This window comes from Balaenoptera musculus, chromosome 19 (genome assembly GCF_009873245.2).
Source record: "Balaenoptera musculus isolate JJ_BM4_2016_0621 chromosome 19, mBalMus1.pri.v3, whole genome shotgun sequence".
NCBI lineage: Eukaryota > Metazoa > Chordata > Mammalia > Artiodactyla > Balaenopteridae > Balaenoptera > Balaenoptera musculus.
The window spans coordinates 9,294,746-9,579,739 of record NC_045803.1 but is presented as its reverse complement, the minus strand read 5'-3'; the positions used below and the strand labels follow the sequence as shown (position 1 = coordinate 9,579,739).

Sequence of the window (284,994 nt, the reverse complement as noted above, 5' to 3'; positions counted from 1 at the left end):
ATATTGTTGACGTTCCCAGGTGAAAACAAAGAGAGACTGTGAATTGGGGGGTGTTGGAAGGAACAGAGCCTCGCCAGGAAGGTGTATGGATCGGGAACCAAGGTCTGACTATTTTATTTATGGCCTAGAGGTCTCGGACTAGCCAGTATTCCAATGGAAACATTGGGGTTCTTCTTGGTTCCCCGACCAGGGATTGAACCCAGGCCCTCGGCAGTAAAAGCGCAGAGTCCTAACCACTGGACCGCCAGGGAATTTCCAACATTGGGGTTCTTGACAGTCAAGATGGGAGTGTTGCAGGGGCTGGAGGTGGGTATGAGGAGGCCTTGAATGATGGGTTGAGTGTGTCAGAGTGTGTGAAGGTGGTTTCAGGAGGGACATGAAAAAAATCTATTTCCACTTTAAGAGGTTCAGCCTCTGAGATGCACCCTATGTTTGCTGAGTTGGAGACCCAAAGAGAATCACGGGTTGGGGTCAGCATATCTTGACTCTGTGGGCCTCAGGGAGAGGTTGATGGGTTTTTTTTCTGGGGGGTTGAGGGAGATTAGTGATCTAAGATGGACAGTGGCAGTCAGGGACTGGGAAAAATAGGCTCTCTTGTGAACATGAAATGTTAATGTTCCCAACTGATAAAATATCCCTTCCTGAAAGACTTATTGGAATAATCTGAATAAGAAACTGTGCTGGGTAGTAAGGGGCCTAACGAGATGGATGGAGAGTGGCTTAGACAACGGTGTGGCAAATTGTGGCATCTCATGGCAATCATTGCTGGGTAGGGGGCTTCTCTGGTGGCGCAGTGGTTAAGCATCTGCCTGCCAATGCAGGGGACACGGGTTCGAGCCCTGGTCCAGGAAGATCCCACATGCCGCGGAGCAATGAAGCCCATGCGCCACAACTACTGAAGCCCGCGCACCTAGAGCCCATGCTCTGCAACAAGAGAAGCCACTGCAGTGAGAAGCCTGCACACCGCAACGAAGAGTAGCCCCCAAGAAGCAAGCCACTAAAGAAGCAACGAAGACCCAACGCAGCCATGGATAAATAAATCAAATAAATAAATTTAAAAATCATTGCTGGGCACCGAGGGAGGGTAAGGGGTGGGGGGGACTATGAGATACTTAAGGGGGTGGGGTGGCCCCTGTATCTACAAAGCCGGGGCTAGCACGTCCATTAATAAGAATGGTCATTTCCCTCTGTGGGTTGAAGGGTGTTTATGGACACAGAGGAAAAAATCCGCTGGGAGTCCCTGAGGAGACTGAATCCAATTCCGTTCTGTATTTTAAAGCTGGACAGTCTCAAATCCAATGTCCCTTTTCTTTACAGTACCTATAGCTGTCTCTATCAAGATTTGGTTAGTGTTTTGTGATGGCCCTGAAAGGATGGAATTTTTTTTTTTTCCTCCCATTGTTTAAGTAGCAGGGTCTTAAACTGGATTGTGTGGATTTTTTTTTTTCCCTGCATCCTCATGTTGGGCTCTCTTGGAGTTCTGGAATCAAGGCATTTCTCCAGCTAACATGGTGTTTTTCATCACGTCTCTAATTTTTGGTCTCAGAATGTTGACAAAACTCGTGGCCACGATAGAAGCAGTGTGATTGTCAAGGACCAGGCCTTTCCATACATTTCCTGGACTGGCTCTATCATTGCAGATGGATTTGGGTCCCTGTTGTCTACACTCCTGGATTTTAGACCAGTCAGTTTTAGGAGAAGCATTCAGGATGGAGTCTAAGAGACATTCCCCCATAGTATTGGCTTGGATTATGCCTCGGAGGTGTTCTGGCTCATTTGGAGATCCTCATTGACTGAAAAGTTCATTTAGCTTTTTCAAACTAAAGAGGTGCAACTCCGGAACCGACCAGCAGATGGACTAATTGATATAAATTGGGAAGACTTGGAGCGTAAGCTCCGGGTACTAGCCTAAATTGGCTGCTAAATACCACCCTGTTTTTATGGGGCTCAGGAAAATCTCTAACTATGGCGTGTAACTCCAAGCGTGACCAAGGTGTAAAGAGAACTTGTCTAAGTGCATGCTCTGATCGCTTGCCTTCAGCTGTAGGGCCAAAAATCTGAGTGACAACGGGGAGCTAGGGAGCTGAAGGGCAGGGGTCAAAGGAGGAGAGAGGTTCCCTCTGTTTACAACCTCAGGGCCAAGGTGAACCTTAAGAAGTCAGCTCAGGGACTTCCCTGGTGGTCCAGTGGTTAAGACTCCACGCTCCCAATGCAGGGGGCACAGGTTCGATCCCTGGTCAGGGAACTAGATCCTGCATGCCACAACTAAAGATCCGCATACCGCAACGAAGATCGCGCATAACGCAACTAACACCTGGTGCAGCCAAAATAAATAAATACATATTAAAAAAAAAAAAAGTCAGCTCAGAAGAGCTGCCCCACAGACACCCAGGCTCCCTCTAGGCTGCCCCACCCTCTTGGGCTCTCCCATTCCAGCCCTCCCCCCTCTGGGTCATCACTCACAGGGAACAGGTCTGTCTCCCCCACTGGATGGTGTACCCCCCTGAAGGCAGGACCTGGGCTGTCTCAGTCACCACCGTGTCCCCAGCATCATCCAGCACAGTGTGACAAATGGACGAACCAACGAACGAGCACATTCAGTGTGTAGACAAGTCATCGCATCAGTTTAAAAGAAAATACCAACTATTGTGTATCAGCTTTCTACCATGGACCAGACTTGTGCTAACCGCATTGTTATTAATAGTTGTGATTAGTAGCAATAACACCAAATAAAAAATTAAACCGTTAAGCCATGAGATTACTTGCTTTTCTACAAATCCTTCCCCCCTCGGATCATATCCCTTCCATCTCTCCTCCATTACTCTTCCCTCTCCTCTCTATGCTCCTCCACACTGTTCCCCCTTCTAGTCTTCCCTCCTGGCGGTGCTCCCTCTGTATATTTTTTACCCCAGTTAGTCCTCCTTCCAAAACTCCTCTCCCTTCAGTGCTCCTCCCCCATTCCTCCTCCATCCCATCTTCTTTCCAGGTGAACTCCATCTGGGTGAACAACAAACTAATGATAGGAGAGTGCGGTGTGGCCAAAGATCAAGGCCGTTGGGCCAGGGATGAGTCCGTTTTAATTGCTGGGGAATTAGCTTTGTAAATAACCCCGGCCCCTGGCCCCAGCCCCGCCATGCCCCTCCTCCGGGGCGTGGTCCAGTTTGGGGCTGGAAGCTGCTTCTCCTAGAACAGTTCATCGCTGGGAAGGCGTGGAGGGCCCCTCTCCGAAGACAGGAGGAGAGCACGAGGCAGCCAGGGCGGAAGCACGAGCCCTCAGAGGACACTGATGCGCTCGGCCAGCCCCTGCATCTCGTGGTCCCGGGGTGGGAGCTCCCACCGAGCTCCCCCGTCGGCTGGCAGCCCCGGCCCGGGCAGTGGGTGCTCTGCCACAAACTGCTCCCAACGCGCATCGTCACTCTCGTGCGTGATGTACCGTTCGCCCATCTTCCCCTCCAGCTCTCGGAGGTCCAGCCACGTCTGGTACTCCTGGGCGGAGGAGAACAGGGGTTAGTTTGGGTGCTGCACCAAGGGCAGGCAATAGCGGCCAGAGCTTCGCCCCCATATGATCTGCCCTGCCATTGAGAAGCCGGGTACGAGGGAAGGTGAAGGCACACCCTTCACAACCTACCCAGCCAATTAGCTCCACCCCCTTCTACAGCCCAGCCAATGGGAGGCTCAGCCACGTTCCAGGTCCATGAAAAATGTACCTACCTCCTTCACTACCTTAGCAGCTAATAAGAGATATGGCTCCACCCCTTCCTCTAACCCAGCCAATGGGTCAGCCCCTCCCACTTCGCTCTCAGCCCCGCCCCTGCATCACCTGTAACCAGGGGTGGCTGAGAGACTTGTCCACGCTGTAGCGCTTGCGCATCTTCACCTGCAGCAGGTTGTTGATGAGGTCGATGGCTGCACCGGAAGGAAAGAGACAGCTCAAGCCCTGCGGGGTGAGGGGCCGTCCCTCCTCCAACAGGCATCCCAGCCTACTCGCCTGCCATCCAGGCCTTCCTTCTGCACCGGCATGGAAGCCTCACCTGCACTAATCACTCCCCCACCCATTTCCTCATTAAATTACACATTTATCCCCACCCCTCATGAGGCACACACACTAGATCCTACATCTCTTCTCCAAGTCTCTACCTCAGTTTCCCCATTCCTATGTCACCTTCATAAGTTTTGTCATACACAAGTACATACAGGTACATCTGTACTATTCTTCACTTAGTATTTTTCTTTAAGCCAACTCATTTACCCAAGATTGCTGGGTTGTGGACAAAGCAAGTTGGAAAACATTGTGTATAGTATGCTGCCATCTGTGTAAAAAAGGGAAAAAAGGAATATATGTCCACATATCTGCTTGCATATATATATATATAAAGAGACTCATAATAGCCATTGCCTTTGGGAAGAATGGAAGATAAAGAGTAAGAGAGAATTTTCACTTTAGACCCTTTAGTATATATAAAAATTTGAACCATGTACATAACCTAGGTAAAAATAGATAGAATTTTGTTTTAAATCAATTCACTTTTTTCAACTTTTTAAGGTGAAAATCCACAAATATTATATATTTATATAATGTATAAATATATATATATATATATATATATATATATATAAATTATATAAAATGGAAACTTTACATCACCCTGGTCAGTGGAAACCCTAAGATCTCTTGCCATGTCCACAAAAATAAAATGAAAAGGAAACAACGTTATAAGATGGTAGTCACCGGTTTCCTACAGAAGGCCCAGAGTCGGAGGCCTGCTCTTCAGGAAAAGGAGGATTAGTGAGTGTCAGGCATTCAAGACAAGCCAGCACTCCTCCGAGGCTCCCTCCTTGATCATAAACCTTGGAAGACACCACTGTGTAAACCCCTCTGAGTACAGGCCTTGTCTATACAGGCTCCCTCTCACACACCCATCCACCCTCAAATTCACTCACATACGCCGATGACACACTTTTACCGGGGGACTTCCATGCAGGTCCCAAAAGACCACTCTGAGGACCTCCAGCATTACTCCAAGATTCAAGTCAATCCACATCCCCACTGCACAGTGCTTACCTCTCTTAGGCCACCAGCACCTGTTCCTGCACTGCATAACCCCTCTCTGCCTGCTGCATGAGGTCACACCCTTCCAGGGCCCTTCCCCCTCCTCTTCACAGACCACTCAACAACCGTCTCGATCCCTTCTCTCCAACTCATCCCAGCATTCCCAGAACCTTGGACAGTCAGTACCAGGCACAAAGTAGGCACTCAGCACATACTTGTTGAAGAAACTGTTATGGGTAAATGATTGCCTTTTTTTTTTTCTTTGGCCGTGCCCCGTGGCTTGCAGGATCTCAGTTCCCCGACCAGGGATTGAGCCTGGGCCACAGCAGTGAAAGCACGGAATCCTAACCTCTAGACCACCAGGGAACTCCCAAATGATTGTCTTCTTAACTAACCTCCCTCCCACACTTCCTCTGTCTTCCTGAGCTTCTGGCTTCACGACCTGCCCCTTGTTCTAACTTATTTAAGGCTTCTTGATGCACCCCAGTGTCTTAGCCCTGCCCTTGGCTCACCCTCATACTTGGCTTTGCCCCAAAGCCACGGCCTCAGGACTTAATTTTCCCAGGCCCATCTTGAAGTCGGCAGGAGTATCACAAGGCCCATCACACTACCAGGCCACAATGCCACAGCCCCTATATGCAGAGATCCCAAGATCTGCCTCCATCCTGGCCCCCAACCCCTGCTGCCCCATGCTTCTCTGACCTCCACCTGCTCCCAGGTTCCACGTGTGACTTTGGTCTCAGGGCTGGTCAGTCCTTCTCCAGGACAGCTTCAGAAACCCTCCATGGCCCTGCCCCTCCTCCAGCCATGCCCCTAAACCAGCTCCCTCCATCACTGGCTCCAACACCATGGCCCCAGGCCCATCTCCATCCCAGTCACAGACCCAATACCCAGCAAATTAGCCAAGCCCTTGTTCCTCAACCCTGCCTCATGGTCCCACCGCTTCTGCAGGACTAACCCTTTTGGGGTCATAACCCCAAAGACTCCAGGCCCCAGCCAATGCCTTGGGAGGATCTGTTCCTTCTCTTGGCCACCCCAGCCCTTTGGCTTTCTCAGGTCTAGTCCCTCTCCTGGTCCCAGCCTAGACAAGCCAAGTCTTAGCCCCCAAGGCGGCAAGTGTCTGTCTTAGCGCTGCTAGGGCACTTCCTTTCCAAATCACATGACCTAGTCTAGGCCTGAGTCTAGGGACCCTGGTTCCCTACACCCGCTTGAGTCCCTACCCCAAAGTCCCAGGTCCTGGTGCCTCCCTGTTTAAGAGACGGCCCTCCCCATGCCCTTGCCCCATCACTAGGCTCCTCCCTCATGACACCAGGCTCTTTTAGGGCCCAACCCTCTTGCGGCCCCGCCCATTCTTCCCACCATGCCCCCACCAGGGGGCGTCGCCCCTCGCCTCCGCCTGGGAGTCAAGTGCGTCCCACACCTCCTGCTGAGATGCAGCTCCAAGGGCAGGCTGGGTACATGAAGGCAGCGTTCTGAATCTGGTCTTTGATGTCCTCGTCCTCGTTGAAGGGAAACGTGCCACTGAGGCTGACGTACATGATCACGCCGACTGACCACATGTCCAGCGAGCGGTTGTAGCCCTGGTTGAGCAGCACCTCGGGCGCCAGGTAGGCCGGCGTGCCCACCACCGAGCGCCGGAACGACTTCTCGCCGATGATGCGCGCGAAGCCGAAGTCACACAGCTTCACCTGCGGAGGCGAAGGGTAGAGGGTCTGAGGGTGTGTGGAGGTGGCGCTTCCCGCCCCTCCGCAAGTGTACCCCACCACGGTATTCCAGACAAAATCGAACGCTGGTTCGAATCCAGGTTCCTCTGTTCACTGGCTGGGTGACGCTGGGCCAGTGACTTCCTCTCTCTGTGCCTCAGTTTCCTCATCTGTACGAGGAGGAGGAGGAGGAGGAGGAGGAGGAGGAGGAGGAGCGTACCAACGCCTACATCAAAGGGCTGTCGTGAGGATTACATGTGTTCATCCATCTAAAGCTCACAGGACAATAAATGCCCGGCATGCAGTGAGGGGTCCATAAAGGCTGCCTGCCACTATACCTCTGTCACATCGAGCAGGTCTCAACCTCCTCGTGCCTCTGTTTCCTCTTTTGCACAATGGAGATGCTAACGGTTCCTACTTAAAGGGTAGGGTGTATGAATTGAAATATATGGAAAGTGTTAGGAGCAGCGGCAGACACAGAGCGAGCCTCGAGCCTCGATGATCTCAGCGGAGGGACCTAACTTCTCCCAGCCCGGGTTTTGTCCTCTGGATTGGGAATGTTAACAGCAGCTACCGCTCAGGCTTCCCTGGGGATTTAATGGGACCGAACACGTAAATCGCTGACGATGGTATCCAGACGGTAAACAGGTGAGAACTTACCTTGCCCTTGTTGGGGGCAGTCTAGGGTCATGGACAGGCTTTAGAGCCAGCACGATCTGGGTTCAAGGTCCTGTCTGCTGCTTACCAGTGCATGGGCAGCTGCTACCTCTATTCACATACTGTCCCTCCCCTACTCAAAGCCCTTCTCTGGCTGACTATTGCCCTGAGCCTCTGCTGCCTTCAAAAACAGCCACACCCCAACCCCTGACCCAAATCTCAATGTGACAGCCATACCACCCTTTCCTAAGATCCTTTGCCCTTTTGACAGACCTTATAATCTTTTCCTTTTCTAAGATCCATCCTTTTCTACCTATCTTACAATGGAATATTATATGGCCACAAAAAGAAGTGAAGTACTGACACATGCTACAACATAAATGAACCTTGAAAACATTAACTAAGTGAAAGAAGGCAGTCACAAAGACCACATATTATTGTATATTCCATATATTTAATTCCATTTATATGCAATGCCCAGAACAGACAAATCCATGGAAAGCAGATTAGTGGTTGTGGGTTGGGGGGATGGTGGGATTGAAGGATGTTGGCTAAGAGGTATGAGGTTTCTTTTGTGGTGGTGAAAATATTCCAAAATTGATCATGCTGATGGTTGCACAATTCTGAATACATTAAAAGCCACTGAATTGTATACTTTAAATCGGTGAATTGTATAGCATATGCATTATATCTCAATAAAGCTGTTAAAAAAACAAAAGTACAGATCTTTCCACCACAGGGCCTTTGCACAGGCTGTTCCAGCTGCCTAGAACACCTGTCCCCCCAAAAAACTACTCTTTCTTCAGATAGGTTTTCTCTGACTCTCCACTGGGCTATACAGTTATGTGAGCTCATAGAACTGTGTCACGGAACTCATCACAGATATAATTACATTTTTGTGACAATTTGATCAACAGTTGCTCTTCCCTCTATGATCTTTCCTGTCCAATATGGTGGCCACTGGCCACATGTGGCTGCTGAGCACTTGAATGTGGCAAGTGCAACTGAGGAACTACTTTCTATTTAATTTTAATTAATTTATATTTAAAAAGGGATCCTAGGGACTTCCCTGGCAGTCCAGTGGTTAAGAATCTGCACTTCCACTGCAGGGGGCATGGGTCTGATCCCTGGCTGGGGAATTAAGATCTCACGTGCCGTGCGGTACGGCCAAAAATAAAAAATAAAATAAAAATAAAAAGGGATTCTAGATTTTGTTATTGGAAAGCTTTTAAATATGCTTGGAACAACTTGGGTGTGTCAATCTACTTTCCCAACAGTTAATTTTATGAAATCTAAGTACAAAACCGAGTATTTCTGATAGAAATTTAATATCTGAATTGAGATGTGCTGTAAGTGTAAAATACACACCGGATTTGGAAGACAGTATGAAAAGAAAGAATATTTCATTAATAATGTTTATGCTGGGACTTCCCCGGTGGTCCAGTGGCTAAGACTCGATGCACCCAGTGCAGAGGGCATAGGTTCGATCCCTGGTCAGGGAACTAGATCCCACACGCTGCAACTAAGAGTTCACATGCTACAACTAAAGATCCGCAGCCAAACAAACCAATAAATAAATAAATAAATATATATATATATTTTTTTAATTTTATTTATTTATTTATTTATTTATTTATGGCTGTGTTGGGTCTTCGTTTCTGTGTGAGGGCTTTCTCTAGTTGCAGCAAGTGGGGACCACTCTTCATCGCGGTGCGCGGGCCTCTCACTATCGTGGCCTCTCCCGTTGCGGAGCACAGGCTCCAGACGCGCAGGCTCAGCAATTGTGGCTCACGGGCTTAGTCGCTCCGCGGCATGCGGGATCTTCCCAGACCAGGGCTCGAACCCGTGTCCCCTGCATTGGCAGGCAGATTCTCAACCACTGCGCCACCAGGGAAGCCCCCAATATATTTTTTTAAATTAAAAAAAAACTCAAAAAAAAAAAAAAAACTCAATAATGTTTATGCTGATTACATGTTGAAATTGTCATATTTAAATATACTAGAATAATTATTAAAGTTAATTTCACCAGTTTCTTTTCACTGTTTAAAATGTGGCTACTAGAAAATGTAAAATTACACATATGGTTCACATTATATTTCTAGTGGATATTACTGCTCGAAGTTAGAGTTTCTCATTCACTGCACTATCGACATTAGGGAAAGATAATCCTTTGTTATGAGGTTGTCCTGTGCACGGTAGGGTGTTTAGATGCCAGTAGCAACTGCCCCCCCCCCAAACAGTTGTGACAACCAAAACTGTCTCCAACATTGTCAAATGTCCCCCGGGGGGCAAAATAACCCCCCCCCCCTGCTGTAAACCAGTGGGCATAGAGATGGGGATGTCTCTACTTACCACAGTTCCTAATGCCCCAGCATGGAGCCTGGCACAAAGTAGGCACACAGTAATTTTTAGTTGGTGACCAAAATGAACTTTTAAAATGAAATGAAATAATCACAAAACATAGATAATAAAGCAAAAGCTTCACAGGGATATGGAAGGGCTAAATGAGAACCTGTAACTAAAGGCCCTTAAACACAGTAGGCACACAATCAACTGTAGCTGTTATAATCATCACTCCTGCTTAATCTGGTTCTGCCCCAAGGGGGTTCTCATCGACCAGTCAGAGGCTCATCAAAACTGTTTTCCTGGGGAGGGGGAAGGGTAAGCTGTGACAAAGTGAGAGAGTGGCATGGACATATATACACTACCAAACGTAAAATAGATAGCTAGTGGGAAGCAGCCGCATAGCACAGGGAGATCAGCTCGGTGCTTTGTGACCACCTAGAGGGGTGGGATATGGAGGGTGGGAGGGAGGGAGATGCAAGAGGGAAGAGATATGGGAACATATGTATATGTATAATTGATTCACTTTGTTATAAAGCAGAAACTAACACACCATTGTAAAGCAATTATACTCCAATAAAGATGTTAAAAAAAAAAAGAACCTGTTTTGGGGAGCTCAGAATTTATAAGAATACAAATAATGGACGTAAGAATTTTAAAATATTTCTTATTTATCTGTCTAGATCTTCTTTGCTTAGCTGATTTTAAACTTGAGAAGCTAATTAGGCATTACTATATTTGGGTTTCAAAATAAATACATTTCTTGGGCCTTAAAAGACAAAAAAACCAAAAAAAACAAACAAAAAAAAACTGTTTTCCTAAGAGACACACAGAAGAAATTACCAGTGGCCCCCCTCTGATATCTGTTCTCTGCTTCTCCCCTTAATAAAAATCCTGAATTTTTAATGAGCCACATGGCCACCAAGAATGAAAACTACATTTCCCAGTTCCCTTTGCAGCCAGCCACGACCACGTGATAAAGTTCCAGTCAATGGGATGTGAGAAGTGCCCCATGCAACTTCAAAGTATTGCCTTAGGGAGGGTAAGGGGTGTATCCCCTTGTATTTCTTCTACCCTGTTTCTTTCCTCCCTTCCTCCACCCCCATTATCTTTTTACAACTGGGGGCACGGCAGCAGCACATCATGGACCATGAAGACCAGGCAACACCATAGAGAGGCCAGAACAAGACAGCAGGAGCTGTGGTCCCAACACCATGGAACTGCTTTTTCACCCTCAAAATGCTTATGCTGGACCCTACACGAGTGAGAAACAAGCCTCTATCTCATTTAGGCCATTATCTTGGGTCTCTGTGTCTGATTAATTATCTTGATTAATACAATCCCCACCCACCACCAGTATTGGATGGACTTCCCCAAATCAGGAGACATGTCTGACCTGAGGAAATGGGTCCGCTGACGCCAGCAACACATTTTCCGGTTTCAAGTCACAGTGGACGATATTCTTGAAGTGAAGGTGTCTCAAAGCCACCAGGATCTGAGGGGAGGCAATGGAGCCAGTAAGAAAGTTAGAAAGGTCCCTGCCCCAAGATTCTGCCCTCAGCAGCCAGCCCTCCAAACCCAATCCATGCCCCACTCTTTATCCCTAAAGATGCCCCCCAGGACTAGGGGAGGCACTGGAGCACCAACGAAGAATTTCAGAGCCCCAGAACCATTTCCGTTAGAGATAGGAGTTGGACATATAATTCTAGGAAGGCTGAACTGGAGCAGAGATTTGGGAAGCTCCTGAGACACTTTGGCATGTGGATCATGATGAAAAAGGGCTATGAATAAAGCAGTGGCTTTCAAGGAGGTACTATTGTGTGATTCCATTTTTAAAAAAATATTTTTCAGCCATTAAAAAAATGGAAACAATACAAACAATACCAATATGACATGTTATAAATTAAACGTAACACCTTTAAGAGGTGGGGGGATTGTAGAGCCAGCCTACTAAGGTAGCAAACCTGGCTCCACACTTACTAGCCTGTTGCCTAGGGCAAGTTTCTTAACCTCTCTGGGTCTCAGTTTTCTCACCTGTAAAATGGGGGTAATAGCAGTACCCATCCTCATGGGTTGCTGTGAGCTTTAAGTGAGTTGAGGCATATAGAGTGCTTAGGGCAGTGTCTGGCACAGAGCAAACACTCCATGTGAGCTATTATTATTGTTGCTGTTTTTAGTTATTATTCTTGTGGTGGTCTGTTAGCAGACATATTCCTGTGAGTGTTTCAAATAAAACTTTTCCTGCTGTATCTATTAATTCAAGAGTATTCTATGATGGCAAGGTGAGCTGACTTAAAAAAAAACAAAAACAAAAAACTGTTACCATTTGTTACCACTAATCTATGGGAGCCATGATTTTCCTTGATTCTAGGTAATCCAAACAAAATGCCAAATACACTGGAAGTACAGAGTGATATAAGCATGAAGTTGTAATCTATATCTTAGAACTGAAGTATTTGTACTTTTCTCATTGTTTTTGCTGGATGATTTTCGAGTACGGAAATGCTATTTGAAAGCTACTGCTGAGGTCCAAGCTCCTCATTCTACAGACAGGGAGACTGAGATCCAAAGATGTATATGGACATCCTCTTCTACAGATCTTCAGTTTTTTGATTTTTCCAACCCCTAGTAAATGTGGTGAACAAAAAGGGCAGATTGGAAGCTACACAGACCCAGGTTCAAACCTTGCCAGATTGCTACCTAGCGATGTGACCTTGTAGCTGTGTGACCCTGGGCAAGACCTAGGAACCTCCCGCCACCTCAGTTTCCTCATCTGTAAGATGTGGATTATAGTAATACCTACCTCAAAGGTGGTTGTGAAGCCTATAAGTTCATGAGGTATAGGGCTTAGCACAGGACTTGGGGTGGGGCAGGCAAGAGACAAAAAGCAGAAATCTGCAAAGGGAAAGAGAAAGAGAGAGAAGAGCACAGGCAAAAAGAGAGGAAGAGATGAAAGACCAGAAAGAGAAACTGTCTCAGTTGCTGAAGGCAGGCAGTTTCCTCTCCCCACCTGAAGTCTGGATGAGCCTGCCTCAGTGGGTTTCTATCCCCACCCTGCAAGCCAGCCTGACAAAGGCACACAGCTTGGGAGAGCAAGGGTGCTGGGGCTGGGGAAAGGAAGCCAGCACAGGGGACTTTGCAACCAACAGAGAACATGTCCCAGAATCAGGTGTGGAACCAGCCAGGTGGGAAGATCTTTCTAGGAAGGCTGTGAAACTCAGAAAACGAAAGTAAACACCACGAACAAAATAAAGAGGAAAAGAAATACTGGGATTAGAGATGGGTACAACACAAGCAGCAAAGATCCAGGGTCCTTCATATACAAAGAGCTCTTACAATTCAATAAGAATAATCCAATTTAAAAATGGGCAAAGAGTGCATAAAGCACAGGTCAATAAACATGTGAAAATATGCTCAACTTCACCCATAATTTTTAAACCAGCAAATGAAGCCACATGAAGTATTATTTTTCCACCTTTAAAACTGGTGATTGGGCTTCCCTGGTGGCACAGTGGTTATGAGTCTGCCTGCCAATGCAGGGGACATGGATTCAAGCCCTGGTCCAGGAAGATCCCACATGCCGCAGAGCAACTAAGCCAGTGCACCACAACTACTGGGCCTGCACTCTAGAGCCCACTCGCCACAAATACTGAGCTCACGTGCCACAACAACTGATGCCTGCGTACCTAGAGCCCGTGCTCAGCAACAAGAGAAGCCACTGCAATGATAAGCCCACGTACCGCCAGGAAGAGTAGCCCCCACTCGCCACAACTAGAGAAAGCCCACCCGCGGCAATGAAGACCCAATGCAGCCAAAAACAAATAAATAAAATTAAAAAAAAAAAAAAAGACTGGTGATTATATTGGGAATTCCCTGGCTGTCTAGTGGTTAGGACTCGGTGTTTTTACTGCTGTGGCCTGGGTTCAATCCCTGGTTGGGGAACTAAGATCCTGCAAGCCATGCAGCATGGCAAACAAACAAACAAACAAACAAACAAAAAACCTGGTGATTATATTATCCAGAGTTAGTAAGGAGTGAGAAAATAGACAACCCTCAACTTTGTTGGTGAGAACAAAGATTGAAGGAGGGTTTAGAGTACTTCCCTGGTGGTAAGAATCTGCCTGCCAATTGCAGGGGACATGGGTTCAATCCCTGGTCCAGGAAGATCCTATATGCCACGGTGCAACTAAGCCCATGCACCACAACTACTGAAGCCCGTGCGCCTAGAGCCAGAGCTCCCGCAGCAAGAGAAGCCACCGCAATGAGAAGCCTGAGCGCAGCAATGAAGACCCAACGCAGCCAAAAATAAATAGATTTATTAAAAAAAAAAAAAAGAAAGAGGTTTAGAGAATAACCGGGCAACATCTTTTTTAAACATTTAAAGCACATTTCCCTGGGCTTGGGAGTCTACTCTTCGAAACGTATTCTATTGAAATTCTGCCACCAGAACCTGTCGATGTTTGTAGACAAATGTTCACAGGATGTTGTTTGCAGTAGTGGAATAGTGAAAACCAACTACATGCTCAGTAACTGGGGAATTTGGTAATATCCGTCATGGGACGCAATTAAGAAAAAGAGGCAGTTCTGCTAACTACACACTGAAATAGAACAGTCTTCCAGAAGCACTGTTAAAGTGAAGAAAGTAAGAAGCAGAACAACGTAGCGTTATATATGTGAAATCAATTAAAATGCATGCACTTGTGCACGTGCGCACACACACAAATAACACAGATTAGTTTGACTTTACTCAGGAAAAGCACAGCTCCTAGGTTTAAATCCCACCAGCTGTGTGACCCTGGGCAAGTTACTTATAAAGTCTCTGAGCCTCAGTAAAATGGGAGTAATAATAACCACTACCACATAGGTTGCTATGAAGATTAAATGAACTAAAACAGTGCCTGGCACAGAGTAAGTGCTCAATAAAGTTTAGTGACCACATTATTTATCACCCTCATTATCAGCATCCCCCGTCCCAGCCCTGCCCACTCTGGGTGATTACTCTCCAGGGCTGGGGCTATTTTGGTCACCGCTGTGTCCTCACACCGCCCAGTATGGCCAGGCACAGGGGTTCAGGCAGTGTTTGTTGAACCATTTAATAAATGAATGAATGAATGAGCTCCTCAGAGAAAGGCCTCTCTCCCCTGCCTTTTTTCTTCATGAATAAAGTCAGGCCCAGTGAACCTGACTCATTATATAAAGTAATAAAAAATATAAAATAATAATCATTTATTACTTTTCTATAATAATAGTTATTATTATTACCACTCTATTATTTTCTACTTATTATCCTATTATGTTTCTATTGTTATTACTCTATTATTATTATTCTATTAACTGTTCTATTATAATCTATTATAATTTTAAAATGATCACTCTAATACTTTTTCTATGATTGTTATTATTACTCTATTATTACATTTTCTATTACTCGCTGTTATGACTCCCACCCAAGGTCTGCCTGCCCTTTGGGGGCACAGGGCACATGTGCGTCTTGCAGGGCAGGTGGGGAGCCGGGGCGGGGAGGCTGGCGTTGGGCGGGGCAGTGGGCGGGGCAGGCGCACCTGGGTGATGAGGAACTTGGTGAGGCGCTCAGGCAGCCGGCCCTTCTCGCTGGAAAGGATCATCTCCAGCATGTCCCCGTGCAGCTTCTCCATCACCACAAATACCTTCTCCGGGGTCTCGAACATACACTCCAGGTTGACAATCCCCGGGTGCCGCAGACTCTGGGGTGGGTGGGGTGGGGGGCGGGGCGGGGGTCAGAACCCAGGTCACCCGCAAACTTGGGACCCCAGAGGGCAAGCCATAGGAGCAGGCAGACGACAAACAAGACAGATATCCCCGGAGGGTCGGCTGTTCCTTCCCTGGGGGTGCCACTGGGGGAGGGGAAAGGGCTTCCACAGCCCCAGACAGAACCACCCCTCCAGCGCCACCAAGTGTCCAGAAGGATCTTTACATCATGAAAGTCTGGTGAAGGTCCAGTGTTGCGGGAACAAGATAAGGGGAGCGTGGAGAAATGGGAAGGAGCTTTGTACATCTGTATCTTCTAAATCCCTGCCCTCCTTCCCTTCCCCAGCCCTTGCCTAGCTGAACCCATCTCTCCCACCAGGTCCCCACCCAGCCTCCTCCCGGGGTCCAGGTTCCAGCCCCACACCCTTTCCCCCTACCCTCCAATAGCAGCCAGAGGGATCTTTCGAAGTGCACATCTGCCCTGTCCCTTCCTTGCTCAAAATCCTTCCATGGCTTCCCCCAGCACCCTCGGGGAGAAAGCCCATAGGGTGTGACCCCCAGCCTCCCCACTAACCTCACCACCCACCACCTTTCTTCACATAAACCATCTAGTAACCTTGAACTCCTTCAGTTCCTAGAAGACTTCGTGTTCCCTCTCCCTCTGGACCTTTGCACGGGTTGGTCCCTCTGCTCAGAATACCTTCTCTACCCCTTCAGTCTCAACATGCATGGTGCCTCCTCTAGGGAAGCCTTCCCCTGACTATCCCCAGACTGGAGGAAGTGGGAAGGGGGCAAAGGAGGAAGTGGGAAGGGGACAAAGGAGGAAGTGGGAAGGGGAAGGGCCCTTCCTGGGTGGGGAGGGGGGCAGAGCTGGACCACAGATCTCAGGGGTCACCTGCAGAATGGCCACTTCGTTCGGATTGGCTCTCCTGCTTGGTGGGGAAACGCAGTTTGTCGATGACCTTTACTGGCCACGTCCCGGCCTGTCTTCCGGTGCTTTCCTGGGCAGGGGGTAGGGGAGATGGGGGATGAGGGGAGCAGGACCTTCCAGTCCTGGCAAGAGGAAGCCCCCACCAGAGAGACACAGCCGGAGTTGGGCAGAGGTGGATGAAAGGCCATCATGGGGGCTCTGAGGGGTCCCCGGGAGAGATGCCGAGGGGTGGGGGGCCCTGGGAAATAAAGGTGGAAAGTAAAGGACAGAGCTCCGAGGAGGGGAATCTATAACATGGGAAACTAGATTTATAACCAATCAGAATCTAGCATCTAGCTCTGTGGCCAATCAGCGTAGAATTTACCTTCCCTATTAATAAAGGAGAAAGTCATTGGCCTTTCCCAGTGAGAAGAAAGGTGAGCCTGCAACCATCTGCCCCCAGGATCTAGCTTTCTAATCAACTAGAAAAAGTGGTGAGCATGCAGGCAATCAAAGGGAAGGTCTGAGCTCAAGACCCCTTTCTGGGTCAGCTCTTGAAGCATCCTTACCGCCATAGACCACTCCAAACTGGCCGGAGCCCAGCACCTCATCCGGGAAGATCTGGTAGACAGTGGCAATGTCCTGCAGGGTGGGGACAAGGAGGGTCAGGGTGCAAATGGGGATGGGGAGGTCAGGAGACAAGGAGGGTGGGAGAACTGGGGAGGCTGTTTGGGAGGGGGAGGGGGAAACACATCCTTGGGGCTGTGGGATGTGGGCAGGGTCTCACCCACATTCTCTTGGATCTGGCTGTTAGACACAGAGATGCTCAGAGAGCTTTTGTCCTGGGAGAGGGGGAGGCGGAGGTGAGGGGACCCCAGGCTCAAGATCACGTTCACCCATAACTCCACCCTCTGGAGCAGTAGTCAGGCTACTGACTGACTTGTCCACTAAGAAACCTCAGTTTCCTCCTCTGGAAGAATGGAAACAATTAAAAAGACCTCTCTCCTAGGGCCAGTGAGAGGAGGAAATGAGACAGGAGCTCAAAAAGCGATGCCATGAATGAGTTCATGGAGCTTTCACTCTGTGATCTCAGCACCAAGTGATGATCCCATTTTACAGAGGAGGAAACTGAGGCTCAGTGGGAAACTCCAAACTGACTCCGGCATCTCCCCTGCATTTGCCCCACTACTAATCCAACCAGGTCAGACATTTCCAAAGTCTTGATCCTTCTGCCATTGAACATCTGTCCCTCCCTGAGGAACATCCGGCCCTCGCCCCTCAGCCTCCTCCCTGGTCTCCCTGCCCGTTCCGCCCCTCTCCTATTTGCCACTCCATAAAGAAGCCAGAGGGATCTTGCTGAGCACAAACCTGACTCATCCTTCCCTGCTCAAAACCCTGCCATGGCCCCCCAGTGCCCTGAGGAGGAAGGCCAAGGCCTTAAATGGCCTAAACAAGCAGAGGTTTGGTCCCTCTGCCTCTTTGACTTCATCCCCTCCCTTCCTGTTGTGTGTATTCCCGACATGCTGGGCCTCCGATACAGCAAGTTCTCTCCTATCTCTGGGGCCTTTGCATTTGCTGTTTCCTCTGCCAGGAATGCTCTTTCCCTCATTGTGGACTTAGTTAAATTCTCCTCATCTCTCAGTCTCAGCTCAATGTTACTCCTGGGGCCATGGCAGGTTCCTTTAGCACATGTTCTACGTCCCACTTGTCTTTCATCCAGGATGATCTGATGAATGTCTGTTACTCTTTACTTCGCCCCGGACTATGAGCTCCCTACGCGGGAACCTGGGACTCCCTGATCATCCTTTTGCCTCTGCGTGAAAGGATCTCCCACTTCCTTTCCCTCATTTCACCCCTCTTCAACTTCCAGGTCTTAGCTCAGATGTTGCCTCCTTCAGGAAGCCCTCCGGGACACCCAGGCTGGGTTAGTCACCCCCTCTGAGCTGCCACAAGCCCTCTGGCTCCCCCTATCCCAGCCCTGCCCACTCTGAGTCATCACTGTCTGGGAACAGGTCTGTCTTCCTTACTGGACTATGAGCTCCAGGAAGGCAGGTCCTGGGCTGTCTTGGTCATAGCGGTGGCCCCCAGCATTATCCAGCACAGGCCAGGCACAAAGGAGCATGAATTAAAAAGTCTGAACTCACAGTTTTGGAGGAGTTGGCACCCCTGGGAAAAGACTCAGAAAGGGAAAGTAACATGCCCAAGACTGTACGTTAGGTCCAGGCCTTAATGATTTAGACCCAGGCCTGCTGAGTCCAGAAGCCACATTCTCCACTCTGACATTCCCTGGTTCTTCCCTTCTCCAGGATCCCACCCAAGCCCTCCAAGACCCATCCTCCCAGGGACCCGGGGCGGGGGACTTACTGTGGGGCGCATGGCCTGGGGCACTGGGTGCATCCTGGAGGATGACAGGCATCAGGGCCTGGCGGATGGCTGTTTCCCAGCCCCGGGCAGTCTCGGCCCCCTGTCCGCTGGGCCCCCCTGGGGCCCCGCCAGGGGTCTCGCCCACAAAGTAGGTGGTGTTGGCAGTGACAATCTCGAAGCAGTGTGGGTTGGTGCCTGGTGGCACAAGGCTGAAGTTCTGGGCAGGCTCCACGGCGAGGATTTCAGACAGTGGAATTTCCTGGCCGGACACAGAACCAGCATCCGTTAGGGCTCCAGGCTGACCCTGGGGCTCTCCACTTACTCAGATGAGCACACAGAACCCAGTGTCATTGCAGAAGGGGCTGGTTTGCATGGAGTGGTCAGGAAAGGCCTCCTGGTGGAAGTTACATTGAAGCAGAGATCGGAAAGGTAAGAAGAGGCCAGCTGGTGGCGAAATGGGGTGGGGGGGGGGTGGAGCATGTGCAAAGGCCCTGAGGTAGAAAAGGCTTGTGTTCAAGGAACATGCCATATCCCCATTACATGGATGGTGCCTGGCACACAGTAGGCATGCCATGTTTGATGAATTACTAAAGGATAAAAATTAAATAAATAAATAAATAAATAAATAAATAAATAAATGAAATCAGGCTAGGGCCAGGCCTGCAGGGCCTCATGGGCCACAGGGAGGAGCCTGAGCTTTGTCTCCAGGGCCTTGGGGAGCCACAGAAGGGTTTAGGGCAAGGCGGGGAGCAGTTCTCTCTGGCTGTGTGTGGAGGGTGGATGGGAGAGGATGGGACTGACATAGGAGACCAGGAAGGAGGCAGAGGGGGCCCTGGGAGGAGAGAGGGTGCCGGGTCTATGGGGAGGAAAAAGTGTGCTTAGAAAAATGTTGAAAGACAAAGGAAGGGAGGAAGAAAACAAGGAAAGAGTGAGAAGGAGAGACAGACTTATGTAGCCAATAAAACCAGGAGACAGAGACGTTGTGGTGGGGATGGTATTTTAGATAGCGTGGCTTGAGGAAGACGGGAAGGATGAGAAGGAAGCAGCCATGGGAAGGGTAAGGAAGATGCTCCAGAGCAGGTAAACAGATGAGTGTCTGGGTTTTATTCCAAGGGCAGTGGAGCCATTGGAAGGTTGTGATGGTTTTAATGGACTCCTCTGGCTGCTGCGTGGGAAAAGACTGAGGACAAGGGCAGAAGAAGGACCGCGGAGGAGACTGGCTGGATGCAGCGCTGGCATGGGAGGCGGTGATGAATGAATACAAAGAAAGAATTCAATAAATAATTATAAAGTTATAATGATAACACACTTATAGTTACTGGGAGTTTAACGGAGCTTAACATACGCCTGGCCCTAAACTAATTGCTCCACGTAGGTTATCTCTTTGAATTCTGGCATCAGCCCTGAGGCGAGGACTATTCTTTGAGGCCTTTTACAGGTGAGACACGTGGGGTGCAGAGAGGTGAGGTAACTTGCCAGGATCCCCTAGCTGGAAAGTGATGGAGCTGAGATCAAACACGGGGAAGGGCGTCCAGGTGGGCGACACTTGCTGATGGGATGGAAGCGGGCAAGCAGGGGGTGGGCAGAGAGTGTGATTCGCAGGTGTTTGCCTGAAGCAACTGGGGAGAGGAGGGAAGACAGCGGACAAAGAGGAGAGGTCTGGGGGATCTGGGAGCCAGAAGGCCCACCTTGTAGTATCTGTTGGTCGTGTTGTTCTGGAAGAGCGTGATGCACTTGCAATCCAGGCGCCAATAGTGTCGCTTCCTCTGTTGGGAGAGGTGCTTGAGAGACTGAGGTTGTCTGCCCCCCATGCTGCTAGGGCTCTGACTCTAATCCCAGCCAACCCCCGCCCCGCCCCTGACCTTGCCTTAGTCCCGCCCCTCCCCTAAATCCTGTCCCTCCCCCTTCATCCCTATAGCCACCCCTCTAATTCTACCTCAGCCTTCAGCATGACCCCGCCCACTCCAAACCCCAACCAGCGCCGCCCCCTCAAACCCCGCCCTCCCCAACTCTAGCCCCACCCACCTGACCCCCGCCCCACCCACTCACCAGCGTGTCCTTGTTGCTGTAATGAACCACCCAACCCTCACGAAGCGTCGTGCTGGATTTCCGTGTTGTGTGTCGCACTGACTGCACCACCCTCATTAGGGGGATGTACCCCAGGGAGCTGAGGGTGGGGGAGAGGAAAGGGTGAGAGGTTACAAGCAGAAAATAGCCGTAGTGCCTGGGGCCGCGGCGGGTGGTGGTAGGGGCCGGTGCGGGCGGGGTGGGGGGGGACGGGGCGGGTGCATCTCTGGGCAGCCAGGAGGTTTTTTGGCCACACTTTTTTCCTTTGTGGTTTCCAGATTTCCCATAATGAGGAAGGGGACTCTTGAGAGGCCCACATTAAGAGGCTGCGTTCCGAAGCCAGGCTGCCTGGCAAATTACCTTAACCACTTCGTGCCTCAGTTTCTCCACCCAAAGGGGTTGCTGTGAGAAGTGAAGCCTTTCTCAGGAGCTTAGCACAGTACTTGGCACACAGTGGGCCTCCAATAAGTGCTAATTAGTACTGAGCCCATTGATTGTGGAGCCAGCTGTGTGGCATTGGGCAAGTGACTCAACCTCTCTTGTGCCTCATTTCTCTCATCTGTGCACGTGCTATTAGGACAGTGAGGAAATGAAGGCTGAGAGAAATTAAGTGACTTGCCCAACTTCAGAACCAACAACCTCTTGATCCCTGCGCTAGACCTGGACTTGAGAGGCCTTGGCCACTTCTCTTTGCCTCTCTGAGACTCGGTTTCCTCATCTGTGAAATAGGCTGCCTCTCCCAACAGCCCTCCCCTCCCAAGTCCTTCAAGGTCCAACTCTGATAGCCTATTACTAAACACTCCCAGGAAAGACCTGGGAGAAAGGGATTCTGAGGTTCCAGGTGGCTAGGGCCGGGTGGCACTAGTAAGAAACTCTCGGTGACCACTGTGACCTGAATACCCGTCCCCCCCCTGGCCTCACTTCCCATCCTCTTCCCATCACTCTCCCTGCTTCAGCCATCCCAGGTTCCTTGCTACTCCTGCAACATTCTTGGTTCTACCTCAGGGCCTTTGCACTTGCTGTTCCCTCTGCTTGGTAGCCTCTTCCCCCAGATATCTTCCACACCACTCCTTCCCTCCCCTCCCTCAGATCTCTTTAAAGCTACAATATTTCCTCACAGAGGGCTCCTTTAACGACCCTAAGTAAGATAGCCTGTCCCCATTTTCTATCCCCTCTCATTTCCTTTCTAATTTTATTTTTGATAGCAGTTATCAGTATCTTATAATAACCTAAAATGGAAAAGAATCTGAAAAAGAATACATATATTCTTCCCTCTCTCTCTCTCTCTCTCTATATATATATATATACTGAATCACTTTGCTGTACACTTGAAACTAACACAACACTGTAAATCAACCATACTTCAATTAAAAAATTTTTTTCTAAAACATATGAAAAAAAGTGAAAAGGTTCAAAGGATGAGATTAAAAATAGAGAAATGGAAATGCAAATATTTTCTTCTCATACCTCCAAATGGATCATCTCTCACCCTTCCCACTTTAGAGATTCAAGATTCAAATACTAGGGAGAACTCCTTTTCCATTTTCTGAGCACTTATAACCTGGCAAGCACTTTCCCTGCATGATCAAATAGAATTTGCACACTCTGTAAGGCATGTCCTCAGTCTCCAGGAGGAAACCGAGGCAGGCAGAGAAAGGACCAGCAGTTTAAGTGATGGAGCTGGGATCCATCTCTCAGCCTCCAGTGCCCTGTGCTTTTAGCCCTGCTGCTTTCCTGCCACCTCGATAAACAGTCATCCATGGAGGAAGCCAGGCCTTGTCCTAGGCACTTGGGAGGAGGATAAATATCCTTGCCCTCGAGCACTTGAACTCACATTCTAGTGAAGCTGAAGATTAATTCCATTTCTAATTTAAAATGTGTAATTAAGTAAAAGTTATTATTTTTCAGAGCTTCCATGCCAGAAGAAAGCCACTCCCTGTCAGTTCGTTGGGAATATTTTCCTTTCCCCATTTTACAGACAGGAAGACTGAGACACCAAAAGGAGAAGGAACTTGTTTAAGGCCATACAAATCAATCCAAGGCCAAAATGGTTGAAAGAAAATGGATATTTTCCCTTCCTTTTTAAGATTTAGGGCTCTGGGATAAGAGTTAAACTAACACTTACTGTATACCAGGTACTGTTTTACATACTTTATTTACATTAATTCATTTCATTCTCGCAACAACCCTATACACTAGGTACTACTTTATCCCCATTTTACTGATGAGAAAACTGAGGCCCAGAGAGGTTAATCTCTTGCCTAAGGCCATACAGCAGTCTGGTTCCAGAGTCCATATTCTCACTCTTTGTACTGTCACTTTGCCATATGGACTGTTTCTGGAAGGACCCACCAGAACCTAATCCCACTGTCATCCTCTGGGGAGAGGGGCTGGGCAGCTGAGAGGCAGGGAAGTGGGAGGGGTTGACTATATACGTTTTGAGTGACTGTATTACCAGTTCCAATAAAAGAAAAACAATATAAGTTAAAATAGGATTCCATTAAAACTTGTTAAAAATGTAAATCAGGAAAAAAGGTTAGGTTAAAAAAAATAAAGTTTGGATGCTTGAAAAAGTTTGCCTCAGGAACCTGGGAAATTTATAAAAACGGGGTGATGTCAACCCATTGTAGGGACGGAGAAGGGCCTTCGCTGGAGAGGGCCCTGGGTACCTCTGGGCCTTGCCTCCCTCGCCTTCCTCCTCCTCGCTGGCATGGAGAGCATTTTCTGAGTGGGAGCCCGGGACGAAACCCGAGTCATCTGACTCATCCATGAGGGAGCTCTTGTCAGCCTCGCTGAAATCAGTGGCCTCCTCCATCGGCACATCTGGGAGGACAGGGGCATCAGAGGGGCCTCCGGAACCCAGTCCTGCTGCCCTTTCCCGCTCAGCCCCCAGCCTCTTACCTCCGTTGATGAGTGCCTCCCCCAAACAGTCATTAGGGACTCGGGTGGCGCAGCGTTTGTGACAGTTGAACTTGCAATCTGGTAGGAGGACAGGGAACATGGAGACGGGTGGGAGGGGGAAGAGAGGTCACCTCTAAGGGTTGACCCTTGACCCCTAGCCCCCAGTCTCAAAAGAATTTGCTATTGCTTTTTGGGGCAGGAAAGCTAAATGACTCTTCCCTGGTCATCCCTCCTTTAAGCCACAGTCCCCAAATATGGAGAGGCTTGATTAAATAGAGGAGGGCCAGATGAAGTGTCTGTGGCTTGATAGCCCTAGTACTGTAAGGGTCTAAAATTCTAACAGTGTAAATATCCATCACCCTAGCTTTCTACAATTATAGAATGTAATCGCATGTAACATTCTATGATTCTAGACTTCAGGCTTTTGAGGGCGGGGTTTCTCAACCTTTGGCACTATGAACATTTTGGGCTGGAAAATTCCTTGTTGTGGCGGACTCTTCTGAACATCATAGGATTTTTAGCAGCATCCCTGACCTCTACCCACCTGATGCCAGTAGCACCAGCCCCACATGACAAACAAAAATGTTTCCAGACATTGCCAAACATCCCCCCTTGGGCAAAACTGTCCTTGGTTGAGAACCAGTGCTTGGTTGAGAAGTTTGAAGACTCTGAGGTTCTGGGCTGCTATACATCAAAGATCCTGGAATTGTATGAAAACTTATTTTGCTAAGGTCCTTATGATTCTAGATTTCTAAGACTGCAGAGTTTGATGTCCAAGTTTCTTCTCAATTCTTATGGTTTTAAAGTTTTAACATTCTGAGAATCTATAATTTGATAGTTCTAATATTTATGAGTCTAAAGTTCTATGATTCTTTTTGCTGAATCCTATGATCTAGAATTCTTGAAACTTATGTTTCTAAGGTTCTCTGATTCAAGAATTCTCAAGTTCTATGGTTTTAGAATTCCATGCTAAGCATCATATGATTCTAGATTTCTTAGGTGCTAGGATTCCAAGTTTCTAATGACTGAGGTTCTAGGATTCCAGAATTCCAAAGGTTCTAGAACTTCAGGATTCAGGGCACTCCCTTTCCAAGGCCCTGTGCTTCTAAGGATCAGAACAGAGATTTTTGTTTCCTGCCACAAGCCCAGCCTCTGAGTGTGTCTGTGTGATGGGGGGTGTTCTGACTCTGTCCCTCACCACCCCCCAACGTGGGGGGCCCCCGCTGACCTTTGCACTGCAGGCCCTGGCGAAAGAGGCCCTTGAGCAGTTTCTTGCAAGCCTGGCAGACGGTGGGCCGCGTGTAGCTGTGGATGAGGAAGGTGTGTGGCACCTTGACCTTGGACAGCAGCATCTTGTCCAGCTCGATCGGGCGACCAGTGTAGGATGAGGCAGAAGATGAGGAGGACGAGGACGGGGGGCGGCGAGGGATGAGCTCGGTGGTGCTACGGCTCTGTCAGATGGCAAGGTGGAAAGGGACACCTCAGCACGTCGCCCCTGCGCCTGGGCCTCATCAACCCCCAACCCCCACCCCTCCCCACCCCTCCCCACCCCTCCCCACTCCCCCAGCCGCTCACCAGCTCATCAGCCATGCTGAGCAGGGACTCAGAGGTGCCGAGGCGCACCGAATGGCCACTGGCCAGAGACGTGGACGACAGGCGTCGCTTGCGGGCCCCACTGCAGTTGTTGGGGATGCTGAAGGCGCAGCGTTTGTGGTAGTTCAGTCCGCAGCCTGTGTGGGGCGCTCGACGGTCAGAGACATAGCCTCCACCTGACGTGGGCACTAAAGCTCAGCTCCCCACCCCCACCCCCACCCCCTTCTCCTTTTCTGAAGATCTGTAACACAGCAGGTCCCTCAGGATGCCTCTTCCTAGTGTAATTAACATCAGCGGAAAACTACAAAACCCAATTCAGGCAGAACTGCTAATGGCTGAGAGCCTTCAGGAATAAAGGTTTGGGGAACTCCCTGGCGGTCCAGTGGTTAGGACTCCGCGCTTTCACTGCCTAGGGCGCGGGTTCAATCTCTCTCTGGTCGGGGAACTGAGATCCCACAAGCCACTTGGTGAAGCCCAAAAAAAAAAAAAAAAAAAGGAATAAAGTTTTGGGCCACCCCAACAGACAAAACACCATGAGCAGGTGAGGTGCTGGCTGAGGGCAAAGGGAATATGGACCAGGCAGTGGAGAAGGAAGAGAAGGAAGCCACAGCCACGTGACCAGTTGCAGCCTTGAGGACAGTCATAGTATTTCTTCCTTACTTTGTTATGAATATGTGCGTACACCAAATATTTTTGTTTTCTTCCCTCTTCTACCCCCTTATCATCTAACATAAGATATTAATAATAATTAACTTTATACCGTGATATTTGTTACGGAATGTCAAAGGAGAAGAGGGAATATCACACAAGGACATCGTCTTATGGGGAAAGAGAGCATTTTCAGTTGTACTCGGGATGGTTGTATCATATCATGTGGAAGTGTGACTTTGTTCTTTCTTTTCTTTTCTATTTTTAATCCTTGACCATGAAAGAGTCAGGCTCAGCTTGTCATTTCCTACTGGACTTCCTGAACGCTTCTCCATACATCTCTGGTGATTCCAAATGATTCCAGGATCTCTTTCTGGAGTAAAGAATGTTCCTCCAGCCTTTGGAAGCTTCCTTCGGACATTTTATGAAGCCTGTCTTCTGGCAGCCGGCCTGTTATAGACTTTCCTGCGCAGTAATTCCTCATCATAGGCACTGTCTCAAATGCACAATGTCACGCTGCAGAGGCAAGCCTGGGGACTGCTGTTGGTGTTACGAGGAGAGTTTCAGGATGGCAAATTGCGCACAGGAACCATGTCCCAGTTTTGGCCTTTAATCACTCACATGCTTCACAGAATTTCAGAATCTCATCTATGGGTCCTGTTATGAGTATCAAGGTAGAACCAAACTCCCGTAGGAAGGTGTCAATGGCATAAAGTACAGGCATCTGGGCCTCTTTTGGAACCCTATGAACTTGGACCATCATCTGTGATGCTGGGCCGATGAAGTCCATTCGGAGAATGGCCATTAGAACTTAGTGATACCAGGGTTGCTCCATGACAACGGTTACATAAACCAAGACTTCAAGAGTTGGATATGGCATGTGGACGATGGCAATATTGATAGCAGCTTTGAATGCAGTGAACTGGTTTTTTGCAGGCCTGATACAGCTATTATCCCTAGAGTCCTTAAATAATGCCACAAGTGTATTTAACTTTTTTTTTCCGTGCCGTGCGGCATGTGGGGATCTTAGTTCCCTGACTAGGGATCGAACCCGCGCCCCCTGCAGTGGAAGCACAAAGTCTTAACCGCTGGACCACCAGGGAAGTCCTCCACAAGTATATTTAGGGCTGCATGATAACAACCCTAGTCGATGCTGTGGGTCATCTGGAACACAAGGTATCAGGGACTCCGGATTTCTATAGGAGAATGACAGCCACAAAGCTGGAGATCCTTAGGCAATGGAACATCTGAGAATACGCCTTTAATAGTGGGGCACACTGAGCACCAATGGAGATGCAGGTCGTCATCATATAATGGATGGTCTTCATCCGCTGTGTGTAGATCTGAGCCAAGGCGGGTGTGCGGCCTTCCTCTGCAGGGGAGGCGTGATCTCAGCATTCCCCCTCAGAAGCATCAAAGACGGGAACAGTGAACCTGCGGATCCTGACACTTGGGCTTAACCTTGAGACATCTTGTCTCAAAGGAACACACTGTGTTCCTTTATTTTTTTTAAGTGTGATTTAGGGAGACGTGTATGGGTGCCTGTTATGGACTGAATGTTTGTGTTCTCCCCAAATTCATATGTTGAAGCCCTAATCCTCAATGTGACTGTATTTGGAGATGGGGCCTTTAAGGAGGTAATTAAGGTTAACTGAGGCCATAAGGATGGGGCCCTGATCAGTGGGATTGGGGTCCTTATAAACGGAAGAGACATGAAAAATCGATCTCTCTCCACGTGCTATGTGAGCACAGGAGGAGATGGTGGCCATCTGCAAGCTAGGAAGAGAGCCCTCACCAGGAACCATATCTTGTCAGAACCCAGATCTTGTTTACACCACCCAGCCCGTGATCTTTTGTTAGGACAGCCCTAGCAGACGGAAGTGCCAAGTTGCCAAGAGGTGGACTCTGAGAATCAGCTTTATGTGTCACATCCCCAGTTACTCAAACGATAATCTGCGTGTTGCTGCGAAGGTATCTGGAGATGTGATTCAAGTCCACAATCAGTTGACTTTAAGTGACGGAGATCATCCTAGTTAATCTGGGTGGGCCTGTTTCAATCAGTTGAAAGGCTGAAAGAGCCGAGCTGAGATTTCCCAGTTGGAGAGCAGCTTCATCTCCTGCCTGCCCTCCCTGACGACCCGCCCCGTGGATTTCAGAGTGGCCAGCGCCCACAAACCTGTAAGCCAATTCCTTCCAAAAATCCCTTAATATATGCCTCCCTACAGGCTCTGTTTCTCCTGTTGATCCCTGACTGATATAGGCTCCGCCCTCTTCCCCATCACCCCTGTTCTCCCCCAAAGCTCTGCCCCTTACCACTCCCTCGGAGCTCCACCTCCCAGTCCCCACCCCCAAACGGAGCCCCACCCAGACCCCTCCCTCCATCCAAGCCCCGCCTCCTGTTCCCACCTCCAGTTCCTCCCCCAAGCCCTGCCTCTGGGCGCTCACCTCTCCCTCCAAACCCCACCTCTTAGGCCCCACCTCCTGGCCCTGAGCTCCATCCCGGCCCCGCCCTCACGCCCACACCCTACCTCTTGGCCCCGCCTCCAGCCCCTCCGCCTCTCACCATCACACTTGAGGCCCTGGCGCACCAGGCCGAAGAGCATCTCTCCGCAGTGGTCGCAGAAGGCAGGCGCTCGGTAGGAGTGCACCGTGAGGGCGTGCGGGCGGATCTGGAAGTCCTCGAAGGTGGCCGAAGCTGCAGGCAGCAGGGAGGGGCGGATGGTTGAGTCGGGACCAGCGGTGGCCATTTCAGCCTCCGCATTCCCAGGTTTCACACAGTCCTCTCAACTGCAATGTTCGATCTTTCCTTCAATCATTTACTCGCATCCTACATTTCATTCGATCTGGGTTCAAATCCCAGCTCCACCATTGGCCAAAACACCTATGTGCCTATGCCAGGGACCGGGGAGGGGGAATGGGGAATTGTTTAATGGGCATAGAGTTCCAGTTTTGCAAGATGAAGACAGTTGTGGAGGTTGGTTACACAACATTGTGAATGTAATTAACACTACTGAACACTAGACTTAGAATATGGTTAAAATGGTAATTTTATGTTGCATATATTTCATCACAATTTTAAAAAACTTAATTAAAAAAACAGATAGGGCTTCTCTGGTGGCACAGTGGTTAAGAATCCGCCTGCCAAAAAAAAAAAAAATAGACAAAAGACCTGAAAAAGGTAAGGGTCTGGACCATGCAGGTATCTAGGGAAGAGCATGCCCAGTATCATAATAGTATCGCCTTATAGTTCTTTTTTTAAAAATTTTATTTTGATGAATGTTCCGCTTACACTTTTTTATTTCTATTTTTTAAAATTAATTAATTTATTTTAATTTTTGGCTGCGTTGGGTCTTCATTGCTGCGCACGGGCTTTCTCTAGTTGCAGCGAGTGGGGGCTACTCTTCGTTGCAGTGCGCGGGCTTCTCATTGCGGTGACTTCTCTTTTTGCGGAGCACCGGCTTTAGGCCCGCGGGCTCAATAGTTGTGGCTCGAGGGCTCAGTTGCTCTGCAGCATGTGGGATCTTCCCGGACCAGGGCTCGAACCCGTGTCCCCTGCATTGGCAGGCGGATTCTTAACCACTGCACCATCAGGGAAGTCCCTATGGTTCTTTTTTATGGGTTAAATGAATATATGGAAAGCTTTTTTTTTTGGCCGTGCCACGTGGCTTATGGGATTTTAGTTTCCCTACCAGGGATCGAAACTGGGCCCTCAGCAGTGAGAGCACGGAGTCCTAACCACTGAACCGCCAGGGACTTCCCGGAAAGCTCTTAAAACAGTACCTGGCTCAGAGAAAATGCTCAATAAATGTTAGCTATTTTTTTTTTTTTTTTTTTTTTTTTTTATGGCTGTGGTGGGTCTTCGTTTCTGTGCGAGGGCTTTCTCTAGTTGCGGCAAGTGGGGGCCACTCTTCATCACGGTGCGCGGGCCTCTCAATATCGCGGCCTCCCTTGTTGCGGAGCACAGGCTCCAGACGTGCAGGCTCAGTAGTTGTGGCACCCGGGCTTAGTTGCTCCGCGGCATGTGGGATCTTCCCAGACCAGGGCTCGAACCCGTGTCCCCTGCATTGGCAGGCAGATTCGCAACCACTGCGCCACCAGGGAAGCCCAGCTGTTATTTTAAAGTTTTATTTTTGGACTAAATCTTGTTCCTCTCCCCACCCCCATCCCCCCCCCCAATTTCTGTCTAATATTAAGCTATTTTTCTTAGTATTATGCAATGGAGAGGGGACTCTGTTCTATGTGCCAAGCACTGTTTACACGCGCAGGATAAAGCTCTGAACAAGAGAGTTTCACCACTCTCAGAGATCTGACATTCTTTTGAGGAGAAGGAAAAGATACATAAAACAAACAAACAAACAAGGACATTTCTGACAATGGAGGAAGTGGCATTTAAGCTGAGATCCAAATAACAAGAAGGTGCTAGATATGAGAAGACAGGACAGGGTCGGGGGTGGGGGAGAAGGACAGCAAGTGCAAAGGCCCTGAGGTGGGAGGGAGCTTGATTTCTTTAAGGGACAGAAGGCAGACAAGATGGTTGGAACAAAGAAAGTAAGAAGGACAGTGTTAAGAGATGAATTTGGGGAATTGGCAGGGCCCAGGTCATGGACAGCCTTGAGGCCACGTTGAGGAGTTTGCATTTTGTTCCGAGGGTAATGCAGAGTCAGGGGAGGATTCTGAGCAGTGAGTGTCATGAGCTGACTTAGGTGCTACTGCAATAGTCTAGGCAGGAGGTGATGGCGGCTTGGATCAGTGGAGGGAGTAAAGAAATAGATTCAGGATGGGTGAGACCAGTAGATTTGAGGATGGACCAAGTGAAGGGGTGAGAGAAAAAGAGGAGCCAGGCATGGCCCAAAGTTTGGGGCATGAGCATCTGGGTGAATGGTGATACCCTTCACCAAGCTGGAGAAGACTGTGGGAAGAGCAGGTTTAGAAGGGCGAAATCAAGATTTCTGTCTTGGACAGGCTGTATCTGAGAGGCCTGGAGCTGCCGAGTAAAAGCGTCAGGGAGACAGCTGCACGAACAAGACTTGGGTTTGGGGAGAGACCAGGATGAAGATAAAAATCCAAGGGTGACAAGCCTATACGAGGGATGTAAATCCAAACTTCTTCTTTTTTTAATGATTTATGCTCTTTATTTATTTATTTATTTTTAATTTATTTTTTGGCTGCGTTGGGTCTTCGTTGCTGCGCGTGGGCTTCCTCTAGTTGAGGCGAGAGGGGGCTACTCTTTGTTGCGGTGCGCGGGCTTCTCATTGCGGTGGCTTCCTTGTTGTGGAGCATGGGCTCTAGGCGCCCAGGTTTCAGTAGTTGCGGCACGTGGGCTCAGTAGTTGTGGCTTGCGGGCTCTAGAGTGCAGGCTCAGCAGTTGTGACACACTGCGGCATGTGGGATCTTCCCGGACCAGGGATCGAACCGGTGTCCCCTGCGTTGGCAGGAGGATTCTTAACCACTGCGCCACCAGGGAAGTCCCATTAATCCAAACTTCTAATTGTCATCCATCCATCCATCCAACAAATTTTACAGAGCATTGCAGTACTCCGGGTGGGGGTGGGGGGCAGGGGAGGACATACAGCCATGAGTAAGGTACCTCCCACCCCCCTACCCCACCCTCCTGAAGGAACCAAGGGCTAAAGAGTCCTCTAAGTGCTGAGAGCTTGCCCATCCATCAAATGGGAATGGCCAGTGGGTGGACTAGATTTTGGCTGAAAATACAGGTATCCGGGTTTCACCTCACGCCGCAGAGTCTGATTTAATTTAGCATTTCACTGGGAGGAGGCACAGGCAGCAAAACATTTTTAACTTTACATCAAAGTGTAACGTAGGTCTAGGAAAGGACATATCAGAAATGCACAGCTCAATGAACTGTCAAACTGTACATGCCCATGTCACCAGCATCCTGATGGATAAATGGAAGTTTAAACCATTGTGCCCCCCCACCCAACTCCAGCTGCCAAAAAGGTACCCACTCTCTTGGCTTCTAACAAAATAGCGTAATTGTCTTTGTGCTTCGTAAATGGAATGATACAATATGTAGTCTGATGTCTAGCTTCTGTCCCTCAGCATTAGGTGTGTGAGATTCATCCGCGTTGCCGTGGATGGTTTATGTTCAGTGCTGTGCGAATTCCACAATGTGCAGGCACCACACCTACCCATTCCATAGCGGTAGTTTGTAAAAAGCTCCCGCGGTGATTCTAATTTGCAGCCAAGGCTTAGAACCGCTGGTCCCTAACTTTAAGAACTAAGTTTCTGGGCCCACCTCCCCTCCCCCTCCTCCCGATGCCCCGCCCCCGCTCGAGGCTGCGCCCCTAGGCCTGCCTCGGCCTCTCACCCGACAGTACCACCTCCACCAGGTCGCCCTCCTGGATGTCTCCGGCGGAGCGCACCAACTGCAGGAGGTTGGCCGACGTGGGGTCATGTTTGAAGAGCAGGATCTTGTCGTAAAGGCCATAGAAGCCACACTCGGGGAACTGAGGGGCGGGAGAGGGAGGTGGTGACGGAAAAGCTCAAAGCAGCGGTCTGGAACCCTCCCAGGGCAGGGCCGGCTGTTTCCCCCGGAAACTCAGAGACCCCGCAGCCCCTCGCTTCCTGCCCGCTCCCTCCCAAGCCCAGCTCGAGCTGAGCTGGGCAGGGTGCCAGGGCCCCAGGTGTGCTGGGAGAGAGCGCTGGCCAGAGTTTGGGAGAGTGGCTCTGGGAGCGTGGGCACCTAGAATCTTCTGGAGATGGAGGGGGGTAGGGCTGCGTGAGCACCCCTTCCCTTATCTCCCCACCACCTCCCGCTCCCCCTCACCCCCAGCTTCCTTCCTGGATCTATTGTTGTCCCTGTTACCTGGCTCCAGGCCCAGCACTGGGGCTGGGCGATCTGGAAGGAGGGGATTTAGGACTCCTAGTTTGGGGGGGGGGGAGGGGGTGCGGAAAGGCTAGGGCTCAAGGGAGCTGGAAACTGGCACGGTGTCCCCCACCCAGTGCCTCAGGGACCCAGGTGTCCTGGTCCCCAGCTTGGGGAGGCGGGGCAGGAAATGAAACCTGGTAGAACAGAAAGTGAAACCACCCAGGTGGAGCCACTGGAAGGAAGGAAAGGGGCCCTACCACACCTGGACTGGGTTGGGGGAGGGCAGAAAATAAAACTGCGGTGAGACCTGAGGGGGTAGGCTGAGGACCTGAGCACCGGATAAAGAATTTCACCCAGGGGACAATCTGCCCTCTCCCCAGCCTGTTTTCCCAAGGAGCAGGCTGAGTGCGAGCTGGGCCTGCTAGTTTTGGGGTTTGGGGTAGGTGGCAAAGGAAGCTCTATCTGTTCTTGTTGCTGGGAGAGGGTCCACAGGTGGCCAGGACTGCCAGGGTCCTGACTGCCTTGGAGGTCTTTCTCTAAGCTTCAGTTTCCTTGTCTGTAAAATGGGGGAGTTGGCCCAGTTCCTAACGTTTTGTCTGCAGCCCAAAGAATTCATTCCCAGGAATCTAAGAAGATTCTACAATTTGGGTATTTTGGGATTCCAGCATGCTCACATTATAGGATTATACATTCTAGATTCCAACAAATTATCATGATAAGTTTTAGGATTTTAATAACCTAGATTAGTAGTAGTCTAATATTTTAAAGTTCTAGGAATCTGCCAAACTAGGAGTCTAATATTTGAATATCTTAGCATGAAAGGATTTCAACGACCCAGCATTCCAGAATTCTAACATTTTTATGCTCTAGGAGTCTAACAACGATGGAATCAAATATTCCAACATTTTAATGTTTTAGTATTTCAACAACCTCGGGTTCTAATGTTTGAACACTTTAATATCAGAGGAGTTCAGTTACCTAGCAGTTGCATATTCCAACAATTTAGAATTCTAACATTTTAACACTTTTACAGTCCAAAATTCCAACAATAGAGTAGCCCACTATTCCAATTTTTTTTTTATTCTAACTTTTAACATTCTAGAATCCAAGCATTGTGTCCCACCTGATTTCCCCTTGCCGTGCTCCCCCAGGCCCCAACCCCAGTGACCCTGGTGTCCAAAGTGAAGAGTGGGGTGGGATTGGGGAAGGTTCGTTTTAACAGACTAGCATCAGAACTGGGCGGGGGGGGGGGGGGGGGAGACACTGATCAGGAGAGGGGACACAGACCTCAGAGCCTCTAGGGATTGTGAAGAGGCGCACCTGCCCCTCCACACACACTCAAGCCTGGGGGAGGGCAGAGATTGGACTCTGAGACCTCACTTGCCCCTGGCAGCTACTGCAGGCACCCACACCCATGCATGTCACTTGATCGCCATGGCCAGCCTGGCTTCAATTTCTACTGTTTCCACCAAATGGGAGGCCGGGGATAGGCCTGGACAGGGAGGTCCCCTGACATCTGTTGCTCCCACCTGCCCCTTCCTCTCGGCTCCTACACCTCACCGGTCCCTCCCTTCCTCCATGCTGTCTGCAGCAAACAACAACACGCAGGGACATGCAATTTGGGGAGGCCTCTAGGGCCTCTGACCAGGCCTCTCTCAAAGGAGTAGTGGAGTGAGGGGCAACTGGGGGCCAATGCCCCACCCCCACCCCTCAGTCGCCCAAGGCTTATCCCCCTTCTCTCCCTCTTCCTTATACTGGGCTGGAGATCGCCTCTGCCAGCGCCTCCACCCTCTTCCAGATCTCTCCTCAAGCTAGATGGGGGGAACCCTGTGCCCTCACCTTCTGGTCAACGATGGAGCAAGCCAGCTGCTTCACGTGGGCCAGCTCGGAGGCGGTGGGCAACAGCACGAACTCGCGGGTCAGCCCGATCTGGATGTGGAAGGACACCCCCGAGCCCGGCGCCGGGACATGGGGCAGCAGCGGTGGCGGCGCCTGCAGTTCCAAGCTGCCAGAGGGCGGAGGAGACCCCGGCCCGGGAGAGCCCGGGAGCCCGGCGGGATGGGAGGGGGCGGCGGCCATAGGGCGAGGCCCGGGACCCGCCGCCCGGCGCCCACCCGGGATCCGGCTGCAGGAGCCTGAGCAGGGAGGCTCAGGTCCCTGGATCCGAGGTATCTTGTTAGCTGGTGGTAGGAGCGCGGGGATCCCGGGGATCCGAGAAGAAAATCCTGGCAGGTTGAGGGAACTCGAGGATGGTGGGACCCTGGGAAGTTAGAGAAAAGGAATCTAGTGGATCAGACGCCCGCCCGGGGATTAAGGGATCACAGACGATCAGAAAGGAGAAATCTAATGGTTTGGGGGGCCCAGAGATTGGGAGATTCCAAGAAATCAAAAAAGAAAATCTAGTAGGCCGGGGTCACAGGGATCAGAAGAGCCCAGGATCCAAAGGCTCCCTGGAGAAAGAAGGGATTGGAAAGGGAGCAGGTGGAGCCAAGAATCCAGTGGCTCTAAGAAGAGGATCCATATAAGAAGGGAGCTCGAGGGATTCACCAGATCTTGGGGTGGAGAGCAGGAGTCTCTGAGTCGGGGATCGAATGGATCCCAGGGATCCGACGGCGGGCCTGGGAATGGGCAGAGGGATTCCGAGGGCTGGGGTGCTAAGGCGGGAATCTCACGGGTCTCGGAAGTTGGAGAAAAATTCGGTCGGGGGCCGCGGAGAAGGGGGTGTTACCGGCGGCAGTGGGGTGGCGGGGGGTGGGAGGGAAGGGAGGGTCGTCCGGCGCCGGGCGCCGATGGCTCTTTTTCCCACTCCAAAGTTTAATTCGGCGGCTGCTGCCCAGGAGGAAGTGTCCGGAGTGACAGTTCAGTCGGCCAATCGGCGCCGGCTTCGGTGACGTCGAGAGGGCGGAGCCTGATGAGGGCCTGCGGGCGGAAGAGGAGGGCGGGCTTAGCGCCTCTGAGTTGGGGGTGGCACCTCCTGCTCCCGGGTCTGGGGACCCGGGGGTGGGAGATGCGGGGAAGGGAGGCGAGACTGATTCCTTCCCACCTCACACCCAAGTCTGGAAAGCTGACTTTTCCCTGAGCTGGAGAGGGAGGGGCAAGCCACTCTCACCCCCACAACAGGTCGCGAGGCCGGGGCTGAGGAGGCGTCTGGCCCTTTAAGGAAGGGGGCCGTTCTGCCTGGCCTGCATCCGGCGCCCACCGCTGGAGAAAGGGTGGGAGGCGGTGTCAGGTCTGGCCCGCTCTCCCGGCCGGGCCTGCCTCTTCCCAGGGCGTCACCACGCCCGCCCCCTCCCCCCACTCCCGAGCCCATTACACAGGTGGGAAGACCGAGACCTCCAGATGGGCAGAGATCCTTGCCTCAGGTCTGTCTCCAGCGACCTTGGCCAAAGTGCCAGGAGCAAACTGCAGGGGTCAGGGCTGGGTTACCCGTGCGCGGAGAGAGTCAGGCACAGGGCAGGTGGAGAAGGGGTGTAGTTTCCTTCCATCAGCTCCCCACTCCACCCCAGTGTTTAGGAGGGTGAAGAGCCAAAGAAAAGCCTGGGGGTGCCTGGAAGGACCATAGCGACCAGGGAGGACCACACATCCACACCACTTCATAGATGGAGAGCACATAGTTCTCCTGGGGAAGTGTGCACGTGCCTGTCTCTGTGTGACTTTAGGTTGGTGACCTCCCCCCTCTGAGCCTGTTTCTCTGTCTCTTAGATGGGACGATAATAGGACTGACCCCAGAGGGTCTTCGTGGGGATTAATGAGATGGTTTAAGGGTGCCTACAACACAGCAGAAGCTCAGTAATGGTGACTGTGGCTATAATGCGCTGAGATAAAGGGGTGGGCATCTCAGGCACTCAGGTGTTTGTGGGTGGGTTTGTTCATTTAGTCATTCAGCAAGTATGGATTGAGGCCCTACTATGTGCCAGGCCTGTCATAAAACACCTCTTCCAGGACCAATTCCGACTTGATTTCTTCTCCCCAGCTAATAATGAGTGGCTACCATTTAGTTTACGTACAGGAAGCTGAACCCTCAGAGAGGCAAAGTGACTTGTCCAAGATTGCCATGCGAGCAGCTACCACCCACTGGCTTCACTGAGGGGCCAAGGCCTGGCTGAGCCCCAGAGGCATCCCAACAGAGATGGGCCACCGCCGCCTAGGCTCCCGACCAGCAGGGCTGGGTGGGGATGAGGAACTCACGATGAGCCCCCATTCCTGGTAAAGGGCTGTTGGGGGTAGCTGAGGTTGGCACAGTAGCGAATCTGTCACCACATCCGGGGGCTGGCTGGGGCTGGGGAAGGAAGTCTGAGGCTGGAGCGAAACCCTAAACCACCACCTGGGGAAGCTGCACAGAGCCCAGAGGGATGAGAGGGCAATGAGGCCGCATGGCACCCATAGCTGGGCTCCTGTCAGCCTCACCTGGTGGCCATCTGCCCACCTGTGCCCTTTGTCCAGACCGGCGGACGACCACCACAGTGAAATCCTAACATGAGTGTGCACTTCTCAGGCCTTCATCCTTCCTCAAGTGTTCATGGGGCCCTGACAGGAGCCAGGCCCTGTTCCGGGCACTGGGGTGCAGCCCTTGATAAGCCAGGAGGTGGGCATTACTGACAGGCTCACTTTACAGGGGAGGCTGAGGCCCAGGGAGGTGCCAGGACTTGCCCAAGGACCCCTGGCTGGTAGGCAAAGAGGCCTCATAGCAAGCAGAGGGAGTCACAAGGGACTGGATACAAATTCTGATTTGTATCCTGCTGGGCCCTGAGCAAGCTCCTCGAGCCCTTGCCTCCATCTCTCGTCCTTTGTTAACGCGTGCATAATGTTCCGCTCCCCACTTTTTGAGGTTGTGGGGACCTAGTGAAATGGCACGTGAAGAGCTCTGAGGGCACATCCGACTGCTGTGATTCAGCCACCGCAGAGAAGGGAGAAGGGAATGGACTCCTCCGGGCGCCTGCAGCGAGGGGTCAGGCACTTGCGTCTCCTCCTCCGGCAGCTCCCAGCAGGGCAGAGGCGTTCTGCGCGGGCACGTCCCAGGTTCTCCCTTCCTTCCCACTCCATGTAGGCCCAGGTGTGGGGCAGGGAGAGAAGGGGGCCGTTCAGTACTCTGGGTTAGCACTTTGGCCTCACTACCAACCATCACACAGGGGGCGGGGGGGATGAGGAGCTGAACCGGCACATCGCTTCATCTGCTAGTCAGGGCTCGGCTGTAGCCCCTGGGGAGGGAGCGCTTAGGGACAGAAAGGAGGGGCACAGGGAGATTCGGTCCTTGCCCCCACTTCCGTCCCTCCACCCACACCCCACCCAAGATCTGGGCCCCTCTCTGCACCCCCGCCCTACCACGAAACCCCAACCCATCACATCCCCTCGCCAAGCTCCACCCACCCCTGGCAGAGCCAGTTACTCCTCCCCGAGAGTCCCCCGGTCCCCTCAATAGTCAGCACCGCCGCCCATCTTACTCCAAAGGGTTTATTGAGACAAGGTTCACAGGCAAGTCCAGGGCAGAGGGGATGGGGCTTATAAACAGGAACCTGGAAGGGGGCCCGAGGGCACGGGGTGGAACCCAAAAACGAGAGTGAAATAAATAGAGGAAGAGAGTGGAGGGTCAGGAGAGGAGACGGACAGACTATCACACAGTGATAACAACAGGGGTGGGGGTGGGGCTCCATTAAAATCCCATTTATTTATACAGATATACAGGGAGTTATGGGGGACCCGGGGGACCCCACTCCACCCTCCATGCGCCACAGAGGGGCAAGAGAAGGCCATCTCTCCCCATGGGTGACCCCACGGGGGTTTGGGGGGGCTGCCCTTGGAGGAGTGTTGGGGGGAGGTAGGGGCGGGCACCTCCCCCGAGGGCATCACCAGCTCCCCAGGCAGTTACTGGCCCTGGCGGCGTTGGGTAGTGTCTGGAAAGCTGTGCTGAGGGAACTGGAGGGGAGGGGGTTTACTGGGCGCGCTCCCGGGGTGGGCCAGGCCCGCACCTCCCCGGAGGACAGCCCAGCCTGCAGCTGGCTCCAGGGCCCCGGCAGACCCAGAGCAAGGGCATCGGGGGCTCCTCCCGGCACAGCTCCCACCCGGGTCCAGGGAGGTGGAAAGGAGGGGTCAGGGGTTCAAAGAGAGAACCTGGCACCTTCTGGCGTCTTGGAAAAGCTAATCCCTAAGGACACCCAGCCCTGGCTGTACGGCCCCTGAGAAGGCAGCTCAGAGACCTGGAGTGGGTGTCAGGGTGAAGAGAAAATTCCCAGAGACCATCCTGGAGGGCGACTCCTGAAGGAGGCCACGCCCCAGCGGGATGCCCGGGGAAGGACGGGCCGAGGGGAGGGCCTCCTGGGGAAAGGGCCAGTTAGCACCACCAGGCTCCAAGGCAGGCAGGAAGAAGCCAGGCCTTGGGGCCTCCAGACCAAGGCTGGGAGTCACCTATGGGGGACAGAAGGGAGGGGAGAATGGACCATGACCTCCAGGGTGCAAGAGGCCAGGCAGCTCCAGCCCCTCTAGGCCCCAGCCCCTCCTCTGAATGCCCAGGGGCTACCTTGGCAGTTCTCACAGGGCATGCCTACTAGGATTTCAGGTCTTGGCACCCTCTAGAAATGCCAGGCGAAGGGGGGTTTGTGAGGGCCCCACTGGGAGTGAGGATGCAGGGGGCTTCTGCCCTCCCAAGCCTAGCCTACCTCCCATCTGGCCCCTCACCTCAGTCCCACCTGCCCAGCCCCGCTCCCCAGCCAGCGTGGCGGCCTGGGCGGGGCCAGGTGGGCATCATACGAAGACCTTGGCCAGGGCATCGGCGCCCGCGCTGGCGATGAGGGCCTTGCTGGGGTGGCAGGCGACAGCATGGATGGCCTCCTCGTGCTTCTTGCGGTGGGCCGTGATCTCCTGAACGCATGTCTTATTGTCCAGGCTCCACAGACGCAGGGAGCAGTCGTGGCCTGTGCAGATGTGGGAGCAGGAGGGGCCGTCACCCAGCAGCTCCGGGTCCCCCCGCCTCCTTGCCCAGACCCGCCCCCCGAACCTGGCCTCGTCTGAAGGCCTGGGAGTTGGGTGGGGCTCACTCCTCTGCCCAGTTGCCTCCAGATGCCCAGTGTGAAGGACTGCCCTTCTGACCAGCTTATCATCCAGCCATCTAGGCACCGAGTGTTCACTGAGCACCTACTGTGTCCTGCACTTGGGGGCGTGGTGAACAAAACAGGCAAATCTCCCCGCCCCTGTGGTGCTGCGTCCCAGTGTGCGAGAGACAGTAAACAAGAGAACAGGATAAACGAGGCCGGGTGGTCACAAGTGCTGTGAGCACAAGTCAGTGTGAGGACTGTGTGGCCCAGGGGGTAGGGCAGCGGGGACAGCCAGGGGCAGGTCCTGAAGACTGACAGCCTGAGCAGGCAGGCGGGGGGTGGGGGGGGGGAGACTGCGCGGGGCCTTGGGGCCATGAGCCACTGCGGGGAGACCGCCGGACTTAGGCGTTACCGGGATCCGGCGGGCTGCGGTGGGGGGACCTGGGCCCTGTACTGAAATTCTGCCTGGGCCTGGTCTCACTGACTGTTCCCTCAACCGGCGTCCTCCCTGGAGACAGCTGTAGCACCGTCCCGGGCCACCCCCGCCCTCCACTGCCACTGCTCACGCCTGTGTGTGCACTTGCTCGCTCACACCCCGGGGCAGGCTCGGTCTGGTCAGGCCTCCATGACCGCCAGCGCACACCCTTCCCCCCCTGGCGAGCTTCAGCCCCTTCTCCATCCGCCCAAGTCCCAGCCCATCCCGTTGAGGCGCAGCCCCACACTCACTGGGGCTCAGTGCCTTTATCCACACACAGCAGGTGCACCAAATGCTAAAATTTCTCGTGGGGACTGAGAGTCAGATAAACCTGAACTTCAATTCCTGCAACCCAGTGGGCTGTGACCAAGTGAAGTGACTTCTCTAGCCCCAGTCACCACATCCGTGCAGTGGAATAACAGTACCAACCTCACTCAAACCCAATGAGATGATGCGGGAGAGGGCCTACAGTGGGCTCCGGGGCACAGTGCTTTGCTGTCCCCACCCTCGTGACCACTGCCATTCCAGCCACAGAGGGGCTCCAGGCCCCTGCTCGGACAGCACTCCCACCAGCTCCCCATCCTCAGGGAGCCCCCGGAGTACTCCCTCGGGACCAGAGCCTGGCTCTCTTCCTCTTCCTCTCCCCAGCCTGCCGGGAAAGGCACACGCCCTCACTCCTTAGGAGCCAGGAGGCTCCTGACTTACTTCCTGACATCAGGAATACGCCATTGGGGTCCACGGCTAGGCAGGTGACCGCATCCAGGTGGGCAACCATGGAGTGCACGGATCTCCCTGGAGGGAGAGAGGGTGGCAGCAGGTTTACTTTCCCCTCTGCGCCTTGCCCGGGAAGGTGAAGGGGCTAGAAGGGACACTGAGCCTTCAACGTGGACACCAGGAGGTCTGCCATCTGAGCCCGGTTGACCCCTGCTCCCTGTGAGCACACGTGAAGGGGCGGCCAGGAAGGCTGGGCCTCACCTGTCCGGTTGTCCAGGAAGCGGATGCCTCTGTCGTCGTGGGCGGTGATGGTGAGGGGCCGGCTTGGATGACTCACCACCTGGTTGACCTGGGTTGGGCCTGACAGGAACAGGAGGGAGAGGGGAAGAGGCCACGGGTGGGAGGGCATCAGGGAGACCGGGACAAAGAAAAGAGGAGAACCGCCACCCCATGCCCGTCCTCTGCTGAGACGTCGAGCAGGGCTGGGCACCCCGGCCGCTCCCTCCTGGGCCCAGTGCTTCCTCCGCGCAGTGGACGCTGCGTGGCCCCGGGGCGAGCGGGAGGGATGACAAACACGAAGACGGTCCTTCTGCTCCGCCAAGTGGCCTACGCGCGAGTCCCTCGTCATGTCTCTCCAGTCAGCCCTCCCGAGCACCCTGTGCCGTCCATGATGGCAGTGACCGGGACCTGATCTCCGTCCCTCTCAGAACCCCCAAGGGGGCAGGGCAGCCACCTTCCGCTGACTGGGCAGCAGGTCACCAAAGCCACAGGAGAAACTGGGGCCCTGGAGGCATTCCTGGGGCCCTTCCTTACCGCTGTTCCCCCGGGAGTCCAGTGTGAGGAGGGCACTGCCAGCCTCCAGGTCGTACAGGACGGTGTCGCCAGAGCGGAAGGAGGCCACGATGTGGGCAGGCTCGGTGCTGGTGAAGGCCACTGAGGTGGGGGTCCCGTGATCTGAAGGCGGAGGGGAGAGAAGGCTGCCTAACGGCCCCGCTCCTCCCTGGGCGCGGGGGGTGTGGGGGGCCCAGGAGGCGCCCCTCCTCTGGGGGCCTCCGGCTCTGTACGGCTCCGGTGCCACCTGTCAGGGTCCCGCACGCCCCCATGTCCCCCCCACTCACCGCTGGCTGTGGGGAAGGTACAGAGGCAGGTCGGGCTGCTGCCGCTGGGGTCCCAGATGCGGACGGTGCCGTCAGCAGAGCAGGAGGCTAGGCGCTGGGAGGTGGGACTGAAGGCCAGGCCCCACACCGCGTCCCCGTGGCCCTCCAGGACGTGGCTCAACACGCTCGGGTCTGGACCCGCCGGAGGGAGAGAAGGGCTGCGTCAGGGCCGCCAGCCCCGGTCCCAGCCGGGACAGCCCCGGAGCACCAGTTCTGCCGAGACGCAGGCACTGAGCTCCAGCTGCCCTTTCGCCTGGCTTCGTACCCGAATCCTCACGCCCTCAGAGCTGCTCCCGCTCTGACCACTAGCTGTTCTGTGAAGGTTTTAGGGCTCTGAAGGCGCCCCAGAGTGGGAGCTCCAGAAGGTAGGGATTTCCTTGTTCCCTGCCGTCCCCAGAGGCCCGGGATAGTGCCTGGCACAAAGCCGCTGCTCGAGACATACCTTTTAGGACTTAGTTAAGGGGACGAGGGACAAGGGTGGCTCTGTGGCCCTGGGACCCTTTGCAGCCTGGCCCCTGTGGGTCAGCCCCACCCTCGGTCCCTGTGGTCTTTTCTGCCCAAGAGCACGGCCTTGCCCGGTCTCTCCAAAGCCCTCTGGTCGTTCCCACCATTGCCTCCCTGGTCACTCGAGTCCACACAGGTGCTCTGGCTGGGTCCTGCTGACACCCGACGTGTGACAACTTGCTTGGTCTAGAGCAGATACTGCCTGGGACTGACCCTTGACCTTTGAAAGGGTGAGACTATTCTTCAGAAAACAGTATACATTCTCTGAGAGGAGACACAGACCTCTAAACTCTGCCATGACAGCCTGTAGTACGGAGCCATGTGTGTGATCAAAAGGGTTATCAGAAGAGGCGTCAGAGGGGAGGCACACGGACACTGAACAGATGTGACAGTCTGGTCACTTCTCCACTTAATCTGAAAGGTGGCCCAAGGATACAGCCAAACCCCCTACAGCCTGGCCCAGCTAGAGTCCCCGTCTCACCTGCTCTACCTGCTCCCTGCCGGCTCCCTCCGCCTGACCATGCAGACGCGGGCAGAGCTGAGCGGAGAGCTGCCAAGGCCCCACCACACCTTCGCCCGGGCTGGTCCCCGGCCCCAAAGCTCAACCCCAATCAGCTCCTCTGCGACACGCTCCCCCACCGCCCCCCTGCTGCCTCGCCTTGTCCCACCCTCGGGCGCGTGCTGAATCGCCTTGGCTCGTGCTTCACCAGACCAGGAGCCCTTGGCACGCCCACCCCCAGTACCCAGTGTGAAGCCTGGGGGCTGCGGGAACCAAGAGGCCCGGGTGGCAGGTGGGTGGGGGAAAGGAAGGCAGGGGAGGGAGCTGTCCTCACCGTAACCGTCGTAGGGGTCCATGTTGAGGTCTGGAATCTTCCAGCTATGGATGCGGGCATCTGCCCCACCGCTGTAACAGTATTCACTGTGGCTGCCCATGGCTACTGCCAACACGGGGCCCCTGGAGGATACCAAGTTGGGTGAAGCGGGGAGACGAAAAACTCCAGGCTCCCCCTCCCCCACGGGACCCTGAAGTGCTCCACTAGCATTTTTCAAGGCTGGCAAAATGGAATCCAGCGTCTGGACCTCTGGGGGTGCCATCCAGGCAAGGTGCCTGTCCCACTCCCCGCGTCTGTTTCCTCCTCCGAAGGCTGTGCTGAGAACCAGCTACGGGGGCACTGAAAGTCTGCAGAGCGCCAGGAGCGAGGTGGGGTGTGTGGAGAGGGTCACAGGGACTCAGAGCCCTCCTGCCACCCTGCCTCAGCCCCCAGGGTGGCAGTGAGTGGGCCAAGGGGCAGGCTGCCTTTGGGGGCACTTCCCTACCTGTGAGCCCGGAAGGCATGGATAGGTTCCACGTCTAGCGCGGCATTCCTGGGGGAGACAGAGGAGCTGGATGTCGCTGCGGGCCCCTCATCACCCCGTCCCCTGCGCCCAGATGCCCTCCCCACCCCCCCACCCTGGGCTGCTGCTCTCACTTCTTGGCCGTGACCGCCTTCTGCAGGTTCCAGAGCTTGAGCGTGCCGTCCTCGGAAGCAGTGAGCAAAGCCGACTGGCTGTGATGGAAAGCCAGGGAGCGAATGCCGTCGTAGTGGGAGCGGAGGGTGAATTTGGGGTTCCAGGTCTTCTTAAAGGCATCCTTGCTGTCAGACAGCTGGGGTGGGGGAGCTGCCTCAGTGTCTGCTCGTGCACCCCAGCTGTCCTGCAGACACCAACTCCCAGCCCCACACGGGGCACCTCACAGACTGGCCTCCAGCCCGGCCCTCTCCCACTTCCTCCTTGCCCGCAGTGTCCCCTCCCTCACTCAGCAAGTGCCTGCAGTGTGCAGGGACTGGGGAGGCAAAGGTGAGCCCAAACCCTGGGGATCTCACCGTGCAGAGGGAGCCTGGGGGAGACAATCAGATCGTCTCCACAGCGCAGAGGATTATGACCTGCGAGCAGTGCCACGAATTACAAATGCACTGAGAGGAGGTGTGGGGCGGCCTGTCCTCCTCCGTGGGGGGTCAACAAGGCTTCCCTGAGGAACTGACAAGCCACCAGGATGTAACCAGATAAGGGGAGGGGACAGAGGATGGAAACTGCATGTGCAAAGTCCCTGAGGCAGAGGCAGCAAGGGTGGATCCTGAGCCTGAGAGGAGGCCTGGGATGCAGAAAGCAAGGGAGAGAGCAGCAGGAGATGAGGCCAGGAGGGCTGGCCAGAGCCACAATAGTGGCCCATGCTCAGGAATGTGCAGCTCATCCCAAGCGACAGGGGAGCCCCAGAAGGGTTTAGAGCAAGGAAATGACACAGCTTCTTCTGGCCGCCCCGTTGAGGGGCTTGACTGGGGAAGACAAGAGTGCCTGTAGAGAGAGAGGTGAAGAGGTCCTGAGGGAAGTCTCCCAGGGAGAGGTGAGGCAGACCAGACACTGCGGAGTGGAGATGGGGACAAGCACACAGTGGGGAGAGACTGGGAAGCCGAATCAATAGGCCTCTGAGGGAGAGTCCCAGAGACACTCCACAGGTCCTGGCGGACGATGGTGTCGCTCTCCAGGTGGGGTACCTGGGGAGGGCCGCTCGGGAAAGGAGACGAGCAGACTGTCAGTCAAGCCTCAGTGCTCTGCCCCAAGATGAGGTGTACCCCTGATGAACCCCTTCATCTGGGCTCTGTCCCCCAAGGTCACCACTTCTGCCACAGAGGTTTAGGCCGGAGGGTCTACCCCATCCCATGCACGCTGCCCCGTGGGGGTGGGTCTCACCTTGGGGAGAGCAGAGCTCTGCAGCGTGCTCCCTGCTCAAACCCTCCGCTCCAGTCTCGCTTCCCAACACCCCACAGCAGTGTCCTACCCTTGCTGGGATCACTTGAAATCTTGCTAGAAGCTGTGGTAAATGTCCTGCTACAGGAACATGCCCACACGTGCCGGTTTCAGAGATGCCCAGATAGCCAGAGGCCCGGCCACGGATCTCAGGACACTGGCCCTAAGGTCTCCCTTCATTCCAGCCCAACATACCAGATCGGCCTGATTTTTTGTTTTGTGGCTTAAAGTCACCTTCCCTTCCAAAGTCAGCTCAATTCTCACCTCCTGCACAGACTTTCTTACCCGAACTGCCACCAGCCCAAAGCCCCCTTCCTCTGATGCTGTATTTTGACTCAGCACCCCCTTCACCCTTGCCTCCTGCCTGCGGTGGGTCCCGGACTTGAGGTGCATGGAAGCCCTGGGTGGGAGGGAGCATCGCCGGGAGAAGGAGCCTGGCAGCATGATTAAAACACAGGCGCCAGAGCCTTTTAGGCCAGGCACCTCGGTGACCGCAGTCAAGACCCACCGCCTGTCTGTGTCGGCACCCTCTGTGAAACAGTGAGCTGGTGAATGATCTCACATCGTCCTCGTGTGTGAGGGGCTGGGCACAGGCCGGGCACACGGTCAGAGCTCAGCCAGTCCCGGCACTGCGCCGACGCCTGATGGGGGCCTGTGGGGGGTGGGCACCCTGAGAACTTACATCACAGCTGAGGTCGTTGTCGTTGGTGACGGTGAGATCTGCCAAGTCCCCCAGGCTCACCTCCCCGCCCCCGATAGTGTCCATGATGAAAACGTCTGAGGAGAAGCCAAAGGAACCTGGTAGGGGGAGGGGAGGGAGGGCGCAGAGAGGGGCAGGGAGAAAGAGAGAAAGACAGAGAGAGGCAGAGAGAGAGATAAGGAGTGAGAAAGAGAGACAGGGAAAGGACAAGATCAAGAATCACAGCTGGAAAGAAAGAGACAGGGAGAGACAGACAGACAGGGCAGGACAGACAAAAAGAGAGGGAGACAGAGACAGACAGACGAACTTTTGGGACAGGGAGGCTGCAGACTAGAGGCTGGGCCTCGACCCTGAGGACACAGAAGCCCTCGGCTTAGCTCTGCAGCCTCCCTCTGCCGCGGGCCCCTCAGGACTGGGCCAGGGTGGAGGGGCCTCTTACCTTCGTGGGGCCGGGGCTGGGGGGTGCCGGGAGGTGGGCCGGTCACTTTGGGTGGCAGCCCATCCACATCCCGAAGGTCGGCCAGAATTCCCTGGAGTTTGACCCGCCGGCTTTCTGCAGGGACAAGGCACCGGGCAGGAGTCACTGACTGGTTCACTCAGCCACGTGCAAGCGATGCCTTCCCCACCTCCGAGAGCTCTCCTGCAGCTGCGGGGAGGCCGGGAAGCCCTGGGCTCCGGGTGCGGATGGCGGACAGGCAGAGGAGACAGACTGAGATGGGACCCTCCACGGGCCGCCCTTGCTGGGGCCTCAGTCCCCAGCCATCCTCCATGACCCCGAGGGCCTCGCAGCTTGGAGTCACAGGACAGGACGCGGCGGCTCTGCCCCGTCTGCCTCCCCCACTCCGGCTCCGCATCCTGTCCACCCCGCCCCCTCCGAGGTCGCCAACAACTGGCTGCTCGAGCGGAGGGCTGGAGGCCCTGCCTCAGGAAGAGCTGGGCCTGCCTGTGTCCCCACAGGGGTTTTCCAGGGAAGGAGTGAAGGCCTGGCCATCGTGGTGCAGGCCTCCTGCTCTCCTTGGCCACCCTCCTCTCAGGAAGTGTATCCGTCCGGTGGAGACCCTGGGGCAGGAAGCAGCTGCAGGCGGCTGTGTGTGCCCGCAGTGAGGAAGGTGGGCCAGAAAACCCCCAACTCACCCAGTTCATGGTGGGTCCCCTCTCCGGCACATCGCCGGGGGTCTGGAGAGCCCTCTCCGTCCTCTCCTGAGCCCAGGAAATCAAATTCGTTGATGGCGTCCTCTGAGTCGTCCTCCTCGTCTTCGTCCTCCATTTCAGGAACCAGGGCCTTGGATGGCAGCTGGGGCGTGGAGACAACCAGGGGTCAGGGGCTCTTGCATGGGCCCAAGCCCACCCAGTCTCCAGGAACAGAGAAACCAAGGCTCCTGGCCTTGGCCCGCAGGGTCCGCCCCAGCCCCACACTTTGATGCCGTGCTCCCCCTGCTGGGAGCGTTCAGGGCTGCTCCTCACTGGAGGAGCTGCTCCCCCAGCCTGGCTCTGGAGACCCCTTGCGCTCCTGCTGCCTCCAGCAGTGATCCCCGCACAGGGCCCTCCTCCTGGCTTTCACTCAGGCTGTTCCTGCTCCCCCATGCCCCGCCCCCCAGCACAGTTCTTCTCATGAAAAAATGTCGGATAACATGACAGCCTGTTTCGGGGGCGAGGGAAGATATATGTGTGTCTACGGGTGTGAGTGGAAGGAGGCGCTCCATCAAAGTGAGAACAGATCCATGGGTACAACAGTAATAATAGTGAACACTTACTGTGCCAGCCTCTCTGGGTTATTCAGTGCACTGAGTAAGCTTCACATATATGATTTCACAACCCCATGAATAATTACCATTATTGTAATTATTATCCCCATATTACAGATAAGGAAAACTGAGACTGAGAGGTCCAAGCCGTTCCTTATACACTAAGACGGCTCTGGGGTGTGAGATTACCTGAGGTTCTCCAAGTCTTCCTTATAACTTTCTACACTGGCTGAATTTTTGTTTTCTTACATAACAAGCAGGAGCTACTTTTAGAATGAGAGAAAACACCCCAATTCCTCCATTTTGAGAAACAGAATGCTGGGCGAGTGAATACTGAGTTTGCTATTTCCCACTGTCGGTCTTAACCAGGAGCAAGAACCAAATCATCCTGTTTTCCTCAATTCACAAGCTTGGACCAAATCCCAGGCTTGTGAATTTACGAGCAGCATCACACCTGTGTTTCCCCACACGGACACCTTTGAGATGCAGCCTCATGAAGTGACATCTTGCGTATGATTCTTTACCCTCTTGTGGCGTAAGCATCACTGTGTTTTACATAAAGTGCCATCCGGGAGCTGTGTACTTGGCACTTCAAAGGCTGCACTTAAATGGCTTAAGGGAGTTTCAGAATTTTCAAATACAGTTTTGAATCCGAGTTCTGCTTTAAGTGCTTCGGAGACCACTGGTTCCAAACACCACCTCTTCCAGGAAGGCTTCTCCCTCCTAAGTGTTCCCTGCCTGGGCCCAGCCTCAGTCAGACTGTGAATTCCTCGAGGGCACGGCTGATGCCCGTCCTCCCAGAGGCTCAGCATCCTGAGCTGGGTCTGGAGGGCAGGAATTTGGAGCAGCTATGCTCAGGCTCAGGCATCGTGGAGGGCCAGCCTCTGGCCTGTGTGGGAGGAGGGGGATGGGACGTGAGTGCCTTCCTCTTCCTTCCTGGGAGAAGACCCAGGGTCAAGGTTCAGACAGCCTGCCCAGAGAGATAATGGCAGGGCTCAGTCCACGAGAGGGGCCCTATGCGGTTACGTCCTGCCATCACTGCCTGGGACTGTTCGTGCCAGGCCCCTGCCAAGCACTGCTAATACTGCTGCCGCCGAGCACCTGGCCTGGCAGCCACCGTGCAGCCAAGGGCTTGTACACATGAACTCATTTTAATTAATTCCTCAACAACCCAGAGACAGGGACTATTAGCTCCTGAGGCTGAAGCCAAGACAAAGAGAATCACGTGCCCACAGTCACAGAGCCAGGCCACGGCCACTCTGGGAGTCACGGGCAGGTCTTCTGAATCAGGGTCTGGTCACTGAAGGTCTGCGTGTGGAGACAGAGGGCTTGGGGAAGCACGGGACCCCTACATAACGAGCCACCTGACAGGGCATGTGGGACAGATGCGGTGACTGACGCAAAGGCCGAAGGGAGTACGCGATCATTTCTGATGGGAGGAGCGGAGAGGAGTGGGAAGGTTTCCCAGAGGAGGCTGAGGCGAGACCTGCAAAAGGAGTGAAAATCCCAACAGGGGCAGGAGGGACCAGGCGTTCTGGACCAGGAAGAAGTTTAGAGACCCCGGACTCAGTGACACCTTGCTTTTCCTGCAACCCCAGTGCCAGTGTGCCGGCTCTGTGCATTCCACTCCCCTCAGTGCGTTCACTGAGCGCCTGACCTGCGCGGGACCCTGCGCCGAGCCACGCCGGGGACACTGGACACAGAGCTGAGGCCAGGACAGACCTGACACCAGACAGGGAGGACCCAGAATGGTCCTGGTCAGGACCCCACAGGAGCCTCCTGACCCTGTGGGGGGAAGGGGAGCAAGGGCGAGTCAGACAAGGCTTCCTGGAGGAGGGGGGTATCTGAGGTGAGTCTGAGGAGGGAGGGCTGGAGTTCGGGTGGGAAGGCCGGGTCAAGGAAAGCCCCTGAGGCCGTCTCCCACAGGCTCCCCTTCCCGGGCACGTGTCCCTGCATCCACTGTGGCACGTCGCTCTGCCTCTGACTACCTAGAAGCCTGCACTGGCCCCAAGCTCCTCCACGCCGGGACCGGACCGGACCTCTGTGTCTCCATGTCCTCACTGCCAGCACAGAGCTGGGCCCATGGAGGCCCACATGGTCGTTTACTGGACAGATGAGACCCGGCCTCGCGTAAGGACGGCGCCATCAGGATGGCGGGAGCACGGGGCTCTGGCAGTTAAGGAGTGGGGGGAAATGCGGTGGGAGCCGTATCTCCAGGCCAAGCTGAGGAGATGTGGGCTCTACCTTGCGGGCAGTGTCCCTGGGCCTGGGTCCTGCCACCAACAGCAGACTGGACACTCACATCCTACGAAGTCCCCCCTGGAGTCCCCTGACCTGGCTCCAGGCTGAGCCCTGGGCCCGGCCACATTCCCTCAGGGTGCTGGGGAGGGAACAGTAAAAGACTCGCCCAGTCCCCGCCTCGTGGAGCTCACAATCTACTGCAGGAGACAGAGGCAGTCACACCAAAACATTTCTAAGTCCGACTGTGGTCAGGCTAGCCGGAAGGAGAGCACACTGTGAGAGGGCGTCTCAGAGCTGGCCTAACCTGGAGATTCAGGAAAGGCCTCTCGGGAACATCTGAGCCCAAGGAGGGAGAATGGAGAGAACGACGGGGGTGCAGGTGGAGAAGGGGCCAGCCCTGATAGAAAAGACCTAGGCGCCTCCCAAGGTACCTGAGGCAATGGCACGGCAGGACAGGAGATGGGGACCCAGGGAAGGGACACGGTCAGGACACGGACCAGTCCTTAGAGGCAGCCCCAGAGCACTCACAGAGGCACTCCGCTCTGCACACAGCAGGGGTCCGCTCGCAGCAAGGGGGAGGGCGCCCCCTGAGCTCACGCGCTCACCTTCACGCGCTGCTTCTTGGGCTGCACGCTGTCCAGCTCATCGTCCTCGTCGCTGTCCTCGTCCTCGCAGTTCTGCAGGAAGGGAATCTGCTCCAGCACCGAGCCACCCAAGCGCTCTTTGCCGTCTTTGCCGGCCGCATTCCTGCCCACGACAGGGGGGCAGAGGGGGCATTAGTCCTGCCAGGCGACAAAGCTCAGATGGGAGAGCGCCGAGGCTCGGGGGCCAGAGCCTGGACCCGGCTCCCAGGAGCACCGAGCCCACCCTGACCCCAGAGGAACCTTGACTCTGACCACACGCAGGGCTTCAAGCCCAGCCTCTGCCTGACACACCCCAGCTGGAACCCTCACTGGGGCCACAGACCAGGCCCGACCCCTCATTGAGCTCTGACCCTCCCTGAGTTCCAGACTAGCCCCCAACCCTGACGGCACGGCCCTGGCACATGCTGAGCCAGAAGGAGAGCTGGACAGCAAAGCGCCACTGACTCAGCAGCCCCCGTTCCCACGGCCCGCTCAAACCACGAGCACAGAGCAGGCGAGCGGCGCGGACAAGCCCAGCAAGAAAGAGGACCCGGTCACTCCACGGTCACTCCACGACCACTCGGGCCCCTCACGCCCGCACTCTCCCCACTGACAGACGGCGCTCCCCTGTCCACCCCGGGCCCGCTGTTTAACGGCTCCATCGGGATGACAAGTTTTAGCGACGGAGGTTATTTTCCAAGCCTGACTCCAGGGCAGAAAGGAGGGTAGAACTTGACGTTCAGATAAATGCCAACATCCTCCTTTTCTGCCACTGGGCTGATGCCCCAGAGAGTTCTTGTCAACTGCCCGGGTGGACGGCTGCCACTCCGCCGGGACGCTGCGCCCAGGCTCTCCTCCCGCTTGCCAGCTGCCTCGGCCTGGCCTCCTCTGCTGGACCGCCCCAGGGCTCGGTCCTCGGACCTCCTCTCGGCACCATCGACACCCTCTGCCTCAGCGACTGCCGCGTCCCGTGGCTTCCCAACCCGCCCGTGTGCTGGTGAACTGGAGGTGCATTTAGGAGTCAAGCGCCCCCACCCCTCGCGCTGGGGGCCAGACAGGCACCGCAAACTCCACTCATCCTCAACGGGCCCCTTGAAGCCCCCCAACCCTTCGTCTCCTGCATCTGGGTCAGCGCTGCTCCCAGCTGCTCAAACCACACCCTTCAGTCACCCCTAGTTTCTTTTCCTCTCCCCCCACAGGCAGTCCTTTAAATAGTGTCGGCTCACCCTAAAAACCCACCGAGAAGCGGCCCCCTTCTCACCCCTCCACTGCTAATGTCCATCATTTCTTACCTGGACGTCTGCAGCAGTCTCCTACCTGGCCTCCCGGCTCCCACCCCGACCCTCCGTCAGCCTCTCCTTCTCCAAGCAGACCAAGTATATCAGATGATGTCACACCCCTGCTCGAAACCACTGGCTTCCCACAACCCCAGACTCCAAGCTCCTTCTCGTGGCCCGTGAGGGCCCGTGTGATCTGACTCCTGAGATTTCAGCGCACCGCAGACCACAGCCCCCATGTGCTCACGCCACTGCCGCCACACCAGCCTCTCTGCCCGCTCCCGAACGTTCCAGGCCCTTCCCGTCCCGGAACCTCTACACTTGCTGTTCCCTCCGCCTAGAACATTCTCCTTCCAGCTGCTTGGGTGGCTTAGCCTCCACTCCATGCAGTTCTCTGCCCAAATGTCACCCCATCCGAAGCAGTACTACTTCTCCCATCATTCTTTCTCGCTGCGTTTTATATAGCACCTCACGTCACCACCCATTAAGTTATTTATTTTGACAAATTACAATTACTGATGAGAGAATGAACAAATGAGAGCTCCCTGGGGGCGGAGACCACATGCTGTGCCCCCCTCACCCCCTGGTCCTGGTATGTGGCCCGGGGTCTGCTTTCAGCAGGGGCTCGGTGTTTCCTGGGGAGCACACAGGCCTGAGCCGCAGGGGGGGCCGGGCCAGCAGGAGCTGTGGTGCACACCAGCACCAAGGCAACGCCGGGGAGGGGAACCAAGGGGAACCCAGGGGAACCCAAGACAGAACCTGGACACCCCACAAGGAAGGGACAGAGGAGCCACGATACACTCCAGGAAGGAAGCGGTCCCCAGAGCACGGCTGACTTCCTCAGGACGGAGAAGGCACACAGGGATGCGCCGCCAGACCCCAGGGCTCACCTCTTGATCTGCTCCTCGATCTGTTTCACCAGCAGCGACTCGCCGCCGCTGAGTCCCCCGGGGCCCGGCGTGGCCCTGGGGCTGCCTTCGCTGGGCTCCACGGCCCCGTTGAGCTCCAACGAGCGGCCCAGTAAAGAGCGCACGCGCTTGGACCGCATGTCCAGGATGGTGTCGGTGTAGCCCACCTCTTCCAGGTACCTGCGGGGAGGCAGAACCAGAGCGGGTCAGGGACCCTGTGGCTTCTTCATACGCTGCGGGGGGCCGATGCAAACTGGGCCAGGCTTTTTGGAGGAGCAACTGCAGACTATACGTCAAAATTTCAAAGAAGCATACCCCTGACCCCGCCGTTTCCCCTTGGAGACTATTTCCAGTGGAAGCCTTTCTACACGGGCACAGTGCTGTTACAGATGCTCACGGAGACACTGCACACACGGGTGAGCCAAAACGCAGGGGCCAAACTACACGTTCGCTGCTGAGGACTGTGGAAGCAAATGACTGCTGGGACACTACGCACAAGATAAACGGAGCAGAGTGCCAAGGGAAGAGGGCCATGATGAACAGTGGAACAAAAACTCTAAGTTAGGTGTTCCTTACAATTCAAGTGTTTGTGGGAAAAAAAGAACGTGCATATAAGTATAGACCACACACAAACACACATTTGTATCACGCCCCTCGCTAGGCCTAGAGAGAAACACACTAAACTTAAGAGCAGTGACCTCTGGAGAGCGAGATTGGGGATATTAATAGGAACTTCTGGCATTTACTCTACTCACTTCTACGAATGAGCATTTATTACTTCTGCAATTACAAAAACTGAAGCCAGCTGGGACTGGTCTAAAAGCTGAAAAACGGGAAAAAAAATCAACTATCAGTATCTGTGGTTTCAAAAGACTGGAGACAGAGAGTCCCATGCTGGTCCTCAGGAGGCGCCTCCAGAGCCTCTTCTGTTGAGCCTGCCCCTGCCCCTTTGGGAACATCAGACAGCGCCTGCCTTGGCCTGCTGTCTGGCCTGCTATCTCACCTCGGGTGCCTGTGTGTGTCCAACGCTTCCCCTCCCCACCAGTGGAGGGGCAGGAAAGTGTGGTGTGGAAGGAGTTGGGCTCTGGGGACAGGCTGCCCGAGATCACACCTCAGACCCTCCGCTGATTAGCTGTGACCTTCCATAAACAGATACCCTCTCTGCCCCTTGGTTTTTTCATCTGTGAAAACGAGGGGAATGCTAGCAGTTACACCACACGGGGGTTTATGTGAGGAATCCTTGTGTGCAAAGCGTTTAGCACGGTGTCAGGCTCATAACAGGTACCTGGCAAGCGTTGCCTGTGATGATCTTTCTGTTGTCACTGTTTGCACACCCTTTAAGCTAGCAATTGCACTCCCAGATATTCAGCTTAAGGAAATCAAGGATATGGACAAATAACTTCCTGCTGTTTGTCACACTGTCTACTGAAAAAACACCTTCAACGAAATACACAAGAAGAGACTGGCCATAGGAAGTTATGATTATCCACGTGACATATTACTATACAGGTCTTGAAATGATGCAACATAACTAATTTATGTGGGAAAATGTTCACACACTTAGCAAAAGCAATGCATTATGAAACACTGCGAAGGGGGAGCCCCGACTTTTATAAAACACACACACACAGACACAGACACACACACGCACAAATACATATCCACGGAAGAGAAAGCATATGTGCCAAAATGTTTACAGGGGCATGAAATTCCTTGGGTGGTGGAATTATGAGTGATTTTTATTCTTTTCTTTCTGTTTCCCTATGTTTCCCAAGTTTTCTAAAACACACACATCTCTTTAATAAAAAAACAATTTAACATTACCCCTGGGGAAAAAAGGCACAGAGGCACTTGGGGTCGCTTTCCAAGAGTAGGGATCCCCCCACACCTGCCTCCTGCAGGGAGTCTCCCCTTGCTCTCCCCGACAGGGTGATGGGCCGGCTCAGCTGTGGCCAGCAGGGATCCTGATAGCTCAGGGTCCCCAGTGGGGATAGGAAGGACTGTGGAGTCTTCGGGCTCATCTCTCAAGCCAAACATGCCTCCTCGCCCCCCAGCCCCCACCCTGCCCTCCACACACTCACTGTCGGAGAAGCTGCCGCCCCTCTTTCCACACCAGCGGGCTGTTCTCCAGGGTGACCGACTCCAGCGGGCCATTGGAGACTGGAGGGTGGAGAGAAGGGAGGCGGGCTGTCTTGGTCAGGGCACCACCACGCACCCATCACCTCCTCCACCGTCCTCACCCTCACACCCAAACCGGTCACTGGGGAGCCCCTTCCTGCGAGCGTCTGAAGCCTCCCTCTGCCCCCGTGCTCCTCCTCTCTAGTCTCTGGGTCACTTCCCCAACCATTCCCAGACTACCCTCAGGCTCTACTTATGTTATTTTCCCACACGAGAAATGGGCTCAGTTCTGAGCGAACGGGCAGACTCGACCGCGTCCCAGCCTGGCTCTGCCGCTTCCCGGCTGTGTGGCCTTGAGCAGGTTAGTTTACCTGAGCCTCAGTTTCCTCTTCTGAGAAACAAAGTAAATAATCTCAGCACCTACCTCTTGGGATTGTTGTGAGGATTAAATGAGACAATCTGTTTTATTCATCGAATATTTATCGGGCACCCACTATGTGCCTGGCTAGGTGCCTGGACTACATCAGTGGACAAAACCTCCTGCCCTGGTGGAACTCACACTCTGGCCGGAGGAGTCTGACATGAAGAACGATCACCACCAGCCTGGCCTCGAAGGCCCTGACCCCGTGAACACACCACGCTCCTTCACGTCTCCGTGCCCCAGTACACTCTTCCCTCTACCTGGAGTGCCTTCCCTACTTCCCTGATGATGAACTGATGCCTCCTTCCAGGAGCGCAGACTGCCGGGCCTTGTGTGTCTGTCTATCTCACACAGGGACAGCAGGCAGCACTCCCAGCCTTCTTCACCCCCTGCCCCCACTCCCCCGAGCGCCCAGCACAGGCCCTGGCAGAGCAGCCTACGGGGGAGGGACGCTGAGAGTGAGACCCAACCGCTCCCCACCCCGGCCAAGCCTGCTTTCTGTGGAGCACGGTGAGAGAGACGTGGCCCATCTCAGCTTTCCTCTGTCACATTCGGCTTTGTTGGGAGGGGGCAAGAGGGGAGGATCGGGGGTGGGTACCTTGTTCCGACAGTTCTGGTTTCTTCTCCCCTTGGTTCAGGTCTGTCCCGAATTTCAATTTATGATATTTGGCCCTAAAAGATCAAGCGATTAACCAGTGAGAGACACGGAAGAGTAGACGGGGCCAGCCCCCACCTCAGGAATCCCAAATCCCAGGTTCTCTCTAATCAGCTCTCCTCCCTCTGAAGCTGAGCTGCCCGATTAGGAAGCAGCCCAGGTGGAGGGGGCATCACGGATGGCACTGTGAAGAGCCCACTCTTTGGAGTCAGGCAAACTGGGTTGCTATCCCAGCTCCAGAGTCCTTGAAGAAGTCCTCACCCTCCGGAAGCCTCACCTGTACCCATTAGGCCACTGGAAGGGATAAATGAGACAATGAATACATGGCGTTTGGCACGCAGTGTGCCACCACCATTACGAATACTGTTATCAGCTGTTTACCCCGAGTCCCACCCACTATTTCCTGTTCTGTCCCCCTCTCCTGGAACCATGCAGGACTGGGTGACGGGGAAGAGAACGCTTGATCCCAAAGGCTTGATCCCTGAAGGCAGGACGGGGGACAGCAGGGCTCACCTTTCCTGCTTCAGTGCATATTCTAACATCTTGATCCGCCGCACCAGGTCTGTCTTGAGATTCTCTTGCCCCTTCCTTTCTCCCTGGAGGAAGGCCACCTGAGCCTGCGGGGGGGAGAGAAGGAGACAGGAAGACAGCAGGGCTCAGGCTCACTGACATGTGTCCCTCACTCACTCAGGGACAATCAGCTCCAGCCCTGCCCCCACAGCGACAGCCAGCAGCCACTTCTTCAGGCGTGAAGACCCTGAGCCAGGGTTCCACAGAGTGGTGAAAGGGTAGCTGGATCTGTCTCCATGTCACCCACAATGAAACAACTGAAGAGAAGCCCTTAACCCCTGAAATTAAATAGGGACAGCCTGGGCCTAACTTGGTCCCCACCTCTGGGGAGGAGGTGGGCCAGGGAGGTATTAACAGCCCTGGGCGCCTCCTCCCCTCCCCAGGCAGGTGCTGTCCCTAAGGCTGCTGGTGGAGGTGGCGTGCCACTACTCCCACCAGAGCATCTGTCTCTGGGAGGCGTGGGAAGCTACTTCTGGCGTTTAGGGATAAGAGTGGGCGGCTCGGCTCAGCTCCCGCTGCAGCACAAAAGCTTCCCCACCCGACCCCCACGGTGGGGACCAACCTTTCCACTGGAGTCTGCCCAGGGTGAGGGAGACGTGCCACAGCCACGACCCAGGGCCCCTGCCAACCACTTCACACTGTCTGCTGGCATGGGCTGCCCCAGTCTGCTCTGGTCTGTCAACAAGTCTTTTGGAGACACTGGGCCAACGGCCTTTGAGGCAGGATCTTGGCCCTTGACCAGGCTCCGGAAGCCCAGTGCCAAAGCCCTGAGCGCAGGGCTCCTCCCTGGCTTCTCCCCAAGGCTCCTCTGCTCCAGGCTTGGCTCGGCCACTTACTCGCTGCATGATCTTAGGCAGGTCATTGGCCCTCTCTGAGCCTCCGTTTCCCCTCACATGTTAAGTTCTTCTCAGTCCAAAGCCTGGCACAGAAGAAAGGCTAACAAATGCCAGCTCCTACCTCTTATTATTTTTATTCTCCCTGTCCGTTCTTCTAGAATCTTGAAATGGGCCCAGTTCTTTAAGAGAGCTAGGATCCCTCTGAGACCTGAGGCCCATCGAGCAGAGCTGTCTGTGGCTTATAGGCCTCTTGCCCCACAGGCAGCTGCGCCTTCCTGGAGCCAATCCTCACACATCAAATGCTTACTGAGGAACTTCAACAACTCCCCCAGAAGCCCCCAGTCACCCCAGACACCTTTTCCAGGAGGTGAACATTCCCAAAGCCTCGCGCTCAAGGACTGTCCGTTGTTGGCGGCCTCTCAGACGCCCATGAACACGCCTCTTCCTTGCCTTGGGGCTCAAAGGGCCCTGACCTATCTGCCCCCAGCACTTGCAGCACAGCACAGCCCTGTGCCCACAGGCTGCCTATCACCCCTGTCCTGCTCCAGGGACCAGGCCTCTCCCGCAGGTTAGCATAGAACCAAATGTGTGCTAAGTATTGCCAAGCACTGGCTAGGGCCGGGGGCCAGGGAAACAGGCACACTCAGACACCTCTGGTGGCGCCATAAATTGACAAACCCTTCTGGGAGGGCAATCTGGCTATATCCACAAACATGTTAAATGCACATTCCTTTTGCCCTAGCAGTTCCACTTCTAAGGAATTTACCCCACAGGCATAATTGCAATGGTAGGCTTCCTTCTGAAAAAATAAAAAGGCATATATGTATACTAATGTATGACAAAAGTATCATTCATTCATTTATTCACTCCACAAATATTTATTGAGTCCCAACTATGTATCAGATACAGTTGTGGACAGAGGATAGAGCACTGAACAACATGAGGTTTATATTTTAGAGGATGATGTGGGAAAAACAACGAACGAATAAATACACGTCACAGGTACGCTATGGAAAAGAAACCTCATCTGTCCATTGAGAGAAAGGGACTCCCCCCAATACTTTTTTCTTTCTACACTTTAATCAGCATATACGTACATACACACCTAAGGCCAGACAGGCGGACTCATTCATGATCAACGTCTCGGAAGTTTGAATTTCTGTCCTTTGTGTACCTTCTCAGTCACCCTGAGGTCTACTCTGTCCATGAGTTGTTAGAAGGTGGGGGAGTGGTGGAGAAGAAAAGGTCGATCAGCAAATACAAGTCCGGGGTCACGGCCTGCCTGTGCCCTCACCCTTCTGGGCTTCCGTCCATGAGCTTCTGTTTCCCAGTGCCTGCGTGGCCTGCTGAGCCCACACGCGTTCAGTATCTGACACTGGTGACCGCCTGTGACGGGCCAGGTTCTATGTGAGGTGCTGGCGAAGGAACGGAGAAGACGAGTGCCTCCTGTCCCCGCAGAGCCCTCAGTCTGGCTCAGGCGACAGACAAGAGCAGCCACAACTACAGGACATGACTAGGATCCCAGGGAGGGAGCAGAGGTTAGGGGAGGGACACCCAACCCACTTCTGGAGTGAAGAAGTGACAGTTCAGCTAAGACCTGAAGGCTGATTAGCAGTCGGCCAGGGGCTGGAGAGTGCAGCTGGCCGAGGTCAGAGACAAGGGTGGCACGGTCGGCTTAAGGAACTCTATAAAGGCCAGTATGGCTGCATCCGAATGTGTAAAAGGGTTAGTGAGGAAAATCAGAGAAGCTTGCAGGCCTGACAAAGGATCGCAGACCATGTGAGCAAGTCTGAAATTCATCCTAAGAGCACAGGGGAAGCTATGGAAGGGTTTTTCAAGCAGAAAAGAGATAATAATCAGATTTGCATCTTACAAAGGTAATTCCACAAGCTATAAAGTGGAGAAATGATAGCTGCAGGGGGCAAGGGGAGGGCAAAGCTAAAGGCCAAGAGACCAATCACAGAAGGAGGCAATCCCAGGAATCCCAGGGAGAAATGACGGGGGCCCAGACTAGGATCAGGCAGGGGGGCAATGAGTGGATTTAAGATATTAAAGAGGTGACCCTCACCTGTGGGGGAAGAAAGTGGAGCCGAGGGGCAGAAAGCAGGGTCCAGAATCACGCTCAGACCTCACACCTGCTCAGCCTCCCGCACCCCCTTGCCCCACAGCAAGCCCTGATTTCCCTTCTCCTAATGATGATGCAAGAATCTCACTCTGGGGGACTTCCCTGGCAGTCCAGTGGTTAGGACTCCGCGCTTCCACTGCATGGGACACGGGTTCAATCCCTGATCGATCGGGGAACTAAGATTCTGCACGCCGTGCGGTGCAAAAAAAATCTCACTTTGCTCTGTGGTCCTCTTCCCAGTTCCTCTGGCAAAGAAGGGAAAAAAGAGAACCAGAAACATGTGGCTGAAGTGTCCCGAGCTGGCGGAATGCCACAGAGAGGGGAAGTGCTGGTGGCCAGTCCCTCCCACCCCGCAAACACCAGCAGCCGCGGCTGCCTGATCTGTTGGCAGGTAAGGCTGGGATCTGGAAGTTTTCTACCCACCACGTCCACCCACTGCCACTCGGAGACAGGGCCGCCGCCTCTCCTCCGGCTGTTCCCGCTCCACCCAGGCGGCATGGAAAAAGCTTCCGGAGGGGCCTGAGCATCTCCGTCCTCCCGGGGGCCGCTGATGACTCTCTGCACCCCAACCTTTCTGTCCCAGCCCGCTCCCCGTCCCCACTCAGTCCCATCTGGCCCTGCATCTCCTGCACTCCACTCGTCCTCCCCAGGGTCTGGGGGCTCCTGGCAGGGTTGAGTCCCCACGGATCCCCCAGAGCCCCTTGTGAGGCTGGCAGTGGAGACGGGCCAGCTCCATACCTTCTCCACCAGCTGCTCCTACATGAATGCCCAGTTCAGGCCCCGCCCCCAAGGTCCCTCTTGTCCTCAAAGAGCTCGCTCCCCTTTGCAGAAGTACCAGAGACCGTGGGCAAAGCCACGCAATCAAAGACTCAACTGCGTCAGTGTGTACAGTTCTCTGTAACCTCCTGCACAAACCAGCCTTCTCTATTAGCCTGGAAGTTTCTGAAGGGCAGAAACCGCATCACCTCCTTCTGAGAATCCCCCTACCTGGCAAAGTCCTGCTTATTATCAGACCACGTTGATGCCACCTCCCTGCTCCCATCTTCGGGCGCCTCCTGGCAGGACCTCACGAGAGGCTGCCTTTTCTGCCGCTCCCGACACGCTGACTGCACGTGGGTCCTGTGCCAGGAGCAGCTGCACGCAGCTACTTGGAGAAAAGGTATTCAGAGTTTATCAGAAAAATCTGACGCAGTCCAGGCCTTAAAGGGTCTCACAGGAGAAGTCACACCTCCCTAAGTGATAAGGGCTCGAGTAGAAGCGTATAAAAAGGGGTGCTGCTGCTGGGAGTGTAAACGTGGGGCGACTTGGCACAACTAATCACTCCTTTATAAACACATCTATTCTACCATTCCACCCATCTATTCTGCTGTATACTCACGGGGAACCCAGGGACATTCACTGCAGCCACTTCCGACGGGCAGAAACGGGAAACAACCTAAAAGTTCAGCAAGAGGGCTCAAACTAAATGAGCTGCGGTACAGACACCAGTGGAATGGAGTTTTCAAAAATAATAAGATCTCTCTCTGCTGATATGAAAGGAACACAAAGACACATGAGTATGTGGAAAAAAAAAGTCACCGAATGATGCATGTAGTATGATCTCATATATTACACACATAGAGGTGAATTACTTTCATAGCAATAGCAGTTGGGGGGGGAACTTTCCCTTTACACTAGCGTGTGTGTGTGTACACATCTATACACGCAGACGCTTCTGAGATCTTTGAATTTTTACTAATGTAACGGAACAAAAGAAAATAAAAGTACAAAGTAAGAGATGCTGGAGCCTAGACAAAGAAGAGCCTAACTGGGTGCTATCCACAACTTCCTCTCAAACGCCAAGAAGGACCACTAAGTGCGGGAACAGACACATCTTTTCTCTTGTTTGTCTCGAAGATGAGGAAGCGGGGTGGTGAGTGCTGTAGGGTACACTGGTCTGTTACGAGCGCTGGATGATCCTGGGGAGGCCACTGGGTTTCCTTGGAACAGGCTTCTCATCTGTCCTGGGCGTCAGAGAGGTAATAATACATGGGCTTGAAAGCCCACAGACCACCCCTGCCACCCACAGGCTGTGACCCTAGATGAATCACTGACCTTCTCAAAGCCTCCATTTCCTCTTCTGATTATTTAAATAAAAAGGGGGTGGTGGTGGAGGGGGAATAATATCACTTACCCTCCCAGAATGTTGCAAGGATTAAATGATACCATGTATCTGAAGTGCCTAATACAGTGCCTGGCACATAATATGTGCTCAACAAACAGCAGCTGCTATCATGATTGCTAAGTGAGGGCAATGCCATTGGCCCTGCCTCCATAATGGGGTACTGAGAAGATCTAATAAGATGTACCCTGGGAAAGAGTTCTGGAAGTAGAGGTGGGACACCAAAGCAAGGGGTACTTACATAAGGATTTCTCTCCCACCCCAACCCCAAGCCTCAGCCACCACACAGCTAAGATCCCTACTGGGGTGGGAGAATTGTGGGATGCTCTCTTTATTCACCCTAAGGACAAAATTCTAATCCGGTATTTACTTGGGTTCCCACCTCAACTAGATAGGAAACAGCAAATCGGAAGGGGAAAGACGAGCTGCTAGAAGCAGGTACTGACTTCTGCTAATAAGGCCCCAGCCCAGGGACCCTTCAAATCCTCACAACTCTGATACCCAGGCTCCTCATGACACTCTGCCAATCGACCCACACTTCTCAAGGTCACAAAACCCAGTCCAGCCTCAGCCTCTTCCAATCACCATCCGAGGGCACATCCCTCCCCCAAGCTACTCCACAAACCATAGGGTCCTTTCCCAGAAACTTCCACAAACACCTCCCCCCAGGATCCTTCTGCGATGCTTCCTGTGGCTGCCTTCCTGCTCTACAAAATGCTCCCCCTGCCATCCCTCAGGTCCCCCGGATTCCTCCTCACATCCTCCATCCCGCCTCCCATCTCCACAGCTGGACATGTTTGACCCTCCCCCACTCCAGTTCGGGGTTCTCCATCCGACTTCCTACACACTTCCCATCTCAGGGCGGGAGTCCCCACTCCTCCACACCCCCAAAGAGTTTCGGCTCTCAGGCTCTTCCAACAACAGGTTCTTGGGGCACGTCCTGGCCCCGTCCGTGCTTCCGACCCAGGGACCCCCTCCCCTGCCCTCCGAAGCCACACCTGCCAGGGCTCCCCAAAGTTTCCTCCTCAGAGGGGAGGGCACACATCTTCATCGGGGACCCCCCGACACCTTGCTCTCATCCCCCGAGTCCTCAACACAGCCGTCTTTCAGTCGCTGCTGTCCAAACGCTCCGAAACACACCCGTCCCGAGCTCCCTGACTTCCTCTTCCGACTCACCCGGGTTACCCGCCCCGACCCGCTCTCGCCCCCAACGGATCCCAAGTTCCCCCGACGCCCCTCTCTCCCACCCGGGGCCCAGCGGGCTCCACCTCCAACGCGCACCTGGTCGGGGACGGAGTGGGAGTCCCTCGGCACCCTTGGAGCTTTTTGCTCACTCGCATACAAGATTCCTCCATCCCCTCTCATCACCCTTTGCTGAGTTCTCTTGGGGTCCCCTCGGAGCCCCGAGGCCACTCTCTCAGGAACCCTTCTGCCGGTCCGTTCACTCCCACTCCCACTTCCAGCCGGTTCTGCTCCCCTGCGCCCCTTCTCTCGGCGGCCGCGGTCGGGCCCTCCCGGCCCTGGGCCCCCCTCCCGCCTCCAGCCGCCCGGGTGCCCTTAGGACCCCCCTCGAACGGCCCCTCACTCCGTCTCGGGGCCAGTCGCGGTCCCCTCCCGCCCCCCCGGCCGTCCCGGCGGCCATTGCTCCAAGATGGCGGCGGCGGCGGCGGCGGGTGAGGCCGGGCCGGGCCGGGCCGGGCGGGGGGTCGGGGGTCCCGGGGCGGTACTCACCTGCAACTCGGCGCGCTCAGCCTCCCAGCGGGCCTTCTCCGCTTCGAAGCGCGCCCACTCGTGCTGGATAAAGTGTAGAATCCCGGGTAGGCTCAGGGGCTCCGGTCCCGCCGTGGGGCCGGGGCTCCCTCCACCGCCGCCTCCCTTAGCAGCCGGGCCGGGCCCGGGGACGGGGGCAGAAACCGGGGCCGCCCCCGTCGGGCCGGGGCCCGCGCCGGAGCCCAGCGGGCGGCAGGAGGAGGCGGCGGCGGCGACCGCGGCGGCCGCTCGCTCCTCCATCATGGAGGCCCCGGGGCCGGCCCGCGCGCCCGCTGTGCCTCGCGCGCCTGCGCGGCCGCGCCAGCAGTCGCGCGCGCGCTTGGTGGGGGCCGGGGGGCCGGTGACGGGAACGAAGTCGGACGCGCGCCTCGCCCACCCGGGTCGACCCCGAAGGCGCGCGCGTTGCGGTGGGGGGGAAGGGGGCGGGGCGGGGCGGGGCGGGGCGCGCGCCCGAAGGAGGGCAAACGCGACCCAGGCCCGGCGCGAGGGTTGCCTTAGGGAAGCGCGGGACTTAAGGAGGGGCCGCTTTCTGCCCCTCTCCTCACGCTTCACCCCAAAGAAAGACTCTAGTCCTCTCCAGACCCAAACACCATTCTCGACAATCACTGTCACTCTTTCAGAGACAGAGCGACCACCAACGGTGGTTTCAGCAATGGCCCCATCCTGATTCCTGGCCCAGGTCGGTTGTCATGGTAACTCTTCCCAGTCGGGAACACCCTTAGCCTCCCCTCCCCTCCACCTTTGTGGTTATGGAGCTCCAAACCTGTCCTGGCCCTGCACCAGGAAGAGGTTGCTAAGGTAACCCAAGTCCCTGGTGGTCCTTATACCCCTACCCTCATTGGTTACTATGGCAACCTCACCTAGCACTCAGGTAGAAAGGACCCCAGCCACAAGGACACTGCTGAGGGAAACATCTCTTTCCCAACCCCTCCGCCCAGCCACCCAGTTGGCATTACCATGGTAACCATCTATCTCCCCCTTTCCCATCAGTGGTGGGGGGGGGGGGTCTGTGGACCAAACCAACCAGGTGTTTTTATTTAGAGGAGATGCTCTGCTGAGGAGTAGTTGCTATGGTTACAAGGCCTGGACCATCCCCAGGGAGGTAAGAAACAAGCAAAGCCAAGTTCTGGTTACTATGGTAATGGGGGCAGTCCCCCTTCCAGTGACCCTAGGAACCAGGCTCACCAAGGTACAGGACATTTTAGGATTGTCTCTCAGGATGGAGTGTGTCTAAGAAAGGGGTTGTCATGGTAACACCTTCTGTCACTTCTAGCCTCACCTTTCTGGACACATTTATGAAAGAAGGGATGGTTATAGGTTGCTATGACATCCTTCCCTTCACTCCTTCCCTTCACAGATGCTTCAGGTGGTCCCTGAGCTTATGAGATTTAAAGAGAAATGATTCCTTGACCTTCTCGTTGCCACTTTTGTAGGTAAAATGAAATTGTGCTCTATTGTGTGAATTTGGCTGATTTGGGGTTTTCTGGTTTCTCCTTCCCTCAGCAGTGCAGCTGAGCTGGGCTGGAACCGCCCCCCTGGAGCTCCCTCAGCCTGCAACCTAGGAGGTAAGAAGCCCCTCAGTGTCACCTGCACTCACGTGGGAACTGCCCTTGTCCCCAAAGGTTTTTCCACACATCACTCATTTTCTCTATCCATCACATTCCCATTCTACAGATGCAGCAACTGAGGCTCAGGCCAGGTGAAGTCTAGCCTGAAGTGAATGTGCATCCACTTACCTTGTTTTGTGGGCAATGGAGAGACAAAGTCTCAGCTTAACTGTCCTCTCCTCCCCTGACCACCTTTTCTCTCTCATGCTCCCTGCTGGTTTCCTGCTCTGTCTGTAAGTTGTTTGCAGGGATTTTGTCTTGTCTTCCTACCTCTGGAGGGCCTGCCCAACCACTGCCTGGTTCACCCCGTGTCCTCAGAACACAGAGGGCACTCAATAAATGAGTTAATGAGTTGAATTAATTAATTAATGTGCCATATTCAGCTTTGAAAGCACCCATCAAGTGAGGGCAAGGGAAAGGGGTTATCTCACTGAAGATGGGCTGAAAGTTGGACTGTCTTTGTGGACCCAAAAGAGACAGCAGAGTTTATTGGCTAAAATCACAACACTGGAGCCAGCTTCCCGGTCAAATCCCAGGTCCACCACTTCCCAGCTGTGTGACCTTGGGCAAGTGACTTCACCTGTCTGTGCCTCAGTTTCCTCATCTTTCAGTGTGATCATAATGTGAAGATTAAACAAGTTAAGATCGGTAAAATGCTTAGAACAGGGACTGGCACATCAAGAGCAGCTAGAATTGTTGATATTATTATGATCCTTCAAAATCATCGTTTCATCTACTTTGCCCCAGTGAAGGAGTTTTGAGTCCTTACAGTTGGAGAAGCCAAGACTGACCTTGTCAGGGTACTAGATGATTCCTCTCTCTCACTACTCTGGTTCCCTCACCTCCTCATTTGGCTGTCATACCTCTGGTCTCTGAGAAACTGGCTTCTGTCCTCTGTCCTTTTGGGCACCTCCTGGCCCAGAGTCAGCCAGATAGCGCGTGGTGAGAACCAGGTTCCGGGGGCGGAGACCTGGGTTCTGCTCCCTCTGGCCTTCCTCTCTCTGTGCCACAGGTTCCCCGTCTGAATAACAGGAGTCAATCATTCATTCCACACAAATTTATTGAGCACCTGCTGTGTGCCAGGTACTGAGCCGTGTTCTGGGTGTACAGCAGGGAACAAAACAGACAAAACAAGAGACAAGATAAGTAAAATCTACATGAGAACTACTAGGGGAGGAAAATAGCCCAGGGATGGGACATAGGAAGTATGTGGGTGATAGGGAGAGGCATTTTTAAGTAGGGTGGCCAAAGGAAGGGATCACTGGACAGGTGACATTTGAGCAAAGACCTGAAAGCCAGGGGAGAAGGCATACAGCTGCTACCTGGGGAAGAGCATCCAGGCAGAGGGAACAGCCAGTGCCACAGCTGGGGTCTCCTGGGTGTATTTGGAGAATGGTGTTTGGTGGCCCACGTGGCTGCAGCTGAGCGGGCACGTGGGAGAGGGTGGGGGATCACGTGGAGCCTTGTGGGTCCCAGCGAAGACTTTGGCTTTTCCTTTGAGTGAGTCTCGAGCCACAGAAGGCTTGAGCAGATGCAGGACAGAATCTAATTGAAGACTGAACAGGGTCCTTCTGGGCTCTGAGTGGAGCACAGACCATAGGGAACAAGGCCGAAGCAGGAGGAAGGTCTCTTTAGAATTGTTAGAAGATTCTGAAACCATCTAAGGGTCTCCTCTCTGTTTCTGTGTACCTGAGCGCTAAAATTCTAAGATTTTTAAGACCCCAAAGATTCTGTGGTCCCAACGGTTCCTCCCCCCCACAGTAATGTGAGTTGCCCAAGCTCAGTGGTATTGTCTGTCTCTGTGTGTTATGTGTCCACGGCTGTGTCCCCGGGGCCTAGGACAGTGCGTGGTATGTTGTAGGAGTTCCACAACCTGGAAGGATGGAAGGAAGGAGGGATTGATCGAAGGTCCAGAAGGCAGTTCCAAGGTTCTGAAGAATAACAAGTCGCTCTGAAAGTGCAACTCAGATTCTTAAGTGCCATCTGAGTTGGGTCAGAGAAGGGCAAGCAGGCCTGGGATGGATGAAGAGGGATGAGAGGGCGTTTCTGGAGGGAGAGAGAGAGAGGAGACAGGGAGACCAGGGCAGGGCCCCAGGTGCATGGCCGCAGTGCAGAATTTGGCCCTGGGGACCTGAGTCGGCTTTACAGACACACAAAAACCCTGCCCCCAGTCACCATCTTTTCACCAAGTGCATTTTCAGTGCCCAGTCGTGTGGGAGGAACACAGTGGTGATTGAGACAGTCCTGGCTGTACCCTCCTGGGGCTCACAGTCTAGTGGGGCAGACAGAGCCATCCCCAGACAGTGCCAAACCAGAACAGGCAGCCCAGGGGTTCCGGGAGCCCAGAGGGGACTTCTGACTCAGCCTGTGGTTCAGGGAGGGCTTCCTGGAGGAGGGGCCATCTGAGCTAAAGCCTGAGCATAAGTGAGTTCTCCAGGAGAAAAGAGGCACGGGGAGAAGGGGTGTTCGAGAGGAGACTCTTCTAGGCAGGAGGAACAGGATACACAAAGGTTTAGAAATAAGATCTGTTTGAAGAAAAGTCCAAGATGGCTTAGGCACAGAGTTCAAGGATGCATGGCAGGAGATGGGGCTGGAATGGTGGCAGGCAAGGGCCAGGTCATACGAGGCCTGGTGGGACTTTGTAAGAAACTTAGACTTTCTCCCCAGGGCACTAGGGAGCCATGGCAGATTCTGAGCAAGAAAGGGAGAGGTCAGATTTGTGCTTTATGCAGACCCCTCTGGCTGCCACGAGGAGGGGACTTAGGAGACCGTGGGAGGCTGGGTGGGGATCTGGGTGAACCGGGGTTGAAGGGAGAGCTGTGGGAATGGGGAGGAGGGGGTCAGAAGTATTTAGGAGGTAGGCAGATTAGCGGGGTCTCTGACGTCCCCTTCTCCGGGAGGGGCAGAACCTATGAAGATCCTTCATGGGGAAACTTTAGTATCTGCTCAGAAGAGAGAGTTAGTTATTCCTTCTGTGCTGGAGACCAGCCAAATCTTCAAGTTGTGATGGGGACATGGAGACAGCGCCGCCTGGGGGTTCCTTAGGAATGTGGCCCGTGAATAGAGGTGGAGGTGCCCTATGGAGGGAGCACAGCCTCTTTGGATGCAGCCCACTCTACTTCAAAAAAAAAAAAAAAATGATTTTTTAATTGTGATAAAACACACATAACAAAACTTGTCATCTTAACAGTTTTCAAGTGTATAGTTCAGTAGTGTTAAGTATATTCATATTATTGTGCAAACAATCTCCAGAACTTTTTCATCTTGCAAAACTGAAACTCTATACCCATTAAACAACAACTCCCCGTTTCTGCCTCCTCACAGCCCCGGCAACCACCATCTACTTCCTGTTTCTATGAGTTTGACCCATTCCATTAAAAAAAAATTAATTAGTGGCCAACATTACAAACTGGAATAATTCTATGATTTAAGAAAACATTTCTAGCTTTCCTTGCAAAACCAAAAACATCTGGCTGACCATCAGGAAAGAGATGGCCAGATGGCAGAGAATTTGAGGAAGTGAGAAGGAGGCAGCAGGGGAGGGGCTTGGTGGCCAAGGCTCTGACCCTGGGGCCAGGGTTTGCCGGGGGGGGGGGGGGGGGGAAGGGAAGAAGAGATCAGGGGTGAGAGCAGGGAATGAATGGGGTCTGGGCATTTATAACTGAACCCGAATCTGAGTGAGAAGTTGACAATGAATAAAAGGGTGGGACTGAACAAGGAAGAAGGGAAGGTGATTCATTGGATAAAAACTTCCTGAGCATCTAATGTGTACCTGGCTCTGTGCTGAGTAGCCTTGGGGACCCAACAGTGACCAAGACAGGCTCAGGACCTGCCCTCACACAGACTGGTCCCTACTCACTAATGAATTAGAGTGGTAGGCTAGAGTCGGGGAACCCAGGGGGCTGAAGGAGCCCAGAGGGGGTTGCATGACCCAGCCTGGGATCAGGGAGGGCTTCCTGGAGGAGGAAATGTCAGAAGTGAAACCAAATAAGGAAAAGGCTGGGAGAGGAAGACAAGGCTGAGGATGGGTGGGGGGGTTTCTGACAACCAGCTCCAGTCTCCCCTTTCATCCCTGCTCCCCAGGATACCCGGGAAGCCCAGCTAAGGGCCTGACTTCAGCCCCATGCGGCTCACCCGCTGCCAGGCTGCTCTGGCAGCCGCCATCACCCTCAACCTCTTGGTCCTGTTCTATGTCTCGTGGCTGCAGCACCAGCCCAGGTTCTCCCCAGCCAGGGGCTCCCGCCGTGGATCTGCCTCCGGCCCCCGGGTCACCATCTTGGTGCGGGAGTTCGAGGCCTTTGACAATGCTGTGCCAGAGCTGGTGGACTCCTTCCTGCAGCAGGACCCAGCCCAGCCGGTGGTGGTGGCAGCCGACACGCTCCCCTACCCGCCTCTCGCCCTGCCCCGCATCCCCAGCGTTCGCCTGGCGCTGCTCCAGCCCGCCCTGGACCGGCCCGCTGCAGCCTCGCGCCCCGAGACCTACGTGGCCACCGAGTACGTGGCCCTGGTGCCCGACGGGGCGAGGGCCGAGGCACCGGGCCAGCTGGAGCGCATGGCCGAGGTGCTGCGAGCGGGAGGCGCACGCCTGGTGGCCGCTCCTGTTGCTTCGGCCAACCCTGCCCGGTGCCTGGCCCTGAACGTCAGCCTGCGGGAGTGGACGGCGCGCTACGGCCCGGCACCCTCCGCACCCCGCTGCGACGCCCTGGACGGGGACGTCGTGGTTCTCCTGCGTGCCCGCGACCTCTTCAACCTCTCGGCGCCCCTGGCCCGGCCCGTGGGCACCGGCCTCTTCCTGCAGACCGCCCTCCGCGGCTGGACGGTGCAGCTGCTGGACCTGCCCTTCGCCAGGGCGCGCCAGCCCCCACTGACCACGGCCCACGCGCGCTGGAAGGCGGAGCGCGAGGGGCGGGCACGGCGGGCGGCGCTGCTGCGGGCACTGGGCATCCGCCTGGTGAGCTGGGAGGGCGGGCGGCTCGAGTGGTTCGGATGCAACAAGGAGACCCCGCGCTGCTTCGGGACAGTGGTGGGCGACACGCCGGCCTACCTGTACGAGGAGCGCTGGACACCCCCATGCTGCTTGCGTGCGCTGCGCGAGACGGCCCGCTACGTGGTGGGCGTGCTGGAGGCGGCCGGCGTGCGCTACTGGCTGGAGGGTGGCTCGCTGCTGGGGGCGGCCCGCCACGGGGACATCATCCCGTGGGACTACGACGTGGACCTGGGCATCTACCTGGAGGACGTGGGCAACTGCGAGCAGCTGCGGGGCGCTGAGGCGGGCTCGGTGGTGGATGAGCGCGGCTTCGTGTGGGAGAAGGCCGTGGAGGGCGACTTCTTCCGCGTGCAGTACAGCGAGAGCAACCACCTGCACGTGGACCTGTGGCCCTTCTACCCTCGAAACGGGGTCATGACCAAGGACACGTGGCTGGACCACCGGCAGGATGTCGAGTTCCCCGAACACTTCCTGCAGCCTCTCGTGCCCCTGCCCTTTGCCGGCTTCGTGGCGCAGGCACCTAACAACTACCGCCGCTTCCTGGAGCTCAAGTTCGGCCCCGGGGTCATCGAGAGCCCCGAATACCCCAACCCAGCACTCCTGAGTTTGGCAGGAAGCAGCTGAAGCTCCAGCATCTGATCTTGGAGTCAGGAGCACATTCGGGCACAGGGCATTGTCCTTTGTCTTGGTGCTGCTGGCGTTTGGTGGGCGGGCCAGGGATGCCAAGCCACCCTGCTGGGCCCAGCACAGCCCGGGACATCAAAGGTGTGCCCTGCCCCAAATTTCCAGGGCTGGGGCAGAGTTTGGGAAAGAGAGGGAGAAAGTGTAGTTTCTGGGGCCAGACTGCTGTGTCCCAATTTCTCTGCGCCTCGGTTTCCTCCAGTGTGTGCCCTCAGGGTCTAGCACACAAAGAGCCCCAGGACACTTGGCCGTTGGGGTTGCTTCCGCCACTAGAGGGCGCCCTTGTCCTACCGTGGGGCCAAGGCGAATGTAAGCCCGTGACCTCTGTTCCACGGCTTTCACGCCTCTTGAGCCTTTGGTCTTCCCTCTAGCCTCCTGTGTCTGGCGGGACAGGATGACTAAATCCCCTTCTTTCAGAAAACGACCTCCTTCCCTCCTGGGAGAGCGCTGTGAGGTGCATGCTGCTCTTAACCCCATCTTGCAGAGAAGAAAACAGACTCTGAGGTGCGGCTGTGGTTAAGAACCGGGTTCTGGATCCCGGCCCCTCTCCATTTAACTGTTACCTCATTATTTTAGCTCTCTGCACCTGTTAGCCACTCGCAAGGTGGGGTAAACAATAATCATAGCTCACATTTACTGAGCATTTACTGTGTATCAGGCATCGTTCTCAGTATTTCACACAGAGTAACTGACTTATCCCTCACCTTGACCCTCTGAGGTGAGAGCTGCTGTTATTTTTATTTCACAGATGAGGAAACTGAGGCCAGAATGGTAAAGCCACTTGTCCAAAGTCAGACAGCTTGGGAAGTGTCAGAGAGGGGACTTGAACCCAGGCTGTCAGTCTGTAGCCTGCATTGCCGTTGCCTGCTATGCCCCTCTCTGGTGATAGTACCCAAGGGGGGCTTTGGGAAGCCACACGGCTTAGCAGGTAAAGCGACAGCAGACTTCCTCTTGTGTGCACCTAAGAGGAGATACTGTTTGGGCATGTACCTCCAATAGGTATATTTATTTATAAATTATATCCAGGTACTACTAGCATTCTGTATATTAGTAATAAGGCTTAAATTATTCCATTTTAAAATTAAAAATAAATAGAGAGGGTTTTGTTTACCAGCCTCATCCCAGTAACTTGTCCTGCACACCCCTTGGGTGTACGCACCTGGCTTTGAGACCACAGGCTCTGAAGTGGGAGAGGCCTGGGTTCAAATCCAAGTGCTTCAAATCTAAATCCCACTGTGAACTTGGGCTACCAGTGACTCTGCCTCTCTTCACCTTGGCTTTGCACCTGGGAAACAGGGGTAATGGTGACCCTCACCCCACAGGAGTGCTGTGAGGCACTTGGGTGGTAAAGGGGTCGGGAGTCAGGGCTGGGTGCGGCTCCTGGCTTGGCTACTTACTTTCTTTGTGACCTTAGGCAAGTCACTGCTTCACTGAGTGGGTGGCGGGGATTGGTGATATTGCAGAAGCGTGAAGCCCTTGGAGGAGGAGGCTTCACAGATCAGCAAGAGAAGATAAATGCCAATTTGGCCCAGATTCCTGAGGCTCAGACATCCGAAGCCTGACTTATAACGCAGTCTCTGTTTTTAACCACTGAACCTGCCAATGGCTCGCAGTCTGTTAGGTTCCCAGGGAGCATTCTGGAAACATATGGGGATGATTTGGATTATTGCTGTGATCGGACCGTGCTCTTGGCTCTTGGAAGGCATGGCCCAGGGATGGAGATGTCTTATAATATATGCAGGGCACCTCCACCCAGTGAAGCAGGGTCCCTTGTCACATACTATTTTAAAATGTCCCATTGGGCATTCATGAAGGACGGTGATGTTAAAAATATTTTGCAACTGGTGTGGTAATATAAATACATAAATCAATATCTGCATCACATCTTAAAATATTTTTTTAATTCTCAAAATAATCAATATTAGCTATCTATATATACATATTTCTTTAAGTTGTTGCCAAGAACATAAGTTGAAGCTCAAATCACTCTTAAATTGTTGTAATGGTTTTGTTTCATTTAGAAATTGTTGGTGTGATTTCTTGATTGGCACAGCTGTATATACATAAAATAACATGTTATATATGTACATATGGATATTTAAAATAACCTTGTCTTAGCTGTGGTTTGATAAGGGAACCACATCAAATGCTATTAGCAACTTCCCATTAAATTGAGACTCATTAGGACTTGAGATCTCAATAGATAAAGAATTTCTCTTAGCAGCAACTGCAGTGTTTTGGTGTTTTTCTCCTCTCTTTGCTGTTCCTGAACTAACAGCAATTACATCTGAAACTTTTCTAGCCCTTAAAATACTGTCTTGGGGCTTCCCTGGTGGCGCAGTGGTTGGGAATCCGCCTGCCAACGCAGGGGACACGGGTTCATGCCGCGGTCCGGGAAGATCCCACATGCCGCGGAGCAGCTAGGCCCGTGAGCCACAACTACTGAGCCTGTGCATCTGGAGCCTGTGCTCCGCAACAAGAGAGGCCGCGATAGTGAGAGGCCCGCGCACCGCGATGAAGAGTGGCCCCCGCTCGCCGCAACTGGAGAAAGCTCTCGCACAGAAACGAAGACCCAACACAGGCAAAAATAAATTAATTAATTAAATAATTTAAAATATATATATATATATTGTCTAATAGTTTTGTCTATTCAATATCTTTATTACCAACTAAGTAATGGGATGACAGAAAACCCATCGCAACAACTAACTTGAACTAATTTATTGCAATACATATTATTGAATTTTACGATTTCTCACTTACTCTTATACTATTCACCAGCCAGAAGTATTTCAATATTTTAACAACCAGCCCATCCATACTAGTGCAAACTATCGAAATTTTAGCCTTACTTGGAAAAACCTGGTTAAGAATTATCTGAGCCTAGAACCTAACTCTCCTTAGGCAAACACGAAGTCCTTTTTGAATGGTTTTCATAGGTTCTGACTTTTCCAGGAAGTGTAACTACCATGTAAGATGAGGGAAGCTTGTATCGTGTTTTGTTCGAAACTTGGCCAAGGATTGTCAACAATATCAGAAAACCACGTTCCACCTGGTTCTTGGTAATTCAACACCTACACCGCATGTTTACAGCCCTGTTAGGAGCTGCCTATGTTTCAGGTGTAAATGTTTGTCTCCCTCCTCGGGTTCTAGGAAGGTGGCCCCGCACATTTGCATATTGAAATGTATATTTTAAATTCCTATCCTTTTATTTCTCCTTTTTCTTACAGTTCAGGCAGTGGGATCATTTTGTGTGTGTGTGTGAAGTATTTGCTTTTGTTTTATTTTTATTTATTTTTATTTTTTATTGAAATATAGTTGATTTACAATGTTGTGTTAATTACTGCTGTACAGCAAAGTGATTCAGTTATATATATATATATATATATATATATATATATATATATATATATATATATACACACTCTTTTCTTTTATATTCTTTTCCATTACAGTTTATCATAGGATGTTGAATCTAGTGCTCTGTGCTGTACAGTAGGACCTTGTGTTTATTGGAATCATTTTTAATATCACGTGCCCGTGGGTTATATCATCCGTGAACTTCATTTCAGGAGAGCCAAGAGGACTTTCCCAGAGCTGACATTCAAGCCAGCACATGCACTGGTATGGCCATGCCTGTGGTTTAAACACAAAAGCATTAAATTATGGGTTATTAATCCATTGGTAAATGGTCACTGCCAAGAGTCCCCTACTATTACCCTCCTGGCTCTCCCTGGGGACCCCCTGGGTCTCCCCCTGACCCAGCAGCCCAGGGGTTAACACTAGGCACAGTGGGAGGAAAGAGGGTCCCAGGGACTGTGGAATGAGCCAATGCATTTACCAAGTAACAAATCTTCCGTGTATCGCCCCTGGACATTACAAAATATTTGCTCTGATAAGTGAATGGCACTCAAAGACATGTTTACAAATGCGCCTTTATGCACGTTAACTCAAACTGGAAACCGCCCAATGTCCGTGAACACATGAGACAAACTGTACATCCAGACAATGGAATACTCAGTGATTAAGACGGGCTGGGGGGGCCACAGAGGGGAGGAATGAACTACGGATACATGTAAAAATATGACTAACTCTCAAAAGCATTATGCTGAGTCAAAGAAGCCAATGCAAAAAGCCATATACCATATGATTCCACTAATGTGAAATTCTAGACGCGTCAAAACGAATCCTTAGGGACCAAAAGCAGATCAGTGGTGGCCTGGGCCTGGGAGGGGATGGTGGGAAAGACAACAAAGGAGCACGAGGAAGTTTGGGGGCGGGTAGGAATGCTGTGTGTTTTGATTGTGGTGGTGGTTTTTCAAGCGTGTATGTATCTGTCAAAACCCATCCCGTTGTCTGCTTTGACGGATGCAATTTATTGTATGTAAATTATACCTCAATAATGTTGACCCCCAAAAAGCAGATGGCGGAGAGGGGCCAAATGGTCTAGAAACATTGATCTGTCACTAGAAGACAAAGCTGAGTCATGTCGCTGCCTGCCCGCCAGACTGTCACTCTGAGCTTGAACCCGGGCCCAAGCCCAATCCAAGGCCAGCCCGAGCCCTTCCTCCCATGCCAGGCTCCTTGGGAAAAAGCAAGAGGGGTGTCCCAATAATAGGAGTGGGTGGGGCAGGGGAGAAAGGGAGAGAGAGATGGAGGCTAGGCTCCAGAGAGTGGCCCTCCAGGGCTTTTTTCTTCTGCTCTTATGTAACCTTCATCAGCGGCCTTTGGGTGAGGTGTAACAGAGCCATTGTCACCAGATGGTGACAGCTGGCAGTGCTTGCCCAAAGTCACATAGCTGGTAGGTAGCAGAAGCGGGATCTGCACCAGGGTAACAGCCTCTTATAGCGACGAGGCTCTGTAGCTGGAGCCCAACTCATTCCTTCTGCAAATATTGAAGACCTACTATGTGCCAGGACCTCTGCTGTGCTCTGGACATACAGCTGTGAGCAGGACAAAGGTGGCTCCCTCCTGGAGTGCACATCCTAGTGGGGACAGGGACTGGGAGTCACTTGAGGCCCTGTCAATACCGAGGAGGCTTGAGATGGTTCCAGTCTTTCTATATGGCCTAGATCAGCATTTTTTTTTAATATATATATATATTTTTTTTTAATATTTATTTATTTATTTATTTTATTTATGGCTGTGTTGGGTCTTCGTTTCTGTGCGAGGGCTTTCTCTAGTTGCGGCAACCGGGGACCACTCTTCATCGCGGTGCGCGGGCCTCTCACTATCGCGGCCTCTCTTGTTGCGGAGCACAGGCTCCAGACGCGCAGGCTCAGTAGTTGTGGCTCACGGGCCTAGTTGCTCCGCGGCATGTGGGATCTTCCCAGACCAGGGGTCGACCCGTGTCCCCTGCACTGGCAGGCAGACTCTCAACCACTGCGCCACCAGGGAAGCCCCTAGATCAGCATTTTAGGCAAACTAATGGCATGTGCTCAGCAGTTTTAAAAAATGGAATAGAGTGCTTGCTTTCGCAGCACATACACTAAAATTGGAATGGTACAGAGATTAGCTTGGCCCCTGCACAGGGATGACACGCAAATTCGTGAAACGTTCCATATTTTTCTAAAATGTGACACAAATGAACCTATCTACGAAACACACTCACAAACATAGAGAACAGACTTGTGGTTACCAAGGGGGCAGGGGGTGTGGGAGAGATGGGTGGGAGTTTGGGATTAGCAGATGCAAACTGGTATGTATAGAATGGATAAACAAGGTCCTACTGTATAGCATGAGGAATTATGTTCAATATCCTGTGATAAACCATAATAGAAAAGAATATGAAAAAGAATGTATATATATATGTGTGTGTGTGTGTGTGTGTGTGTGTGTGTGTGTAACTGAGTCACTCTGCTGTACATCAGAAATTAACACAACATTGTAAATCAACTATACTTCAATTTAAAAAAATGGAATAGAAAAAATTTGGCAAGTGGGAATTCCCTGGCGGTCCAGTGGTTGGGACTCTGCACTTTCACTGCCATGGCCCGGGTTCAATCCCTGGTGGAGGAATTAAGATCCTGCAAGCTGCACAGCGTGGCCAAAATAAAAAAAATTTTTTTTAATTAAAAAAATTTTTAAGGAAATTTAAAAATGGGTAAGGGGCTTCCCTGGTGGCGCAGTGGTTGAGAATCTGCCTGCCAATGCAGGGGACACGGGTTCGAGCCCTGGTCTGGGAAGATCCCACATGCCGCGGAGCAACTCGGCCCGTGAGCCACAATTACTGAGCCTGCGCGTCTGGAGCCTGTGCTCCGCAACAAGAGAGGCCGCGATAATGAGAGGCCCGCGCACCGCGATGAAGAGTGGCCCTCACTTGCCGCAACTAGAGAAAGCCCTCGCACAGAAACGAAGACCCAACACAGCCAAAAATAAATAAATAAATAATTAAAAAAAAAAAAAGGGTAAGTACTGTTTGGTGGAACATGGCCCAGTTGTATGTACATATATTTTCTACATAGATTTTACATGCAAAATATTACATATGTAGGTGTGTATCTCTTTAAACAGGCATCCCTCATCATCTAAATCTCATCCATTCTCCTAAAAGCATGAAATAGAAAATTGGGCAGTAAACAGCTATTTCAAGTGAGGAAAATAATGCACTCCTAGCTCCATCCAAAAACCCCAACTGATTTCCCCAAATACCATTTAACACTGTTATTAAACACTTCTGTAACAACCCACTAAGGCTTCTGGCATAATAGAAATCATTGAAAACAATTACTTAATTTATTCAACACTTAATGAACTCATTAGTGGCTATGTTTGTGTGCAATACACAATTTTGCACAGAATCAGATATGAATGATATTTCCCTGCCACACAGCAATGATCAGGAGAAGTAACTAAATAAACCCAAAAAAGGTGCTAAAGCTGTAACATCTATAATTGGTGGTGCCTCCAGGCACCTGGCAGAAGTCTACATAGGGACCTAGGAAGGGGGAGAGAATATCAGTCACGAGTAACATGCTTCAACAATGCACAAGGGCTTCCCTGGTGGCGCAGTGGTTAAGAATCCGCCTGCCAATGCAGGGGACACGGGTTCGAGCCCTGGTCCGGGAAGATCCCACATGGCACGGAGCAACTAAGCCCGTGCGCCACAACGACTGAGCCTGCGCTCTAGAGCCCGCAAGCCACAACTACTGAGCCTGCAAGCCACAACTACTGAAGCCGATGCGCCTAGAGCCCATGCTCCGCAACAAGAGAAGCCACTGCAGTGAGAAGCCCGCGCACCGCAACGAAGAGTAGTCCCCGCTCGACACAACTAGAGAAAGCCCGCGTGCAGCAACAAAGACCCAACGCAGCTAAAAATAAATAAATAAAATAAATTAATTAAAAATGGATTTCTATTTAAACAAACAAACAAACAAAAAACAATGCACAAGACAGGATCCTGTTAGAAGAGGTGAGTCTTGACTGGTGTCTTCTGCATCCGGGACTCAACTAGAACTGAAAACAGTTGCAGAACAGGTTTTTGATTCAAACAGCAAATTGGGGGTTTAAATTAAAAAAAAAAGAGCGAGTCATTATTGGGACTATTAGGATACTGAGAGTTATCAAGGGGTAACTGCATTCCTATGGAGGTGGTTATAGTCAGAAATGAATTTACCACAGGTGGTACAAAATTTTTAACTGGAAGCTCACATACCTAGGGTACATAATGCACACATCTTAAGTGTACTGGTTAGTTTATTTTTCCAAATGTTTACATCTGTGTAAGCATCAGTCATATCAAGATGTAGGACGTTTGCTGTGTCATAGAAAGCTCCCTTGTGCCCTCTCCTGATCTATATATAGATCCTCGTAGGTCACCATTGTTCTGATTTCTCTCACCATAGACCAGTTTAGCCTGTTCTAGACCTTCATTTATAAATGGAATTATAAGGCATGTACTATTTCTGGTTCCTTTCACTCAAACTGTTATCTGTGAGATGCATCGTGTTGAGTCTATCAATACTTTTTTTGCCCAGCAGGCTTCCATCGAATTATGATTGTACCAGCTAATCCAATTGATTTGTTTCTAAATTTTGGCAATTACAGAGAGCAGCTATAACATTTGTGTACCAGCTTTCGTGTGAATAGGAGCTTTCATTTCTCTTGGGTCAATACCCAGGAGCGGGACTCATGAGCCCCATGGTAAGTAGACATTTTAAAATACACTTTGATATTAAAGTGCCCAGTTTTTATAAGCAACTGCCCAGTGATTTTCCAAAGTGACTGGACCATTTTGCATTCCCACCAGCAATGCATGGGCTCTGTCCAGTTCCACATTCTCATCAGCACTTGGTATTGCTTTTGTTTGTTGCCATGCCAATAAGTGTGTGCAGTGGTATCTCACTGTGGTTTCCAACAGTGTTGTGTGTGTATATATATTTTTTTATTTTTTGGCTGCGTGTTTTTTGATGAACAGATATTTTATTTCAATGAAGTCCAATTTATCATTTTGTTGTTGTTGTTTGTTGTTTTCTGTGTGGCTAGCACTTTTAGTCAAATTCTTGAAAACATCTGATTAGATATACTTGACAATTTTATTGCTGAAGAACATCCTCTGGAGTAACAGCAGTGTGTGTCCTCAGTCTCCCCTCAGGGTTCCCGGGAGTGTTTCTGTTACTGTGAAGGGAACAGAGGTCCTGGGGACAGGGTGGGATTGTACCGTGGAGAGTCACAGAAAACACACACACACACGCACACACACACACGCACAGCTAGAGGTACAGCCACCAACATGACCATCAAAGGAGCCAGCAACCTGTCAGAACATCCTTCTGTTCGAAGAGGGAAGAATTTCCCATGGTGCCCTGTGCCCTGAGACGCGAGGCCATGCAGGCTCCCAGGATTCGCTGTGGAGGCCGCTACTTCTCCATCTTGCTGTTTCCTAGCCTTGGGTGGGGGCAGGAGTTGAGGACTGGGGAGATTTGGGGACAGACAGTCACACACACAGAAGCAAACGCATATACCCCAGCAGCGAGGCCTCCCAGATCTCATGGCTGGGAGGGAAGCTGAGGCCTGTGGCTCCCCGAGCGTGTGGGCGGGACTCTCCAAGAGGCCCTGTGTGTCCGTTCATCCATGCCGCATGATTCCAATGTCCAAAGCATCCCCCGCACTGGGGCAGGGAAGGTCCCTACTGGGATTTACATGACTGATTCCTTCTCACAGGTGTCAGCGTCCCCAGCAGGTCCTGGACAGCGTTTGAGGAGAGGGCTCCCTTCCTCGGTGAGGACCGGCTGCGCGGCCAAGGGCACCTCACTCTTCACCTGGATCAGCTCGGGCACTGAACTGCGGGACTCTGTGCGATCCACGTAACTTTGGAGGAGTCCTGCCCCAAAGGCGTCACCTTCCACGTTGAGGACGGTACAGGACCGGTCCCTGAAGGGGGAACAGTGAGGGGGAAGTGAGTGGGAGGGGAAGCGTCAGGGCCCAACTCTCTCCCCTCTCCCTGCTGGTTACCTTCAAGTCCCCATCATGCCCTCCTTCCCAGAACCCTGTTCTACTCCTCTTAGGAGCTCATCCCTCCATCCTCCCAGGATCCCAAATATCCCTTCCTCTAGAACCTTAAAGATCTCTTCCTCTAGAACCCCAGAAGCCTCCTACCCACCTTCCTTCCCCTAGAATCCCAAGTGTCCCATCAGGCTTTCTCTGCCTTAGAACCCCAAAGATCTCCTCCATCCTCCCTGGATCCCCAAAGATCCTTCTTCCAATCAAATACAAGATTTGTTCCTTCTGGAACCTCAAAAAATCATGCCTCCCTTTCCTTGGGGCCCCAGAAGACCCATCAATGCCTCTTTCTTCTTCTGAAATACTAAGTTCTCCCTCAGGCCCTTCTCCTCCCTAGAATCTTCAGGATCTTTTTCCTTCCTCTTTATATACTTTTTGTGTGGGTGTGTGTGCCATTTAAAAAAATTGAGATACAATTCACATACCATAAAATTCACCCTTTAAAAGAATACAATCCAGTGCTTTTTAGTTTATTCAGAGTTGTGCAACAATCACCACTATTTAATTCCGGAATATTTTCATCACTCCAGAAAGAAACCCTCGTACCCATTAAGCAGTTATCCCCCATTTCCTCCCATCCCCCAGGCCTAGGCAACCACTAATCTACTTTCTGTCTATAGATTTGCCTATTCTGAACAGTTCATATAAATGGAATCATATACAATGTGGTCCTTTTTGTCTGGCTTCTTTCACATAGCATAATATTTTCAAGGGTCATATGTTGTAGTATGTATGTTTGTATCACTGCTTCATTCCATTTTATTGCTGAATAATATTCCATTGTGTGGACATATGACACTTTGTTTATCCATTCATCAATTGATAGGTATTTGGGTTGTTTCCACCTGTTCGCTATTATGAATAGTGCTGCTATGGGGATTTCCCTGGTGGTCCAGTGGTTAAGACTCTGCTTTCCAATGCAGGGGACGCAGGTTCGATGCCTGGTCGGGGAACTAAGATCCCACATGCCTCGAGGCAACTAAGCCCATGTGCCGCAACTACTGAGCCTGTGCTCTAGAACCCATGCACCATTAGAGAGCCCGCGTGCCACAACTAAGACCTGACTCAGCCAAATAAGTAAATTAATTAATTTTTTTAAAAAGGTGTTGAATTAAAAAAAAAAAAAGTGCTGCTGTGAACATTCATGTACAAGTTTTTGTGGACATGTTTTCAATTCTCTTGGGTTTAAACCTAGGAGTGGTATTGCTAAGACACATGGTAACTATTTAACTTTTGAAGCCAGACTGTCTTCTAATCTTTTACGCTCTTAACAGCTTAATCATGATAGCTAACAATTACGTAGCATTTTCTACTTACTGTTCTAAGTAGCTGTTCTAAGAAAGCTGCGTGTATTAAGTCATCTAATCCTCCAGGAGAAACTATTCTCTCCATTTTACAGATGGAGAAACTGAGACACAGGGAGATTAAGTACTTACCCAAGGTCATTATAGCTAGCAACAGTGGCTCTGGGAGCCTGGTCTAAGAGTCTGCTCTATTAACCACTGGGACATGCTCCCTTTCTGGGGTTCCTCTTGGAACCCCAAAGATCCCTTTCTTCCCTCTGATTGGAATACTCAAGGTAAGGTCCCCTCCCCTTTCTTCTAGAACCCCTTCCTTCCTCTCTTCTGCTCAGAGGCTCTCAATGACCCTCTTGCTCATCCCCTTTCTCAGGAGTACCCCTGAGCCCCCTGAACCCCCGAACCACACTCACACTAGCCAGTCCACAGCCAAGATCAAGGAGATGTCGTGAACCGGCAGGCTGACCGCCTCGAGGATGATGGCCAGAGTGAGGACACCTCCAGCGGGGATGCCCGCGGCGCCCACACTGGATGCTGTGGCGGTGACCCTGGGGGAGGAGAGGAGAGGTCAGGGAGAGGCCGCTCGGTAATGGGAGAAGCTGTGGGGGTGGGGCTGCTCCTCCCAGCTCGTGTCCATTCTCAAGGGAGGGGTCAGGTGCCTTGGGGGTCCTAGCCGCAGCCCCCCCGCACTCACAGGATAGTGATAATCTTCACGAAGTCCAAGGATCGCTGATTGAGCTGTGCAATAAACACTGCAGCCACACACTGGAAGAGCGCGGCACCGTCCATGTTGACAGTGGCACCGATGGGCAGAATGAAGCGGCTGATGTGCTTGGCCACGCCGTTCTTCTCCTCCACGCACTTCATCATCAGGGGCAGCGTGGCGGAGCTGCGTGGGACCGCAGATCTGAGTTAGCGCGAGCTCACCCGGCCAGCCCGACCGGGCCCCGCCCACCGCCCAAGCCACACCCCCTACCTCCCCTGACCATCCCCCGGACCAGGCCCCGCCCACACAGCACCTCATCTCAGGCGCAAGCTCTGCCCACCAGCCTAGACCTCTGCTTCCCACGACCCCGGGCCTCCACCCACACCCCTTAGCCCTCCCCGGCTCGCCATGCCCTTCTCTTCTCAGAGCCAGAAGGCACTAGGGATCCCACAGAATGGAAGCATTCCAAAATATAGGGAGTCTTGGACCCCTGGGAGATTACCAAGGGCTACTCCTTAAAATACACATAAAAATTCATAACTAAATTCTAGAATGTCTGAGCGCTCACTGACTCACACCCCTTCCCCATCTCTACCAATAACAGACCTCGATTAAGAATTACTATACTCTTGGGGATGCTGTTATAGGGAGGGTTGGATCCTGAGGGGACAGGGCCAGCAGAGATGGACAAACTACTCAGGAGAGGTGGAAGGAGCTTTTAGAGGTTGGATCCAGGGTAAAGCACTAGAGTCCCCCAAGGCCAGGCCTTGGGGTGGGGAGGGGTTCTCAGGAAGGGAGGAATATATCTCCAAGGCAGTAGTTTCCTAACTGGGGGGGGGGGGCTTCCCTGTACCCAGATCCCATGTACCTAGACAAAATTTCAGGGGTCTTTAGACCTCTGATGCCTGCTCCAGGCCCCTTAAGCTTAAAAACCCTGCCCTGGTCTGCCCCAAGGTCACACCTGGAGGAGGTCCCGAAGGCAGTGGCCAGCGGCGTCATGATGCCCCACAGGAACCGGTAGGGGTTCTTGCGGGTGAAGAAGAAGTAGATGAGGGGCAGCACCAGGAGCCCATGGATGGCGTGGCCAAGCAGGCAGCACAGGATGTATTTGCCGAGACTGGCGAAGAGCATCCCCACGTCCTCCATCTCCACGATCTTGCCGGCCACCAGGAACAAGATGCCCACAGGGGCATACCTAATTACCCAGGAGACAGACTGCCACCTCTGACCATGTGCCCACCCAGGGCCAGGCATTGTGCTGGGCACATGGCCTGACCACATTTCTCAGCCTCCCTCAAAGGCAGGAAGCGCCCACAGCAATGTGGGCTGATGTTCGGGCACCTCCCCTGCCATCCTCCATTCTCTCCTCTTGAACATAGTGCCACTGGGAGATAAAAGAAGTTTGGGTGGTTCCATCGACCACTTGGAGTACAGTCACCCACCAGATTTGGACTTAACACATGACCAGGAAAGAAACACCCACCATGCATATCATTTATATTTTCTGGGTTTGTTTGTTACAGCAGCTAATATGACATAAACCAATACACTCTCTCACCATGAAAAATAAAAACCGTGGCTCATGTCTTAATGACAACTCCCAGGTATGAAGCATTTATGATGTGCCGAGCCCTTGAACGGGATTGAATCTTCACCACAACCCCACAAGGGAGCTCCTATTTTGAGTCTCGTGCCGCTATCATTGAATTAAAATCAAATAGGTCTGTAAAACAGGGGCCATAATGCTACCAACCTCATAGGAATCTTGGGAGGATGAAATGAGATGCCAGTTGAAATTAGCTGAAAGCTTTCTGTACACAATAAGTGAAGTCTATAGACTTCCACTGGGATTTATTATCACCCTCTCCTGGAGGGAAGATCCCAGGGGTTGCATATGTCTCCCAGCCAGGAGGGCTCCCAACATCACTTCCTTGATTGCCTGATCGCTATGGCTACTTGTCTCCAAACCCCTTCTCCTCTTTAGTTACAGAAGAAAAGCACCATTTCCCAGCCACCTGTGCACCTAGCTTTGGCCAAATGCCCAAGTTCTAGCCAGTGAGATGTGCCCAGAAATTATACAAGTACTTGACAAATATTAGCTAAGCTTGTTTACTGTAGGCACGCTATAGGTCAGGCACTGTCCCAAGAACTTTACACGTATTAACTCACTCGTGCCTGGTACTATCAACGCCGTTTTCCAGATGGGGAAACTGAGGCACGGCGGGATAAGTAACTTGTCGTAGGGCACACAGCTGGGAAGTAGTAGCGCCGGGATAGGAACTCAGGCTGCCCAGCTGCACAGCCTGCTCTTACCCACACACCAAGTGTTTCTATTAGTTCCACACAGCAGCTTCTTAGATGTCAGCTACCCTGGAATCAGGGTTGGGGTGGGGGGAGATTTGGTAAAAATGCAGCAGCCCTAACCCACCTCCTGATTTCTGACCTTCTGACCCAGGATGGGTCCTGAGAATCAGTGTGACACCATGTGGAGATGAGACAGGGGAGGTGGCAAGGGTGAAGCCGAAGGCCTCTGCACGTGTTTTTTTTCCCTCATTATCTGAGGCCATTTAACAAAAGCTCATACATAATGGTGATAATCGTAGCTGACATTAACTGAATGCTCAGTAGGTGCTAGACGTTTAAAACACTTTCTAAGTGCTTTACTTACACCTCAGTCACTCATTTCATCTTCATTATAACCCTATAAAGCAGGCACTATTTTCCATTATTGATCCAAAGGCAAACATTTGATGACGCTGAAATCTCGGAAACTGAGATGCGTTAGCCAGGCTGCGGCCACAGCTCGGCGGTCTTTTTATCACCTTCCAATAGGATCAAGAAGGTTCCAGGATCAGTCTTAGCTCTCACGGCATACAGCACTGTCCTCACCTTATAGACGAGGAAACTGAGGCACAGAGAGAGTAAGTCACTTGCCTGAAGTCACATAGCCAGGGAATAGTCGATGCTGGATTTGAATCTAGGCCGTCTGGTTCGAAGGAGCAGACAGAGGATTGCCCCACCCCGCCGCACCAGCCCCCTCTCCCACCACTTACCACATGATCCAGGAGACCAGCACCATGGTGGCATCGTTGAAGGAGTTGAAGAAGCGGATGAGCAGCTCTCCCTCAGGCCCCAGCTTCCGCAGGGCCACGCCAAAGACGATGGCAAACACCACCAGGCCCAGGATGTTCATACCCTCCACCTCACCCCCCACGGGCACCTTTGGGCAAGAACACATGGGGATGGGCGGGGCCATTCAGTCAACCTGCCCAGTGACTGACGGCCTGTCCTGCGCACTGCTGGGACCCAGCAGAGACAAGACCATTCCCCAGGCCCCATCCTCCCAAGGCTCACAGTCCGGGTCCAGGGACCACCCAGAGTGGACAGGGCTGGGACGGGGGAACCCAGGGGAGTATGGGAACCAAGGAAGGTTGTGCTGCCAAGCTTGGAGGAGGGGAATCAGGGAGGGCTTCCTGGAGGAAGGGACTAAGACCTGGAGTGAACAAGGTAAAGGGAGGGGAGGGGTATTGTTACCTCTTCTAGAGAGAGTTAACAATATGCAACAACCTTGAAATGACTCTAACTTAGGCATTCAAAGAACAGAAAGGAATTCACTGTGGCTGGAGCAGAATGGGCCAGGCAGAGTCACAGGATGAGGCTGGGTGAGCGGATGGGCAGGGGCAGGACCTCACAGGGGCCCCGGGGACTATGGCGAGGAGCCTAGGCTTTCTTCCGAGGGCACTAGGGAATATGACAGGGCTTTAGGCAGGAGAGAGGCTGGGTCAGGTTTGCGCTTTGGAAAGAATACTCCAGCTGCCAGGCTGAAGGTGGGCGGGAGGGGGTGGGAAGGGAGGGGAAAAGAGGAGCCTGGACCTGAGTGTGGCTGTGGGGAGGGAGAAGAGAGGGCAAAATGGAGATTCCAGAAAGGCAGAAAAGACAGAAATTGGGGAGGGGCTTCGGAGAGTTTAAAACAGATTGCGCCCAAATGTTAGAAGACCCAGGGGACTTCCCTGGTGGTGCAGTGGTTCAGAATCGCCTGCCAATGCAGGGGACACGGGTTCGAGCCCTGGTCCGGGAAGATCCCACGTGCTGCAGAGCAACTAAGCCCGTGCGCCACAACTACTGAGTCTGTGCTCTAGAGCCCGCGAGCCACAACTTCTGATCCCGCGTGCCACAACTACTGAAGTCCGCGCACCTAGAGCCCGTGCTCCGCAAGAAGAGAAGCCACCGCAATGAGAAGCCCGCGCACCGCAACAAAGAGTAGCCCCCGCTCGCCACAACTAGAGAGCACAGCAACGAAGACCCAACACAGCCAAAAATAAAAATAATAAATAAAAAAGAAGACCCAGAGGGCAGACGAGACCAGGGTAAGAACAAAATGGAAAAACCAAGGTGCAGGACCCCCCACCGCCTTCCCAGCTCTTACCTTCACCTGGGTTCCGTTGAACAATCTCTCCTTATAGGAGGTAGCGTACTGCAGGTGGGGTTGGAAAGAGTCAGCATCAATTGTCATCGAGGCTCCCCCACCCCGTCCCGGCACTGACAATACTCAAAGCCCGCCCTAAGCTTCCCTTAAACGTGATCTCATTCCATCCCACCAGCAACCCTGCTGCAGTAGGACTATTCATACCCCCATTTTCCAGAGGTGGAAACTGAGGCTCAGAGAGGTAAAGGCACTTGCTCAGGGTCACACAGCTAGAATTAGAACCCAGAGGGGGCTCAGAACCCATATTCTCATGAGGGGCGTGGATGGGTTTCATTCAGAAATCACCCAGGAGCCCTGCAATATGGCCTGTAAATATGTGGGCACGTGCGTTTTCCCAGGCACCACCCAAAATCAGGCACCAAGGGGCTGGAACTGGCTGTCTCCCTCCCTGCCCACCCCCCAACCCTGAGGGACACCCCAGAGCACTCACTGAGCGGAAGGCTGCGGACACCAGGTTGGAGGGGAAGATATTTCTGCAGAGATAAACATGGGGGGGGTATTAGATACCACAGGAGGAGGTCAGCGGGGCTGGGTTGGCCTCTTGGGGTGAGGCGAACCTTGGAGGCCCCATCTGTACCCAAATGTGGTCCTCACCCATGCCTCAGACAGGTTCAGCCAGGCAGAGATGGACCTGGGCCTGCACATCTTTCCAGGGTGTGCAGAGTCTCAGCTGGAATCCTGGGGCCCAGGAGGCTGGTGTCCTAGCCCCGAGGGAATGTGGATTGAGGGTGAGGAATGCCAGCTTCCCAAGGCAGGCTGGGACAGGGTTACGGGGCCTGGCTCCACCCCACACTCAGCACCCTCAATACTGTGGCCATCTTGCATCAGCCACTTCCTCCTGGAGGCCTGGGAGGGCTGAGGAAAGGGCTGGCCCTGGGGGCTGGCTGGTGGGTTGCAGGCTGTGGGGAAGATCTGGGTGTGTTAGGGAAGAGGTGGTGAGAAAGTGACAAGGATTGACTGTGTTGTTGTGAATGCGCCTTTGTGTTTATGCAGTCACTCTTGTGTGAGGGTGTCTGGGTGTGATCAAGTGTGCAGCAGCGTGCATTAAACGCCACTGAGCATGTGAGGGAGTCGGACAGTGGCCCCGTGTGCCTCAGGGCAAGACAAAAATAACAGCCAAGGTGACTACAGGCGCTGTACTAAGTGCTTTATATAAATCAACTCATTTAATTCTCCTGACAGCCCTCAGGGCCGTGCACTATTATCCCCATTTCACAGAAAAGGAAGCTGAGGCACTGACAGGTGAAAAAACTTGCCGTTAGGAAGTGGCAAAACTGGGATTTGAAACCGGCCAGCTGGTGCCACAGTCCGAACCGCTTGGCAACCTCGGATCCTCCCTCTCACCAAAGACGTGGGTGCACAGCTGCTGGTGGTGGTGGTTGGTAGTTTATCAGGTGTTGGTATCCGGTTGGGGGGAGCAGGTTAGTGTTCAGATATGTGTGACCCTGTTGGTGTGTGGCCCTGTAGGCATGTATGTGAGCGTGTATGTGCTCGAGCTGTGTTTAGGCAGTGTTCCACATGTTGGTGTGGTCATTGGCATCAGTGAGCGTCTGCGTGCCCGTGTCCAGTTGTGTGTCAGTGGCTTATAAAGTTGGGTGGCTCTGAGATGCTCCAGCTAAGTCCCCGAGTGGCTGGCCAAATGAGTTACATGGATTTGGGCACAACGGGGAAGCTTGCACACATAAACAAACTTCAAGTGGGTGTGCCCGTCTGCAGGTCGGCCTGTACCCACCCAGGCCAGCCAGGGCTGGGTCAGGACACAGCTAATCTCCCCCAGCCAGGAGGTGCCCACCCGCTGTAATTTCTGGACACCAAGCCTCCCCCCAACATCGGCCTGCACTGATGCCCCAAGAGACTGAGGGGAACCGTGTTCCGTGACTCATCATTTCCTTCCCCCACTTCCAGGAAGTCCCCAACCAACCTGGAGACACTGAATCAGCAGGCCTCAAAGGCAAGGCCATGTGGATCCAGCAGTCTGCCCTCCTTAAAAGGGGGGAGAGAGCCATTCTTGAGGGGAGGGGAGCAGAGGCCCAAAGGAAAAGAATCTGCCCCTTTTCTGGGCAGCCTAGTGCAAGGGGAGGGCAGCCGGGTACCAGACAGAGCAGGAAATGGGATGGAAAGTTTGTGGAGGTGGCAGGACTTACCTACCAGGAACATATAAAGAGGAAGCCAGGGTCCTGCCCAGCTGAACTGGGTGGGGAAAAGAGGCTGAAAAAAGGACCTGGCTTTGTCTGGGGGACACGTGGTGTGGGGAACCACGTGGGAAGAGGGCCTGGTGGGGGGTCATTCTGATCTCTTCAGGTCCTGCAGGGGCCCCTTACCCAGGGCTCCAAGAACTTTTATCCAGACACTGGACTTAAACCTTTACCCAGAAGCCCCATCCTGGGGCCCCTGGCCACCCAAAGATCCTCTTCCAAGTTCCCCTCGGGATCCTCCCCCGCTCACAGCAGAGACCCTCAACCCCACCAAGCATCACTTCTCCCTCTATAAGACTTCCACGCCCCTATCACCCTCCTGTGGGGTCCCGCTTATGCACGCAGGCCCCCATATTTAGAAATCTCCTCCAGGAGTCTGTTCTCACTCTCTGTACCCTGACCCTAAAGGGGCCAGAGCGCCCCCCAACTATCCCATCCCGTCTTCCTTGAGGCCCTGGGGATGTCCCGGACACGGAGGACCCAAAACCCCCCTTCCGTCCACGTGGCGACTCCCGCCAACCCTAATACGCGTCCTCTCCCCACGAGGCTGAAGCACCCACCCCCTTCCCCCAACCCCTCCACCGGGAGGGCGGGGTCTGACCTCACAAGATCCAGGAACGAATCGAGCACCTCCTTGCTGGGGGCCTCTTCCACGGAGCCCATGGCCCCGACCGAGGCGTTGATGGCGGCGAAGGCGGCGCCCGGCTGCAGTGCGAGCGCCAAGCCCACGCCGAGCGCCGACGCTAGCACTGTAGTAACCAGGAAAAAGAGCAGCGCCCAGGCGCCCAGGCGGCCGAGCGCGCTCGGGTCCAGGCTGGCCGCGCCGCCGATCAGGCTGCACACCACCAGCGGCAAGATAATCATCTTTAGCAGGCGCAGCAGCAGCTCGCCCGGGAAGGCAAAGGCCTCCAGGCGCGCTGGGCCCAGCGCTAGCGCGCCGCCGGCCCCCGAGACCCCCAGCCCCAGAGCCACGCCCGCCACCACTGCCACCACTGTCAGCAGCACCAGCAGGTTGGCGCGAAGGCAGCGGCGCAGCCGGTCCCCGGAGCCGCAACAGCCGCCTTTCGCCGAGCCTGGGTCCTCTAGGGGGACCAACGCTGAGACACCGTTGGCGGTGGGCTCCGCCGCCGCGTACCCCTTGGGGTCTCCCTTAGGCGGATCGGCCACCATGATGAACGCCCCGGGGTTCCTCAGCGCCTGGAAGCTGGGAGCGCTCGGGGCTCCTTCCCAGGACGCTCTCGTTCCTTAAAACTTTGTTGAGTTAACAGCGCCTGGAGGCTGGAACTTTGGAGGGTTCCTTGGAGTTGTGAGTTCACAGCGCTTAAGTTCCTTGTCTCTTAGAAGCTGGAGTGTTTGAGATTCCCTAGGCTGGGCGCTGGGGCTCCTCTGCTCTTCGTTTGTGCCCGGCGCTGAAAGCTGGGAGGTGGGAGCACCTGGGTTTCTTTACCCTGGGGGTTAGGAAGACGGGAGTTTCTCAAGCTGGGACCTAGGGTCCTTGGCTCCGGAAGGCTGAAGGCGCCCAGGCGGCAGAGGTCTTCAAGAGGCTAGGTCCTGGTGGCGCAGATCCGGGAGGCGGGGACCTGGGGTGCCTGGGTCCTGGAAACGGAGAGCTGGGGAGCCTGAGTCTGGGGGCCGGAAGACGGAGCTCCGGGAAGAGGGGGGGCCAGGCTCTTGGGTCCAGGCGGGAAGATCCGGGCCCCTGGGTGCCGAAGGCGGCGGCCCGGGATCGCGGGAAGAATCAGCTGTTGGCCGAGACCGGACCTCCCGGGCGCGCCGCGTGGCTCTGAGACTGCTTGGCGGAAGCTGCCCGGATTAAGAACCCGGGGCGAGGCTTGAGAGAACGGGGACAAACCCACCGGTGCCGATTGGCTCGGTCGGGTTCAGGGCCCTCCAGGGCGGGGCTTTGGCTGGAGTAGGGCCAAGTCACCCCGATAGAAGGCAGAAAAACAATGGTTACATTCAGGGGCGGGGTCCGGGTGGGGTGGGGGTGGAGGGTCCGAAGGGGGCGGGGCGTTGGGAGGAGGCTTTTCCCTGCCGGAGGATAGGGTATTGGGTTGGGGGCCTATAAGCCACAAAAGTGCCTGGCGCGAGGGTCTCTAGAAAGTGCCAGGTGATCCGCGGGTCTGCAAGTCAATTTAGCCTGAAACTCCTCTTCCGCCCTAAATTCCGGTCTTTTGTCCCTTCTCGTCAATTCCTCGAATGTAAAATACAGATCCCTCACGTGATTGGTGTAAGAGTTAAATGAGATGGAGTGATTTATTTAATAATGTTAATAATTTTCAAAATAAAAGTTCTCAGTTCAGAGCCCCACACGTATCAATTAATGGCAGTTATTATATTGGATTGTAATCCACTTCCCCCTAGGTACACAATTTGCAATTCATCCATTAAAAATTATAATTCAGTTTAATGACTGTGCTAATGCTTTTGCTTTCACCAGATATTTCCCCCTTTTTTTAATTATTAAAAATTAAAAATTAATTAAAAATTTCAAACCTACAAAAAAGTTTAAAGGATTTAGAGTGAACATCCATAGGCCCACCACCTAGTGTCTACAATTATTTCACGGTACTTCTATATAAAATTTCTATCCATTTATCTATCTCTCTAGCCATCCACCCATTTACCTCCTTTTGATGCATGTCAAAGTTGCAGATACCAGCGCACTTCCCTCTAAACACTTCAGTATGTATGCATTTATTAATCAGAGTTCAATATTTCTACGTGGTCCTCTTAGTTCCCTGACCAGGGACTGAACCCGCGCCCTGGGCAGTGAAAGCACGGACTCCTAACCACTGGACCGCCAGGGAATTCCCTGTCTGCAGTCCTCTTTTTCACAAAATGCACAAACTGTAAGTGACATCTGCTGATTTTTGACAAATGCATATGCCTGATTCCACTGGAATCTCCATAACTGCTTGGTGAGGTTGGGCCCACTATTCTACCCATTCTCCAGATGGGCAAAAGTGGGGCTTATGGCAAGAGGAAGTCACTCACCTTGAGGCCACACCTGGGGAGGCTGGGAGTTGCAAGCCTGCCTCTCAAGGCCCTAACCTTAAAGGGAATCAGCTGTGATTGGCTACTCCTCCTGGCAATGTTGAAATCCTAATTCCTTCCCCACCTGGCCCGTTCTCTGCTAACATATCAGGTGTTCACACTTGCTCAAAGAAGATCGATAGTGATCATCTCAGAGGCTTCCTTCTGAAGCAGCTGTGGGGCCTTAGGCAAGTCACCGCCTCTAGGAGCCTGTTTCCACATCTGTAAAATGGGAAGAATAATAGTAGCTCAGACCTCCTTGGGTGCTGAAGAGCAAATGAGATCCCATGTTCAAAGCATTTAGACAGGGTATAGGTTAGCCCTTAATAAAGTTAACTACTACTACTACTGTTGTTGTTATTGTCATTATTATTGAAGAACATGGTTTGGGCCCCAACCAGCTCCAGACACTGCTGGGCATTGGTCACTTGGTCACTGCCAGCCCTAGCCCTAGACCTGCTTGGGAAGGAGCTTTGAGAGCTTGTGATGACATCCTGCAGGATCTGAGGGGCCAGGCCGAGCTGAGAATTTGCCCAGGATCTGATGGACCTACCACCCAGGCACAAGTGGCCTTGCAGACCTCCTTCCTGTGTCTCCCGGCCACTCTCCCCTCCCAAATTCTCCCAGCTTCCATGCCACCTACTTCAGAAAGCCCCCATTCCCCATTCCACCCTCCAAGTCTAAAGTCATATTCATTCAACAAACTCACGTTAAACTCCCACATGCTCGGCTCTGCGCTAGACACCGAGAACATGGGCACTAAAGCCACACAGACATTGGTTCGAATCCTTGTGCCACCACTTACCAGCTAAGCATCAGGTTCTTCATTTGTCCTAGAGTCAGTGTGAGCGTAAGTTTGATGGTGCACACGGTGACCCTCAATCAAAACACGAGCGGACAATTCCTGAGCACTCTATTCACTCCACAAATATTCCTCGGGCCCTTACTAAGGGCCAACTGCTGTTTAAGGTTCTGGGGATTCCACAGTGAGAAAAAAATTAAAAATAAAAACCCAGGAACTATAGTCACTATCTTTTTTTTTTTTTGGCCATGCCGCCGTGGCTTGCAGGATCTTAGTTCCCCGACCAGGGGTTGAACCCGGGCCCTGGCAGTGAAAGCGCCAAGTCCTAACCACTGGACCACCAGGGAATCCCCTCAATATCTTATAATAACCTATAATGGAAAAGAATATGAAAAAGAATGTGTGTGTATATATATATGTGTGTGTGTATATATATATATCTGAATCACTTTGTTGTACGCCGGAAACTAACACGACATTGTTAAGTCAACTATACTTCAATACAAAAAATTTTTTAATAAAATAAAAAAAATAAAAACTCAGACAAAACTCCTTGCCAGCATTCTAGTGAAGAGAGACAAGGAAATGAACTTGGGCTGTCAGGTGGAATAAGAGCTGGAGAAAAGGAAACTGCTGCACAGCAGAGAGAGAAGGAGCAGTCAGGGTGGACCACTCTGAGGAGGTGACATTTGCGATGAGACCAGAATGACAAGAAGGAGCCCACCGGGACAATCTGGGAAGAACTTTCTAGTGAAAGGGAAGATCAGGTGCAAAGCTCTAAAGCAGCAGGAGAGGCTTCCGACCCTGTCTGAAGTAATGTCAAAAGTTATCATATCTTCACTAATCTTTGCGATCAATCCTGTTTTAGTGACTTGGAAGCAGACGGGATAATGAGGTTTGTTGTGGCCTAACCCCAACCTGGGCAGGGATTTGAACTCAGGTGTCTCTGCGTCCTCAACACTTACCTGACACCCCAGCTACCCTGCAATTGGCTCCTCCCCAAGCAGGGACATTTCCTTCAAGGGACCATCGTTTATTCTGATCAGTGTTGGGCCCTATGTTGGGAGGTGCAGGGACCCAGCAATGATCAAGACAGTCCTGGCCCTACCCTCCAGGGAAGCACAGTCCAGAGGGGGTGACAGACCCATCCTCAGACAGTGACAACACAGAGTGAGGGGGCTGGGATGAAGGAGCCCAGAAGGGATGCTTGACCAGGACTGGGAGGGCTTCCTGGAAGAGGAGGTATCCCAGTTGGGATAGGGAGGGTTTGGACCAAGCCCAGGGAAAGAGTATTATTCCAGGTAAAGGGACAAGTACATGCACAGTCTCAGAGTTGAGAAGGGCCTGGAATGTTTGAAAGCACAGATCTAATCTAGTAACCCCAGTGACTTCCCTGGGGATAAAGTCCAAACTCTTTAGCCAGGCATCTGTCTATTCAGTACTGCATTCCTTCAATCATTCAACAGACCACGTCTAGTGAACAGAATGCTGAGAGGCATCAAATAGAATGAGACAGATGGGGAACTGGGTGGAGGGCAGGTTTCAGTACCAAATCAGGTGGTCAGGAGATATTGCTAAGGGACTTCCCTGGTGGCGCAGTGGTTAAGAATCCACCTGCCAATGTAAGGGACATGGGTTCAAGCCCTGGTCCGGGAGGGTCCCACATGCGGTGGAGCAACTGAGCCCGTGCGCCACAGCTACTGGGCCTGCGCTCTAGAGCCTGCGAGCCACAACTGCTGAAGTCCGCGCGCCTAGAGCCCATGCTCAGCAATGGGAGAGGCTATTGCAATGGGAAGCCAGTGCACCGCAGCGAAGAGTGGCCCCAGCTCGCCGCAACTGGAGAAAGCCTGAGTGCAGCAACGAAGACCCAATGCAGCCAAAAATTAATTAATTAATTAATTAAGAAATATTGCTAAGGAGGTAAAGGCAAGATGCGGAGTGGGGCGGGGGGGGAATATAGGACAGGGCACCCTATCACCTGTGGGAAAAAACAATAAACAATATTAAAAAAATAATATATATATATATATATATATATATATATAACAACCTCTGTTTCAAATGCATTGATTATCTCTGCAAGAATTCACGGAAACTGGGCTTCCCTGGTGGCGTAGTGGTTAAGAATCCGCCTGCCAATGCAGGGGACACGGGTTCGAGCCCTGGTCCGGGAAGATCCCACATGCCGCGGAGCAACTAAGCCCGTGAGCCACAACTACTGAGCTTGCGCTCTAGAGCCTGTGAGCCACAAATACCAAGCCTGAGTGCCACAACTGCTCAAGCCCGCGCGCCTAGAGCCCGTGCTCCGCAACAAGAGAAGCCACCGCAATGAGAAGCCCGCGCACCACAGTGAATAGTAGCCCCCTATTCCCACAACTAGAGAAAGCCTGTGCGCAGCAACGAAGACCCATTGCAGCCAAAAATAAATAAATAAATATTAAAAAAAAAAAAAAAAAAGAATTCACAGAAACTGCTCAGAATGGGAGCTTTCAGGAAGGAAATCTGTGGTTTTTCTGTTCAGCACTGGCACCCCGAAACTGTCTTCTTGTCTCATGGCTTAGCAGCTGAATGACCTCAGGCAAGTCACTCAATCCTCCAGCCTCAGTTTGCTTGACCGTGAAATAGGGATAAAGGGTAGCATCTGCCTCCGGGGTCATGGAGGGTGAACCAAGTTCATGTGTATAAAACGCTTTGGTTGGTGCCTGGCAAATCACAGCCTCATGGTATTTTAAGCTGTGATGAGATCAACATTATACCTAAGGGTGAAAGTAAAAAAGGCCTCTTCCTCGAGTTCCCACAGACTCACAGGCTGGTGCTCCTCCCCAGGAATGTTCAGGCCCCAGGGACCACTGAGCAAAGGAGCCTGAGAGGCCCCAGTTGGGACCCGGCAGCAGGTGGCCAGGCGGGGGGCCAGCAAGCTCCTGGCACCCCTCCTGGTAATCAGGGCCCCCGGGGATGCGGAAGTGGCCATGTTGCCAGTTGGGCGACATGGGTGTGGGCCAGGCTTAGTTTAGTCACTGCCCACCTACAGGGGTGCCAGACAGGGAGGAGAGGGAGGGAGAAGCCTCCAGGACTCAGGGGACCCTAGAATCCCAGAACCTTTGGGAAGTGCGGGGTGGGTCCGGGCCAAGAGGGCAAGGTTTGAGGGTTTGGTTCAGGATTGGCCATGCATGTCCCACCCCCTGCCCTCCTCAGGCTTGGAGAGAGAACTAGACCAACTGGTCTCAGCCAGCTTTCTTCCCAATCAGCCAAACCTCCTACCCAGATTCAGATTTCATCATCAGAAAAAAAAAAAAAAAAAAAAGACTCCAGGAAGGAGGTAAGAGGGTCCAGGAGGAGGCTGGGCTGAGCGGTGGGAATCTGAACCCCACAGAGCAAGAAGGCCCTTCCTGGCCTCAGTTTGCTGCCTGTGAAAAGGGTATTGTTGTGAATGGTGTCCTCCCTGAGAGGACCGAGTGTCTGACAGCAGGAGGGATTGAGTAAACTCCAGGGCTTCAGCCTTCTCCATCAGACCTGTAAACAGGCCTCTCCTCTCAAATTTGCATTCATGCATTCACCAAACCTTTTCTGAGTACCTATTGTGTGCCCAGCCCTGTGCTGAGTGGTACTGGGGACCCAGCAGTGGCCGAGACGAGCCTTGCTCCCACCTTCCCAGGTTCATAGGTCAGCAGGACAGACAGACGGTGATGATGCAGAGTGAGTAGGGCTAGAATGGAGGAGCTCCGAGGGGAAACGCAGCTTGGGAAGTGGGGTCAGGGAAGGTTCCCTGGAGGAGGGCGCATCTGAGCTGAATTTGGAAGGATGTCAGAGCCAGCCAGTGAAGGGAGGAGGAAAAGGGAAGGTATGGGCAGAGGACACAGCAACTGCAAAGACCTGCAGATGAGAAATTTATGAAACGAAGAATAGTTCCATTTGGTCCCAGTGGAAATTGGGGAAAACTGCTGTGGGATGAAGTTGGAACGGTGAGCTAGATCGGGTAGACAGCAATAAAAAGACTGAAGTTAAAATCATTCATTTAGGGACTTCCCTGTAGGTCCAGCGGTTAAGACTCCACGCTCCCAATGCAGGGGGCCCGGGTTTGATCCCTGGTCAGGGAATTAAGATCCCATATACCCGCAACTAAGCCCGCGCGCCGCAGCTAGAGGAGCCCGCGTGGCGCAACGAAGACCCAGCACAGCCTAAATAAATAAATAAATAATAAATAGAAATTTAAAAAATCATTCATTTAACACATCTTACCTAAGCGCCCGGCTCTGTGCTGCGTCCTGCTGGGGTCTCTGCGGTGGCCAAGGTGGGTTCTGCACTGTCCTCATGGAGTTTATCACCTATGTCACTGTTTCTTAAATTTCCCAAGTCTCACAGCTCCCATTGTCTGTTAAAATGCAGATTCCTGGGCTCCAAGGCTACCTTCCAAAGGGAGGCAAGTACAATCCCACCAGGTGCCCAGAAGGAGAGGAGGAGGGGAGTATCAGTGAACAGCCCTGAAGACATCGCACCTGCTGATTCTAGAATTCTGCTCCTTTGATTGGAGTCCGAGCGTTCTTAGCACAACCTGGACATCTATATTTTCCAACCTCAGGTGTCAACCGATTAGTAGGGCATGAAATAAAGTAGTGAGTCCTAAGCAGTTAATTTTTTAAAATGTCAAATAGAGCATATTGTACAAGTAATTATTGTATCGTGACATTTTAATTTACGTGTGTGTGTGCACACCTGTTCATACACATACTGTGTTGCAAGCAAAATATACCTTCTATTGTGTATCAACTGTCTCAAATTCAAAACAGTTTGAAAAACAGTGGTCTGTGGACCCCTGCGTGATCTGCCCCCTCCTTAAATTTTTAGTCCTCTTTTTCTCATATGCCTTTCTCCTCACTTAACCAAGATCTTCACATTTCCACTCAGGAATCCCCTGAGTTTTCAAGACCCTGAGGCTGGCTCAGGTGTCCCTCTAGGCTCCTCCAGCCCCTTGGATGCCCCCATCCCAGCCCTGCCCACTCTGGGTGGTCACTATCTGGGGATGGGTCTGTGCCCTCCCTTGGGCCAGGGATGGGAACCGTCACAACCACCGCTGAGTCCCCCCAGCATTGCCCTGCATGGGGCTAGGCACACAGTAGGGACTCTGGGAATGTGGGTTGAGTTTTTTAGAAACAGGAAGGAAAGGAGGAAGTGGAACCCTTGGGTCCATCAGGGCCAAGAATCATGGGAACTTCATGCATTCTGGCCTGGCTGGGAAGCTGCAGCCTGGGGGGACTGGAGACTGGCCCAGACCTTCCCTTCCTACATTTCTAATTATTTATTTAAAAGTTGGCTTGTCTGGGCTGCTCTGCCCCGCCTCCCCCAGCTGCAGGCTGTCCAGCCCCTGTGGCTTGTGGTACAACGCGTAACTCGGGTTTCTTGAGGCCCAGCGTGGGTGTGTCTGGCGCTGCCCTCCACACCTCCCCCCAGATCCAGCCAAGGCCATAAGAGCTGTTTTCCAAGGCAGTTGCCCCTGTCACCACTCCAAGTCCTGCCGTGGGACCCCAGAGGTGTCCAGGGGCTTGGGTGACCTGGAGAGAAAGACATCTGATGCTTCCAGGGAGACAGGCTAGGATAATGGGCAAGGGCATGGGGGTAGGGCCAGAGAGGTGAGCCCTCCCACTTCTTAGCTGACCTTGGACAAAGGATTCCACCTCTGAGCCTCAGGTCCTCATGTCTGAAACAGGATGAAGGTAGTTTCTACCCCAGAGGTGGCAGGGGAATGAAACGAAACCACATGACAAAAGCCCTTAGCATGGGTCTGGACAATGTAATAAGAGCCGGTATATTGGGGAGGCTTTTATTCCTATGATCATTAGCGTTTCCCTTTAGAGAGCCCTGGTCAGAGGCGAGCCAGGCCCCGTACAAGGGGGAGGCCGAGGGGACGCAGGCCTGCCCTGGGGGTGTGAAGGACGAGGCTGGGCAGGAGCCAGTTCTGAGGGCAGATAGTCACACAGCGTGTTCCTGGGACTGTGTGGGCACCGGCTCTGAGGGCGGCTGGCCTGAAGGACTAGGACGTTGTGAGTCTGCAGACAATTCCCACCTCTGACTGCCTGGGGCTCGAGACCTGGAGAGTGCGGCCTGGGCCCATGAAATCTGAGGACATGTTAGAAACCTGTGGGTCCAGGGAATTCCCTGGCGGTCCAGTGGTTAGGACTCAGCGCTTCCACTGCCGTGGCCCAGGGTTCAATCCCTGGTTGGGGAACTGAGATCCCCCGCAAGCTTGGCGGCGTGGCCAAAACAAACAAACAAAAAAACAGAGAAAAAAGAAAAGGGGTCCAATCCCCTCTTGGTACAGACAAGGAAACTGAGTTCCAAAGACCCACAGCAAATTATTGCAAGAGCCAGGGGAGGAGCCGTGAGCCATGCCAGCTAAGGCCCCTGGGGGGGGTCGGGTATCAGGCCTGGAAGAGAGAAGGGCCCGAACCATCCAGGATAACAAAGCCTCAAGGTCTCACAGCCTGAGAAGGACATCAGTCTACATTCCATCCAACTTTCTTTTTTCAAAGTACCCATGAAGGGCTTCCCTGGTGGTGCAGTGGTTGAGAATCTGCCTGCCAATGCAGGGGACACGGGTTTGAGCCCTGGTCCGGGAAGATCCCACATGCCACGGAGCAGCTAAGCCTGTGTGCCACAGCCTGCGAGCCTGTGCTCTAGATACTGCGGGCCACAACAACTGAGTGTGCATGCCACAACTACTGAAGCCTGTATGCCTAGAGCCCGTGCTCCACAACAAGAGAAGCTACCGCAATGAGAAGCCCGTGCACTGCAATGAAGAGTAGCCCCGCTCGCCACAACTAGAGAAAGCCCACGCGCAGCAACGAAGACCCAACACAGCCAAAAATTAATTTATTTATTTATTAATTTAAAAAACAAAATTAAAGTACCAATGTAAAAGAATTTTTGAGTTGAAATTCACACAAAAATTAACGATATTAAAGTGTATGACTCAGTGGCATTTAGTACATTCACAACATTGTGCAATCATCACTTCCGCGTAGTTCCAAATCATTCTCATCATTTTCCCAAAGGAAACCCCACACCCATTCAGCAGTCACTCCCTATCCCTTCCCCACAGATCCTGGCAGCCATTAATCTGCTTTCTGTCTCTATGGATTTGCCTATTCTGGACATTCATACAAATGGAATCATACAATATGGGACTGTGATAGTCTGAGTGTTTGTGTCCTCCGCCCCAATTCGTATGTTGGAACCTACATTGCAGCACTATTTACAATAGCCAAGACATGGAAGCAACCTAAATGTCCATCAACAGATGAATGGATAAAGAAGAATGAGGTATTACTCAGCCATAAAAAAGAATGAACTAATACTACTTGCAGCAACATGGATGGACTTAGAGATTATCATTCTAAGTGAAGTGAGCCAGACAGAGAAAGACAAATATCATATGATATCGTTTATATGTGGAATCTTAAAAAAAAAAATGATATAAGTGAACTTATATACAAAAAAGAAATGAACCCACAGACATAGAAAACAAACTTATGGTTACCAAAGGGGAAAGGGGTAGGGGTAAATTAGGAGTTTGGGATTAACATATACACACCACTATATACAAAATAGATAACCAACAAGGACCTACTGTATAGCACAGGGAACTATACTCAATATTTTGTAATAACCTATAAGGGAAAAGAATCTGAAAAAAAAATAGATATATAGGTACATAAAAAAAAAAGCAAAAAAACCTAACTCCCCAGGGTGATGGTATTAGGAAGTGGGGCCTTTGGGAGGTGGTTAGGTCATGAGGGTGGAGCCCTCAAGATTGGGATTAGTGCCCTTATAAAAGGGGCTCCCAAGACATCCCTCGCCCCTTCTGCCCATGTGAGGATACAATGAGAAGTCTACAACCCAGAAGAGCGCCCTCACCCAACCATTTACCCTGATCTTGGAGTTCCAGCTTCCAGAACTGTGAGAAATACATTTGTGTTATTCATAAGCCACCCCATCTGTGGTATTTTGTTATAGTAGCAGCCTGAACAAGCTAAGGCAGTCACCTTTTGCATCTGGCTTATTTCGCTGGGCAATCCACCCATTATTTTGATTTAACAATAATAACTAACATTTATTGAACACTTAACTATATCCCAGGTACTACCCCAAGGGCTGTGCATGTATTAACCTACCTGAGCCTCTCAATAAGCAGGCGTGTGGGGTTCTTTTATTGTCCTCATTTTATAGTTCAATAAACAGCGGTACAGAGAACTCACACAGCTGGTAAGTGGTAGAGTCAGGCTTTTCTCTCTCCTTTTTATTTTTATTATTTTTTTTAGCACCGTCAGCCTGTTTTTTTTGTTTGTTTGTTTTGGCCGAGCCGCACAGCATGTGGGATCTTAGTTCCCCGACCAGGGATTGAATCCGTGCCCCTGCAGTGGAAGCACGGAGTCTTAACCACTGGACCACCAGGGAAGTCCCAGCCTCATTATTTTTGTACTGTGGTAAAATATACATAACATGTTGCTGACACTTTTAAACATTTTGAAGCATACAATTCAGTGGCCTTGAGCACATTCATAGTGTTGTGCAAACATCACCACTATCTAGTTCTGAAACTTTTTCATCACCCCAGGATTTGAACCCAGGTTTTTTCTACTTCCAGAGCCCAAGCAGCTATTCCTACCCTGTCTCTCAGTTGAAGAATTTAGCGTGGGGGCGAGAACTTATCTTCCCCTTGGAGTTCAGCCTGCAGGATGCTATGTGGCTATCGGGTTGTCCACTATGCCCAGCCAGGATCTGGGTTTACTAGCACCAGTTCTGGACTGTTTTCTCTGCCTGCAACCTTCCCTTCCACCTCCCAGCTCTTTGCCTCCTGTGACCATGAGGAGGATTTCTAAAGGCAGGAGCTGCCAAAGGGTCCCAGTGTGGAAGAGAACAGAACTGACAGGCCAAGACTGGCTTCATGGGATCGTCCGAGCTCCTGAAACCAGCTATGCCTGAAGCCAGCCAACTCGACGATTTTTTCACTCAGATAAGCCAATCAATTCCTGATGTTGCCGAAGACAGTTACACTGGGGTTTTCAGCCTCTTGAAACAAAAAGGGACATAACTGGGACTTCTCTGGCCGTCCAGTGGTTAGGACTTCGAGCTTCCACTGCAGGGGGCATGGGTTCAACCTCTGGGCGGGGAAGTAAGATTCCACATGCCATGCGGCGCCGGCCAAAAAAAAAACAGGGACAGAACCAGTGGAGTGGGAGCTAGCCTGGTGATTAAGGTGCTGGGCAATAAGTTCCCAGAGAAGGGACAGGCATGAACAAACAAGAGTGGGTGGGGACATGGCCCATTTCAGGGGACAGACAGCAGATTATCAAGGTGGCTGCAATGTGGAATTTACGAGGGGTCACAGTGGGGTCATGGTGCAACCTTCCACTTGCAAAAAGAAAGGGACAAGCCCTGACGATGAGGGGCCTAGGCCTTGGGAGAACCTGCAGGCTTCGTCCTAGGAGTAGCAGGAGTCATCAGAGGGTTTAAGCAGCAGAGTGATACAATCAAATTTGCATCCTTATTAGAAGCCTCTGCACTCTCACCCATTTGCTGGTGGCTGTGGAAATTGGTACAGCGTCCATGGAAAGGCATTAGGCAACAGGCATTCACGTTAGATGGTCCCATGCCCTCTGACACAGCAGTTCTTCTTCAAGGGATTGATTCTACAATTACAGTCGCACACGTGGGAAATCAGCGCTGTTTGTGTTTGCAAGAGACTGGATGCCAGCCAAGCACCCATCAGGAAGGGACCAGCAAAATACGTTATGACCCATCCATGCATTGGAATACTATGCAGCTTTACAAAAGAGTAAGCCAGACCTATATGCATTTCAGTGGTGTGCTGGTAAATGTTTAACCGTCGGCTCTTTGGGGGAGAAAACAGTCCTGATTTGTAGCGTTTGTCAACGTCTGTGGTGTAAAATACTCCCATCACGGCTGATTTTCAGCTACCAATGTGACCTCGCTGAACGCAGAGTTGGAAGATATCCTCAATACCTCACCATGATGTGGGATTTTCGTAATCTCTAGAACACAGATAGCATTAAAATGTAGTAGAATAATTAGGAAGTGATTAATTGACTACTTCTCATCGTTTTGTGTAATAGAATGTATTCAGTTGTAAGTTTGTATGATTTAAGTTTTAGTAAAAGCTATGTTTAACAACAGGCTTGCAAAATTCCCGGAAGTTTAGCAATCCGCCCTCACAAACTGTTACAAGCCAGCCCCCGCACACCACTGAGACCGCTCCAAGATGAGACAGCACAGCCAATTTATGGACAAGGATCTACAGGACTGTATCTCACCCCCACACACAAACTCTCCGCCTTACTTACTCCTCTCCAGCCTGGATCTGGAACACTTCAGGCTCACACCCACCTCAGGGCCTTTGCACTTGCTGTTCCACTCTTCCCCTCACATAACCACATGACTCGCTTCCTTACCTCCTCCAGGCCTTTGCTCAAATGTCACCTTTATCAAGGCTTTCTCTGAGCATCCTGTAAAAAAATAGAAACCCTCCTGCCTCCTCAACACTCCAGCTTCTTTGACTGCTCTATGTTTTATCAGCAGCACTGACTGTGCCATCTGACCTACTATGTAATGTTAAAATGTACTTGTCATTTTATTTATCGACTGTCTGTCTCCTCCACTAGAATGTCAGCTCCATGAAGGCAGGGAGTTTTGACTGTTTTCTTCTCTGCTGTGTCCCCAGTGCCTAGAAGAGTGCCTGGCATATAGTAGGTGCTCAATAAATATTTGTTGACTAAACAAGTATACGCTTAAGGAAAAAAATAAAGCACAGACTATTTACAATAGCCAAGACAGGGAAGCAACCTAAGTGTCCATCAACAGATGAATGGATGAAGAAGATGTGGTATATATACACAATGGAGTACTACTCAGCCATAAACAAGAATGAAACAATGCCATTTGCAGCAACGTGGATGGACCTAGAGATTATCATACTTAGTGAAGTAAGTCAGACAGAGAAAGACAAATATCACATGATATCATTTATATGTGGAATCTAAAAAAAAAATGATACAAATGGGGAATTCCCTCGTGGTCCAGTGGTTAGGACTCAGCACTTTCACTGCTGGCGCCTGGGTTCGATGCCTGGCTGTGGAACTACGATCCCACAAGCCACATGGTGCGGCCAAAAAAAAAAAAAAAAAAAAAGATACAAATGAACTTATTTACAAAACAGAAACAGACTCACACATGGAAAGCAAATTTATGGTTTCCAAAGGGGAATGGGGGTGGTGTGAGGGACAAATCAGGAGTTTGGGATTAACAGATACATACTACTGTATATAATATAGATAAACAACAAGGACCTACTGTATAGCATAGGGAACTCTATTCAATATCTTGTATAATCTATAATGGAAAAGAATCTGAAAAGATATATATATATATATATACACACATATATGTATATATATATATATATATATATCTGAATCACTTTGTTGTGCACCAGAAACTAACACAACACTGTAAATCAACTATACTTCAATTTAAAAAATAAATAAGTAAAATAAAATAAATAAGGTGCCAAATCATGTAAATAACCTGAATAATATTCCCCTATCTGTATTTACAAATGATAGACTATCTCTGGGAGAAAATCCAAGAAACTGGTGGCCCCAGTGCCTCCCAGGAAGGGCCCCAGGGGGGAACGGAGAAGAGAAAGCTTTCACTGTATCCTCTCGTGCACCTTTAAAAATCTGTGCCATGTGCCTTTAATTACCTATTAATATTTTTTTCAAGTGTTCTATTAAAAGCACCGCCTCAGGCTGCCGCGGGGAGCTGGGCCCTGGAAGAGGGCTAGCCTGGGCCAGGAGGCCAGGGCAGTGACCCGGGAGCGGGGACCGGATGGGGTTGCCAATACTACACGGCCTGTTCCAGAAGGTCCAGCTGTGGAATGTTCTACACGAAGCCCTTAGAAGGCTCTGAGAGGGGAGGCCTGTCCCTCAGGCCTGGCTTTTGCCAGCCAGACAGGCGGGTCTCCCAAAAAGGCACCTTGGCTTCCCCCTCCACCGCTACATAAAAAGATCCCAATAACATGCCACCTTCTGCAACTGGCCAGTGGATAAAAGCTCCTCTCTTTTCCTCTCCCTCCTCCTTCCGGCTCATCTCCCGACCCTCTCCCCTCCCCTCCCCTCCCCTCGCCCTCCCTCCTTCTCTCCTTCCCTCCTCTCCCTTCCCCTCGCCCTCCCTCCTCTCTCCACCTCCTCCTCCATCCTCTGTCTCCCCCTCCCTCCGCCGGCTCCTCCCTCCAGCCACGCACCACCTCCCCCAGCGCCTCTGAAATACCAGCGCTCTCTCTGGTCCACACCTTTGCCCGTGCTGTTGCCTCTGCCGGGAACTCCTTTCCTCTACTTCTTCACCGGCCCCTGCTTTAACCCAGAGATCTTAGCTTCCTTCCTTCACGTCACAAAGATTTACCAGGCATCGACAGTAGGTCGGGCGCCCTGCCAGGGGGGAGGGAGCAGGCGCTGAGGAGAGGTCACATCCTAGCTGGGAAGGGCAGGGAGGAGAGTAGTCAGCAGAAACTAGAAACAAGGGAATTCTTAAAAAACAGCTAAATGCTGCAAGAATGAGTTGTCTGCAGTCTGAAAGAGAAGGAGCCTGCCTGCTGAGGAACTGGGGAGAATCAGGAGGAGGGAACAGCAAGTGCGATGGCTGTTGAGGATGGGAATGAGCTTGGAGAGTTCAGGAATCAAAAAGGCCAGTGTGGGGCTTCCCTGGTGGCACAGTGGTTGAGAATCTGCCTGCCAATGCAGGGGACACGGGTCGAGCCCTGGTCTGGGAAGATCCCACATGCCGGCGTAGCAACTGGGCCCGTGAGCCACAACTACTGAGCCTGCGCGGCTGGAGCCTGTGCTCCGCAACAAGAGAGGCCGCGATAGTGAGAGGCCCGCGCACCGCAATGAAGAGTGGCCCCCGCTCGCCGCAACTAGAGAAAGCCCTCGCACAGAACCGAAGACCCAACACAGCCACAAATAAAATAAATAAATAATTTAAAAAAAAAAAAAAAAGGCCAGTGTGGCTAGATGCGAGGGAGTGAGGGAAAGTGTCATCAGATGCAGCTGAAAAGGTAGGTTTCCATGAGGGATGTCAGAGACTCTGTGAGGAGCTTGGCGTCTCCTCCTCCAGGAAGCCCTCCTTGACTGCGTCAGGCACACCCACCCTAACTCTGTTCACTCTAAATTGTAGCTGTCTGGTCACAGGCCTGTCTGCCCCACTGCCCTGTGAGGGCAGAGCCAGTCACCACTGTGTCCCCAGCACTGCACAGCACATGCCTGGGTACACAGCAGGTGCTCAGAAAATGCCCTGGTCATCCCCAGGAAGGCTTGCCTTCTCCACCTCCTTGCCTCCCCTCTGCCTATGCCTCTTCCTGACCCAGCCCAGCCTCTTTCATCCCATCCTCAAAGGCTCATCTGGGGAGGATGCCCGTCCTCTTTCATCTTATCCTCAAAGGCCCACCTGGGGAGGATTCCCAGCTCCAGCCACCTCTGATGGGCTGCAGACCCAAGATGAAGGCTCTGAAGTGGTCAGATCAAACACCTCTAGAGCTGGCTTTGGGCTGGGCCAGCGTCGGGGAGGCTCCGAGGAGACTCAGCTTCCCAGATTTGAGTGTTCCAGGATGGAGAATGGAAGGGGGGCTGGACAGCATGTGGAACCAGCCAAGGGGCCCAGTTGTTTCCCCATCATTATAATCACATCACTTCCAGTTTCTGACTCATTTCGTGCCAGGTGCTGGGCTAATTTTTAAAAATAATGTCATTTATTAATTTAAATGGATAAGATCCGGTCAGGGTGCAAAATTCAGAAGCCTCAAAAAGCCTGTGGGAGAAAGTATCTCTATTTCACAATTTTAAAAGGCTGGAAAAAAGCACTCCTCACGTTGAGTGGGGGCAGCTCAATTTTTTTTTTTTTTTTGGCGTCGAATCAAATTTTTAAACAATGTGGATCTGCTGTCCACCCAGTTCCCCTTCCTGGAGGCAACTATCATTACCAGTTTCACCCAAAATGTTTATTCAAAAAATATTTATTGAACACCTACTACGTGCCAGGCACTATTCTATGGGCTGAAGATATAATGGTGAACAAAAGAGGCTAAAGTCCCAGTGCTCATGGGGCTGATATTCTAAATGGAAGAGACAGATGCCAGACACACAGATAAGGAGACTATGGAGTGTGTCAAAAGGTGAGACATTCTGTGGAGAAAAATAAAGAACAGGTGGGAGATAGGGACTGGGAAATCAATTTTTTTTGTTTTCTTTTATAGAAAGGTCAGAGAAGATCAAATCACAGTTTGATGGGGATGATCTAGATTCCTAGTTTGAGAGGAGAAGCAGAGGAAAGAGGGGAGAATGGCTGGAGTGTGGTCCTTGAATTGGCAAGAGGGGAAGGGTCCCTGGGCTCCAGAGTAGTTCATCATTAGTAGGGAATGTCTGTTTTCCAGAGATGGCCATGACAATCTCTACTGTCCCACATGCTCTTACAGGGTGACCTCAACATTCCTCCTATTGTGTGGGATTATGTTTTCTCCCTTTGAACCTGGGCAGAAATTTGTGACTGCCTTGACCTATAAATTATGGTGGAGGTGAGGCTTCCAAGGCTACATCATCAAATGCCAGGCACTTCCCACTTGCTGTTAGGGCACTCATTCTTGGAACCCATCTGCCATGCTGTGAGGAAGCTCAGCTAGCCCATGCAGAGAGACCACATGGAGAGGTCCCATGAAGATGCTCTAGCTGACAGCTCAGCCGAGGTCCCAGCCAGCAACTGCCAGCACCATCTGCCCAGACATGAGTGAAGACTCCTCCAGCTGATTCTAGCTCCCAACCATCGAGTCACCCCCAGTCTGCAAGTCTTGCCAGCTGAGGCTCCAGACCTCAGGGAGCAAAGACAAGCTGTCCTTGCTGTGCCTTGTTCAAATTCCTGACCTATAGAATCCATGACTACAATACAAGGATTGTTTTACACCACTAAATTCTGGGGCTGTTTGTTATGCAGCAGCAGGTAACTGGTACCCCAAGTAATAGAAGAAAAGGTGGGTAGATGAGTAGAGGAGCTGGGGAAGTTTCCTTCTGATGGGTTCTCCTTTCTCAGTGAAGTAGGAAGCAAAGTCCCCACTGAAAGTGGGCAGGAAGGGAGAAGGTGCAGGAGTTTGAGGAGAGAGGAGAAGTTATTAAAGAGTCTAGGAAACAACCCGTGTCCATCAAAGAATAAAGGGATAAACAAAACGCACTATATCCACACAATGGAATATTATTCAGCTGCTCTTTTTGTGCCACCATTTTGCTGGCATGAATGACCAGGACGATGTTCTCAAGAGCATTAACAATGCCAAAACGAGAGTCACATGCCAAGTTCTTGTTAGGCTATGCTCCAAAGTCATTTTCCAGTTTCTAAGTGTGATGATGAAGCATGGTTACATTGGTAAACTTGAAATCACTGATGATCACAGAGCTGGGCAAATTGTTGCAAACCTCACAAGACCATCCCATTAGTTTGGTTTCATTATACTGACGACCACAGCTGGCATCATGGACCAAGAGGAAGCAAGACAAAAACACACAGGAGGGAGGGCTTCCCTGGTGGTGCAGTGGTTAAGAATCCGCCTGACAATGCAGGGGACACGGGTTCGAGCCCTGGTCTGGGAAGATCCCACATGCCGCGGAGCAACTAAGCCCGTGAGCCACAACTACCGAGCCTGTGCTCTAGAGCCTGTGAGCCACAACTACTGAGCCTGTGTGCCACGGCTACTGAAGTCCGCACGCCTAGAGCCCATGCTCTGCAACAAAAGAAGCCACCACAATGAAGCCTGTGCACCGCAGTGAAGAGTAGCCCCCGCTCGCCGCAACTAGAGAAAGCCCGTGCACAGCAATGAAGACCCAACACAGCCAAAAATAAAAATAAAATCAATTAATTAACATTTAAAAAAAGAAAACACACACAGGAGGGAAAGTCCTGAGATTCTTTTTCTAGAGATGTAATACATACAAACATACAGATACAATACCTCAATGGAAAAAAAATGAAGTGAAATTCTGACACATGCTACAACATAGATGAACCTTGAAAATCTTATGCTAAGTGAAATAAGCCAGACACAAAAGGACAAATATTGTATGATTCCACTTACACAGTGTACCTAAAATAGGCACAGTCACAGAGATGGAAAGTAGAATAAAGTTTACAGGCGCTGGGAGGAGGAGGGAGTGGGGAGTTATTGTTTAATGGGTACAGAGTGTCTGTTGGGGATGATGAAAAAGTTCTGGAAATGGATAGTGGTGATGGTAGCATTACATTGTGAACATGCTTAATGACACCAAATTATACATTTTTAAATGGTTAAAATGGTAATTAAAAAAAAAAATGAAGTATAGTTGATTTACAATATTGTGTTAGTTTCAGGTGTACAGCAAAGTGACTTAGATATACATATAGATTTTTTAAAAATTCTTTTCCATTATAGGCTATTACAAGATATTGAATATAATTCACTGTGCTACTCAGTAAATACTTGTTTATTTTTTATATAGTAGTGTGTGTCTGTTAATTCAATACTCCTAATTTATCTCTCCCCCTTCTTACCCCTTTGGTAACCATAATTTTGTTTTCTATGCCTGTGAGTCCGTTTCTGTTTTATAAATAAATTCATTTGTATCATATTTTAGACTCCACATGTAAGTGATATCACATAATATTTGTCTTTCTCTGTCTGACTTACTTTACTTAGTATGATAATCTTAGGTCCATCCATGTTGCTGCAAATGGCATTATTTCATTCTTTTTTATGGCTGAGTAGTATTCCATTGTATATATATACCACATCTTCTTTATCCATTCATCTGTTGATGGACACTTAGGTTGCTTCCATGTCTTGGCTATTGTAAATAGTGCTATGAACATTGGGGTGTGTGTATCTTTTCAAATTAGAGTTTTCGTTTTTTTCCAGATATATGCCCAAGAGTGGGATTGCTGGATCATATGGTAACTCTATTTTTAGAACCTCCATACTGTTTTCCATAGTGGCTGCACCAGTTTACATTCCCACCAATAGTATAGGAGGGCTCCCTTTTCTCCACACCCTCTCCAGCATAAAATGGTAAATTTTATGTGTTTTTCAACACATTTTTATTTTCTAAGGGTACAGGAAGAGCAAATGGTCTAGGGCCCTAAGAGCAAATTGCCAGACAACAAGAGCGCCCCCTGGAGGTTCCTGATCCTGAAATAATAGTGAGACCTGCCAACGTGGTTATCCAGCTGGGAGCAGGTGCAGCCCATCATAGGCAGAGAGTTGGGGGTCTTCTCCTTGAGACTGATGAGTAAGAGGGACCAAGGGAGTTGAGGGCGGTGCAAGGAAAGAATTGCAATGATCAGCCACAGGCTCTACGCTGGTGAGGGCAGAGTAGTCACCGGGGTCCGGGGCCGGCGGGTAGGGTGGAGACAGTGGAAAAGGATCAGATTAATGGAATGGAGGTCCTGGGGTGGTTGAAGGAGTCTTGGAGTTGGGTCACCAGATGGATGAGCTGGAAAGGTCCAAATGGTGGGGCTGTTGTGGGATGCTTGAAGTTGAGATTGTGGAGGGAGTGAGTGTGGTTGTTGGTTGTGACAAGGTGTCTTCTCTGATCCCAGGAGGGAGGGAGGGGCTGAGGGAGGGCAGAAGGCAAGATCTTTAGGGGAGAAGAGGTCAAGGCACGGAGGAGCCAGCGCGCTGAAACAGTCACCTCTGTGCATTTTGAAATGCCCAAGAATTAGGACAGGAAAGAGTAACAGAAGCTGGAGGACCAAGGGCCAGACAGCTGGGGGTCCACCACTGGTTGTAACCAGCCAGCACAGCAGGTAGTAGAATGTGACTTGTGAGCTTCAAAATGGAAGGTTTAGCTCTTCCCTGAACTGCTCTTTTTATCCCATATCACTCTACTTCCACCCAAAGGGCATCTGGCTGGAACAGACCTCACCATCCTGAGGATGTGGGGTGGTCACGGTCATGGCAACAATATCTCCATCCCTTTGCGCCAGGGGGTGGGACCTGGCACCCACCTCCATGGAAACAGCCAGGCTCACATCCTGGAGAGAGAGTGTCATTATCTGGAAGATCTTTACTGGCCTGGGATTCCTTCTTTGACCATCCTTACTCCCTCCTCTAGGAAGCCCTCCAGGATTCTTCCAACTCTCCCCCCAACCCCAGCTCCTCTCCACCCAACCTGGCTTCTACCTTGGATTCCTGATTTTGGAAGAGGAGGAGGAAGCCATGAGGGTGAAGTGGGAGTAGGGGTGTCAGAGAGTTCATGGGAAAGAGAGATCATCATCATTAACACTGAACAAGTATTAATTAAGGACCCACTAGTGGGAACTGCATTAGCACCAGGGACATAGTGGTGAATAAAACAAAATCCCAGTCTTCTTGGAGCAGACATTCTATTAGTAAGAAAGAGACAGATAATAAGTAGACTAGCAAAATATATAGAGCAGCACCGTCAAATAGAAATAGAATGGAAGCCACATGGGTAATTTTTACTTGTCTTGTAGCCACATTAAAAAAAATAAAAAGAGAGAACTATATTTAATATCCTGTGCTAAACCATAATGGAAAAGAATATATATGTGTGTGTGTGTGTATATATACATATATACATATACATGTATGTATAACTGAATCACTTTGCTCTACAGCAGAAATTAACACGACATTGTAAATCAACTATACTTCAATTTTAAAAAAAGAAACAGGAGAATTTCATTTTTTTTCTTTTATTTTTTTGACTGCGCTGCACGGCACGTGGGATCTTCGTTCCCTGACCAGGGATCGAACCCACGCCCCTGGCAGTGGAAGCGCGGAGTCTCAACCACTGGACCACCAGGGAAGTCCCAGGAGAATTTCATTTTAATAATATATTTTATTTCACCCAATGAAGGTAAGCAGGATAACGGCCCCCAAATGTGTCCACATCCTAATTCCGTGGACCTATGAATGTGTTACCTGCAGAGGGCCTGCAGATGTGACTAAGTTAAGATGCTTGAGATGGGGAGATTATTCTGGATTATTCTGGATTATTCTGGATCATGTGGGCGGGCCCCATGTAATCAAAGGTCCTTATAAGGGAAGGAGGAAGGCAGCAGAGTCAGAGGGAGAGGCAGATGTGACAAGGGAAGCAGAGGCTGGGGTGAGGCAAGGGGCTAGAGAGCCAAGGAATGTGGGCAGCTTCTAGAAGCTGGAAAAGGGAGGGGAACAAATCCTCCCTAGAGTCTCCAGAGGAAACGCGGCTTTACCCACACCTTGATTTTAGCCTTGTAAGACTCATTTTGGACCTCCAGAACTATATGATAAAAAATGTGTCTTCCATAGAGTACAGACCTACCTGTGGTTGCTAAGGAGGAGGGGGATGGGGGGAGGGATGGAGTGGGAGTTTGGGATTAGCAGATGCAAACTCATATATAGGATGGATAAACAACAAGGTCCTACTGTAGAGCACAGGGAACTCTACTCGATATCCTCTGATAAACCATAATGGAAAAGAATATGATAAAGAATATATATGCATGTATAACTGAGTCACTTTGCTGCACAGCAGAAATTAACACAACATTGTAAATCAACTACACTTCAATAAAAAAAATTTTTTTTAGAATTGTGTCTTCGGGGTGCTTCCCTGGCGGTCCAGTGGTTAGGACTCCACGCTTCCACTGCAGGGGGCGTGGGTTCGATGCCTGGTCGGGGAACTAAGATCCCACATGCCGCATGGTGTGGCCAAAAAATTAAAAAAAAAAAAAAGTGTCTTCTACTGAGCCACTGAGTTTGTGGTAATTTGTTACAGCAGCGATAAGAAATGAATATACCCATACACCCATATTATTATTTCAACGTGTAATCAATATAAAAATGATGGAGTTATTCTGCATTCTTTTTTTTCATACTATTACGTCTTCAAACCCCAGTATGTATTTTGTACTTATCGCAGATTTAAGTTTGGATTTGCCACACTTCAATTATTTAATAGCCGCACATGGCTGTTGGCTGCCGTATCTGACAGCACAACTCTGGAATGTGAGATGGTGATAAACAGGGGGGAGAAGGTTAGGAAGTGCTGGTGGTAGGTAGGAAGGGGAAGAGTTTGGAGCTTTAAAAAAAGCATTTAGGGAAGATGGCATTTAAGCAGAAGTTAAAAGAAAAGATAGACATATTTGCCCACATTAAAAAGAAAAACATGGGACTTCCCTGGTGGTCCAGTGGCTAAGGCTCCATGTTCCCAATGCAGGGGGCCCTGGTTCGATGCCTGGTCAAGGAACTAGATCCCACTTTCATGCCGCAACTAAAGATCCCACGTGCCTCAACTAAGACCAGCACAGCCAAATAAATAAATAAATATTTTTTAAAAAAGAAAGAGAAAAACACGTGTGTGGCAAAAAACCAAACCAAAAACCCTAAACAAAGCCTACAGGCAAATGAGAAATGGGGAGAAAATACTGGCAAAGCAGATGACACATGAAAGTTTTACATGAATAATGAGCTTTTGTAAATCAATTAAGACAAACACCCCAAAGGAAACGTGGACTAAGGATTTGAATAGATAATTTTCTAAGCAGAAAAATGAACCAGCTAATACATATATGAAAACTTAGCCTCTCTGCAGGAGGCAGGGTGAAGCATATTCAGATAACGTGGAGGTTTCCTTTTACACCTGCCAAATGGCACACATGTGGAAAAGGGCAGGCTCATATATCACTGATGGCAATGAGAATTGTTACAGCCTTTTTTTGAAAGGGAAGCTTGGCAGCATCTATCAGAAATGCATTTCACCCTTGATTCAACAACCTCACTGCTGGGAAAGCATCTCATAGAAATCAAACCTCCGGAATGAGGTAAGGGCTTATATGCAAGGGTGCTCACTGCAGGACTAGAGGAGCAAAAAGCTGGGAATTGAAGACGAACACCCATCTTTGGGTTGAATAAATGATGGTCCACTCACTCTGTGAACTCTTATGCAACCATTCCAAAGAATCTATTCTGATGGGCTTGGTTCAGTGGTCCACAGCCTCAGTCGCATATTAACATCACCTCGGGCGGGATGTTTAAAAATCATGATCTTCAGGCTAAACCCTAAAACAGCCAAATCAGAGTCCCTGGGGGCCAGGGCATCAGTATTTTGTAAAAGCTTCCCCCAAGTGATAGCCAGAGTGAAAACTACTGACTTAGAGGGATTTCCTGTGGCATAAAGTAGGAAAAGGAAGCTGCAGAGATGTGAGTACAGAAAAAAAAAGTCCCCTGTGTATTGGTTTATCAAGCTATGTGCCAGGCACTCCTCTAAGGGTTTAATCCTCATAACAGCTATATGATGTGGGACTGTTATTATCCCCATTTTACAGATGGGAAAACTGAGTCTCAGAATGGTTCAGGCACTTGCCCAAAGCCATGGGCTATTAAGTGGAGAAGTTGGATTTGAACTGCGGTCACTTGGCTCCTAAAACTGTTCTGGGCTCTTAATTGCTAAACTTTATATACATATATATGTATTCAAATATATATTCACATATATTCACATTTTTATATATGTAATATTCCTAGATATGTAATATTCTTATGTGTATATTTCTATAACTCTAATCTTCCTATATACATAATACTCCTACATATGTTTCTATATGTAGTATTTATATGTAATACATATATTTTTACATATAATAGTAAATATATAATATTTGTGTATATTACTATAACATAGTTTTCCTGTATATAATATTCCTATGTATATTCTTAGAGGTGTAAGACACCTATGTATTCTTATATAAAGTAATGGTATATAAAATATTCTTAAATATAATATTTATATTTGTTTATATATGATATTCCCATATACCATTTATAAATATAATATATTCATTTATATTCCTTCATATGTCTCTCTATATAATGTTCCTATATAAATATTTCCATATATATTTCTACATATAGTATATTTCTATGTATATTCATATATATCAATACATAGTATTCTTATATAGAATAATCCCATATATATAGTATGCTTTTGTATTCCTATATACTATACTTCTACTTAAGTAATATTTATATATATTATGTATATAATCCCTCCCAAGTCTCCCCACCCTGGGCCTGTTCCCCTCTTTGGACTAGAAAGCTTCCAGGCCTTCCCCTCTTACTGTCTCATTCTTTTATAGGGTGTCCTACAAATTCAGCTCAATTCTGACACTAACTACCTGGAGATAATCTCAGATCCCACAGGTTAAGGGCTCAGTCCCACAGGACCATCCCCAATCCCAAATCCAGGTGGTCACCAGTGCTTCGGACCAACTCGCTATAAATCAACCCCTTCCTCTGTTGGATCATTTGTTAAAACGACTCACAAAGCTCAGGGAAACACTTACTTGCATTCTTATTATAAAGAATATTATAAAGAATACAGATGAACAGCCAGGTGAAGAGGTGCACAGGGCGAGGTCCGGAAGGGTCCCAAGCATAGGAACTTCTGTCCCCATAGAACTGGAATATGCCACCTCCAGGCATGTGGATGTATTCACCAACCCAGAAGCTCATCAGATCTTGTCATTCCAGAGTTTTTATAGAAGAGAGGATTGATTTGAGATGAAGAAAATAGACCGTCTCAGAGGAGTTTTACGGTAAGATGTCACTACGTCCCTGAGGTGAATAAACTGCTACAGTTAGTAAATGTTTGTGACAGAAAAGCCACAAATCGCCGTACACTGGGTTACGCATCTTTTACTGTTCAACAAAATTTTGTTTTCACAAGCAAAAATCCATGCTGAGACTTTCAGAATCTAAACTCAAGATGCCATTCATCACATGGTTCTTGTAAAAAGAACATTGTGAAATAAAGGGAATATGGCAACTATTTTTCTGCTCAGGAAAGAGAAATCCCCCGACGTGAAGTTAACAATTATAATAAAATTAACCTTCAAGTACGGTCTTTGGTCATGATGCGAACAAAGTAAATCTTTCAGAAGATACATCTGCAGATACATAAAGATAGAATAGTTAAAATTGAACCAAATAAACGAAATCACAGAGAACTTCATTACTGTTTTAAACTCCATATTATGCCCCACTGATATTGAAACTACTCATTTCTCCTAGACAGTGAAAGTGAAGATAGATTCACAGTGTGAGCCAGGAGATGGCTGTTGCCTTTCTTTTTTCCAAATCCTCAATATAAAACTTTAAATTATATTATTTGTGATTAAAAAGGAAGAAAATAAATGAACTGATGGAAAATTCACTTAAATTAAAATGGAAAGTAAACTGGTGGGGGGGGCAGTTTTTATAAAGCTTTCATCTCCAGTCCCCTCTCCCCCCACTTCCCGGAGGTGGGTGAGTGAGGCTGAAAGTTCCAAGCCCCTGATCACTTGATTTTTCTGGTGACCAGCTCCATCCTGAGGCTATGAGGTGACTCCATGCTAAGTCACCTCATTAGCATAAACTTAGGGATGATAAAAGGGGCTCCTTATGGATAATAAAAGACACTTCTATCACTCAGGAAATTCCAAGGGTTTTAGGAGCTCTGTGCCAGAACCAGGGACAAAGATCAAATACATGTCTTATCATAGCACAATATCCTCCCCTCAAGTCAAGTAGCTGAATCCCCCTCTCTTTGAGTGAGAGCTGAGTTTAGTAACTCAACTTGCAATGAATAGAATATAGCAAAACCAAAGGTATGTCACTTCCTGGATTGGGTTATAAAAAGATTGCAGTTTCCATATTGGGTCCTCTGTCTCTCATCACCTGCCCTGGAGGAATCCAGCTGCCGTCTGTTAAGAGAAAAACTGAGGGCTTCCCTGGTGGCGCAGTGGTTGAGAATCTGCCTGCCAATGCAGGGGACACGGGTTCGAGCCCTGGTCTGGGAAGATGCCACATGCCGCGGAGCAACTAAGCCCGTGAGCCACAACTACTGAGCCTGCGTGTCTGGAGCCCGTGCCCCGCAGCAAGAGAGGCCGCGACAGTGAGAGGCCCGTGCACCGCGATGAAGAGTGGCCCCGCTTGCCGCAACTAGAGAAAGCCCTCGCACAGAAACGAAGACCCAACACAGCCAAAAATAAATAAATAAATTAAAACATCACCCTTGTGTCTACTACTGGAAAATGACAGTAGCTCAAGATTAAAAAAAAAAAAAAAAAAAAAAAGAGAAAAACTGAGGCATATAAAAATTTTTAACAGTTGAATCGAGCAAAAATCAATCCCAATCAGGCAATACCAAACTAGAAGTGGTTAGGAGCACTCCACCGATAGGAACTGGGGAAAGACTTTTGTAGAGAAGACCCGGAAACAAAGCAAGGAAATTATTTGATTGGCTGTAGCTTAAGCATTTGCCTTATTTGGGAAAGGCTCATTGGCTGTGATTGGTTGCCCTTGGATTTTGATTCTTACTTCGGACAAAAAATGTTGCCTGCCACTTTAGTAAACAAAGAACGTTGGGACTTCCTTAGTGGTGCAGTGGTTAAGAATCCACCTGCCAATGCAGGGGACACGGGTTCGAGCCCTGGTCTGGGAAGATCCCACTTGCCGCGGAGCAACTAAGCCCGTGCGCCACAACTACTGAGCCTGCGCTCTGGCGCCCACAAGCCACAGCTACTGGAGCCCGTGCACCTAGAGCCCGTACTCCACAACAAGAGAAGCCACCGCAATGAGAAGCCCACGCACCGCAACGAAGAGTAGCCCCCACTCGCCACAACTAGAGAAAGCCCGGGCGCAGCAACGAAGACCCAACACAGCCATAAATAAATTAAAAAATAAATAAATAAATTTTAAAAAAAACAAACAAAGAATGTTGCCTGCCATTCCAGTAAACATTGAATATTGCCCATCATCAATGCATCAGCCACTGCAGGCGCCCCCATGGTGAGCCCTGAGGGGAATTCAGGATGGAGAAAACCAGGATACTGGCCCTAGATGGTTAAGATGCATGTCTAAGGAATAATTTCAATGAGACCAGACTCTTGCATCTTCCCATACTTAGAAAAGCACTAAAATCATTAACTTGAAATGTCTGGTTTTTTGTGATTAGCAGTAATCTTTTGATGCTTGACTACATGTTGGTCTTTTTTTTTTCAGCAAAAATTCCTATATATGCTGGCTCCTCCCTTACCTCTTTGGAGAAGTTCCTCAGAGCTCTCTGAGAGGCTGTCTCCTGGGCTACAGTCTTCAGTAAGGCCCCCGAATAAAACATAACTCGCAACTTTTATGTTGTGTTTTTCTTCAGTCGACATTACCTTGAGGCATTTATGGACTTATATTTGGGTTTGCTTATGTAGGCTGCTAACGTATTTGCGCTACCCCAGTCTAATGGCTTCCTTGTTTAATTAATTTAACACGTCATAAGGACTCTCAGGAGAGGCCCACAGGTCCAGACACAGCCAATGAGGAACTGAGGTTTCCTGCCATTAGTCACCTGAGTGACCTTGAGAGCCAATCTCCAGCCCCACTTGAGTCTTCGAATGATGGTGGTCCCAGCAAACAACATGACCACAGTCTCTTAAGGGACCCTAAGCCACAACTGCCCAGCTCAGTTGCTCCTGGATTCCTTACACACAGAAACTGTGTGAGATAATAAACATTTGTTGCTTCAAGTTGCTAAATATAGGGGTAATTTGTTATGCAGCAACAGATAACTAATACATACCTCGATAAAAGTTTATTCCAGGAATTCCCTGGCGGTCCAGTGGTTAGGACTCTGCACTTTCACTGCTGTGGGCCTGGGTTCAATCCCTGGTTGGGGAACTAAGATCCAGCAAGCTGCAATGCACAGCCAAAAAAAAAAAAAAGCTTCCATGGCTCCCCAGTACCCTTGAGTCAAAGCTCAAACTGCCTACCATGGCCTATGACTCCACCTCTCCCCTCATTCACCACTTTAGCCCCCTTCTCCCCATGCCTTTTGCACTTTCTAAAGTACAACATCAAAGGCCAGACTCAAAGTCAGATAGCCTGCAAGTGATTCCTAGGTCAGCTGCTTACCAGTGCTATGACCTTGGTGGGATCACTTACCCTTCCCTGTGCCTCTGTTGTTTCATCTATAAATTTGGCCCTCCTCATAGGGTGATGGTGAGGAATGAATGCGCTAGCTCGTGCAAAGTGCTTAGAACAAAGTCTGGAAACTAGTAGGTGCTTTTTAAGTCTTTGCTATTATTATTCTCATAATACTGCAGCCACAAAGAAATACAGTCATTTCCTCCAGATTATGCCACATGCCTTTTTCTTCCTGGTCTTTGCACATTTGCACCCCTCTCCTGGAACTCCTTCCTTACCCTTCTTCCCTTTGTCTTGTGTTTACTCATCCTTGATAGCGCAGCTCAAATGCCCCCTCCTCCAGGAAGCTCTCTCTGATTTCTCCTTCCAACCTGGATGCAATACCCACTCTGGGATCCCTCAGTGGATCCTGGGCTCCCCTCTTCCAGTCCTGCCCGGTTTGTGATGGGTCTGTTTCCACCACTGGACTATGAGCCCCATGAAGGCAGGACTGGGAATATCTTGGCCACCTCTGGGTCCCCAGCAGTGCCCAGCACAGGGTGGGCACACAGGAAGTACTCAGGGAGTGTTTGTTGAAAAGATAGATAAATCTCCAAAATCAGGGTATGTGTGTATGTGTGTGGTGTAGTGATTACAAAAGCTGTTTTCAGTACTCCAGGCTAGCATGCTTTTTTTTTTTTCCAGCGGTGCTGCGCTGCATGTGGGATCTTAGTTCCCCAAACAGGGATCAACCCTCAACCCCTGCAGTGGAAGTGCAGAGTCTTAACCACTGGACCACCAGGGAAGTCCCATAGCATGCTATTTTTAATCACCAAAATACTGGTATTTTGTGCTTCAGTATTTCTTGGTAATCAGACATTTGCATCATTGGCCTTGAGCTGCACCCAGAGAGTTGCAGACTACCTCATAATTTAGAGGAACCGGGCTCACTCATTCAGAAAGTTTTCTGACCCCATGCCTCGCTGCTAAAAGCCTTACAAGTATCTTACTGGTGAAGGGTCACTTTTCCTGGCTCACCAGAGAAGCCAAGCATTGCTTCCTTTTTTTTTTTTTTTTTTTTAATTGGAGTATAGTTTCAGTTATCTATTTTATACATATTAATGTATATATGTCAATCTCAATCTCCCAATTCATCCCACCCCCACCCCCCGTCTTTTTTTTTTAATTGAGCTTTTTCTTCTGAGATAATTGTAAATTCACATGCACTTTGAAGCAATAATACAAAGAGATCTTGTGTGCCTTTTACCCGGTTTCCCCCTGATGGGAACGTCTTATAAAAACTACAGTTGATTCTCCTTATTGGAGGCAGTGGTGTTCTATAAAGTTACAGCAAACGCTGAATTCGCGAATACTGAACCACCGCTCCTAGGGGAATACGGAGTTAGGTTCCCGCGAAATTCTGGTGACAACATTTCCTGAACCCGTCAATATATAGCTTTGTTTTGTGTGTCTTTCTGTTTAAAGATACTTTCTGTAATGTACTTTGTTGATTCGCTCACACTGAACTCAGGCGAACAACACTACACTCGCGCCTGAAGGAAGCTTATATAACATATAAAAATCTTATGCATTTTCTCCGCCAGGCACACCTCAGCCTGCTTGCTCTTCGGAACACTGAGCAGCACTTCAGCATGAGGGCTTGGGAGCCATTTTAAACGGCAAAATTACTAACAAAAAGCACAAAAATGTGAAAAACGTGGCAACAAATAGACCGTGAAAGGGACATTTGTTTACAGTGTGGGAGCTGAACTGAGCGGGCAGAGCCTCGCCTCGGTCGACCTCAGCTGGGAATGCGTGTGTCGGGCGACTCAATAATTTCTTTGGCCGCTCTGCGCATGTCTGGAAATGACCTCGAAATTGCCGCCAGTATTGATTTTAGGATTTCTCTGTATTTGCTTTCACAAATAGGAAATCCGCAAACAATGAGGACTGGCTGTTCAGTACCACATCCAGGATGTTGACACTGAAGCGGTCAAGAGACAGACGTTTCCATCCCGAGGATCCTGCCTGGTGCCCTTTTACAGCCAAGCCCACTTTCTCTAGTCCCACCCCCCTCCTTAACCCCTGGGGACCGCTAATCTCTTCTCCTTTTCCAGAATTTGGTCATGTTAAGAATGTTATATAAAAGGACTCACATAGCATATATCTTTGGGGGAATCCTTTTAAAAGTGTACAATTCAATGGTTTTTAACATACTCACAGAGTTGTGCAATCATCACCAGAATCCATTTTAGAACATTTTCTTTACCTCCAAAAGAAACCTGACACCCCTTAGCCATCACTTCCCTCTCTCTCCATCCTTCCCAGCCCTTGGCAACCACCAATCTATTTTCTGTCTCTATGGATTTGCCTATACTGGAGATTTCGTATAAATGGAATCATAGGGAATTCCCTGGAGGTCCAGTGGTTAGGACTCTGCGTTTTCACTGCCAAGGGCACGGGTTCAATCCCTGGGCGCGGGAAATAAGATCCTGCAAACCGCAAGGTGCAGCCAAAATAAAAAGGAATCATAGGCTATGTGCTAGGTGGTCTTTGTGTGTCTGGCAAGGTTCGTCCATGTTGTAGCACGGAGCAGAACTTCATTCCTTTTCAAGGCTGAATAATATTGCATTGTATGGGTCCACCACATTCTGTTTATCCATTCATCAGTTGATGGATGGGGCTTGACTCGTAAGGTCTGAAACAAAGTGGAGAAGATGGAGCTCAAACACCATCTTTTTTTTTTTCAAACTGAAATATTTGTGTTACTAATAGCATTTTGGCATTTTTCAAAATATGTACCAAAATACTGGTTTAGTCATCTTCACTGATCGTGCCACAGGAAATTGTGCTCTGGTGTTTGTTTTAGATGACTGCTGGGAGTTTTATAGCTCAAGGATTTGAAATCTCAAAGACAAATATTTGCTCTCACTAAGTGCAGGTTCTGTTCTAAATGCTTGGTGCATATTCGTTCATTTAACCCCTCTCAATAGCCCTGTGTAGTAGGGACTGCTATTATTGCCCCCATTTGACAGATGAGAAAACTGAGGCTGGCTCCCGAGGCTGTGCAGCCAGCCAGTGAGTGGGGAAGCTGGCTTTGAACCCAGGCCATCTGGCTTTGGCGACTTCACTGTTGGTCACAACTCTAATCTATTCCACAAAGTCAACCAGCATCGTGGAGATCACGGCATCACTTCCGGAGGCTGACCAATCTGTCATTTCATGATTCTCGTGTTTGAAGAGTCAGCACTTCTAAGTCTGCCTGGACACCAAGGAATGTGCACACGGATGATATGACTCCTGGGATTTGCTTCAAAAATAAATGCAGGGGTGGGCACTGGATGGGGTAGAGAGGGTCCAGGGTGAGCCAATGAGTTGATAACGAAAAACAAACAAACAAACAAAAACACTCAAAACGACAACACATGACAAGAGGATGCTCAATCTTTCGAAGGCTTTGGCACGGAGACTCTCCAGCCAGTAAAGGCGAGAGGATAGCCCTGGCTGCAGACAGACCTCCTTCAATCCCGGAACTTCCTGGCTGTGTGGCTCCAGCTAAGTGACTTCACATCTCTGATCCTCGGGCCCCTCACCTGCCAAGTGGGGGAGACAATCCTGACCTCCTTCGAGAGCCTGCATGTCCAGGGCTGACCTGCCATAAGAACTCAACAAGTGGGAAGGTCTTGGGTGGGCGACTTCACCTTCAGCCTCCTCATCAGCAAAATGGGATAGTCATAGTACCTACCTTTTAGGGCTATTTGTTCATTCATTTACTTACTATTTATTGAGTATCTATTAAGCGTGATTATTGAATATCTATCCTTTTCAGCATGAAAGAGAGCAGTGAACAAGACAGCTATCCTTGCCCTGTGGAGCTGACACTCTAGTGATGACACTGTCTTTCTATCTATCTATCGATCACATCTAGTGGCAATAAGTGTAGTGGGAAGAAATCAAGAAATAAAATAGGTTCTGAGATAAATGGTGATACGATGTATGAAGACAAGGATAACTATTTTCTTTGGTGAGGTCAGGAAGGCCCAACTGAGGAGGTGACGTTTGAGCAGAGACCTGAAGGAGGTGAGCAAATGAGCCACACAAAAATCCGGGGGAAGGGGGTCCCAGGCAGAGGAACAGCAAGTGCAAAGGCCCTGAGGCAGGACTGTGCCCGGTAAGGTCAAAGCAGAGCAATGAGGCCAGTGTGCCTGGAATAGAGTGAGCGAAGGGGAGGTGGAGAGAGGAGGTTAAAGAGGGGACAGGGACCTCATGGGTCGTGCTGACTGAGGCGGAAGCCACAGGAGGAATTTGAGGAGGGAAGTGACATCATTCACTTCCCGTAGAAGGATTCTGCTAGCAGGCAGGGGATTTTCTGTTGCAGGCAAGGGCAGAAGCAGCAAGGAAGCGACTGCCATAGTCCAGGTGGGAGATGCTGGCAGCTGGACCAGGGTGGTAGTTTGGGAGTCAGACTTTGGATACATGTTGAAGGCCAAGCCAACGGGATTTCCTGCTGGCTGGGACGTGGGGTGTGAGAAGCAGAGAAGACGCATGGATCCCTTCAAAGTTTCCAGCCTAAGCACCTGGAAGGACGGTGGTTTCCATGCCACTGAAGGAAATAGGGTACTCAAAGCACTCAGCCCCCAGACACACATGAGAAAGTGCCCGACCTGTACTATGTCAGTTAAAGAGGATGTTGTCATAAACGCTGGAGAGGGTGTGGAGAAAAGGGAACCCTCCTGCACTGTTGGTGGGAATGTAAATTGATAAGAGCCACTACAGAGGACAGTATGGAGGTTCCTTAAAAAACTAAAAATAGAACTACCATACGACCCAGCAATCCCATTACAGGGCATATACCCTGAGAAAACCATAATTCAAAAAGAGTCATGCACCACATTGTTCATTGCAGCACTATTTACAATAGCCAGGACATGGAAGCAACCTAAGTGTCCATCGACAGAAGAATGGACAAAGAAGATGTGGCGCATATATACAATGGAATATTACTCAGCCATAAAGAGGAACGAAATTGAATTATTTGTAATGAGGTGGATGGACCTAGAGTCTGTCACACAGAGTGAAGTAAGTCAGCAAGAGAAAAACAAATACCATATGCTAACACATATATATGGAATCTAAAAAAACAGTACTGATGAACCTAGTGGCAGGGCAGGAATAAAGACACAGATGTAGAAAACAGACTTGAGGACACGTCGGGGGCAGGAGGGGAAGCTGGGACAAAATGAGAGAGTAGCACTGACATATATACACTACCAAATGTAAAATGGATGGCTAGTGGGAAGCTGGTGCATAGCACAGGGAGATCAGCTCATTGCTTTGTGACGACCTAGAGGGGTGGGATAGGGAGGGTGGGAGGGAGGCTCAAGAAGAAGGGGTTATGGGGATATATGTATACATATAGCTGATTCACTTTGTTGTACAGCAGAAACTAACCAATATTGTAAAACCATTATACTCCAATAAAGATATCAAAAAATAAATAAATAAAGAGGATGTTGTCAGACAAGGGCAGGATTGCATCACAGGGGAGGAAAGGCAGGGCTGACCCAGCCTCGACAAGACTCAGGCAGGTGTCAGGCACGGAGCCAGTCTTTCACCTAACATTTTCCCTCTGGGCTGGGCCGCCCTCTCCCTTCCCCAGGCCAGAAAGAAATAATCTCTCCCATCTCCACCTTGAATTCACTCTCAGCTGGGTTACTGAGGCTCCCATACCCTTCTGCCAGGCCCTCCTTCACCAGGTCACTGATAACTACTACTGATGGGCCACATCTCAGCTATTTTGAGTGTGTGGCTTGAGGTAGAGATCCAATCTCCCACCCCATGTGCATAACTTGCCCCCTTTCCCCATCTTCCAGGACTTCTGAAGCTGTTTTCCCCTCCCTCTTTTGCACATTTTCCCATTCTGCTCTTTGTCTTTTTCTTATTGATTTGTAGGAGTTCTTTATATATTGTGGATATGAATCCCTCTGTCAGTTACATGTGTTGTAAATATCCTCTCACAACTTGTGGCTCATCTTTTCATTTTGTTTTTGGGATCTTTTGATGCCCAGAGGTTTTACTTTTAATGCAGTCTTTTATTTTATGGTTAGTACTTTTTGTATCCTAAGAAATCTTTCTCTACCACACACACTGCTAAAGAAATAACGAAGTTCTTTACCTACTCCTTTGGAATCATCTCCAAGGTGAAGAAATTGTGTGATCAATATGCCATCGTCTGCATTAAAAGAGTGGGGGACGGTGTGTGTGTGCGAGTGTGTGTGTTCATATTGCTTCTCTAGGCATAATGTATATCTGGAAGGATAACAAAAAATTGGTTATACCAGTTGACTCCAAGGAAGGGAACAAGGTGGTTGGGGGATAAGGATTAAGGGGCACATTTTTTTCACTGTACCCATTTTTGTAGTATCGAATTTGGAATATAGGAATGCATTCTTTCAAAACTGAATTTATTATTATTATTATTATTATTATTGGCCGCGCTGTGTGTGGGATCTAGTTCCCTGACCAGGGATCGACCCTGGGCCCCCTGCATTGGGAGCAGGGGAGTCTTAACCACTGGACCGCCAGGGGAGTCCCATAATTACAATTATTTTTAATGCAGCAGTCCTTCTTAACCTCAAGGTCATAAAACTATTCTCTCATGTTTTCTTCTAAGCATTTTGCCTTACAACCTACCGGGGATGACTTTTGTGTATGATGTGAGGTAGAGATCGGATCTCCCGCCCCACACGGACAACCCACACCCTGCCCCCATGACCTGAAAGGCAACCTCTGTTTTGTATCAGATCTCCTTGGATGCGTGGGTCTGTTTCTGGGCCCTCTGTTTTTTTTTTTGTTAATCTGCTTGTCTAATATTATGCAAACACCATGGTCTTTTAGTTGCTCAGGCTGAATAATAATGATCTGGAAGACTGCTTAGGCAAGCCCTCTCATATTCTTCCTCAAGATTATCTTGCTTTGGGCTTCCCTCGTGGCGCAGTGGTTAAGAATCTGCCTGCCAATGCAGGGAACACGGGTTCAAGCCGTGGTCTGGGAAGATCCCACATGCCGCGGAGCAACTAAGCCTGGGCTCCACAACTACTGAGCCAGCGTGCCACAACTACTGAAGCCCGTGTGCCTAGAGCCCATGCTCCGCAACAAGAGAAGGCACTGCAGTGAGAAGCCCATGCAGCACAACGTAGAGTAGCAACGAAGACCCAACACAGCCAAAAATAATAAATAAATAAAATAAATAAATTTATTAAAAAAAAGAAAAAGATTATCTTGCCTCTCCTTGTCCCTTTGTTTTCCAACATGAATTCGTTTCCTAAGGCTGCTTGAAGAAAGTCCCACAGACTGGGAACCTAAACAACAGAAACTTACTGGCTCATGGTTCTGGAGGCTAGAAGCCCAAGATCAAGGTGTAGCAGGGTGGGTCCCTTCTGAGGGCTGGAAGGGAGAATCTGTTCCAGACCTTTCTTCTTGGTTTGTAGAGGGCCATCTTCTCCCTGTGTCTCTTCACTTCGTCTTTCCTCTGAGCCTGTCTCTGTGCCCAAATCTCCCTTTCTTTTATTATTTATTTATTTATTTAGGCCTCGCATTCGCCTTGCAGGATCTTAGTTCCCCGAACTCGGGCCATGGCAATGAAAGCACCAGCTCCTAACCACTGGACCACAGGGAATTCCCTAAATCTCCCCTTCTTAAAGGACATCAGTCCTATTGGATTAGGGCCCACTCTAATGGCCTCATTTTAACTTCATCACCTCTGTAAAGACGCAATGTCCAGGACTTCCCTGGCTGTCCAGTGGTTAAGACTCCGAGCTTCCACTGCAAGGGGGCACAGCTTCCATCCCTGGTTGGGGAAATAAGATCCTACATGCCGTGTGGTACGGCCAAAAAAAAAAACATAACAAAAAAACAGACCCAATCTCCAAATGAGGTTATATTCTGAGGTGATGGAGGGGTGGACTCTTGTTTGGAGCGGGGACTCAATTCAAACCATAACACAACATAAACTTGATAATCAGTTTCTTAAGAATGGAAAGTTTGTTTTTGGTGGGGGGAGGGTGGCTACTGAGAGGAATTACATTAACTATAAGATAAATCTCACTCCATCTCTAAAATTCTTTCCTACTTTCTTTCTTACATTTTGGGGGGATCCCTCTCCAATATCTGTCCCCTTAAAGAAAACAGAAACAACCTGCCTCCAGCATTCCAGTCTCATCCTACTGCGTGTCTTTGGGCAGATGGTCTTTCCTCTCGGAACCAGAGTTTCCTTATCTGCACAGAGAAGCTCATCCTGGCGATGGCAACGATAATGCCAATAGCTATTATACTTGGCAGCGCCGTTCTGAAGATTAAGTGGGATGATGCCTTTAAAAACCTTAGAACAGGGCTTCCCTGGTGGCGCAGTGGTTAAGAATCCGCCTGCCAATGCAGGGGTCATGGGTTCGAGCCCTGGTCCGGGAAGATCCCACATGCTGCGGGGCAACTAAGCCCGTGCACCACAACTACTGAGCCCGTGTGCTACAACTACTGAGCCCGCGTGCTACAACTACTGAAGCCTGGGTGCCTAGAGCCCGTGCTCTGCAACAAGAGAAGCCACCGCAATGAGAAGCCCGTGCACCACAACGAAGCGTAGCCCCCGCTCGCCGCAACTAGAGAAAGCCCGCGTGCAGCAACGAAGACCCAACACAGCCAAAAATAAAGTAAGTAAAATAAATAGATTTTTTAAAAAAACAAAAAAAAACTTAGAACCTGCGGGGCCTGGAGCAGGCCGCCCAGTAACATTTCAGCAACTTCCTCGTTTGGTGCTTTTCTCAAGTCCCTCTGTGTCTCCCAATTAAACACTGGACTTCCTTGAAAGCCCAGAGCTAAGTCTGGCTTCTGCTTTAGTCCACTTGCACCAGGAACTGCAAACACATGGCTCAGTCTAACCACTGGACGTGTTTTCTTTAAAAAAAATTTTAAAAACTCTAGGTTGGGGCTTTCCTGGTGGCGCAGTGGTTGAGAGTCTGCCTGCCAATGCAGGGGACACGGGTTTGAGCCGTGGTCCGGGAAGATCCCACATGTCGCGGAGCAACTAAGCCTGGGCTCTACAACTACTGAGCCAGTGTGCCACAACTACTGAAGCCCGTGTGCCTAGAGCCCATGCTCCGCAACAAGAGAAGGCACTGCAGTGAGAAGCCCATGCAGCACAACGTAGAGTAGCAACGAAGACCTAACGCAGCCAAAAATAATAAATAAATAAAATAAATAAATTTATAAAAAAAAAAAAAAAAGATTATCTTGCCTCTCCTTGTCCCTTTGTTTTCCAACATGAATTCGTTTCCTAAGGCTGCTTGAAGAAAGTCCCACAGACTGGGAACCTAAACAACAGAAACTTACTGGCTCATGGTTCTGGAGGCTAGAAGCCCAAGATCAAGGTGTAGCAGGGTGGGTTCCTTCTGAGGGCTGGAAGGGAGAATCTGTTCCAGACCTTTCTTCTTGGTTTGTAGAGGGCCATCTTCTCCCTGTGTCTCTTCACTTCGTCTTTCCTCTGAGCCTGTCTCTGTGCCCAAATCTCCCTTTCTTTTATTATTTATTTATTTATTTAGGCCTCGCATTTGCCTTGCAGGATCTTAGTTCCCCAAACTCGGGCCATGGCAATGAAAGCACCGGCTCCTAACCACTGGACCACAGGGAATTCCCTAAATCTCCCCTTCTTAAAGGACATCAGTCCTATTGGATTAGGGCCCACTCTAATGGCCTCATTTTAACTTCATCACCTCTGTAAAGACGCAATGTCCAGGACTTCCCTGGCTGTCCAGTGGTTAAGACTCCAAGCTTCCACTGCAAGGGGGCACAGCTTCCATCCCTGGTTGGGGAAATAAGATCCTACATGCCGTGTGGTACGGCCAAAAAAAAAACATAACAAAAAAACAGACCCAATCTCCAAATGAGGTTATATTCTGAGGTGATGGAGGGGTGGACTCTTGTTTGGAGCGGGGACTCAATTCAAACCATAACACAACATAAACTTGATAATCAGTTTCTTAAGAATGGAAAGTTTGTTTTTGGTGGGGGGAGGGTGGCTACTGAGAGGAATTACATTAACTATAAGATAAATCTCACTCCATCTCTGAAATTCTTTCCTACTTTCTTTCTTACATTTTGGGGGGATCCCTCTCCAATATCTGTCCCCTTAAAGAAAACAGAAACAACCTGCCTCCAGCATTCCAGTCTCATCCTACTGCGTGTCTTTGGGCAGATGGTCTTTCCTCTCGGAACCAGAGTTTCCTTATCTGCACAGAGAAGCTCATCCTGGCGATGGCAACGATAATGCCAATAGCTATTATACTTGGCAGCGCCGTTCTGAAGATTAAGTGGGATGATGCCTTTAAAAACCTTAGAACAGGGCTTCCCTGGTGGCGCAGTGGTTAAGAATCCACCTGCCAATGCAGGGGTCATGGGTTCGAGCCCTGGTCCGGGAAGATCCCACATGCTGCGGGGCAACTAAGCCCGTGCACCACAACTACTGAGCCCGTGTGCTACAACTACTGAGCCCGCGTGCTACAACTACTGAAGCCTGGGCGCCTAGAGCCCGTGCTCTGCAACAAGAGAAGCCACCGCAATGAGAAGCCCGTGCACCACAACGAAGCGTAGCCCCCGCTCGCCGCAACTAGAGAAAGCCCGCGTGCAGCAACGAAGACCCAACACAGCCAAAAATAAAATAAGTAAAATAAATAGATTTTTAAAAAAACAAAAAAAAACTTAGAACCTGTGGGGCCTGGAGCAGGCCGCCCAGTAACATTTCAGCAACTTCCTCGTTTGGTGCTTTTCTCAAGTTCCTCTGTGTCTCCCAATTAAACACTGGACTTCCTTGAAAGCCCAGAGCTAAGTCTGGCTTCTGCTTTAGTCCACTAGCACCAGGGACTTTAAACACATGGCTCAGTCTAACCACTGGACGTGTTTTCTTTAAAAAAAATTAAAAAAACTCTAGGTTGGGGCTTCCCTGGTGGTGCAGTGGTTGAGAATCTGCCTGCCAATGCAGGGGACACAGGTTCGAGCCCTGGTCTGGGAAGATCCCACATGGACCCGTGAGCCACAACTACTGAGCCTGCGTGTCTGGAGCCTGTGGTCCGCAACAAGAGAGGCCGTGACAGTGAGAGGCCCGTGCACCGCGATGAAGAGCGGCCCCCGCTCGTCGCAACTAGAGAAAGCCCTCTCACAGAAACGAAAACCCAACACAGCCAAAAATAAATAAATAAATAAATAAATTTATTAAAAAAATAAAATAAAATAAAAAACTCTAGGTTGTTGTAAATCAACCATACTTCAATTAAAAATTTTTAGTTAAAAAAATAATAATTAAAAAACCCTCTAGATTGTCAATGTCTTTTTTTTTTTTTTTTTTTTGGCCGTGCGGCATGCGGGATCCCCGACCAAGGACTGAACCTGTGCCCACTTCATTGGGAGCACAGAGTCTTAACCACTGGATCACCAGGGAAGTCCCACCAATGTCTCTTGAAAAATCAGATCCAGCCATACTGGGCCCACCTCTCCACATGGCAACAACGAGCTGAAGTGGAGTGGAAGCGGAGGTTGGGCTCCACCCCACAAGTTCCACCACCCTATTCAGTCTCAGGGGGACCGGCCCTGGTGGCAGCCGCCCCTCTCCCTCTCAGCCAATGGCCTTGCTTCCCATGTCAACGTGGAGATAGACTCCATCAGAGAAAGGACTGTCGTGAATTCCAACACCACCTCCACCTGCTTCGGTGTCCGCCCACCCTGCCTTCCCAACTGATCCTAGGAATGAGCCCATGTCCCCTCGTTGCCTGGATCCCCCCTTTCTTCCTCCCCAACCCCTGACTCTTTCCTGCATTTTCAAGTCCCCCTTGCCAGTTGCACCACTCCCAGCTGCATGAAACACGCTGCAATATTGTCTATTTCAAAAAAAAAAAAAGCACAATCCCCATCTCCTTGACCCTGCATGATGCCCTTCCAGCCACTGCGCTGTTTCCGTCTTTTATAGCAAAACTTCCTCCACGGGGTTGATTGGGGTTTGCGCCCCATTCCTCCCCGCCCCACCCCCGCCTCTCCGGAAGCCACTCCTGTGGGTTTCATCCTCCTCACTCCACCGGCCCCTCTGACCCGCACCTTACCAAATCCAGTGGCTTGTTCTCAGCACTTCTCCTATTTGACTGCTCAGCTTTTTTGTTTGTTTTGTTTTGTTTTTTGAAATATACATACCGTAAAGTTCACCTTTTAAAAAAAAATTTTATTAACGTATAGTTGATCTACAATGCTGTGTTTAATTTCTGCTGCGCAGCAAAGTGACTCAGCTACACACATATATATATACTTTTTCATATTCTCCTCCACCGTGGTTTATCACAGGGTATATATTTTTTAATATTTATTTATTTGGTTGCACCGGATCTTAGTTGCGGCACATGGACTCCTTAGTTGTGGCATGGGAACTCTTAGTGGTGGCATGCGAACTCTTAGTTGTGGCATGCATGTGGGATCTAGTTCCCTGACGCAATATCGAACCTCAGGCCCTCTGCATCGGGAGCATGGAGTCTTAACCACTGCGCCACCAGAGAAATCCCTATCACAGGATATTGAATATAGTTCCCTGAGCTACACAGCAGGACCCTGTTGCCCCTCCATCTCATTGTAATAGTTTACATCCGCTAACCCCAAACTCCCAGTCCTTCCCTCCCCCACCCCCTCCCCCTTGGCAACCACAAGTCTGTTCTCTATGTCTGTGAGTCAGCTTTTGCTTTGTAGATACGTTCATTTGCGTCATATTTTAGATTCCACATATAAGTGATAACATATGATACTTGTCTTTCCCTGTCTGACTTACTTCGCTTAGTATGATAATCTCTAGGTCCATCCATGTTGCTGCAAATGGCATTACTTCATTCTTTGTAATGGCTGAGTAGTATTCCATTGTATATATATACCACATAAAATTCACCATTTTTTTTTAACAGGGGATCAGGGATCGAAGCCGGGCCCCCGCAGTGAAAGTGCTGAGTCCTAACCATTGGACCACCAGGGAATTCCCCAAATTCACTTTTTTTTTTTTAATTTGATTGATTGATTGATTGATTTTTGGCTGCGTTGGGTCTTCATTGCTGTGCGCTGGCTTTCTCTAGTTGCAGCGAGCGGAGGCTACACTTCGTTGCAGTGCATGGGCTTCTTATTGCTGTGGCTTCTCTTGTTGCGGAGCATGGGCTCTAGGCGCATGGACTTCAGTAGTTGCAGCACATGGGCTCAGTAGTTGTGGCTCACGGGCTTAGTTGCTCCGCGGCGTGTGGGATCTTCCCGAACCAGGGATCGAACCCATGACCCCTGCATTGGCAGGCAGATTCTTAACCACTGCGCCGCCAGGGAAGTTCCCCAAATTCACCTTTTTAAAGTGAGCGATTCAGTCGTTTTTCATATAGTAACTAGATTGTGCAACCATCATCACTATCCAGCTCCAAAACATTTTCATCACTCGAAAAAGGAAACCCTGTGTGTGTTAAACAGTGTCTCCCCATTCCTCCCCCATCAACCCAGCCCCTGACAACCACTAATGTACTTTCTGTATCTAGGGAGCTGCCTATTCTAGATATTTTCTATACTACATGGAATCATACATTCTGTGGCCTCTTGTGTCTGGCTTCTTTCACATGACATAATGTTTTTAAGGTTCATCCATGTCGTAGAACACATCAGGACTTCATTCCTTCCTTTTTTCTTTCTTTCTTTTTTTTTTTTTTCTGATGTGCTGGCGTGTGGGATCTTAGTTCCTGGACCAGGAATTGAACCAGTGCCCCCTGCAGTGGAAGCGCAGAGTCCTAACTACTGGACTGCCAGGTAATTCCCAGAACTTCATTCCTTTCAATGGCTGGATAATACTCTCTTGTATGGCTATACCAGGTTTTGTTTATCCATTCGTCAGTTGATCAACATTTGGGCTTCAGAAGCATTTTTGTCAGATGATGGGGGTATAACGTGCATATACTAAAATTCACCCTTTTTAGTGGACACTTCCATTAGCTTTGACAGGGCAGAAGGTCAGATAACCACCCTCACAATGGAGATATGGAAGAATTCCATCACCCCTCAAAAGTTCCCTCGTGCTCCGCTTTCACTGAGCCCCCAGCTCACTCCCAGCCCCTGGAAACACCTGATCTGTCCTCAGTCACTTGGCTTTTTTTTTTTTTTTTTTTTTGGTCTCGCCACACATCTTACAGTATCTTAGTTCCCTGACTGGGGATTGAACCCAGGCCCTTGGCAGTGAAAGTGCAGAGTCCTAACCACTGGACCGCCAGGGAATTCCCAGTCACTTCGCTTTTATAACAATGTCGTATGATGGAATTATACAGCATGTAGCTTTCCAGGTTTGGCTTTTCTCCCTCAGCATAAAGATTTGAGATTTGAGATTCATCCACGCTGTTGAGTGTATCAGCTGCTTTCCTTACCCATGCTGAAAAATAGTCCATTGCCTGGATGGACCGCAGTTTGTTTATCCATTTACTTGTTGAAGGACATTTGGATTGCTTCCGATTTGGGGTGCTTATGAATAAAGCCACTGTAAACAGAAACACGCTGGGGTTTGGGGTTTTGTTTTTCTGTTTGCAACTGCAAGGTAAATTTTATTTATTTATTTTATTCATTTATTCATTCATTATTGTGATTAAGCATTATTAAGCTATAGCTCACATACCATTCAATAAGCCCATTTAAAGCATACAATTCAAAAATACAGGGACTTCCCCGTGGCGCAGTGGATGAGAATCCACCTGCCAATGCAGGGGACACGGGTTCGAGCCCTGGTCCCGGAAGATCCCACATGCCGCGGAGCAACTAAGCCTTGTGCGCCACAACTACTGAGCCTGTGCTCTAGAGCCCGCGCGCACCACAACTACTGAAGCCCGCGGGCCTAGAGCCTGTGCTCCACAACAAGAGAAGCCACCGCAATGAGAAGCCCGCACACCACAACTAAGAGTAGCCCCCGCTCGCCACAACTAGAGAAAGCCCGCGCGCAGCAACGAAGACCCAACACAGCCAAAAAAATAAATAAAATTAAATCTTTTTTAAAAACCCCGAGAAAAACAAAAACAAAAATAGAACAAAAGACAAAATAAAAGTGTACAATTCAATGATTTTTCATATGTTCATGGAGTTGTGCAACCATCACCACAACCAATTTTAGAACATTTTCATCACCTTGAAAAGAAGCCCTGTACCCTTCGGCTATCAACCTCCAAAGCCCATTCTCCGCAACCCTTCCCAATCATTAATTTACTTTCTGTCAACAGGGATTTGCCTCTTCTGGAAATTTCATATAAATAGAATCATACAAAACGTGGTCTTTTATGACTGGCTTCTGTCAGTCAGCATACGTTTTCAGAGCTCATCCATGTTCTAGCACATATCAATGCTTCTTTCTTTTTATGGCTGAAGAAGAATTGATTGTGTGGACATAGAATATCTTATTTATCCTTTCATCAGTTGATGGGCCTCTGCGTTGTCTCCACCTTTTGGCTACTGTGAATAATGCTGCTATGAGCATTCACGGACAAGTTTTTGCATGCACGTAGGTCTTCATTTAACTTAGGTTCATGTAGAAATTTTGCACATCAGTTTTTATTTCTCTTGGGTAAACAAATAGGAGAGGGATTGCTGAGTCATAAAGTAAGTGTAATGTTTAACTTTATAAGAACCTGCCAGACCATTCCAGAGAACCTGCCCCACTTTGTGTTCCCACCAGCAATGTACGAGAGTTCCGGTTGCCCTGGGTGCTCGCCTGCACTCGGTATTTTTTTTTTTTCCTGGCCATACCAGGAGGCATGTGGGATCTTAGTTCCCCAAGCAGGGATGGAACCCAGGCCCCTTGCATTGGAAGCGTGGAGTCTTAAACATTAGACGGCCAGGGAAATCCCACGCATTCGGTATTTTTAAATGAGCCATTCTCATAGAGCTGCGGTGATCTCAACAGTATTTAACGCGTGAATATACTCTCCTCCTGAGCACGCTTTTTCCTCTGGATTCCAGGATGCTGCACTAGATGGTTTTCCTTCTCATTGGCTGTTCCTTCTCTGTTTCGTTTTCTGATTTCTTCTCTTTTCCCTGATCTCATTCTGCAGATCTCTTCTGTCTTCACACCTGTTCCCTTGGTGATCTCAGCTGATCTCATGGCAGTAAATAACATCTGGTGCTTTCAAATGTCTATCTTCGCCCTGGATCTCTCTCCCGAACCCCAGACCCACACAATCACTCCCTCCGCAGCACCTCCTCTTGGAGGCCCAAGAGCTCAAACTCGACATATTCCCCCCACTGTCTTCTTGCTTCTGGAAAAGGTGATTCCGGTCTTCCAGATGCTCGGGTTGTAAAATTGTGAGTGATCCCTGACTTCTCTCCCGCCCTACATCAAATCGTCAGCAAATCCTACTGATTCCACCTTTAAAATGTGTCCAGAATCCGATCACTTCTCTCTACTCCCATCGCCTTGCCCCCACCTTGTCCCAAGCCAGCATCACCTCTTGCCTGGATCTTTGCGGTCACCTCCTCTCTGGCTCCCGGCTCCCACCCTTGACTTCCTGTGTCAGATGTGGCAGACTGTCGTCCCTCTTTGGCTCAAAACATTCCCGTGCCCCACATATTGTATGATTCCATTTCTATGAAATGTCCAGAATGGGCAAATCCACAGAGACAGAGAGTAGACTGTGGATTAGTAGATTACCTAGGGCTGGGGAAAGGGGATGGAGGGATTGAGGGATGATTGATAGCTAAGGGTACTGGTTTTTTTGGGGGGTGATGAAATGTTCTGAAGTGGATTGTGATGACAGTAAAACAACTCTGAATATTCTTTAAAAAAAAAAAAAAACTACTGAATTGGGGAATTCCCTGGTGGTCCAATGGTTAGGACTCGGCGCTTTCACTGCCGAGGGCCCAGGTTTGATCCCTGGTTGGGGAACTAAGATCCTGCAAGCTGCGTGGCAAAAAAAAGAAAGACAGAAAGAAAAACCAAATGAATTGTACATTTTAAATGGGTGAATTACATACCATACAATGTATGGTATGTGAGTAATATCTCAATAAGGTCATTACCACCCTCTCCCAAACCCTCCAAAAAAAAGTCCTTCCGGATGGCTCTCATCTCACACAGAATAAACCCAATGTCCTCACCACAGCAGGTCTGACCTTGTGTGTTCTGTCTTCCACCTCTAATCCTTCTATTTTATGAACACGTAGCCTCCACTGTCCCTTTTGCTCACTCTGTTCCGGCTATACTGGCCTCCTTGCATGTTCTGCCCCAGGGCCTTTGCACTTGCTGTTTCCTCTGCCTACAATACTCTTCCCCTGAAATTTCCCATGGCTCCTTCCCTCACCTCCTTCAGTCTCAGCTCAAATGTCACCTCCTCCAGCCAGGCCCTCCTGACCATCCATCTAGAATAGCAGTGCCATCTGCCAGGCTTCCTTCTGTCCTCATTGTTTGATTTGCCTCCATAGCACTCCTCACTTTCTGACATACCAGACATGGACTTGCTTCTTTATGCATTGCCCCATCACCCTCAGGGGACTGAGCTCTCTGAGGGCAGGGGATTTGTTCTGCTCACTGCTGTATCCCCTGGTACTGAAACAGTGACTGGCACATAGTAGGTGCCAGAGAAACATTTGTTGAATACACAAATAAGCAAACGCTCTCTGCATCCTTCCTTCTGTGAGCCTCAGGTCTGTGTGTCCAAAGCCCTCCTGGTCCTTTCCTGGGTGACCCCCAAGACCTCACACTCACTCTAGTGGGTTGATGGTAGCCCCCAAAACATGTCCACATCCTGGAGCCTATGAGTGTGACTTTATTTGGAAAAAAATTACATCTTTGCAGATGTAATTAAGTTAAAGACCTTGAGATGAGATCGTCCTCGATTATCTGGGTGGGCCCTAAATCCAATGACAAGTGTCCCTATAAGAGATAGAAAAGTAGAAGATGCAGACATAGAGGAAAGACCAGGCAGAGATTGGAGAGATGCAGCCACAAGCCAAGGAATGTCAGGGGCCATGAGAAGCTGGAAGAGATAAGGAAGCATCTTCCCCCAGAGCCTTCAGAGGGAACACAACCCTGCTGACACCTGGATTTCAAATTTCTGGCCTCTAGAACTGAGACGGAATCAATTCCTCTTGTTCTAACCCACCTAGCTTGTAGTCATTTGTTACAGCAGCCTTAGGAAGTTAAAACACTCTCCATGTTCTAATAACCTTGGCATATTCCTCCAACCTGCTCTTTCCCCATCTCAGGAAGGACCTTACCTCCCACCCCGTCACCCAGCCGAAGATCCAGGCCTCAGCCTGGGTGGCCCCCCCCCCCGACACCCTCACCCCTCCAGGGTGGTCAGTCTCAAAGTCCTGTTAGTTTAAGCCAGTAAGTTTGTGATAACTTGTTACAGCAGCAACAAGAAACGACTACACTGTTGGAGTGATTGTATCTAGAAGGGAATTCACCTCCCCAAGCCTCAGTGTCCCACATGTAAAATGACAATGATTATAGTCAGTGCTCACCGTTCACATCTATAAACATCTTTTCTCTCACAGGGCTTTGCACACAGCAGGCACTTAATGTCTGTGCAGTGAATGCATGCTTACTGATGCGAGGTACTACCCTAAACTGTCCCGGGATTAACTCATATACTCCTCAAGAACACACCATGAGATTAAAAACCATAGTCGACTCACTTTCCAGATGAAGAAACAGAGGCAAGAGAGGTTAAGTGACTTACCCCAAGGTTGCATAGTGTGGATGTAGCTGAGCTGGGACACAACCTACCCCCTGCAGTTGGGAGACTGACGCGAAGCTGTGTCACATTAATGGAAGCGGACAGGACGTGCCTAGCATTCTCAGCTCTGCCAAGGATGCCAGTCATGGCTGCAGCCAGTGGCCATCACTCTGCTCTCAGTGGGCATGGGGGGAGGGGGCACAGCCCCTCCAGAGGGCACTAGAAACACATGGGGGGAGCTCCCTGGTGGTCTAGTGGTTAGGACTCGGCGCTTTCACTGCCATGGTACTGGGTTCAGTTCCTGGTTGGGGAACTAACATCCCAGAAGCCACACGGTGCAGCCAGAAAGAAAAGAAAAAAAAGAAATATGCAGGAGTGTTTTCTGTTGTCACAAGTGCTGAGGGCCACTCGGTGCTGGCACTTGGCAGATGGAGGTGGACAGTCTTACACAGTGAAGAATCTTCCTACCCCAAGTGCCAGCAGTGCCACTGCTGAGAACCACTGAACACTGGGCCCAGCGCCTGCACCTCCGGCCTAGTGGTTAAGAACAAGGATTCTGGAGCCGCCTGCCTGGGCTCAAAAGCAACCTGGTTCATCTGCAGACTCTCCACGTGACCCTGAACGAGCCTTGTAACCTTCTCTGAGCTCAGTGATCTCCTCTGGAAAATGGGGCTACTAACAGTCCCTTCCTCATCATCTTATGAGGATTAAGTAAGGTACTACGAGTCAAGGCTTAGAACGGCGCCTGAGAGGCATTGGTGTCGGCCCTGAGCATCGTTATTTTAGTAGCAAGTGCTCAGTGTCGAGATCCGTCACCGCTTCCAGCCCCAGCAGCCCTCTGTGGGCAGAAACGGGTGGGAAAGCATCTGCACTCCCCCTCCGCCACCCTCAGCACGAGCAGTTTGTTGGGGCTTTTTTTTTTTTTTGACTGCCCTGCACGGCTTGTGGGATCATAGTTCCCCGACCAGGGATTGAACCCAGGCCCCCTGCCGCAAAAGCTCAGAGTCCTAACCACTGGACCACCAGGGAATTCTCATGAGGAGTGTTTGTTGACTGACTGCCTGATGCACTGATGGCAGGGCGTCTGGAGTTGCCCCTGGTTCCCAGGGAAGATAGGCAAGGGCTCAAAAGACACAAGGCCAGGCGGGGACCACAGGTTTACTGGGGGCTCCACGCACGCACTCACGGCATCACACGACAACGGCATGGTTACTCGGTACACGCGAGTGGCCTCCGCCCACAGCTGGGGCCCAGAGGCCGTGGGGGCAGCCCCCTCCCTTGTGGCCCAGACCCGGCTGGGTGCCTTCCTCCAGGGCAGCTGAGGGAGGGGGCCGCTGGGGTGGGTCCCGGGCCTGGAAAGGGGAAGGAAGCAGGCTTGACCGGGGGCGGGACCGGGGGCGGGAGGGGCCGGCCAGCCCTCACTCCAGCGACTGCAGCATCAGCAGCTGTTTGAGCACCTTCGTCTGGCTGGTCTCTCGGATTTCGCCGGCCAGGAACATCTCATCCACGACCGTGTAAACCTGAGTGAAGGGAGGGTGAGGGGAGACCCTGGTGTGAGAGGTGGGGAGACCCCCAGGATGCTGGTCTAAACCTTGGGAGCTGGGGGCTCTGATGCTCAAGTGCCAGGAAACAGACCCTCGCAGAGGCACCGGGGCGGCTGCGGGGGTCCGGCCCACCCCCCTTCCCCCTCCTCCGGCTCCCTCCTCCTCATCTCCTCCTCATCTTCACCAGGAGCCCACCTTGTAGAAGTTGAACACCAGGTCCAGTTCACAGACGTTGTGGAAATATTCATTTAAGACCTGGGAGAGGAAGACAGAGGTGGTGAGAGATGGGCAGGGAGAGAGACACACACACACAGAGACAGGAACAGAGGGCATCAGAATGAGACGGCAAAAAAAAAAAAAAAGGCAGAGAGAAGCTGAGGAAAGGGGAGAGACAGAGACCAGAGGAAACATCGAGGTGGGCCGAGAAAGACAGTGGCCCTCCACCCCTGGCCTCTGAGGGGAGGGCAAGGAGGGCCCGTGCATCCCAACAGAGGGGACGAGGGACGGCGCCCGCCCGCCTGTGCACCTCCACAAAGTTGTGGATGGCCTCCAGGTAGGCGAGGTTGTTGTCGTTGACGTCCACACAGATGCAGAAGTAGAGGCCGGCGTAGCGTCGGTAAATGATCTTGAAGTTCCGGAACTGCGGGGCAAAGAGGCAGGTAGTCAGTGACAGGGCGTGCCCAGGACCCAACGTGCTGGGCAGGGTGGAGCCAACATATTCAGTCCTGTGTTCCACGTGTGGTCCCTGAGGCTCTGCTCTGTGTCTGGCCTTGTGCTGGGGACACAGTGGTCCTGGCCCTCCCTGCCTAGGGCTCACTGTCCAGTGGAGACAGATTCATCCTCAGTCATCCCGAGTGGGCAGGGCTAGACTGTGGGAGCCCCGAGGGGGCAGGCAGCTGACCCAGGATGGGGGTCTGGGAGGGCTTCCTGGAGGAGGGGGCATCTGGACTGAGATCTGGAGGATGAGTAGAAGTGAACGGGCAGGAGTGCTTTAGGCAGAGGGAACAGGCTATGCAAAAGCCCAGAGCCCAGAGAGAGAGGCAGGGGTGTTCCACGGTGTCCATTCCCCCCTTTCTGTGGCTCCCTGTTGCCTCTGGAGAGAGTCAAACTCCTCAGCCTGGAACTAATCTACTCAATCATTCCACAAACACTGCCTGAGTACTTATTGTGTGGCAGGCTTTGTGCTGGGCAGTGCACACTCACCACCTGTAACCAAGACAATCTCAGCCTTGCCCTTAACTGAACCATAATATAAATACAAATATTACTACCTTATCACATACACACAATCCACGAATAAATATGCATGAACCAGGGACACAGACTCTAATTTTATACGCATGTGTAAGTAGATAAAGCGATAGACACATAGAGATATGCATACTGGCTTGCAAAGCTCCATGTCTTTGGCCAAAATCTGAAAAATCCAGCCTGGCGTGTGTGCGTGTGTCACCACCTGGTGGCGACTGCAAAAGCCAACACAAGTCTCTGATTTTCTTTTCTTTTTTTTATAAATTTATTTTTATTTATATACATTTTTTTCAGTGTGTTGGGTCTTCGTTGCTGCGCGCAGGCTTTCTCTAGTTGCGGCGAGTGGGGGCTATTCTTTGTTGCAGTGCATGGGCTTCTCATTACGCTTGGCTTCTCTTGCTGCGGAGCATGGGCTCTAGGCGCATGGGCTTCAGTAGTTGCAGCAAATGGGCTCAGTAGTTGCAGCTCGAGGGCTCTAGAGCACAGGCTCAGTAGTTGTGGCTCACGGGCTTAGTTGCTCCATGGCATGTGGGATCTTCCTGGACGAGGGCTCAAACCCATGTCCCCTGCATTGGCAGGCAGATTTCTAACCACTGCACCACCAGGGAAGTCCTCAAGTCCCTGATTTTTATTTATTTTTTTCCTAGTGTATCCTTTTGTTAATTCCTATACTTTGAGCATGTTTTCTAACTTTTTTTTTTTTTTTTTTTGGCCACGCTGCTCAGCTTGTGGGATCTTAGTTCCCTGACCAGGGACTGAACCTGCACCCTTGGCAGTAAAAGTGAAGAGTCCTAACCACTGGACCGCCAGGGGAGTCCCAGTATGTTTTCTAATATTATTACAGTAGTTCCTGCACATAATCCATGGATTAGTAAGAATATATCAAGAATAAACCTATCTAAGGAGGTAAAAGACCTGTAGTCAGAAAACTATAAGACATTGATGAAAGAAATCAAACATGACACAAACAGATGGAGAGATATACCATGTTCTTGGATTAGAAGAATCAATACTGTGAAAATGACTGTACTACCCAAAGCAATCTACAGATTCAATGCAAGCCCTATCAAATTACCAATGGCATTTTTCACAGAACTAGAACAAAAAAATCTTAACATTTGTATGGAGACACAAAAGACACCGAATAGCCAAAGCAATCTTAAGAAAAAAAAACAGAGCTGGAGGAATCAGACTCCCTGATGTCAGACTATACTACAAAGCTACAATAATAAAGACAGTATGGTACTGGCACTAAAACAAAAATATATATCAATGGAACAGCGTAGAAAGCCCAGAGATAAACCCATGCATCTATGGTCAACTAATCTATGACAAAGGAGGCAAGGATATACAGTGGAGAAAAGACAGCCTCTTCAATAAGTGGTGCTGGGAAAACTGGACAGTTACATGTAAAAGAATGAAATTAGAACACTCCCTAACACCATAAACAAAAATAAACTCAAACTGGATTAAAGACCTAAATGTAAGACCAGACACTACAAAACTCTTAGAGGAAATCATAGGAAGAACACTCTTTGACATAAATCACAGCAAGATCTTTTTTGACCCACCTCCTAGAGTAATGGAAATGAAAAGAAAAATAAACAAATGGACCTAATGAAACTTAAAAGCTTTTGCATAGCAAAGGAAACCATAAACAAGATGAAAAGACAACCCTCAGAGTGGGAGAAAATATTTGCAGATGAATCAACGGACAAAGGATTAATCTCCAAAATATAGAAACAGCTCATGCAGCTCAATATCAAAAAAAAAAGCAACCCAAACCAAAAATGGGCAGAAGATCTAAGTAGACATTTCTCCAAAGAAGACTTACAGATGGCCAAGAGGCACATGAAAAGATGCTCAACATCACTAATTATCACAGAAATGCAAATCAAAACTACAATGAGGTATCACCTCACACCAGTCAGAATGCCAGCATCAAAAAATCTACAAACAATAAATGCTGGAGAGGGTGTGGAGAAAAGGGAACCCTCTTGCACTGTTCATGGGAATGTAAATTGATACAGCCACTATGGAGAACAGTATGATGTTCCCTAAAAAACTAAAACTAGAATTACCATATGACCCAGCAGTCCCACTACTGGGCATATACCCAGAGAAAACCATAATTCAAAAAGACACATGCGGGGGACTTCCCTGGTGGCGCAGGGGTTAAGAATCTGCCTGCCAGGGCTTCCCTGGTGGCGCAGTGGTTGAGAATCTGCCTGCTAATGCAGGGGACACGGGTTCGAGCCCTGGTCTGGGAAGATCCCACATGCCGGGGAGCAACTAGGCCCGTGAGCCACAGCTACTGAGCCTGCGCGTCTGGAGCCTGTGCTCCGCAGCAAGAGAGGCCGCGATAGTGAGAGGCCCGCGCACCGTGATGAAGAGTGGCCCCCGCTCGCTGCAACTAGAGAAAGCCCTAGCACAGAAACGAAGACCCAACACAGCCAAAAAAATAAATTAATTAAGTTTAAAAAATAATAAAATAAAATATTAAAAAAAAAAAAAAAAAGAATCTGCCTGCCAATGCAGGAGACATGGGTTTGAGCCCTGGTCCAGGAAGATCCCACATGCTGCAGAGCAACTAAGCCCGTGTGCCACAACTACTGAGCCTGAGTGCCACAACTACTAAAGCCCGCGTGCCTAGAACCCATGCTCCACAACAAGAGAAGCCACGTCAATGAGAAGCTCGTGCATCACAACAAAGAGTAGCCCCCGCTCGCCACAACTAGAGAAAGCCCACGTGCAGCAACAAAGACCCAATGCAGCCAAAAAAAAAAAAAAAAGACACGTGCACCTCAATGTTCATTGTAGCACTATTTACAATAGCCAGGTCATGGAAGCAACCTAAATGCCCATCAACAGACGAATGGATAAAGATGTGGTACACATATACAAAGGAATATTACTCAGCCACAAAAAGGAACGAAATTGAGTCATTTGTAGAGACGTGGATGGACCTAGAGACTGTCGTACAGAGTGAAGTAAGTCAGAAAGAGAAAAACAAATATTGTATATTAACGCATATATGTGGAATACAGAAAAATGGTACAGAGGAACCAGTTTGCAAGGCAGAAATAGAGACATAGACGTAGAGAACAAACATATGGACACCAAGTGGGGGGGACGGGGGGGGTGGTGGGATGAACTGGGAGATTGGGATTGACATATACACACTAATACGTATAAAATAGATAACTAATGAGAACCTGCTGTATAGCACGGGAACTACACTTTGCTGAACAGTAGAAACTAAAACAACTATACCCCAATTTAAAAAATAGTAATAAAAAAAATTAAAGAAAAAAGAATATATCAGGGTGCTAACTCCACTTTTTAAAAAAACTGATACAGATACATGATCACATGTTTTAAGGCCCCTGCTCTGGAGTGGAAGGTTCAAGACAGGAAGCCAAGAGGGCAGGAAAACTTGATCTGGAGAAGTTACCAGCTGACTGTCATAGCTGGTGTGGCCTTGGCAGGATCTGACCCTGAGCAGCACTCTTCTCTACTTGAAATTCACCCTTTCCTGCTGTCATCCTCCTGGTTCCTTCCTGTCACCACTGTGTCACCAGCACTGCCCTGCACAGGGCTACATGCTGGAGTGGGCCTGGACTGGGAGGAACCTAAGATGGTCAGGCCCCCTTGTGACAGTTTCACCTGACCAGCCAGCCTTTCTGGCTTCTCCTGTCTATTCGGGCCTCCCTGCCCCTCTCTGGGTCCCTCAGTTGCTGCCATTTCTAGCACTCAGTGTGGGACCCACCCTGCGCCGGCAGCAGGATGCCCCGGGAGGGCGGGCATCCCTTGACCTCCCCGCTCCTCTCCCTTCATCCCCTCCTGGACATCTCGGCTGGGATGAGAACAGACACCTCAGTGCTGATCTCCACCTCAACCTGCTCTTTCCTGAGTCGGCCCCATCCGAGAAAGTGACAGCGCCCCCTACTGGTGGCTCCATTTTCTTTCACACACCTCATCCAATCTTTGGTCCTTCAGTTGGCTCTACCTTCAAAACGCTTCTCAGCACCCCTACTGCTTCCATGCCAGTGCCAGTCACCAGCATCTCTCACCTGGACCTCAGAGGTCACCTCCTGAGTGGTCCCCCTGCTTCTGCTCTTGCCCCCTAGAGAGGGATCCCTAAAGCCTAAGTCAACCCATGTCCCTCCTCAGCTCAAAACCCTTCCGTGGCTCCCGTCTCACTCAGAGCAAGAGCCCAAGTCCTCACCACGGCCCACAACACCCTGCGCCTTCTGCAGTGATCTCATCTGCTCCCACCGTCCTCCCTGGCTTACTCCACCTCAGATACACTGGCCTTCTTGCTATTCTAGGAATGCCCCCGTACATTCCTGCTGCCTCAGGGCCTTTGCACTTGCTGTTCCCTGGGCTTGGAATGTTCCTTTCTCAGATATCATCTCCTTCCACTCCTCAGTTCCTTCAGGTCTGGGCTCAAATGGCCCCTCTTCAATGAAGACCTCCTGACCAAACCATTTAAACCTGCGTTCCAACCCCTGCTGTACACACCCCAGCAATTCCATCCCCCACAGCTGCTTCTTTTTTCTCCCTGACACCTATCACCACCTGATACACTATATCTTTACTAACAGTCTCCCACCCACTAGAATGTCAGCTGTCAGCTCTCCAAGGACAGGGACTGGGTCTGTTTCGTTCCCTGCTGTATCACCAGTGCCTAGAACAGTGCCCGGTACACAGCAGTCCCCCGATTAATATTTGTTGAATTCTACAGGACAATCAGCCTGGTCTCTTGAACATGCTAATCCCGTGGGAATTAAAGCTGGAGGCCATCTCAGTAAAGAGACCAAAGAGACATGGAAACCAAAAGCAATGCCAAGATCCTTGACTGGCTTTGGACAATCAGTTTTGATGATTTGGGGGAAATTTAAGTATTGATTGGTTATTAGAGTAATAATAGTAAGGAAGTATGACTCATTTTATCAGGCCTGATGATACTTTGGTCATGGAAGGAAGTGTCTTTATTTTCTGAGATGTATCCTGAAATATTTAGGGATGAAACATCATGGTCTCTGTAACTTATATTTTTTTTTTGGCTGCACTGCACGGTTTATGGGATCTTAGTTCCCCAACCAGGGATTGAACCCGGGCCCTTGGCAGTGAGAGTGAGAAATCCTAACCACTGGATCGCCAGGGAATTCCCCCGTGATCTCTGTAACTTAATGGAAAACACTACAGCAAGGGATGGTTCATTATACCATTCCCTACTCTTGTGTGTTTGAGCATCTTTATAGTAAGTTTTTAAAAGGCACCAGAAAAAAAAAGTTGTTCGGCCGGAAAAAAGAGAATAAAGGTAGAACAAAAATGCAGGACTTCCCTGGTGGTGCAGTGGTTAAGAATCCGCCTGCCAATGCAGGGGACACGGGTTCGAGCCCTGGTCCGGGAAGACCCCACATGCTGTGGAGCAACTAAGCCCGTGTGCCACAGCTACTGAGCCTGCGCTCTAGAGCCTGCGAGCCACAACTACTGAAGCCCACGCGCCTAGAGCCCGTGCTCCGCAACAAGAGAATCCACCGCAATGAGAAGCCCGCGCACCGCAAGGAAGAGTAGCCCCCGCTCGCCGCAACTAGAGAAAGTCCACGCAGCAACGAAGACCCAACGCAGCCAAAATTAGATAAATAAATAAATAAATTTATAAAAATAAAAACAAAAGCAAACTCTTAACACTATGAAATCTGGGTAGTTTGCAATCAACTTCTCTCTTGTTGTACTAACCTGTACGCCGGAAAATTTTCACACTAAAAAGTACCCCCCAAAGGAAGGAAGACGGCAAGCATGTTGAATAAATGAATGTGGGAAGGAAGGAGGGCGTGAGGGGTTATTGCCATTAGAGGTTGGGCAGGAGGCTGGGAAGGAGGGGTCAAAAGGAAGCAAGGGAGTGGGGGGGGGCATTTTGGCCTGGGGCGGTGGGGGGAGGGGGAGTTTCCCGTCACCTCCACAAAGTTGGTGTGTTTGGCATCTCGGACAGTGACCACGGCGTGCACCTCCTCGATCAGCTTCTGCTTCTCATCGTCATCAAACTGCATGTACCACTTGGCCAGGCGGGTCTTGCCTGCCCGGTTCTGGATGAGGATGAAGCGGATCTGGGGGCAGCAGGAGGAGGAGGGAGGGAGAGGGGTGGGGAGGGCGGGCCAGGGCTGGGCGGCCCTGCCCAACAGCCCCACCCATCCCCACAGGGGAGACAGGGCCCACGTGTCCCTGCGGCCTGTCTTCCAAGGGTCTCAGCCATGCCCCAGAGCCCAGCCAGGTTGGTCTGGCCACACACTCCTGTCCCAGGTCCCTCCAACACCCCTGTGATTTCTCTGGCCAACTCTGCAGTCATTTCTAGGGCACTAAGTCCCAGGCTCCACCAACTCTCGTCTCCCTGACCTTGGACAAAAGATCCGCCCCCCTAAGCCTCAGTTCCCCCCCCCACCCCCCACCGCAGCAAAACAAGTTTCCATAGAAGACCCACTTTGTCAGGGTGTTCTGAAGGTTAAATAAGTTTATAAATTTAGTCTAGTAGCTGGCGCTAGTAGGTTCACTCGGTGTCGGCTACGATCATCATCAGTGATGGCTAGGAAATGTGTTTTTATGATTCTGAAAAGCCAGCTCAACTCTCATAGGGCTACTATGAACATTGAACAAGTTGATCCCGGAAGTGCTATGTATAGTGCCTACTACATACTGAGTGCTCAATAAAATTAGCTATTATGACTGAGGCATTTGACCAAGTGGCTAAGAACACAGACTACAGAGCCCGAATGAATCCTGGCACTGCTGGCTGTGTGTCTGCAGGCAAGTTACTTAACCTCTCGGGACCTCAGTTTCTCCGTCTGTATAATGGATATAACGAGAGTATCTCCCTCAGGAGACTGTTGCATGAGTTATTAAATATAAGAGGTATAATACAGTGACTAGTACATACTAAGTGTTATACAAATATTAGTTCTTAGTAATATTATAATTCATTGGCATTTGACTTTGAGAAAACCATGGCCCAAGTTCACGTAGCTAGGAAGCCTGCCTTTGGGCTCAGTTCTGTTTGAGATGCGCATGCTTATGCCCATTTTACAGATGAAGAAACTGAGGCTCAGAGAAAGGAAGTCTCACAGCCAGAAAGCAGAGCTGGGAGTCCAAAGGCTTTGCTCTGAACCCCCTTACCCTCACTTGTGGGAGCCTCCACCCACTGGCGAGAGTCCGCTCTCTTTCCTAAGCCTCACTCTCCACACACTCCATCCCTCCTCCCCCAACCAATCAGGCTGCACAGAAACAGGATATTACACTCTCCTTCCAAGAACCCCTTCTGCTGAGCCAGGGAAAACCACTTCCTAGCAGGGCAGGGGTCCTGGCAGGCAGGGAAAGGGCGTGGGGTGGGAGTTGGGGGGACCCACGCCACGCAGCCACAGCCTGGGGGCAGAGCCAAAGATAGATGGGGTATCTAGGGAGGAGAGACACAGAAGCCAGTCTACACAGCTGAGGGAGAGCTCTGCCTCTTACTCCTAAATTCCCTCACACACCTCTTCCTGTTTCTCCTCCCAGTTAGAATCTCTCCACCTCAGGGAATCCACAATGAGAAGTCCCTTCCCTCCTGTATCCTCGCCCCTCTGATGTTCCCTCTTGATGCTCCCCAACCTTCTCTGTCTCCAAGCCCCCTACCCTGGAGTTGCTCCCTTTTGACTCCCGCTTTCTCCATTTCAGTGCCCTCTGTCAGGTCGCCCCATCCCGATCACCGGGGAGGGGTGACAAATCCAATGCCCAGTCCTTGCTCCCAAAGCCCCATCCCCACCTCTCCCACTGCCATGCCTACTCCTTATTCTCCAAGACCCCTCCTCTTGCAAAGACCTACTCCATTGCTCCCCACTCATTTCTAGCATTCATTCCCTACGCCAAGTCTTCCCCCTTTTATTGCACACTTTCCCTGACATTAAAGCCCCATTCCCTACAGCTGTCTACTTCCCGTTTCCAGGGTCCAGTCTCTTCCCCTTGAGATACCTCTCTCATCAGCAGTATCCGGCCCAGTTCCAACACCCCCCTCCGCCTGCAATGTCAGCTTCCTGCCTCTAGAGACCCCCTCTCTCCTATCACAATGTCTTCCATTCTTCAACTCTCCTGCCACGCTCCCAGAGAGTCCTCCTCTTAGGATGTCCCCTCCCCACCTCCAATTCCTTCTGCCCATCTGAGATCCTCCCTGATCTCTTGCCTCCCTGTTTCAAAACCCTCCAGCCATCTCCAGTGTCTCCCTCCCGCACAGCCCTCTCCCCTTGCCACCTGGTCTCCAAAGCTCCCTGGCCTCGAGAACCCTGGTACACTCCAGCGCCCAGAACCACCTCCCAGTTCCCCCCTTCCCCGGCCTTTGATCGGCCCCAATCCCGAGAGCCCGCGCCCGGCCCAGACCATCGCACCGCAGCAGGGGCGGCTTGTCAGTATCCCAACGAGTCTCCAGTACCTGCACGTGGACCCACCCTTCCCCCGTCCCCAGCGTGGGCGCGCCCCCGTTACCATGGCGACCCCCGTCCGGACCCCAGCGGCCCTGGTCCCGCGGCTTCTGGGCGGCTCCGGCTCTGGCAGCTGTTGGGGGACCGAGGGCTAGAGCGGACTTCCGGGAGACGAACTCGCCCGCCCTCTCGCGCACAGCCCGCTGGGAATTGTAGTCCGAAAAAAAAAATGAGTTCGCTCGTCTGGGAGGCAAGCCTGGGAAAAGAGCCGGTCTCGCTTCCCAGCATGCTGCGCGACTGTCCTTTTTCCTACCGCACAGTTCGGACTCCAAATACATGCTGGGAGCCGAGGGCGAATTGTAGTCCTCGGAGGACTACGATTCCCGACATGCTTGACGGCCAGCGAGGCGAGTGCTGCGTCCTGGGAAATGTATTTCTTCCAGCCTCCCTCCACCTCCCCGCCAAGGCGGAAAGGACAAGCTGGGAATAGTTGTTTTAAATAAGAAACTGCGTTGGGGGAGCTAGAAATGTAACTGTCTTTCCGTGTTCACCCAGTACTTTGTTTAAAATGTGTTGAGTGTTTTCTGTGGGAGACGGACAGTGGTTTAAGAGCATGAATTTGGAAGTCAGCACTGTGTGCAAATCCTGCCGTCGCATTTCCTAGCACTTTGGGCCAGCAATTTCACCTCTTAACTAAATTTCTTCATCTGTAAAAGAGGGGTGATCAAGGGGTCACCTCAGTGGGGTTGTTGTAAAGCTTCGGTAAGTTTCCAAAGTACTTAGCACAGTGCTCAACACATGGTAAGTGCTCAATAAATATTAAAATCATGAATGTTCACTGTTAACATACATCAGGTAATAGGGGTCTTCTTACTTCCTATCCAGAGGCAGACCTGCCTTCTTTCAGTTACCCAAACAGGCCAAGGGCTTTCCCACCTCAGTGCCTTTCCTTTGCGCTGTTCCCTGGAAATCCTTCCCCCATTTATTTGCTGGCTGACCTCTTTTCTTCCTCTAGCTTAAACAGCACCTCCACAGTACTGTATAGAGGACCCAACATACAAAAGTCCCCCTCTCCGACCCCTCAAATTCTCTAGGTCAGCAGTTAGTTTGATTTTTTTTAAGCCTTTTTACGACTGTTAATGATTTATTTGGGGTGTGTGGGTCTGTTGTCTGGATCTCCCCTTAGGTCCCTGTTGAGAGCAGGGACCCTGTCTGTTAACTGTATCTACATCACCTAGAACACGGTGGCACATAGTAAGCACTCAATAAAGGTATTGATACTGAGGGGAGACGCCCTAATAAAAACAAACCATATCCTAGAACAATGTAAATTAAAAGTGTAGTATTGGCAGAAGAACCAACACATAGCTATTGAATAATTGCAGGGGCAACAAGAGGTCAGAGATCAATCCGTCTCTTGCACTGCTTTATCTCCAACAGGGTTGGGACCAGGATAAGGTAAGCAATGTGCCCAGGGTGAAAAAGGCACTCACTCGGGACTTCCTTGGCGGTCCAGTGGTTAAGACTCCATGCTTCCAATGCAGGGGGTGTGGGTTCGATCCCCGGTCAGGGAACTGAGATCCCATATGCCGCGGGGCGCAGCCAAAAAAAAAAAAAAGTTGAAAAGGTGCTGACTCAGCCCTTGCAAGAGCCTGAAAGTGAGCACCTGGCTTGCCTCCCCTTGGTCCCAGCCCTGATCTCCAGTGCCCAGCTCAGTGCCTGGCACAAGTCTGGTGTTTGTTTGATAAACATCTGCTGAATGAATGAATTAATAGGTATCAAGAAAACAGACATGTGTAATGCTAAGTAAAAGAAGTCTTACACGAATGAGTAGTTACTATGTGATTTGTTTGAATGACCATGAAGACTAAAATTGGTAAAACTAATCTATGATGTAAAAACAGGAACAGTGATTGTCTCTGTGGGCAGGGGGCTAGGAGGTGAGGATTATGTTGGATTTGGCATAGTAATATTCTATACTTTGAAAGAGGTTTTAGTTACATGGATGTAGATATACATCAAAAATCAACAAATGATACACAAGATTTGTGCATTTCACCTTACATAAAATTTACCTGAACAAAAATAGTCAGTAAATATTGAGCTCTATTTGATGATATGCATATTGGTTTGTTTTTTGTTTTTTTTTGTTTGTTTGTTTGCTTTTGGCCACACCATGCAGCATGCGGGATCTTAGTTTCCCGACCAGGGCTCAAACCCGAGCCCCCTGCAGTGGAAGCGCGGATTCTTAACCACTGGACCACCAGGGGAGTCCCTAAAATTAACTTTAAAATATATCAGAGGGCTTCCCTGGTGGCGCAGTGGTTGAGAATCTGCCTGCTAATGCAGGGGACACGGGTTCGAGCCCTGGTCTGGGAGGATCCCACATGCCGCGGAGCGGCTAGGCCCGTGAGCCACAACTGCTGAGCCTGCGCGTCTGGAGCCTGTGCCCCGCAACGGGAGGGGCCGCGATAGTGAAAGGCCCGCGCACCGCGATGAAGAGCGGTCCCCGCACCGCGATGAAGAGTGGCCCCCGCTTGCCGCAACTAGAGAAAGCCCTCGCACGAACCGAAGACCCAGCACAGCCAAAAAAAAAAAAAAAATATATATATATATATATATATCAGAAAAGTAAGTTAGATTAGTGGATTGATTAAAGGATAGAGAGGTGAAAAGAAAAGAAACAAAATTATAGAATCTAGATGCTGAGTATATGGGCATTCACTGTGTAAAACTGTCAAACTTTATGTTTGGAAATTGCCATAATAAAAGAAAACAGACACTGTCCCCACCCCGACGTCATTCATGGTCTAGCAGGGGAAATAGACTTAAATGACATATGCAAATAAATAACAAATTACTGAGCAAATAACAATAAATATTTCTTATCTCACACAGCTTCTGTGGATCGGGAATTTGGGAGCAGCTTACCTGGGTGATTCTGGTTTGGTGTCTCTCATGAGGTTGCAGTCAAGATGTCAGCTGGGAGACTTCCCTGGTGGTGCAGTGGTTAAGACTCCGCGCTCCCAATGCAGGAGGCCCGGGTTCGACCCCTGGTCAGAGAACTAGATCCCAAATGCATGCCGCAACTAAGAGTTCACATGCCACAACTAAGGAGCCCACCTCCCACAACTAAGACCCTGCGCAACCAAATAAATAAATATTAAAAAAAAAAAAAAGATGTCAGCTGAGAATGCAGTCATTTGAAGGCTCAGTCGACTGGCCCTGAAGGATCTCCCTCCCAGGGGCTCACTCATGGGGTTGGCTGATTAATGCTGGCTGTTGGCAAAAGGCCTCAGTTCCTCGCAGGTGGCCCTCTCCACAAGGACACATGAGCTGTTTTCCCCCAGAGTGAATGATCCAAGAAAGGGCAAGGCCAGAAGCTGCAATATGTTTTATGACCTGGCCTCAAAGTCACACCCTGTTATTTCCACATTATCTTATTGGTACCCGGAACTGCCCTATCCAAGGTAAGAGGGGACCTGAATACCAGGTGAGAATAAGCGGGGTCCGTCTTGGAGGCCTGGCTACCACAATTGCTTAAAGCAGAGGCACCTAGCCTAGCTGAGGAGTTAGGGACAGAGTTAGGCAGAGTGTGCAAGCAGGGAACAGACCTTGTCTCTGCTCTCAAGAATCTCATGGCCTGCTCTCAAGAATCTCATCTATGGAATATAGATATAGACAGAAAGGACTAGTCCCAGCACTTCCTCTTTACTACAGAACATGGAAAGGCCCTTTCCTTTGAGGTGTCATTTCAACATGCTTGCCGTAGGGAAAAATTGGAAAGAGGCAAAATATTCATTGATAGGGGAAAAGTCAGCTAGTTCATATGCAGTCACATAACAAAATATGTGCATTCAGGCAAATATATAGAGAAGTCTGGAAGAAAACACATTTCTGGAAAGGTGAGGGGATGGGGTTGTGTTGTCCAAGGAGACTGCATCTTATCTGGTGTATTTTAAAATTTTGTAAGCACAAGAAATTCATGTATTATTGGTAATTAAGAATAATTAAAAGAATATATAACACAATTGAAAGTGGGCAAAAGATTTGAACAGCATTTCACAAAAGATGCTATTCAAATGGCTCATGTATATATGAAACGATGCTCAACCTCATTAATCAATGGGATAAGACAAATTAAGACCACAGCTGGATACCACTACACAGCCATTAGAATGGCCAAAATTAAAAAGATGGACAATATCAAGTGTTTGGGGAAACGTGGAGTAGCTGAAATTCTTCTGCATGTCTCTGGGGATGTAAATAGGTGCATCCACTTTGGGAAACTGGTTGAAGTACACATGCACACCCTGTGACCAGCAATTTCACTCTCACGTACATACCTAGCAGGAATGAGTACAAATATTTACCAAAAGACATGTTCTAGACTGTTCATAGCAGCGCTATTCATAATAACCAAAAAGTGGAAACTACCCAAATGCTCACCAACAGTAGAATGTATAAATACATCGTGGATTCTTCACACAGTAGAATACTACACAGCACTGAGAATGAACGATCTCCATTTACACAAAGTAACGTGGATAAATCCAACAAACTTTGTTGATCAAAAGAGACCACTTAATTCCGCTTATGTAAAGTATTAAAACAGGCAAAACTAAAACTAAAATAAGCATAGAAATCAGGATAGGGGGTCTCCTTGTAAGGGGGAGAGGAGTGACTGGAAGGGGACGGGGTGGGGGTGCTTCTCAGAGATTGGTCACATTCTGTTTTTTTATCTGGGTGCTGGTTACAAGGGCGTGTTCTCTTGGAATGTTCATCGAGCTGTACACTTGTGATTTGTGTACTTCTCGGTGTGCGTGTTTTATTTTATTTTTTTAAATTATTTTTTTAAATGGGATCTCTCTCTCTCTCTCTCTCTCTCTCTTTTTGGCCGTGCCACGCAGCCTGAGGAAACATAGTTCCCCCGTCAGGGATCAAACCCGTGCCCCCTGCAGTGGAAGCGCGGAGTCCGAACCCCTGGACCACCAGGGAATTCCCTCCATTTTTAAAGTTTATAAAAATTGGGAGGCTCATCATCCATCCTTCCATCAGACATTTAGCGTGTGCCTCTATGTGTCAAACACTGGCCAGGCGCTGGGATTTTGCACTGAGCCTAGGCATCCCCGCCTCCCGTTCCTTCCTCGTGATTGGCTGCTCTTCCGGCCAATGGCGGAAGAGTTCACCTCTCTTTGACATAACACCCGCAGCATCAGCTAGCTGCAGCTTCCTCAGTTCGGTTTGTAGGCGGCGCTGTGAGCTCACCGACTCCTTGGTCAAGCTGAGACCTGGTCCCCACCCTCTGATTCTTTCTGACTCTGAGGAGTGGAGAGAGAATATGCCCCAGCACCTCCACCCTCTTTGCAGAACTCTTTCGTGGATTTTTCTGCCTGTGCATCTCCCCGATGCGGATCCAGATCCCCAGGTCCCGCCTCACACCTACTCCAGTTCCACGGTTGGTGTGACCTCCAGTCCCAGCTATTCGGGCCTCTAGGTCCATGCTTGGGAAATCTTGACAGTGGCCTAGGCCGGCAGTCGGCACCTCTCTCTGTCAGCTAATTGTTTACTCGCTTGTCTATTTATCCTGGAGTGGAGGTTAGCCGGGTGCGCGGAGGCGGCTGCCCCCAGGGAAGCCTGCTTCCTGTGGTTGGCTTGCTCAACCAACACCCGACCTCTTGTGCACTGGAAAGAAATGCAGAGCTGGGAAGGCGCTCCGTGATGGTTCCCCTCGTTCATCCAGGGAAACACTGCCTGAGCCCCTGCCTTGTGCCTGGACCTGTGCTAGGAACATCAACGTTGATTGGGACATCCCCACCCTGTCCTCCTGGGGCTCACAGGCCAGTGGGATAGAAAGACCTATCAGTACAGGGGAACAACCCAGGGGTGGTCAGGGCTTGGCTGGAGGACCCGAAGGTGCTGTGGAAGCCTAGAGGGAGACTGGCAGGGCCTCAGGGAGGGCCTCCCGGAAGAGGGGACATCTGAGCTAGTATCTGAAAGAGGGAAAGGAGTTTGTCATTAAACAAGGACAGTGTCTTGGCTACCATGCCTGCAGTGCCAGCCATCATCCCCTTTGTTTAGAATTAGATTCATTCATTTATTCATTAGCAGGTATTTATTGTGGGCCATTTTCCAGACTGAGGAACTAGCCAGAATTCCTGCCTTCAAAGGGCTCACACATAAAATGGTGATACCAGGGACTTCCCTGGTGGCGCAGTGGTTAAGAATCCGCCTGCCAATGCAAGGGACACGGGTTCGAGCCCTGGTCCGGGAAGATCCCCTATGCCGTGGAGCAACTAAGCCCGTGCACCACAACTACTGAGCCTGTGAGCCACAACTACTGAGCCCGCGTGCCACAACTAGTGAAGCCTGCACGCCTAGAGCCTGTGCTCCACAACAAGAGAAGCCACCGCAATGAGAAGGCCGTGCACCGCAATCAAGAGTAGCCCTGGCTCTCCGCAACTAGAGAAAGCCCGCGTGCAGCAACAAAGACCCAACACAGCCAAAAAAAAAAAAAAAAAGAATAAAAATGGATACCAATACAGAACTTCAACCCCTGATGGAGTGCTGTGAAGAAGTACTAGGTGTGCAGCTATCTGACCCCAGTTGTCTGGGTTTGAATCTCACATCTGCCACTCACTAGCTGTGTAACCTCTCTGTGCCTTAGTTTAGCAGAATAACAACTCTAACCTACTTGTAAGGTGTTCTGAAGGTTAAGTGAGTTAATATGTTTAAAGTGCTTTAGAATGTTGCCTAGCATAAAGTGCCCATTTTTATCAAAATATGAGGGTTAGGCCAAATCTGCAAGGCCGCCCTGAGGAAGTGACTTCGAGTGAGACTTGAATGATAAGACAGGGTCGATGGGCTCCAAAAGAAGGGGAGAGGGGCATCTGGATCCAGAGTGAGCCCAGGCTTCTCTCTTCTCTAGGTGCTGCCAGTTCAAAAATTTCCCAAGATTGGAAGGACCTAGAACACGGCACTGGAGTTATAAACACGTATTAATTTGAGGTAGGGGAATCCGATGTCCCTTCTCCCGTTTTTCTGGTGTTCTCAAGTGATAGATCTCAAAATCACTTACAAACCAGGGCTTGCAGTGGCACCTAAAGAAAATCTGGCCCACGCATTGGATTTGTTTAGCCCACAGTGCTAAAAACAAACTTTAAAAAAAGTCATGAACAGGGACTTCTCTGGCGGTCCAGTGGTTAAGACTCCCGCTTCCACTGCAGGGGGCACGGGTTGGATCCCTGCTGGGGGAACTAGGATCCCGCATGCCACGTGGGGCGCCCCCCCAAAAACAAGTCATGAGCATCTAAAAATCAAATTTCATGCATTAAAAGTGTTAAATTAAAAAAAAAAAAGGGAGTCAATGGAAACGACCGTCATCAGTAATCAGAAAACCTTTATTTGATGGGATGCTTTAAAACTTGAGCACACTTCAATTTTATTTTATTTTTTTATAGATTTCTTTAATTTATTTATTTACGTCTTTTTTGGCTGCATTGAGTCTTCGTTGCTGTGCGCGGGCTTTCTCTGGTTGCTGCGAGCGGGGGGCTACTCTTTGTTGCAGTGCGAGGGCTTCTCATTGCGGTGGCTTCTCTTGTTACGGAGCACAGGCTCTAGGCGCGCTCTAGGCGCGCAGGCTTCAGTAGTTGTGGCACACAAGCTCAGTACTTGTGGTGCACGGGCTTAGTTACTCCGCGGCATGTGGGATCTTCTCGGACCAGGGCTCGAACCCGTGTCCCCTGTATTGGCAGGAGGATTCTTAACCACAGAGCCACCAGGGAAGCCCCACACTTCAATTTTTTAAAAAAGCATTGAGATATGACCTCAAAAACAAAACAAAACTTGAGCGCATGTAATTTTATTTATCAACGTTTGTAGAGCAAGGCATGATTTTCAGCGCTTTACAAATAGAACTCATTTAATTCTCCCTGCAAACCTTACTAAAGAGCTAAGATTATCATTCCATTTTTTAGATGAGGAGACTGAGTAAAGAAATGAAAAATGCAATCAGAAGCATAGCTTTCTTCATGCATTCCTTAAATATTGACTGGGCTCCCAGAACGCTCATCTTCCAAGACCCGTACTTCCGGAGGGGTCCCAGAGGAACCCCTCTTCAGTTCGAGGAATTCAGGGGTTACAGCGGTGCCCCTTCCCATCACTACTCTTTCCCCTCCGGGCTCCCGAACTGACATTTGATTGCAGTCATTTACACAATGCCGACTTGGAGGCCAGGGCTGCATGCGGGACCAGGCCCTCGCGCCTCTTACGGGATCAGGCGATCACAGAACCCAAAGCAAGTATGTAATAAGGCACTCGTTACCTGCAGATTTTCTTCTCTGCCCGGAAAAAGAGCACGCGCTCCTCAGCCCCGCCCCTTCTTCCGGATCGACGAAGTGCTAGGCTCCTATTGGGCTAAGGCGGGCCACGCCTCTCCGTGTTCCCCAATCAACTCCTCCACTGGGTGCGCTCCCTCCTCCTCAGCCCCGCCCCACCGCCCCAAGTTACGTCGCTCCCTCTCTCCTCCTCCGTTTTCCCCGGGGCTGCGCTCGCGCGGCAAACCCACCGCCCCTTGCCTCTCATTGGCTGGTCAGGTCCCGCGCGAGCGGGATCGCGCCCTTCGCTCCCGCCCCCAAAGCTGGGCCATGCCTCTCCCCTCCCGTTTTCTCCAAGAGCCAGGGCGAGAAGGGTTTCGGCTGCTTCTGGCGCGCGCAAGGGTGCGCGCGCCTCTCGAGGACCACTCCCTCCGCCTCGCGCGAGTAGCCGCGGCGGCTGGCAACCCCTCCCGCGCACGCGCACTTGGCCACCCCATTCCTCTGCCCGGTCGCGGGTCGCCTCGCGCTCTGTCTCGAGCCGCAGCCACCGCACTAGCGGCATTTCTTGGGGGCGCACGCGCACTGCGCCCTCCGCACCCGTTCCCTGGACGCGGCCGATGCGGTGGCAGTGAGTCCGTCGGGCGCGCACGCGCTCTCGGTTCTGCCGTGCCACGCGCCGGTTATCCCCTCGCGGCGCGCCCTCAGGGGCCGTTATACCCCTGCAACGGTCCCCGCGCCACGCACGCGCAGCAGCGAGGGGGAGCGCGCGCGGGAGCGGCGACCGCAGGAAGGAGGCGCCGCCGCCGCCATTGCGAAGGAGGGAGGGAAGGAGCGAGCAAGGCTGGTCCGCCCTCCCCCTGGTTCCCGCCCCTCCCCCCTTCCCTCCCCGCCCCCCGCCCGAGGGAGAGCCGCGGAGCGGCGGGAGGAGGAGGTGGAGGAGGCGGAGGAGGAGCCCGCGAGGGAGGGTCTGCCCGGCCCCCCGCCGCCGGAGCTGCCGCCGCCGCCTCAGCTGCCGCTGAACGAGGAGCAGCAGAACATGGCGCCGGGGCCGCCGTCGCCGCTGCCGGGATCCCGGAGGCCAGGGCCGCGCTGAGGGCGCCCAGCTGGTGAGTGCGCGAGCTCGCTGGCCCCGGCAGCGAGGCCGGGCGCCGCCCCGCTGCGGGGTCCAGGGGGAGGCGGGGACGGCGGGGCCCGGAGCCCGCGAACAATGGAGGAGCCGGAGGGGGAGGGGAGGGAGCGGCCCCCCAGCCCCCCGGGCCCCGCGGCCCCGCCGATTCGCGCTGCGGCCCGGCCCGCCGGGGCCCGTCTGCCCTTCGGACTTGCCCCTGCCCGCCCAGCCCTGCTGTCGCCGCGTCTGCCCCCACCCTCCAACCCACTGGGATCTCGGTGTCTGCTTCGGCCTCCCCCCCCAACTCTGCTCCCAATTCTGCGCCTCCCCCTTCCCTCTTCCGCCCCTCAGTGATGCCCTTCGCCCCTCCTAGATTCTGCAGTGCTCATGGGATCCACCTCCTCAGTGACCCTTCCGCATCCCTTAATTCTGGATCCGTACTTTGAGATTCGTGACCCTTCTGCCTTCTTCGATTCCGCTCTCCCCACCCTGGATCTGTTCCCTTCTTTGACCCATCTTCTGTTACCCTCCGCTGTTTCACCGCCAGGAGCTGTCCCTCTAGGACCTGTGGTTCCACCTCCTTGGTGATTCATCCAAGACCCTGTTCGTCTTGGCACTGCTGCTCCCAGGTCTTCTCCTTGGCCTTAATTCCACGTCCCTCTTGGGCCCTACTGCCCGCTGACAAAACCTGCTCCACCGCCCCCCCCCCCCATACCCCTGGACTCTCTGACCCTCGTCTGCCTCAGTTCAGTTCCCTGCCCCCTCTCGGACTCCGATGCACCATGCTTGCCTCCTCCCCTGCTCAGACCTTGCTCCCGTTTGCCGTTCAGATCCTTTCCTCTCTTCTAGACCTTTCTGCCTCCCCACTCTGCTCTTCATCCAATCTCAGATCTTGCTGTGCCCTCCAGCCTGCTTGCTTTCTGACTTTGCCTTCCATGAGGCAGCCTCCTCCCCCTTCTCTGACCCTGCAGCTCTCTCGTTTCTGCCTTTCACTTCTCTGACCTTTCTCCCGAGCTCAGCCTCTCCGCAGCTTCAAGCCCTGCAGTCCCCAGTTCCGCCCCAGTGTTCTCCTTGCCGTTTCCTCTCTTCCCCACCTCCTTATTGGCCCTCTTTTGAGCGGTTCCATTCATTTGCTCCGGCTTCCTTTGACCTGTCTCCCCTTCAGTACTTCTCTGTGTAAGACCTGCTTCCAGCCTGTTTCTCCAAGTCCTGTCCTCTTCATTTTGGCCCTTCTTAGATTTGTCCTTTACCTCACTGAACCGTCGATAACTTGTTTCTGACGCATCACCCCCTTCCCTTCCCATTCTGCACCTCAGACTTGCCCCAAATCCTTTTTGCACCTGCTCTTTCATTTGTTCACTTCTGCCCCATCCTCTCTATTTAGTGCTTTCCTCACAGCTCTGCCCCTTTTGGAGCTGTCCACTTGTCCACCTATTTTTTGGACCCATTTTAACTTTCTTACTGCTGTCCCCTCTCGGTGTGGTCCTCTTTAACTCTGGTCATCTTGTGACTGCCTCGCACCTGTGTTGCCTCTCAATTCTAAGTTTTCCACCTGATCTTCTATCCCCCCACCATTTTGATTCAGCTCTCAACCTCCACTCTCTCCTTGCTCGTATTTGTGTTTCCCTTTTTGTCCTACCTCTTACCCCCTTACTGAGTCTCCTTCCCCCTGCTCTGCCCAGTATAGAGATGTTTTCCCAACCATTCCTACTTGTTACTCCCCCCACCCCAGCTTCCTCTTGGAGCTATCTCGGTTCTGGGCTAGAGTCTCCCTCCCTTTTGTGATCCCTCTCCCAGATCTGTTCTTCATTGCCTTGTTTTCTCCCTCATCTTTTTTTTCCCCTTGTATCTTGCTAGGCTTCTTCTCTTCCCATTTAGTTCCTATCAGATTTGCTTCTCCCAGCTTCCCCGCTTGACCTGCCCATTCCCACTGGGTGCTTCCCTTCTTCAGGCATGCCTTTCTCTGGTCTCCATCCCTCAGCTTTGGAGGGGAAGGGGCTGGGTTGGGCCTAGGCTTCTGCAGGCTCAGGTTTAGACTGCAGATTCTCTCAGCGCTCTGACCCTGAGGGTTTTATCTCGAGGGATCCTGTGAGATCTGAGGAAATAGGTGGGGGTTGGTTGATTGGTTACTGCTCTTGAGTCTGGGAGTGTCTCCCCCATCTCCCCCATTTCTGCCAAGGTTAGTGGTGGTGGGAGTATATCTCCTTTCCACTGCCCCGCTTTCTTTCCCGCTGCCATTTTGCTCCCCAGCCCCTTCGGGTCCCTGGGCTTTGCAGTTTTGTGTCCTTCGGAAAAGGAGAGTGCAGCTGCTCACAGGTCTGTCTTCTCTTTCTCACTTTCCCTCCCTCCTTCTCTGAGCTATTGTAAAGAGACAGTTGTACCCTCTCCCCCTTTCACTTCCAAGCCAGCACCCTTTGGGAGAATTTAGGAGTATGCTTTTTTGGTTTTCGTCCAGCTGACAAGTCATATATTTGTTTTACCTTCGGCTGGGGAAATGCCAGTTCTCGAGTTCTCCCCAGGCCCACCGGGGGTTGTGGTCGCACTTGGTGTTTACTGCTGTGGGTCTGCAGAAGCTGCCAGTCTTGCCTTCCCTAATGGCCTCTGGTTTGCTTTGTGACCTTTGGGAGGGGTGGTGGAAAGTGGGCTTATTTCTTTTTCACCTCTGCCCCAGGAAGGATTCAGCTTCCTGGTCTTCAAAATGGTGAGGGCCTGGGTTTGGAAAGCTCTTTGCAGTTGTTTGTTGAAACAGAGTGCCAAGTGTCACTTAGATTTCTGCCCTCTGGTATTGCAGGCGCTCCCAGCCACAGGAGCTGAGTGCTTATAGGTAGATCCATGTTTGGGAAAGGGAGGGGGCTCATTGGTGTACCAGGAGTATGTGGGTGGGCCCTGACACTCCCCCAGCCTTTTGACTGCCCTGATTTGGTAGAGTGAGAAATGGGTGCCAGGAACTGGCTGATATGATTGGGTTTTTGGTTTATTACCTGCGAAATGTACCTTTGCTGCCTTTTCCTTGAGCTTCAGTGATCTTATGTTGGGGGTAGGGTTGAGGAAATTCATTCAGAGGAAGAGGTGGTTTTTACAGAAAACCAGACAAGCGTTTTCCTTCCTTACCTTGGGAGAAGGAAGCTTTTGCATGTTCTAGGTTTATTTATTTTATTTCTTAAGTAAATCAAAAGCCTGGTTTTCGTCCCCCCCTGTGGCCTAGGGCAATTGCATATTAAAGCAGCCATCGAGCTGTGAAGGAGCGTTTACTGGAAGGACTTTATTTCTTAACTGAGCTATAATCAAACTTTGTTTACTTCAGAACTTATTTAGAATAGTTCTGTGTGAATGCATGTGAAATAAAAAACATTCACTGTCATCTACAGAATTGAACCATTGACTCATCAAATGTTAGGGCATTTGTATGTGAGACGGTGAGGGGGGCTGGATAGCAGATCCATATGGCTCCTTTAGTTTCTAAGTTCTTAGGACTTTAAGTTTTGTGACAAGCAGTCTCGTAATTTTAATTATCTGTGGCATTTGTCTTCACCATTGTTGACTTTAAGAATTTTGGTTCATTTCTGTTAGTTTCTGTTCATTTCTGAGTTTTGGCCTTGTGAACCATGATTAATTCTCTGAATTTGTTTGCGTTTATGTTCCTCATGTTGGTATAAATAGTTGTTTTGTTTTTTATTCTTAATGTGGAAGTAGAAGCTAATTAAGAATAAAAACAACTGTGTATGCAGTACTGCTTAAATTCGTGTTCCAGGGTTTTAACATCACTGGCAGCATAGAAAGTTTCTGCGTGCCCAAAGCTTACGTTTACATAATAGGAAGAGAGGAGACAGAAGAACAAAGAGCTGATTTTTCTTCCTAAACTGGTAACTGATGTTCCAGAGCTTGTCAGATTTCTCTGGTGGTAGCAGAGGCTCCAACCCCTGTATCAACATTTGCTTTCATGAAGGAATTGGGTGCTACAGAAATCTGAGGTGGTAGCCTTGGCCTTCTGGAACATTTAATGTGCCAGTTGGGGGTGGGGTGTGGAGTGGGGGATGGCGGTAGACGACTGTTTTCGACCTCGTACTATGTCTTCAAGGGCTCTTGCCCTGCCTAGAAAATCTTTGTATTACTGGCTTGTTTAAAGTTCCTGTCTTTTTTTATACTAGCCTTTCTTTTTGGCTATGGCCCCCCTCCCTTACCCTCTGCCCCTTTTTTTCTTGCTATGATGAAGGCCAAAGATTTAGGACTATAAAAAGATCAGAAAAGAGTCATTCCTCTTGATACTGGACACATGCAAGTTGTCCTTGTGCAGATCCATGGGCCTGATGGTGACTTTTGACAAAGGACAGTCTGGGAAGAGTGAGGGTTGCATAGGTGATTGTAAACTACAGCCTCATAGGTGTTTGGTCAGTCTGTATGTGATGAGGAAACACATCAGGTCAATACAGTTGGAGACTGAAAAGATGAGACTAATTGTCTGTTTCCCTCTAGTCTTGTCTGCTTTCCCCTCTTCCGTGTGCTGTGGTGTTTCTGAGAGGTGTTAGGTCTCTTGTAGGGCCTTCCTGTGATCTGCTTTGACTCTTGTCATTCACCAACTGGCAGTCTAAACAGTGTGTTAACATACTCAGTCACTGTGACATTTTATTTATCATCTAGTTCAGTCGTTTAAAATTTCTTTTCCACACTATATGAAATAGGTAAACTTGGAGATTCTCTGCTTGAAGAGGGAAGGCGACCAGCAGAATACCCTTGGGTTTGGAACAACAGTTTGAAGCTCAGTGCCTCGTCTAGCCTCCTCATTTACAGTTGGGGAAATGGAAAGCTTGCAAGGGGCATGCTGACAGGCTTCCTGTCATAGTTGAAAAAGTAATGGGCATACGGGTAGGAGACCTTCTGGTCTAGGCCTTAACCTAATTAGAGGGACACTTGGACAGAACGCTTTACCTCTCTGGGCTTCACATTCGTAGCCTGAAGTCTTGTGTGCCATTCAGCTCTGATTGTAGATTCTCGCCCTGGATCACATACCACGTCAGAGCTGGGACTGGGACTGGGACTGGACTCCTGGTGGTACTCTTAACCACCGCCCCCCGCCCCGCCCCATCAGATCCAGTAACCCAGAACAGGCCAGGCAGTGGGGGGGGCTCTTTCCCCAGGGGATGCAGTAAAATGAATTGGATTACCTTTGTTGTATGCTTTTTCAAATATAAAATGAACACTTGCCTCTTTTTCAGGCATTCACATGAAGATTAGTTTATAATTTGGGGAGAAAGGGGCATCCAGATTGTATTAACTACATAACTAAAACCATATACCTCTTAAAAACAGTATGGAATTTTTCAAGCTGAGTCATTGTTGACCCAGGCTCTCAAATAGCAGTGGTCTGAATAGCACTTGAATGCTGGTATTAAGAAATGCAAACAAATCATTCATGTTCATCTTCCTGAAAGTTTATTTCAATTTAATTTTTGATACTATGCTTTATCAGGCTTCATCTATGAAGAATTCTTGAAAATAATACTTGGCATCTGTCAGTCTAATCTTCATTTATTTGCTTCGCTGATGTTAAGAGACACCATTAAGTTGATATATTAGCAGAGAACCAGCCATGAAGCATCCTCACAGGAAAGTAATATTTATTTTAGTCAAAAGTAGCCAGACTTGCCTATCTCCTTCATCCTTTTTGAAATGAACATTTTCATTTTATGAAATTTGTGGCAGTTGTGATGTTGCATTATGCGTCTATAGGTATTTAATATTTTTAAAAAAATTTATTTATTTATTTTTGCCGTGCTGGATGACATGCGGAATCTTAGTTCCCTGACCAGGAATTGAACCTGCGCCCCTGCAGTGGAAGGGCAGAGTCTTAATCACTGGACTGCCAGGGAAGCCCTCATACTTTTTTTTTTTTTTTAATTATTGGTTGCACCAGATCTTAGTTGCGGCATGTGGGCTCCTTAGTTGTGGCTTGCGAACTTCTAGTTGCGGCATGCATGTGGGATATAGTTCCCTGACCAGCGATTGAACCTGGGCCCCCTGCATTGCGAGCGCGGAGTCTTAACCACTGCACCACCAGGGAAGTTCCTACCCTCATACTTCTTTTGCTCTCCTAGTGTCTGCCTTCTTATTTGGAAAATGTTCTCTTGCTAGTCACTATTGTAATATTTGCATTTGGTAATCAAACTTGAACAATTGAGAGGCAGCTTCCTATGGCATAAACAAGGTTGAATTGATAAAGAAGAAACCTGGGTTCTAGCCCTGGCTCTGCTGCTTACTAGCTGAGTGACTTTGGCCAAATCATTTTCACTTCTCTGGGCTACAGTTTCTTCATTAGAAAAATGAAGGGATTATACCAGTTGGTTCCCATTATTTCCCATCATACCTAGCAAAATATCTTGTACATAGTAGGCCCCCACTACATACATGCTGATTGAAGCCAAGCTGGTGCCAAAGACTTTTTTCTTTTTTGGGGTGGGAGGGGGGGAGTTGGGGAGATGTGTACACTGACCATAATGGCTATTTTTAGGCTTGAAACTCTTAGATGGCATGCCCTCTTGGTTAGCATTTAATCCGTATACATACATACACACATATATCCTAAGTGTCTTGACCAGGGCTACACAGCTAATAGATGCTAGGGCTATGTTATAAATCCATGTCTGTCTGATTCTAAAATTTGTGTTTATTTTATTAGACTGCCTTGCCTGTCTGGGATGTAAGAATAAGCTATATTTCTAATCTCTTGAGGAATTCATAGTCAGTTATAAACAATTAACTGTATATATAATATGGGGTAGGGTGAGGGAAGTGAATGTTCAATAGACTATTACTAATTTCTAGCTGCTTTGGAGGCAGTCCCATATTAATCTTAAAGATTTTCATATTCAGAGACTGAACACACATTAGGTTCCATATCACAGTATTTTAAAAGGAATCCACAGCCACAAGTACCAGCTTGTCTTTCTAGTCAGCATATTGAAGAAGTTGAGCATTTTATTTCTGACCTGGATTCACACCCAGGTATAACAGAAGTGTAAGTAAATTTGTCTAACAGAAATAAGATGGAAATGTTTGGTCATGTAATGGCCTTAAATCTATATTTCGGGACTTCCCTGGTGGCACAGTGGTTAAGAATCTGCCTGCCAATGCAGGGGACATGGGTTCGATCCCAGGTCCAGGAAGATACCACATGCAGGGGAGCAGCAAAGCCCGTGTGCCGCAACTGCTGAGCCTGCGCTCTAGAGCCCGCGAGCCACAACTACTGAAGCCCGTGCTCTGCAGCAAGAGAAGCCACCACAATGAGAAGCCCACGCACCGCATCAAAGAGTAGCCCCCCTCGAAGCAACTAGAGAAAGCCCGCGCACAGCAACGAAGACCCAGTGCAGCCAAGAAAAAAAAAAAATCTATATTTTCTTTGGCAAATAGAAAAGTATCTGAATAGCTCCTAATTGATTTTTTTCTGAGAAAACTCTCTAGACAACTACAAATGTATAGATAAAAATATACTTTGCCCCTTGACTTGTTTGTGTGGAGCTCCCTATAATACTTTTTTTTTTTTTAATTACAATTCAGAAAGTTATTAAATAATGTTGGGGTGAGAGAGTGTTTTCCAGCTACAGCTAATAGCCTCCTGAACTGTAAAAAAAATATTGTTGCATTGTACTTCTTCCCATCTCCATTTAAAAGAAAGGTCAAAACCGAGGCTTCATCTATTGCAGCCTGCACTGCTTAGGAATAAGACAAGGAAAATGATTACTGTTAATTGCCACGGGCAATTAAAGAGGATTCTTTGTTCAGTAACAAATTGATTGTGTACAAATGAAAGTCAGCACTGCATTAATACAAGATTATTAGATTTTTGAAAGCATCTTCAGCTAGAGTGGCTTTCACTTCAAGGGAATTGTGTCACTGGGAGTAGTGTACCTAAATGCTTGGTGATTAAAAGTGTCACTAGGTCTTGGACTTCCTTGGTGGCGCAGTGGTTAAGAGTCTGCCTGCCAATGCGGGGGATGCAGGTTTGAGCCCTGGTCCGGTAGGATCCCACATGCTGCGGAGCAACTAAGCCCACGTGCCACAAATACTGAGCCCGTGTGCCACAACTTCTGAAGCCCATGTGCCTAGAGCCCGTCCTCCGCAACAAGAGAAACCACCACAATGAGAAGCCCGTGCACCATAGCGAAGGGTAGCCCCCGCTCGCCGCAACTAGAGAAAGCCCGCACGCAGCAACGAAGACCCAACGCAGCCAAAAATAAATAAATTTATTGGGAAAAAAAAAGTATCACTAGGTCTTTATATTTCAGAAATGCTTATTAAGTTTTTAGGTGGAAGGCTGGTAGATGCTGCTTTTGTAATATCATTTTTTTTAAAGAATTTCACTTTTATTTATTTATTTTTGGCTGTGCTGGGTCTTTATTTCTGTGCGAGGGCTTTCTCTAGTTGCGGCGAGCGGGGGCCACTCTTCATCGCGGTGCGTGGGCCTCTCACTATCGCGGCCTCTGTTGTTGCGGAGCACAGGCTCCAGACGCGCAGGCTCAGTAGTTGTGGCACACGGGCTTAGTTGCTCCGCGGCATGTGGGATCGCCCCAGACCAGGGCTCGAACCCGTGTCCCCTACATTGGCAGGCAGATTCTCAACCACTGCGCCACCAGGGAAGCCCTGTAATATCATTTTTAACGGACTGATATCATTGAATATTTTAATGCTGCTGACCTATAGGAAATTTCTTCCACTGATTGGTCAGTCAGTTGAGGAATGCACATAAAACCTTTGATAAATGAGGAAAAAGGACCCTGACTGCTGCGGGAGTGGGTTGTGGCATATGCCTAGTATTAGTCAACAGCCATGAAGGCTTAAAAATGGTCAGTTGAGCTAAAGTAGTTGTGATTTGATGTTACATGTGTGTATGCAAGGAATACATATTTTCTTATGTACAGATTCCCTTAACATTTTTTCTTTTTGTTTACTTTTTTTTTAAATTAAGTAGCAACTTACATGTAGAAAAGTACATAAATCTTAAGTGTACATTTCTGAATTTTCTACATCTTGTACAGACCCCTTTTTCATATGATGGGGCGTAATTTCCTTTCCACACAATTCTTCATAAGTTGGAAACTGAGAGTCTGTCTGTAAGGCACTTCAGTCATGACTTTAATATACAAATGTGAATGTGTAGGATCATATTTATAACTTTTCCAAGTTTGTTCAAGGTCATATACCTGATAATGAATGGGATAATAGTGATCTCATACAAATTACAAGTGTCAAAAGCATCTTGTAATAACAGATCTTTCCTATTTGTGTTGTAATTCCAGAGTTTTTGGGTCTCTGTTTACTTGGAATTAAAAGGAAATAGGTATGGTCACTGCTGTGACATCATGATGGGACTGTCAGGCACGCAAACTGGTGTGAACTTTCTGGAAAGCAGTTTGGCAATGTTTTAAGAGACACAATCCTTGATCTAGTTATAGGTATCTATATGGACCCAAAACTAGAGATGACCACCAAGATTTTATACAAAGATGTTAATTATAGTGATGTGTATTGGAAAGAAGAGAAGCAATCTAAATGTTTTAACTTTAAGGGAATGGTCACTTTATGGAAAAGTCTGGAGTCATGTAAAAGGGATGTTTTTGGAGAATTCTTGACATGGGAAAGTGCACACAAAATAAAATTAAGTATGAGAGAAAAGCAGGATATAGAACTATAAACAGTGTGGTTCCAGTTATTTTAAAATATATATGGGAAAAAGTGGAAGAAATATGCCAAAGTGCTGTTAGTATTTATCTCTATGTTGTAGAATTTTGAGTGATTAAATTTTTTTTCTGAGTTTTCCCATTTTCCATAATGATTTTACTGTTTTTGATTCAGAGGAAAAAAAGATTAAACAAATTTTTTTTTTTTGGCAGAGCAGTTGTATTATATTTGGTTTTTCTTGAAAACATATGAAGGAAAAATTGAGCTGAAAAGCAAGAAATTAGTAATAGTGAGGTCTGTTGGACTCCAGTACCTTTTTTTTTTTTTTTTAGAAGGTTTATTCAGGAAGAAACACACTCCACAGACAGAGTGTGGGCCATCTCAGAAGGCGAGAGGCCGACTCTAGTACCTTTGAAAGTAAGGCAGTTACCCTTTTTTAGCACAATAATTGAATTAATTATAGCAGTATTACCAGTTAATAACAACAGTATGCTTATTGAGTACCAGGAGACTCCTGAGTGTTCCCTCATATTCTTCTCACCGTAATCCTCTGCTCTGAGGTACGTGGTATTTCATTTTCTAGTGAGGGAGCTGAGGCTTCCTGAGGGAACTTACCCAAGGCCGCAGGGCTGATAGGTCCCGGAGGCAGTCTGGTTCAGAGCCTTTGCTTGGAGCCCCTGCTTTCTGCCACTTTCTCTGGTGTGCTGTACACTTTACAGAACTGATTTTACCCCAGAGATGAGGAAGATAAAAGTCTACTTCATGGCTGATAGCTGTAGCTATACCAAGGTGTCCCCCACCCCAACCATGCTTGTTTTAAAGGAGCCATTAGTACATTACTTTTTCCTTTTCTTGGTCAGAATCAGGAATGGACATGGAACTAGTTATATCTTCCCTTTTAAGGGCCAAAAAATTCTTTAAATCGGATTTAAATAATTTTATTTATTTAATATAGTTGATTAATTTTACTTAAATATTTAAATAACTTAAATAATTAAGGACTATTAAGCAGAAGAGGGAACAAACTGGTTCTCTGAGCTCCAAAGGATAGAGGTATCGGGAGACAAGTTTTATTTTTCCCTTTTCCTCCCTGTTCAACCAATGTTTGGGTGTCTACACTGCTTAGAGTACCAGTTGTACAGAACATGCCTCCTCCTCTCTGAGAGTTTATATGCCATTTATAAAACAAAAACAATTCTTCCCTTACAGGTGACACAAGGAACACCCTGTTTCTGTACCAGAAAGTAAAAAATTTAGAAGGCCAGTGGCCTGATTTTTTTTTTTCCCCGATCTTATCTTAAAGAATTAAGTGCGACTGAACATTTCAACACAAGAATGCGTTGACTAGGAAGACAGATATCATCTTATTATGAGAAAGAAAGTGGTCCAAGTTCATGTTTTATCTTGAATACGGAATAATTTGGAAATTAACAATTTTACCTTCTTTGTTTTTATTGTTGTTACTAATAGGACATTTGCACACACATATACCTGTTCATTTATTGGTCATTCTTTCTTTCACTAGGGAGAACATCGAAGACCTGATATTCATTTGCAGTGTGAGGGGTTTACATTTAGACATGAGGAAGAAATTGCAAAGTAGCTTGGAAGCTCCACAGGGTTTTTTTGTTTTGTTTCCCCGTTTATTCTGTGAACCCATCACATTTGTCCTAGAACACGTCAATAGAAGCACAGTATTTGTTGAATTAAATATATGATTTTTTGAGAGAAACCAGGAAAAATAAAGTCTCTGGAATCCTTTAGTCCTTAGATTCTTGGGTTTCTTCAAGTGATGTAAAAACCCTTTCTGCCGTTTTCATTTTGCTTCTTACCAACTTTGTGACCTTGGACAAGTCATTTATCTTGAGTTCTTGTCTATAAAATGGGCCTAAATACCTATTCTGCCTGCTACAAAGGCTTTTTGTGTCCGGTTTTTTTTTGGAGAACTAAATGCCAACAGTGGATGTGGAATTCTGTAACATTGGACAGTCTTTCAGTTTTCTGGGAGGATGAAAAAGCACAGTTTGATTAATTAAACTGTTTAAGTAGGCCAGCATGTTAGAGGAAGCCTGATGAAGTTTTGAATCAGTAGAACAGCATGTGCTATAGATCTGTAATCTTGTAACTCACCCCAGGTAGCAGCCAATTTTAGGGTCTTAGCAGGGTCTCACACATCTAAATGTTGTAGGTCATAGGCCGAGTAGCAGTTGTTGAGGTCTGTTTAGTATTCACAGTGTTAGCACTGAGGCCTCAGTTACTCCTCCCATCGTGATGCATGGCCTCGGATCGAGCCCCAGTCCCACCTCTTGCCAGCTCTGCACCCTCAGACAACACACTTAAACTTTGGTGCCTTCAGGCACCTCATCTATAAAAAGGGGAATATAATAGTGTCTACTCATAGGGTCACTGTGCAAATTAAAACAGATAATGTATTTAAGAAGCTTAAGATCATGCCTGCATCACGGTAAATGCTCTGTAATGTCATTATTGGTGCAGTAGTTCCAGACTTGGCTTTTACAGACCAGTTGACAATATGGTGGTGGGAAAAAAAAATATTAATTTACCAATTTTTAGTTTCGCCAGGGAGGACATTAAATAAAAAGAAAGAAAGGGAAACTACTCACCGTTATTTCGTTGAAGAAAAAGGACCCACTATTAGAATAGAAGACAGCCATTTTCTCTTTTTTGGCCGCGAGGCTTTCGGGATCTTAGTTCCCCAACCGGCGACCCCTACAGTGGAAGCGCAGAGTCTTAACCACTGGACGGCCAGGAAATTCCCAAAAGATAGCCATTTTCAAGGAAGTTGGCAGCTTTACGTGGACATATGTAGGTGTATGTTTCTGATTCTCATTTTTACATAGACTGGGGAAAACTGCCACAGGCCAACACGAGTAGTATGTGCACAGGTATTAAATAGACAGATACCTGTCTCAGTTCCTGCATTTATTGTAACCTTAAGCTCTTCTCTGAGCCTTAGTTTTCTCATGTGTAAAGTAAAGATACTAATAGCTGTCTCACAGGGTTGTTTTGAGAAACCGGGGTAATGTATGAAAAACGTTTGGCATATAGTAAGTGTTCAGTTGATAGAGCTTGTTATTCTCAAATGATTAGTTGAGTATTAAGCCAGTTAAGCAAAATCCCCTGTGCTCTGTGCCACTGGGAATTCTGAGAAGTATGGTATTGTGCTTGATTGCAGAAGTTTCCTACAAAGGTGTCCTCTTCATTCTTTCCTCTCTCGTTTATTCTCAACAAGTCACTGGAGGCACTAAACAAAAACCTGACTGTTGCTCCCCTGCTTTAAAACCTTTGGTGCTTTTCTATGGTCTGTAAGATTAAGTCCAGATCACTAGTGTGTTCTATGGAATCCTTTATACGCTTTGGCCCATCGTGCCTTCCCAGTCTCCAGAACACGCTCTGTTCTTTTTCTGCCTCTGTGTGTTTTTTAAATTAATTAATTAATTAATTTATTTATTTTTGGCTGTGTTGGGTCTTCGTTGCTGTGTGGGCTTTCTCTAGTTGCAGGGAGTGGGAGCTACTCTTCGTTGCGGTGCGCAGGCTTCTCATTGCGGTGGCTTCTCTTGTTGCTGAGCACAGGCTCTAGGTGCGCGGGCTCAGTAGTTTTGGCTCACGGGCTCTAGAGCGCAGGCTCAGTTGTGGCGCCTGGGCTTAGTTGCTCTGCTGCATGTGGGATCTTCCTGGACCAGGGCTCGAACCCACGTCCCCTGCATTGGCAGGTGGATTTTTAACCACTGCACCACCAGAGAAGCTCTGCCTCTGTGTTTTTGATGAAGCTGGTTCCTCTTGAGAGTTCCTTTACCTATCCTCTGATTGGTGAATTTCCTGCTCATTCTTCAGCATCCTCTCAAGTGTCCACTATTGAGACCTTTCTTCCTGGGGTTTTTCCTCAGCTCTGTTCCATTAGCACTTTGCTGGTGATGTTATACATATCACTTTTTTGTGTGTGTAGTGATATGTTTGTATGGTTCTGAATCAGCAGTCACAAAACACCCATACTGTTCCCTTATCCCTGTCCCCCAGCCACCCACTTGTCCCCTGTGGAGACATCAGTGTTCTACCAGAGATATTTTTTTCCCTCCAGAGATACTTTATGCACACAAGCAAATAGAAGTATGTGTGCATTCCACCCCGCCCCCTTTACATGAATAGTAGCATACTATGATTACTGTTCTGCATCTTCCTTTTTTCTACTTAATATTTTGGGAGATGTTCAGTGTTAGCACAAAGGAAGCTTCCTTGTTCTTTTTTTACAGCCTCGTGGTATTCCACTACACAGATAACACTGTAATTAGCCAGTCTCCTATTGATGGATATTGGATTTGTTTCCAGTTCTTTGCTTTTGCAATCAGTGCCATAGGGGAAATGTGAATATATGTCAATTTGCATGTGTGAGATTATACCTGGAGGAGAAATTCCTAGAAGTAGAATAGTTATCTTCTACTACTTCTTTTCTTCTTTCTTTTTTCTTTTTTTTTGGCTGCCATGGCTTGTGGGATCTTAGTTCCCTGACAAAGGATTGAACCCTGGCCACTGCAGTGAAAGCGCCGAGCACTAACCCCTGGACCACCAGGGAATTCCCATCTTCTGCTTCTTAAAGCTAGGAATTTGTTCTTTTTTGTTTTTCACTTTTCCTCATAAAGTGCCTAACTTGTCACTGGTGCCTAATTAATGCCTGAATGAAGGATAGACTAGTCCAGCTGGTAAGCCAAGATGGATTTTTGAAAAAAACTGGACTTTGATATCCTAAGTCCTGATATCAAGGGTCCGCAGCTAAATCCTAAAGCTTGCCGAAGTTCTGGCAGCTGTCCCCCCATGGCTTTGGGTGTTATAATAGCGCATAGGACATGGTTGGAAGATGTCTGTGTAGCTCACTCAGCTTGGGACAGATGTGACTTTTCAAAACCCCCCTCCCAATATGACAGTCAATACAATATCCCTCTCCCCTGTGAGCTAACCTCTAGGGAAATCCTTATACTCTCTCACCAAGTGAAACTAGGTCCTCAGAGACTTCTGCAGTAATAATAGCCAATACTTCTTTAGTCCTTTCTATGTGCTAGGCACTGTTTTATGCACTTTACATGTATTAACTCAAGGAATCCACGTTAACAGACCTCAGAAATAGGTACTGGTACTATTTCTGTGCCCATTTTACAGATGAGGGAACTGAGGGCAGCATGTGTTTAGGTAATGTAGGTAGATTCAGAGAAAAGAGAGTAAGAAAAAAACACCTGCCCCTTAGAAAGTACCAAATTGTTATACAGTTTTACCAGGCTGGTTTTGTGTGTGTGCTCTCTTTTCTCTCTCTGTCTCTGCAGTTTCACCTTAATTATTGACCTTGATTATTGGGAAATGTTTCTCCCACTGAAGGGTATTTGGATGAACATGGTACATTCTTTCGTTTGTCCCCTTGATCCCTAGTTTAGCTTACCTGTTAAAGATTTCCAGAATGATCTAGCAGTTAATTCCAGTTCCATTTTCTGCCCCTCCTTTTTAGTGAGGTCCTAATTGGACTTTATAATCTAGTTTTTTCATCTAATCTTATCTTAGCAAAATACAGTCAAAGCCTGTTACCCAATTCTTTCTGTTATGCCTCCTTGAAAAATTTGCTTTTGATTTTTGGGGAATAGCCCTGGGAATTTTGGTATTGCATGATGTTCAAGGGAAAAGCCAGTGGCATGTGTTGTGTGTCATCAGCCAGCCTGGAATGCTCACTTTAATAACCATGTCAGATGCATGTCTTCCCGGAAACCTTGCCCAGATCCTTTCTCTATTTCCAAGCTCTGAATCAGCATCAGAGCTTCTTTTAGATCAGCCCTGTCTAATCACCTCTGTCCTTTACAACGGCCATCAGCCGCGTGTTTCTACTTGAAATGGAGCTAGTGTGACTGAGAAACAGAATTTTAAATTTTATTTAATTTTGATTAAACTTTAAATGGGCAAAGCATTAGGGAGTGCAGATGTAGACTGTATCCTCCACAAGGGAGAGATTCTTCTTTTCCTCCCTCTCCTAACTCTGACATAGGACCATGCTTCTTATGTATTTGATGAATGTTTGATAAATAGCCCGCAGATAAATAGCTGAAATATGTAAAGAAAGTTAAAATATTCCTTAAATTCTACTTCCTAGGAATAGCCATTTTTAAGAATTGTGTTTTAGTTGTAGAAAAAATTGCCAGTTTTCATTGGCATTTCAGTGATTTCTGCAAAGGATTCATCCTTGATTCTACAAATTGAAATTCACCAGGGTTGTTGTAGGTTTGGGAATTTTCAGAGATGGAGGCTTAGAATAAATATAATAGAAAGGGTCATAAATTTAATAGAAGTATGACTAATGTTGGTCAGGTAGCTTTATGAAGATTGTTGTGACAAAGTGGAATTCTGTCCAAATGATTAGAGTCCTTAGTGAAAATCTAAGAGGATGAATCATCATTCTTTCCACTTCCATATCCCAGATGATTTTGCTGGCATTTTGTTTTGAGGATGAGTCGGGTGTTCCGGTGTTTTTGGCTTGATTCCTTCTTGGGATGATTGGGGTATTTGAAGAGAGAGAGATTAAAGGATTTATTACTTGCTAGCAAGACTAAAGAAGCAGAAGCGGATCTGCTGTCATTTCTTTTCTCTTCCATAGTGGAAGCAGCACCATAGGCCAAGTTCTTTTTGTAAAGGGGAGGCTAGGGGCGTGTGTATGTGCGTGCTCACGTGTATACGCTTTTCCCATGTAAAGATGTCACTGATTTAGTTTTTATTAAATTTCCTTGAATCCCTAATGGTTTTCCCTACTCCAAATCATTTGTTTTTGTTTCCATTCTGTTCTGAAATGATGTAGTATTTACATTCTAAGTGGGCTGGTGATGTTGGGGCCTAGCGAGGCATGGATAGAGTGATGAAAAATGATAAAACTGTGGTGCTCAGGAGTAAAGGAAGGAATTTTTTAAAGTCTTTGAATTAAGTGGAATGTGGCATTGGATCCTGGAACAGAAAAGAGAATTAATGGAAAAACTGAAATCCAAATACAGTCTGCAGTTTAGTTTTTTGTACCGGAGATAATTTCTTTCTTTTGACACGTGTAAGTCTAAAATTATTCTAAAATAAGTTAAAAAAAAAAAAAAAAAAGAAAAAGCCAGGAAGAGCAAGAGCATTTAAGGGCTGTGAGTTCACTAAGTGGGATGGGGTTTACATAAATTTAGATTATATAAGGGCCCTCTGGGAGCTCTGCCTCTCTCTCTGTCCACTTCCCTCATTAAACTCAGTGTTCCAGCCACGTTGGATGACTGGTAGCTCTTCCAGAGATCCTTGCTTCTGACTCTTTTCATATACTGTTTTCTTTTTTATGGTATATTTTCCTGCCACCCCTTACCCCCAACCAAACCAAACCGAAACCAAAACCAAAACAAAACCAAAAACAACCTCCACAAACAGACAAACCAAAAAAACAAAAACACAAAATTTAACTAATTCTTTAGGTCTGCCTTAGATTTTATTTCCCTCAGAAAGCCTCCCCTGACCTGCAGTGGTGAGCCCCTTGCCTGAGTTCATCCCTAACGTGGTACTTATTACTCTGTGTTCTGATTGTCTGCTTTCTTCTCTCTTTATCCAACTACGTCTTAACACCTTGAAGACAGGGGCTGTGCTTTTCACCATTTTATCTCTAAGCATATAACCAGGGATCTAGGCATCATTGATGTTCAGGAAATGTTTCTTGAATAAATATCTTTACAACCAGAAGCAAGACTCCTACTCACACCCCCTCACCCTCTCAGACCCCACTGGCAGTTTCCCTCATTCCTTTAGGGAATGGTGGCTGTAGTTTGCTGTATAGTGGCATATATACCATAGATGGCCAAATCCCTGCCATAGAGACAGAAATCAGGACTATAGAGATGAGAAAGCACATTTTTAACAAACTTAGTCTTGTATTTCAAGCTCCCAGGGGTCCAATTCAGGAAAATATTTTGTTTTAAAATCTGCTAGTTATGTACCAGACTATCTTTTCCTGTACTACATTAATTTATATCTCACTTTACAATAAGAGATAACGTGTAGGTTGTTTTAAATCTGTTCTTTAAGTAAACCATTATCTAGATAATTAATATTGTCAGATATGACACCTGCTTTTGAATTTCTTACATTCTGTTTGGGGGAGAATGAACATGCTTACCCCCCAGTTTTTTACTGTGGCATAATAACATGAATCAGGTAGTGAGAGGAGCAGGGACCCTTTGTTGTGGTGGGCAGTGAGACATTGCCAGTGCTAAAGCTATTACCTCTGTCTTCAATTTCCCAAATGTGGGTATGACCTCTAACGAACAAAAAGGTTGATGAATTTGGGTTGCATCTAGTTAGACGGGGCTTAGAGATGCGGATTCTAAGGAAAAGTTACGAACTCAAGGGTCTATGGACCCTTAAGGGATTGAGATGGGGGAATGTCCATGATGCTGTCAAGAGTATGTGCTGAATTTTGGTTCTGTTTATTTTCTGTGAAGAGAGGATCTGTAGCTTTCTTTTAATTCTCAAAGGGATCCATGACCCAAAAAAGATTAGAACCACTGGTTTAGAGTAACACTGACACCCATGGCCTCATTTTGTCTCCCTTTTATTTCACCGTTTTAGATTGGGCACTGCATTTCGTTTTTCCCTGATATATATATATATATATATATATATATATATATGTTTATTTATTTATTTATTTATTTTTAAACAAGCATGTCAGTTGATTCTTTTTTTTTTTTTTTTAATTTTGTTTTTGGCTGTGTTGGGTCTTTGTTGCTGTGCGCGGGCTTTCTTTAGTTGTGGCGAGCAGGGGCTACTCTTCGTTGTGGTGTGCGGGCTTCTCATTGTGGTGGCTTCTCTTGTTGTGGAGCACGGGCTCCAGGCACGCGGGCTCAGTAGTTGTGGCTCCAGGGCTCTAGAGCACAGGCTCAGTAGCTGTGGCTCACGGGCTTAGTTCCTCCGCGGCATGTGGGATCTTCCCGGACCAGGGCTCGAACCCGTGTCCCCTGCATTGGCAGGTGGATTCTTAAGCTCTGTGCCACCAGGGAAGTCCCTTTCCCTGATATTTATTTGGAGGTGTCTACTGTTGAACATCTAAGGGAGGGAGGAGTGTGTAAGTTTTCTTTTTGGAAGCTTGGTTTATGGCTCTTAAGCCTTCATGTATTCTCTCATTGTTTAGTAAAAATGTCTTTGTATTTGAAATATGATTACTACTTTCCTACGTCTAAGTAGCTGAGCAGTGGTCATATAAAGATGAAAATGACTAGGTTCTGGCCTTAAATAGGCTTTCAGTGATATACAACGTAAGTGCTCAGAAATGGTAGCTAATAGTCTCATGGGAACAACTGTCATGTAGTGTCATGGCTATAGTCTTGGAAGATGTACGGGGTAGAATAGGAACATGAGGGGAAAATTATCCAGACTTTATTTTATTGAAATTTCACCGTTGGGGTTTCCCTGGTGACGCAGTGGTTACGAATCTGCCTGCCAATGCAGGGGACACGGGTTCGATCCCTGGTCCGGGAAGATCCCACATGCCGCAGAGCAACTAAGCCCGTGCGCCACAACTACTGAGCCTGCGCTCTAGAGCCCGCCACCCACGACTACTGAAGCCTGTGCACTTAGAGCCTGTGCTCTGCAACAGGAGAGGCCACCGCAATGAGAAGCCCACACACGACAACGATGAGTAGCCCCCGCTCGCCACAACTAGAGAAAACCCACGCGCAGCAACGAAGATCCAAGGCAGCCATAAATAAATAAATAATTAATTAATTAATTAAAAAAAGAAATTTCACTGTTGATTTATCTCATTACGTCATTGATATTTTGCAAACCTTTGCGTGCAAGGGTGTAACATAGATGAGGTGCTTAGGGTCATTGACAAGCTGGAGAGGCCCAGTTGGAAATACAACAGTGACTGAGGTCCAAGCTGTGACACACGCATTCACGTGGAACTCTTTTAAAGACTGTTGACACCATTTCCCCCCTTCTGTGGACAAGGTTCTCTTTGCCCATAGTCACTCAGCACGTATTTATTGGCCACCTGTACGTAGGGTGTGTAATACTGAACTGGAACCTTGGACTGGACTGTTTATTTACTAGGAGATGGCAGTATCTTTTGATCGCTCCCCATAATCAATATAGTGACAAGGTCCTTTTTGCTGGGAGGCAGTATAGATGGCCTTTGGAAGTCAAAATGCCAGAGTTCTAAACCCAGCTCTGCCATTTGCCAGCTGAATAGGCTTGAGTCAGGTCAGTTGATCCCTCTGAGCTTCGGTTTCCTCTGAAATATAACTATTATATAGGACTTTAGTATATACTGCATATCAGCTGCTTTGCGGAGGGCCTGTCACGACGTAGTCAAGCCCAATAAGTAGAAGCTGTTTTGTTGCTAGCTGATGGAGATTATAAAACTTGGAGAAATTCTCTTATTTTATTTATTCACTAAGGATAATTACTATGTCACTCAGAAGAGAGATTCTACATATGTGAATGGGGGGAATTGGGTACTCCTGGTTAGTATTAGAAACTGCAGTTATGTCTTTTTTTTTTTGGTTAGTCCTGTTTGTTCCATAATTTTTACTAGGGAAAGGTTCTTAATCGGGGTTCCTGAATTTTTTTGTGTAAGTGCATTTTTCTGAGAGAGAGGGTCCATATTTTCATCAGATTGTCAAAGGGATCCTTAACTGCCAAATGATTAAGAATGGTTAATTGACCTATTAGGTCAGTATAGAGTCACAATTGGTACCCTTGATCTGAAATTATCCATTACAGTAATATATTACTGAGAGAACGTTTCCAAATAAAAAGAACGTAATGAGGACATAGAGTGAATACTCAAAAGCTTTTGTGTGCTACCCTTATCTATTTATTTATTCTTTAAGCTGGGAGGAAGTGGGACAAGTAGGAAAGGAAGAGAGGTATCAGAGGGAGTAAGAATCTACCTGAAGAATTAAATGCCAGCTTCTTGCCCACATATTCCACAGACTTGATTCTAGGTCATCACTCAGCCTCCTCTTCCCTCTACTATAACTTCCAATGAGGCTGAATCACTTGTTTTCTTCCAGACATGTTTTAAGGTTTTATCACCTCATGTTGGTCCCTCTACCTAGACTCTCCTTTCTCCCATAATTTGCAGGTCCAGTTCTCTGTGCTTCAGAGCTCCTTCCTGATGCTGCCTTTCTTAATTGTCATCAGCTTATAAATCCCTTGAAAGCACTCACTCTCATTCATCTTTTGTCCTCCAGAGGCACAGTCCTTTGTATAGAGTTAGGCACTAAAGTGAAGAATGATGCATAAGGTGGAACCGAATATCTGCTAAAGGGAGGAAAAAGATACAGGTTAAAATTACTGAAAACAGAAAAAATGATCAGATGCCAGTGTGAGTTCTGAATTCTGGGAGGGAGTTTGGGAACCCCTTTTATAGCTTCAGTGACAGCCTGGGTAGGGAGAAGAACCCACCCTGAATTAGGAAGCAGGAGTGTGGGGAATAGGTAGCCAGCATTATGGCCTTGGCCAGGTCATATCACTTCTGGACTGGGGTTATCTTCTCTGGAAAGTGGGTTGGACTTTTTGAATATGTAATAGTGATGGTGTTGATGAGCATCTGCTGTGTACTAGGTGCTATGAGAATATGATACGGAACAACCAGACAAGGCCCCCTGCTTCTGTTCCAGTAGCATGTATTGGGTGGGTTGTCCCTTCACCAGCTTTAAAATTCTGTGATCTGGAGGATGGGGCACCAGTCTCTGCTTGGGATTGTTGTGAGGATTAAATGAGAAAGTGCTTTGAAGATTATAAAGTGCTCTTCTCTTATTTATCAATATTTTGAGTATCCTCCACCCCCCGTCTTTGACCTATAACTTAAACAGATTAAAAATGTTTAAAATGTGTATGAAGGTCACTGCCAGCATTTTTACATTAGCCAGTCCCCAGTGAGGTTTCATGCCATATTGTAAGCACATTAGCATAGGAAGATTGGATAGAAGCTTTTTGCACCAGTAGGAGTATGAACTAATGATCCCAGGGTTTAGGTAGAGTCAGGCACTTAATTCTTTCCATTATAAGTGAATCCCTTAACAGGATTGGAATATAGATCTGTAATACCATCTTCCCCAACTAAAAATGTATTTGAGGAGAGTACATTTACTTACGAATGTTTCTGAATTTTTTCTACATTGGGTTTGTTTCAGCCTTTTAATTGAGTTCTGTTTTTTTTCCCCCTGAAGATTTCAGGCTGTCTCTTAAATTCTTTATTTTATTTATTTATTTTTGGCTGTGTTGGGTCTTTGTTGCTGTGCGTGGGCTTCTAATTGTGGTGGCTTCTCTTGTTGCAGAGTGCAAGCTCTAGGCGTGCGGGCTTCAGTAGTTGTGGCGCGCGGGCTTAAGTAGTTGTGGCGCGCGGGCTTAGTTGCTCCGCGGCATGTGGGATCTTCCTGGACCAGGGCTCGAACCCGTGTCCCCTGCATTGGCAGGTGGATTCTTAACCACTGTGCCACCGGGGGAGCCTTGTCTCTTAAATTCTTAAATGTAATTTCATTCTGGTGAAGGCTGCATGTTGGGGAAAATCAAATTTCTCTACTGATATGGGGCTTTTTGACCATAAATTCAGGAGACAGTTTTTCTTCAAGTGCTTGCATTTTGTGATTAGGATGAAAATTTTAAAGCACAACTCCCTTGTCTTTAAAATTGTCCCAGAACCCTCAAAACAGAGAGCAAATGATGCAATTAGGGTGCAATCCATTGCCTGTGAGTTTCAAGGGAAATCATTTTCTACACAATTCGGAAGCTCATGGATAAAGTCAAGATTTCTTTTATATCTGGTGAATTTTGTCAAAAATGACCTGATAAGGTGAGATTCTTACCTTGAGGTTAGAGTTTTTGAGTGTTAAGCAATGGTGTGAAATTTCTAAGATAGCTCTGATTTATGAATAAAATGTCACTTCTGATTCATTCTTTGAGATGTTTTTATTCTTTTTTCCTTGGAACTTTAAATGGAATTGACTTTGTTCACCCTATTCTGGTGTTTTTCACTTTTGGTGAAAGGAAAGACTTCCATCCTTTCCTGCTGTCTCCTGTGTTACGTCTTACTCTGCTGTTTGTGAGTTCTTGGGATTGAGATAAAAGATGAATTTTTACCTACCCACTGATTTTTAGTATAGATATCTTAATTCCTTTAAATTTGAGACTGACTTTCTTTCCATAGAATTTAATTTTATGATTGTCCTTATTGGGGGCCAAACCCCTCAGGATTCATATGAACACAGCTGTCTGATCAGTAAGGAAGATGCTTCTTCCAGAGCCTTGGAAGAGTATTTCTATAATAGTGGAGTCACATAATTACTTTTTTTTTTGGTGACTTTTCAGGTGTACTTTCTGTGTGAGTAGAAATCAGTTTTTGCAATGGGTTGAGAAAAAAAAAAAAAAGAGGTTAAATTCAAGGGCAGAAACTTATAGCATCTTCTCCCTTACGTTGTTTGAGAACTGAAGAAAGGTGCAAGTTAGTGTTTTCTCACAATTTAATGCTCAGATGACTGAAGTCATATTAATTCTTAATTGCAAATTACTGAAGTTTAAAGACAACCATTTTCCATCAAGTCTCATTTTGGAAATGGTCTTTGTGGTTAAAACCACGAGAGACATTCTGTTTCTTCTGAGTCTTGGGTGACATCAGTGTGCCCATTGAGGAGACAGCATATTGAATCCTGACCTACTTTCCCTTCCCAAGTGGGTTTAAGAAGCCGTAAGACAAGGTATGTAATAGTACTTTGAGCAACATCAGGCGCACACACATTTTTATGGGGAATGTATTATTAAAGTTTTGCCTCGAGGTAGATGAAAGCCTGTTCCTCTTATAGTGGAGAGCTCTGCTGAAATAGCAAATGGATTATAGCGATAGTAGCTTCTGTTATCTCCAGAAAGCTCAAGCTGCACAGCTGTTTTTGTCCATTCAGTCTTTGCAACACTGCAGTGTTGGGGTTAAGCCATGTGCGTGGGTTTCAGAAGCAGGCAGCTAGGGCCACACGAAGCTGGGTGATCTAGAATGAGTCACTTGACCTCTCTGAGGCTGTTTTCTCATCTGTAAAATGGGGATTATAATAGTACCTGACTTGGGTTATTGTGAAAAATGAAATGAAATCACATATGTATATTGTTTATTTGGTGCCTGGCTCATGAATATTTGCTATTATTACTTGTATAAAAGAGAGATGACTAAATGGGAAAACAACTAGTGTAGGCGTGTGTGTGTATGTAAAGCCAATTCTAGTGCATTTTCTGTTCCATCATTTACCCCACATACCGTGCAGTGGGAAGACTTCATGTTGGCATGGGACTCCTGCTCTGTCCTTTTATTTCTCATCTGGCCCCAAGAAGGCCTTCAGTAAATGTTAAATAAGTGATGAACCTGAAGCCCCTCATTGTGAAGTGCTGGCTTAATTATCAGAGAAAGATGTGATTTCCTGTGGTAATTGCTAGATACATTTTTGTATATTCCAGTTTGTTGAGAGTTGATTATCTATGAAGCATTCAGTAAATCCCATTTTATCAGACCTTTTCATTTTCCAGTCTCTGAAAGGAATTTATTGTGCCTAACACTTGGAAAATGTTTATATTGGGTTGTACGGCATGGTTTCCTGTGGTAAGGTTGTTAGAAGTAATAATGGACTAGCTAAAAATGTTAAAGCATTTATCTATTAGGTTTGTTGGCAGATGAAGTATGAAAATGACAACAGCTGATGGCCCAGTTTCATCATTCAGCCTGGAAATCAGTGAGAATCAAGCTTCTTTGTGCTCTGGTTGGAGGTTATATCTTCTCTAAGGTTTCCATTTCATGAAACATTTTTTTGTTAATGGAAAACTGGGTCAGCAGATGATATGATGAAGGGCCATAGGTGTGGTTTTAATAATTGTTAACCTCCGGAGTTACTGGGTTTTTATTTAGCCTTTTAAAAAATTTACACTCTCTAGCACTTCTTACCCTTATCTACGTTTAAGATAATACCTGAAATTGAATTTAAGATAAGACTTAGAGATGTCTAAATGACCTCTGAGCAGGTTGGAAACACAGACTTTCAGGAGCTGGAGGTTTGCATCTGTACTAGATTGATTCAGTTCTTCATCCTTCTAAGAAAGGTAAACTGTGTTCTGGGCAGTTTTTTGTAATGGGGTTTTCAGGCTAGATGTTTAACAAAAAAATAGAGACCCTCATCAGAAGTAGAGGTTCGAGGGTGGCTTCGGCAAAGAGGACGCAAAAGTCCCTGCCTCATGTGCCAATTGAACTCCTCCGCCTTCCTTCCCTAGTGGCTGCATTTCAGGACTTGAAAGAGCTTTGGAATCCTTTGTTGAGTGTTCTGGATGAGATTTGTATTCAAGTTGCTTTTTAGAACTAGGCTATTTGCTTGGCCTTCACTCCCAATCTCTGTGAATCCCACAGCTGTATAACAGACATCAGTCAGACACCAGACACCTAAGAAGTACCTCTTGTGTGTGAGGTTCTGGGGAAACATAGAAGGAAACACATAGAAGGACTCTCTCTATTCCCTAGAAACTCAGTGAGTCAAAGAGAGAAGCGATACTGACTTCCTTTAAAAAAAAATGTACACCTAAATAAATATACAGCTAAACTAGCATTTTAATCTTTAGAACTCAAAAATGACATTGCAATATATCTAGGGAGACATTTTCTAGGATTTCATTTTATGAAATTAAAAAAAAATTGGTGGTCTTCATTCTTTTGCCATTTTATGTTTTATTTTTCATTTAGTTGATATTACTATTTTTATTTCTTCATTATCTGCTGTTGGATCAGTTATTGTCCAATCAGGAAAGTGGGAACCACTCTAGATACTTCAAGCAGAGAGGGATTTGTTACAGAGGTGGTAGAAGGGCTGGAGGAGCAAAAGGAGGAAAGGAGGTGTGTGAGGGGCAGCACAAGGGAGAAGGGCGTTCTTAGCCAAAGATCAGAAAGCTGCCTTTGGGCTGGAGCCCAGGAGTCTGCACTCACAGATGAGCTTGGAGCCATATTGCCACAGTTCAGCAGGAACCCAGAAACCAGTGCTCCGCTGATGCTGCTAGAACCTGTGGTGTGTGTGCAGTTGCCTGCAGTCCTCCACAGTTGCTCGTTGCTGCTGCAGACATAACCAGAAGCAGGAAAAGTGTTGTATCCCTCTTCCTGCCATCCAGTCTCTAGCCTTTGGCAGATTCTTAACTGGAAGCCAGCTAGCAAAGGAGTCTGGGAAATGTAGTTTGCAGGCTTTCAGTTCTGGTGATACAGAGAAGAGTATAGAAAGTGTAGGTATGGCCAAATGAATGCTAACATTACTTGGGAATGATGAATTTGTCATAGTGGACCTGAGCGGAGAAGGCATTATTTTAAACTGATAACATTCAGATAGGTGGAAAAGTGTAATGGCATTCCAGCTAAGGGGTATAGCCTGGGTAGAGGTGTGAAAGCAGGAATGTACAAGGTAGGTTCAGGGAACAGTTTATCTGGAGCTTGGAATTCTTATTGAAGGATAGTTGGAAATAAGGTTGGAAAGGTAGGTTGGAGTCAAATTGGGGTGGAGGTGTTGCGACAAAACTGTTCTAAAAGTAACACAGCAATGATTTGGCCTGGGAGGACACAACTAAGGCCATGGTAGTGGAGTTGGAGAGGAAAATGCAATCCGAGATAAGCTTTTAACTGGTATATATCAGTGGGTTGGGGCAGGCCATTGGAAGAAATAATGAATTCTCATTTTCTGTTAGTTTTTCCACATAAATTGAATGTGCTAATTACTATGATCTTTGAAGGTCTCTGTTCTCTACTTTTTATGCTTTTACCTCTCTCTGGGATGGTACCTTAATGAGTAAGTCTCATCATAATATTGTGTGGATCTCTCTCAAAGTGGCACTAAATTAACTCTGATCATAAACTTTATTAGTAAATCTGAAACCTGTGTAACCTCTGCAGGGGCCTTGATAACTTGAGGTGACACTTCTTTTACTTCGGGACACCTTTTTGGCTTTTTCTTTAGATACAAATTCACGTATCCCATTCAGCAAGTAATTATTGAGCCAGGTATTATGTGCGGTACTGAGGTTGAATGGGGAGTGGAATAGATATGACACTAGGTCCCCATCTTCTTGGAGTCAACAATTTAACAAGAAACACATTAAAGGAAAAATAGTACTCGGCCTTAACAGTCTTTGTAGTTGCTGTTTACCTGGAACGCTCTCCTCTCAGCCTCCCACATTATTAACTCCCTCACTTTTCTGTTTTGTAATTGTCTGTTACCCTTTGTTAGAATATGAACTCCAGGAGGGCAAGGATCTTTGTCTCTTTTGTTCATTGCCATATCCCCAGTGCCTAGTGTAGTGCCTGGCACAATAGTAGGTAATTTACAAAGGCTCAGTATTTGTTTGTTGAATGGTTGAATGAGAATATGTGAATAGGGGCGCCCAGGGAACTGGATAAAGGCCACAGTGGTTTTAGAGTCCAGTGAGAAAGAAGTAGAGTGGTGGAGACGAGGTCACATAGGGATGTATAAGAATTTGGGGTTTTATTAGAAGGGCAGAGGGAAGCTCTGAGGGGTTGTAAGCAGGAGATCAGCAAGAACAGATCTGTACTTTAAAAAGATAACTTGCTACTCTACAGAGTATGGATTGCAGAGAGCAAGAGTAGGGTGGGAGGGAACACTTGAGGCTGTAGGGATCTAGCTTCCCTGGAAGCAGATATGTTTTCTTTCTCAGCTGTTGAATTTGAGTGTCTGTTCCAAGGGTAGGGGTTGATTGTTATCAGTCTGATTATAATTGCATGCACTTAGGTTATCATTAGCCCCAAGAGGCCTACCTGTCTCCTTGAAGAACACCATTGTTCAGGGATCCTGCTGACGGATGAAAGCTGTCAAGACAGCTTGGCTGTGAGATGCCATTTAACTAGTTTGTGTCTGTGTGTGCCTCCCCTCCCCTCCCCTCCCCTCCCCTCCCCTCTGTGAGATTTAATGACCTAGTTAGAAAGTCCAGGCCTCTTGGCTACTCTCCAAGTGTTCTACCACTAAAATGTTGATATTACCTTTCTCAGAATTCTTCTGAATCATTTGCAGGCACTGTAAGTGGTTTTTTAAACTTCGATTTTGCCACTTTAAAGACTGCTCGTACTAGTACTTTTCCCTGTAGGAATTTGAGTTGCTTTGGTTACTTGAAGAAGGCCTTTTCACTTGCCTTTGCTGGTTTATATATATATATATATATATATATATAGTTGCTGTGAGCGGGCTTTCTCTAGTTGCGGCGAGCGGGGGCTACTCTTCGTTGCGGTGCACGGGCTTCTCATTGCAGTGGCTTCTCTTGTTGCGGAGCATGGGCTCTAGGCGCATGGGCTTCAGTAGTGGTGGCCCGCGGGTTCTAGAGCGCAGGCTCAGTAGTTGTGGCGCAAGAGCTTACTTAGCTGCTCCGCGGCATGTGGGATCTTCCCGGACCAGGGCTCGAACCCGTGTCCCCTGCATTGGTAGGCGGATTCTTAACCACTGCCCCAACAGGGAAGGCCTGACTTTGCTTTTTTTTTTTTTTTATGGCTGTGTTGGGTCTTCGTTTCTGTGCGAGGGCTTTCTCTAGTTGTGGCAAGTGGGGACCACTCTTCATCGCGGTGCGCGGGCCTCTCATCGTCGCGGCCTCTCCCGCTGCGGAGCACAGGCTCCAGACGCGCAGGCTCAGTAATTGTAGCTCACGGGCCCAGTTGCTCCGCGGCATGTGGGATCCTCCCAGACCAGGGCTCGAACCCTCGTCCCCTGCATTGGCAGGCAGACTCTCAACCACTGCGCCACCAGGGAAGCCCCTGACTTTGCTTTTTAAAACGGAGTTGAGTAGCCTGTGATAGGTAGGAATGTTTCTGCCTCCTGACGTGGTAGTTGGCAAAGTAGTAGAGGCAGCCCTTAATAAAGGTCAGTTTGGAAGAATATTATTTAGGTACTTAGCATTCTTGGCATTCTTGTGGAATGATACAGGTTTATGGCCTTTTTATTAAGTTCTTAAAATCAAATGGTCTTTAATTAGAAGCAAGCACATAAAACTTTGTGACTCCAGACAACACTGGTTTTACTGTATTAGATTGTAGAGTGTGGTTTGCGCCTGTAGGAATATGGGTTTTGGAGGAGGAATCAAGAAGGGGTGTGAAAAGGCCGTATCGAACACATTCTAGCCCTGTCCAGGCCATTGGCTTACTGCAGCCTTAACTGTGTGGAATGTGGACATACAGCTTTCAAGCTCAATTGCCTTTTGATTGCTCCTGACTAGGCTTTTAGTTCTCATGATTCAACTGGTTGAGTTGAGCTTTTGTTAGATAGTCAATATGGAAAATGGAGTTCAGTAGCTTAAGTTTTTTTAACTCATGTAATTATAAGACTTGACAAGCCATGATTGCATAGATTTTAATCGTCATCTTTGAAATGGTCTGCTCTAATGTTTTAAATAAGACAGTGGAGGAATATATACATTCAAGGACTGACAAGTTATTACAACCACCCCCGCCCGCCCCCCCAAAAAAAAAAAAAAAAAAAACAGTGAGAGAAATCCCACCATACTGTATGTATTGTGTAAGATTCTTCACTGGGCAAAAAGGCTCAGGAAAGTGTATATCACCTCTTCATCCAAGTGTAACTCGGGATGTCCTTAATGAGGAAGACCTGAAGGGCCGGTGTGTTTGACAGAGCATTTTGGTATAGACACGTTATATAAGTTTACAGGCTGACACCTGTGCTGTTTAGGGGAGTTGATAGCCAGAGGGATCATCCTGTTATGGACAACAAAATTAAGCCCCTGACAGGCTCTCTTAAACACAGTGGGTTTTCTGAGCAGAAAGTTGAAATAGCAGTTGGATTGCAGGAGCAAGTGAGTGGTCTGAGGAGTTGGGAAGATACGTGCAGAAAGTGAAGGAGCTTGGCTGAGTCACCTCTGTTCGTTACCAAATCCTCTCTTCCTTCTGCAGACTATAGTAGTCACATTAGCCATGTTATAAAAGTTTTCATTTAAGCATAGCTGATGCTGTAGGTAGTTAAAGTCAGTCTGCTGACAAGGTTTTAAAATGGTGGTATATTTTTCTATTCCGTTCTTTCTAGTGTGAGTTAGAAATCAGTAGCTATTTCTTGTACACTGATTTTAAGACTTTTCCAAAGAAAGTAGCTGTGATATGTTCCCAGGGCCATGTGTAACCTGGGGAGTGGGAGGTGAGGTCAATGAGGGAAACAGTCAGTGGGTTTATGTTGGGATGAAACAGTGTGAGCATTCTGTGCACAGGTAACTGAGAAAGGTATGTTGTCACCTAATGTAAGTATATTTTTGATAATTTGAACTCAGGGACATTGTTTTCTGAATAGCAGCCAAATACATGAGGTCAAGGTGATTTCCTCTTGTAGGTAGGACAGCTGTCATGGAAGAGTAGGTTGAACCTGTTTTCCTTCTTAAGTATGAGGGCTGAAGTAGTGGTAAGAGATGACTCATTCGTTTTCATGAAAATTACTGGCCAAGGACTTTCAAGGAATGGTGGTTGATAAGGAGGAACTAGTTACTATTCTGGTCTGTTATCTAAGGGAAAATCATTTTATAGAAAATGCCATTTATTAAATTCCTTATATGACTACAAGTGTTTTCTTAGTTATTTTTGGACTCCTCAACAGGACATGTTACTTTTATAGTTTGAAATTTATCTTGAAGTAATGGGTAGTAGATAGGTGCTATATGGAACATATAGCAGAAGCTCATGAAAGTATACATATGATGAGGGACAGAGGTTGTTTTTGTCCCCTTCCTGATCATTTTGATTCTCGGATTTCATTAACCTTATCGTCTCTGCCACCCACCCATGGCAGAGAGCGGTGTGTAGAAACAACCCTGGGGTTGGGTGGAGTGGGGAGAGGCGGGAGAGACCCTAGCACAGGTCTGATGGCAGCTTCTGTGACTTCCCTTTTCCTCTTCAGCGTCCTCATCTGTTACCTGAAGGAGTTGGCTGACAGCTCTCCACAGCTCTGCATTCAAGGGGCTTTCATTTGGAGAGACAACAGATTGGTTCATCTAGAAGTCTTTTTAGTTGTTAATCCCAAGAAGAATCTTAGGAATTTTTTTTGGCCAGTTTTCTTCAGATTTTGCTTCTTATTTATCTGCCCTTTCCCCTTGGCCGACTCCCTTGACAGTGAGACACAGGGTCATCGGTTTAAGTATGGGAAGGAAATTATGGCCTTGAGCACAGTCAGAAAGAATCTGGCTCTCAGGCACTTCCTGTGAGCCACCACTAAATTACAAAGACTGAGCCCTGACAAGGCTTTTCAAAGGGACATCTTACACCACCACTGTGTCAGCGTTTCCATCGTAAGCAGTTGTTTTTCATGGTGCTTATTATGACCAGGTTTGAAGTGGCCTTTACACGGAAAGCATTTACCCAGTAGGGTGAGGGTAAAATAGCAGAGAGAGATATGGAGGGAGGGGGAGAGTACAAAGACTGCTTTCAGAATTCCCTCTTTCAGCCCAGACTGACCATGCCATTCTGCTCAGAATCCTGGGGGCTCCTCAGAGGATGAAGTCTAGACTCTCCTTATTGTGACAGGGCCCACCACAAAACAGGTTTGCCCCCGACCTCTCCCACCATACATACCTTATGCTCGCTGTTCCAGTTCTCTGGCCAGGACAGCATGTTAGAGCAGCAGGACAGGCCTGGTGGGGGTGGGGAGGTGTCAGACCTGGGCCTGTCAGACGGGGCACCATCCCTTACTAGCCAAGTTGTTTCCTTTCTCTCTGTCTCGGTAGTCACTAATCTGCATAAGTTTCCTGAATGAGAAGAGAAGGGAGCCTTTGGGGGACAGACAGGAGACTCTTTTTGACTCTTGTCTCTTGGCAAAATCTTGGGAATTAAACCACCAAATGTCTGCCTATTAAATTGGTTTTTGAACCGTGAAGTTTTTTGAGCTTTTTAAAAAACTATAGAAGTTGAAAAATTTTTTTTCTTTATATGTGGAATCCCAACATATAAAATAGATCAAATTGAGTTGCTCTGTTTTAAGGCCGGAAGGTCTGGTGTTCCACCTGTTCAGCCTTCTCCATAGCCCTGAAGATCTGCCAGTTACATCCGGGGCCCTCCAGGGCACGCTCCTCAACTGTTCTTCTTGTTGGTGCGTGAGGATTAGAGTCACCTGTTTAACAGGACCCCAGGCAGAGGCCTAGTATACAAGGGGGAGAATGTGTCCCCGTGGTTGAGAGAGGGGCGTGTTCACATCCCAGCTCTACTTCGTAGCTATGTGAACCTGTGTTTCTTCATTTCTCTGAATTGTATCCTTTTTTAAAAACTGTAGAGAAAAGTGTATAAAGCATGTACAGTCTGAACAATTATGAAGTGAATACCCTACCCGTGTAACCAACCCAGGTCAAGAAGTACAACAGAAGCTCCGCTCATATCCTTTTTCTATCATACCTTCTTTCCTAGCCTCAAAGTAGGAACCTGAAATATGCTTTTCAGATAGTGAGGTGAAAAATATTTGAGTAAGAAATATTTTTCATAGTACCTTTTTGTTAATAGTGCCTACATGTAACATCTTCTCATTCAGAAAATCCATTTTGTGTTAAATGTATTAATTCATAAATCCATCACCTCTAGAAGATAGGGATAAACACCTCAATTTAGCAGATTTTCAGATATGATGAATTGAGCCTAAGGCATGATTTTGTGCTAATTCCAGGCTCCTTCCCATGTTCTGTCTTGTAACTGTTCATTTTCCATTTCTCTCAGACCTCTGCTTTTAACTTTATTTGAAGCAAGGGAAGTATATAAGTAAGTGTGGAGGCTAGAAAATGGAAAGGAGAAATATAAGTATTGGTTTGCTAGTGTGAGTCCTAAATAAGTTCTTTAATCTGTGAATTCAAATTGTTCCCTACTAAAATTTGCTGGATTTAGAGGTTGTTCTGTTATGTTTCTCTGTGACCATTGTTCTTATCTTCAGTACAGGTGAATTAGATAAAATAAAACCAACTGTTCTTATTAAAAAAGTTTATACATGTGGCATAATTTTTATTACTAGCAGTAGTCTGCTTTAGGACTGGCAATTTATAGAATAATGCAAATGAGTAGTGAGGAATAATTAGAGATAATGGGCTGAAATCCTCATGTCATCTTAGACTGCCACCAGGGGAACAGAATAGTAAGGCTTACTGTTGGACTTGAAAACAAGCTGACCTATTTTTCCCAATTGACAGAAATGCCTGTTTCCTCCTCTGCAAGACACATTTGGCTGTACCTCCACTCTTGTATATTCAGATAAATTTTTTTGGAGAATGTTCTTGAAAAAAACTTTTTTTTTTCTACTGAACTTTAAAAATAAACTGAATAGATCAGAAGTGCTCAGAAGCAACTGCTGAGATAATTTTATAGGTTTTCTTTACCATTTCAAAAATCAATGGCCCGAATACCAGGAAATTCAGAGGTAAGATGTGGCTGTGTTTTTTTGTTTTGTTTTGTTTTTAAGCATCTTTATTGTAGTATAATTGCTTTACAATGGTGTGTTAGTTTCTGCTTTATAACAAAGTGAATCAGCTATACATATATGTGGCTGTGTTTTTGTATCTTGGTTTGGTAAGAATCTTAGCTCACTGTATTAATGGTAGATAGGCTGTGATACCAAGGTGGATTCGAGTAATTTCAGTTTCCACTTGGCCTTGGTGTTGCATTTCCTTTGGCGTGGAATATTTTTGCAGGTTATCAGAAATTGTATGTTGTTGTTATTGTTCTTAATATAGGTAACCCAGAGAAATTGTGCTGCATCAGTGAGAAAGATTTCTCAGCCTTCACTTTTGTCTTTGTTTATAGTTGCTTTGATCAGATAGCCTGATCAGAACTCCAGAGTTACCTGAGCGAAAGCTGCTGAGGATAAAGTTTAAGGAAGTGCTTTTGCTGAAAGCAGCTCCCTTCATTCATCAGGGGAATTTGATTTCATCCTGTGAATAACTTGGCTTAGAAATTTTGTTTCTTTGGGACTGGCTTGTAGAGTTCTGCATGAGAACTGTGTCATGGTGAAAAATGGGCTATTTACTTTATTCTTTGTGGGCCGGCTATGATGGTAAGATAACGTAGCTGTGTTTTTCTATGCTGGAATTTGAGGTACCTTTACCACGGTTTGGGGGGAAAATAAATCAAGAGGCGCATTGGGACTTCCCCGGTGGTCCAGTGGTAAAGAGTCCGCCTTACAGTGCAGGGGACACGGGTTGATACCTGGTCAGGGAACTAAGATCCCACATGCCGCGGGGCAACTAAGCCCACGCGCCACAACTACTGAGCTCTTGCGCCTCAGCTAGAGCCCACGTGCCGCAAACTACAGAGCCCACGTGCCCTGGAGCCTGCTCACCACAACTAGAGAAGAGAAAACCCACACGCCGCAACTAGAGAGAAGCCTGCGCACTACAACGAAGAGCCTGCGCGCCTCAACGAAAGATCCCGCGTGCCGCAGTGAAGACCCCGCATGCTGCAACTAAGACCCAATGCAGCCAAAAATAAATAAGTAAATAATAAATCTTAAAAAAAAAAAAGAAAGAGGAGCATTAAGAGACATTTGTAAAAATTATATACGTAATGTCAGAGAATCTTTCATAGCTGTCCTTTAAAAAATTAACTTTGGGCCAAATTATTTTCAAAACAGACATCTGAGTTATCAGTCCTTGAAAACTGTTTTTGATCCCTTTGTGTCTTCTTCATTGGGCCCTCTGGAGCGTGCTGTCCATTGCGTAGCGCATAGTAAGAGCTGAGTGCACATACATACCCATTGTCCAAGAATAGCCCATCTGTTGTATGAGATTACATGTTTCAAGACCAGATGGTTAAACACTTAAGTCAGTCTTTCCAAAGATCCAGATGACCCATTTCAGAGATTTCCTGTACCCAGAGCCCTGGGGATGTAGTAAGATTCTGTGGCTTTGAGGAAATCCTCCCTCCTACGCTAAACAGGAGTAGGTGTATGTAGCCTGTGCTAGTGGGAGCAACCACTAGTACTATTCTGGGCAAATATTTGCTGTTTGCTTCCTTTGTAAAATCCGTGGCTTTCTGCCCCTTCCCTACCATGTTATTTGAATTTGCATTGGACTGAACGGTAGAAATATAATTGCCATATTCAAATGGTGTTTTCTTTCACGTAAGATGATCATCTCCTTAGACTGTGTTAATTTGTTAGGTGAGGAGTTGAGGTAGCAGTGTTACCAACAATAAATAACACTGGTGGGATAAAAGATTATTTTCACGTTAGATTCTCACAGGTAAAAATACAGTCTGTTCATAGTCTGAGCCCTGCTGACCTTCTTGTCTTCTACCTTCCATGCACGAAAACTCTGTGCCAGTCAGTATGTCCCAAAACATATCTGCTGCTGTTCCATTTTGGTCACCGTCATTCATACCCTTTTATGTCTTTAGAATACCTGGGCCATCTCTCCAAGCCCTGCCAGTCTTTTATGTACCAATTCAGATTTTACTTCTGCTCTGACACCATTCCCAGTCTATCCCACCATTCCCAGTCTATCCCAGATCTGAATGATCTCCTCTTCCTTTCTCTGGATCCCAGGAAATGGTCTATGCCATTTATTGTCTGTGATCTAGTTATTTTTTAAGTTAAAATATTGTATTTCTAGTAAATTATTAGATTCTCACCAGCAAGGACAGGGTCCTGTTTCTTCTTTGTTTCATCACGTTGTCTTAGGTATAAATATGTATTTGATTTGGTTGATGGACAGTTCAGTTCTTAATTTTAAGGATTAGAGACTAGAGTGATACAAAAATGGTTAACGTCTCTGAAATATTATGAAGGAAGGACAGAATTTAGCTACTCTGTAACTGGGGCCATCAAATGGCTTACCTTTCTCTTTTATTCAGTGTTAGGGGCTATGTTGTGCTTGTAAGTTTGATGTGGTCATTTCAGATGTAGTCATTTCAAAAGATACTTCTCACGCGGTAAAGAAATGAGCAGAACAAGGGCATTTCTTCACGTTTCAATAGAAATCACACGGAGGAAGTGAAGACTCCCTCTTTATTTTGGTGTCAGATTTATAAAGATGAAAATTCCTATTTATAGCTAAATACTCTGATACATCATTTGTGCACATCACTAACCTGAAGGTTCTGTAAATTTATTTGGATTTCACAGATGAATTAATTGGATAAACGAGGACCTTGGATTCCACTTCCAACTTTAATTTCTTTTTGTAAAGGAAAACAAACAAAAACCTTAGGAAATTTTACTTTAACATTTAATAATGTGAAAATAGGAACATTGGGTTTTTAAAGACTATTTTGTTTAAGTAGACCAGAGAGTCGTATTCTCTTCTTACTGGAGCTTTTATATCGCATCCTTTCTGGCCTGTTTGGAAAGTAAATTCCTCTGAAAAATTCGTAAGGAATCTTTCTTACAGGGAAAATGCTTCCTGGTTAGATCCTTTCCTTTTGTTCTTCCCCTCCCCTCTGTAGAGCAATGAGTCTTATCATGTATCTACTTAATGCAGACATTTTAACCAGCTGTTGATGGTAATTCATAGTTTTGAAAATCCATTCAGAAATTTAATGTGTTCAGAAGTATGAGGTATTAAGGACATTTAGAAAATGCTCTGCTTTCTGCTAAATTAAAATGCATATTTCCATTCCTTTCTCCTATTGGAATTAAGAAAAATTATGGTAACAAGGATTTTGCTTCCTTTGCTAGTAGCTCACTATGAAATTATTTCCTTATATTATCATATAATATATAATTATTACACAGTGTTATATTATTATTAGTTTGGTGGTGTTCTGTATATGGTTGTTTGAAACAAAATGCATTTTCAGAATTTGTTGGCTAGTCTCATAGGCAGAGACAGTAGTTTTGGTTATGAATAGTGGTGGTAGGTAGATAGATCTGTGTCTTAACAGGGCATTCTAGGTTATAGAGCCCAGAAACATTTCCTCTTGGGGGTGAGGGTAGGGGGTGTGAGGTTGCGGATGGAAGGGTGAAGCACACACTGAGCTGCTGATGGTATGAACTTGAGCAGTCATAGTAATGCTGGATCACAGTGGCATTTCTGTGTCCTATGAAATGTGTACTATCTTGGGAATGTTACCACTTCTTGTCCTGGGTGTTTTGTAGAGGTGTTAAAAAAGAAGACACCCCTCCTCCTACCTTCCAGGTGAGGCGCTCTTTGTGGAGCTACTGTCTTGGTTAAACAAGTCAAATAACTCCGGAATCTTGGTGACAGGTTCTAAAAAAGCTCTCAGATGTTTGCATTATGGTTTTGTTTTTTTGTTTGTTGGTTTTTTTGATGTGGACCATTTTCAAAGTGAAAATTGAAATTGAAAATTGAAAATTATTGAACTTGTTAACAGTATTGCCTCTGTCCTATGTCTTGGTTTCCTGGCCGCAAGGCATGTGGGATCCCAGCTCCCCGACCAGGGATCGAACCTGCACCCCCTGCGTGGGAAGACGAAGTCTCAAGCACTAGACTGCCAGGGAAGTCCCTGCATTATGTTCAGCCTATATTTGTGACAAAGAATTGAAAATACTCCTGGAGTATTTTCCTTCCTAAAGAAGTGGACTTATGGCTTCAAATGTGAAGCTAAATGTTAGGTTCTGTGTTTTAATTTTTCTAATACAAGTAGCTCAGTAAAGCTTAAAGATAAAAGGAGTTACTGTTTTTTTTCTTTTAATTAATTAATTTCTAATTTTTTTGGCTGCATTGGGTCTTCGCTGCTGTGCGCAGGCTTTCTCTGGTTGCGGCGACCGGGGGCCGCTCGTCGTTGCGGTGCACGGGCTTCTCACTGCCGTGGCCTCCCCCATTGCGGAGCATGGGCTCCAGGAGCATGGGCTTCAGTAGTTGTGACACGAGGTCTCAGTAGTTGTGGCACGCGAGCTCTAGAGCGCAGGCTCAGCAGCTGTGGTGCACGGGCTTAGTTGCTCCGCGGCATGTGGGATCCTCCCAGGCCAGGGCTCGAACCCGTGTCCCCTGCATTGGCAGGCGGACTCCCAACCACTGTGCCACCAGGGAAGCCCGGAGTTACTGTTTTAAAGAATACTTTTTTCCTCCTCTACTGTAATTCTTCTGTTTTAAAAGGATTAGTATTGGCAAATTATTAGAATGGGTGTTCAGATTTTGCTGTTTGAGTAGCTTAGTTGCCCACTAAGAACACCAGTTCCCATCAGATTTACACTCTAAAGACATTGCGAAGTCTTGGACATGCCCTGTCTTCTACTTTCTCTTTCTTTGTGGCCTTCAGATCATTAAATTTAGTGACTCAGCTAATTTTTTTTACCCACCTCTTAGAAAAGTCCAACGTGTTTGTGACCAAGCACTTAAGGTTATTTCCTTTAAACCAAGTGTTTGAGACGTTTTTAGATTTATAACAGTCTTTGTTTACCATGTAATTCAGTCCAATTGAGGAACTAGTAAAACTGCATTATCCAGACATCAAAGACAGACATGTAAGAAGAGTATACTTATACCAGGGAAACTGTTAGGTTTCTAACAAGTGGAAAGTTACCAGGTGTCCAAAAATTAACCACTCCCATGCCACCTAATTCTCATTTCTTGTAGCTTTTTTAGTTCAGCCAGCAGCATTCTGGGTTTTAAATATCAGTTGCTACATTCTTGAGAGTTGAGAGTGTTTTCTTTTCTTTAGCATCCTTCAGATAACTGAGACTTTGACTTGAATGGACTAAATAGAATATCCTGCCATAAAAAAAATTGTAAGTAACAAGGTGTTGAATGGACTATACATTTTAGTTTAGTTCAAAATTAAACCAATATCTTTATTTCTTGAGGTTTAAGAGCAGGTTGTGGTTTTGTTTTCCTGAGATTTCTGTGAAGAGGTAGATTATTTGGCCCACTTTACAGAGGGTAAGTGGGATGATTTGCCAGCTGCATGCAGCAGTTGCTTGAAGTAGGACCTGTGTCGCCAAGTTGCATTTCAAGATTGGTCAAGTGGGTGGCCTTGACTCCTGCCAGACCCTGGGATGAGGAATGATAGAGAAGGGCTCTGTTAGGTGAGCACTCTTGACTTCCTTAAACCTTCGTCAGCATTCCTACCTGAGGCTCTGTTAAAGCCTCATTAAAACAAAATTGTAGGGACTTCCCTGGTGGTGCAGAGGTTAAGAATCCGCCTGCCAATGCAGGGGACACGGGTTCGAGCCCTTGTCCGGGAAGATCCCACATGCTGCGGAGCAACTAAACCCGTGCGCCACAACTACTGAGTCTGCGCTCTAGAGCCCGCGAGCCACAACTACTGAAGCCCGCGTGCCACAACTACTGAAGCCCGCGTGCCTAGAGCCTGTGCTCTGCAACAAGAGAAGCCATCGCAATGAGAAGCCCGTGCACCGCAACGAAGAGTAGCCCCCGCTCGCCGCAACTAAAGGAAGCCCGCGCGCAGCAACGAAGACCCAACACAACCAAAAATAAATAATAAACAAATTAATAAATTTAAAAAAAATTGTATATGTGTACTACAGAATAATGTGCAAAAAGCACTTTGATTTCATATAAATCTTTCCTTTTCAGGTATTTCAGAGGTTGTATGTAAACATGCTTTAGATGTTCATAAGCGTCTTATAATTTTACTTATGTATGCAATCACCTAGGGAAGTGGGGGATGGGGAAGGTTGGGTTTTTTTCTCTTTCCCATAGCTATTCTGCTTGCTCCTCCTGAAGCCTGGAGCTTGGCTTCTATAGGAGCATGCCACTAGGTTATCTGGAGGTGATTACTTACAGGCATTGAGATTTCTCTTTTGAGAAATGGTCAGACAATTTTTACATACCATCTAGCCACATTTTGTCTCCATAGAGGGTTTGGCTTTCTGGGTTATCAAAGGAAGACACGGATTTTTGGGAAATGTCTTTGACCTTTCAGGGTTATCATCATAGGGGACAATTGTGCTCTCCCATTTGTTGCCCCCTTGTATCAGTCAGAATAATGTATGGTGGTCTGACTTCCTGTGGCACTTCTTGTGAGATAGGCTCACAAAAAAATATTAAGGTTGTGGAAATGCTGGGTTCCTACCAAGCATAAATGAGATTCAAAAGAAAATTGCTGTTTATTTTAAATTCTTCTCTTTGGAGTGTCTCAGGAGACTGTTCATTTGGCTACAGGTTCAGCAATTGCACAGTTATATTTACATGTGTAAGTAGACTGCAGTGCAGCATAAACTGTAGCAACCAGAAGAACATTTACGTAGAGGCAGCCAAAGACTACATATGTTACTTATTTCAGCTGGGAAGCTGCTAAAGGCTTTGTAAGACATCATCATAACATTTTATGACTTCAGCTATAGGTCCTTTTAGGTGCCACTTCACAGGCACAGTCTGTGACTCCCCATAGCCTTTGGGGAAGAATCGAAGCTCTTTGAAAGTGGCTTAATCTGGTCCCTGCTTACTTGCCAATGCATCTCACCCATCTCCTCCCCGTACACACTTAAGTTCAGCTGGTTCTCCCACGGGCAGTGCCCTTTTCTGGAGAGAGAGGAGTCTGCACAGTTCGGCCCCTCTACTTTAGGTCTCACCTGAGATGGAACTTCCTCCAGCAAGGCTTTCCTAAATCTGAAAGGCTGGGTTTGGGGACCCTTTAATAAGCTCTAATAGTCATTCACTTATTCATTCCTTCAGTAAATATTTGTGTCAAACATGTTCTCGTAGCTTGAGGACACAGAAGTGAAGAAGGCAGGGGTGGGCCTTACCCTCACAGAGCTTACGTTCTTGTCAGGGAAGGCACCCCATATTCATACCCTTTAAAAAACAAACAAAAAAAACCTTTTATTTGGAAATAATTACAAACTTAGAGAAGTTGCAAAAATTAAAATAGCACAAAGGAATATCCTGTACATTTTACCCAGATTCACCTGTTGTTAACCTTTTACCTTGTTTGCGTTCTTAGTCTCTCTCAATATATAGGTGTGATTTTTTTTTTGGACCAGCCACATACATTATGGTCTTTTTCCTCTAAATACTTCAGTGTGTATTTCCTAAGAGTAGGGCTTTTCTCTCACATGATAGTTGTAAACTTCATAAATTTACACTGATAGAATACTTTTATCTAATTCCATTCATAGTCCAATGTTATTAATTGATCTAATGATGTTCTGAATAGCCTTCCTCCTGCCCCTCCACGCCCGCCCCATACAGAATTCAGTCTAGGATCAGATAATTGCATTTAGTTAGGATGTCTCTGTAGCCTCCTTTAATCTGAAATATTTATTTACAAAGCCATTCTGTCTATTATGACACTGATTTTTTTTTTTTAAGTACAGAAATGCCCCCTGACCCCGCACCCCCGGCCGTAATAGAATCTTGCTCATTTTGTGTTTGTCTGATGTTTCCTTGTGATTAGGTTGAGGTAGTGCATTCTAGGCCATCATACTGCATAGTGATGTTGTATCCTCCTGGGGTATCATATCTGGAGGCCCATGATGTCCTTCTGGCTCTTTGGTGGTAATAATTTTCATTACCCAAAGTGTTGCCCAACATCTCCACTGTGTAATTAGTGTGTGTTTGTTTTTCTTCTTCCATTTGCAATAAGTAGTCTATCAGGAGACCTCATTTCTGCGCAAAATCCTGCTCCTAATCAAAATTTCCCCCCCTAGATTAGCATCAAGTGATGATTCTTGTCTGATCCAGTATTATGAACTCAAGTTCCTACTTCTGCAGTGGATTGTAATTCGTTACTGTACTTAATTATTTTGATGTTCAAAGTGTCCCAGATTTGACCAGTGGGTGCCCCTTCAAACTGGCTCCCGTGTCCTTGTGAGGTACCCTGTCATTTTTTCAAGCACTTCCTTCCTTTCTTGTACAATAAGATGTTCCAGGCCCATATTGTACCAACCCTGCCCTAGCCCTGGAATCAGCCACTTTTCCAAGGAGCTTGCAAGCCCTTGTTTTAGCCCTTAGCACACTGCTTGCTTATGTGTCTTCCTCCATTAGATGACATTGTACCTCTGAGGGTACAACAGATGTCAGTCTTTTTTTTTTTTTTTTTTTAATAATTGTAAACTGCCTTGCTTTGTAGATTACCTTTAGTGCAAATGCTTTGGTTATTTCACCACTTCTTACATTCTTTGCTGTTGGCAGATTCTCTTTTTTATTTATTTTTTTATTTTTGGCTGCATTGGGTCTTCGTTGCTGTGTGCAGGCTTTCTGTAGTTGCAGCGAGCAGGGGCTACTCTTCGTTGCGGTGCGTGGCCTTCTCATTGCGGTGGCTTCTCTTGTTGCGGAGCATGGGCTCTAGGCATGTGGGCTTCAGTAGTTGCAGCACGTGGGCTTAGTAGTTGCAGCACGTGGGCTTAGTAGTTGCGGCACATGGGCTTAGTTGCTCCGCGGCATGTGGGATCTTCCCGGACCAGGGCTTGAACCTGTGTCCCCTGCATTGGCAAGCGGATTCTAAACCACTGCGCCACCAGGGAAGTCCAGATGTCAGTCTTATTTGCTCTTATGTCTTTACCCAGCTTAAGGCCTCGTACATTTGATGTTTACTGTAATTATTTGTTGAACAATAAAATTGATTTTTCCTACTGTTTGGTGATTAAAATTGGTTTCAAAATTATGATGCTGATTGGTTTTCTTTTTTCCTCCCCCACCTAGGAAGAAATGTTGGCTAATTGGCGATGAGAAGTGGCAAAAACTAACCTCGTACTGGTATACAAGCACGATGAGATCTGACACTTTTGCTTCGTGGGCAGCCGGCCCCCACTGATAATGTGGGGAAGCCATTGGGTCCACTGGAAAACACTAATCTGATCTTGGAAGTAGCTGATTGTGGCAGGATGTGTCGACGATGATGATGGCAAGAAAGCAAGATGTCCGCATTCCCACCTACAACATCAGTGTGGTGGGATTGTCTGGGACGGAGAAGGAGAAGGGCCAGTGCGGCATTGGGAAGTCTTGTCTGTGCAACCGCTTTGTGCGCCCGAGTGCTGACGAATTTCACTTGGACCATACCTCTGTCCTCAGCACCAGTGACTTTGGTGGGCGAGTGGTCAACAATGACCACTTTCTCTACTGGGGGGAAGTTAGCCGTTCCCTGGAGGACTGTGTGGAATGTAAGATGCACGTTGTGGAGCAGACTGAATTCATTGATGATCAGACTTTTCAGCCTCACCGGAGCACGGCCCTGCAGCCCTATATCAAGAGAGCTGCTGCAACCAAGCTCGCATCAGCTGAAAAACTCATGTACTTTTGCACTGACCAGCTGGGGCTGGAGCAGGACTTTGAGCAGAAACAAATGCCAGATGGAAAGCTGCTAATTGATGGTTTTCTTCTTGGTATTGATGTTAGCAGGGGCATGAATAGGAACTTTGATGACCAGCTCAAGTTTGTCTCTAATCTCTACAATCAGCTTGCAAAGACAAAAAAGCCCATAGTGGTGGTCCTGACTAAGTGCGATGAGGGTGTTGAGCGGTACATTAGAGATGCACATACTTTTGCCTTAAGCAAAAAGAACCTCCAGGTTGTGGAGACCTCAGCAAGATCCAATGTAAATGTGGACTTAGCTTTCAGCACCTTAGTGCAACTCATTGATAAAAGTCGGGGAAAGACGAAAATCATTCCTTATTTTGAAGCTCTCAAGCAGCAGAGTCAGCAGATAGCTACAGCAAAAGACAAGTATGAGTGGCTGGTGAGTCGCATTGTGAAAAACCACAATGAGAATTGGTTGAGTGTCAGCCGAAAGATGCAGGCCTCTCCTGAGTACCAGGACTATGTCTACCTGGAAGGGACTCAGAAAGCCAAGAAGCTGTTTCTCCAGCACATCCATCGCCTCAAGCATGAGCATATTGAGCGCAGGAGGAAGCTGTACCTGGCAGCCCTCCCACTAGCTTTTGAAGCTCTTATACCCAATCTAGATGAAATAGACCACCTAAGCTGCATAAAAGCCAAAAAGCTCTTGGAGACCAAGCCAGAATTCTTAAAGTGGTTTGTTGTGCTTGAAGAGACACCGTGGGATGCCACCAGCCACATTGACAACATCGAGAACGAGCGGATTCCCTTTGACTTAATGGATACCGTCCCTGCAGAGCAGCTGTACGAGGCCCACTTAGAGAAGCTGCGGAACGAGAGGAAAAGAGCTGAGATGAGAAGGGCATTCAAAGAAAACCTGGAGACCTCTCCTTTCATAACTCCTGGAAAGCCTTGGGAAGAGGCCCGCAGTTTTATTATGAATGAAGATTTCTATCAGTGGCTAGAAGAATCTGTATACATGGATATTTATGGCAAACACCAAAAGCAAATTATAGACAAAGCAAAGGAAGAGTTTCAGGAGCTGCTTTTGGAATATTCGGAATTGTTTTATGAGCTGGAGCTGGATGCTAAGCCCAGCAAGGAGAAGATGGGTGTCATTCAGGATGTTCTGGGGGAGGAACAGCGATTTAAGGCATTACAGAAGCTCCAAGCAGAGCGTGATGCCCTTATTCTGAAGCACATTCATTTTGTGTACCACCCAACAAAGGAAACATGCCCTAGCTGCCCTGCCTGTGTGGATGCTAAGATCGAGCACTTGATTAGTTCTCGGTTTATCCGACCATCTGACCGGAATCAGAAAAATTCACTTTCTGACCCCAACATTGATAGAATCAACTTGGTGATCTTGGGCAAGGACGGCCTTGCACGAGAGTTGGCCAATGAGATTCGAGCTCTTTGTACAAATGATGATAAGTATGTAATAGATGGTAAAATGTATGAGCTCTCCCTGAGGCCAATAGAAGGGAATGTCAGGCTTCCTGTGAACTCTTTCCAAACACCAACATTTCAGCCCCATGGTTGTCTCTGCCTTTACAATTCAAAGGAGTCTCTATCCTATGTGGTGGAGAGTATAGAGAAGAGCAGAGAGTCCACACTTGGCAGGCGAGATAATCATTTAGTGCATCTCCCCCTGACCTTAATTTTGGTTAACAAAAGAGGAGACACCAGTGGAGAGACCCTGCATAGCTTAATACAGCAAGGTCAGCAGATTGCTAGCAAACTTCAGTGTGTCTTTCTCGACCCTGCTTCCGCTGGCATTGGTTACGGACGCAACATTAACGAAAAGCAAATCAGTCAAGTTTTGAAAGGACTCCTGGACTCCAAGCGTAACTTAAACCTGGTCAGTTCTACTGCTAGCATCAAAGATCTGGCTGATGTTGACCTGCGAATTGTCATGTGTCTGATGTGTGGAGATCCGTTTAGTGCAGATGACATACTCTTTCCCGTCCTTCAGTCCCAAACCTGTAAGTCTTCCCATTGCGGAAGCAGCAACTCTGTTTTACTTGAACTACCAATCGGACTACACAAGAAGCGCATTGAACTCTCTCTTCTTTCATACCATTCCTCATTTAGCATCAGAAAAAGCCGATTGGTCCATGGGTACATTGTTTTTTATTCAGCCAAACGTAAGGCCTCCTTGGCTATGTTGCGTGCCTTTCTTTGTGAAGTGCAGGATATTATCCCCATCCAGCTGGTTGCACTCACTGACGGCGCTGTAGATGTCCTGGATAATGACGTAAGTCGGGAGCAGCTGACCGAGGGGGAGGAGATCGCTCAAGAAATTGATGGAAAGTTCACAAGTATCCCCTGTAGCCAACCCCAGCATAAACTTGAGCTCTTCCACCCATTCTTTAAAGATGTGGTGGACAAAAAGAACATAATCGAGGCTACTCATATGTACGACAATGCTGCCGAGGCCTGCAGCACCACAGAAGAGGTGTTTAACTCCCCCCGGGCAGGCTCTCCGCTCTGCAACTCAAACCTGCAGGATTCAGAAGAAGATATCGAGCCCCCTTCTTATAGCCTGTTTCGAGAAGACACATCACTGCCCTCTCTGTCCAAAGACCATTCTAAGCTCTCTATGGAACTGGAGGGAAATGATGGGCTGTCTTTCATCATGAGCAATTTTGAGAGTAAACTGAACAACAAAGTACCTCCGCCAGTCAAACCAAAGCCTCCTGTCCATTTTGAAATTACAAAGGGGGATCTGTCTTATTTAGACCAAGGCCATAGAGATGGACAGAGGAAGTCTGTGTCTTCTAGCACCTGGCTACCTCCAGATGGGTTCGATCCTTCTGATTATGCCGAACCCATGGATGCTGTGGTCAAGCCAAGGAATGAAGAAGAAAACATATACTCAGTGCCCCACGACAGCACCCAAGGCAAAATCATCACCATTCGGAATATCAACAAAGCCCAGTCCAACGGCAGTGGGAATGGTTCCGACAGCGAAATGGACACTAGTTCTCTAGAGCGAGGACGCAAGGTATCCATCGTGAGCAAGCCAGTGCTGTACAGGACGAGATGCAGCCGGCTGGGGAGGTTTGCTAGTTACCGAACCAGCTTCACCGTGGGGAGCGATGATGAGCTTGGGCCCATCCGAAAGAAAGAGGAGGATCAGGCATCCCAGGGTTATAAAGGGGACAGTGCCGTCATTCCGTATGAGACAGATGAAGACCCAAGGAGGAGGAATATTCTTCGCAGTCTAAGAAGGAACACTAAGGTAAGACACGAGTTTAGGAATGAGTTATAGGAGTGGCTTGCACAGCACAGTGTCTTGGTAAGAGTTCATTGATGATGATGAAGATTTTCAAGGACAGCTTACTCTGGTAAAAAAAACTGCCCTGTGGGTGTGTGGGTGTGTGTCTTTACTCTTTGACTTAGCATTAAAAAATAAGCAGTGTCTCAGATAGCTACTACTGGTAGCTCTCAAGTGGTAAGGACTTTGGATAGACAGCCCGAGTTGTCTTTGTCCAAAACAATAGTTAGGTAATTACCAAAATGAGCAGATCATGTAGAACTTGTCAGTGTCCTGACAAACAGCCAAGCCAGTGACAATGTGCTTGGCCTTTCTTCACTTAAACAGCAGAACCCAGAATCACAGCCCTCAGTCTTTGACTGAGAAACAAACATTTCATCCATACATCTCTTAAATGCTCCTTTTCCCCCTTGCTGATCTGTAAAGGTTGCTACATTTTAGATTAGGAAAAATTAGATGGTTATTTTATTTGCACACATAAATCAGTGAAGGGTCTTCAAGTACCTAAATGAAAAATAATCTTGTCTCTGTGAGTTATAAACCTGTCCCGTGTTTGTAAAATTGGAGCGCCCTCCAGCTCCTTGAGTGAGTTGCTGCTGCTATCAGTGAGAGCTTCAGATTTGATTTAGGGACCACAAGTGGGGCAGGAAGGGGAAAAGAAAGAAAAAGTAAACCATGTGTATTAGGAATATCAGGCCTGCTGTCAGATGTAGAGGAAACAGCCCCACATGTAGGAGCAAATGAAGTCTCTATCTTGCGTGGAATTGCGCTGTGCAGGGCAGTGTGCCCTGTCCTCTTGGGCTTAGGCTTTGAGATAGAAAAGGTATTTCTCAACTTTATTTTTTCCCCATTTAGAGTAGGGGAAATACCTTTTGTTTTTCAGAGAAAGACATCTTGGTGAGACACCACAACAGAACTCTGTCAACAGACTGTTACATGCGGGCCCGCCCCCAGCATTGTGTATACAGGATGGTTTCTCTGCATTGAAAGCTTTTGCTCCTCTCCCTACCATGAAATGGCAGAGAACAAAGTCACTTGTCTGAAAGCGTTTTAGGGAACTTTGGAAGAAAGATTCCCCAAAACTTATGTTATTACAAGACATACCAAATCAGAAGGATCTTGAGTCCAGCCTGTTTTGAGAGCTGACAATTCTGTTGTAAAATACTATCTGGAGGCCAGTTCTGCAGCTCATATTGGTGAAGAGGGTCCTTGGAGATGGAGGAACATGGTGCCATGGCCCTCACAGGGAAAACCTATTCACTTTGTGTTCCCTGATAGCATACAGCATGCTTCTCAATCACCACTGGCCAGAGCTTCCAGAATTTTCTTACCTATAGAATTTCAGAAAGGGCAGGGCAGTATCATTGTGTGTTCTGTTCCCCTCCCATTCTGAGCTGTATATCAGTAAATATCATAGGCATTCTTCTGTTTGCTCTCCCTATGGTTTGCTTTTACATTTCTGTACCTTTATCTGCCTGCAGTATTTTGTTCTCCAAGTTAGTAGCGGGCAGACCAGTGGAAAGCAGTTCTTATTAGGAAGCCAGAAAGTAGCCTGACCAGCCTGCCAGTATTTCCCCAGAGCTCTCCTGTTTGATGATACTGGAATCCAAACATTTTGAACATTTTGGCCTTCTTCTCTTCCTCCTCCACTCCCGGTGAAGACTGTTGCCAGCACAGCGTATCTAAACGCTGACAGTCTTCGAAGTGTGGAGGTGTCTGCACACCTGGGAATTAGGAAGGTGGCATAATATCACACTGTGAATCATAACGGGTTTTCCGACTTCAAGCTACGTTTTTAATACTGTTGAAAATAAAGCTTTTAAAACACATTCCCAAACAAGCTGTGCTTTAAAGAGCAGGCTCAGCAGAGAACGGCTGGTCACAGTGAGCCTCTGAGACGGCCGCCTCCACGCTGGTAATGAGTGCCTCCTAACCTAGAGCTGCCTCATGCTGGATTGCTGGGTCAGCGTGCAAGAAGTGATCCACTTCCCGTCTGTCTGGGTTATGTGGGCCACACCTCTCCTAGTCAAATAAAAATGATACCTCTGGCCCAAGAGCAATAGCGTGCCAGAAGTCATTTAGGAGTATCCTTTGGAAAGAGTGAGTAAAAGGTGAAATTGTCTTTTCCTGCCTTGGAAAATGGTGCCTTAAAATGAGCATAGCTGCTTTGTCATCCTAGTGCAGAGATAAGCAGAGTTTTCATTCTGTTCCTGGTTGGAGCAAACCTCCTATTGAAATTTGCTGCCGTTAAGAAATCAGACTGACACTTGTTTACTGGAAAAGCAAGGTACCATGGGGCAGAGAATGCCAAGCCAGCCCCTACATGGGGAATTTGGCCTTTGATTTTTATTGGCATGACAAAGCAGTACAGTATTTATTTGAAGTGAGGGGAGAGCCATTTGGTAATGGAAAACACACTTAGTTCCTCCTGCATGCCACACACCACTGGGGAAATGGCACAGACCCTTCTTGCCCAGACCTTAGCACCCAGTTGAGGCAGCAAGACCTACACAGCTTCTGAAAATAGGTGGTCTGCCTAAGAGGGTGAGGGGAGGGGGTCTGTGTGGGGCAGAGCAGATATCCTGTGCTGGGGGTGGTTAAGGTAGTGCAGTGTGTGGTGATCAGGAGCTCTGGGAATCAGGGGGCCTAAGTCAAAACCCAATTCCTCCTCTTCCTTGCTGGGCCTTCGAGCACTTGATTCACGTCTCCACGTCCCTTCTGCAAAAGGGACGAACTTGGTAGTAGCACCTTTCTCATATGGTGTGAGAGAGGGAATGAGATTGTGCCTGTAAAACACTGAGCATACTGCATGCTGGATAAGCATTAGTTATTATTATTTAACTTGACCTTGAAGAATGAGTAGAATTGAAGAAGTGGTGTGAGGTGGGGAAAGGCTTGAAGGTGAAAATATGCATGTTGTATTCAAGGAGAGGAGAAAACTGGTCTGGTCTAGCTGAGAGCTTGAGGGACCAACATTGTCCCTCCCTTTTGTATAAGTTTTAAACCCTGTGTGTTACTTAGCTGCTTTCTCCTCCCTTACCCTAGCAACAGCCCTAACAACAACCAAAAAAGCTATGCTCTGGGTACCTGTGTGATGTGGAGAAAGAGAAATTGCTCAGTGCCCTTGGCTAATATGCTAGATTAGCTCCTTACTGTAAAATTGGAGTTGGAGTGAGGGAATGGCTTTCATTTCTACTAATGAAAGTGCAAACTGTAAAGCTGACTCTCATTCCGGGGCCTTTTCCCAGCTGAACCATTGAGCAACCCACCCTCATAGTGGGAGCCTTCCCCACTCAGCTGAATGAAATTGAAAATCTACGCTTGCACTTCAGTGGGGTCCATGAATAGATGCTTTGTCCGTACAGAGTTGTCGTTGCACATGGTCTCTGTCTCCCAGTGCCATGCGTTTGCAAAGATGAGATCAGGACCAGCAGGGTCTTATTTTAAAGCCAAAAAACAGGCTGGGGTGCCTTGCTCCACACAATGTGCTGTTTGGGCAAGCTCAAATTGCTGAATTCGTTGTGCTTGACCACAGATTTAGAGAAGACATTACTGGCTATTTTACCCTTCTATCTGATGTGCTCTTATTTTGTGTTTTTTTTTTTTTTTTTTTTTTAAAGACAAAACAGAATGATAAAGAAAATCTTTCACTCACTCTAGCTACCACATGACAAGACAACCTATTGAAAAGCAAACCAATTCAATCACGCATTGTTTGGTCTATAAGGCACCAAGTAACCAGTTTGACAGTTTGTGTCCCCCCCCCCAGTGAATTGGCTTATTTCATTGGATTCAGTGAATTGGCTGGTTGTTGTGGCTTTGTGTGGACACAGCTCTCATTTTGTGAGGCCTAGAACGGAGTTAAAGTTTCTAGTGTGAATAAAAACCAGCTGGGGAATTGGACTGCTCGCTCCACAGGGAGGGATGTTGCATTTTGACAAGCTGAATGGTATGAAATATGAGCTCTTTGTAACCTGCTCGGGAAAGACTCTCAGTGTGTGCTTCAGAAAAGGCTAGCCCTGCCCCATGAGCTCTGAGTCCAGATAAATACCTTGGTCTTAAAAGTGGGGTAGGGGCGCTGACTGGACCTTGGATTTTCTGATTCCCGAAAGAATTTTATCTTTTAAAAGAAGTACTCTTGCTCTGAAGCACATGTTCATTCATTCTTTTAGGAAGGAAACATTCAGCTCCACGCACGGGCATTTCCTGAGCACTTGTATGCCTGGTGTTGTGCTAAGTATCATATGTGTGGTAGTTGCGTTCATCTAGTTTACCATAACAGAGAATGATAGATTTTATACATGTGTTTACGTGCATTTTGAATGTTGCCGGAGTGGAGGTACAGGGTGCTAAGGAATTGTATAGCAAGGAGTTTTACCCTCACCTAGGATATCCGGGAAAGCTCCCGGAGGAAATGATATGTAAAGCTGAGACTTAAAGGGTGAAGCAGACAAAGTCCGTGAAGATGGAGGCTTCCTGGGTCGAGCTTTTGAGAAAACAGTGTGGAACTTGGAGCTGAAAAAAATGTGGCATGTGCTAAGACTTGAAAGAGACCTAGAGTGGCTACTGTAGAGGGTGAGGGAGAACTGGGCAGAATAACAGAGGGCTACGGATCCCATGTGAAAGATTTTGTACTTTCCTGCATTTATTGTATACCTGCTGTATGCCAGGTACAGTACCAGGTATTTTCACATCACTTTTTCATCTATTTCGCTTAACAATCTTAAGGAAGTGATTTTTTAAAGTCCTGGTTTTAGAGATGAGGAAACTGAGTCTCAGTGCTCCCAAATTAGTGTAGTTACTGAGTGGAGGAGTTGAGATTTTGGAACCCCAGTCTTCTGACTTCTGTCTGCTTCCAGTGGGTTTTTAGAGTCCCGTCTCCAAGAAAGATGGTAATATTCAATAGCCAGGCACACAGTTGGAGTACTCAATCAATCCAGTCAATTTGTTCATTTTAGACAAAGGACTTTGGTTATTATCTAAAAACATCTATTTCCCCACACTGCCCCCTAAGAACAGCGTGGTGCTGTTTGTTTCTAGCTTCAGTGTCTACTTGAGTAGAGGACAAAAAAGGCATGGAGACACTGAAATAGCAACTGGAACTTTGAGAAATTGTTTTGAACTGGTGTCACTCGGTTCTCAGTTTATTTTAAGCCCAAAGAACTGCTGTAGTTTGTTTTTGGTGACAAAAATAGGCTATCTTTAACTATCTGCTTTAGCTTAGAGCACACCTGTTCTTTAAAAAAAAAAAAAAAAAATTACAATAGGCAACCCAAATCTATTTTTCAAAGAACAGAGAATTGCTCCGATCTTCACTGGGCCAACTTGTTCTCCTCTACCACCTAGTGATACTGAAATATCTTTGTAGGAACTCAGATTATTTCAGCTCGAGTCAGGGATCACCTCTACTTCCATAGAGAAAGGCCTTCTGAATACTTTTTATACAGTATTTGAGAGGAGGCTAACAGGTAAAAACTGACCCCCAACAGCTCTGGAAAGTCCAGATTCAGTGGGTGTCGAACCAGGTAGGAATGTTTATAAACATTTCCTGGAACTAGTGGACCCTCCTCCCTGCTTAGCCCCCTACTGCATTGGCCATTCAGCCTGAGAAGGCAACAGGGATTGACCCAGATTCATGCCTTTATAGGGCAAAAAGCTATGGTCTCAATTTATTTGGTGCCTATAAGGGGATGACATGCCTTTCTTTTCCCACCATGCAAGAGGGAGGGTGAGGGATGCTAGGAGACTTTGTGCTACTTCCTGGTTCATCCCTAAATAAAGATGCTCCAAGTTGGAGAGTGACCGGGTCATAGTACTAACTGCCAGCTTGAAGGAGACGAGGCTGAGCATTTGTGCTTTCATAATAGATTTTGCCAGTCAGAACAGATCCATCCCCAGGTTTTCTCTTGAAGTTGGGCTTAGATTTTTTCAGAGCCAGAAGGGGGAGCACCAGTCAGCCAAGAATGCATTTGGGGCATGAGTGAGTAACTTAATTGAAAAGGTCCTTTTGAAGCTGTGTTGGAAATACGAGAGAATCATCACCAATCAGAAAGCTGTAATGTTGAATACAGAATGCAAGAAAACACTTTGGGGGAAAGCTAGAGTAATGTAGTTTATGGAATCTTCTGGTTTTTCTAAGATTCCTACCAGTTACAGTTGGTTCAGGGTGTGCCACTCTACAACTTGGCAACCCATGTGTGTGACCCTCTAGGGCTTTGCTGCTATCAGTTTCACTCTCAAGAGGGAGAATTGCCCCGTTCAGAGGACACTGTCCCTGTTCCAGACTACATCCTGTATGTGGCATTCCTCCTTAAAAACAGAAACGCAGACTGGAGTCTGTTTTTTATTTGCTTTATTAGGTATGTTACCAAGCATTTAATAGGCTGTGCTAGGTGGTACAACTCCAATGACCACGTTTTCTGACCCTAAAATCTGGATAAGTAATTTGACATGGATAAGGGTATTTATGGAGACGGGGAGAGAATATTTGAAGTTGGCAGTTTAGGATCACTGAATAGCTGTACCTGCTGTTTCCATAGAAGATAGAATATTCTTTATCCAGAAAGAGTGGCTGACCTCTCCATTGAGGCTGTGGGAGACTTTTTTTTCTTTGTGACTCAGTTGGTTTTTATCTGATATCTAGATCACCTTTGCTTGCTGTAGACATATATCTTCTCTAATACCCATTAGATTGTAAGTTCATTGAGGGCGAGAGATGACTTCAGTATTAGCTCTGCTGCTAGTCTGTTAGGTGACCTTGGGTATAATTCATTAAAAAGGAAAAATGCCTAGATTCCTGCACACTGGAAACTTAGCCCATTAGGAAAATGGTCATATGTGTATGTAGATGACTCTCCCTTGTTCAGTGCTCGCAGAGTGATACAGGGAATTCATGACGTCATCTGTTTTTTAAATCGGAGTCTGTGATGTACTACTCTCAGTATGAACATGACGTTCGGAACCTCACCTCACATCCTAGTAAGAGCAGCACAATGTTAGAAGACGAAAAAAATACTCTGGTACCCACAGAGATAGTCATCATCTCAGCTAAACTTGAAAAAAATATAAAGAAACATTGGCCTTGTGCATTATTGGAAACTGTTTTTGTTCAAGAAATTTATTGAGTGTCAACTGCACATCAGGCTCTGGAACCCAGTCATTTTACAGGCTGATAGAAGGGGTCCTTCTCTTGGCTGTTACTTATTCTTTGGCTGGCATTCTAATCATTTTCTTGCCCCGTGGACTTGGAGGAGCTCTGGAGTGGGCGTACTGTCCCATAAGCAGGAGTTTCCCCTTTATGCTCTTTTCTTGTTTCAGAAAGGCCGAGAGGCCAGAGGCAGATTCCAATCACCATTTCTCCCCAGTGCAACACTGGCATAAACTATTGGTTTATTTCTTTGTTTCCTTTGCCACCTGGTTAGTATCAAGACTAAGAATCAGGCATGTTTTTAAGGAAACTGTGAAGTAAAGAACAATGGACTATGTTATTTATTCAAAAAATATCTATCCAAAGGACAAGGTGAAGATGATTTGAGCTGACCCAGTCCTTTGTTTATGTCAGCGGTGTGTTTCATCATGGAGATAGTTCATGTAGGGGAAGGAACATGGGGCTTTGACATTCATACATCACTGGCCTCTGAATCCTGGCTCTCTCAGTGCTGGGTGTGAATCTGTGTGAGCCTTTGTTTTCTCATCTGTAAAATGGGGTTAGTAACCCTTACCTCGAAGGGTGGTTGTGAGGTTTCAGATAACTGTGCAGAGCACCTAGCACAGTGTGTCTAGCACATGGCCACTCGTGATTAATCACTATTATTTTCCATTTTGGACCCAGTCAGACTCTAAACTTAGACATGCAGATGTGTAGTTTGTTCTCGGGACTTGGTTTCCTCTGGCTAGATGGTTTTTTCAGTTCAGCCTGCTAATGAGTGAGCCCGAAAGAAGATAGATGTTGGGACGGTGTTGTTTTCTTCTCTCCAGGGACCTGCCGTTGAGAGTGCTCCACTGACTCCCTAATGAGTGACACATATCTGACCTGGGACTGAGACATCTGGCAGGCCACTCAGAAGAATGGCATTTCCATCTTGACGTGTGCCCAGTAACCCTTCAGATGCCTGAGGTGTTGCTTGCTTTGTCAACAATCTGGTCCAATTCTTGGCATGCACCACAAAGTCTGATTTCCTTCCTAGGAAGGTTTAGAATTAGTTGTGCAAGAATCCCTGCCTGATGTTGTGACACCCTAGAGAGCCTTCAGTTATTTCAAGGAGGTATTTTGACATTCTGTAAAGCAGAGTTTGTTTAAATCTTAGGGAGAATGAGAATGAATATCCATGTCATTCAACAACGGGAGTTGATGCCGTTGCCAAAGCTTACTCTCTGTTTTGTAAGTTGAAGTGCTGAACTAAGTTAGATCTTATTAGACTCTTTGAGGTGAGAGGGATAAGAGCAGCTCTCTGGGACTTCCCTGGTGGCGCAGTGGTTAAGAATCCGCCTGCCAATGCAGGGGACACGGGTTCGAGCCCTGGTCCGGGAAGATCCCACATGCTGCGGAGTAACTAAGCCTGTGCTCCACAACTACTGAAGCCCCCCGCGCGCCTAGAGCCCGTGCTCCGCAGCAAGAGAAGCCACCACAGTGAGAAGCCCGCGTACCCCAACGAAGAGCAGCCCCTGCTCGCGGCAACTAGAGAAAGCCCTTGTGCAGCGACGAAGACCCAACGCAGCCAAAAATAAATAAATAATTTTTTTAAAAAATTACCTTTTAAAAAAAAAGAGCAGCTCTCTAATTTAGCCTTCCATCTGACAGCAGAATCTCCTTGACAATGAGTATGGCGGGTAGGTTGCAGCCTCTGCTTCCAATACTTACAGAGCAGTCCTTTCCTTTTTAAACAGCTGGGGGTTTTTTGTTTTTTAAATTTCTCTGGCCAAAATTGCCTCTTTGTCTTCCTCTTATCTCTCCTAACATGACTATACAAAATCATCTGCTCTCTTTTCATGAGATAGTCCTGTAGCTATTTGAAATAGCTGTCATCATGCCCCATTCTTCCCTTGCCCAGCTTAAAGATCCCTGGTATTTTATGTGGTCTTTATTACCTTTAGAAGTTCTTCAGATTGTCATTGTACCCCCTTAATCATTTATTTAATCATCCATTTATTTATTCTGCATATCCCAGGAACTTTCAGAGGAAGGTAATGAACCATAGTGGTTAAGAACGCAGGTTTTGTAGTCAGAACTGACTTGGGCAAGTAACTGAATTTTTCTGGGATTCAGCTTCTTCATCTGTAAAATGGAGTTTTAACACCCATATCTACAGATCTGTTGTGAATCTGGAATGAAATAACACATATAAAGAACTTAAGCAAGGATCCGGTGCTTAGTAAGTATTCAGTTGATGGAGGCTGAATTTTCTAGCTCACTTAGACTGTTAGAACACACCTCATCATCTTGCTCTAGTATTGAGAGGGTGGAGGAAGCATGAGATTAAAATTTATTGTCTGTTTACTAGAACTATGGTCAGAAGGCATTACAGTGATTGCAAGTAGCTTCCTGGTAGCTCTCTTAAAGTTCCATTTTTTTTTATTCCATAACAGCAGTTTATTTGGAAGCTTCAAGGTTTTATTGAAGAACAATGCTATTGTTATGTTAGTTTTGCCTGGCAAATGCTGCCTGGTTGGGGTTGGCCAAAAGAATGTCGCTTAAATCCGGATGGTCTTCCTTGTGTGTTCAGATTCTTCAGCTGACAGTTTAAATGGTATGGCATTTTTAAGGGAGAGCCTCACTTGATACATTGTTACGGGTTGCTACGGTGTGTAACAATGGAAAACACTCAGCCCTTCTCACATTGTTGGGCAACTACTGCGCTCTAGGCACTGAGCCACTTTCAGTACATCGTATCATTTCACCCTCAGGACCACCTCGTGAGGAGGGTGCTGTCCCCAAGGTGCTAAATTACTTGACCAAAGTCACAGAACTTCTCAGTCAGGATTCAAACCCAGGTCTGTTAGATTTGAAAGCTTAAATTCTTTATGTTGTATTTCTTGTAAGTAGAAGATGCTAGGGAGAGTCTAGATTGGTTAAATTATTTCACGTCAAGATAAATCATTAATTTGCTTTTCCATACTTCTTTGGTAAAAAGTGTGAAATCAGAGCCTGTTTGCCTCAGGCAGTCTGCACAGGGGAGAGAGAAGCAGCCACTCCCTGCAGCCTGAGAGGCTGTGTCACTGGTTTTCCCAGGAGCAGGCATATCGCAGTGACAGGCTTTGTGGAGGGCATGTTCTTCTCTGGGACCCTCGGATCCATTCACACTGCATTACAGTCCTCCACACCAGATCAGTTAGCGGGCTTTGTGAGGACTGGGTCATCTTTGCCTTTGGGTTGTCATTTCAGATAGTGTCAACCAGCAGTCCAGACATGGCCTCGTTCCTTCTTTCATGTACAGTTTATTCTCAGCTGGTTTTGTTTTTTTTTTTTGCCACTTGTTTGCACAGGAAGTCCTCAGCGAATTTCAGACTAAACAGGAAGTGATTTGTTCTCGTATAAAGGGGGTACCAAAAGGAATGAGGATGAGCAGGATAAGGAAAGGGAATGGTTGACCCTGACCTCGAAGCTAGTTAGCTGTCCTCTTTAGTGGATTTTATGCAGAGATCCCTAAATACTTTTAAGTTCTAAGTGGGGCATATTTTTAAATAAACCTGCCCTTCTAAATTAGTCTCATTAACTTGCAAATGAAACTGAATTGCTGGAGACACACCTGGGTCCATTTACCTTGATTCTGTTCGGTTATCCTCCTCTTTAGTAGATATTTTAACAAAAGCCCAACATTTTAGGTGTATTTCTGTAGCTTTAGGAAATTTACCATCGGTTTAGAGCATTTTTTCCTCCTCATGTGATCTTCAAAATAAAAGGATTGAATAATTTTGGAGCAAAATATCTCAATAATGTTTATGAGCGTGGGCTTTGGAGACAGACCCTCCTGGGTTTGAATCCCAGCACTGTCACTTGTTAGTTGTGTCATGTGAGACATTTTTCCTTGGTAAAATGGAATGCCATAAGGTTTAATAGAAATAACATCTGGGGCTGGCTTGGTACGTAGCAGCTCGCAAGTAGTTGTTGCTGCTGCTACTCCTACTACATGAGGAAGGTGACTGCTAGGAAGGAAAAGACAAGGAATTATCTTATTTGTCATGTCTGATTAGTTGGTTTTACCCTTTCTTAATGCAGAAGCCATTGGGAATTAACCCCAGGCTGATGTATCAAAGGGAATTCTTCTCTTGGGCTTTCAGCAGAATGCATGCTCTCTTTTCTCGAAGGAGGAAATTATTAGTTTTCAATTCCACTTTTTTAATCTTTTAAAAAGATTTTAGCCATCCTTGAGTGTATAATATCTATTATCTGTATGGAATGTTTGGAAATTTTCCTGTTTACTCCATTGTACCCCTGATAAAGGATGTTGGACAGTCATCTCATTGCTATTAAATAAACATGGCCTGCTTCTTATAAACACCTTTGTTCTGATAATGCAGTTTCACACCCAAGGTGTGACTATGTGGCAACTTGCCGGCATCTTGTGTGATACTTGGAAGAATGAGATGAGTAAGTGGGTCTCTTTATCCTGCTTGGAATCTTTGTAACAGTTTCCACACCACTGAGAGTTCGCCTCTGGAAGCCTTACTGACGTTTGAGTTGTATGTTGAGAATCACTTTGTTTTTGTGCTTTCTTTTCTCTTTCCTGGACAGAAACCAAAGCCCAAACCCCGGCCATCCATCACAAAGGCGACCTGGGAGAGTAACTATTTTGGGGTGCCCTTAACAACCGTGGTGACTCCAGAGAAACCGATTCCTGTATTTATCGAGCGATGTATTGAGTACATTGAAGCCACAGGTAAGTGTTACCTCAGAGCCGATTATAGCTTTCACTGTTTACAGGACGCTTTCTAGAGGCTAAGCCATCTGGAGGTTCTGGAATTATTTCTTGTTTCCGTGAGATGCTTTCTGGGAAGGAGCTGAGTAATCCCGACAGCTGTCAGACTTGTGGATCCTCCATCTTCATGTAGTTTTGAGGCTGTCGTGCAAGATATGTTAGGCCTTTCAGTGTGTGGGAGCAGTCCTGTTGTCAGGACTGCGGTTGTGGCTGGTTCGCATACCTTTTCTGTGCTCCCACAGCTCCCTGTCATAGCGTGCAGCCTGTTTGTCCCCTACAGGTCTCTCAGCAGGGAAAGGGTTTTATTTATCAGTGACTTCAGCGCTGTACTGGACCCAAATGGTAACACATTTTGGTTTAATAAAAGGAATGTGTAGATGGCCATCGATCAGGTGCCTGAAATTCATATATTGATAGAATTTTTTTCCTGCAGTAAAAAACCAGCTAAGATGCTTAGATATCATCTAGTCAAGCAGCTGCATTTCAGTTCCATTGGCAACTTGGTGTTATCACAAAGGCCGACTGTCTTAAAATTTTCTGTATTGCTCTTGAAATGTTAAAATTTTACCTGTGTTAAAAACATTTATTTTGTTCATTTAGAGGTCCCATAATGTGTCTCCTTGGCATTTCTTTTTCTTTTCTTTTTTTTTTTTTTTTTCCTTTTTGGCCATGCCGCATGGCTTGTGTGATCTTAGTTCCCTGACCAGGGATTGAACCCAGGCCCCGGCAGTGGAAGCTCAGAGTCCTAACCACTGGACTGCCAGGGAATTCCCATCCTTGGCATTTCTTTTGTAACCCCCGGAGCTTCCAGTTTCATGTCATTGTTTCCCTTGATTTTCTCCTGGATACTTTCAAAGCTGATGAGCTTTGAGGAGGTGGTATAGTGGGCACATGGTTATGTGGACCCTTGAGCATTAAGAGGTGAGCTCAAGGATATAGGCTGCTACTAATTTGAAACCAAGGTAGGGATTATAACCTCCCTATTGTTCTTTCTAATTCCAGTATTACCTGCAATGATATTAAGTATTGTGTGGTGTGGACAGCCTACCAAACTCTGCTAATAATTTCAGCAGCATCATGTTAAGCTGAGTGGTGGTGTTCATATTTACTCAGGATGTGCCAAATCAGGGGAAATGGGTTTCAAATTGAAGCTCTCTAAAGACTCTGTAGTTATTTCCAGGGTTTTCTCAGTAGCACACCAGGAGTGAATCACAGTAAGCGCTTGGCATAATCATAGCAGATCTGTAGTTTGTTTAGACCATCTGTACCCAAAGCCTTTTGTCAGTGTCCATCTTCTTGACATTGGTTTTATATCAGTTTCTTCCTGGCACCTCTGCCTTGGGCAAGGAGGAAATCTTCAGGAAGCAAGTTTGAGTGATTCAAGCCTCTCCTTGTTGACCTAGCACTTCAGAGAGATAGTTTATATCATTTGAGGGGTCCCTAACTTTATTTTGAAGTGATTTCAGATTTATAGGAAAGTTACCAAAATTTTAAGTTGTAAGAAATTGAAAGTTATAATTCCCAGGTTCCTTAAATGTTAACATTTTACCACATTCCCTGTATCGTGTGTGTATCTTTTTTTCTGAAATGTTTGGAAGTTGCAGATATGATGCACCTTTACTTCTAAATACTTCAGTGGGTATTTACTAAAAACATTCCCTTTATGTAAGCACCATGCAGTTATCAAAATTAAGACATTGACATTGACCCAATACTAACCTATCTAATCTGTAGACGTTTTCATTTCATCATTGGTCACATTAACATCCTTTAATAGCAAAAGACAAAATTTTTTTTGGTCCAGGAGCTAATCTCAGACCACATTAAATGGTACATTTAATTATCAAGTCTCTTTAGTCTCCTTTAATTAGAACAGTTCAGTTTATCTGTTTTTCATCATGGTCTTGATAATTTTAAAAAATACAGGTCAGTTATCTTGTAGGAGGTTCCTCAACTTGGATTTTTTTTTTAATGTTTCTTCATGATTAGGTTCATGTTTGCACTTGTGGCAGTAACAGCAGGGAAGCGAGGCTGTGTCCTTCTCGGTGCATCATACCAATTGACATGCGTTGTCAGTTTGTCCCATCACTGGAGATTTTCTCTTTGATCCCTTGATTAAGGTAGTGGTGTCTGCCAAGCTTCTCCACTGTAAAGCTACTCTTCCCCCATTGTATGAATAAGTATTTTGTAGGGAAATGCTTTCAGACTGTGTAAGTATCTGTTTTCTCCTAATATTTTCACCCACTAGTTTTAGCATCCATTGATGATTCTTCCCTGAGACAATGATCACCCTAATTCCTTCTTCATTTATTAGTTAGGATTCTCCTGTCAGGGTGAGCTTCCCTTTTCAGTGGGCACCTTGACTGGCTCACCTGTGGTAGCACCAAATGCCTGAATTTTACCCGCATGCCCTCTCGCTGAGCACATCTGTGGGCTTGATCTACCATACCCACCTTGCTTCTCTGACTCTTAGACTGCGATTAGCTTTTCATTATGTCCACTGCCTGTCTTCTACCTGTGCTTCTACAGGTGTTCTTCTACCTGTGAATCCTTTCAGGTGCGAAGACCTCTTCAACCCTGTCCCCAGTTCACCACCAGCCACTACTGAGCTGCTGCTTCTCTTAAAGCTCTGTTAGATTGAACCACTGCTCACCCTGACACCCAAAAGCTTGGAACTTCAGGGTCCTCTCTGACTCATCTAATCAGTTCCCAAGAGTGTCACTGTCCTTTGTCATCTCTTGGCTCTGTCTCCTCCACTTCATTTCCACTGCCCCACTGTCACCCTCCTTCTCAGTCCATCCTGATTACGTGGCGTTTCCTCTACTATAAACCTCTTCTTGCTTCCTCACTGCCTACCAGATGCCTGCGCACTCTCGACTCCTCCCTCCTACATGCACTACTGCAGTACTGTTATGCTGTGGTTGTCTGCCTGCCTTTTCTCCCTCCCTCCAACCCTCCCTCCCCATTCTTCCTGTTTCATACTACCACAGGCATTAATTTTAAAATTGTTTTACAAGAATACACACCATGTATTAGAAGGATATGGCTAGAGCAGAATTTCTTTGTATTTCTCTGCTTTGCATATACCCTTCGTGTGGTTTGAAATGTGTCCCACGTTCCTCCTTGCCTCTGGAACTTGTCCTCATTCTTCAGGACTCTTCCACCCCCAGCAGCACTTTGAATGTAACCTTCCTGGTAGTTCTTCCCGGCACATTTCAATCCTGAGAACAGGATTCTCTGTCCCCCTTGTCTCGGAGAACCTGGCACACAATACACATTAGTTGTTGATGGAATGATTGGTTTTCAACCTGGAATACCTTAATTCCATTGTTTTCTTCTTCTTTCTTTCCTTTTCCTTTTAAATTCTGGTCATATGCTTCCCCTCATTGGCATTAGTTTGTACTTTTATAGAATTTCAGGAAAATAATTAGATGTGGTATCTGTGAGTTTAATGTGTATGTTGGGGGCAGTTGTCTTTTGTGTACTCAGTTTCCTAAAAGAACTTGTTTTCCTCTTCATAAAATTAAAGCATGTTCATTGTAGAAATTCAACAAAAGGCAAAAACTGAAAAAGAATTTAAAGATTCATTATCTTCCACGTAATGAGAACCACTGTTGATATTTTGATGTATTTCCTTATAGTCTTATTTCTCTGCATGTGTATAGGTTTTTAGTTTTACGTAATTCAGAATATGTGGTATTATAGTTCTCAAAAAAATTTTAGCATCACTCATATGAGGCTAAAGAGCCCTGAGTTTACCAGCTTACCTACTCCCATTTTCCTGCAGGAAAAAGAACTCAGTAACTAAGAGTTATGTTGGAGGACCATTTTTTGAGAACCATTACCTTTTAAACCAGACATTATTTTGTGACCATGTTCCCCTGTCATTAAATACTCTGTGAAAATATGACTTTTAATTGCCGTACAATGTTCCATTAAATGGCTGTATCACAGATTATTTAACCATTCCCCGTTCTTAGGCCCCTGTAGCATTTTTCTCCTGATGTACTTAAAATAAAACAGATTCACTAGGAGAGGCATTTGGGAAGAGTGATATAGAGCTTCAGGTCTGCAATTAGACCGCATTTAGAATCTTTGTTCTGCCATTTGCTCATCTGTAAACTGAGGGTGATGACAGGACCTGCCTGCTTGGGCTGCCAGGGTTCAGGGGGACTTGCACGTGGGGCGCCGAGTGTGGTGCCTGGCACGCGGAAGTGCTCAGTGCGCGCTGGTCGTCGCGGTCAGCTTCCCCCGTGGTACATTTGGTCTTCCTTCTTGTTGCCGGTCAGACTTTACCGAGTTATGACCTTTTTCTTTTCTCCCTAACTTTTAAATTTGAAAGTGGCCAAATCCATTGAAAGAGTACTACAGGAGTCACCCAGTCTTCACCAGTGGTTAACATTTTGCCACATTTGCTCTTTCTCCCCACAATTTGTATTGTTGTTAAACCATTTGAAAGTGAGCTGCAGACACCTTGTCACTTTACTTCTAAAAATCTCAGCATATATCCCTAAGCTTAAGGACTTTCTCCTCTGTAACTACAATAACATCATCACTTTTAAGAATATTAGCATAATTCAAGAGCATTTCATATAGATCTGTGTTTAGATGTACGCAATTGACTTAAAACTGTCTCTTACAGCTGAGTCTTTTGTTCTAGGATCCAGTCAGTATTCACAGTGCATTTAGCTGTTGCCTCCTTAGTCCCTTTCAGTCGAGAACAGTTCTCTCTGCCTTTTTATTTTAGTGATGACCTTTTTTGAAGAGTCTAGACAGTTGTCGTATAGACTGTACCCTTGTGTGGCGTGCTGTCTGTTCCTCTCCAGTGTCCTCAGCCCCCTTGTGACACCACCCGTAGCCACCTCCTCATGTGGCTCCCGTCTGAGCCGAGGGCTGGGGCTGCAGACATGGTGCCCGGGGCAGCAGGACTGCCGCCTCCCTCCCTGGACACAGCACATCTGTGAATTGGGCATCGGGACTCTCTTGAGATTCTGGTGACTGGCTGAATGAATTAGTCAGTCAGGTGTTTTCCCCAGCTCTGGCTGCTTTCTACTGAACTTGTGCTTTTCTTAGGGAAAGCCTGTGCTGCCACCTGACTGCCCCATCCCATCTCTCCCTCTTTTACTCAGGGTAGAATTGCCACATGACCCAGTTTCCATGTGGTAGTCCAGGCAGTCACTTCTAACCAATTAGAGGTGATATTCCAAATAAAACTTGTTCGTCAGGACTGCCCCACGCAGTTCAAAGTCAGAAGTCATTGTGTCCCTGTTTTTGTGTCCCTCTCATGCACCTTGGCACTGTGCTCATCCTGGCAAATAAAATATTGCATCATCACTTTCAAGGGCAGTGCTTGGGAGTTCATAGTCCTGCCAGCCGTGGTTAGGCCTTCCATGCCTCAGGGCCTGTGTTGCTACCCACCTGCCGCTTCACAGCCAGTGTCACAGTAGAAACCGAACCAAAACCTTGCAGTAGAGAGGAAATGGTGTGACCGTTATGAATTGGGACGACTTAAACCATCCCATCACCTTAAAAATATTTTTTCTGGGACTTCCCTGGCAGTCCAGTGGTTAAGACTCTGTGCTTCCAATGCAGGGGGCACCGGTTCAGTCCCTGGTCAGGGAATTAAGATCCCGTGTGCCACGCAGCGCAGCCAAAAATGTAAAAAAAAAATCTTATTATAAGAGTAATATACTTGTTCACTGTAAAAAAATTTAATCATTATAAACATAGGTAGATGTTATATAGGTATGTAACAAAGTGAAAATCCCTTATAATCCCAAGTCTCCAGAAGTAATCTGCGTTAATAGTTGGATTATGTTTTCTGCTAATGCCGTCCCCCAAACTGTTTAAAAGCATGAGATCATGTACTACTGTTCCACAGCTTGTTTTAATTTAACACTGTGTATCTTGTGCATCATCTTTTAAAATTTCATCTCCAAGCCAACTGCATTTTAACCTTTGACCTGAGAAGAGGGTGGCAAGAGTTGGGCTCAAAGGGGGTCTCTGGGAGTATGGGAGGAGAAGCTTTGTTTGCAGCCCGTTCTGCCTTCCAGGGGTGGCAGGTTCCTGTCCCATGTTTTGTGAGTAAATTGCTGACTCCTCCTAAACACGAGTCACAAAGAAAGGATTGCTGCCTTCTTGTCTCAAAATGTGCTGCCCCTGCTATTACCAGGACTCTGTTGGAGCGCCTCCCCCATATTCTTAGGTTGGCTCATAACATTGTGGGTGGAGATTGGTTCTAGTTTGCACCTGTTTTTTGTTTGTTTTTTTAAAATTTTTTTAAAAATTATTTATTTTTGGCTGTGATGCGTCTTCGTTGCTGCGCGCAAGCTTTCTCTAGTTGCAGAGAGCGGGGACTACTCTTCATTGTGGTGCACGGGCTTCTTATTGCGGTGGCTTTTCTTGTTGTGGAGCACAGGCTCTAGGCGCGGTGGGCCCAGTAGTTGTGGCTCGTGGGCGCTAGAGCGCAGGCTCAGTAGTTGTGGCGCACGGGCTTAGTTGCTCCGCTGCATGTGGGATCTTCCCGGACCAGGGCTCGAACCCCATGTCCCCTGCATTGGCAGGCGGATTCTTAACCACTGTGCCACCAGGGAAGTCCCTGCACCTTTTTTTTTTCCTGAGCTTTCTGACCAGTTCATTTATCTTTTTTCCATGTTTTCTAAAATTGGAATGTGTTCAAGAAATGACCAATAGGTAGAACAGCTTTCAGATTGATTTGCAGATGCTTTTAGCCCAGCCCAGGCCCAGGGACAGACTCTGTGCTTTCTGTGCTAATAGGATATTAGATTTTCACTTTCTCAGCTCTGGTTACATGGGAAGGCTGGAAAAGGGCACGTAACTACTGCAGCTGCTCTGGGGTCACCATGGCAGCGGGGTGGGAGGACTGACTGGGGGTCAGATTTGACTTCGTGTTTCTGGTTAGAAAGCTTTTTCTTCCAGTTTTCATCCATGTGGAAAATTGGTCAGGGCAGTAGAGTCACTGCTCCCCTTCGATAGCAGTGTGACTCCTCAGTGAAGGGGAGCATTGGCCAGGCTAATCTGAGATCTCTGATGTGTGGCAGGAAGTAGGAATATTCAATTCTGGACAGTTTATCTCACTGGAGTTGGGGTGAGGCTTACTTTTAGAGCCTACTCACAATCCTCCTGAGAATAATTTCTCAGGATAAGTACGCTATCTTTACACCTCACTACGGTCACAAAACTAAGGTTTTATACCCTGAGTCTCTGGGCCAATTTTGAGTCAACACTTCCTTCGCGAAGTTGGGGGGAAGTATCCACGTCCTACAGCATAGAAACTCCCTGAAGGAGCTTCTTCCAAGTGTCACTCCTCCCCATCCCAGAAGGTCTAGTATCCTGGAGGCTGAATGCCTAGTGCCCTGCTCATCTGGGCTCTGCTGCATGTATTCCCCAGGCCCGCAGCCTCACTTGTCAGCCATTTAACTAAGAATAGCATTCTCTAGGAATGATTTCTTTGAATAATGTGTGAGACCAAACCTCCTTGCTCCCTCTTTCTGTGATTTTTAACCTTTTTCTTTTGGCAGTGAGAGGGGGCAGGGTGACAGTGGCAAAAATCATTTCACATCCAGACATCCTTTTCTTAATTGCTTTGCTTACTGAGAGGTGACCAATCCCCAGCACCTCTAGCAAGTGCCACAGAGGGCTGAGAATAGGAATTGTTCCCAGGGAGAAGTAGTTTCATTTGGACAGAAGGCTCCTCTTTTGCATCTTAAATTACAATGTATTCAGACCATACCATATAAATAATTGGTAGGCCATGGTTTTGTTAGTGCATCTTACTTTCTCTTGGTCCCTGTAGAGTGAAAAACTCCCTGTAGTCAAGGAGACCTGCAGCTGTTTAAAATAATAATGCCAAAGATGGTCTGCCATCACGTTAACTTTCCCCATTTTCTATTCCTGACACATTTATTGAGTGCTTGCTATGATCCCAGCATTGTACTGGGCACTTGGCATGTGTGATCTCATTTCACAAGAGATTGTTTTGTTGCTGTAAGAAGCCAGATGTGGCAAGGTGGCCCTTGGGAGGCAGTCAGGGTACATCACGGTCTTTTATCACTGTAGGGAGGACCTCGGTGTCAATAAAGTGCAGGGTTGGCTTGGCTGGAGAGAAGGTGGCAGCATTTATCTTCTCTTCCCCTGCTCTCTGGGAGGAATCCTACCCCACAGTCTGGTAACAGAAGCAGGACCCTGCCTTTCAAGGCAGTGCCTACCTGGGCACAACATTGCCCCTGAGATTCACATTTATTTTCAAAAGCCCTTTGCTGGAGGGCCTGGAATCGAACCACACTACCCTGCATTGGGGTTTCAGTGCCTGCACTTAGCAGGCTTTGTATTGCAAGAGGGACTTTTTCTTTTCTTTCTTTCTTTCTTTCTTTTTTTTTTTTAAGATTTTTTTTTTTGATGTGAACCATTTTTAAAGTTTTTATTGAATTTGTTACAGTATTGCTTCTGTTTTATGTTTTGGTTTTTTGGCCGCGAGGCACGTGGGATCTTAGCTCCCCAACCAGGGATCAAACCCACACCTCCTGCATTGGAAGGCGAAGTCTTAGCCACTGGACTGCCAGGGAAGTCCTGAGAGGGACTTCTTCTGTCTGCCTTCCAGGGGCACTCCTTGATGGGCAGCAGAATCAGGTCAAGCTTGACCTCTCATCTCTGATGTAGTGGCAAAATCCAGATACAGCACCGAGTGGTTGTAGAAAGAAAGAAATGTCCTGATAAGTTGTTAGTAGGTTTAAAAATATTTAGCTTACCATCTTTTGGTGGGGGGGGGGGATGGATGGATGCCAGATTCCATTCATTCAGCAGATATTTATTGGATTAATATATTAATTAATGCTAGGCATTGTGTTGAACTAAAGTTGCCCTCATGATGACCAGAGGTGAGGGAAATAGACATAATTACACGAATGAATAATTAATTCAGGCAAGGAACATTATTGGATTTTAAAAATCACTGGAGAATAAAACGACTGACAGGACCAAGTGACGATATGGAGCAGTTAGAACCCTCACCGCTGCTGTTCAGGTAGATAAACAAACTGGTCCATCCACGCCCTGGAATACTACTCAGGGGCCAAAAGGAATGAATTACTGCTACACACAGCAACATTGTCAGGTCTCAGAATCATTATATGCTGAGAGTGATAGAAGCCAGACACAGAAGACTACAAATTATGATTCCATTTATACATGGCTCTGGAAAATGCAAACTAATCTATAGTGACAGGAGGCAGGTCAGTGGTTATGGTTGCCTAGGAGCTGGGAGTGGCAAGAAAAATTGCTTGCAGAGGGGCATGGGAAAACTTTTGGGGGTGATGGAAATATTCCATATCTTGATTGTGGTGATGATTTTACTCATGTACTCATACTTCAAAATTACCAAACTGTATGCTTTTAATGGATACAGTTTATTGTATATAAATTATGCTTCAATGGTTGATTTTTTAAAAATCACTGAGGAAAGGTGTTGAGGGAACTTGATATTTGCATGGTCTCAGAATACCACCCAGCACATTAATTACTAATTACAAAGGAGAAATGTACCTTTATAATGGAGAGATATGGGGGTTACCACCTTAACAAAAGGTGATCAGGACTGGCACCCCCAGTAGCTGTTCAGCCTAACATTATGTGCCTTGTTGCCAAAAATATTTAATCTGAATCTTATCATGAGTAGATAATCAGACAAATCCAGAATGGGATACATTTTACAAGACAGCTGGCCTGGACTCAATAAAAAGGTCAGTGTCCTGAAAAAGAAAAAAGTTTGGGGGCCTAGTGCAACTTCTGTGTTTATAACCCGAACCCCTTTCCCATTCAAGTAGCCAGGTGTTAAGTCCATGAGCTTTTGAGTCACCTCTAGTGTCCTGACTTTCCCCCGCAGTAGCTGGCCTTAAACTGTCTAAGCCTCATTTTCCTGTGCCTTCAAATTGGGAATAAAAATAATAGCTCTTTCAAAGGGAATTTTTTAGAATTAAATGAACTCCTGTTTGTAATGTTCTTAGCATAATGCCTAATACGTAGTAATCACTCAGTCCACGTTGGCCATTATTTTGGTGGCTCATGTTACTGATTTACTGCGGTTGTGGAAATCCAAATAGGACACTTACCCAGAACAGTAATGGATGACATTAGACAATGTCTGTAGGCAGGGTTTTTTTTTTGTTTTTTGTTTTTAACCGGGTGAGGAGGCAACAGAATCAAGCGTTTTATTTTTTTTTTAATTTATAAAAAAAAAAAAATTTATTTATTTTTGGTCACATGGCCTGCAGGATCTTAGTTCCCCGACCAGGGATTGAACCCGCGCCCTCAGCAGCGAAAGCATGGAGTCCTAACCACTGGACCGCCAGGGAATTCCCTGTAAGCAGTTTTTAAAAACTTCTCATTGAAGTATAGTATCCATTAAGAAAAGTGCATTCATCATAAGTACAGTTCAGTGAATAGCCACTAACTGAATACACCTGTATAACCAGTACCCAGACCAAGAAACAGAAGATGACCAGCTGCCTGCAAAACTTACTACCCTGGCTTCTGCCCCTGGCTTCTGACAGTTACAGAATAGTTTTGCCTGCTTTTGTACTTTAATAATGGACTCATACCAAATGCATAGTTGTGGTCTAGCTTCTTTCACTCAGCATTATGTCTGTGACGTTCATCTGTAGGTGGATCTGTAAACTCCCTCGTGGTTGTGTGATTCATTCATTCTCATTGCTGTATACTGTTCCATCATGTGACTAGTCCACAATTTATTTATTCATTCTACTCTTCCTGGATATTTGGGCACTTTCCAGTTTGGGGGCTGTTACGAATAGTGCTGCTGTGAACATTCTTGTACATGAATATTGGTGCCTGTATGTGCACTCATCTACTTCAGGTATATACCCAGGAGTGAGGTAGTTTTTAATAATTAATTTTAACATGTTGAACATGTTGGTTTAAAAGATGTCTTGAAGCACATATTAGTTCCTGAAGGGGCAATAAGTCTATGAGGCTGCGAGCTAAAGCAGTAAGAGGATCTCTGCTACCTATTTATGGCTTTGTGTTTCCTATCTTTTAAGGGGTAAGGGGTCGTTCTGGCAAGGGTGTATGAGGGTACACAGAGCTGTGTCATACATTATTTTAGCAGCTAGATCATTCCCGTTTGCAAAGTGTGCCTGGCTGGAAGAATCTTGAATTCTTCCAATACCTTGTGGTGTAGCCCTTTTCTTTGCTGGGGCTCTCCTCGTGGTTCCGAGTTGAGACTGTGGTTAGCACAGATCTTGATAACCCTATGGTGTTTACTTGATGGGCTGTCATGGGGCATTGCTCCCTGATTCAGTTTTGGCCATTTGTAGCACAGATAAATAGGTGTTCTTATTGACACCTACCAGTGAGACTCTAAAATGAAAGGTTCAACCCTGTGGGCAGTTTGTGAGGGGAGGAAGGGTGAGGCAGAGTCTGGAAGCGAAGCTCTTCCCCCAGTGTGTCTGAGTGTGAGTGTGGAGCCCTGCAGCCGTGGCTGGAGATCAGCTTGTCTGCTTTGTTCGCAGGTCAGAGGTGACCCACGGCTCCTCTGCGCAAATGGAAGCCCTCTGTAAAAATGCTCTCTGACAGAATACTTAGAGCTGTGACCTTCTTCCTGATGGAGCTCGTTTGCCCGGGGAAATGAGCAGAGTGCTTTCTGCGTGGCAGATTTACATTTCACCACTAATTGAGGGTAGCATCTTTGGGGAGAAGCGCTTGCCATTAGATCAGAGGCCTTTTGGGAGACAGCCTGGCAACAAGCACATCAGGGCAGATTAAGGCAGGGGGTGGAGATGGGGAGAGGACAGAGTGCAACTGTTATTAGTAACTGGGGGACGGTCCACGGAGAAGCCAAGTGAGAACTTTTGCCATGTGCCTGTGGGGACTGTGCACATATGCACATACGTGTTGCATATGTTTTGATGGGCTTTTTTCCCCTTTTTTCTTGCTACTGACTAATCTGTACAGGGTGAACCTGGAGCCAAACTGCCTGGATTCAAATCTCTGTTCTGCTGCTTATGAACAAATGTTTAACCTCTCTGTGACTCAGTTTCCTTGACTGTAAGATGAGGATAATGATAGTACTTTGAATCATTGAGGTGATTCAATATGTTAAAAACCTTATAACAGTACCTGGCAGGTTGTAAATGATCAATTAGCATTTGTTGCTGCTGCTTTTAGCACTGACACTAAAGTGCATCTTCCACTCTAGTTGGGCCTCTCAGCTTGCTGGAGCCTCATTTGCCAAGCCCTGCTGTCCGCTAGCCTTGGTTCCCCTCCCCCTGTGCAGAGGCCCCTCACCTTCAAAGTCCAGCCCAGGCTTCTCCCTCCAGGAAGAGTAGCCCATTGACTCCCTCCCCTTTCTGAGTTTCAAAGAGCTTGATAGCCAGGCGGGTCAAGCATAGACTTTGGAACGGGTCATACCCCGTTCAGAATCCCAGCTCTGCTGCTACTCTTCTCAGTTACACCGCTTCACATCTCTGAGCTCCGTGCTTCCTCTGCAAGATGCGGCTAACGATAATACCCACCTTGTTAGGCCTGTGAGGGTTGAAGGAGATCGTGTATAAGATACTTGGCCTGGCACATACTAAACACTCAGGAAAGGGGAGACCTTGTCATTTTGTGATGAAATCTTCAGTATTAACTTCTTGCTTGTCCTCTGATTATTTCATGAGTTGCTTTTGAGTCCCTGTTTAGATGTTCACCCCTTACAGTCAGGAATGTTTGTTACATGTTTTAGATCTTCTCCATGCCTACTCGGCCTGTGATAAATACTTGGGAATCTTTTTTTCTACAGAGCCATCCTCACCTCCATATAACCTCACTCTTTAGATAACTCTGTGCATTTATTTCTCTGCCTGATTCCAGAGTGCCAGAGGACTGGAGTGCGTCGAACTGTGAGGATCCTGTCCTTCTCTCATTCATTCGGTCCATAGATAATTGAGCACCTTCTATACTGTGTGCCATGCACTGTTCAAGATGCCGATGATACAGTATTGGAAAAAAGAGATAAAAATCCTTGCCCTCATGCACCGTGCATTGCAGTCTTGTGGGGGAGACAATAACAAACAAAATATAAAGAATCTTAGTGATTAGTGCTTGAGAGGAAAAAAATGAAGCAGGAGAGTGGTATGTGAAATGTCTGGGGTGAGTGTTAAAATTTTAGATACGGAGGGCTGGGGGAGAGTGCCTTTTGATGCGAGCCTGAAGTAAATGAGGGAGGGAGCCATGCAATTCCCCAGGGAAGAATCTTCCAGACAGAACAGCAAGTGTAAAATTCCTGAGACTGGACCATTCCTGGTAAGGACCTTGGCTTTTACTCTGAGTGAGGTCAGAAGCCATTGGAAGGTTTTGAGTGAAGGGACAGTAATTGGCCTTTGTTTAATAAAATAACTCTGACCACTGTGTGGAGAACAGTTCTGACCCTTGAGGACTGAAATGCACTTGATCTAGCGGCCTTTCTGCAGATCTTCCTCCATTCTGCCCTTCCTTTCTCTGCATATGTACCCAGTCCTGCATTATGCTGGCATGGGTTCACCTAGACCCTTAGTTTAAACCTGAAAGGGTAGAGGTGTATAACTCAGCATAGGAGGGCAGCCTGGATTAGAGCCAAAACTGGAAGAATGCAAGAAATGGTAAGCAGATGGGTTGCTCATCTTTCTTCACACTTTGCAGTTTCATGCCTCCATGTCTTTGCTCATCACTGTTCTTACTGACTCATATGTTGTTTCCCCTCCCACCTGACAAATCCCCACTCTTTCTAAACCTTCCCTCTCTAAACATGCCTTTGTCACAGCAGGTTTTCCCTTGTATTAGGGTTAAATGAAGTCATAAGGGTGGGCCCTGTCTAAAAGGATTAGTGTCCTTATAAGAGGAGACACGAGAGAGCTCTCACCGGAAACCAAACTGGCCAGCAGCTCGATCTTGGACTGCCCAGTCTCTGGTATTTTGTCGTGGTAGCCCAAGCAGAAGAATGCGGATGGCAAGGTGATTGATGCGGGCGTCAAAACTCCCGGGACCCTTAAGGTAGGGCTGGTCCTGCCTCACTGAGGCACCCCGTGGGGCCCAGCTCTCCAGAGGCCTCACTCAGGGATCTTGGTGTTCACGCGACCAGGACAGAGCAATTGGGTCAGTAGGAATGGGCGTTGAGGCAACAGAAAGTCAGAAGGACTGAAGCTGGTGGAAGAAGACGTGGAAGAATATCACTTGAGAATCCTGGTCTAAAAAGATAAGCTCACCCTTTTGTGTTGTACCTGGCTCTCAGGTGGTTTATTTGTTTGAAATGTAAGATGACTTGGGTATCAGACAATTGAATCCCCCTTTTTCAAACAGAGATGGTGCAAGGCCTTGTGATTTCACCCCAGTTTGCGTTCTTTCACCCTTGGCTGGAATCCTTTGTCTATTTAAATTTGGTGGCCTCCCAACAGTTTAAAAACAAACTCACACAATTTATCTTTTCGGGGAAGCTGCAGTTTGGTTGAAACAAGACCTTTCTAGCATGTAGCTCCTGATAACTGCAACTACAATCCGTGTTTCTGTTTTGTGATCTATTTTTTGTGTTTCAAAAGCCACAACAGAAAACTCTTTCTTCTTTTGTGGTTGTCAGGAGCCAGCATTTGGGTTGTGGCAGCAAGAGAGTGTTTTTGTGGAAACTTAATCCGTAATGAGGTATTCCACTTCCTGGCCTGGGCTCTCTGTGAAGAGCATGTATGCCTTTGTAACCCGTGAAGGGAGTGAAGGACCCCAAATCTGGGTAAATTCAGAATTCTTCTGAGCCTTGAAAAATGTAGGTTATGTAGTAGTTGTTGTTGTTGTTGTTTTAATATCACTAAGACCAAATGAAGAAAAACAAGGTGAAAATACCCAATCTGAATTGAATTAAATGTAACAATTATTGATTCTAAGAAGCCCCTTGGTTCTAAACTGCCCCCATCCGTGTGGTAACAGCTACTGGGGGAAGGACTGTGGGGCAGTACAGTAAGTGTAGGTATTAACAGTAAGTTAGCCTAGTGTGGAAAACATTATAATGGGCCGAGATGCACATCATCAGAGGGAAGGAATGTGGTAATGGCTGTTTTAACAACAATAGTGATGAGCATAATTAACATTAAGGAGGCCCGGCCCTAAGATCTTTATAAGCATTATTTCATTTCATCCTCACGGTGAGGAGTTGTCCCTTGCCCACACACAGCTAGCCTTTCAACAGCCTTCTTGGCAGCAATTATGTAAGGCCGACAATATCTTTCTAATCTGAACATCACTATTTCATATTTCCTGTGTTTGGGGTAAGGAAGCTCTATCCTCAGAGTGATCTTTGAAGGGAAGGACTTACACAGCATTTAAATAATATAAGCAAGGGCTTCCCTGGTGGCACAGTGGTTAAGAATCCACCTGCCAATGCAGGGGGACACAGGTTGGAGCCCTGGTCCGGGGAGATCCCACATGCTGCGGAGCAACTAAGCCCGTGCGCCACAACTACTGAGCCCGTGTGCCACAACTACTGAAGCCCACGCGCCTAGAGCCCGTGCTCTGCAACAAGAGAAGCCACCACAATGAGAAGCCCGCTCACCACAATGAAGAGTAGCCCCCGCTCACCGCAACTAGAGAAAGCCCGCGCGCAGCAACGAAGACCCAACGCAGCCCAAAAAAAAAAAGGAAGAAAAGAACAACCCCCTGGAGTCAGTCTGCTTGGATGCCAGGCTTAGTCCTGCCACCTCATTAGCTCTGTGATCTGGAGCAGGTTACTTATCCTATCTAAGCCTTAGTTTCCTCATCTATTAAATGGGGGTGCTGATAAAAACAATATTTTGACATATCCAAATATTCTCTTAGATTTAACCAGCTATTTCTGAGCATTTGAGAAGTACTTATTTATAGCTCTCAACATACTAATCACCAGTGACTTTTAGCAGTTCTTAAAACAGACCTTCTAACACTGCTATTCAGATGGTACCATCCTTCATCTTTTTTTTTCCCCAAAAGTCTGATTTAAACTAGCTTAGATGTTTTATTCATCCAAATAGGCTTTCTCAGTTACTTCAGATTTGTGAAGCTGGGCCTATAACCATTTTGGTATGGTGGCAGGTGATAGACGGCAGGCTTCAGAACATGTGACTCTGAGTTCTGGATCTGTTGCTCGCTCGTTCAGGCCACGAGGATGTCGATAGAGCATGTTCAGTAATCCAGAAGACAGTGACTTGAACATGGCCCCCTGCCGTTAGGAGTTAGGAAATGAGAATGGGGGAGGGATACGCTTGTGCTCAAGACTATGAGAACCCAACAGGGGAGCTGGAGTCACCTCGTTGCTCTTATCCGTAATTTCTTCAGTGCACGATGGATGTAATATCTGCCTTACCTATGCTACATGGCGTGTGATATTGAAGATCAAAGAAGAGACACATAGAAGTATTTTTTAGATTATGAAACTTTGCAGCTATTCTTGTCTTGAGGTGTGTTGGTCTTATAATTTGAAAGGTAGAAGTAAGGCCTTCAGTTACTCTTGAATAGGTATGTGCTAGGTGCTGTATCTCATCTAATCTTTACAGCAGCCTTGTGAGGTAGACCGTCTAATAATGCCATAAAGATTAGAGGTGGGGACTTCCCTGGTGGCACAGTGGTTAAGAATCCACCTGCCAATGCAGGGGACACGGGTTCGAGCCCTGGTCCAGGAAGATCCTACATGCCACAGAGCAGCTAAGTCCGTGAGCCACAACTACTGAGCCCGTGTGCTGCAACGACTGAAACCTGCGCGCCTAGAGCCCGTGCTCTTCTTTCAAGAGAAGCCACCGCAGTGAGCAGCCTGCGCACCACAACGAAGAGTAGCCCCTGCTCCCCGCAACTAGAGAAAGCCCAGGTGGAGCAACGAAGACCCAATGCAGCCATAAATATATAAATAAATAAATGGATGAATGAATGAATGAATGAATGAGTTTAAAAAAAAAAAAAGATTAGAGGTGATTGGTAGCTGTGCCTTCCCAGGTAGGGAGCAGGGTGATCACAACTTTGGTCTTACATCTTGCATATCTTGCCTGTTAAGAGGTTGTCAATTTAATCGTGACCGGAACTACAGCGGCTCCCAGACTTTTTGATTTGGTGGACTAGTGCTGTTACCCTCAGCATTTTGGGGGTGGCAGAGGGTTGCCAGCTTTTTGTTCTGCCAAGCAAAGATGTTAAATTTTTTTTAAATATCTTTTATGACTGTTATTTCATAAAAGTGAGAATACTTCATCAACCTCGAAGTAGTAGGAAAGAAGATTTCAAAATATAAGCTAGCCTTCTATTAATTTTTTTTTATCATGTGTTTGGTGTAAAATGCGGGACAGTATGCAGCGAAAAAGTAAGTCTCCCTCTTAGCCTTCTATCCCAGTTCCCCTAAACTAGCAAACTCCCTTTGTCTGTGTATAAGTTGCAGATATCTAATTGTTTGATTTATTTGTAATCTTTGTTTTTTATAGAATTCATTTATTCATTTGTTTGTTTTTACAGTTGAATTTTCTATTGTTTCTTTTGGCTTCTGGGTTTTTGATATACTCACTTAGAAAGGGTTACCCCGCTCCAAGATTATTTTTGAAAGTCTACCATAGCTTTTTTCTAGTGTTTTATGGTTTTATTTTCATCTGAAATTTATTTTGTGGAAGATGCAACATTATTTCAGATGTGACAGCATTATTTATTGCATCTTCTACTGATTTGAAAGCCACTTGTATATATTGCAATATACACTACTGAATTCCAGAATGTATTGGAGTGTCTTTCTGAACCCTCTCATCTCTTTGATCTAGCTAACTAGCTACCCATCCATCCATGTGCCAGAACTACACTGTTTTAATGACTGAGTTTTATAGGTAGCCACTTTGGAATTATCTTGGCTTTTCTTGTTTAATTTTCCGTATGAACTTCAGAGTCTGTTTAACTTTTTTTTTTTTTTTATAAATTTATTTATTTATTTTTGGCTGCGTTGGGTCTTCGTTGCTGCACGAGGGCTTTCCCTAGTTTCAGCGAGTGGGGGCTACTCTTGGTTGCGGTGTGCTGACTTCTCATTGCAGTGGCTTCTCTTGTTGTGGGGCATGGGCTCTAGGCACGTGGGCTTCAGTAGTTGTGGCACACAGGCTCAGTAGTTGTGGCTCACGGGCTCGAGAGCGCAGGTTCAGTAGTTGTGGCGCACGGGCTTAGTTGCTCCGCGGCATGTGGGATCTTCCCAGACCAGGGCTCGAACCCGTGTCCCCTGCCTTGGCAGGCGGATTCTTAACCACTGAGCCACCAGGGAAGCCCCCTGTTTAACTTTTAAAATAAGCCTTTTGTAACCCTTAAATCATACATTAACTGTTGATATCTTTATGATGTTACATTTTCTTTTTTGTCTCTCAGTAGTGTTTTAAACTTTTCTTCATGTAGCTCTTTGTGGCTTTTTTTTTGTTTTTTGGTTGCACGATGAAAGGGACTAATAGGTGTGTATTTATATAGATGAAGACTTTTGATTTCTGCATATTAACTTTGTATCCAGACTCCTTACTTGAATATTTTATTGCTTGTAATAGTTTTTCAAATGATTCAGTTGGGTTTATTGAAATGTAATATACATATAATAAAACTCACCAATTTTAAGTTTACACCCAATGAGTTTTGTTTTTTAAAAATATTGATTGATTGACTGATTGATTTATGGCTGCGTTGGGTCTTAGTAGCAGCACGCAGGATCTTTGTTGTGGCATGCGGGATCTTTCGCTGTGGTGTGCGGGCTTCTCTCTAGTTGTGGCGCACAGTCTCTGTAGTTGCGGCACGTGGGCTCTCTACTTGCAGCAGGCGGGCTTAGTGGGGGATCTTAGTTCCCTGACCGGGGGTCAAACCCGTGTCCCCTGCATTAGAAGGCAGATTCTTAACCACTAGACCACTAGGGAAGTCCCACCCAATGAGTTTTGACAAATGTGTATCGTTTTGTAATCATCGCCACAGTCAAGATATAGAGCTTCTTGGGTTTTTTTAGGTAAATCATGACACCTGTAAATATTTATCATTTAACTTCTTTTCCTCATGTTTATTCCTCTGATTTTTACCCGCCTTTGGACTAATTATATTGGCCAGTAATACCTCCAGGACAATATTATATAATGCTAGTAATAGTGGATATTCTTACCTTGTTCCTTGTTGGCTTTGGGATGAGACAGGAAAAATTTTTTTTTTTCATTTTTAAGGACTTACTTATCCATCCATCCTTGTTTACTAAGAGTTTTTTGGTTTATCGAGAGTGGAGTTAAATTATATCAAATATCCTTTGAGCTTTTGTAAAGATGCAGTCATTATAATTTTTCTCTTTTGATCTATTTGGAAATACATTAAATTAATAATTTTCTACTGTTGACCCACTCCAGGAGTCCTAGAATAAATCATACTTGGTGTGATATACTGGGAAATAGATTATTTGGTCTCCGTCCTCAGGTTCTGGCACACAGCTCCTAAAACCCTTGGAATCTCTGGACAGGTGAGTGTCTTTTGTAGGCTAATGAGATGACTGGTGACTTAGGGCCCCTAGATAGATTCAGGATGGGGCTGGTCACCAGAAAGACCCAGGCACAACTAGAGGGTTGGAATTTTTAGCCCCACCCCCGAACCTCCGGGGAGAGGCAAGTGTCTAGAGAGTGAGTTCAATCACCAGTGGCCAGTAAGTTTAACCTGTCATACCTATGTAATGAAGCCTCCATAAAAACCCCTAAATGATGGAGTTCAAAGAGCTTCCTGGTTGAGGTGCTGGGAGGGTGCTCAGAGAGGGCATAGAAGCTCCACGCCTCTTTCCCTACACCTTGCCCTATGCATCTCTTCCATTTGCCTGTTCCTGAGTTGTATCCTTCATAATAAACTAGTAATATTAAGTAAAATGTGTTCTTGAGTTTGTGAGCTGTTTTGGCAAATTATCAAACCTGAGGAGGGGGTCATGGGAACTCCTGATTTATAGCCTGTCAGTCAGAAGTACAGGAGGCCTGGGACTTGTGACTCGTGCCCAAAGTGGGGGCCAGTCTCGTTGGGACTGAACCCTTAACCTGGAGGTCTGCACTGACTTCAGGTGTAGTTAGTGTCAGAATTGAATTGAATTGTTGGACATCTAGCTGGTGTGCAGAGAGTTGGAGAATTGGTTGGTATGAGAAAAAACCCACACACATTTGGTGTCAGAAGTGTTGTGAGTAAAAACAGGTCCCTTGGTTATAGAATATTATTTTTAAACGTGCTGTTGAGTGGTATTTGCTAATAGTTTTTGCATCAGTGTTCGTAAATGCGGTCATTCTATAGAGATTTTTTTTTCCTCTTGAATGTTCAAAAATGTTAATTGTCTTTATATTCAAATGGCAGTATTGCTGTATATAAAATTGGATTAGCCTTTCTTTCCTCGAGGACTTTATGGGCACAGTTCTGCTATCTTCTGGTGTGGGCTGTGCATGGGAGAAATCTGAGGCCAGCCTGTGTTTTGCCTAAATGCCTTGAAGATTCCCTTCCCTCCCTCCCTCCCTCTCTCTTTTTAAAGTTTAATAAGTTTACCAGGACATACCTTGTTAATTGAATTAAGTCAGTTTTTCCTGGAACACAGTGAGCCCTTTTAATCTGTATATTGAAGTCATCCTAACTTCAGCTCTGCATGTCCCTTACAGGGTTTTCAGCAATGTCATTTCTTTTCCATGTGTTTTTGGTTTCTGTAATGGAAAAAGATTTATTTTTCTCTTCTACTTCCCTAGCTCTGCCCTTAAGTGTTTTATCTACTTTTGTTGTCTCTTGTCTTTTCTTAGTGTATCTCTGCTTTACACATTGTTTCATAGAAGAGATTGTGTGGTTCGTTTGTTTTTTATTTCATGGGAATATATTTTTATTTACTAATGGCAGCATTTTGGGGTTTTTTTTGGTTTTTAATTTTTTGGCTGTGTTGGGTCTTACTGCACGCAGGCTTTCTCTAGTTGCAGCAAGCAGGGGCTGCTCTTCATTGCGGGGCACAGGCTTCTCATTGCGGTGGCTTCTCTTGTTGCGGAGCACGGGCTCTAGGCACGTAGGCTTCAGTAGTTGTGGCTTGCAGGCTCAGTAGTTGTGGCTCGCGGGCTCTAGAGTGTAGGCTCAGTAGTTGTGGTGCATGGGCTTAGTTGCTCCGCGGCATGTGGGATCTTCCCAGACCAGGGCTCGAACCCGTGTCCCCTGCATTGGCAGGCGGATTCTTAACCACCGCGCCACCAGGGAAGTCCCTAATGGAAGCATTTTTGGATGAATGCTCTTTGCAATTGGTTTTTCTTGTGGGTTTTTTTGAGGGTTTTTTGTTTGTTTGTTTTGTGTTTTTGCTGGTTGTTTTGTGCTGGTTCCTTTTTTTAAAAAATTGTGATAAAATATACATAACAAAGTTTACCATCAATCATTTTTTAAGTGTACAGTTCAATATGTGCTAGATCCTTTTATAAAATTGTCATTCATCTTTGAATGAGGTGATTCCTTCCAGTCTAGCAGTCTGTAGAAAATTCTTTTGGGAAGGGGCTAGCCTAGCAGGGGTTTTTCTTGAGTATTCTACTAGCCTTTCTTGCCCTCAGACATCTGGAAATGGCAGTTGTAAATGCCCCAGGCATTCTCCCTCTGTCACCCTACCTCCTTGACAGACTGCTTCCTGTAGGTTTGACTTGAGTATATGATTCTTCATGCCGGACTGGGTCTGAGGAAACCTCAGTCACCAGTCCCTGAGCCAGTTCCCACTGTTAGAAACAATGGGTTGCTGGTATTGCCCCCTTAGAATGAAGCATTTACTTTTTAGAAGTGGACTTGCATGCTTTGTCTGACATCTGTAACAACAGGCGTTCTCTCTCATCGCTTTCCCACACCCTTGTTTGACCTTTACAGCATTTGGTGGTTCTTACTCACATATTGGGGTTTGGGGTCACAGATGTCTCTAGTTTTGTCAAAGACGTGATGTTTCTGTTTCTCAGTCTCCTGGTTGCTTTTGTGTGGTTCTCTAGTGGAGAAGGGGTAAAGTCTTTGTTCTGCCATTTTAAAACGAAGTACAGTCTTCTGACTTTAATAAATTTAGCTTTCTGAAAAACTCATTTTTTAAACAGTCCTTATTTTTTGCCTACTCATGAGAACTTCCTCACTACCATTGGTTGGGAAATCGCTGCTTTTGTGTCATTTAAGGGTAATCTGATCTTGTTGAGGGAGCAGCTTGAGGGGTTAGTGAGAGGGATGTGTTTAGACCCTTTCCTGTGTTCTCTCCATTAGCCTATTTCTGTCTCCCTCTGATTTTATGAGCATTTCAGTTAGATTTCTGTGCTCGGTTATCCATCTTCTTGTGTGTATATATCACTCTGCTGAGAAACTTGAGAAAGCTATGTCTCCTTTATGATCCGGCAGTGTGTGCGGCAGGAGTAAATGCAGGCCGGTCCTGTCACCAAAACAGGAAGCTCTGTGAGTTTGTAGGTAACAGACCCACACAGACCCTTGTGGCTTCCTTAGGTCTTGTAGTATGGCGAATTTCGTAGGTTTTCATTCTTTAGTCTACATAAAGAAAGATTCTTTTTAGAGAATAGATTTTATTTTTCACCCCAGCCTTAATTATTACTGTCATTTCTTTAGCTAAATTCTTTTCTAGCTGGCCGTAGTATATCAGCCAGATGAGGCCAGCTTACAATTTCAATGGCTTCAAAGAGCAAAGATTTTTTTCCCACTCATTTATGGTATTTGTTCTGGCAGCTTTGCTCTGCACTGTCCTCACTCAGGGACCCAGCTGGTGGAGCAGCCGCCCTCTTGAACGACGCTAGGTGCGAAGGGAAAGAAACTTCTGGAGGATCTCATTCCAGCAATTAAATGTTTCAGCTTCACCTCACTTCTGCTCACAAGTCACTGGTCAGAACTGGTCCCATGACTTTGCCCAACCACAGTGGGAGCAAAGGAGTTTATTCTTCCTTGTTCCCAGGAAAGGAGAGTGGGACACTGACAGAAGTACTAATTAAGGACAACCATGGCTACCTGTCAGTTGTTTCAGCAGAGTTGGCAAGTGTTCCATTTAGAATTTCTGGTGTTTGAATTTGTATGTTTTTCTTTTAGCGTACCAGTGGATTGGAATGTCTGTGCCCAGCTCTGCATAGAACTTCCTGAGTGATTTTGCAGAGGAAAAAGGTTCTGAGCTTTTCTCTCTTCTGCATGATCTTACTTAATCCCCATAGAGTCTTATGAGGCAGAGACTATTATTTTCCTATATTAATGGTGAGCTGGTATTGAGAAAAATTAAGTCATTTGCCCAAAAGTGGCTTAACTCATAAATAGCAGATTCAGCTCAAATGTTGATCTATCTAATTCCAGAACTCAAGCTCTTAATCTTTATATCTTAAGACCTGAGTGTCCCCAACTTTTAAATGGGAGGCTTATTAGACTATCTTGCCTACAATGGCCTTGCTGACTTAAAAAAAATGCCTGCCTTCCTAAAACTAGCATAACAGCCCTGGTTGTCTGTGCTTTGAAATGCTAGCCCTGTTTACAACATTTGGCATTTCCTAGAAGCAAGGAACCAAAGCCCAAATAATTTTACAATGGAAGTCTTGATATGGGGGAGAAACACGATTCATGGCAACACAAACTATACTTCTCTTGCTTGATTGTAACATGGACCTTGGCAGCCGGAAGTCATGGTGGCTTGATAGTTTCTGATCAAAACGTCAAGGGCCAGCATTCTTCGTGGGTGGGGATATGTGCAGAGCAGTAAGTCAGGTGCTTTCTTTGGCCTTCTAAGTAAATCTGGCAATTGGGAGACCAGCTTTTAAAATAGGTTAAACTTAAGACTTTTTTTCGCTAGGTCCTAAACCTAAAGGTTTCTCCTCCTTTTTAAAGTGTTTGTTGTTCTTGTTGTAAAATAGGTACTCCTTGTTAAAAATAATCAAAGGCAGAATGCTTAGAATTTGGTGCACTCATGTACTGTTGGTGGGAATATAAATAGACATAGCCATTAAAAAAGATAATTTGGCAGTATCTGTTAAAAATTTAAACCTCTTACGTTCTCAGTCCCAGCCACTGGCCCTTCTGGGAATTTATCGTCCTATGGAAGTGTTTGTATATGTCCACACAAAGGTATGTACAAGGATGTCTGTTAATAGAATAGTGCATCTGTACAGTGGAGTTCTAGTAGATGTTAAAAAGATAAGGTTTATCTAGCCAATATGGGACTGTATGTCCGTGATTTATTGTAAGGTGGGAAGAGCAAGTTGCAAAATTATGTGTGTAGTGTGATCCCATTATAAGGTGGAGTAAACCTGTGCTTATGTCAAGGTATATGCTTATGACTTGATGTGAAAAATGTCTGAAAATGGCAAGGGTTTCAGCAGTGCCTCCCAGGTGGCTCTGGGAGGGGAGGGAGATTTTTGATAGAGGTAGTGTTGGAAAATCGGGCTTTTACTGTTTATACGTAATTGCTATATCGTATGAAAAGAAGTTTAACAATAAATTTATATTACTTAAAAAAAATTAAACTGTATAGAATTGTTTGAAGTGGAAAAGTAAAGTTGCTTTCTCATTCCTCGTAGATATCTGCTGTTAGGAGTTTGAATGGTTCCCTTGCAGAGATTTATTTTCTGTGCATATACATATACATAATAAGCATCACGTGCACAATGTGTTTATACACAGTTGGAGCAGCACTAAACATACTGTCCTATGACTTATTTATTTCCACCTAAAAAACATGTTGTGTACATTTTCCCATATTGGTAGGTATAAACTACTTATTACTACTACCACCACTACTTCTTTTTCCTCTTCTGCTTCTGCTTCCTCCTCCTCCCTTTCACTGCCTAGTATTTCTTGATCTGGATATATCATAATTTATTTCCTGTTGAGGGACATTGTTTCTAGTCTTTTATTATAAACAGTACTGCAGTGGATATCTGTCTATAGGCATGTGTATACACACTCAAACACGGGTGTACAAATATATTTGTAGGATAAATACCCCAGAGTGGACTGAAGGGTACGTTTTGTGTTTTGATGGGTATTGCCAAAATACTGTTCAGTGTATAAGGGTAGCACATGTTTTTAAAATGGTCATACGTTAGAATTGCAAGATGCCTTAAAAATCATGTAGTTCAGGGACTTCCCTGGTGGCACAGTGGTTAAGAATCCGCCTGCCAACGCAGGGGACATGGGTTCGAGCCCTGGTCCCGGAAGATCCCACATGCTGCGGAGCACCTAAGCCCGTTCGCCACAACTACTGAGCCTGAGCTCTAGAGCCCACGAGCCACAACTACTGAAGCCCGCACGCCTACAGCCCGTGCTCCACAATAAGAGAATCCACCGCAGTGAGAAGCCCGTGCACCGCAACTACAGAGTAGCCCCTGCTCACCGCAACTAGAGGAAGCCTGCGCGCAGCAACGAAGACCCAACGCAGCCAAAAATAAATAAATAAATAAATAAATTTATTTTAAAAAAATCATCTAATTCAACTCTGCGATATGGGTGAATCTCACGAACGTGTGGAACAAAAGAAGCCAGAGACAAAAGAATATATACTGTGTGATTCTGTTTATATAAAGAAGAAAAACAGAAAAACTTACCTGTGCTATTATAAATCAGGACAGTGGTTATCCTTGATGAGGAATAGAGACTAGAAGGGGGCTTCTGGAATGCTGGAAATGTTCTGTATCTTGGTCTGGGTGCTGTTTACATGGTGTGTTCAGTGTGTGAAAATCTATCATTGTACACTTCTCTATAAATTTATAAATGTGTATTATACTTCAATGAGAGTTTTTTGTTTTTTAAAGCATCTAGTCCAACTCTTTGGTTTTATAGATTAAGACCCCGAGAGTTGAAGGCTTTCCTCCCTCTCCTGCCAGATGCAACTGAGGTTTCCTGAGAGCCTCATGCTGGCTCTGGAGCCCCAACCTGTCTTGCCAGTACTGGACTAGTGATGCTCTTGGCACTCGGAAAGGCTGTGAATGTGTGACGGTGTCTCTCACCTTGAGGCCCTTGAAGAATAACGGTGTGTCTGAGAGCCAGCTGCTGTGTCAAATGGAGTTTCTGGTTTTGTAGCACACGCTGCTGTGTTTGGGAATGCCCTAGCACAGGCCTCACACACCCAGTCGATAAGACAAGCTCAGAAGGTTTACAGCTGAGGAAAAGTCCAGTTCTCTGTCATTCCAGCCGGCCTCTCACTCATGATTTCTTTTCCTTGAGCCGCCTTCTCACTGCATCCTAATCTGTACTTACCACTGCTTATTTCTAATTGTTTTCAGGCCAGTCCCTATTTTAGATAATTGTATCTTTTTCAGTAAAATTGTTTGTTTAAAGTAAAAAAGAAACAGATTTCTGTTTTATCCTTCCTGGCCTGCTTTAGGAGGGTGGTGGAGTGGTGGATTCCAAGGAATTGTTTTGTGTGGTGTGTGACTCCAGGATTTTCAGCGTCCAGGATTCCTTTATTTTGCTGTGGAGATTCTATCTGGAAACTTTCTGTGAGTCAAAGCATAGTTGGGTTGTTTGAGCATTTCCTGTGGTCATAAATTTTCCTTGTGGTCAAAAAATTGATCGGAGATTAAGATGTATTCTGAGCACTTGCCGGCATGCACATACCTATTGACTTTGCTAGTGCTAGTAGCACATCTGTGTGGGATGTCCCGTTTGATCATGAGTTAGAAATAATGGCTAAATTACAAGAGCCAGCCCTCTTAACATAATACAGTCTTATTATCATGGCCGAGTCCATGTCCTGACAATACCAAGAGATTGATTTATGCAAATTTAGGTAAGTATGTAAAGTCCAGAATGGCCACCTCTTAAATCTTAAACATCCCTGACACATGGAGGAAATGTTAAAGGTAGTTACTGATCTATTCTAAAGGGGCATTGGTAAATACAATGCTGGGGGAAGACATTCCAGGTACGATATTGAAGAGACACCAAATCGATAAGTCCTTATTTTGAACCAGACGGGGCCTTCTGTAAGTGGGCCCTCTCAGTAGAAAATTCTCATGTTAGACTTCACTCCAAGCCCCTACCCCACCTCACTACTTTCTGCCCTTTTGTTTCCCTTCACCCTCTGCTTCCTTCCTCCACTCTGGCCTCAGCAAATCAATTTGTTATCAAAGATCCAGCTTGAATTATGCCTTCTCACTGATTGGCCATCCTTACTTCTACTGACCTCGCCCTCTCTCTTCTGGACTTCTGTGCCAGTATTGTCTGTGTACTCTGCTTAGCAGTCACATGTTCTACCTTATAGCTTATCTTTTATTATCTTTAATTTGATTACACTTTTCACGTCTTTACCTTGTCTCCCTAAATTGTCACCTCCTGAGAGGATATGACAGTGTTGGTGATTTTTATATCCCTAGTGTAGTGTCACCCAGGTAGTATGCTTTCAGTAATGATTTATTGCTGTGGTACCCTGTTGCCCAGATACCACCATGTGTCATATCATCAGAGATGCGATTACTATAAATAGAAAATGCAATTGCTAATTTATTTTGCAAACTTGAGCAGGTGGCATCTTTCTTTGTCTTCCTTTACACCATAGGTCAACCTCCATTGAAAAATTATTTTCAATTTCTGACTGACTCAGCTGACCCTCTGGATTTAGGGGGTAGTATTTGCTTGTCAGGGCAGTTTCACTTCAGTGGAAGAGTTGATGTGGTTTGTTGGAGCTTAGTGGAAGAAGATTTTACCTGGCCTTTTTTTTTTTTTTTTTTTTTTTTTTGTGGACCATTTTTCGTTTTTTTTTTTTTTAAAGTCTTTATTGAATTTGTTACAATATTGTTTCTGTTCTATGTTTGGTTTTTTGGCCGCGAGGCATGTGGGATCTTAGTTCCCTGACCAGGGATGGAACCTGCACCCCCTGCATTGGAAGGCGAAGTCTTAACCACTGGACCACCAGGGAAGTCCCTACCTGGCCTTTAAGATCAATATGTGAATTCTTTGAAAAGATAGAATAGGCATAAGCCAACATGAACCCAGGGTGAGACTATAAAAGTCTCAAAAACTTGCAGAAATGCATAGTCCTGGTAAGTCTTTGGTAGCCTGTCCAAATAGGAAGCATGGGTCTAAATTTGTATTCGGTTATCGTAGCGCTACCTTTTGTATCGTCCTCTGCGTCTTGTGACAATTACTTCATCAACCATTAGATCCTAAAAATTGGGTCTTTTCTAAGATGTTTGTTTTACAGATTTCACACTCGTTTTTATACCAAAATCATGGTTCGTGAATTCTTATTTTATAATGTGTTCTAATAACTGGTAGAATTAATCATTTTCAACTCTTTACCAGAATATTCTATAGCCTCACACTATCCTAAACGAGTAATTAGAAACCTGTTATATGCCAGCTCCCCTTAGGTGCTGGAGGTTCAAAGATGAATAAGACAGTTCATATTTCCCTAGCAGGGCTCTCAGTCTAGTGAAGATTATAGTCAAGACCAAGTTAGTAAAGGAAGTAGTTGGCGGCAAAGCTTCCGTTTTTCTGCAGCCCCATTGCCTAGCTTATACGCCCAGCAGCCACCAAGGTCTACAGGGTAACCTTCCAGACTGCCTCTGTGTGATAGTTTTTATGGGATCTTTTAAAGATAGTTTTGCTATTTTTTTCTTTTTTACAAAGTATCTTAATGTGACTTTCTGAATTATTTTCTTTAGTGCATTTAACCATTCCATTGAGATGTTTAAAAAAATATTTACTTATTTATTTATTTGGTTGTGCCGGGTCTTAGTTGTGGTATGCAGGCTCCTTAGTTGTGGCATGCGAACTCTTAGTTGCGGCATGTGTGTGAGATCTAGTTCCCTGACCAGGGATCGAACTGGGGCCCCCTGCATTGGGAGCGTGGAGTCTTAACCACTGCGCCACCAGGGAGGTCCTCATGCCATTGAGATTTTTATTTGGTTTATGTTTAAAATGCAGTTCAACATCTTTGTGTAGTGTATGGTCTTTCAATTCAAGGTCATGATATCTCTGTGTATTTTTTTCTCTTCATTTTTCTCATAATTAGTCATTGCTGTTGTTTGTGTTTACTTTCTAAGGTTGATGAGGTCGGGTGAGTGTAATAAAGTAGTTTGTCAATCTGTAAATATCTGGGCCTATTGAGTACCAGGCGTTTTCAATGCTGAGGAGATCCTGAGCCTAAGGCCAGGTCCCACTGGAAAGAGAGCTACATGGAAGAGGAAATTAATAGTTAATAGTTCACGGCAGTGAGCTTGCCTCAAGTCCATGAGGCTGAAACGTTAGGTGGAAGTCGGGGAAGGAAGGAAATCCCTTGAGCTGGCTTGGTACTTGTCTGGGCTGGGGGCTTGGCCTGAAAGATAAGTTGGATTCTGTAACAAAGAAAGGATGGAGAAGAATCTTCTAGGTAGGGAAGGTGGACTGAACAAGATTCAGGTGTAGAGGTGAGAGGCGCTGTTGACCACATAGCTATGTGGCCCTAGAATCCTTTGAATGTCAAGTTCTGGCATTTAGACTTGGACAGGGGTTTTCAGATTGTCTGTCTCGGATCCCTAGGATTCTAAGGAAGGTTTTCTGTGTGGAAACGGGGAACGCAGGCCACTAGGATTCTGGGTCCTTCACCCTTAAAGTTCAGTTTAAGATTTTATTTGGAAAAAGGATTTTGGTGCTCTTGAGAAAGCTTATCAACCCTTGTTATCAGTGGGAAGGCAGGGTTTGAAGGTTTTTATCTGAGAGAATTAGCTGAAGCTCTCGGAGGGCACTCCCTTGTTACCTTCCTATATAGGGCACTCCCTTGTTACCTTCCCATATCAGTCAACCTAATCAATCGATGCTGTTGTTCTTACCACTTGAGTGGGTCTTGAATCTGGCCCCTGCCACTGCAATTAATCTCACTCTCTTCCTGGTTTATGATCATAGCCTCTTGGTAATTGGTCTTTCTCCTTCTGGTCTCATGTCCGTTCAGTCCTTTAGCCACACTGCTGCAAATATCTTTGTAAAATAAATGAGGTCACATCACCTTCCCACGTTTAAAATTCTTCAGTGGCTCTCCATTACCTCCAGGATAAAGTTTAATGCCGTTGCCAGCAAGACTGGCCCCTGTCCATCATCTAGCCTCACCTCTTGCCATTTTCTTTTTTTTTTTTTTTATAAATTTATGTATTTATTTATTTATTTTTGGCTGTGTTGGGTCTTCGTTTCTGTGCGAGGGCTTTCTCTAGTTGCGGCGAGTGGGCCTCTCACTGTGGCGGCCTCTCTTGTTGCGGAGCACAGGCTCCAGACGCACAGGCTCAGTAGTTGTGGCTCACGGGCCCAGTTGCTCCGCGACATGTGGGATCTTCCCGGACCAGGGCTCGAACCCGTGTCCCCTGCATTGGCAGGCAGATTCTCAACCACTGTGCCACCAGGGAAGCCATTTTCATCCACGATGAGAAACTTCAGCCGCACAGATTAGAGCGGCATGCCGCTTCTTAAGCTTTTGTGATATTTCTCACCCGCGGTACCTTTACTTGCTGTTCCCTTTCAAGAGTCCCCTCCTGGCGTCCTTCTCTGGCCTCCCCTCTGAGCCAGTGCCCACCACCCTGTGTTCTGTGGTGCTCTGTGCAGTGCTCTGTGAACCCTTACACTCTGGGCTCGGATTGTCTTCCTTCCTCAATGGATCCTAAGTTCCTTGAGGGAAGGGACTGGGTCTTCATCATTGTATCCTCCAAACCAAGACACAGGGCTCTAATAAATGATTATGAACGAATGATGGTGTAGAGACATTCAGAAGACCTCTTTCCTCAAAGTGCCATTCAGTGGAAACGTGGAATAGTATCTAAAGAAAGGGAGAAGTAAAAAGATGCATATAATACTAAGGTCTTGAGCAAGGTTGCAACATCTGAGTGAGCACTTATTTCCCTGTGTTCTTAGTGTGAGGGGTAGAGGGTGTATTGCTAACAGACCAGGGAATGTGAAACTTTCGAGGTAGGGTACTTACATAGAGGGGCTCAGAAGGAAGGGAGCTGCGAGTCAGCAGAGCAGGGGGAAAGAAAGCGAGTGAATCAGGCTGCCAGGGCTAATGGGAGACTTGGTGTACCGAGGGTGCGGCTGGCCATGAAGATTCAGGTGCACCTTTTCTGAGTTGGGGGAATTGTCTATAAATCACTTTAGAGTTTAGAGTTCAAAAATAAGGGAATTCCCTGGCGGTCCAGTGGTTAAGACTCGGCGCTTTCACTGCTGTGGCCCGGCTTCGATCCCTGGTCAGGGAACTAAGATCCTGCAAGCCATGCAGCACGGCCAAAAAAAAAGAAAAAAAGCTGTTATAATAATTATGATGATAATAATAAATGGAAGATAGGTGGATAGATGTTTTACCCCAGGGGATTTGGCACTTTAAATTTTTCAGTCCACTGCAGCCTGTATCATTTCAGAGGTCCTTAGAGCAGAGACCTGCTCTGACAAAGATTCCTCATTACCTGGTGATTTCTCTTCTCCCTGATGCACCCTGGGACTGCTCGAGCTATTGTTCAGCTACCGGGAGCCAGCAGAGGCTGGGCGGAGACAGCGTTGGAGTCTCCGTGACTCTAAGTGAACATTTACATCCAGGCTAATCTGAGCAGCAATGGGCAGACTGTTAGCGAACACGCTTCCTTCAAGGATGTGAAGACAGAGAGCTTGACTGTCTAACAGTTGAATGAACTGTTGTCTGTGGGGTGTTGTCAGCCTCAAAGAAGCAATCAATTTTCTCTCCTTGCCCTCTGAAAAAGATCTACTTGTGCCATTGTTAGATCTCTTTGCTACAAGTATTCTTGGGTTGGATTTGGCTTCTGAGTTTATCTCCATTTTCAGGAATCCTTCCCTGAATACCCAGCCGCCCACCTGCCCAAGGCAAGGGAAGGTGTCACTACTGGCAGAACCGGTAGGCTGTCTACTACTGGTACGCAGCCCTGTTGTCACCACGCTGCATTCATTGTCTTTGTCACTTTGCTGCTTTGTTTCCTGCAACGCTGCTACACTAAGGAACTCAAGAGCAGAGACTGTCTCTTCTTTGCCATCACCTGGCACAGCACCTGACATGCAGTAGGCACTTGGGTATTTATTGAAGGAATAAGTGATTTTTTTGTCCGATGTGCTAAATTAGTTAGATTAGGGCAGATAAGGAAATAGACACTAGATGCAAGATGAATTCTTGAGGATTGATCACTTAAAGATCTCTTCTTGGCAAGTCTGTCTACACTTTTGCTTTTTTTGCTTCTCTTGCTTCTTTTTCCCTGCCCAGGCTCTTAAATTGATTGCATAAAATTTTGTTTCCCTTTGAATGCTGTAGGGTGCTGCTGCCACAAGAGCTATCTTTGGAGTTTACGTAAATATTTGTTGTTTAAGGGACCTAGTACGGTCAGAGCAGGGAAATTGCGGAAAAGCAGGTTCTCAAACCCCTGGAATCTGTGACTTGAAGAACTGTGTGGGTTTATTTTTACTTAGGGGCGCATAACCTAGGGACTGTGGATAGGCTTCTGGAGGCGTGTGAACCCCTGATTTCCTACAGCTGTTGGTGAGATTGTTTGTGTGTGTGCATGCACGCACAATGTGGATGCACCAGAATCTACAGCCTTCATTAGGGTATCAAAGTAAGAGGCGTCTCCTCCTCCCCAAAGGTTAGAGACTACTGTGCAGCTACTGTACTGTGAGTGTTGGTGGAATACCTTCCATATGATCCAGAGCAAGCGGAGATGATGGCACACCTTTGTCCTCAAGGAGTTTATGATCCAATAAAGATTAAAAGATTTGACCCTAAACCTCTTAGAGCTGGCAAAAGAGAGATCAGTGAGGGCTGGGAGATAGATTTGTTAGGACTTGAAGGATGAGTAGCATTGAAGTGATTGAGACTAGATCAAATAGTTTTCTCTTCCCAGCTCTCCAAGACAGGAGGCCTCATAGCTTCCCAGTGATTCCATGCGACTTGGTGGCCCAAACTGCTTGTAGCCCACCTCCAGTTTTACTGTGTGCCCATCCCCTCCCATTGGATCCTTTCCAGAATAGTCACTGATCTCGTATACTCATGACAAACAGCAGTAATAGCAGCTAATAAAACTTTTAATGTGGTAACATTAGCTCCTGGCTTTATTTTCAGTATCTCACCTCCATATTACAGATTGAAAATAGACAACCCTCCTGGGTGCTGGAGTTTAATAACTGCCTCGGTTTTATCCCTCCCCACAGAGAGATGGCTCAGCACACATCTGTCTCCCTTGTGTGTTCAGTGACCGCGAGAAACAGACGCCAGTGTCAGTGAACACTTTGATGTGTGGTGTACCATTCCTCAGAAAACACCAACCCAGTCTTTCCTGGAACTGCCTTCCAAAAAACCCCACCAAACTAGTAAATGGAAAATGGCTGCTAAGTGTTCGGAATAAGTAATATGCATATATTTCAGCTTTATAACGAACTGAGAGCAAATTACAGTGTTGCCCTGATGGGAGACAGCAGGACAAAAGGCCAGACTCTTTCTCGAGCTGATTTCCTACAGCTGTTGGTGAACTCCCAGGCTGCTTAATCTAATTGGGAAATGCTCTTTATTTAGCCCTAGCGTGCGGCACAGAGCCTTCTGCGGCACCTGTGGGCAGCGAGGCAGGCGTGACCCTCAGTACGTTCCTTACCTTCTCTGAGTCTGTGTTTCCTTGGCTTCCTTGCAAGGGTAGTTGTGCATATTAAGAGAGAACACGTGCCAAGTGCCAATTAGGACCTCACGTTGCCAGGCCCAGTGCTGAGTGTTTCCATGAGTCTCATCCCATTCTCATAGCAGTCTTCTGAGAAGGATGTAATTTCCAATTTTCTGAAAAGGAAAAGAGGATTCAGAAAGATGGAGATTGGAGCTGGGACTCTAGCCCAGAGCCCTTGTTACCCTTTTGGCCACATCGCCTCCCTTCACTGGGGTAATTTGAAGCCCAAAGAAGACAGGTCAGTTGGGCCCTGCCAACTAATGGAGCAGTGGGATGGGGCAGCTGATGTCGGACTCTGGTCTTCTGCACCAGTATCCCCTCCCTCTGACTGCACGGGAGGGTTTTTTCCCCTCCTGACACCAACTGTGTGGGGTCTTTTCCAATACCACGTCAATTCTCTGCCACCAGCCAGGTGTCCTGCCACCCAGTTCTGGCACTAACCACCCAGAGTTATCGTCAGGCTCTACAGGTTTAGGGCTCAATCCCACAGAACCACCCTCACTTCACCACGCCAGTCGCAAGTCCGTGGGCTGTGCACACTCTGTCTGACTTGGCCAGAAAGTCGGGGGTTCCCACAACCTCCCCCCAGGTTCGATAATTTATTAGAACAACTCACAGAACTCAGGAAAATGCTATGCAGTTGATCCTTGAACAACACAGTTTGAACTGCGTGGGTCCACTTATACTCAAATCTTTTTCAATAGTAAGTACAGCCGTACTCCCCAGTCTGCGTTTGGTTGAATCTGTGGATGCTGGACCACCGATACAGAAGAACCGCAGATATGGGGCATCGACTATAAGTTATGGGCGGATTTTCAACTGTGTCGAGATTCAGCACCCCTCACCCCCACGGTGTTCAGGGTTCAACTGTCTTACTATTACAGTTTACTATAAAGGATACAACTCCGGAACAGCCAAATGGAAGAGATGCCTAGGGCAAAGTATGGGGTAAGGGACACAGAGCTTCCATGCCCATTCTGGGCACGCCACCCTCGATGTGTTCACCAACGTGGAAGCTCTCCGAACCCTGTTGTTTAGGGTTTTTATATAAAGGTTCCATTAAATAGGCATGATTGATTAATCATTGACCATTGGTGACTGAGTTCAATCTCCAGCCCCTCTACCCTCCCTGGAGGTGGGGGTGGGGCTGAAAGTTCTACTCTTTCATCAAGGCTGGGTCTTTCTGGTGACTAGCCCCCATCCTGAAGCTATCTAGGGCCCCCCCACCAAGAGTCCACCTCATTATCATAAACTCAGGTATCGGGTAACAAGGGGCTTGTTATGAATAACAAAAGACACTCCTATCACTCAGGAAATTCCTGAGGGTTTTAGGAGCTCTGTACCAGGAGCTAGGGACAAAGACCAAATATATATTTCCTTTATACCACACTGTCCCTGCCCTCCCTACAGGGTTCCTGCGTTTAAAACCTTGCCAGTGGGCTTCCTTGGCCCCTCTGTGGACACCTAGGGCTGAATTGGCCCGTGACCTGAGGCTGGGAAGGAGCAGCGGGAAGAGCCCCACCCCGGGCCAGTGCGCCTCTTGCCCTGCCGGGAGGGCTGTGCTCAGGCGGGGCTTTTTCTTCCTAGAGCACCTACCTGCCTTCTTAGCTGCTCTCCCGTGACTTAGAGGGCAGCATTAATCCCTTTTTATAAGAGAGGCAACAGATCCTGGAGTTCTTTGGGCAGAGGCCACTCACAGCCATCAGAATGGAAAGGACCCACATTCCAGCCCTTTCTTCTGCGCTTCAGGCTGGCGAAGCTGTGAGCTTTGTAGCATCAGACTGAACCGATTCAGAACTTTACCAAGTTCCTTCCCACTTGGGACTGCCCTAAAAAAAGCCTCCATATTTCCATCCACATTTATCATAGCCACTTTCTACAGTTATCCTGGAAGAGAATTGGTGGGACTAGAGCTGTTAAATCTAGTCAGTTATTCCCCTGCAGTCAGCCTAGATCTCTGTAATTCTGTCTTTCAGAAAAGGCAGCTAATTTCAGTAGAGATACTCCCATCTATCGCTATAATAGTTTAATAGGTGCAGTTAGTTACAGCTCGAATATACCAACGGGCTTTATGTGAGTAACTGCCATATTTATGCTGCTTTGAATTGATGGTAAAGTGCTAAAATATGAGATGTGGTTTCATATGCTATGATTTTATGGGAGTTCTGTGTTACTTAATCTCTCCCTCTCCCTATAATTCTAGGTTAGCTAGTTGCTTTCTCGTTATCCAAATAGTTTTAAAACAAAGCTTTCTCCACATTTTTGGACTACTTCCCATGTGCCCATTTCTCACCACCCTCCTGTATTCTGCTTGCTTATAAGTTAAACGCAAGTCATTTGCATTCCAGAAATGCCTTCTTGCCATAAAAGCAGGCAGTCAGCTCCACTTTGGGCTCTTTCAGATAAGCAGCGTTCATGTAGCTTGTGACTCGGCAGTGCTAGTGGATTTCCTTGGGACCCAGTGCCCTGATCGGAACAGCATGCCCTGGCAAGCTGCCTGGAGAGCCCAGCAGCCAAAGCGAAGTGAAGCCTGTTTCACAGAGTAATCCCGCCCTTCCATCCAAGACAGAAATCATCTGGGTGGAAGCCCAAATCCCCAAGACAGTTCCGACAGGCCTGCCTTGCCCGGCTGTTCCGTTGCACTCTCCCTCTCCACAGCAGTGAGCTTTGGTGGACAGACCGCTCGCCCTTCGCCAGCGCAGAGGAGATGAGACTGCTTTTGCCCCGACAGGCGGCACAGCAGGCTGTCGTGTCACAGCCGCCCTGCGGAGCCGCACCCGCTCTCCACCAAGGGCCCTCGCGCTCTCCCTCCCTCTCCCTCTCATGGGGGGCGTGCGCGTGCGTGCGTGTTTCTGTCCAGCTTCTGGGAAAGGGTGCAACCCTCTTGGGGGGGATCCCAGGCAAAGCGAAGCCGTTGCCCTGCTCTGGAAAAGTGAGCAGGCCAGATCTAGAGACCACATGTAGAACAGCAGATGGCTTGCCCTGGTGAGATCAGGAATTCACTCAGTCCCCATGACTTCTCTCGGGAGTAGCGGAGGCAGGGAAACCAGTCCGTAAAGGAAGGGAGGAGTTGGGTGCGCTTGTGTATGAAGCACCTTTTCTGCGCTGGCCAGGCCTGAGGCTTTCTCTCTCCCATATTCTGTGGGCTGGAAGGCCTGCCAGTATGCCTTGAGGCACGAGGGTGGTTGAGAACAAACTACTTCAGTCTGCTTCCTTCCTCTCTTCAGCCAGAGAAACTGCACTTTTATTTTCAGGCATGTGTTCCTCCTTCCCTCCTCTCTGTGGATAGTTACTGAATGCCTTCTCCAGGCACGAGTTACTGTGCCAAGTCCAAGTACATAGAACGGTAATCGGAAAACATGCCTGTTCTCTCCTTGGGGGACCAGCATGCAGCGAATAATCACACAGCTGTACAGTAACTTTCAAGTTTTGCCCAGTGCTATATAGAGAAAGTATGGGGGTCGTGTAGTGCGGTGGTTAGACACGGGCTTTGACGTCTGTATGGGAATAGTCATAATGGTAGTATACAACTCATGGGGCTGTCGTAAGGGTTTCAGAGATAATGCATGTAAAACGCTTATCACTGTGCCTGGCCCAAAATATGAGGATTGCATAAATGTAAGCAGTTTTTATTATCATAACTGACTTAATTTAGATCTGGGGGTCAGTGGAGACCTCTGAGGGAGCAATGTTTAGCCAGCCAAAAAGGTGGAGGTAGAAGTAGAAGGAACAACCTATAGGAAGGCTCGGAGGCAGGAGGGGCTCACGCTTCGAGGCTCTGAAAGGCCAGCGTGATTGGAGTGAAGTGGGTTGGGGGCGGTCCTCAGGATCAGGTGGTGATGCAGGCCACCCAGGCCACATGTGGACAACTTTGTGTTGTATCCTAGATGCAGAGTACAGATTGTAGGCTGGTGGCTGGTGGGGACCACGATCAGATTTAATGCCAGAGTGTTAACAGCCTTTTAACCTATGAAGTGTACTTTCTTAGTGAGGAAAGAGAGGCCAGGAAAGGAGGGACACTGGGCTGTGATTGGTGACATCACAGAACCTTTCGTGGTTCATTGGGAATGAGGAACCAGAAAGAAGGTAACCTCTGCCCTCATTAATGCTTGAGAGGAATCTGCCTATGACCTCAAGGGGCTTTACTTGGGGGCCTGCTGTGGAAGGGAAGTTGGCATTGTATGCATGGGGGGGGTATATTGTACCTGTGTGTTAGTTTGACTGTTTCTTTGTTGGTGGCTCTTTGTTTAGTCAGTGAGGACCCCCCCCCCATTGCAGTGGCACTAGCTCGCCTCCGAGTCACACTGCCATCACCCCCGTGCCACTGGGCTTGAGTGTGCTAGCGAAGTCACACTTGGAGCCCGAAGGATGCTCGTATTCTTGGCAGTAGGGTCTCCCAGCTGCTCTTGGCTTCGAACATTCGTTGCTGCTTTGCAGAGTACAGTCTGCTCACCTCAGTTATAGGTCACACTCCTCTCCCCTCCATCCCTTGCTGCCCAGAAAGAGCAGTATTAACTCTGGGCTGGCCTAAGGTTCACTTTGTCATAGTGGTTCTCTTAAACACATATATTGGGCTATGCGTTTTCTTGAAAGTCAGGAGAAAAACAGAGCCCCTCATTTGGCTCAGAGCAGGGTCCAGAAGCCCTCTTTCACAGTTAATGACAGCAACTACATGGGTAGCTTACAAAGGATCAGCCAGATGCTAGAGCCATAGATGCCCAGGCTGGTGCGATATTTTCATCTCTTCCCTTTCAGCTCTCTTCTCCCTTCCTCCTCAGCCTTGAGATTTATGACGTGGCCGTGTGTACATGCAGTGGTGTTGGAAATTTATAAAGCCACAATGCCTAGTTGTGGGGCTAACACCCGGTCAGGCAGTCATAATAGAGTGCTAGTGGCATTCTGTCATGGGGAGAAAGGAGGTTTGGCATTGCCAGAAACAGATCTTGATTGGCGAGGGAAGTACCAAGGGAAGACAGCTAACAAAGGGGCACTGGAGGGGCCAGAGTGACCCTAGTGTTCAAGTAATAGAAGAGCCAGAAAATCATTCCAAGCACATCCAAAACGGGAAGGCAACAGGGAGATCTAGTGGGGATTCTTTAATGTTATCAATAGTAGAACTTCATCATAGGAATAAAGCACGGACACTGTCCATTGGCTGCTGTCTGTCGAGAGAGGAGGCAGCATTTTTTCTCTGGCTCTCCCTGCTTATCCTCCAACTGACAGATGAGAACACTGAGTGGGGTGTGAATGAAGAGATGAATGCGTATGAGTAAACAAGGGAGGAATGGAAAATCCTTCTAACCCGTAATGAATCTGGCATGTATAGGATAAAGCCTACATGTAATATTTAAAGGATAAGGGAACAGGGAATTAACATTGGAGGGAGTAGCATGCTGTTTAAATGCACAGTCAAGGTGGGAAGGAGGCTCAAGAGGGAGGGGATATGGGGATATAGGTATGCATATAGCTGGTTCACTTTGTTGTACAGTAGAAACTAACACACCATTGTAAAGCAATTGTACTCCAATAAAGATGTGAAAAAGTGAATACAAATAAGTGCACAGTCATCCAAGACAGAGACTCGAGTGAGCCAGTTCAGAGCCTGCTCCCCCCACCGTGTACACACAGCTCTGTGGCCTTGGGCTTAGCCTCTCTGAGCCTCTATTTGCTCTCTGTAAAATGGGAATAAAAATAATAATATTTACCTCAAGGAATTATTGGGTGGATTCACTATGATAATTCTAGTGCAGAGCTTAGGAAAGTGCCTGGCACATAGTTAAGCCCTCAGCAAAAGTTAACTGTTATTATTATTGTTTTATTATTATCATTATTATTCCAGTGTGCCAGCCATTTGTATTACTTGCTTTCATATGTGTAATCTCAGTATTCACAACATCTTGATAGTCATTAATAAACAACCCTGTATTTGATGAGGAACCAAGGCTTTGAGAGGTGGAGTGATTTGTCCTCAGTCACCCAGCAGCTGTAAGACAGAGCCAGGATCAAAACTGAGGTTACTTTGGTGTCAAAGCCCGTGTGTGTTTTTAATATTTTTCTGCCAACTGGCCTGTTTTGGCCGAGCCCTCAGAGCAGGCCCTGCCTACAGGGAGGCGCTGCTGTTGAAGCTTGTTAAAATGTAGAGAAAGGGCAGGGGGAGGGCATTCTGCTGTGGGCTTTACGTAGGTTATCTCATTTGTTCCTTGCAGTAGTCTAAGAAGGTGGGGGTTAATCCACTGTAGAGTCAGATGTGCAGAAGTTAGTCAGATTCCGAACCCGGCTCTCCCTGACAGCAAAATTCAGGTGCTCCTCCACTTGCTAGCTTGCTTTCCACTTAGATCGTTAGGATAATAGCTGCTCCCTTAGCCCTGGGCTAAGACCTCGTTCAGTGCACCCCACCAGGGTGTACGGTGGGGACTGTTCTCTGTTGTGCAGAAGAGGAAAGGAAGCGCGATCGCCCAGGATCTTACAGCCGGTGAGTGGCTTGTGATTCCACGCTAAGCGTCAGCCACACCCCAGCCCTTTCACCCTCCGTCGCGGCGGGGGCGCTGCAGCGTGACCCTCAGGAGGAGACAGACCGCAGCGACACTGTTGGCCTTTGACCCACAGAGGTCGGCCCCCTTCAGGACAATTTGGGCTTTACGCTCGACGGGTTTCCTTTTCTCCCAGGGTTCTCAGCACCCCTCTGGCCTTGAAACTTAGCCTGCCTGAGACTTACCTCTGGGATACAGGAAAGAAAAGGAGAATGGTCTATTAGATGCATTTCCTTAAAAGTTGACAGAAGTAGTTTAGTAGTTAAAGCCTGTCTTGATGTGGGGCGTTTTGCAGCACTGGCAGCACCGATTAAAAAAATTTTTTAAGGACTAAAGTGCTGAGTTTTATATCTAAATATAGAAAGTGAAAAATAAACAAGTCAGAGTTTGTCTTGGAGGAAGTATTGATTTGTTGCTAGAAAGGAAACTTAGGAGGAACTGAGTCCTGGTGTGACCGAGCAGGGGCGAAGCCTGGCCGGGGCAGACTACGGAAGGACTTCAGGCCAAGAATGCCGGTGCCGAGAAGTGGTGCTTGGGATCCAGGAATAAAAACTTTTTTGGACGTTTCAGAAAATCAGACACGTACCAGAGCAGAAGGTGGTTCTCCTCTTGGTTTCCAAGCTCCTGCAGGTCACCTGTCCATTCTCCTGGTGCCCCTGGTGTGGCAGGTGGTGCCACAGGCATCTCTCGGCCGCTGTGACGGGGAAGTCAAGGGTAAAATATGCCAGTTCTTAGCCCATAGGGAACGCCTCGTGGCTGGCATTGCTGGGTCATCTAGCCTTCTGTCACCAAAATAGTTTTGAGGAAGACCACAGCTGAAAGCTCTGTGAAGGATCTTACCTGCCATGTTGGGTGCTCAGTAAATTTTTTTTTTTAATTTATTTATTTTATTTTATTTATTTTTATTTTTGGCTGCATTAGGTCTTTGTTGCTGCGCACGGGCTTTCTCTAGTTGCGGCGAGTGGGGGCTACTCTTCGTTGCGGTGCGTGGGCTTCTCATTGTGGTGGCTTCTCTTGTTGCGGAGCATGGGATCTAGGTGCGTGGGCTTCAGTAGTTGTGTCTCGTGGGCTCTAGAGCGCAGGCTCAGTAGTTGTGGCACATGGGCTCTAGAGCGCAGGCTCAGTAGTTGTGGCGCACGAGCGTAGTTGTGGCGCACGAGCTTAGTTGCTCTGCGGTGTGTGGGATCTTCCCAGACCAGGGCTCGAACCCGTGTCCCTTGCATTGGCATTGGCAGGTGAATTCTTAACCACTGCGCCACCAGGGAAGCCCAGTAAATATTTATTGAAAGAAAAAATAAGGCCTCTTTGCTTTTCTCTTTTTTAATGTCCTTTTGAAAAATCACACATGGCCGTGGTTTAAATAATGTGTAGAGGCTTGCTAACAAATAAAAAGCACCAGTTTTAATACTTTTTGGAGATGCTTTGTCCCTGAAGTTTCTGGTATTTATTTTTCCTTGTATATTGCCCCCCAATGTTATTGAATCATAGATTTTAAGAGTCAGAGGGACCTTAGAGGCCTGGACCGTCTTCTAGGGTGGTGGCGGTTCTCACAGTATGGTTCCTGGGCCAGCAGCATCAGCGTCACCTGGGAATGTGTTGGAAATGCAGATTTTGGGGGCCCACTCCCAACCAACAGAATCAGAAACCCTACAGGTGCAGCCCTGTAACCTATATTATAACCAGCCCTCCAGGTGATTCTGCTGCACGCTCAAGTTTGAAAACTAGTGACTTAAAACGCAGTAGTAGAAGAACACAGGCTCTGGAAGCAGATGGGGTTCAGATTGCAATTCACTAGCTCTCTGACCTCGTGCATGTTACTTTGCCTCTTAGCCTCTGCATTCCCATCTGTAAAATGAGATTAGTAATAATCTCTCTGAAGGAGCTATTGTGAGAAATGATGTAAAAATGCACGGTAAGGACTTAGCATTATGTGCCTCACACACAGCAAGCGTTCAATAAATGGTTTATTACTGGTGTTATTAGCTGTCTTCTTAGACCAGGTATTAATCTTTTTAAACAGCATCCCAGACAGATGGCTATCCAGTGAGAAGGGAGTTCAAAAGCTCTGGCCCTTTATAATGAGTGACAGCTGTAGCTATTATTATTTTATACATTGAGACAATATTTGCCTTCCTGTCATTCCCATTCTAGTCATAGCTCTGTTTTCTAGAGCCATTGGAACAAGACTGTTCTACACAGAAATTGTTTAGATTTTTGAAGATAGCAGCCTTGGCTATTCTGAACTGTCTCTTGTTCTATTCCCACATGTTAACTTGTTTCTCTTGTTCTATTCCCAAAGATTAAAAGATTCCCAAAGAAATCAGTAGGGCTCTGTAAAAAAAAAAAAAAAAATAGACCTATTGCCGAGATTCTGCTATGGTAATGGGTCTTTGGAGATTTCTGGTATGTAGAGATGCCTCAGAGCTTAAGATTGAAGCTTTCTCAGTGGGACCTCTAGCCATGGAACAGATCTTGTGGCTAGGGGTACTGCTTTCTGCTGGCAGGTGTGAGCCAGAGTCAGCCCCTGAGTGTTTCTGTGTGGGTCTGTGGGTCCCAGGATGCACACCCCTTGGAATCCAGCGTCTCTGCCTAGGGGCCTGCTCCAGGCCCCCAGCCCTTTCCCTGCTCCGGTCTTGGGCTCCTTGGCAAGCTGCCCTTGCTCTGTCAGGCATCCTAGTTCTCACCTGTGTTGCTAGCTCTCTGTTTCACGAGCAGCCTGCAGTTTGCAGTCTGCTCTAAGATTTTTGTTTTTATTTAATTGATGTCTAATTAATAGTTGTGAAAAATTGTACTGGCCAAGCAGATGATACCTTTCCTAAATTATGCCATGTTGTTGTGGAGAGCAGTGGCAGAATTGCTATTTTAAAGTGGGATTTCGTAACATAAACACATGTCCAGATTACAGGAAATACTAAGATGATGATTAATTGATGCTATGGAGCTGGCCTTGCGCGTTCAGATGCTTCCATTTTTGTGATCATCCATCTAGTGAGGTTTCAGCAGGCCCGCACCTCCGATAATTTCCCGATAGCTAATTTGCAGTTTGTTTTCTGCCGTGTGATACCGGGGCAGGTGGTCATTAGGAGACAATGCAGAGGACTCCTCTGTCCATGCAGAAGGTCAGGGTTGCCAGAAGATGATGAATGGCCTGAGGCTGTCAGGATCTTCTCCGGTTCAGAGAGTGCCTCTCCACACTGGGGCTCAGGAACTGTGGACATTGCTACCTCATCGAGGACTTTTTAAGCTCCTGCCGTTTGTAACATTGTTTTCTTTGTATTAGAGAGGGCTGACATTCAGGTAAAGAGCAAAGTGTAGTGATTTTTTTAAACCTAGGGGGTGAAGATTTGAATCTGTTGACACATACCCAGGGCTTGTCAAAACGTGGGTGATTTCATGTGTAAGCATGTGACGTGTTACCCGAGATGTGAAATAGGTAGAAAGTTTAAATATGTCTGAGAATAGTTTAGAAAAGTCACTGAGGGAAGAGACCATTGTAAAATTACTAACTAGGGATGGTGAACAGGGGCCATCCTGACCTCAAACTTCTGGAGGTTGACAGCAATAGAGGGGATGGACCATCTCAAAATTGGCTACCCAGAATACTGAGGGCCAGTGGGTTTCACGCAAATGTGATGTTTCTTTGAGGGGATTGGCGGGGGGGAGACTGTGGTCTGGACCCCAGCCTGATGGTGGATGAATGTCAAGCATCTTCTGGAACAGTGTGGAGGCAGAAGAGTAGCAGAGGCCCTGGACTTAGACCACTCTGCCTCTTACCAGCTGTGCAGTTCAGGGTGCGGACTTCACCTGTCTGAATCTCCCTTTTCTCATCTGTGTTCTCTCTCCATCCAGTAGCCGCGCCGTAAGGGGCTGAGGATTCGGTGGCATCATCATTCATCTAACAAATGAGTGGTGGACGCGGGAAAGCATGTAGCCCAGCGCGCCACATGGTGACCATGCAGGAAATATTAACTCCAGAAGGGAGGGCAGTGGGAAAGGCCACCACTGGGCTGGGGTGTGTCCAGGGCCTCAAGTTTGGATAGTGTCTGCACTTCTCGTGCCGAGTACAGTGATGGCGCAGCTCCCTTGCAGCTGGGCATTGCACAGCACGGTGTCCTTGAGGCTGGTCCGTTAACCCCCTTTTCTCTGGGGTGAAAGGACCCACGTGCAGTTAACAGCGTTTAGGCTAGGGAATTGATGACTTTCTCTTTGATGTTCTTCACAGTTCACCTGCCACCAATCTGGGGCTCCCGAAACAGGCTGACTGCTTTTATCTCGCCTGATGGGTGCCTCTCCAGAGGCATCAATTACGGTGATAACTGATGTTGAGACACTTGGCTCTCAAGAGCCTCCTAATGGACTTCGGGGCCTAGTCCTCTCTCCATTGTCCGCACTGCCTTCTGGTGTTCAGTGGTGGCTCCAGGGTGCTTCCTCAGTGCCCCTTCAGCTGGTCAGAGTTGCTCAAAACCATGATCTTCAGAAGGGAACCAGGGTGGGTTTGGCCATGAGATCCCATCTTGGTTTTCACAGTGACGTCATTATCCTTTAGACCCATGGTCTTAGGGGCGCAACAGTGGACTTTCCTTCCTGGAGAGAAGGAGAACCAAGCTGAGAGACAGTGCTTGGAGTCCACTGCAAGCTGCACAGTACTTCCTGTGCCGAGGGGTGGGGAGTGAAGGGTGGAGGGAGTCATTCTCTCACTTGGTACTTTATATCCTCCCATGTTATTATTTAGTTGAATTTTAGCATTGCTTTTTTCCTTACCTAACACTGTACACCAAGTAAGTTCCAAAAGAATCGCAGCGTTAAACGTAAAAAAAAAAAGTTGTAAAAAACAAGAAGGAAGAAATAGAAGAGGGCTTCCCTGGTGGCGCAGTGATTGAGATTCTGCCTGCCAATGCAGGGGACACGGGTTCGAGCCCTGGTCTGGGAAGATCCCACATGCACGGAGCAACTGGGCCCGTGAGCCACAACTCCTGAGCCTGTGTGTCTGGAGCCTGTGCCCCGCAACAAGAGAGGCCGCGACAGTGAGAGGCCCGCACACCGCGATGAAGAGTGGCCCCCGCTCGCTGCAACTAGAGGAAGCCCTTGCACAGAAACAAAGACCCAACAGAGCCAATAAATAAATGAATGAATGAATGAATAAATAAGAAAGAGAGAAAGAAAAGAAAGAAAGAGAGAGAGGGAGGGAGGGAGAAAGAAAGGAAGAAAGAAAGAGAGAATATCTGATCTAGGAACAGGAAAATCCTCTCTAACCATAAAAACAAATGAAGACATCAGAAAGAAATTGATGGGTCTTGAAAACCTAAAATTTTTGAATTATGTACTTCCAAAAAATTCAGTACACAAAATTTAGAAGACATAACAAAAGGGAAAAAATGTAAAGATATATAACATTAACGTAGTCAGTTCCTTAATATTCAAGTACAAAATGAGAAGAACCACTCCTATAGGAAAATGAACAAGAACATGAATAGGAAATTCACAAAGTAAGAAATACACACTGCCAAGAATCTTTTAAACTTAACTAGCTATCAAAAAACATAATTGTGGGTTATTCCTAACAGTGAAAACTTGGAAAAACCTAAATGATTAACAATAGATCGTTTTTAAGTTACTGTATATTTTGATGTCTTTAAAATCACGTTGTAAAAAAACATTTAATGATTTAGGTTCACAACATACTTTGTAAATGAAATGGGTGGGTTAAAACAGTATTCTCTCCATTTTGTTTAAAAAAATTAAAATTCCAGAGTATACATCAAAATGTGGACAAAAGATATCTTTGTCTGATGTGTTTCTGTATCATTTTAATTTTTACAAAAAACAAATATTTTTACATTTTTAAGTGAAAAAGAAAATGGGCAAAAGTGGGTTGAAGCATGTAGGCAAGTCAAGAGTGCTTTAGCCCTGTTCCTCTCTCCCAGTGGGTGCCTCATGGACTCTCCCCTTCTTTCCTCAAGTGCAGTCCTCCTCATTCTCTGCTCTCTACTTCCTGCTCCTAAGACACCTGCTTGTTTCTTCTCAGGATTGAGCACTGAAGGCATCTACCGGGTCAGCGGGAACAAGTCAGAGATGGAGAGTCTGCAAAGACAGTTTGATCAAGGTAAGGCCACAGCCCAGCCGAGCACCGGAGGCCAGTCAGGGCAGACGCAACAGCCAGACTGCCAGTGGAGCCCCTCGGGGGTGCTCCTGCCACACAGCCCCAAAGCCGAGAGGTGCTGGCTGGGTGACTGAGAAGGAGCAAGTGTTTGGCCCCTGTCCGCAAGCAGAAGTGTCATCCCCGCCAAGCCTGCTTCAGCCGGGCTGCCCCCGCACCTCACCATCCACAGGCACTGCCCCAGCTCGCCCGGCACGTGCTGCGTTCACCAGGAGAAGGCCCTGCTTCCCTGGGACTGGGCTGTGCAGGGGTTAATCTCAGGCACATGATGTAAAGGTTGGGTTGAGATGACAATCCTCTTTTGCCAGGGCCACAGGAGTACCCTCAACCATGAGTACCCTCCTCACAGAGTCCCTGCAGGAGAGAAACAAAGCAAGGGAGCATTTTGTGATGAGCTGAGCCTTGGGCCCCAGACTCCCAAAGCTGAGCTCTCATGAGTTAGACTGACTCTTGGCAGGGACTTCTGTCTCCTAAGCTAGATCAGGTCTGAGAGGCCTACAGCCAGATGGCCAAATCTATTTCACCCTAACCCAACAGCCAAACTCTAACTCTTAGAACTGAACACCCACCAATGCCAGAAGCAAATGAGCCAAAGCAGTAAAAATTCACAGATGTCACTGACCAAAGAGGAAAAGTAGGCTGGGGATCAAAGTAGGGTCCAACTGAGCATGTGACTGGGCCTCAGGAGACCAAGCCAGGCAGCCTGTGCGGGCCTGCAGGACCAAGCAGCTAACCAGTGTGCACTGGGAGCAGGCACCCCACCCCAGCGCCCAGGGGCCCACAGCGCTTCGTAACACCACAGTCAGTCTGTGCTGGCTGGCAGCGGGAGGAGGTGACCCAGGGGAGAAGGAAAATGTGCGTTAGTCTTGCAAGATAGGAAGCAGGAGGTCAAAATGAGGGTAAAGCCACCCTTGGGTATACACTTGATTATATGCCAGAATCTGTAACATGGGTTACATACAACCCCCAAATAGAAACAGCTGATATCTATCAGTAGGTGATTTGTTACGATCAGGAATGCAATAAAGTATGTAAAGAAAAATTAGAGACAGAGGTCAGAGGTATCATGAGCTGGAAGGGACCAGCAAGGGGAAAATGAGCGTCGTTGCCCGATCACCACAAGGAGCAGGGATGGAGATGGCAGTCCAGGTTGTTGGTAACGTTTTTGTTACCTTCCAGGAAAAGGGAGCTGGCCTTTTGGGAAAGCCTCCTCCTGTTTTCCCTGAGTGCGAGGGTGTAAGGAAAAGGTAGCAGCACATCCAGGCCAAACAAGGGGAGTTGGATGGCACAGAATGGGGGGTGCAGCTCCTCTACTCAAAGGCTGACCTTGGAAGGTTGGCTGTCAGCCTCTGTCCGTGAATCTCAGAACTTCCTTTTCTTTTTTTTTAGCAGCACCCAGGGATGCCACCTTCTGTCCAGTCTGTGATGATCCCGAGTCCCTGCCCAGGCTCCATGCCTGCCCTGGGCAGCACCCCTGGGTCCTCGTTTCTCTGCTTATCCCCAGCGCTGAGTGTTCCTTGCTTCTGCCCAGCTTAGACTGCTCTGGCCTCACTCTCCCAACTTCCTTTCAGATCACAACCTGGATTTGGCAGAGAAGGACTTCACAGTGAACACTGTGGCAGGGGCCATGAAGAGCTTTTTCTCAGAACTGCCAGACCCCCTGGTCCCATACAACATGCAGATTGATCTGGTGGAGGCACACAGTGAGTAGCGGCAGCCGTGTGTAGCCTGTGGGCCCCTGGCAGCGCCCCAGGCGGACTCTGTGTTGGGCAAATTGAGGGAGGGGGTGCAGCACCGTAAGAATGGGTCCTGCCCTCAGAGAGCTGACACTTTGACTCTTGGAACTGAGATGTGAAGGACATAAGGAAAGGGAGCTAGCAAGGTGGCACCGAAGGGGCCGACACATTAGGCCCCTGCCTTGGTTGACCAGAGGCGCTTCTCTGAGGGTTCTGTCAAGAAAGTTGTGGGTGGCCCCAGAACTCCGTGAGTTGAGAGCCTGGTTTTGATGTCGGACTTGGGGCAGATCTCTGCTCCATTGCTTTGTTCACGGTGTGTGCATGGCCAGCGTGATCTTCCCTGGCCCTTAGTTTCCTCTGTTACCATCCCTTCTCGTACTTATTAAATGAGGTTAGGAGAGGTCTGGAGGCAAGGCTATGTCACAGACCCGTTAAGTGGTAGGTATATTACTTTCCTTTGCCCTCCTCTCACTCACCCCTCTTCTCCCAGCTCTCGTAGAAGGAATTTAACGTGTGGTGCAGGACCAGATAGCCTCTGAGGAAGCCATGCTCTTGAGGGAGGGGCAGCGCCGGTGGTCCTGACCACGTGATCACTTGAGGCTGCGGCAAGTTAGCATCTCTGGTTTTGTTTTGTTTTGTTTTTTTTTAATTTTTATTTATTATGTTTATTTTTGGCTGTGTCGGGTCTTCGTTTCTGTGTGAGGGCTTTCTCCAGTTGCGGCAAGTGGGGACCACTCTTCATCGCAGTGCGCGGGCCTCTCACTATCGCAGCCTCTCTTGTTGCGGAGCAGAGGCTCCAGACGCTCAGGCTCAGTAGTTGTGGCTCACGGGCCCAGTTGCTCCGCGGCATGTGGGATCTTCCCAGACCAGGGCTCAAACCCGTGTCCCCTGCATTGGCAGGCAGATTCTCAACCACTACGCCACCAGGGAAGCCCCAGCATCTCTGGTTTTAATGGTCACCTTGCACGCCATCCTGCCTGCCCCGAGAGCTGTTTCTGCCCTGGCTCGCCTCTCTCCAGAGGCATTTGTCCACCATGTGGGAACCTTCCCACTGGGCAGCCTTTCCTGGACTTCATGTAGTGCTCTGGGGGGGGGCCTGACCTCTCCAAGCTTTCCACGGGGTGACACTTCTGAACTTTTTTAGCCAAAGGCAGCCTTCTACTTTGTACCTCTGGTGGGCCAAGACCCCAGAAGCAACTGCTGCTGTGCAGCTACAGAAGGGAGCATCTTTGCCAGCGACCAAGGGGGTGGGGAAGTGGAAAGGGAGCTGTGTTCCTGGGACCCCAGCACATTAGTCTTATCTTGCCACTGCCCAACTCAAAAGAGGGAGTTTTAAGCAAACACGATTTACTCACAAAGCTGATGGTGTGGGCAAAAATCGGGGGGCTGTCACAAATTCGCAGGACTTTAAGATGTGGGTCATAGACTCTTAGTGGCTTCGGGAAATAGAGGTGCTGACAGAAGCCCAACTGTGGAGGGGAGGGGTGTCCCTGTCAGAACCTGACTGCTGTCAGCGCTACAAAGCCCCCAGAGTCACTGTTCTACGGTCTGCCTTTCCTGTGGTGTTTGTTTCCACAGTCTAGTGCCACCTTCACCACCATATTTTACACACACCGTCTTAGCTGATTGAAATTGTTCGCACCCCCAGTCTTACCCAAGCCCCCAGGGATGGGGTAGAAGCACTGGCAGCTTCTGGGACTGTCATAGGGTTCCCTGGCCGCCTTCCCCATCTGCCTTCTCAGGACAGGAGTCTGGGTTTCTCCAGGTGAGTTAGGGGGTGGGGACAGGTGCCAGCTTCTGCTCTGGTCCTACCATCCAAAGATAGAGGTCCTCCCAGCAGTCACTTCTCTAGCAGGCTCTAGGCTGGCTCAGATGTGAAACACATGGGAAATCTCCATCCAGAGCCAGCTTTCTTTCCATCCAAGCTAAGCTTGTCTCTGGGCAGAAGTTAGGAAGAGAAGGTGTGGGCTGGTACCCAGCTTGCTGGAAGCCCAGCAATTCCTGACAGCGTTGTCTTGACTTGGCGCCATCTAGAGGCTTTTAGAGCCCTGGCACCCCGCAGAAAGAATCCCATTGTTTCTGCGGGAATTGCTGACATAGCGTCTTTTTGTTTTGGGAGGGTCATGGGGGGCAGGAGAGGAAGGTGTTATTGATAGGGAATCAGCTGCCTTCCTACAGCAGCTTCCGCCGCCTGCCCCTGCTAAGGAAGGGAGCTTCTTGCTGCTACTGCAGTCTGGAAAAGGGTGGAGATTTTCCGCTTCCTCTTCCCATTGTGTGTTTCCTGTGCCCCAAGCTAGTCAGCTGGAGCTCCGTTGTCTTGAACCTGGTAGAGAGAAGTGTATCTCACTGACATGGCACCTCTCATAGCCTCAACAGTTGAGTGAAGAGTGGGGCTGTGTGTGTCAGAGCTTAACTGAGCCAGAAATACCGACCAGGCAGTGCCAAAGTTAGTGTTAAGGGACATGATGGAACAAAGGTTCTCATGCCCAAAAGTAGCTATTTCTCAGCCTGGCTGGGTTTCCATGGCAACGTCAACTTGACCAGCTCTTTCCACGTAGTACCTAAGAGCTGTTGTGTCTGTGTGTGTTAAGGGCTTGGAAATGGTTTCCGATCCCATCACAACAAATATCAAGGTCACTATCAAATTGTTTTGTAAGCTCCAAAATTTCACAATAGTGAACATTGCTGAAATTGTGCCTACAAATTGAGATTTTTGTGATTATTCACCAGTTATTTTCCTACCACATTCAAGGTGATGTGTGGGAGATTGAGAAATGAATAGCAGCAGCCGAAGCCCGTACTGCTAGGGAGTGGCAAGCTGGGCGTGACCTTCTGTGCTGAGACATTGTTCCTGCCCTCCCCGGGTGCTCATTTCTCTTCCAGACAGTGTGAAGCAACCTGAGCTGGAAGTGCAGAAACGCAGTAAGGAGAGAGGAAGGTAGAAGGCCTCGTGGAAGAGATGGCACCTGAGCTTGGCTTCAGAGAGGACCAGGATTTCAGGAGGCAGCTAAAGGGGGCTTGAATTCCCTGTTCTGTCTCGTCCTCACGTTTCACCCCAGCCTTCAAGAAACAGTATCATTTATTCTTGCCCCGCATCTTCTTTCCCTCTCACAGCCCCCCCAAAACCCCACCACCACCTATCCGGAATCCCTCTGGTCCAGCAGTCCCCACACACACTGTCCTATGTCTTTTGGGCCAGAAAAGGCCCTAGAGCTGCCTGTCTTGGTCCAGAGGCTCTGAGCCTAAGGACCTTTGGCCTCAGAGCCTCGTTAGCCCCCATAGACTGCTTGTGAGTTGTGTGTGTGCATTTAAGTCTACGGAGAAGACCATTGTCTTTCATCAGATTGTCAAAGGGATGGGACTTCCCTGGCGGTCCAGTGGTTAGGACTCCACACTTTCACTGCCAAGAGCCTGGGTTCGATCCCTGGTCAGGGAAATAAGATTCCACAAGCCACACAGTGTGGCCCACCCCCCAAAAAGAAAAAAAAAAAAAAAGATCGTCAAAGGGATACGTGACCCCCGATGGTTCAGAATGCTAGCCTGTCGTCTCACCCTTGCCATCCACAGATGAGACAGCTTGGGGCTAGAGGTTAGTAGGTGACTGGCCGGCAAGGTCGCCCGGCGGACCAGTCTGGCTGCTCCCCGGCTCGTGTTCACGTGCTGCCGCGTGATGTTGCTACTCCTGGGGTCCTGCTTCCTCTTGTCTGTCCAGCTAGCTGCTTGAGAGCATGGGGCTGTTCCTCGTCTCCTAGCGTGTGCCAGGCCCTGTGTGGGACCGGGACAGATGGCAGCAGACAGGCAAGTGTGCCGTCCCTGCCTTCATCTGCTGGGTAGGAGACATCGGACAGGTTACTGCAAGGTCACACCTCCAGGAGAAGGACACCCTGAAACTTCCGTTCTGGGCCCGACAGAGTGCGAGTGCAGCCTTGGAGTCACTTTCCCCCAGAAGGACAGGTGGCCGTTGCATGCCGTGTGTGCCTGCGTGCGTCACTGAGCGGGTGTGGCCTGAGCCGGTGTTTTCCTTTTTTGGTGGTGCAGGTGTACAAGGTGGTCAAAATCCATCAGGGATTTTCCTCTAGGCACTGAGTTGAGCGGTAGCAGATCCAAGCCTAGAGCCTGGTTGACCGCCTGGGTACCAGAGATGGCAGCAGAGTGACACAGCCAGGGCAAGAACAATGTTTGGGATTAGGGCCCTTGACACCAATTTGTGTGACCTTGGACCAGCATTCTTACTTCTTTGGGCCTTGGTTTATCTGTATACTGTGAGAGGTGTAGCAAGCTAGCCTCTGAGGTCCCCAGTGGCCTCTGGCTAGCCTGTCTTTCTTTTTTTTTTTTTTTTTTTTATTTATTTATTTATTTTTGGCTGCGTTGGGTCTTCGTTGCTGCACGTGGGCTTTCTCTAGTTGCAGCGAGCGGGAGCTACTCTTCATTGCAGTGTGTGTGCTTCTCATACCAGTGACTTCTCTTGTTGTGGAGCCCGGGCTCTAGGCGCACGGGTTCAGCAGTTGTGGCTCGCGGGCTCTAGAGCGCAGGCTCAGTAGTTGTGGCGCACAGGCTTAGTTGCTCCGCAGCGTGTGGGATCTTCCTGGACCAGGGCTCAAACCCATGTTCCCTGCATTGGCAGGCGGATTCTTAACCACTGCGCCACCAGGGAAGTCCTGTCCTCTCCTCTTGCTCCAAAGTTCTTGGGACCTCAGTTCCAAGTTCCCTGGTCTGTATCCAGACTTCGTCTTTTTTTTTTAAATTATCTATCTATCTATCTATCTAGTTAGTTATTTTGGCTGTGCCAGGCCTTCGTGCTGCAGCACACGGGATCTTCATTGTGGCATGCAGGATCTCTTAGTTGCAGCAAGCGGACTTCTTAGTTGCGGCATGTGGGATCTAGTTCCCCGACCAGGGATCGAACCCAGGCCCCCTGTATTGGGAGCACGGAGCCCTACCCACTGGACCAGCAGGGAAGTCCCCAGACTTCGTCTTGATTCAGCTGACCTCAGATGTCTCTCCTGAACCTGTATTGATGTCTCAGTTGACAGACACATGGTTTCAAAAGTATGGTTTTTTAGCTGAGGAGGCCTGAGCCCTATAGAGCCCCTCACCCCTTTCAAAGAGGATTATTGAAGCTGGCGAGGGCTCTGAGCATGGTGGCAGGCAGGTGATCCAGAGCAGGAGTGCTGGACTTGGAGACAGAGCTTGGTGCCCACGCCTCCTTCCCCTCACCAGCCTTGTGTCCTTGGTGTTGCCTCTTGAGTGGGTTTTCTCAGCCAGCCTGTTGGCTAAACCAGCCCCACCTTCCCTCAGGTGGTGGGAGGGCTGCACAGCAACTGTGAAATTGCCCCGCCGACATTCCTGCACCCTCCAGAGGTAAAAAGTCACTGGTGTCGTGACTACCATGGAAAGACTGCCAGTTTGAGTGGGTCCCTCAACACTGGTGGTGGTTTGCTTGCTGGAGGGAAATCAAGACAGAAGGACAGGTCAGGTCAGAAGGATGTCCGCGAGGTGGACCTTGTTTTTCACGGGGCCAGGCTTTGCACTGGGAGGCTTCCCGTTGTTCCCTTTGCCGTCCTCCCCCTCCTCCTGCCAGCCTTCTGGTGCTCCCCGGCGCTCACGAGCACCTGCCCCGAGCAGCTAGCGGGGAGAGGGAGACGAAGCCCAGGGAGCTTGGCCATCTAGGTCCTTGTTAGGCACCTTGCTGATGTGCTACACCGGGACGGGGAGAGAGGCTGGCATTCCTGAGGGTGGCCCTTGAATCACTATCCGAGCAGGTTCTGTAATCCCCCCGGCCCACCGCCTGGAAGAGAGAGAAGGAGCAGCCGCCCTTGTTGCTCAGCGGATAGGAAGGAGAGGGGACGTCCCGGGCCGGCGGTGCCAGTAGCAGCCCCATTTCCTGCGTCCAGTCAGGAGGACGGGTGAGGCTGGGCTCTCACGTGAAGGTGCTGCCGTTCGTACACAGCTGTGTTCTTGTCGTACAGGCGCCTCGGAGAGACCTGTGCCAAGCCCCGTCTGGAAGGGCGCAGCTATTCTGAGACTCAGCATGCATGTGCTTCTCGTGTTTTCCAGGATAGCTGTTCATCCCTCCACCCCCGCCCCCACCCTGAGCAGTTTCCTTCTTTTAAGTAAACTTTTTATTGAAACGTAACAGTAAAGGATTTTGAAACTCAAGGCCAGACAAAAAGTGTGCCCTTGAAGTTGAAGTCTTGGGTTCAGAGAAATGAAACTGATAATGGCGCCACATAATTAGTTCCTGTGGGGGGTTTGTAGTCATCTTCTAACAGACAGATGTTACCAAAACACTGTTTTTATCAAGCCACGCTCTCAAGTCAAAACATTCACCGGTTCCATGCTCGTTAGCCTGCCAGCGAACACTCAATAGCTCCATGGCTGCCATCTTTGCAGCCACCTCTTCCACTGGTCCCCTGAAACTCAGACTTGCTCCCAGGTGCTTGTTGTGTGTCTGGCTGTGAGCTCTTCACTTCATGGTGTGGTGTTGCCAAGTAAAGGAGGCACTGTCATGAGCCTCTTTTATGGACACGGAGATGCCGCTCAGACGTGTCACTTCCCCGAGATCACACAGCTGTGGTGTCAGAGACAAGATCTAGACCACCACACAACCCTTCCTCCCTGTGCCTCCCCACACCTCCCCACCAGCCGTTTATGTTCCATCTGTCCTTCTACGTCTAGCTTGAGGCTCCCAGACTGTGACCCTCTAGGAACGTCACCTCCTACAGAAGTTCTTCACTAGGAGGCCGCAGGCTTCCTAAAGAATACATGGGTCTGGGGAGTCTGTGAAACTCCAGGAACCGTAGACAGGGCTATACACAGTTTATCTGTGGGAGAGGGTCCAGAGCTCTCATCCATCCTAAAGGAGCCCGTGTCCCCAGACCAGTTAGGAACCATCATATTTCTTAACGAACCCCCTGTCCACCCACCCACAGCCGTCAGTTGTGGGAGAGCTGCCATCTCTTCATGGGATCCTCCTGTGATTTTTATGAGCCCTGGAGTCCTAGAGGATAGCCTTCAGTTCCGACAAGTGGCCATAGGGATATCTTTCCATGCTCAGAGAGATCTCTCGACCAACTGGTTCCAAGTGGTCTCTGGACCATTTTTGTCTCACTAGCCCAGGGTGGCTCTCCCAGACAAGGCAGGCCAGGTCTCCTCAGGAAGGGGGAACCAGGGCCCCAGGGAGCACAGTGGTCCTCACTCAGACTCTGGAGCCATCTGGAGAGGGTTTGGTTCCCAGACCAAGAGGCTGATTTCTGCAACCTCTCTGGGCCTCAGATTCCTTATCCTTGAGGTGGGGTGATAACAGCCCCAGCTTCGTAGGATTGTGAGGACTCGCTGAACCAGGCCTGGCATGGATTACGCGTTTCATTTGGGTTAGCTTATTTTCCCTCTCTCAGTACATTAGGATCCCATGATGGGCAAACTCTGGGCGGTAGTGGGGGAAGGGGGTATGTCGTCCCTTTGATGAACTACATAAGAATTCCCCCACTGTTTCCATCAGCTCCTCCGATAGGGAGATATGTGGAGGGTCCCTGTGACTCCAGGAAAAGGACAGAGCCCTGGTCTTGTGACAAACTCCCTCCCTAGACCGTCTGTCGGCGTGGGTGGGTGGCAGCGCTCACCCGCCTGGTCAGGAAGCAGGCAGGCTTTCTGCGTTGGGATGCCTGTCTCCAGGGGCAACCGGATGAGCAAAGAATGGTGTTCTTTATGGTAGATTCTCTCTGGATCGTGGAGTCTCGGGTGGGGGGGCCAGGAAGCCCCAGGCGTACAGCGCTCCCCTTCAGCAGGGGCCTGGGACACGGAGGTAGGCCTGACCCCTAGCCCCATGCCACTGCCAGGTGTGCCAGCCTTGGGAACCGGCTTGCAGGGAGAGGATGGGGTTGGGCTTTCCTCAGAGAAGGTAGAGTATACAGCGTACTCTTCCCTGGCCGCCAACCCACCAGTTTGGCCAACTGCCCAGGACCAGTATCTGCTTTGAGCCCCAGGCCTACCAGCCTTGGTCTTGGTTTTCTCTTTCCTCAGAAATCAATGACCGGGAGCAGAAGTTACACGCCCTTAAGGAGGTACTCAAGAAATTCCCAAAGGAAAACCATGAAGTCTTCAAATATGTCATCTCTCACCTGAACAAGTACGTTGCAGGGCTTGCCGTTTGGTCTTCCCTCCTTTGAAAACCTCCAGTCAGGGCCAGCTGGCTGTAGAGCGAGGCCGAGCGAGGCTCCGTCCTCAGCCTGTTGGGGTGCCGGCTCGCCAGAAGCACCCTGGGCTCTTGGCTTCTCCGCCTCAGGTTCTTGCCCTGGATCTGCCTGAGAGAGGCCTGCATGGCCCCCGCACACCCGGAGTCCTTTCTCCAGGATTCGTGTTTCCTGACTGGCGTGACAGAACGCTGGGCCGAGACGGGTGTGCAGTGTGACAGAGTGAACTCCAGTCAAGCCAGTGCCCGGAGCCACAGTCAGGAAACCAGTTAGCCGCGTGGTTCCCACATTTATTCACACACAGAATAGGTTTGCTTTCCAGCCAGACCTATTCCTCTCCTGATGAAGGGGTGTTTTATGAACCCTGGCTTGGGATACACACGCTTCTTCTCTGTACAGCCAGAGCATTGCCGTGCTTTGGGGGCCTGGGGGAGAGTCCCTGAGGCATCCTGCCCACCCACGGGGCTGGGGGGGGGGCGGGGTGCCTCCTGTGAGCTGGGCCTCAGAGCCGCGTGGAGACACTGGAACAGAGGACGGGGCGTGGAGGGGCTCGGGCCTCAACTCGCAGGCCGGGGCCCCGGAGAGCTGTGCTGGGCCTTTTCTGTTCTCGGGCTGCGGGTGGGCGGGCCAGGAGAGCAGCCGGCGACACAGTGACCATGAGCACAGGCGGTCGAGATCCTCGACCAGGCCTGCTGCGGGGCTCTGACCTTGAGTTTGGTGTCGCCTACAGAGTCAGCCACAACAACAAGGTGAATCTCATGACCAGTGAGAACCTGTCCATCTGCTTCTGGCCCACCTTGATGAGACCCGACTTCAGCACCATGGACGCCCTCACGGCCACACGGACCTACCAGACAATCATTGAGCTCTTCATCCAGCAGTGCCCCTTCTTCTTCCACAACCGGCCCATCAGCGAGCCTCCCGGCGCCACGCCCAGCTCCCCCTCTGCCCTGGCTTCCACCGTGCCCTTCCTCACCTCCACACCTGTCACAAGTCAGCCGTCACCGCCCCAGTCGCCTCCGCCCACCCCCCAGTCCCCGATGCAGCCACTGCTCCCCTCCCAGCTTCAAGCCGAACACACGCTGTGAGCCCCCGAGGCCCAGGGCGAAAGGAGACACGGTCTTCTCTCTTTGACGGGGTGGCGTTTGGCCTTGAACAAAACCGGGTCTCCTGGGGCAGGGGTGGGGAGGGTGTCCCCTCTCTCCTCTCACCTTCTCAAGGTCTCAGCGGTAGCACCACCAGCCAACAGTCCGCCGGAGGCTGGGCCGTCCAGTGCCCTGAGCCCAGCGCTGCAGACCTGGGGCTGGCTGCGGGCCACAGCCGGGGCCCTGCCCTTTGACTTGGACCCTTTTGAGGACTGAACTAGCCAGGCAGCGGCCCTGTGGCCCTCCACACACTCACTGCTCCCCGGACCCCCTTCCTCAGCTGTCTGCTCACCAGCCCCAGGGCATCTGCCCACTGGACAGAGCACGGGCTTTGGCCAGGGGAGGAGATTTGGGGCTTCAGGCTGCCCCAGGGCAGGGCCGGCAGCCCCTAAAGAGAACACTTCCCGCCTGTTGCCACTTCCACCTTCCGTATCTGCACCCCCCCCCACACCCCCCGTTGCCCGTGCAGCCTGTCCAGCAGCCTCCTTGGGAACATGCAGGCCACGGCTCTGCCGCTCCGAGGTACAGTGCTGAGGGCGTTCGCCCTCAGATCAGAGCAGAGCAGAGGGAGGGTAGCTTCGTGCATGGACCGAGAGAGGGTGTCGCCGCTTCCACCCCCCACGCACCCCCTCCTCGCTTCACAGGCTTTGGGGATATGTTCCCTTTAAAACAAAGGAACACTGGAAGAAAAATGGGAAGACCCCCTCCAATGATTTTTAAAAAGAAAAGGAAGAAAACTACAGACGTCGAGATTTAGCTCTCTCCCCACCTCTGCCGAGAGGCAGACAGGTAGACGAGGACCCGTCTTGGTGACAGCAGAACGAGGGTGCCTGCCCAGGGGTGGTTGCCCGAGAGCCTGTTGGGGTCCCACTTACGTCCTGTCACTAGATGCCCCCCCCCCACCCCAAGAAGACGGTTTGAGCCGTTGGTGGGAAGAGCTAGGGAGACCAGCCTAGATACTGGTCTGCCTTGGAACACACTACAATGCTACAGAAACACTGCTGCTGTGTGCGTGCGTGTGCGCAAGGTTGGGGGTGGGGGGGACAGCTGGAGGGTGCCAGGGTGCACTTGGGGTTTGGTTCAGTGTGTTTGGTGTTGAAGTGGAATCATTTTCATACTGCGCCAGCAGGGGTATTTGTGGGAAGTGGGCCGTGTGTGGGGAACCCTGAAGTACGGTGGTCTGCTGGTGCCGTGTAGGGCCATCCTTCATGCTCCCAGGCTGGCAGAGCCCAGAGGAGCTAAAGGTACAGAGACCGTGAGAGTCGTGAGGAGGGCATCGTGCCTGCCTGACACCATCCTCTTCCCATGGCCTTCCCCCACCCTTCCTGGCCTTTCCACTGGCCCCTGAGAACCCTTCTCATTCCCACCTCTGCCCTCCAAACACAGCAACCCTGCCAAGGCTGCTACAGATACTGGCTGCCCCCCATTCCCCGTGGCTGGGCCATGGCCTCTGCAGTCAAGAAGCCTGACACTAAGGTACCCTGGGCGTGGGGTGGAGGCCCACACGCTGCATAATCCTCTGGGGTCTCTTTGCACTTTAAGAAGCAGCACCTGTGGTATTTTCGAGGATGCCCTGGGTTGCCTCATCCGGGTGACCTGACAAAGTAAAACATGCCTCGGAACAATCTCAGCCACTCCCAGCCCCAAACGCTTCCTGTTGGCTGTTGGAGGGCAGGGTAGGCCCTTTGCTCACTGACTTCTTCCTCTGGATAAGCTGGATATCTCACTGTTTCTAGTTCTTGTTTGACAAAATAAGGTGCTTGGAAAAACTAAATTATCCCTGCAAGTTTTACCGCCTCCTTAGGGATACAAGTCAAAAAACAAATCCAAGGTACATGAATGTCTTACGTAAATGTTGGATGCCGGATTTCTTAACCTTCTGGTGGATCTGTGCTTCATGCTTTATAGGTCGGGGCTTGGCTGGAAGGCAGTGTTTGTGTTTAGTTTTGACTGAGGTTGGCAGACTCTTGCTTCTCTGGCCCTCTAACTCCCTCAGCTCTGAGCTCCAGGCAGGTGAGGAAATTACTCCATTAATCTCTGCCTTTTCTAGGTCATGCTCACCTACTCCCAGTGAGTCCCAGTTTGGGGTGGGGGTGGCCTGGGGCCACTGTCCCATGTGTGAACTAAAACAGAAGTGGCCCAGATCCCTCCCAATGCCCAGTCTATACTGCCACCCCTTTGTGCTGGCACACTGGGCTAGCTGCAACCTTGGCTCTGCACCAGGAACTTCACAAGACCCCAGCTGTCCCGCCTTCCCAGGCCACCCCCATCCCTGAGACTGCACAGTCCTGTAAATGGTAGGTGATTTTTCTGGATGGGGAAGGGCCACAGTGAGGGCAAACACCTGTGCATTGCATCATTACCCATGTGGGAATAGAAGAGACCAGGCTTCCACAGGTTAGCCTCCGGTCCCACAGTGCCCCCGGCTAGACACTCTGGGCAGCTGCAGGGACCCCCTCACGTGGCTGCCCCCAATGTCCTGCCAGGGCTTTACCTGTGCAGGTGCGGGCTGGTGGCTCATGCCCCAAAAACCACAATTGGACAGGAAGCTCCAGGGGTTCCTCTTTGTTTGCTTTGCTAACTCTTACATTTTCTGCTTCTCGGGCTGGAGGACATTCATTCCCAGTTGGCATTGGTACCAGTAGCAGTGCTGGGCCCTGGGCTTTGGCCTCTGGGGGTGGGGGGGGTCAGCATTTGGACCAAATGGGCACTTGGAGGGGACCCACGAAGGCGAGTGTGGGAGTGTGTTGGGGCAGGCTACCCGTAACTGGAATGCCTCCCACCCCCCACCTCCCGTTCATCTAGTGTTAAGCTCTGGAAAGTTCTCTGACAAGTCATTCTCATGTGAGCTGCACCACAGCTCTAGGAATTGAGGGAGTGGCAGGCATTAATTATCTTTTACCAGAATGGGTAAGCATGTTAGTGGGGGTATGGGGCTTGTTTCGTGCCTCACAGCAAAATAGCGGTGTGTCCGGAAGCTCTTTCCCTGTCCAGTGTTCTTTCTACATCCACGAGAGTGTAGGCACCAAGAGCTGGAAATGAACAGCCCTCGACTGTAAGTATAAGGCTGATTCTGGATCTGCAGCACCGATGCTTCCACAGAGGGAAGTTGTCCAAGGTTAGGAGGCGTGGCTTGTGAATTTGCCCTCAGTTCTTGGTTGTGTTGCATGTGGGTATCACAGCACATTTATTCCTGCGTTCTGTCAAGTTCTTCCCATCACTTGACATTTTGAGGAGGAATGTGAAATACTGAGTACTGTTTCCTGGGTTTTCCTACATCCCACTGCCATCTTGGTCTTCCTGCTTAAAACAGAATGCATGCTGCAGGTGAGAGTCTTCTAGCAGAATGTGTTTGTCCTTGCCAGGGTGGACAGAGGGTGACAGCATAGGGGCAGCACACCGGGCAGAAGGGGCTGGGAGAGCACGACTTCCCTCGTCCCTGCGCCTTGGCTCCTCCGGGGGGCCGGGGGTGGGGGGGACCTGGAGGGATGCCATCCCCTAGGCCACGTGTGTTCCAGCCTCAGCCCTGAAACTCAGAAACCAGTCAGCTGCATTTGTAATCCAAGGTCATCTCCATCTTTGCCCTCCCCAGTCCTCTCCTGTGAGAACCACACTGCTGGGGGGATGTTTGCTGGAGGAAGTGTTGGCTCTGCCACTGAGGGCTCTGCTTTTCCAAGAGAAGGAAGCTCCAGGGATTTGGGTGGGTTGCTGCGGACCAAGTTCCCTCACTCCACCTTCCTTGTGTGCGATGGGCACGGTGTGCCGCGGGGCCTGGGAACGGGCCCAGCTTGCTGGGGACAGTCACGGTACTCGTTCCTTGGCACCGCTGGTTTCCGCAGACAGTGGATGGAAGAGTTGCCCTCACTCCAGTTGCTGGGCAGGTTCAAGCCGCTCGTTTCGTGCTTAGGTGAAAGGACGACTGAGTCGTGTATGCCGGAAGCCTAAGTCACATCCGTGACTGCTGGTGATCGCACCAGAGAAGGCCTGGCATGAGGGGAAGGGCCACTGTCGTCTAAGGTCCTGGGCTGGGCCTGCCGCTGCTGTCTTAGAAGGGAAGGATTCTTCTCACCTCTTCCTCTGAGAGCCATCTTTCAACCGGCCGCCGGCCTGCGGACTCCTCAAGGGTCAGAGGTGACTGCCTGCCGCTCCGGCCCAGCAGCCCCCCTCGGCAAGCTCCAACAGCAGTGATGTTACACTTCAATGTAGTCGAGACAGGGCGTAAGTTATTGTTTGCATAAAAAAGAATCATGTTCCCTGTGTACATTTAAAAAAATTTTTAAGAAGTCTGAATTGTATGGGAATAAAACTTGTTTGAAAATTTGGAATAGTGCTGCTGCCAGCTTATTTTTCTGGTACTTGTATTTTCACATGTTAAATGATCTTTATATATGTTGAATTAACAAATATTTTGAGTTTCCTGAGGGAAAAAAAAAAAAACATTAATGGTATTGAAATGTGTTAGTAGTCCGGCTGTGTGCCCAAAATTCTGTTTTGCAGCAAAAGTGAACTGTATGTAAAGAAAGTATAACAATTATTTCTTTGTATTTTAGGGGCTTTAACCAGGACATCCTCTAGTTGGTATTAGGAATGTTTGCTTAATTTCCGAACTTTTTTTTTAAACACGTCGTGGGTTTTTTGAGGCTCCAGCCTGATTAGTGCATGGTCAGCCATCACCTAAGGCTGAGGCATCTCGGACTGAGGTGTTTTTGTTCGGTTTTGTTTTTTAAAATCATGTATTTGCTACAGAGTATTGTACTTGTCTCAATGGGAATGGTGTAAAAAACTGAAAAGGCCTTATGTGATATGTATCATAGTTAATAAATCAATCTTGTAAAAAACCAAACCTGAGAGAGATGCCGGTGGCCCCTCCTCCCCGGGCCCTGAGCACACCCGCGCCGGGCAGGCCAGGCCCCGCCCCCTCGGGCCCCGTGGGGACGCTGGCTCCATCCTCAGACCCTCAGGAGGAGCGCGGTGGGTCTCTGGCCGTGGAGGGAGAGGGTCCCACAGCGCCCCTGGGAGCAGGCATTCTCCAGCAGAGCTGGGCCCCGTGGGGAGCTGCTGGCACCTTCCGCCTCCGTTCCCGGGACTGCTGCCGGGAGCTCCCGCCCGCGCAGGGCCAGCGCTGGCCTCCTCTCCTCTCCTCTCCTGTCGCAGAGCGATCTGCTTCCCTCCAAGTCTACAGTCACTCCTGCAGTTTACTTTAGGTCATCATGCGAAGCACCACCCAGAGACCCCTGTGGCCACAGGGACCCAGCAGGCCAAGGAGACACCGAACGGTAGCTCCTGTCCTTCCCTGTCACTCCCTGTTGTCTGAGCGGAGGCCACGCGCCAGTGGCTCTGGGGTCAGATGCCAGGGTTTACCCCTGGGTGACCCAGGAGAGTCAGCCTCTCAGGACAGCAGCTCCAGGGATGGAGGTTGACTGCCCCTCGAAGACACCTCAGCCGCTCAGGCTCGGTCCGCTCTATCCCTGTTCCCTCCTCACCCCTCCTTCCTTCTAGGCTCTCTAGGTCACCTCCCAGATGCCACCTGCAGCCGTGACCTCTCTGTTCCCACCGCCTCCGTTCTGGCCCAGGTCCTAATTCTGGCTCACCTGGACTCTGATGGACACTCCCACACCTTCAGTGGCCTCCCTGTCCTCAGTCTTCGTACCCCGAAGTTACTCCAGAAGGAAGACCTGGCTTTGCGTTACCTGCAGGAGCAGTGCGGACTAGTCACCGAACGAGATGCCTCTCTCCCCTCCCGTGCCCATGGCAGGCGCAGTCATTGGTCACAACCCTCCCCCGCCGGAGCTCGGGCCCTACACGCCCCTCCAGGCAGTCGCTGCCCATCGACAGGAGCCAGCAGTCACAGGTCCACCGCGGGCCAGCCAGGGGCCCCTCCCTCTGGACCCAGCCTGCCCTTCTCTCCCACTCCTCCATTCAGACTCCCAGCATCTGTCAAGATCATATTCTCTGAATGCACTTGGCTCCTTCCGGCTTCCAAGTCTTTGCTTGTGCTGTTCCCTCTGCCCGGAATTCCTTCTATCCACACACCCCCAAACCTCAGCTCTGCCCATCAGATCCTCGCCTGTCCTTCAAAGCCAGTCTTCCTGTAGAAATTCTTCCCAAACCCTTTAACACATTGACTCACCCAACAACCATTTGCCTGCTATGGGGATTCGTGTGACTCCCATAAATGCTTCAGCATTTGTTCTTTTTCAAAACAATTTATACAGTATACAGTTGGCACTCAATATGTGTGCTGACATAAACCTTTGTCTCAAGTCACGTGTACTTGTATACTTATACCTCTCAGCCCCATCCACCCAAGTGGAGAGCTTTGGGGGGGCAGGGCCTGTGGCTCCCCCATATGTCCTCTCAGAATGCCCACCAAGGTGCCTTGAACAAGGTGCCCACCAAGGTCCTCGGTCTGTAGAACGCAATGGTCGGTCTCAACCTTGCCCTTGACTTGAGTCTATAAGCCAACCTCTCCCATGTGACTCCAGCACAGACCTCCGCTCCGAGGGCCACATTCCTATTCACCTGCCTGTGACACTCCGCTTGCTGACCGTGACATACCCACAGCCACACTCCCGACCCCTTTCTCCAAACCTGTTCATCCCCCATGCTTCCCCAAAGCCAGAGACCCTGGAGACCTCCTCAGGGTGTTACTCTCTCTTTCCCATCAACCCGGCCCACCTCCAAGTTCCATTTTACCTTCCACGTAGCTCTCAGATCCCACCATTTTCTTCCTCCTCATTTCCTGCCACCATCCTGATTGAATCTCACCAGCTTCCTCCTTGGCCTCCTCCCAGGTCTCCCAGCCTCCAGTCTCACCCCCTCCCTTCCATCTCCCTGTGGCAGCCAGAGCAAGCTTTTCAAAACAGATCTGGCCCTGCCACCCCTCCCTTAACACCTTCTGGGGTTCCCCAGTGCCCTCAGAGGCAAACTCTTCAGCAGGTCCTGTGAAGCCCCCACCAACTCTCCAGGGAGTCTTACCTTACACCCTTCGGTCCAGCCCTCTGACTCCTCAAGGGCCCGCCCACCTCAGGCCTTTTGCACATGCTGTTCCCTCCTGGAACACTGCCCACCCCTCCTTGCTAACTCCCTCCCTAACCTTTAGATTTCAGCTCCATGGACTCTTCCTTGGGAAAGTCACCCTCTCCCGCCGAGACCAAGATGAACTCCTTTGCTTTCAAAGAAAAAAAAAAATGTTCTCTTCTTCAACAGCACTTTTCTGTTACTTGTTCAGATTGTATTCGCCCATTTAACTCATTTCCTGAGTGTTTACTCTGTGCCAGGCCCCCTGGGACACAGCTGGGAGCTGACCCCTAGTGGAACAGACACAGTAAACAGGCAAAGAAATGAATGTATGCCGTAATGTCGGGTGTAGACAAGGTATTAAGGGGGAGCAGGGATGTTATTTGGGGTGGTCACGAAGACCTCTCTGGGGACGTGACATCATTGCAGCAGGCAGAGACCAGGATGACTTGCCCCTGATACAAAACTTAAAGGGACACAAACTCAGTGATCAAGATAAAATATATTTCAATTCATGTTTTAAAAAATCAAAGTCAGCTCCCCAAAATCCATGATCAAAATTTTAGGTAAAAAACAGATTCACTAACAGTGCTGTGAAGCCCCAGGCAAAAGGAGAAATCGATAAGACAGCCTGGAGTGGGGAGGAAAGTGATGGTGGATGAGACCAAAGCCAGGACAGTGGACGTGGAGAGAGGAGGTGGGAGTCCGGATATCTTAAAGGTCAGGGCGACAGAATCTGCTCAAGATTGCACGTGGCTGTGAGAGAGAGGAGATGGGACGACTCCAGGGTTGACACAAAGTGTATCTAATCACCGTCTGTTCCCCGAGTTGCAGCCAACACCGAGCACCTACTAGGCTCTCACCAGCTCCAGGCCGACTGCCCGGAAGTGGAGAACGCGGCGTGTTACTCCATGCGGCCACCAGGGGTCAGCAGAGCGCCGCCCTGTCCAGCAGTGGTCGGGCCTGGGAAGTGTTGGAAGCCGGGTCGGTGACGTTTTAAGGGAGGGTGAGAACGGGGTTGGAAGTGTCCCAGGAGCAGGCTGAGAAGCAGGGGGTGAGCTACTCATCCAACCAGCCCTCCATCCATTTATTCAGGGCGAGGTAATAAGCTCAAAGTTTGTCCTGGGGGCCCTGGGGAGCCATGGGGTAGTTTGAGCATGGGAGAGACTGCGTTGGATTTGCAGGAGCTGAGGAGGAGGGAGAAGAAAGTGGGGATTTGACAGGTACTGCTCACCGGAACTCTGCCTCCTAGGTGGGGATTAAAGAGCATGCAGTTGCCATAAATGTTAGCAAGACAAATCATATTAATAGAAGCTAACAGGGAGTTTGGGATTGACATGTACACACTGCTATATTTAAAATAGCGGGGCTCCCCTGTGGCGCAGTGGTTAAGAATCCGCCTGCCAATGCAGGGGACACGGGTTCGAGACCTGGTCCGGGAAGATCCCACATGCTGCGGAGCAGCTAAGCCTGTGCACCGCAACTACTGAGCCTACGCTCTAGAGCCCGCCAGCCACAACTACCGAAGGCCGCGCGCCTAGAGCCCGTGCCCCGCAACAAGAGAAGCCACAGCAGTGAGAAGCCCGTGCACCGCAACGAAGAGTAGCCCCCGCTCGCCGCAACTACAGAAAGCCCGCACGCAGCAACGAAGCCAAAAATAAATAAATAAATACATAAATTTTAAAATAAATAAATAAATAATAAAATGGGTGACCAATAAGGACCTACTGTAAAAATAATTAATTAATTAATTTTTAAAAATAAAAATAAAAGCTAACAGTAAATCAACCACACTTCAATTTTTTTTAATTGATTAAAGAAGAAAAAAAGTATCTTAAAAAAAAAGCTAACAATTTTTGGACACTTACAAGGTATCAGGCCCTGTTTTCATAATTTTTCATGTATCGATTTTCACACACACTCTATGAAGTAAGCATTACCATTATCCCCACTTTCCAGATGAGGAAACTAAGGCACAAAATGACCAAGTGATTTGTCCAACATCACAAGCTAGTAAGTGGGAGCCAGTATTTGAACCCCAAAGCCCATGGCTCTTCCTGTGGCTACTGTAACAAATGAGCGCAGACTGGTCATAACAACAGAAATGCCTCCCCTCACAGCTCTACCAGCCAGAAGCCCCAGATCAACGTGTCATCAGGGCTGTGCTTCTCCGAAGTCTCTAGAGGAGAGCTGTTCCTCGCCTCTTCCAGCCTTTGGTGGCTCCAGATGTTCCTTGGCCTCCCTCCAATCTCTGCCACCGTTTTCGCATGGCCTCCTCTTCTTTCTCCCTGTGTATTTGTATTTTTCCTGGGCGTCTCCTCTTCTTTTTTATTTATGTATTTATTTATTTTGGCCGCATGGCAGCTTGTGGGATCTTAGTTCCCCAACCAGGGATTGAACCCGGGCCCTTGGCAGTGAAAGCGAGGGAGTCTCAACCACTGGACCGCCAGGGGATTCCCTCCTCTTCTGTCTCTTATAAGGACACTTGTCACTGGAGTTAGGGCCCATCCAGATAATCCAGGATGATCTCATATCAAGATTCTTAATTACATCTGAAAAGACCCTTTTGCCAAATAAGGTCACGTTCACAAGCTCCAGGGTTAGGACATGGACATATCGCTTGGGGTGGGGTGGGGGCACTACTCAACCCCCTACAACTCTTCCCCATGATACTATTATTCTTATTGTTGTCATCGGTATTGTGCTTATGACCTTGAAGGGCAGCTCGGGGCTGGAATAAAGTCGGAGACGCCCAAGTGGGCGGTTGGGAAGTCAGGGACAGTGAGAAGCAGGCACATTTAATAATTGAAGGGACTTCCCTGGCGGTCCAGTGGTTAGAGCTCCGCACTTCCACTGCAGGAGGCGCGGGTTCGATCCCTGGTCAGGGAACTAAGATGGCGCATGCTGAGCAGTGCAGCCAAAAATTAATTAATTAATTAATTATTAATAATTGCAGAGGTATCTCATCATTGCCCCACCTTCACCCTGCTGCCTCCCCAGCTGGTGCTCAGCCTCTTGTCCCTTCTCCAAGGGGACTCTGCAGTGTCAGTAGTGGAGAGAGTCCCTTTCTCTCTGGTAGGAGCAGCCCTTGGGCTGGGAGAGCAGTCAGCTGAGCTCCCTGGGCATCCCCACAGGTCCCTCCTGGGTAGGCAGGACCACTGGCCCACTGGCCCAGACCCTGAGACCTCTGTCTCTGTAGCTGGTCCCCTAAGCAAATGAGTAAAGGTGACAACAGAGTGACCACCAGGCACTGCCCCCTCCCTAGAGGATCACACTGGCTAGTTTGCTGCTTGCTACTCATTTAGTGCTGTAGCCTCCACCTGGGTCCATGGTCTTGCCTGGTGTCCCTTGGGGGCAGGGGACCAGCCCAACAATGCCGACGTTCCCGCTGTGGGCTGTGCTGTAACGAGCATCTCTCTCTGTTCCCTGAGGCTTGCTCTCCTCTGTCGGCACCTATGGACAGGTGACAGGTAGGCCTTGATGCCTGCTGTGAAGTTAGAGTTCTTCCCTGACACCTTGGGTGGCCTGAGGAGGACAAGATGGGGCTGGAAGATAGGAGGCGCCCGGGACAACACCCAAGTGTCAGGCTGGGTGACACTTGGATGTGGGGCTATTTATCGAGTTGATGGGTGGTGTTTTCTTTCATTTCCCCACTTCCTTTATTCTTCCCAGTAATCGTCAGTACTTTACTAGCCTACCTAAAATCGCGCGCGTGCACATATGCACGCACACTCCCCTGCTTCATTTTTCTCTAGCACTTAGCTCCATCTGATGCAGGTATTTTCTTGTTTTATCTGTTGTCCGACACCCCCACCTGGATGCGAGGTCCAGTGACAAGAATCTCTGCCTGTTTCTTCCCTGCTGGATCCCTGGAGCTTCTGGCACACAGTAGGTACTCAATAAATGTTTGCTGGCCGGATCAAAACCAAAAACAGAGCAACTCTGGGGCCACATTGGGCTGCCCAGTTCTCAAATGACCCTTCATTGTCCGTTTAATGTTCTTTAAACGAAAACAGGTTTTTGTTTTTTGGTTTTTTTTTTAATTAATTAATTTATTTATTTTTGGCTGTGTTGGGTCTTCGTTTCTGTGCGAGGGCTTTCTCTAGTTGCGGCAAGCGGGGGCCACTCTTCATCACAGTGCACG

The 284,994-nt window shown here is 48.4% G+C and overlaps 6 protein-coding genes and 1 non-coding gene across 14 annotated transcripts; 3 read left to right on the top strand and 4 right to left on the bottom strand.

The window, feature by feature from the left end:
* Positions 1–2,658: 2,658 nt before the first annotated feature.
* PRKD2 (protein kinase D2) lies at positions 2,659–35,974 on the bottom strand. The gene is given in 22 exon segments (XM_036832148.1): positions 2,659–3,486; positions 3,821–3,906; positions 6,471–6,738; positions 11,150–11,248; positions 15,315–15,476; positions 16,376–16,400; positions 16,402–16,448; positions 16,450–16,481; positions 16,960–17,032; positions 17,182–17,224; positions 17,555–17,561; positions 18,755–19,013; positions 20,443–20,520; positions 20,804–20,921; positions 23,491–23,644; positions 23,723–23,800; positions 24,951–25,173; positions 25,298–25,452; positions 28,527–28,658; positions 32,292–32,430; positions 34,632–35,711; positions 35,902–35,974. Coding segments are annotated over 21 exon segments (2,631 nt in total). The 5' UTR covers positions 34,872–35,711; positions 35,902–35,974; the 3' UTR covers positions 2,659–3,273.
* Positions 35,975–38,426: 2,452 nt separating this feature from the next.
* On the bottom strand, positions 38,427–63,868 carry STRN4 (striatin 4). 2 transcript variants are annotated; one of them, XM_036832139.1, is made up of 18 exons: positions 63,566–63,868; positions 56,656–56,759; positions 56,086–56,159; positions 55,030–55,108; positions 52,931–53,128; positions 50,746–50,887; positions 47,289–47,448; positions 46,594–46,707; positions 46,137–46,252; positions 44,140–44,315; positions 43,988–44,035; positions 43,504–43,625; positions 42,128–42,298; positions 41,823–41,963; positions 41,271–41,369; positions 41,001–41,087; positions 39,465–39,700; positions 38,427–39,194 (listed from the first exon to the last, which is right to left on the bottom strand). In XM_036832139.1, the coding sequence occupies exons 1-17, from the start codon at positions 63,845–63,847 to the stop codon at positions 39,531–39,533; spliced, it is 2,283 nt and encodes a 760-aa protein (XP_036688034.1). In that variant the 5' UTR covers positions 63,848–63,868; the 3' UTR covers positions 38,427–39,194; positions 39,465–39,530. The 2 variants fall into 2 exon arrangements, with proteins under 2 accessions (XP_036688034.1, XP_036688035.1); XM_036832140.1 differs by having other exon boundaries at positions 46,137–46,231.
* Positions 63,486–73,102, top strand: LOC118884528 (fukutin related protein). Of its 6 annotated transcripts, XM_036832142.1 has the most exons (5): positions 63,489–63,507; positions 64,225–64,283; positions 64,646–64,706; positions 65,108–65,169; positions 69,295–73,102. In XM_036832142.1, exon 5 carries the CDS (start codon positions 69,335–69,337, stop codon positions 70,820–70,822), a length of 1,488 nt encoding a protein of 495 aa, XP_036688037.1. In that variant the 5' UTR covers positions 63,489–63,507; positions 64,225–64,283; positions 64,646–64,706; positions 65,108–65,169; positions 69,295–69,334; the 3' UTR covers positions 70,823–73,102. The 6 variants fall into 6 exon arrangements, with proteins under 6 accessions (XP_036688039.1, XP_036688037.1, XP_036688042.1 ...); XM_036832147.1 differs by lacking the exon at positions 64,225–64,283; XM_036832141.1 differs by lacking the exon at positions 63,489–63,507 and having other exon boundaries at positions 64,081–64,283.
* A 3,241-nt stretch (positions 73,103–76,343) lies between these two features.
* Positions 76,344–76,447, top strand: LOC118886003. The gene has a single exon (XR_005017635.1). It is a non-coding gene; the product is annotated as a U6 spliceosomal RNA (small nuclear RNA).
* A 2,947-nt stretch (positions 76,448–79,394) lies between these two features.
* SLC1A5 (solute carrier family 1 member 5) lies at positions 79,395–90,869 on the bottom strand. The gene is given in 9 exon segments (XM_036834069.1): positions 79,395–80,072; positions 80,074–80,251; positions 82,092–82,226; positions 82,373–82,567; positions 83,346–83,579; positions 85,438–85,604; positions 86,811–86,858; positions 87,301–87,343; positions 89,667–90,869. Coding segments are annotated over 9 exon segments (1,635 nt in total). The 5' UTR covers positions 90,236–90,869; the 3' UTR covers positions 79,395–80,006.
* Positions 90,870–138,813: 47,944 nt separating this feature from the next.
* Positions 138,814–149,123, bottom strand: AP2S1 (adaptor related protein complex 2 subunit sigma 1). The gene is made up of 5 exons (XM_036834659.1): positions 148,985–149,123; positions 146,437–146,586; positions 139,746–139,859; positions 139,415–139,474; positions 138,814–139,195 (listed from the first exon to the last, which is right to left on the bottom strand). The coding sequence occupies exons 1-5, from the start codon at positions 148,985–148,987 to the stop codon at positions 139,094–139,096; spliced, it is 429 nt and encodes a 142-aa protein (XP_036690554.1). The 5' UTR covers positions 148,988–149,123; the 3' UTR covers positions 138,814–139,093.
* A 9,064-nt stretch (positions 149,124–158,187) lies between these two features.
* On the top strand, positions 158,188–278,673 carry ARHGAP35 (Rho GTPase activating protein 35). 2 transcript variants are annotated; one of them, XM_036832703.1, is made up of 7 exons: positions 158,191–158,341; positions 200,611–204,487; positions 216,255–216,399; positions 262,626–262,703; positions 264,329–264,460; positions 272,516–272,621; positions 273,416–278,673. In XM_036832703.1, the coding sequence occupies exons 2-7, from the start codon at positions 200,804–200,806 to the stop codon at positions 273,771–273,773; spliced, it is 4,503 nt and encodes a 1,500-aa protein (XP_036688598.1). In that variant the 5' UTR covers positions 158,191–158,341; positions 200,611–200,803; the 3' UTR covers positions 273,774–278,673. The 2 variants fall into 2 exon arrangements, with proteins under 2 accessions (XP_036688599.1, XP_036688598.1); XM_036832704.1 differs by lacking the exons at positions 272,516–272,621; positions 273,416–278,673 and adding an exon at positions 267,377–268,810 and having other exon boundaries at positions 158,188–158,341.
* Positions 278,674–284,994: the final 6,321 nt, after the last annotated feature.

Excerpts from the sequence above, each read along its gene's own strand:
- STRN4 (XM_036832139.1), bottom strand. The coding sequence starts at position 63,847 with ATGATGGAGGAGCGAGCGGCCGCCGCGGTCGCCGCCGCCGCCTCCTCC. Across the intron at positions 55,109-56,085 it reads ACCAGAACTGTCGGAACAAG|TCTCCAATGGCCCGCTGGAG; the intron begins GTACCCACCCCC and ends TCCACCCTCCAG. Across the intron at positions 42,299-43,503 it reads GGACCCCTACGACGGTTACG|ACCCGAGCGTGTTGAGCCAC; the intron begins GTGAGGACAGCT and ends CGGCGGGTCCAG.
- LOC118884528 (XM_036832144.1), top strand. The coding sequence starts at position 69,335 with ATGCGGCTCACCCGCTGCCAGGCTGCTCTGGCAGCCGCCATCACCCTC.
- AP2S1 (XM_036834659.1), bottom strand. Across the intron at positions 139,860-146,436 it reads AACACACCAACTTTGTGGAG|TTCCGGAACTTCAAGATCAT; the intron begins GTGACGGGAAAC and ends TTTGCCCCGCAG. Across the intron at positions 139,196-139,414 it reads TGGTGTTCAACTTCTACAAG|GTTTACACGGTCGTGGATGA; the intron begins GTGGGCTCCTGG and ends CCCTTCACTCAG.
- ARHGAP35 (XM_036832703.1), top strand. The coding sequence starts at position 200,804 with ATGATGATGGCAAGAAAGCAAGATGTCCGCATTCCCACCTACAACATC. Across the intron at positions 216,400-262,625 it reads TGAGTACATTGAAGCCACAG|GATTGAGCACTGAAGGCATC; the intron begins GTAAGTGTTACC and ends GTTTCTTCTCAG. Across the intron at positions 264,461-272,515 it reads TGATCTGGTGGAGGCACACA|AAATCAATGACCGGGAGCAG; the intron begins GTGAGTAGCGGC and ends CTCTTTCCTCAG.